Below are 288358 nucleotides of genomic sequence, written 5' to 3'. Positions count from 1 at the left end.
CTAAAATGCATGGCACAAGCAATACATAATGCCAGAATGTCTTGTCTTCTTAAAATCAAAATTAAAAATATACACCACTAAGTGTAAAAGAAATTTAAGTAATTAAGCTTTCAAAATGTTTTTGTAGGTTTGTCATAATTATACTTTGAAATTATTAAAGCTGAACACTGCCTCAGACTTTTGGGACGTGTGTGTGTGTGTGTGTGTGTGTGTGTGTGTGTGTGTGTGTGACATTGTCTCCACTGACAGAATTTAAACCCTTTATAGAAGGGATGGCTTCTTTTTTTCCCCTTTGAACCCCAGCACCTAACAGTGTAAATGCTTAAATAAATGGCTCTTGGTCTGTTATGTTTATCATTTCTCAATATTTCTGGGAGATCAAACTTTTATCATGTCTTTGTGGAAATTTTTTCCTTATACAGTTTCTTCTCCTATTTTCCCTTTCATTGATTTTATTGGTCTCTTTCCACAACAACATAGACCCCTGATTATACTGTGGATAACATGATTATTTTCTTCACTGCACTGGGTGACCATGGTCTAGAGAGGAGAGGATATCTCTTTAAGTGAATGCCCAAGAATAGCTTGACTCCATGGCACCTTTCTTGACTCTCTCCGATGTGATATATCATGAACAATTGTAATTCTAGAATGCTTTAATATTTACTGAGCACTTTTCTCACCACTCTATGAGGCAAATGCCATTATCCATATTTTACAGAGGAAGAAACTGAGACACTGAGGAGCCAAGTGATGTATCCAAGGTAATCAATCCAGTCAGTGTTAGGGCGAAGATTCTAATCCAGACCTCATAATTAAAGTAGACTCAGCTCCCTTTGTCCTACATAACACCACCTCTTGGATATCAAGTGGATATATTGATTCCATGTGGGGAGGCTTCCTGCTTCGGGTTGTTTGCGCAGCTGTGGCTACTTTTTGTATACCAGCAGCCAACTCATCTCTCATTTCCACTATCGACTATTCCCACTGTTCACTCTTGGGCTTAAGGGTTTGTTAGAGTCAATCATATGTTGGTTAAGACATAATATGGAGTGAAAGCCTGGATCATTCAAGGATCTGCGGGAAAGTGATGGGACCCCAGGAGAGAGAGGGTTTTGTTTGTATGCTCATGTGAAAGCAGTCACCTCACCTTTGGAGGGACCTTTGGAGTTTGCAGAAGGATTTCCTTCTGACAACTCTATTAGAGAGGTAGAGCAAGTCTGAAACTGAGGTTAAAAGGGGTGAATGACTTACCTATAATCACCTGATTAGAAACATTTGTCATTAAGTGGGATACTATAGAAAACCAGTACACAGAGAAGTTTGGGCAGGAGCTGGGGCATGAGACATACAGAAAGATAAGGCTGTCAAATTGTTAGTAATTGGGGGGGATTTTTAAAAAAATTACAATTACATAATTTTTTGAAGAAAGATACAATCATTTCTAGGAAAATCCACTTCTCCCCTTGGGATGCATTCTGGATTTATATCTTCTCTTCAACTATGATGTGCTTTCTCTCCAAGCTCCCTTCCATCTTATAACTCCAAGGCAAACAGCACATAGAGAGTGAGATCTCACATTTGAGATAGCTTCTCTCACTTTGCGCATCTCCCATTTCTTCTGAACTAATTCAATTCTGCTTTGCTCATAGAGAACAACACCTTGGTGAGTGCCATGCTGGGTGGTCCTGTGCCAAGGTCACTTAGCTTCTAAGCATCTGAGATGAGATTTGAATCCAAATCTTTCTGGCTCTAAGCCCAGCACTCTACCCACTCTTTCCTTGCTTGATGCTGAAGAAAGCTGCTAGGCTCTGATAAACTTTTACACACTAAATCCAATTCTTGCACACTTAATGCAATTCATGTGCCAATCAAGACATCATCCTATGTCATTGGTCCTCTTCCAAAAAAAAAAAAAAAAGACAAAAAACAACCCAGTAAAGAATTAGAGAATTAGTATGTTGCCCTGCACCGAGGAATTTGCATTTTAAAAGAGGACCAAGTAAAAAGTAATTAGCCCAAAGAAATAATTCAAATAATCCAAAGAGATAAATCTCTGATAATAGAATTTCTAATCCTCAATCCTATTACCTGGCAACTCTATAATGCACTAATAACATAATTTAGTTTTAAGAAATTCATCTTCTCAGGCTTTCCAGAATATACTAGTTCTGAAAATCAGGCGCTTCCATCTCATTTGCTTACCCTATATTTGCTGGGTTAGGAATTAAGTTGTCCGATTCAAGGCATACGAGCACAGCGGAAAATTTGTCCGTGTCAAATTTGTGTGAGCCACCTATGAATCTGATTTTCTCTAGTCCTGTCTAGTGGTACTAGTAAGTATCTCCTCTTGCCTCTAACCTATTTCTTCCAAGGATCACAACAGAAGAGTGTGGAAGATCAGAAATGAGCCATTATCTGATTTCTCCAAGTTAGCATCATTTGGAAGCCTGGAGACATCATCAGACAGAGAAGTGAAAAGATTGTGGTGGGAATACATTCCAAATATATTTATTATCCACAATCCCGGATGAACTCAGCAAATCTGTTTCGCTTTTCTGAAATGTTTTCCTGAGACTACATCTGTAGAACTAGTCAAATGCTAGAGCAATTTCCATTAACAGCAGGTTTCTTCCACATCCCTTTTCAGTTTACACAAAGTGACAATGTTTATTGTGTCAGATCCATACGTTATGCCTCCAGAGTCATTTTGTTGGATGGCGCCTACTTTGTTTAGTGTTAGACTATATCTTGAGCGGAGCAGCTTTCCCCCTCCCCTCCCAGGAGAAAAACTAGAATTTTAAATAAATGCCAAACGTCAAAAAATGCTTTTAAGGGAAAAAACCATACATTTCTTGCAAGAACTGATAAACTCAACATGCTGAAGTGTACGGCCCTTCTACTTCAATCTACATCTACTGTCATGGGGAGCCCACACTTTTGTGGGGATTTTCCTCTGTTTTGATCATCACTGTTATTGATGGTATTGGATTAATTGGAGCAATTGTGATAAGTGAACAGAGAACTGACTCCCTGTATGGTATCAAGCCACAGGTTTAGAGAATCTGCTTCTAGGAATGTGTAAAGGAGAGTCCTGTTTGCCCATTTTAGCATGTCCAGATATTCTCTGTGTCCTATTGGGTTGCTGCATGGTTATAAACAAGACTTTTAGGTAGCTGCCGAGCCAGAATAACAAAAGACAAAAATGGATGAAATTTCTCTCTGTTTCTATCTGTCTGTCTTTGTCTTGTGTCTCTGTATGTTTGTGTACATGCACTCCCCCTTTTTCTTTCTCTGTCTCTCTCTGTTTTTCTGTCTTTCTGTTTCTGTCTCTCTGTCTCTGTCTCTATCTCTCCCTATCTCTCTCTGTTTCTGTTTCTCTCTTTCTCTCTCTCTGTCTTTCTCTCCCCCCTCTGTCTCTGTTTCTCTCTCTCTTGCCATTTCTCTCTCTCTCTCCCTGTCTCTCTTTGTCTCTGTTTCTCTCTTTCTCTGTCTCCGTCTCTTTCCCTCCCCACCTCTGTTTCCGTCTCTCTCTCTCTCTCTCTCTCTCTCTCTCTCTCTCTCCTTGTCTCTCTCTGTCTCTGTCTCCATCTCTTTCTCTCCCCCCCTCTGTCTCTGTTTCTCTCTCTCTTGCCACTTTTCTCCCTCTCTTTCTTTCTCTCTCTGTCTCATAGTAACTGAGGCAAAAGCTGCTGCAAGTGAGGAAAGAGGTGGCAGATGCTTCTACCAACACGTTTATCTGCCCATCCAGCCCTCCAGGCATCCATGAACCCATAACCATCTCTGGTTTTTTCTGTCCTTGTGTTTATTCTTTCTTAATCACAGGTGAATGAGTATTAGAGATCAAAAGCCTTATGAGGTTGAAAGGTTGAAAGATTCTCCTGAGTCCAGCTATTGAAACCTGTAGTAGAGTCTGCTTGTAGCTATAATAACCAACTTTAATAAGGAGCTATCCCTGAGAAACAACCTACTTTGGCCACCTTAGCAATGACTTTCACCTAGCTGGACAGCAAATAAGATACTGTAGCTTACAAACCAGAGATCAACTTGTTAATCACCTATGATATCCCCAGACATAAATTTGATGGGAGGAATAGTGGTAGTCACTTTTAAGTTAGTCTATTCTTTACAAGATCAGATGTGATAAAAAAAAAAAGTGGGCTCCTGATTTTAGAGAATTTTGTACTCTGTATCTAGCTATATCGTCTCAGTAAATATATCTTTCTGTGTTTTTTTTTTAATTTTGAGTTACAAATTATCTTCCTTCTCTTCTTCCCTTATTCATTATGAAGGGAAGAAATATGATATCAAGATATGTGAAATCATGCAAAACATATTCCCAAATTAAGCATATTGCAAAAAATCAAGAAAAATAAAGAAAGAAAGTGAAAAAATTAAGTTTCAATATGCTTTCAGACTCCATCAGTTCTTTCCTGGAAATAGATTACATTTTTCATCCTAAGTCCTTCAGAGTTTTCTTAGATCATTGAATTGACCAGAAAAACTGGATCATTCATAATTAGCACACAATATTGCTGTAGATACATACAATGTTCTTTTGGTTCTGCCCATTTTACTTTGCATCAGTTCATTTAAATCCTCCCAAGTTTTTTTCTGAAACTCTCCTGCTCATCACTTCTTATAGCAAAATAGTCCATCATAATCATATATTACAACTTGTTTAGTCATTCCCCAACTGATTGGCATCTCCTTAATTTCCAATTTTTTTCTACTACAAAAATATGTCCTTTTTTCTTTTTTTCTTTCTTTCTTTCTTTCTTTCTTTCTTTCTTTCTTTCTTTCTTTCTTTCTTTCTTTCTTTCTTTCTTTCTTTCTTTCTTCCTTCCTTCCTTCCTTCCTTCCTTCCTTCCTTCCTTCCTTCCTTCCTTCCTTCCTTCTTTCTTCCTTCCTTTCTTTCCTTCCTTCCTTCTTTTTTTCCTTTCTTCCTTCCCTTCCCTACTCTCTTCTTCCCTTCCCTTTCTTTCCTTTCCCTTCTCTTCTCTTCCCTTTCCTTCCCCTTCCCCTTCTCTTCCTTCTCCTTTCCTTTCTTTTCCTTTCTCCTTTCCCCTTTCCCTTTTGCCCTTTCTCTTTTCTCCTTTCCCTCTTCCTCTTTCCCCTTTCCCTCTTTTCTCCCTTTTCCCTTTCCTCTCATTTCCTTTTTCCTTTTATTTCTTTTTCTCTTCCTTTTCCTTTTTGTGACACAGACCCAGTAGGGATAGTTCTAACTTGCTCTCCACTACAGTTGGATGAGTTCATAACTCCACTATATTGAGATGGAAAAATTGGGATGCTAATGCACTAAAATGGAGTTGTGATCTAACCATTACAGAGAGCAATTTAGAACCATGTTCAAAGGGCTATAAAAACCGTGTGTACTCTTTGACCCAATAATACCACTATTAGGTCTCTGTATATTTATGTGTATATATTAACACACACATATATGCACACATACACTATATACATAGACACATATATACATATATTTAAAGATATATAATACACATACACTATATACAATATATAATGTGTACAGAAATACATATAGTATACACATATGTATATACACATACATGCAAGTATGCATGCATAAACACATGTGATCCATCACCAGGCCAAACTCTAAGCTCTAAAGTTTGGTAAAAAGTGGCTGAATTTTTGCTGTCCTGGCTAGAAGAGGACCAGAATATCAGGGAGATGATGTCAGGACGGGCGAGTGAATTGGATTTAAATGAGGGAATATGCACCATCTGAATGGTTTTGCCAGTAGAATTCAGAAGAGGGAGAGATCTGTTTCTGTTGAATATAGGAAGGTGTCCAAAGGAAGAGGGAGAGTATTGAGCTGAAGCTTGAAGGATGGGTAGTATTTCTATAAATGAATTTGTGTTGCTTTTTAAAATGTGATTCCAGGTGTGAGAAACCTCTTCTATAGTTCTAGCCTTTCCATTTTCACTTGCAGCTTTTTCATAATATGGGATTTCAATAGAATATGATCTTCTAGAGGGCAGGGATTATTTTCTGGGTTTTTTCCCCCTGGATTTCCATGACCTTTCCCAGTGTTTTGCACATAGTAAGTGTTTAATTGCTGCTTTTAGATTTCACTGTATATGCATTATTCTAGATATTTCTCCCATTCCTACCTCTGCTCCTTTATGAGATGTCATGTGGTGTAGATGAAAGACTTGGAAAAGAAGATCTGCTAGCCTTTATAACACTTTTTGTGTATTACCTCATTCTGAGTCTCACAACAATTCTGTGATGTTCAGTAAATCTTTTTTTTCCAGTCATGTCCAAACATGGTGTGGTTTACCATTTCTTTCTCCAGCTCATTTTACAAATGAGGAAACAGAGGTAAAGTGACTTGCCCAAGGTCACACAGCTAGTAAGTATCTGAGGTCAGATTTGAATTTAGGAGTATGAGTCTTCCTGATTCCAAGTTCAGCACTCAATCCACTATGGTACCACCTAGCTGCCCTTACTCTGTGATGTAGATGTCATTATTCTCCCCATTTTTACAGATTAAGAAACTGAGACAGAGCTTACACAAGTCATGCAGCTCTTAAGCATATGAATCAATATTTGAGCCAACCAATCTGTTCCCCCTTTGCTTATAACAGATTTTTCTTATGACTCCCAATACCCTTTCCGTATTTGAGCTTTAGTGTCTTTAAAGTGAAATAAAGGGAAGAAGGTGAGTTAGCTCAAAGTTTCTTAAATTTTGGCTTGTATAGCTGAATATGGGAGTCATGAAAATTTGGCAGCAGTAAAAGGTATCAAACATTCCACCAAGATTTAATTCTTTTTTCCCTGAGGCAATTGGGGTTAAATGACTTGCCCAGGATCACACAGCCAGGAAGTGTTAATATGTCTGAGGCCAGACTTGAACTCAGGTCCTTCTGACTTCAGGGCTAGTGCTCTATCCATTGTACCACCTAGCTGCCCCGAGATTTAATTCTTTATGTAAAAATAAATAAGCAGATTCATCTCATTAGTATGCAAATTTCCTTTTGCCTTTAATAAATGTAAAATTATATGTATACTAAAAAATTGTTTATAATTTATAATATAATTATACTTATATGTGATATAAATATAATTTATAATAAAAGATCATTATATTTTATTATCAGTGAATGCTTGATTTGTATATGTATTTTAGATACCCATATATCTGAAGTTGCATAAAAATTTCTCAGGTGAAAAAGGATTACAGGTGGAAAAGTTTAATAAGCCCTGAGCTACATGATGTCTGAGGTCATTTCCAATTCTAAATCCTGTAAGTTTCTAACCTCAAGATTTAGTTTCCTAATCTATATAATGGGGATAAGGAAAGTGGTTTAGAACCATTAAAAGACCAACCTAGAAATGTGAGTTAGTCTTCTTGCCTTATATTTGGCCTAAATATGACTAAGCCTGCTGAATAAAAACATCATCCCTCACCACAGCATCTGCCTACAGAGTAGAGATTAGCTTTCTAGTCATAGCTCCTGCAAAATTGGGTCTGAGAACAAAATCTCCAACCCAAAAGTCATTTTCTTTCTCCTGTCCCTGGGTCATTTATCAGGAATGGCTCTGGTAAGTGGTTGTCTCTCTCCTTTCTGTGCTGTCCCCATCATTTGATGGATTTGGAAGCCTCCCTCTCTTTTCTTTCCTTTGAATACAATTCTGAGGTAATCTGGTTCTCAGTTTGCTGTTTAAATATTTGCTCTAGGTTTCTACTTCATAACCCCATCCCTTAACCCTTTCTCTCTCTTTTATTCTCTTTCATTCTTTCTTTTCAGTTGTTTCAAAGGAATATTTATGTTTCTGTAAAACTGGGGTAGATTGGTAAATATTTTTGTTCATTTGGGATTTCCCCATCTCTTCTATGGCTAAGTTCTTCCAAATAAAGTAGAGTTGACTTTTCAAAGTTCTTTTTGTGAGTTGTCTGTGTATCAGAATTCTTACATTTCAAGTAGTCACATCTCTGAGAAAAAGACTAGTTCCAAACAACTAATTTCCTGGTTAATTAAAAGGGCACACAACAATCTTCCTTCTCTTCCCTTTTGGACATTTGTTGGAAATCTTTCTCAAATGCACTAATTTGCTTTCCGGCCTTAGTAAGTAAAACATAATGAATATGGCTACATTTCTGAGTGTGATTAAAATTCCCGTAGGCCTGAATCATAGTTCAAAATCAGTCGGTCAATAAACATTGATTAAGCATTTACTGTATGCTAGGCAAAATGGTAGATATAAAGACAGACCAATACATGGTTCCTTACCTTCAAGGAATTCACAAGGTTTTTCCTTTACCCTAAATGTAGGTTTAAAATATGTTGGATTACAAGATTTAGATAAAGATGGAAGGAGTCTCACAGCTGATTTAATCCAAAAAAAACCATTTTATAGGCAAGGAACCTGAGAATGAGAGTTGTAACTTGTACAGAGTTACAGCAGTAGTCAAGAGTGTAGTATTCTTTCCATGATAGCTTTTTGCCTCTGATAGGGCCAGACTCTGGGACTTGTTTTGTGGAAATACGTGTAAAATCCTATTATTCTGGATTTGGAAGGAATCTCTGAGATAACCCTTTGAATCCTATCTATAGCATCCCTAATCTGTGATCATACAACCTCTGCTTACATCATTCTTGTAAGGAGTAAATTTAACCCTGCCTCATTTAAATCCAGTTTACTTACAAGTCAAAATAACACAATTTTGATGTCACTGATCCTCTTCTAGAACAAGGACAAACAACAACAGGTAACTCATTAATTCTTGAGGCATCCAATTCTATTGCTGATAAATGGATGGTGATTGTTTAGGGATCATCCCTTATGGTAAAGGGAGATCTGCCTTGCTGAATCTTTCATTCACTGGTTTTGGCTCTGAGCTGAATAGCCCTAATATCTCCTAAGAATAAGAGTCAGAAAGAGAGGCACAACATAGGCTAATGGAGTGAGGGTTCTCATAGTATAGAAAAAAGACCTAGATTAGGAATCAAAAGACCTTCCTGACTGTGTGACCTTGGAAATATCATTAACTTTCCTTAAAGTGATTTCCCCCTCTATGAAATGTAGACCATAATATTCCCCCCACCTGTCTCACAGTTTTGTTGTGAGGAGGCTTCAGCAGAATAAGTCATATATAAAAAACTATGTGAATGTCAGCTATTATGAACTCCCATGAATCATTACCATTGTCCATGTGTTTACTCTTTGGTTCCCAGTGGTAATGGAGGCTTCAAAAAGCAGCCTCTTAAAATTCTGAGAGACCCTTTGAGAGAAGCAAAATACATTGTTTGTGAGAACCCAGGTGCAAGGTCAACTATTAATTGCTTGATCATGGATGAGCTGGCTGATATGTGTTAGCTGGCGTATGCAAAAGGCCAGAAGGAACCTTAAAGATTAGAGAATTTTTAGATTCTCTAATTTAGAGATTGCAAAGGATGTCAGTTATAATCTAAGATCATGCCCAGCATCTTATAGATGGAGAAACTGAGGACCAGAGAAAGTAAAAAACTTGGTTAAAGTCATACAACCAGAGTAGAGAAGCAAAAGTCAAACCCAGTTCTTTTGACTCCTGTTCCATTCCTTTTCTATTATTATGCAACATCCCTTCATTTTTATAGGAAAAAAAAACCCAAGGAACAGTGAAATGAAATAATACATCCATGATCGCACAGATAATCAATAGCAAAACCGGAATCAATCATCAGTCTCTTCCCACTCCTATTACGTTGTGGATCCATCAGTTGGACCAACACTGAAACTGACTGGAGTAAAAACTGGTTTCCATCCTTCTCAGCTTACTTGTTCCATAGGCAGGGAACTAGTGGATTTTTTTTGGTCAGTACTCCTTAAAATAGTCCCATGACACAATCCATCTCATGCCGGTTAGTCTCTGTAGCTGTTTTCTCCAAGTACAGTAGAAAGATCATTTCGCATAACACCATCACCAGTGACCAGTTAGCCTTAAGGGAAAAAAGGATGACATAATATGTAGGGAATGAGAGTCAGAAATGAATTTAAATAACTTGGACAACTTTCTACTAACCTTTTCTCATGCTTCCCCCCTCCTGTTCCCCCTCCACACAGTCTCCTTTAGAAACTTCCATAAATCTGATAGGAAAGCCTATTCATGACACCTTCCATTGCAAAACCATCTTTCATGTCATCTTCTATAAGCCTTTGAGTATTTTTCCTTCACCCATCCCCCACTTTTGGATTGTTTTCTTTTGCTTTAGATCTATAAAGCAAAAAATACCTCCGGGTGACTCACTCTCCGGAGGATCAGCAGTGTCTCTTGGCTCTGAGGCATCCTACCTCAAAGAGTGGGGATTTGTCCAGGTTGCCTTGTGAAACAATATTCTCTCATTACTAGAGACATTAAAGAAGAGAGTGGGTAGGTACCTAATGGGGGTAACAAGGAGGGGATCAGGAATGTAGGTAAGTGCTGGGCGAGAAGAGCTCAGAAATCCAGTACTTGGACACATAATTATTTTGTGTCTCCTTTCTTCATCTTAAAATGAAGAAAAAGGATCAAATGGCTTCTATGATCCACTCCTTCCAGTTCCAAACTGATGATACTATGATCTCTCTCTAAAAAGAGAAGCATTGAAGGCAGTAGAAGATGATGGATAGAATCCTGGACTAGAGATTAGGAAAACCTATCTTCAAACCTTGCCTCTAACTTATTGTGTGGCTCTCAGCAGAGCCATTTAATTTCTCTTTGTATGTTTCTTCATCCACAAAATGGAGATAACAATAACTTTAATACTAACCTGACAGGGTAAGGTAATATATGTAAAATGCTTTGCAAACATTAAAGCATTACCAAAAATATGTTTTTGTAGTTTTTAACAATAGTCACCATCAAAATAATTTGATGGGCTCAAGTCTCCAAGTCTCCCACCTCTTAGCTATGAGATCTTGGGGTGTCATCTAATCTTTAAGTAAAAAGAGGATGAGAACACCTGCACAATCTATTTTAAAAAAACTTTTTAAAGGATCAAATGACGTAATGTTCAATAGATACACTTTGGTAAAATATCATATGACTGTATGTTGTTGCAAGCTGCTTTAAAATATGACTTCTTATAGCAAGTTGAGGATATTTGATTTTTCACTAAACTCCTTCTCAAACAACTTAATGCAAAATGGAGCTAGCTTAGGATTCTCCAAGGATATGACAACATAATACAGCCTTGGGTAATTTTACCAGTTGAATACAAGAAATATTTTTTTGTTGGAATTAAACACAGGCAAAAAAAATGAACATTTCTACATAAACATCAGAACTCAGAAAAGAGGATTGTATATGAAACCATCAGTCTCCATTAAAAATAAAAATAAACATCTCATAAATTATGCTTTTGACTTCCTGATAGAAAGATGGTGGAACACTTGAGTGTAGATTAATATGTTTTTTGTCATTTCATGAATTTGCTTTGCTTAACTATTCATGTTTATAACAAGGTTTTGTTTTTCTTGCTTTCTTAGTGAGGGAAAGGAGAGGGGGAAGAGAGAGGACAGACTTTTGTTGATTTAAAAAAAAAGTTAATTTAAACTAAAAATCCTAGGATGCTCTGAAATAGTCTCTATTATTTCTTAAGGAATATTTTTCTATGATGAAATGTTTCTCTCTTTGTGTGTAACTCTCCTTTATCCACTTCAGATAAGAGTAACTTTCACCTTATGGCTAGTTCTCCACTTCTTCCACTATATTTATATGCTCTTCTCAAACATCTCAACTACAAGAGATTATATTTTACCCTTTCTCTCTTATTTCTGCCCTATTGCATCTCTTTTTCCTCATAAAACCCTTAGAATAGAACCAATCCACCTGAAGTCCTCTTTTTTTTTCATTTAATTCCTTTATTCCCTTTGAAGATATTTAAGTTCTGAAGGGAGACTTGGTTTTTCTCCTATTAAAATGTTAATACTAGGAGCAGCTAGAAGATACAGTGGATAGAGTGCCAGCCCTGAAGTCAGGAAGAACCTGAGTTCAAATCCAGCCTCAGACACTTAATACTTTCTAGCTAGGTGATTCTGGGCAAGTAGCTTAGCCCCAATTGCCTCAAGAACAAATGCTAATACTGCATCATCAGTCTCTTCCAATTGCTCAAATTAATTTGCTCTTCTAAGTTTTTCTAGATATTCATCCTGTTTGTATTTGAAAGATCCTATTCAGTATCAGTTTTTCATCAGAAATTCTTTAAGTCCTCTATTCTATTAAAAACTCATATTTCCTCCACAGGATTATACTCGGCTTTGGAGGATAAACTATTCTTGGCTACAAGCCCAAATCTTCTGCCCTTCTCAACATTGAATTCCAAGCTCTCCTCTGATTTTAAGTAGAAGCTACTAAGTCTTATTTAATGTTTACTATGATTCTTTTTTCCTAAATGCTTGTAACATTTTTTTCTTTGACATGGAGACCTGAATTTTGACTCTGATATTCTTGAGACTTTTCCTTCTGAGGTTTCTTTTAGAAAGCAATCAATGGATTCTTCCTATCCGTACTTTGCCCTCTGGTTCTCATACAACTGGACAGTTTTTATATATGACTTCATGAAATATATATCCTGACCTTTTTTAAGTCATGGTTTCAAAGGAGTCTAATGATGCTTAGATTATCTCTCCTTAATTTGTTTTCTAGGTTAATCATTTCTGGGAGAAAATAAATTCATTTAAAATTTTTTTTCCAATCTTTTGATTTTATTCTGAGATTTCTTTTTGTTTCATTGAGTCATTGATTTTTGTTTGGTCTCTTCTAATTTTTAGGAAGTCTGTGTCTTGGATATAGTTTATCATTTTCTATTCTAAAATTCACATTCTCCTGCCAGTTTTTCCTCCAGATAAAATTTCTTGCCTCATTTCTTTTAAGATATCCATGTAGCCTTCTGAAAAATCATTTTTTTTCCTTTTAATCTCTGCTTGAAGCTAATTTTTCCTACACTGAATTTGGGATAATCCCAAGATTTACAATAATTCTTAATACTGATTGTTATCTTGATTTGTATGCTCATCTCTCTAGCCTTAGTGGGATTTGTCCTAATGACAGGCTCTACTTCTTACTGTTCTTTTGGGTAAAGTGGTCAATCCCAGCTGGCCTCAGCATGGGTCACTTAGGTACATGACCTGATCTTTATCTCCATAGATTAGGCTCCCCTAAACCTTTGAGGTTCAAAGCATTAGATCTAGAGAGCACCTTATGTCATTTCAGTACAAACTGCTAAAGACCCAGTGGCCCTAGAGAGTCTCAGTCTGAGCACTAATGAATCTAAATATGTCCATAGCTTGTTGCCTCTTTTAATGGCTTCTAAATTGATTCCTCTGGAGGAATTTCCTGTGGAAGCCCTCTACTCTTGCTGCCTCTGGAAAAAGAGCCCTTCAGGCTTTATGTATCCCTGTCTATTCCTGTCTACACTAGAAGGCTTCTGGCTTGTTTGCCTTCATCTGTACTGAGCAATGTGGAGCCAGGCTGTAGAGAGATATTGGGAAAATTTGAACAGAGGAATAAAAAGGTTTTATTTAAACTTTTTAAAAAGCCACTAGGCTGTGAAGGATAATATGTAGGACACAATGAGAATTGGAAATGACATTTATCATTATAAAATGACCTGCTAGAAAAGAAAAACAGCCTAGATTTAACACTCAGCATTCTATTTCTAAACTGTCTTCCCTTTTGTTGTTCACTGTGGTAGAGAATACTTAGCTTAGCATTCAAAGTTTTGTTTTCCATAAATAAAACTATGTGGAATAGGGGTGGATACTCTTTAAGTGTTGACTTATATCTGTCAATCCAGTAAACTCAGCAGCATGTTATAGCATAAAACTAACCCAGACTGGAGGTTAGGAGATTTATGTTCTTGTCCTTATTGTTACTAACTCACTCTGTAACCAGTAGGTAAGAAATAACTTCTCTTGGCTTCCTTCCCAAGACTCCTTTTTATTGATATTTCAAACTAATGTGCAAAAAAAGATAATACCCTTTAAGTTTGACTTATAATTGAGTTTATAAAATTGGACCTACTCTACATCTTTGCTAGAACACATTTAAAAGTTCAAGACCAATTTTAATTATTCTTTCCATTCTTAATTATTTTTAAAATACTTTGAGATCTTAGTGAAGTTCAATGTTCTTGAATCCTAATTTCTGTCAGTCATGTACTAATGCTAGAATAATTCCAACTGGAGCAAGGGCTGAGCACAACAAACTCACATGCCTCTAGTGGCCTAAATTCTCATTCCTTAATTTACTTTTCAAAAATACTTTATACTAGTTTGTCCTTGGCTGATTCCTGTTTGTTCTTCTATTATTCCTACCTAACTAGGTCTCACTTCCCTGACCTGTATTTCAACTGACCTCTGTGATGACAAATTCATATTATTCTTCTTGTTTAACTATAGTCCAGGCTTCTGAACTCAATTTTTTTGTCTCTGCTCCTGGTTCTCAAGATGGGTTTTCCCTACCAAGGATAGCAAATAGTTGTTAAAGTCTCCTAACAATATTTCTGGCCATTAACCTTGAATGGGTTAACCTAACGAATGGGGAAGGGAGAGGATGATAGAACTTTCTGATAGGTGTTCATTGTTCAAAAAAACCATCTTCAGACTCACAGCTTTTCTTTGGAGACATGGCAGATTCAGGGTTATTAACCCAATATCATAGACGTGCATAGACTATAGGTCCCAATATGCCTATTATTCCCAGGGGGGATGAACAACAGTAATACTTACACTCTACCCATATTTATGTCCAATATGTTTGGAAAAGTCCTCTGTAGAAAGAGGAAGAAGAGAGAAAATGATAAAAAAAAATGATAGCTGGCAAGCAAAGGACAGGTGCAGAGACATGGAGAAAAGAAGTCATGGAATTCTAGATATGAATGAGAAGTTAAGAGTCATCTTGTCCCCCCTCCTCATTTTGTGAGGCTTATAAAAGTTAAATTTGCCACATTTACATAGATAGGAAATAACAGAACTGAGATTTGAACTCATGTATCCTGACCCTAAATCTATTGCTCTGGGGAAAAGTAATTTGGCCCCTCATTCTTTGACTGGCAGGCCAGTCTTTGAATAGCTTGGTGGAAATATTAGGACTCGTGCCAAAAAATCATCATTCTTTGGATGACAGGAGTGGGGAAGGAGAGGAAAAGGTAAAGGGAGAGGGAGAAGGAGGGAGGAAGAGAGAGGAGAGACAGAGAGAGAGAGAGAGAGAGAGAGAGAGAGAGAGAGAGCAGGAGGGAGGGAGGGAGGGCAGGAGAGAGAGGGAAAGGGAGGAGAAAGGGAGAGGGGAAAACTTCTGGTCAGCCAAGACCTGACAGCAAGTGTAAAAAAAACCCAAGAAACAAAAACCCAAACCCATAACTGACTGAATGACACAGGTATCTCTCTGAAGTCCAGAGTTAGCATCATTGCCTCAAGGTTTCCTGGGTTCATCTATTTCACTGGGCACATTTGCTCTGACTCCTTCAACTTCAAAGTCATAAATGAGTTTCTTTTAGACTCCCAGGCCACAGGGTCACCATAGTTACTCAGACTGTCCCCAGGACCCTATGAGCAAAGCTTACTGTAGGCTCTGTCCCTTGAGGGAGGAGCCTGGTATAAATATATAAATAGTAGGCAGACCAATGCTATTTTCTGAAGGATCCCCTCTGGGCCAGGAGATGTCTGTGAATTAGTCATAACTTGGACTCACTTAACTTTCTGATCATAAAGATAAAGCCATTTTTGTTTAGTACCACACTATTGAGCCTCTACCTTAAAATATAGATACATATGCCCCTGGAATAGGCTGCTTATATGGGCTGCTCCCAAATATAGGCTACCCCCGCCCAAAATGAGGTCTCTTTGAAAGGGAAAACAATTGAGGTAGATACGGCTAATTACACAAAATTGCCATATTGAGATAGATGTATGTGAAAGTATTTTTGTTTTACATTTCTTCCATTTCAAACAAAGATGTTTTATTCATTTCTGTCATCATGACTCTTCATCTTTGCCACTTTCATTGTCAGTCTCATCTTTCCCATCTTCCCACGATGTTGTCTTCACGACCATCCATTGCAACTGAAAGGCGGAATTGTTTGAAGCCGCAGATGATAGATTCAAGAGCTCTTCCTTCCCACACAGTTAAATTCTAGAAGCACAGCAGATCCCTTGACAGCTTCTTAATTTTTCTGCCTAGACTTTGCTACTAAGAGGGTAATTAATAAGCCAAATTCAGAATTTATACAAGCCAGGATTCAGTGGGGGGAGTTGGGGAGAGGATGACCTACATTTATACTAATATGGTAGATTTAGAATTTATCCAGCAATTTAAAGTTTTGCAAAATAAGTTGTATTTATTTCTTATCTCCCACTTCTGTATCTCTGTACAAGCTACCCTCCCAAGTCTAGAGTACACTTCCTCCTTACCTTCTATCTCTTAGAATCTCTATATTGTGCCTGGGGCATACAAAGGTAAATGGGATCCCACCATTGTCCTTTGAGATATAGATATATAGATATATAGATATATATGTATACATATATATATATATATATATATATGTATATATGGGACCAAACTCTATTAAGTGTTTTGTGGTAGGAGTACAAAAGGAGGAAATAGGGCAAGGAGGGTGATTCACTTATGACCATGAGGGTAGACCCCACAACTGCCTCTCTTCCTCCCAAAATATGATATAATAAGATTTTTAATTTTTAAAAAACCCATAACCTCTGATCTAATAATTCGATAATTGGAAAAATAATACCATAAGATGAAGAAACAAAAAGAGTAATCTATTAAAAGGTTTTTGCATTTGTATCTGCTCAATGATTTTGCAATTATTTTTGAGAAGAAAACATGGAAAGCAACTTAAATGTTTAAAAATGAGAGATTTAGGTTAACATTAACATAATGGAATAGTAGGGCAGTGAAGACCAGTAGGTGTGCTAGAAGGAAAGAAATGTGGGATTCCTCAGGTGATTGAATATTAAATTATCATCCTATGAGCTTGTACTCTGAATATGACTGCTTTTGTCTGATCTTGGAAAATAAGGAAGGATAAGCTTGGTTAGTACCCAGCTGAGAGATCACCTAGAAATAGTGAGAGGCAACGAGATTTCTCTATGAAATAATGCAAAATGAAGAAAAAAGTAGAACTACAAGAATACACTAACTTAAGAAAAAATGTGGAACTATAAGAAGAAAATACACACTAACTGAAGAAAAAAGCAGAACTACAAGAATAAAATACACACTAACTGAAGAAAAAGGTAGAACTAAAAGAATATCAGATACACACTAGCTACCTTTTTGTAAAGAAGAAAGTAAATAAGAATGAATGGGTAAAAGTTCCTGATGGAAACTTAGAGGCAGAGTCTGGAAAATTATTTTTAATGTGTGGAATTATGATAAATATAAGTAGTTAAAAAGTAGGTTGGATTAATTCTGGACATTAATTTTGTTGGAAATAAAATAGTCGGAGATTTGGTAGTATTCATTACATTCATAACTTCTAGCTTATCCAATATTCATAGGATTAGAGATAAATTCCACTAATTTACAAAAGAAGGAACAAAAGCCCCAAGAGATTGTGTCCACAATAAAAGAAAAAAAAAAAAACCAAATAGTATAACTACGGTCCAAACCTAGACCTTCTGACCTCAAGCTCGCACTCTTACATATTTACTGTATGTCTTTGAGACCTGAATAAAGAGTTCAGGCTTTGAAGAGGATTTCCTTTAAATGTCCCTAGTTTCCTCCAAAGTATACTTCATTTGGGTGCCATCTCCTACATGATGCCTTGCCCAATTTCTCCAGTTAAGAATGCCCTTCCTCTCTTGAAATTACTTTGAGCTCCTTTATACACACTCTGAATTTATTTATCTGTGTATTTATTGTAGCCCCCAGGAGAATGCAAGTCAGGGACTACTTAGTTTTTGTCTTCATACCCCCAGCACCTAGCCCCGTGCCAGAATATTGCAAGTATGTAATAAATGTTAAGTTAAATTAAATTGAGTTGAAAAGGACTGCCCTTAAACAGCTAACATTCTCTGAAAATCCAGTTGCTTCCAGTCCTCACCATCCACTGAAAAAAAAAAATCCAACTTCCATATCTATTCCTGGGAAAGTCTGACATCAATCACTTTAGTTCTGGGTGAAAACAGCTCCATAGCAAGGAAGACATTTACAGCTTCCACATGATCAGGCTGCCTTATAGCAATTCCTACGGAACAGGGCTTAGCGACTGGAGAGTATTTCCTCTCATCAGGCTCCCGGCAGATGGCATTTGTTCAACACTCCAGCTCTGCCCGCTCAATCCTTTACATTTCCATCCACAGAGGAACTTCTGGGACCACAGAATGGTTCTGAGTGATGACTTTATAGCTTCCAGCAGGTCGCGTCTCAAGAGCTTTCCAATTAAATGTGATCATTTGTCTTTCCATTCCAAGACACATTTTAGGGAAAATGCCCAATCCATCTGAATGTTCATTGGCTCATCCTCCTCAGGAAATGTTCCTTCAGCCTAGCTGATGTATGAGAGCTCATATCCAACAATCATAACTCAAAAAAGAACACTCCATGAAACATAGCTACATGAATTACAGGAAGAATGGGAACCAAATACCAAAGGAAACCAATTTTGTTCTTTCACTTCATTAGCTTAGATACAGTTGTCGACTGTCTCATGGAAGGGTAGATCTTTAGAAGTCCAGCTTCTTATTTCAAAAGATGAGGAAACTCAGGCTTGTTTAATGTCACAGCCAGGATTAGAATGCAGATCTTTGGGATTCTTCAGGTCCCTGAATATCAAATTATCATTCTATGACCATGTCACTCTGAATATGACTGCATTTGTCCGAAGATAAGTTAGGATAAGATCAGTTAGTACCAAGATGAGAGACGACCTAGAAATAATGAGAGGCGAGAGAGAGAGAGAGATAAATCAAGATGGAGGAGACAGAGACAGAGAGAGAGAGAGCGACAGAGACAGAGACAGAGACAGAGACAGAGACAGAGACTAGATAGAAATATTGAACTGGGGGTTGGAAGACCTGGGTTGAAATCCCTCACAGACATTTATTAACTGTGCTGTATAACCATATATGTTACTTTAATTCTTCTGTGCCTCAGTTTTCTCCAATACTAACTGGACTCCAATACTAACTGGAGAGGACTCAAGTTCCTCTCAAATCTAGCTCCATGTTACTATTTTTTTCACTTGTTTTCAATGTGAGGAATTTGAAAATAGTTTGTGCTGTATATTTGCCTTGGAGTTTCATTACATACATTTAATATTGAATCAACTGCTCAATCTCTTGATAGGATGGCATTAGTGGAAGAAAAATATAAATTTAAACTGTCTCTGAGATCACTGCATAAGCATTTAGAAAACCCATGGGAGATGAGGAATAGAAACCATGACTTTCTTGGTCTTAGGAACTCAAGTCTTCATTTGAGCCTTCCATGATATCTAGCTAATTCTGCTTTCTAAACTCTGGGAGCCCATTTTAGTCAGCATCACATAGTTTCCTCTTAATTATACCTTTAATGTTTCTTTAAACCTCAGTTTCCTGATCTGTAAAAGGAAATAATTTTAGACTTCAGTTGAATTATCTTGAAGATCAGATAAAATGATACTTTAAAGCAGAGATTCTTATTTTTTTTCCTATCGTGGATTCCTTTGAGACCTTTGATCTCATGAAACCTTTTGACTACTTCTTAGAATAATGTTATTAAATGTGTGGAAAATTAAATTATAAATAAAACCAATAATATTGAAATACAGTTATCAAAATTGTAAAACAAAACAAAATTCACAGACCTCAGATTGAGAATCTGTGTTTTAAAATATTTTACAATCATCAACACCTTATAAAAGTCAACTACCATTATTATGTTTAGCATTTTGTCTTTGTCAGGCCTCATTGCAATAACATGTTCAGTTCTGGGAACAATGTCCTGGAGAGGACAGTGATGGGCTGAAGAGATTCAGAAGAGGGTAATCTCCAGATTATGTCACTTGAGGATAGATTAAGAGAACTAGAAAAGGTTTGCCTGAGGAAAAGGAGACTGATGGAATATAAATGGAAAGAAAATGAACAGTAGACTTGGTTAGTTTGGCCCCAGAAAATAGCACTAAAAGCAAGCAGTGGGAATTACAGAGAATAAGATTTAGGTTAACTGTAAAGAAGAACTTCCCTGTAATTAGAGGCTCTTAAGCATGGAATGAACTGCCTTAATAAGTAGTGAGCTCTCCGTCACTGTAGATAACCTGTTGTTGTAGCTGTTACAGAAAGGAGCTGTTCAGATCCAATTTAGAATAAATGATCTCCAAGTTTCCTTCTGATTTGAGATTCTATTATTTTTGTGTAAGTCTTTTCACAGTGACTATATTATAACCTTCATAAGTGCTGAAACTGCCTTGTACTTTATTTTTTTTTCTGTCCAGCACAGGTTTTTCAGAAGGTGATTAATAAATGCACAAGTCAGGCATCATGGATCACACCTGTAATTCCTTCTACTAGGAAGGCTGAAGTTAGAGAATCTCTCAAGCTTTGGAGTTTGAAGTTGTAGTAAATTAAGATGATCACGTTTTTGAGTAGAAAACTGCCAGTTTGTCTAAGGAGGGGTGAACTCATCCAGATAAGAAAATGGTGCAGGTCAAAAATCTCATGGAAGTATATCTGTGAGTGGCTCCTGTACTTCCATCCTGGCAAGATAAGGGTACCAAGTTAAACAAATATATTGATAAATGAATAAATGGATGATGGATGGATGGAAGGATGATGAATGAATGAATGAATGAGCTTATCAACGGGTCATTCCAGGCACTTAACTCTGATAATTATCAGCCCAACTTAAAACCCATGATCACAAGAGGGACCCACAGAATAAACAGGGAGTATGCGACTTCTGCTTTGGAATACAGACAACATAGCACCATGATTTCTACTAGACAGAGCAGTGAAGAAATTTCTAGACCCAGACCTGACACCAACTTGCTGTATGTATAAACTTGGGCAAGTCACTTCTTTCTGGCCTTCAATTTCCTCAGCTGTCAAATCAGAAATTAGAAGTAATGATCTTTTAAGGTCTCTTTCTGGTTCCAGCATGCTGTGGAAAGAGAACGCCCATAAAAGCATTCTCACACACACACATACACACACACACACTCACACACACACTTTTTTTTTCAGATTTTGTGCTCAATTTAACTGTGTAAAAATATAACTGATAAGCTTAAAATGTTCAGGATACTGGCTCTTCCCCCTCCCCTTTGTTACAGATTCATTACAAGAAGCTGTGTTCCCAATGAGGAAATCTCCGTGGCACCAGCCAGTGACTGACTCACATTCAGCTGCTCTTTGGCTGAAGCCTGAATGTATTCCATAGTATGTGGTTTTTCCTAGTGACTCAGCATAGTAGGCCCTTTTTAATTTCTCTCTCACTCTCGAGCCAAGAAACTCTCCCACCTCTCTCTGCCGTATGCTACCCAAAGAGCAGTTTGTATCATCGGCTGGGCGAGAACTAAGTTTAAATTGGAGCTGGAGCCTTATAAGGCTATTAACACTTCCATGCAGGTCGGACGTCATAATAGCAAATGAAGATTGAGTGCCAATAATAGATTTCCTCAGACTTTTTTTTGCACATTCCTCAGGGCCATCTGAGGGGAACTGAGCAACATGGCAGCCCCTGAAATATTCCACTTCTCCATAAAGGAAAGGGATGTTTCCACAGGCAGGCAAACAACCAAACATCCTGTAGCAGTTTCATTCCCAGCTCTGATTCTCTGGGCAGAGTGGAGTTCTCCAGGTACTTTCATGGACACTGGAGTTGGGAGGCAGTGGAGGGACATTAAAATTGAGTTCTGCAGCAAGAATCAGGAGAATTGAGTTCAAATCTCAGTTGGTCACAAACTCTCTGCATTAAACTGAACAAATCCCTTGAGGGAATGGAGGAATAGATGAGGTGAGAAACAAAGTATTGATTAAACATCTAGGATGTGAGAGGTACTGTACTGAACATTTTACCAACAACTCTGAGAGGTAGGTATGCATATAATCCCCATTTTACAGCTTAGGAGACTCACCTTAAATATCTTGTCCAAGGTCATATGCCAGTGAATGTCTGAGGCTGGATTTGAACTCAGGTTTTCCTGATTCTAGTGCTTTATTCCTATTTAAATGTGTAATGAAGCAATCAGATCACAGATTTACCTTGAGGTCACAGATCCATCTCCCTCATTTGCCATGTAAGGTACTAAACCCCAGAAAGGTTAAGGACAACTAGTTAGTACCTTACATGGCAAATGAGGGAGGGTGGATCTGTGACCTCAAGGTAAATCTATGATCTGATGCTTCATTGACTGGACTCTGACACATACCTGTGCTCACTCAGCTCTCACTGTGTCCTCCTTACATGTCCTTGGTTTGGGAGTAGAGGAGACAGGGAGGGAGCTCCATTTCTCTATCTGAAAAATAATGACTATGAATAAGTGAGTTCTTATTAAGCCCCTGTTGTATGCAGGTGCCATGCTAGTTGCTGACAATATTTGTTCCCCATGGTCTCTAAAATACCTGACAACAGCAATTATGTAGTCATTATAGGGGGGAAAACCTACCATGTTCCATAACAATTTTCCATGTGACAGAGACTTAGATGAGTCATAGATTCAGAGCTGGAAGGGAAATTAGAGGCTCATTTTACAGAGAAGAAAATTGAGGCCCAGAAAGCAAAGAGATTTGCCTATTGAATGTCCATAAATGATAAAATTCTGAGATTTAAATCCAGGTTATTTGACTTCAGATATTTGTTGTGTGAAAATTTCTGAAACAACTCAATCAGTCAACAAACATTAAGCATTTACCATGTGTCAGGCACTGTGCTAAATGCTAAGGATACAAATACAAGCAAAATAAAGCTTCTCTGCTTTGTAGCTTACATTTTCATGGAAGAAGACAAATGTAGAAGGGAGCTAAAAATGGGGAGGAGAAGAGGGTACCAGGTGGCTTTCAGGTGTGAAAGAGAAGTCCAGAGGCCAGCCTGGGGAGAAAGAAAGCCCAAGCTTCTCCTTAAATGGAGGTTCTGGAGGGCCATCCAGAAAGAGCGAAGTGTGGATTCCAAGGCTCAGAGGGTCTAACAGGATGAGGAGGTGGGGCATGATGGAGCCTAGTAGAGAAATTTTCATTCCCACTCTTTGCCAACAACTGAAATTTCTAACTTATTCAAATTTCTTAAAACCTTTCTAGATGTTTGGAGGGAATTGTTTATCAACCAAATCATGCTATTTAAGAAAAGAACACTGCTCCAACACCACCTCAGTTTTCAGGGTCAATCGAAATGATCAGTTTAGTTCTTCCTTAACCGGAAGAGGATTATTAGCTCTTTTTTCTCCATTTCACTTCATTGTAGAAGAGAGCAATTGATGTTTCTGAAGAGACTGAGTAGCTGAGGATAAGCAAGAGGGAAAGAGAGAGAGAGGGAGGGAGGAAGAAAAGGAAGAAAGAAGGGACAGAGGGAAGGAAGGAGAGGAGGGAGAGGAGAGAGGAGATAGGAGAGAGGAGAGAAAAGAGGAGAGAGAAACAGACATAGACACAGACACAGAAAGAGAAAGGAGGGAGGGAAGAAAGAAGGAAAAGGAAAGAGATAGGGAAAGGGAAAAGGAGGAGGAACGAAGAAAAGGAAAGGAAAGAGAGGAAAGAAGGAACAAAGGAAAGAAGGATGGAAGGAAGGAAAAGGAAAGAGGGAAGGAGAGAAGGAAGGAAAGAGAAAGAGAGAAAGAGGGAAAGAAGAACAAACAAAAGAAAAGGAAAGAGGAAAGAGTGAAGGAAGGAAGGAAGGAAGGAAGAGGAGGAAAGGAGGGAGAAAAGGAGGGAGGGAGGGAAAAAGAAACAAAAGAAAGAAGGAAGGAAAGGCATTTAAATGCTTACTGTATGTAAAACAATGTGCTAATTGCTGAGAATACACAGAGAAAATTATCAGAAGTCCCCTCTTTTAAGAAGCTCACATTCTAATGTGAGATAACATATCCATATCCGCATTCATTACAAGTCAGATAGAAAGGCCCAGGGGTCCCTAGGGAACAGTATGAAGGAAGTGGTTAAGCCTCTCCTGTGCTGTCATTTCTGTGAATAAAGCTTCCTTAGTTTCCGGTGGTGAGTCACTTGCCAGCATCAAGGTGGGGCAGTGGACAGGGTGCCAGATCTGGAGTCAGGAAGACTTGAGTTCCAATCACAGCCCCCATCTGTGTGATCCCAGACAAGTCATTTAACCTGTTTCCCTCAATAGTAAAAATGAGGATCCCCAAAGATTGCTGTAAAGACCCGAGAAGGTGATAATTGTAAAGCACTCGGCGCAAGGTGCCCAGCACCTCATGGGAACTACGTAAATGTTGGCCAGCTCTCAGCATCCAGGACTTTGGTGGGGAGATCTTGCTCACATGAATCCTCCAGATGTGTGATTGCCTTGTCATGGCAGTTGGGCAATTGACGGTTTGCATCTTCATAAGCAGTCAAGACAACCTGGGCCAAAATTGGTATCCCACCCTAGGTTTCCGGGCTCCAAATGCCTCCTTCTTTATCCAGCGCACACGTACTCTTCCTCCTTGCAGCAATGTGAGTTTGAGGACATGGTGGCTTCTTAGCAGACCAACAATAATACAGCGGGTGTGGTAGTTAGCATGAAGTAGAATTCTTATTTATACTCTAGGAACCATGCTGGGCTTAAATTAGCCCCTGAAAGTATAAAGGCTTCACTAAAATACAATCTACTCTGCTTAAGTAACATAAGCTAACATTTATCTAACTATAGGCAGCAGTGTTTAGAAAACAGGGTGAAACTACAATGAATATCTCATCAGTTCTTGTCCAACCCAAGAGGGGTTGGAGGGAGGGGGGAAGGGGTAGAACTTCCCTTATTCAGGAGCATCCAGGACACTTAAAAAAAATTAAATTGAAGTTATCTGCCCACATGTCCCATATTATCTTCCCATATGTCCCAACTACAGTTTAAGGGATAGGAGCATATTCCAAAGTCAGCAGGATATTGTGGAAAGAAGGCAAGCCTTGGGGATTAGGACATCTGGATTCTAGTTAAATCTCTGCCCTTTAAAGTAGCGATGTATCCTTGAAGGTGGTACTTCCCCATCTTCTGGACCTCAATTTCACTTTGGTGAAATAAGTGATTAAGTCTAGAATAGGACTTTTTTCCTTGAAGTAATCCTTATATTCAATAAACTCCAATAACTCTCCATGACCTCCATGATTAAAAAAAAAACAACCCAACAACCCTCAATCAATATCCCTCATAACTTAGGCTCTCCCAACCCTACCCCATACATCTTTCCAATCTTCTTACACTTTACTACCCTAAATGTTCTTTGATGCAGTCACGCTGGGCATCCTGGCTGTTCTTTGAACAAGACACTCCATTGCTCATCTCTGGGTATTTTTTCTGTCTCCTATCCTCTCCCTTCTCATCTCCATCTCCTGGCTTCCCTGGATTCCTCCAAGTCCCAGTGGGCCACTTTCTGCAGCACGCCTTTTTCAATCTCTCTTAACTCTTAGCACCTTCTTTCTGACCTCATTAAGTTTTAGAATGCTACTAGCACAAATCACTAAGTCCTGTAGACTTCCCTGGGGCACTGAGATTTAGTGACTTACCCAGGAACACATAGAAGGTAACTGTCAGAGGGAGGATATGGACTACAAATGCAGCTCTGATGCCATATTGTCTTTCATTGGACTGACAGCATGTATACAAGGGGATTGAGAACTGCCTGGAATTCAAGATTTTGAGCTCTAAGAGACTATTTTTCCCTCCCTCGCAGCCCCAAAAGTGAAAATTTTAGACTATCGCGATCTTTGAGCCAGAAGGAAGACTTGAGTCATGTCTAGAGTTTTAAAAGAAAACACACACCCTGTGAGAGCAGCCTGAAATGGAGAAGAGGAGTGAGGAAATGCCAAGATTTGAAAGGAAAGATGCTTTTATTCTTTCTCCTATATGCCCAGAGCCCAATCTGATATTTGGTGCATAGTATGCTAAGTTATGAATGGATGGATGGATGGATGGATGGATAGATGAGGAGGTGAATGGATGGATAGATGGTTGGATGGATGGATAAGTGGATGATGGATATATGATTGGATGGACAGATGAATGGATGAATGGATAGATAGATGGATGGATGGATGGATAGGTGTATGGATAAATGGGTGGATAGATGGATGGAAGGATGGATAGATCCATCTATCTAGATGAGTTAGTGGATGGATGAATGGTTGAATGGGTGGATGAATGGTTGAATGGGTAGATGAATGGAAGGGTGGATAGGGTAGATGAGTGAATGGATGGATGGATGGATGGATGGATTGATTCACATTTGCAACAACTATGTGAGTGTTTTCCATGATTCATTGAATCTCTGAGAGGTATAGAAACTTACCCAACATCACACAGCCATATATATAGTAAGGAAATGTGAAAGTCACAAGTCCTATGTAACACAGTTTGGTCTGGCCCCCCTCTCTCAGGATCAGCATCCCTCAAAGTTACAAGGTACCTACTCTTCTGCCAAGGCCCCACAAACTGAGTTCTCCCCATTTTAGAGATTCAGTGACTAGCACCCTAGTTCCATTTAACTACTTAACACTGAGTAGATTGTATAGAGACATTTACTTCACAGATATCATTGAAACAAACCTATAAATATTTCCCTCCATACCTCTCAGGTGTAATTTCCCTTACAGAACTATGGCCTTAGGTCCAGACAAGCAGCTGCCTTCATGTGCATGGTATCATCTTAGCAAACTGAGGGCATCTGCTCATTTGCCAGACCCCTTTACACTAAAAATAGTTTTACCTCTGACCCCTCAGGATTCTTAGGTTTCATTTTCTGGGGGAACCATGTGTATAAGATGAACAACTGCAATGTATAATGGAACGAATGATTCTCTGTGTATGCAAATGTACCTGGAACCATAGACAAACTAGATTCTGCCCAATCCTTCATCTCCCTCATTTCTGCAAAACCAAAAAACCCACTGTGATTTGTGTTCATCATTTTAAGTCCAGCAGTGGCCAAGTAGGTGGGTGGCAGAGTTCCAGGTCCTACAGATGGCAGGATTTCAGCTGCCGGAATATTAAAGACCTTTTCCTATTTTGATTCCCTCCCTCCCTAGACTTTGTTGGCAAAACATTGACAGAATTGTTATAATAATGGAAGTCCATCATCCATCAACAGTACTCATCCATCAACCTCAGGCCTATCTCCAGAAAACAAATTTAAGGGATCAGTCCACAGTCAAATTTTTGCCAGTTGGGCCCTTCTGGAATGAAAGTTTAAGCAGCAGTGCATACAAGAAACAGGAAGCGACAGCCAGCCTAAAGCTGAGCCAATTCCATAACTCCACTTGGCAGGAAGAACTCTGTCCATGGTTGCAAGAGCCTTCTTGATAACCACATGATCTTCTATGTGTTTGGAAGTTGACTGATTTCCTCTATCAATTCAAGTCACTGAAGTTAAAAGATTTTCCCAGAAGCTTAACAACCATGGTTGTTGTTAGTCTGTGTCAGAGGCAGGAGTGGAACCCAAATCTTACAGCTCTGAGGATGCCTTTATATCTACTATTCCATTCTGCCTTTGTTTGCCCCCTTCAGAGTAGTTCTGGTGGGGATTGTCCATCTCTTCCCAACAATGATACGACTGCCTCAGCAAATATTTGATGAGTGGAAAGAATGCTAATGGAAGCTGAGGAGCTCAACAAATCTAGACTTTGTTACTCTGCTATTTTTGTGATTTTGAGCAAATTATCTTCAGTTTTTTGGTCCTCACTTTTCTTTTCTGTAAAATAAAGGGATTAGACTAGTCCTTTTCAACTTTAAAATCTATGATACTATGAAAGATAAGTGTCTATGGGCAAAACCTTCAGGACGCATTTAGAAAGCACTTGGAGTTTCACTTAGTTTGGGGATGAAAATGTTATTTTCTAGCCTGATCTTCCATGCTTTCCCTTTCGCCAAGGCAAGTGGAGTTAAATAACCTGCCCAAGTTGAAGCCAGATTTGAATACTTCCTGACTCCAAGAATCCACCGAATCTCCTAGCTGCCCTTTCTTTATGCTTTTCAACAGATTTGGCTCCACATCTGGGAGCAGCTTTGGGATTATCCTTCAAAGTCAAACCCATCCTTCATTCTCAAAGGATAACAATTGTGACCCTTGAGAATATTCAAGTGATCACACCACAGGCTCTAAAAGAAACCTCCCAAGAGCTTCTGAAAATACTATTTTCCAGCCTGATCCTCCATGTTTTTTAACCAGACTTGGTTTGAAGTTTGGGAACAGCTTTGGGACTAACCTTGAAAGTCAAACCTACTCTCTAAGGGTAAAGATTTACCACCCTTGAGAATCTCCCAAAAATCACACTTCCAATTCATAAAGAAATTTCCAAAGGGATTCTAGGCAGAAGCATCGATGTTTGAAATAAACGTGCAGTTTCCTAAAGGAGACTACTTGGAAGAAGACAGGTAGAAGTTTGGATACTTTTGTTCATCCAACAGTCACACTGTTCCATACCCCAGCTTCCCTTAGGGGCAGGAAAGCAAATGCTTCTCTGTGGTGACTCAGCCCTTCTGCTCCCCTCAACACTCAAGGGAATGTCAAGTGTGTCCTTGTATTCAACCTTTCCTTGAGGTTGTGTTTATATTGGGCAGCGCTAGCAAAATCTCTCTTCCTTTACGCTTGAGTTGTCCTAGTACCTCCCACCCTCTCGACTGTGGCAGTTCGGGGCATAATGGCATCCCAACCAACTATCTTTGTTCAACTTCCCACCCACACACATCCCAGGCTTTGAAACCGCCACCTTGGGGTAGTGACCTCCACGGGATGTCTTTACCTCCCAAGAAAAACGAGGGGATTTAAATTGCCTTGGCTTAAAATATACACCTCTTTGTGTCAGCAGGGAGTAGGTGGGGGCTCCATCCCAGGAGAAACTAGAATAAAGTGGAAACTATTGGAGAAGGAGCGCTGGATTTGAGATCAGGAGACTGGTTCAAATCTTGAATCTGTCACATAGGAGTGGAGTAATCCTGAGCTAGTCAATCCACTCCTTTGGTCTCAATAAATGTAAAAGGAGGAGACTGAACTCCATGACCATCTTTCTAGCTCTGAAATTATAGAGAGATCTTCTCAGACCGGCAGTCCAATATTCATTTTTTCCAATTAGTTTTTTTTAATTAAGGCTTTTTATTTTCAAAACATATGCATGGATAATTTTTCAAGATTGACCCTTATAAAACCTTGCATTCCAAATTTTCTCCACCCCTCCCCTAAATGGCAAGTAATCCAATATATGTTAAACATGTTAAAATTTTTGTTAAATCCAATATATGTATACATATTTATACAATAATCTTGGGCAGGCTAATATTCAACCATTATTTAGGAGGCAGGAAGGAAACATCATTGTGCTAGATTTGGAAGCAGAAGATAGAATCACAGATCCACAGAACTTAGTTGAAAGGGGACATCTAGTCCAACTTATTTCTGATGTAGAGTCTTGGACCTAAGTTCAAAGACTGACTATGCCATTTACTGCATATATGACTTTGAAAAAGTTGTTTTACTTTTCTGTGCCTCAGTTTCCCTACCTGTAATAAGGGGATTACACTAGATCAAATGTTTCTTAAACTAGCATCTATGAATTTTTCAAATATTTTGATAACTATTTCAGTATAATTGAGTTCCTTTTATTTTATTTTTACATTTATATTTATTTAATTACTATCATATGTATGTAATAGTAATACATTAAAAAAAAATTCTGAGAAGAGATTCTTAAATTTCCCCAGAGATTTATGATGCAAAAAAGAGTTAAAAATCTACTAAATACAGGTGGCCTAATGTCCCTTCTGACCTTGAAATGAGACATGAATTTATTGGGCTGCCTCCTGGATGGAGTGAATGTTTAGGCAGAGTTATCAGCCGTGGTCATCCTTTATGTCCAGAGCATGATTTCTGCCATGATGGCAGCCCTTTAAAGGATGTAATCTCATGCTGGTCTTTCTGTCTAAAGGAGAGATGATGAAGAAGTTTATATCCACTTCCAAGCTGACTTCCCAAGCATCTCCTTCCCCAACTTTCACATGATTCTTTCTGGTTTTCCATAATGGTCCTTGTCTTTTTATCCCTAGCACCCTAATCTTCCATTTACTCCTCATTTCTGTTTTTGTTGTCCATTGGGCATAGTCAGGCTATAATGCATTTTCAAGGTACGTTCTCTCCTGGTTCACCCAGAACTAAATGTTTGATTCTCAGTTTTCCATCCCTAATGGGGATTCCTTCTTCCTTATGAGAGAAGTATGATACCCCCTCCCTAGCCTTAAATGACCATTACTTAGTGACTATTAGTAACACCCCATAGAACGTTATGATTGTAATTTAAAAAGTCAAACCTATCTCCTCAACTTATATGCCAGGGAGATTGAACATTAATTATGTCCATCGAATACCTCCTTAGAGACCTTCCAAACACGTGTGAATCTTAGTTGGGCTATCTGGGAGTCGGGACCCCTTTCACATTAGCTCAGATAATTAAAACCATTAGTAACCATAGTCATCTAGCCCCAAGAAAGGACCTGAGGAAATATCCCATTAGATAGGAAAGTTCAGCGGGAGGAAGGAGACCATGAAAAGGTCAGTGGAAAGACGTTGGGAAAGAAAATCTTAATAGAGTACCAAAGTAGAAAACACTGGGCAATCTGGAGGCTGAAGACTGGATGACCACTAAAAATATGCCAGATTTAGAGGCAAAAAAACTAGATTCACATCTCACCTTTGTCCTCAGACAGTTTTTTTAATATCTCTGGACCTTTCTTCATCTAAAGAGAGGACCATTGGACTTGATGACTTCTGAAGACTGTTGAAAGGCTAAAAGTGTCATGTCTTTTGAAAGGATGACCCCAAGTATTATGGATTTTGGTATCTAAGCAGCTGATGGAAGAAATCTAGAAAAAATTCCACTTCTCTAACAGATAACAATATTCCATAAATGTCTTAGAACTCTATCCTATAAGATAGCAAATGGATGCTTATGAAAAGATATTTTTTTCTGCCATTTTGAAAATAAAATGGCTTCCATTGCTGGCTGTTGGAGGCAAAAACCCAATGTTTAAACTTCTTGCTCTGCTGGCATCTCAGTTGGTAAATTAGGGCTAACCAGTGTCCTTGAACTCCAGGAAAGAAGAATGGAAGACCTTCCTTTCCCACCTTGAACCTCACAAAGCACTTTTCTTGCACCTCCCTGATGCACTTATCATTTATTACTGGGCATTATAGTCATTTGTGAATGTGTCATTCTCTCCCTGGGTGATCTTATATACTCCCATGGCTTCAATTATCACCTCTGCACATATGTCTCTCTAGTCTCTTGCTCCACCCTCACTCCAGAGCTGCTTTCATAAGTTTTATTTTGTTTCCTTTATTACAGGATAGCTCTACCTGGGACATCCCACTAACATTTCAGAACCAGCATATCCCCATATTTCCCCCAGAAAAAACCCAACAATAACAACCTACTACTCTCTCTAATTTCTCTATTGATAATGGTGTCACTATTATTTCTTGGATGCCCAAAGTGATATTTCAGAGACTCACAAAATTTTAAGAAGTGAGAAGAACCTCAGTAGCCATATATAGTTCAAACCATACCAACCCATACCCACTACAAATATGCTTTACAAGTAGTTATTTAACTTCTACTCAGACTTCCAGTAAGGAAGAACCCACTATCTCTTAAATGTGTCCTGAGACATGAATTAAAATTAATAATTAAATGAATAAAAGTGTGTTAAGGACTTAACATGTGCTTAATAAATGAGCTAAGCAAATGTAATAAGTATGTTAAGCACAATGACTTTTGTGCTAAGCACTAAGGAATACAGATACAAAAGTCATTTCCTGCCCTCAAAGAACTTACATTTTAATGGAAAGATCATACACATCAAGGGAGTGGCGACCAGGGAGAAGATCTGGGAAGTCACAGAAATTATAAAGACACTGACAGAGTAGAATGCTGAAAGATCTTTTCCAGAAGCAATGATAGTGGTGATTTAATTATAGTTCTTAGCACAAGAGGTGAAAAAAGGGTACAGAAAGGCTACTTGTGCAGTAGTAAGGCAGAAAATGAACAGAATAAATATGAGGAAGTGTGGTCCAGGGAATAGGCAAACTGAGTGGCTCAGAGTCCCCCTAATGAGGTCTCTGGTGGTTCAGTTTGAAGGATGAACCAGTAACAGCAGTAGTCGGGAGGAAAAGAAATCATCTATTGTAGATATGCCATTTGGGCCATATAAAGTAGCCTTATCATCACGGATTTGCCTAGATCAGAGAGAATGACTCAATTATTCATCCGATAAATATTTATTAAGTGCCTATTATATTCTGGGTCCCGAGTTTACTGAACATGACACTCAAAAAGAAAGTAAACTGTAGGTCAGTGTTCACACATATTAAAGAAGTTTCTTGGAAAGTACTGAGTTCCATTAACTAATTAGACATTGACCTTCTGAGGGGTTTTGGATCGACTGGACCTGGGCATGCTTGCTAGTTCTTGGTAAAACTGATAGGAAGGTCTAAGTATATGGTGATAAGTCTTGGTTTGGCAAAGATTGGTAAATTGGTAAATTGGTAAATCTACCTGTGATGGGAAAAAGCTATGGGTCAATAGCATGTTTTAATTTTCTTTTATTCCCCTCACTTCTGTAGATATGAATGAAGAACTATATCCAATCAAATTATACTTAGGTGATCAGCTTCATTAAGTTAGATTAAGGCTAAATTTTCTTGATGGGTAGGAGAAGAACCAAAAATATAAATTATAGAAAACCATATGGGATGAGAAGGAAAGAAAGAAAGAAGCAAAGAGAGAAAGGAAGGAAGGAAGGAAGGAAGAATGGAAGAAAGAATAGAAAAAAGGAAGGAAGGAAGAATGGGAAAAAAGAAAGGAAAGGAAGGGAAGGAAAGAAAGGAAGGAAGGAAGGAAGAAAAGAAGGAAGGAAGGAGCTAGAGGAAAGAGAGAGTCAGCTCTCTGAGAGCTTAATGTTTACCTTCAACATCTCTCTGCTGTTGGATGAATGTATAACCAATGAAGTGAATTTGGGATTACTAGTGCCTTATCCTTATTGTTAAACTACATCAGGTAAGTGGCCAGCAATGCTCCTTGGAGGTTAAATAATTCAAGTTGGAATCTGTTAAGTATTTAATGTAGGAAGTGTGCTGTCAAAGAAAGAACACTGGACTTGCTGTCAAAAGCCCTGGATTTGAGATCTAACTCTGAACTTAACTAAGAAATCGGGCAAGTCACTTTTTCTTTCTTGGGTCTTAATTTCTTTATCTTTAAAGTGAGGGGATTGGAGGAAGAAGATGTAGTATAATGGGAAAATTAGAGAACCTGGTTTCATGTCCCACTTCTAAAACTCTGTGATCTTGAGAGTATCGGTCTCCTTTTCCTCATGTTTAAAAAGAGGAAGTCAGACCAGAGATAGCCTCTGAGGTTTCTTTCTGTCTTTAACAAGCTAACAACATGATATAAGCAGCCATGAAATGTAAAGATCACTTCTGGACAAGAGGTGGAGAGCATAGGAGAAAATTTCCAAGAAAAAATAGTATTTGGTAATCCATTCTGGAGAGCAAGTTAGAACTAAGCCCAAAGAGCTATAAAATTGTGCCTACCCTTTGACCCAGTAATACCATGGCTAGGTCTGTATTCCAAGAAATCTTAAAGGGAAAAAGACTCACATGTGCAAAAATGTTTGTAGCAGCTCTTTTTGTGGTGGCAAAGAATTGGAAAATGGGTCGTTGCTCATCAGTTGGGGAATGGCTAAACAAGTTGTGGTACATGAAGGAAATGGAATATTATTGTTCCATAAAAAATGACAAACAAGCTATTTTAGAAAGGCCTGAAAAGAATCACATGAACATGCTGAACAAAGCAAGCAGAACTAGGACTACATTGTACACAATAACACAAGAATGTATAATGATCAACTATGAAAGGCTTGGTTCTTCTCAGTGGTTCAGTGATCTCAAACAGGCCCAATAGACTTTGGATAAAAAATGCCATCTGCATCCAGAAAAAGAACTAAGGAGACTCAATGTAAATCAACACATGCTAGGATCACTTTTTTAAAATTTCTCCCATGGTTTTTCCCTTTTGCTCTGATTTTTTTTTCTCCCAACATGATCAATAAAGTAATGTGTATAAAATAAATAAATAAATTTACTAGAAAAAAATACTATTTGGGCTGAATCTTAAAGAAAAAATTCAATATGGAGAAATGGAAAGGTTGTAATTGTTTGTCCTTCATTCTGGAAGATGACCATGACATCAGAGAGACGATGCTGTGACCAAGTGAATTGAATCTAAGTGAAGGAGGGCTGTGCAAAGGTCACCTGCCTTACTTTCTCCCCAAAGCCAGTGGCCAGAAAGAGATCAAGAGGATTAGAGATGTCAATGGTACTTCCAAGAAGAGAGAAGTCATGAGCAAAAATTCAAAGGGAGAATAATGGCAACTAAACCATTTAGGCTAGAAGATAGAGCAAGGCACAGAGAGGGAGAGCTTAGGGTACAGAGCTTGAAGACACTGTTGAAGTCTTTCTTTTACAAATATACTGATATGTAGATTTCCCCAATTATGAAGATACTGTCACCTGACTTTTAAGCTTCCTCTTGAATGGGACACTTAGAATACTTCCAGGAAGTTTTATTACTAATAATTTAAATTCTATAAGAACAAAAAGAAATTTTGTGTAATGGCCAGAGAAGCAGCATTATCTCAGGAAATCTTTAGCTCAAGTCCTGCTTTGGACACGTGCTTAAACTTAAGCAACCTGTGCCTCAGCCTGTAATTAGGGAGTTGAACTCAAGGGTCTCCAAGGTTTCTTCCAACTCTGATCCTATTGGAAGGCCATTTCATAACTTCTCAGCAATCATGGGTCTGAAAAAGGGGGAAAACTTTAGAAGATGACAATGTCGTCCAAAATAGAGGAGGAGCAAGGGAAGGGAAGGAATTGGCAAGACCAACTGACATCATTTCCATCAATATTCATGGTTAATCTGACCAGATTGCAGTGACATACATGAGATGTGTGTGACTCTTGCAGTTTGTTGTTTGTGTGTGTGTGTGTGTGTGTGTGCGCGCGCGCGTGCGTTCAGGGAGGGTGCTGTTCCAAGAACAGCTGTGACTCTGCTTTGGAACTATATATAACCATCTCCATCCTCATCCTCATTGTCACCATCAAATGTCAGTTCTCTTCTCTGAAAGCAATAGGCCCCATGTGATTCAGCAAGCTCACAGTTATTCACTCTTCCCATTGCCCACGCCAGGTTTTAGTCAACCCACTCCACAAGGCCATCCAGCCACTGTTTCCAAGACAGAAGATGGAAGACTGAGCTTAAGTAAGAGCACGTTGGCAGAGTGGGCAGCTGAGCCCATGGGAAGGGAGAACCAGTTCCATCTCAGTGGGGTCACCAAAGAGTGGGACCTCTTTCCCCGTTTCCAAGGCAAGAAGGGAAAGTTGGCATCGATTTCTAAAAATAAAAAAATTCCAAATGTGTCTTCTCCAAATATCTGCTGCTGTGTTTGGGGGTGTGTATAACAGTTATATTAGTAAGAAGGAAAGATGGGAAACTAGAAGATCTGTGAATATTTTTAGTGACCTAGAATGTACTCTGAAATGCATTATTCCCACTAGAATTTGGACCCCATAACTTCAGAGGACTTTCCTTGATTTCTTGAACTAGCCTCTGGGTTTCTCTACAAATCTTCTTCACTCCATCTGGACATATCTGACTTTCTTTTTGCTATTACTGACCAAGGTGGAAAGTCTTCAACTTGTATATACCTACTTTTTAGTATATTTTCTCTCTTAATAGAATGCGAGCCCCTTGAGAGCAGGGACCAGATTTTCATCTTTTTTTTTAATCATCACCATAGTGCCTAGTACACAGTAAGCACTTAATAAATGCTTGTGGATTAACTGACTAATGTTTGCCTTTTCAAATTATCTGCCTCAGGATCCTTGGGATAATCCCAATGGTTTCTACCAAATGCTCAGCATTATATCATTTATGTAAATAGTCAGAAGAACCTCATTGGAATCTCAGCTCTACAATTTAATAGACAAGAGAGCACAGACTCCCTCTGAGACATTATTTTCTCATATATAAAATAGGATAATTCATTTCAATTCAGCAAGCATATATTAACTCGGGCTATGAAGACAAAAATGAGATAGACTGCCCTCAAGGGGCATATATTTTATTGAAGCTGAACCAGATCATCTTTAAGATTTCTTCCAGCTTTAACATAACATAACATAGTAACATAGTGTTACTACATTTTTTTTCAGTCCTGCTACTTAGGAAAGGCTAATAATAATGATGGCCATTATTACTATAATAATGATATGTAGGTATATTGTGCCTTTTTTCTCACTATCTAATGTGAAGCTCCACTCATGACAACCCTTTGAAGCAGGACTGATCCCTTTACCCCTTTCTACATATGTGGAATCTGAGGCTCACGATCTTAGTGACTTGCCCAGGTTCATAAAAAAATTAGTGATGGAGGAAGGACTCACAGTCAGGTTTTGTAATTCCAACTCCAAGACTCTTTTGATCATACCCCACTGCCTTTCCAAAGACACCAATCTCTGAATGTTAATCACATCTTTAGAGTTTGGGCTGACAAGCTTGCAACCATACAAAGAGTGTTTGAGACTCATATGTATGTGGGTGCATCACGTCTGCACCCTAGATCTCTCCAAATATCACCAAGGAAGAAATCTGACTCATGAAACTTTTTATGTGATTTCCTAAGATGTTCATTATCCTTCTGGAGAACCCAGAATGAAGGATTGGACATTTTTACCTTTGTAGGGCAAGCCCTAGGGGGAAACGAAGTAGCTAAATTTAGTTCTTGGTACCTTTCCAAATCCCACGGTCCTTCTTCCACCATCTTTTGTCACCCCATCCCAAGCACCCAACAACCTACATATGCTCCACTGTGTTCACTTCCACCTAGATAGCATCTGTAATAGGATTCATTTCTACCATCATTTCCCCTGGGTGAAACCCAGGTCTCTCCTCCTTCCCTAAAAGGAGACCCGATTTTCTCTGGCTTCCCTGACCCAGCTTCCAAATCACTTAAGGTAATAAAAATCCCCAGCCAAGCTAAGTATCAGCTTTTCTGACTTGGTGAATTGCTGAAGATCTGCAAGTTACTACATCCTTCATCGTTGCCCTGATGACCAGACTCATTTCCACATGGAGCTTTGCATAAACTTGATGTGTTACAGAAAAGTAAACCTCCTTTTGTTAACTGTCCAGTGACTTCTCTTTTTCTTTCTTTTTTTGGGTTTTATTTTGATGAGGTGATTGGGGTTAAATGACTTGCCCAGAATCCCACAACTAGTAAGTTATTAAAGCAAATCAGACAACCTTTATTCATCAAGGCAGGACTGAGTACCTGCTTTGGGCAGGACCATAATGCCTGGGGGTACAATGGTAAAATCCCCTCCCAGAAAAGAGCTTTATTTCTAGGAAAGTGGTAAATATGTGCCCACATAACTGTCAAATCTGGTAGAATCTGAATGGAGGATTATGGAGAGTAAGAGCAAAAACCTTTGTTTTTTCACTAAGTACAGTTTCAGGGCTTATTCCAAGCTTATGCTCTTCTAGGCTCGATGGAGAGGAAGGGCTCAGAATACAAAACTACATAAGCTATAGTCCTTGCCCTCAAGGACTCTTAGAGTTTGGTTGCAAAGACAACATGTGCACAGGAATCCAAGAATACCATCAGATAACATGTGTGTGGCAAACAAGCCACATTGACAGCAAATCCCAGTGGGTAGAACCTCTACGTTTATATAATAGAAACAGCTAGACAGAGTGCCAGGCTTGGAATAAGGAAGATCTGACTTCAAATGTGACCTGTGTGATGAGCTAATTATGTCTGTTTGCCTCCGTTTCCTTATCTGTAAAAATGAAAATTATAACAGTTCTATCTCCCAGGATTGTTGTGAGGGTAAAATGAGAAAATATTTATAAGGTACTTTGTAATCTAAAAAAATTACTATGTAAATTTAAATTATTATTATTAGAAAAGATCCTAAGGAACTAGGAGGTAGAAGGAAGTACAGGTTAGCTGTAAATAGCACAAGGAAAGCTTCCTTTGCATGGTATCACTATTGCCAGGGACAATTGTATAAGGCAAGTAAGACTAAAAATCAAAGATGCAGTACCAGGATTATTGAGTTGCATTATATAGAAGGAAGTGAGGGGTCTGGGGCTCCGGGTCTATACTAAGTGGGGAGAGTTGTGTTTATGAGAAATATCACAGGAATCTAGGATCCTGGATTCGGGCAATATGGTGTATTGGATAGAGAGCTGGACTGAGCATCAGGAAGATGAACTTTCTGGTCTTGCCTCTGGCACATCCCAAGTGAATGGCCTTCAGGGTCACTCTCTTAGATTGTAACTGCTGAGGAGGTGCTGACCCATAATGATAGAGGGAGACCCTCATCAGGACTCCTTATACCTATAAAAATGAAATTATAAATGTATATGGGGAAAGCAGGGGATGGGGGACAGAAAGAGAATCTTTACAGCACTGGGTGTACATAATACACCAGACTTAGAGCTAAAAGGTGTAAGTTACTAATTCTGTAACCATTTTGTTCATTTATCTGGAACCTTGGTTTCTTCATCTGTCAAATGGGGTTTGAATTCTTATTCTTCCTGTCTGACAGTGTGGCTGTGGGGAAATACTCTGTAAATTGCAAAGTGCGATAGGGGAAGAAGAATCCAATGTGAAACAGATTTGGAGGGTGGAAGATTTGAGTTATACCTTGGAAGATGGCGGAGATTTGGATGGATGTAGGAGGGCATTTCTAGAAGAGGTCAAAGCAAGAAAGAGAAGGTGATATGCTCACATTTAGGCAGGGCTGGAGTGAGGGGATTCCCATTGCAAGGGGGAAGATAAGATTGCCTAAATAGTTTGGGGCTGGATTAGGGGGGCTGCCATGTGCTGAAAGCCAGACAGCCCCAGGAATGTGGACTCTCCGTTAAGAGCAATGAGGCGCCTTTTTTTCCTTGTCTGGGGCAGTAGAATGATGTAAATAATGTTTTAGAAAGACTAATCTGGTGGCAGTGAGCAGGATGAATTGGAGGGGAGAGGGGTGGGAAAGCCTAGAGGTAGGAGATAATTGGAAGGCTATTGCTGGGACCAGATGTGAATTAATGAGAGCCTCGTCAAGGGCGGAGGCCCTGGGAATGGAATGAAGGGACAGATAAGCAGAAGAGACATTTTGGAGATAGAGCTGACAGGCCTTGGTGACAGATGGGATGTGAAGGTGAAGAGAGGAATCCAAGACAACTTCCCCTGTTTGCGCTGGGCTGACTGAGACATGGTGCCATTGGCAGACATTTTTTTTTAAAAGCAATTTAGGAAAAGGATTCCCTGATTTCCCACATTCATATATTAGCATACTTAACAGCAACCATCAGAAAATGCTCTTGGCCTTTAACTTGAAACCCTAATGCTGCCGAGTCTTCTCATTTTTTCCCTCGATGGCTAAGGGAAGCAGCTAATCATGTTTTCTTTAAATTAATTAAATATACCCATACCTAGCACCTTTTCCACCTCTATTCTGATCATTTTTATTTTCCAGGTAATGAAACTCAAGCAAGTAAACATAAGCAAGCACTGAGGGTAAGGGGAATACCCCTGGAATATCTTACATTCTATATTCTGATTCATACATTTGTTGAAAAAGGGAAAGAGACGGAGAGACAGAGATGCCCACAGTGAGACAAAGACAGACACACAGAGAGACAGAGATAGAGACATACACATACACACAGAAAGACAGAAACAGAGACAGAGAGATAGAGACAGAGGAAGAGACAGAGAGACAGAAGCAAAGAGACAGACAGAGAGAAAGCCACATACAGAGAGAGAGGGGGGAGGGAGGGAAAAGGGGGGAGAGAGAAAGGGGGAGAGACAGAGACAGATACATACAGAGACAGAGACATCACACAGAGAGACAGAGATAGAGAGAGACAGAGACAAATACACACAAAGACAGACACACACACAGAGAAAACTGAGACAGAGAGAAACAGAAACAGAGACAAAGAGAGACACACACAGAGACAGAGAGACAGAGACAGAGGAAGAGACAGAGACATACACACAAAGACAGAGACAGAGAGGCAGAGTCAAACAGAGAGAGACAGAGAGACAGAGAGATAGAAACAGACACACAGAAGCAGAGACACAGAGAGAGCCACATACATACACATGCTCTTGCATGAGGCAGAGAAAGCCACATACATACACAAAGAGATAGACAGAGACAGACAGAAAGAAAAAAAGAGACAGAGACAGAGAAACAGACAGATAGGAAAGAAGGGAAGAAGGAAGGGAGTCACATGAAAGATCTTCATATACCATGTGTTTGTCTGTATATATACATAAATACACATATATGTATATTAAATCACTGTATTTGATCTTCAGAGTTTCTTAAAAATGGACAACAGCTGCCTTTTTTCAGGCTTATAGCTCTTTGCTATTTCCACAAATTTTTGGTTGTTACTAAGAACTATTCAATAATTATATCCGACAGTTATTTCAGTAACCTGGGAGTAATTTATCTGAATGTGATGACATGAACTTTTTCATGAAAACCACAATTAGGTACCCCATATACTTTGTACATAACAGGCACTCGATACATGTCTACTGAATTGACTTGAATCACCATTTCCTCATTTCTTTTGGTTTCAACTACATGTGAGCCATTTTTTCCTATGCCTCTCTCCACTTTGAAAATTATTTTCCTTGCTAAAGAAAGCAGAAGGAAAATGAAAATTGACCAATTCCATGTTTTCTTCACTATCTGTTATCATCATCCCATCTACCCTGGAGAGTGACCCTTTCACTTCTTGAATCTTTTATTGTTTATATAGTTATTTTATAGCTAAAAACAGAAGGGCTTCTATTGTTGTCTTTATTGTTCATCACCAGTCTTCTTTCATTTTCGAGCTGAATCGTTCTTACTATACTATTCTTACAGGACCACGCTACTCTTTTGTATACATGCCCAGTTACCTTCCCTTGATACGATCTTCTATATATAAATTAAAAAAACAAAAACAATTACATCACTCACATCTCATCCAATGACATTCTCTTTAGGTAATTTCTTTTCTTCCTTATCAGAATCATTTTTATTTGCTTCAATAGAATTTCATCTTAACCTTCTTACTTTCTCCTCTAGTAGGGAAACCAGCTAGAATTTATTTAATTTAACCATTACTTGACAAAAATTCAAACACAGTTCCTAAAAACATTCCCTCCATAGTTATAGAAGTAAAGACCTTTCATCCCTTGTCTTTTTTGCTTTTGATTTTAGGGGATAAATCCAAGAGGAAATTTCATTCCTAACTGCTGATTTGTCCCATCCATTTGCTACACCAGTGGTTTGGTTCCTTAAAGAATACTCACAAAGTAAACAATTTTTTTTATTATAGTATTTTTTTTCCTTTTTCTCATGTTTTCACTGTCTTTTCTTCTGATGTGACAGGATACTTTTTGCCCCCTTGATCAGCTATGTGATTCTCAATTAACAGAATCTAGGCTTAAACAACAGACAAAAAAACTTTCCTGAGCTATTGTCTGCAAGATCTTCTGCAGCCATTGAGTTTCTTCTCTTCTCATTGATGAACAGAGTTCAGATATCTTATAACCACATCTTGCCTCTTTGATGGCTCAGCATCCCTTGAACCAATCAGAGAACGAACAAGTGAATAAATGAGTAAATGGATCTAGCCTCTTGAAGATAAATACAGCCATTTTCACATAAACTAATCAGTACTGTCTAAGCATAAGGACTACTCCAGTGAAATGTTAAACTCTTTGAAAGAGGTCTTAGTAAATCACTTATATTCTGATAAGCAGTCATCTAAATAATGACCGCCATGAGATGGTACTTGTGTGAATTACAAATTGAAGGACTTGGCCATTGATAAATTAGAAAAAGAAGGAAGGAAGGAAGGAAGGAAGGAAGGAAGGAAGGAAGGAAGGAAGGAAGGAAGGAAGGAAGGAAGGAAGGAAGACTTTCCCAACTATAGCAGGATCTTGTCTTCCTGATCTGAAATTAAAGCCAACATTGTTATTCAAAACCAGTAAGTTCTAAATACCCCCATTAAGGTTAATAGTCGATTAGATTCATCAACTTCTTTACAGAGGCACAGAATAGTTTTATGCATGAGTTGTAACAATGAATGACTCATGATCAGTTGGTCATCATTAAGTGGAAAGACCCTTGTATTTGTAGTTAGAGCACTTACGTTCAAATCGCAGCTCTATTACTTTTTTGGTGATCTCAAGCAAATCACTTATTCCTCCAAATCTTCATCTCTAAATTAAAGGAAATTGGACTGGGGGAGGTGTGGAATTTAAGATTGTTTTCCATCTCTTTTTCTAGGATTCTAGTATGAAGCTAATTCAAGTATCCCCTAGCACCTTTTTATGTTCATACAAAGCTTTCTGCTCTTCACTTTGCATTGGGAGAGTGGAAAATAGAGTATTTTGAATTCCTTTATATATCACTCACAGTTTCCCAAATCTGAATCTCATTCTGCTCATAATAAGTATTCAAGGCAGTGGAATTTCAGTCCTTCAGGATCCTCTTTTTGTGCAATATACTATTGGCAAAAGGTTTCACTGACTTTATGGAAATAAAGCAATTGTTAATATCATGAATGCCCATATTGGGGATGGGAATAACTGGGAGAGGAAGAAGGACTTAGTGACTCTTGGAGACAGAAAGACCTGGTGTTGTGTCACTTCTGACATTTACCAATTGGTTGGCTGAGGGCAAGCAAATTCACTGAATCTCAGTTTCTTCAATGATGAAAAAAGGGGGGGGGCGTTGATGATAGTAGGACCTACTTCACAGAATTATTCATAAATTCAAATGATTATTTTACCACAAAAATGATTATATAAATGTGAGATATCATTATTTTTAGACCAGCCCTGTGGTTTCGTTAGAATAGGGAACTTCCAAAGAGAAAATTAATTCAGGTAAGTCATCATTAATTTTAGTGTTTTTTTCCCTCTGTGATTATATCTATTTTATCATATATATATATATATATATATATATATATATATATGTGTGTGTATGTATGTATTTTTTTCTTTGCATGTTTTTGCCTTTCTTTGTATTGCCAGCCTAGTACTTGCTACACAATAGGTGCTTAGTAAAAGCTTGTTGAATTGTCCCCTGAAACTTATGGTTTTAATATGCTATCTGGGGCACTGAGAAGTCGAGTGACCTGTCCCACCTCACATAGCTGTTGTCAGGAATGAATTTGAATTCACGTCTTCTTGATTCCAAAACTGATTTGATATCCATTATCCCATTCTGAGTTCTAATTGCTAAAAGATCCATAAAAGGAACATCATAGAAGGAATATAGAAAGTAAAATCCTCTTATCAGGCTGTCTTCTTGGATAAAATAATACTCAGAATTTAATCAGTGTGATTTTTATGTCCCTGACCATGTCGTATCCAACAAAATTAATGTATCTAGTCCTTCAGTCAGAGTAATAATGTTACTTCATCACATTTCTGCATATTCTATATGAGAGTTTGAAAGGAAATTTCCTTTCTCTTACTAATAAATATTTATTGTATACTATGTTGTATTGAATTGAATTACTGGTGAGCAGAAACTTGCTCATGTTGAAGACCAATTATGCCAGTAAATACTTACTAGAATAAGCACCCACTGGGAGGTACCCACTAGAAGAGAAACCCTGTGGGATTTTTCCTAAGGCATCATGGCACTGGGCCATGAATAGAGACTAAGACAAAATACTAATGAAATTGAGGTAGGGCTACTTAACAAAGGAAGCTTTCCCCACTTTCAACTAGATTATTAAATATATTCATTCCAGTAGAGCTGGGATCTCATAGATGGGATATTCCCTCCAAAGATGTAAACTTCAACTCATCCATTCCTACCCATTTTCCTTGATTTGCATGCTTATCTCTTCAGCCTTAGTGGGATTTGCCCTAAATATAAGTTCTACTTCTTACTGTTCTTTTGGGTAAAGTGGTCAACACACTTTTTTTTTCCCTTGGTGATTCCTTTCCAAAAGTTTCTCACAGAGGATCCACCCAACAAATTGAGGGTCTTCTTTGAATTCTCTTTCTGTTATTCAAGGGCCCTTAATTTCTTTTGGGTATCTTAAAGAAGTCTTTGGGTGACAGTCCTATGAAGCTTACAAAAACACCTTTTCAGACTAGTGTGTTTAAATGCACAAAATGAAATGCAGAAGATTACAAAGAAAAATAACCATATTGAAGGAAAAATTATTTTTTCCCATGTAATTTCAAGGACACTCTGAAATCTAGCTATGGATCCCTTGGGTGGGTGGCCCAAGGACCTAAGATTAAGAATCTTCATAATTATGTGAATACTACAATATACCAAATTCTGGAAGATTGAAGCATAATCATCATAATCATAATATCTGGCATTCATACAACACACTTAAGGTTCATGGGGGGCTTGACCTTCATGATCTCTTCTTGATCCTCACAACAGCCCTCTTCCCCCTACACATAATCATGATCTCCAACAGTCACCCCTTAGTGACTAACCTTCCAGTGGGGATCCTCTTCAGACTACTCCTTAGAGGAAAATTGTACAATCTCTTACCAGGATCATGTTCAAAGCCTTGGTCAAACCTTCCAGACCTTGTATTCACCCTGGACAATCGTGGGTCACTTCCACACGACAAGAAGACATCAATGGATAACTTTAGTGGGAGTGATAGTTCTCAGACATGTCTAATCTAGGTGGTGAGAGGACATATTCCCTGAGATGGCTCTTGCTTATGGATCTTCCTCTTATTTCCAGAAATATTCCAATAATAGTTTTTTAACTGTGGCCATATAATACGAGTTGTTAAGCAGTGAGAATCCAGGTACCAGGGCATTGTACTTGTTCTTTAATGGGCCTCCTGGATCTACTTAAGCTAAATGCCCCACTTACCTTAAAAATATTGTTTTCATCATCAAGGGTAAGTGTTCCCAGCAGTGTATTAAGCGGCTTGAGGATGCGAGGGGGAAATATTGAAATTTAATCGAGGAAATGAATGTAAAAACGCATCATAAACTTCACAGACCCAGCAGCAATTGCTAAAAGAGATCTTTATTTCATTAAAATATTAAAAGGTTTTCCTAATGAATAAGGAGGAGGTGGGGAGCAGCAGAGACGTGGAGTTAGAGCTTACAGGTATTGTTCATTCTTTATAACACTAGTGGAGACCTTGATTCAAATGTAAATGAAAGGCAGCTTCTGTCACCAACAAAAGTTACCAGAAACAATTGCCAGAGGAAGGCTGTATCATAAAAGGAGAACGGAAGAAAGAATTAGCTGTCTAGTTCACCTGTGACATATTTAAAAACATGTTCCCCAAAGGTTTTATCTCCTGGAGGTGGGGGTGGGAGACAATGAGATATCTTAATTCTTTAAACATTCCTTCTATCTTTATAGCAAAGATGATATTGAATCAGAGTTGTGAAGTTGAAGAATAGCATCTTATGGAGACAATCACGAGAGGCACCTTGATATACTTACTGGAGGGAGGGTTAACTAGGGAGTAAAAAAAAAAATCTAGATTCAAATCCTACCTAGCACATATACTAAGTGACCCTGGACAAGTTAGTCTTGAAGAACCTGAGCAACTTTCTATGACTTTACCTACAGAGATGAAAAATCTGATTTATAGAGGGAGTTTCCCCAATAAATGAAGAGCATGAGTTCCAATTATCTTCCCCTCAAAATACTGTTAGAAAGACATGGTTAATTGCAGAAAGGAAGTCACATGTAGAAGAGGATGAGAGCTCTGCCTCTAGGGATTCAGATGCCCCTTCTGATACTTCCTACTTATATGACATTAAGCACGTCACTAGCTCCTGGAGTCTCGATTTTCTCATCTGTGTAATGAGGAAGCTGGACTGAAAAACTTCTGAGATGCCTTCCAGCTTTAGACTGATGAGTCTAAAATGTAACAGAGACCTGGCCAATGGAGGTCCATCCTTCCTGCTTTAGATTGAGGATCCTAAGAGCAACAGACACCGGGCCAATGGAGGTCCATCCTTCTAGCTTTAGACTGATGAGCCTAAGGGTAACAGAGACCTGGTCAATGGAGGTCCATCCTTCCTGCTTTAGACTGATGAGTCTAAGTGTAAGAGAGACCTAGCCAATGGAAGTCCATCCCCAGAGCATAGTAGAGAATGGACAGTCCAAAGAGGAGCCCTCTTTTTAAAAAGTGAAATGATATGTAACAGAAAGATCCTATTCCCCAACTTGGGACACACAGCTACTCTGTAGCTGGCTCCATTCTTCTAATTGTGCAATAAAGAGATAGATTCTTGATCTGGGATGCTAAACTGAAACTGAGATGCATGCAAAAAAGCCGAAGAAAACCTTTTAGTCCTCTTTCCTGATCACCATGTTCAAGTGGGGAACAAGGACTTGTTTCTGTCTCTGTAATATCTGTTCTTCCTGCTTTTTAGGAAGGGAGTATTGGAGATGACCATGAGGAAACTTTAGAGAAATTGCCTCATCCAAGGTCACTTAGGAGGAAAGTGTCAGAGACAGGATTGAAAGTAGATCTTTTAGTTCTCATGGCAGCATTCTTTCCCCTATACCATAATGCCTTTTAGTCCAGAGTGGTTCTCCCAGTCACTGAGGATTAGGTTGACCCCACCCCCTTGCCAGACACTCTGCTACATATTGATTTTAACCTGACTTTCCCCCCATAAAATTATTGGGAGGGAAAGAAAGGATGTGGCTGCTTTAAATTGGGTACAAAAACAGATGGAAATTCAAGTAAGAGCCCAATTTAAAGATGACCCCATTACTTTTACTTGTGGAAAATATTCTATTTAATATTTGGCACTACCACAAATGAACTTTTGTAATAACAAACAAGTATCCCTGCCCTCTAGTCCATATAGACTGAGCCCCTTCAATCTCACCTGCAGATTTAGGCTTGCCCCAGGCTTTGGAGTTAATCTTAGTTTTAGTTTGGAAAAATAGAAAGACCCCCCCCCCCCATTAGCAACTTTATACCCTTGCCACTGGTCCTGCCCTAAAAAATGAGACATCTAAAATACTTCTCCTTACCTCTACCTGAGAGTTAATCATCAACTCAAGTACTCTCCTCTTCACAGGAAGCTTTTCCTTGTTCTCCCATCACCAGGCAAGATTACTGTGTGTCTGCTTTGTATGTATCTAACATATATCTGGATGTCTACATATTGTCTCCAGTGTTAGAGTGTATCCTTCTTAAGGACTGGAACTGTTAACGCTTTTGTCTTTGTATTCCTTGTGCCTAGCATATAGTAAGTACTTTATAATTGTTTATCAACTGATTATAATGGATTTCTAAAGAGCATCCTTGTACTAACTCATAGTAGGTGTTATGTCAATACTTTTCCTTCTCTTTTTTCAGCAATTTTTTTGTCTTATAATAAAGCCTTTCTTTCTCTTCAATCCTCTGAAGAAAATAGGGATTCTGAGAAAATGATATTTGGGGAAATTCCAAATAAACACTGGATTTTCTATTTTGAAAACGTCTTGTTTTTCTTATCTATAAGCCAGTGGAGAAAAATGCCCTTTTCCCCTTTCTCCCTGGATGAAGAATGAGCTCGATAATACAACTGGTAGTATGCACTTCACATATTTATTGTGAGAACCAAATGAGATAATGTTTGTAAAGTGCCCTATGAATGTCAAATTTAGACCTGGAAAGTACCTTGGAGATCAATCAACCAACAACAATTTATTAAAATTTATTAAAATTATAAGCCTACCTTTGGAGGAGCCCTTGCTAAGCTACAATTATTCATTCATTTAAGCAGGCTTCTTAGGTTCAAAGAAGTAAAATACTGATCTGATGATAAAATCATAGCTTTAGAGCCAGATTATCTTTGAGATATAATACATTTCAACTCCTTAATTGTATAAATGAAGAAACCAAGGAACATAGAATTTTAGTGAAGACCAAAGCCAACTCATTTGACTATTACACCAGACTGCTTCCCAATATTTTATTTTGTTTTAAGTCTATCTAATTAAAATTGGTGCATATTTGTTGGGGGGGGAGAGAATTTTATTTTATTTTGCCAGAAATTGAGTGTACAGAGAACAATCATTCTTCTGTGTCTCTTTTTCTCCCTCCTTTCCTGAATCCTCAAAAAAAAGAGAAAAGAACTGAATCAGTTTTACTCTTTTTGGTTATATTTTTTCTTTCTCTCTCTTGCTTTCTCTCCATTTTCCAGAGGAAAATTCAATTCTATGTTCCAGTGAGGTGCTCTAGGTCCACTGGATAGATGAAGTTACAGGTTTCCAATATAGCCAATTCATATAATAAACATTCTATTGTTGTAATACGAGTAATAGTCACATATTGTAGTTGGCCAATGGAAGAATTATCTCAGACCCTTCTTCTCTAGTTGTTTGCCCTAGCACAGGTTCATGGAACTGACTGATTTTTTCCCCTGATTTTCTACACAGGATAAATTGTGTTAGCAAATCAATTAAGGGCCATGTTTGAAAGGAACAATTGGTTGATCCAACAGCCTAGGAAAAAATATAAAAATTTGACTTGATGGGGGAGTGGGAAAATCAATCAGCCATTGGTTCTCTAACGCTAAGCCTTAAATCCCAAGAGACCTAAAGAGATAAGGTGATATAATAGAAAGAATGCTGGATTTAGACTATCAGCATGAGGTTGAACCAATCATCCCTCTTCTCTAGGCCTTAGTTTTTCTATAAAATGTAAGGGTTGGACAATATGTACTCAAGCATCCCTCATACCTCTGTTTCTATGATTCCATGATCTCTTCTGGTGGCAGTGTAGATCAGCTCAGAATAGCTGTGGAAACAGTATTTAGCTCAGGAACTACATTCATTCATAGGCAACTGGGGGCACTGTGGATAGAGCACTTGGTCTGGAGTCAAGAAGCCCTCAATTCACATGTGGCCTCAGATACTCACTAGCTATGTGACTCTGGGCAAATCACTTTAGCTCTGTTTGTCTCAGTTTCCTTATCTGTAAAATGGGGATAATATTTTCCATCTACATCCCAGGATTGTTGTGAGGATCAAATGAGATGATAATTAGGAAGTACTTAGCATAGTGGATTTTATATCTCTTGTAGTAAGTGCTAAATGAAGAAATTAGTTATTACTGAGGCCAATCAAGGAAACTTTACAGATAATTAATGAGCTAGGAAGAGGACACAATTTCAGAGCTACGAGCTACTCTGGCCCCATGTATTCCCTATAGATCTCCTTTACTCCCCTGAATCTTCAGTTATGTGCTCATTCGCCTCATGGACACTGTATACTTCATTAGAAGAATGCAACTGATGTTTTGGGGGGAATATTATATAAATATTATGTGCCTATTTTATATTTTCAGTAAACATTTTCATTAAGTTTGAATATTGGAGACTAACTTGTTAATAGGAAATATATTGGTGGGGGTCCATGAGCTAGGATGTTCCTGTGAACACTCACACACAAAAGTTACCCCCTAGGACCGTGAGAATTAGAACAGTAGTTGCATGGCCACTGCTCTGGGGAATTACTCTAACCTACCAAAGAAGAGACAAATGGTGGTAACTAAGCTAGCCTCAGTCCCGGCAGAACTAGAGATTGGGGAGAGTTGAGATTGGTCCTGTGCCTATATTACATAGTGCATATACAGACCCATAAAAACATTCACGAAATAATGGGGCAGGAGAAGTGAAATCATTAACAGTTGGAGTACTTCATCAGAAGGTGGTACCTGGGTCTGGGAACATTTCCTCAGGAATTCCTTAGCAGAAGACCATCCATGCAAAAGCCCATGAACCTGGATGAGGACATCAGCTATAAAGTGCTACACTAGCAAACCTTTCCATGGATGTAATCTCAACGCCATATGGTCAGTATATCTGTTATTTTCCATGAGTCCATTTTTAGTACTAATAGTTTTCCAAGGCACTATAACTAACCTGAAGCAAGCAGGGTTTCTTAGATGGAGATATACCTTTCCTCTTCATTAGGGCATAATTGTTGTGTTTTGTCTTTTATTCTCAAAGAGAATAATGACATTGTAGATTCTTCCCATTAAGGCATTCTCTATTCCTACAATTACTTTAATTTCACTTCTTCCCCTCAGATCCTCCTTGGTACTGAATAATGAAATTGCCCTCAAGCTCCTTACACACACACACACACACACACACACACACACATCTGGATCTCATTGAGTGACTTCCCTTTGCCTTATACAGCTTCTCCTCCACCCATAATGGGAACAAGGATTATATTTCCCTCTCTGAATCTGAATGCACCTGGAGTGCAGACATTCCTATGTGTAGCTGCCACCAATAGGGTCCAATTGCAGTGCTATCCCTCTCCTGAGCCCATCTCCCCTTATCCCTTTTTGTTGTGGGGGGAGATAAAGGTTAGATCACCCATCTTCTGTAGAGGGACCTATGGTAAGACTGTTCTACACACACACACACACACACACACATTATTCCATGTCTAGTTATTCAGTACTACATGGGGAGTTTTACTATGTGTTCTTTTATAAAGCTCTTTCCAGATCCCTAATAATTACTGCTGGGATTTGAAGGTCAGTCTATTCATTACTTTTGATATCAGAACCATAATAAGGATTAACAAACTGAAATCTTCTTCCTTTATAAAAATTACATCCATCCCTCCCCTTCTATCATCTTATATTTCTCCAGGTGATAAAGATATATGAATTTAGACCTGATTTTCCTATACAAATGGGCCTTGCTCAAAGAAAATCCAATATGCAGAAATGGTTTAGAATTAAACATTGATTAATTTTACAATATGATTCTTTACTTCTTTAAAATTTGCTACAAACCTTTTAAGTAGCCTTCTTTCCTAATGCAATAAAAACAGGATTCAACTTATCAGAATCAGATTTAGCACAGAGGTGAACAGTAAGTACTAATCCACATAGCTCTTTAACATCACATCTTTTGTATGTTATCCTGTTGATGCTCATTTCTGCTTTGCCCTAACTCTTTTTCTGAACATCATGAAGCATATTGTAGAGTAATTCCACTTGAATCAGTCTCTTACCCACCAAAAGGTCTGGGATCTTCTCAATGGGATCATTACTTCCAACAGGGAAGATCATAAATGTCTGTACCTACTCATTCTGTGCAAATCTCCCCATGGAATGTCCATTCAATGTATGGAGAACTTTGGTTTTTCTTAACATTTCAAACATGCTAGTTGATGACAATAGCCAATTTTTTTTAAAGTATTCACTTCACTAAGCGTCATATATTTATATCATACATTTCACTGGTTTTCCTGCAAAACCCCTACTTCACAATATATTACTTCCTATTTACTCCCACTTACAAACATTTCTCTGTGATGCTGTGGAAAAATTGCTGGTCTTTGAGTCACAGGACCTAGGTTTTCTCAGCTACTTGTTTCTTGTTCATTCCTGATTTTCTCATCTTTAAAATGAGGGGGTGGGACTAGAAGGCCTCTAAGATTCCTCCTAGCTCTAAATTTATAAGATACATGGCTTTTTGCATGATCCCCAACTTCAATTCTTCCAAGAATGTAGTGTTAGTCCATGACTCATGATCATTCTACATCATCAGGAGAATTCTGGTGGTAAAAACATGGCCTTTTGTTTCAGGAAGAAGCTTATGGTCGTTAAAAGAACTTTGTTAACTGCCATAAGACAATCCAAAGTCTTGAGGTACTTTCATTCCATTTTGAGGTCCAATTTACAGCATTATAATAGATGAGCTCTGTAGGTTGTTCAACCAATGGCTTATCATAATCTAGATAATAGCATTCTTTATCTATTTGGTTCTTCTTATATGGTTTAGTCATTGAATTCTTTTGAAGGATTTAGGTATCATTTGATGATTGACAAAGTCATCTACAAACAGTAACTTAGGGAAGACCTTACCATCTATACAACATCCCTTTTTTATTGGGCTTTATAATAATTTAACTTCATGACAGAGGCAAACATCTTTGTCAAGTATATGTCTCCTTGTTCTAAGTCTTGCTTGATATAAATAAGGAGAAGATAGTATGTATTTATATAGGGTCTGCTATGTGCTAGGCACTGTGCTAAGTGCTTCTATAAATATCTTCACCAATAGATATTTATTGGACATTTAATATGTGTACAGCCCTGTTCTAGGCTCTATGGGGGGAAAATGGAAGGAAGAATAGACCAATCACTGTCCTGCTGCCCTCAAAGAGAAAAAAGGGAGCTTATAATCTAATCGAGAATAAGCATTCAATAACTGCTATGATAATAACCATAATAACACATTTTAGTGTAATTTTAAAGTTATAAAATGTTTTTCTTACAAGAACTCTATTAAATAATTAACAAAAATAGTATTATCTCCATTTTGCAAAGGAGTACATTAAGACCCAGGGACAGCTAGATGGCACAGTCCATGGATAGAATCCTGGTCCTATAGTCAGGAGAACTGAGTTCAGAACCTTAGTATCTCTGTGACTCTAAGAAAGTCACTTAGCACTGCTTGCCTCAGTTTCCTCATATAAAGTAAGTTGGAGAAGAAAATGTCAAGAACACTCAGTATCTTTGCCAAGAAAACCCTAGGTGGGAGAACAATTTGGAACTGTGTCCAAAGGGCTATCAAACTGCATACCCTTTGATCCAGCAGTGTCTCCCCTGGTCTGTATTCCAAAGAGATTGTTAAAAAAAAAAAGGGGGAAAGCATCTACATATGTAAAAAATGTTTGTAACAGTCTTTTTTGTAGTGTCAAGAAACTAGAAACTGAGTGAATGCCCATCAGTTGGGGAATGGCTGAATAAGTTATGGAATATTATTGTTCTGTAAGAAACAATCAGGAGGATGATTTCAGAAAAGTCTGGAGAGACTTACATGAACTCATGCTGAGTGAAGGGAGTAGAACCAAGAGAACATTGTACACAGCAACAAGATTATGTGATGATCAATTCTGATGGACATGGCTCTTTTCAACAATGAGAGGATTCAAGGCAATTATAATAGATTTGTGATGGACAAAATCATCTACATTCAGAGAGAGGACTATGGGGACTGAATGTGGATCACTACATAGTATTTTCACTTTTATTGTGACTGTTGTTTGCTTGCTTGTTTCTTTTCTCTCTCATTTTTCCCCTTTTGATCTGATTTTTCTTGTGCATTAGGATCAATGTGGAAATATATTTAGAAGAACTGCATATATTTAACCTATATTGAATTACTTGCTATCTAGGAAAGGGGAAATGAAGGAGAAAGAAAAATGGGGAACACAGGGTTTTGCTTGATATGATAATAGCTAGCATTTTTCTAGCACTTTAAATTCTGCAAAATATTTTATATATGTTACCTTATTTGATCCTTACAACAGCTCTGTGAAATAGGTGCTCTTATAATCCACATCTTATAGATGAGGAAAGTGAGATTGTGAGATGTTTAAGCCTTTACTAGGTGACAGATGCTGAGCTAAGCACTGGGGATACAAAGAAAAGGCAAAAATAGTTCCTGCCCTCAAGGACTCACACTCTAATAAAGAGACATAAATGGTTAAGATGCATACAGAAATAGATAAATAGGCAAGATGCTTACCAATTGCTGTAAGGTAACTTTAGATGGGAAAAAATCAAAAGATAGATGGTAAAGGTCCCCTGCAGGAGACAGCATATGCAGTCCATCTCTGGGTCCATTCTTAAAAGCTTTCCAAGATGGTAGATCCTTCTAGATCTTTTGTCATGTTCATAACCCTCAATACCACAACATCACTTCCACAGGAGGGTGAAGTATTCAGGTTGAACTGTAGTGGAGGTTACTAGTTCTAGAACATAGTAAATTAATTTTGTCTCTTTATACCCTTTTAAGCATATTTTTTCATTAATAGAAGAAGGGGGTTAGACAAGGTTAGCCCTAAAATCTAAATCAACATCTTTGACTTTTCTGTGAATCTATATTTTCAAGATATGCTTTTAAATGGAATAATTGAGACACAGCTCTCACTATGTATTGTTCAGTGGACTTCCTCCACCCCCTAGAAAAATATTCTAAAACCACCTGCACCTACTCATCATGAATGTTTATTTTTGCTGATGGTTACTGTTCATAATAATTTAAAAGACACATAACTTTTCCCCTCGAGTTCATTTCTGGCAGGCCAAATGATTATCAGAGGAGAAAAAAATAGCTTGAAATGGAGTCCATATTTCTTTTATGCAATTCTATTTATTTGATATTGCACTATTTACATTTCAAAACCAAGTGCCATATTTTATTCTTAATAGTATATTCTCCTGTTATGTAATAATGTCTTTTCTCTTCCATTAGTGTTGAAGAACTCAGCACGTTCCAATTTAAGTGAATGTAAAGTAAAATTATGCAATTTTGATGTATTTGTCCCCATCCTCATGGGTATAAATTTGATTATTTTTTGTGCCTGGATTTCTTTGACTCATATCCTCAGTGATCATTCATTTGAGGTATGTCCTACACTCCCAGGGTTTCAACCTGTGTATCTTTACATTTCTAAGGTATTTTCATTTGGGAATTCTTTAAAGTCTTATCCTTGGGTTCAAAAACTCAACTTCACAAATATAAGATGAGAAAAATTTAGTTAGAAAGCAGTGCATATAAAGGAGAAAACTACAAGCTAAATAGGAATAAAACAAATACAAATTTAACCTAAATTAAGATTAGACTATGTGATTTGTGAGTTTGGGATTCATTTTGCCTCTATGTCATTTCTGGATATTTGCAAATCATGCTACTACAGGAGAACTCAACTTGAATCCTTTCCACAAGACTTAAGTCTTGCTCTCCTCCATCAGAATTCTTCCTCGATGTTATTCACCATAACACTTCTTCCTAAGGTTTAGCAACCTAAGAAGCAGGTTCAAAGGATCATTGAATTAGAGCTGGAAAGAATTATAGAAGTCCATCTCATTTTGCAGTTCAAGAAACTGAGGCACAGAACCTAGAAGACCAAAGGGAAAGTGATTCAGGGACAAAACATTTTGTTGCTGGTTTCTTAATATATGTATGAGTGTCTATGTGTTTATATGTGTGTATATATAAATGTATGTATATGTAAATATACATACATATACCTACGCACATATACAGACATGGGCAGCTGGATGACAGTAGATAGAGTGTACACTCGGGACTCAGGAGAACCTGAGTTCAAATCTGGCCTTAGTCACTTGCTTTGTAACCCTGGACAAGCCATGTCACCCTATTGGCGTCAGTTCCCTCATCTGTAAAATGAGTTGCAAAAGGAAATGGCAAACCCCATCGAGTATCTTTGCCAAGAAAATGCCAAATGAGGTCACAAAGAGTCAGCCATGACTAATATACAAAACAACAAAATACACACACATAAAAAATAAGAATATAAAAATATATACTATATAAAATATATTCACATCTGGGTATATGCATGAATTTACATATATGTATATACATACACATATACTTGGTATCTTTTATTTTCACATTAATTTTTAATTCATTATATTTATTTCATTAAATTATTTATTAATTTAATCATTGTATAATTTGTGTGTTATCATTTATTAATCATCTTACTAAAGTTTATTAATTTGTTGATTTTTTTGAATGAGGTTAGATATCATAACAGATAAAGGACCACTCCATTCTCTGGCTCAGGAAGATCTGTGTTCAGGTCTTTTCCTGGACACATATTACTTTTGTGACCCTGAACAAGTTATCCTAGTCAAATCTTCATCTAAAACTATATAATGTTCAGGTTGGGACATTTTTGTTCTTTCCCTTTACATTGCTCTAGTCCAGTGGTTCTCAAACTTTTGTTCTCAGTAAATTCATGTTGTTAAAAAAAACTATAGAGTTTTTGTTCACATGGGTTATATTTAGAGCTATTTACTATATTAGAAATAAAAAATAATTTTGAATTTGTAGACCCTCTGAAAGGGTTTCAGAGATCCCAACAATTCTTTGAACTACACTTTGAGTATTGCTGCTCTAGTAATTTCATATAGTGTTCTGATAACTCCATTCTATATCAGTTCTGATAAATTTCCCTATGTTTCTCTGAGTTCTTCATATTCAATAATATTACATTATATTTATATGATGAAATCTCACTATTTAGCTATTCCTTAACTGATAGGCAACTACTTCACTAATACGAATATGCATGCTATGAATACTTTGATTTTTGAAAAACTTTCTTTGGGCTCTTTTGGACCTATATGTAGCAGTGGGTCTCTAAATAAGGATATGAGAATTTTAGTGACTTTTTAAATTGCTTTCCAGAATGGTGCAATTTGAAATCATTTAAAGGGCACATGCCTGCTTTTCCATAGCTCCTTCAACATTGACTTCTTCCATATTTGGCCATTGTTGCCAAATTGCCAGGTGTGAGGTAAAACCTTAGAGTTGTTTTAATTTGTATTGCTCTTATTGTTAGAGATTTGAAGCATTCTTTCCTCTGGTTAACATAGCTTGCAATTCTTGCTTTGAGAACTGTTTAAATAGATAAATGGATAGATAGGTAGATAGAGATTTATGTGTAGATATGTGTGCAAATGTATATATGTGTACATATGTGTATTGAAGGGAGAAGGAGGAAGAGAGAGAGAGAAAGAAAGAAAGAGAGAGAGAGAGAGAGAGAGAGAGAGAGAGAGAGAGAGAGAGAGAGAGAGAAAGCGCTGAATCTATTGGGGGAATGGCTCTTGGGCTTAATATTTGGGCGATACTTCATTTTAGCTACATATTTGAGTGACCAATAAATTTCTCTCTTCTGGAACCATAAGTCTCCTCCATTCTTCAAATTTGAGATCCTGCTATATGCACCAAAATGTTTTTTTTTTTTAAACTCCTAAAGGGCTTTTTAAAAATGTCTACTTTTCTCAAGCATGTCATAAGTATATTCTCCAATGATGACTCCAACTCGACTTGTCCTAACTGGAACACTTTTTCAGGGGGAGGAAGACTAACATTTAATAGCTTACTATTTTAATTAACTACTTTTGGTAATTAAGTGCTATATTCACTTGATTCTTCACTGTTGAATCCAGTGTTGTCTTTGAATAACAATTCAATAATTTTCAGTCATGTCTGACTCTTTGTGACCCCATAAATTGACAAATGTGCTAGAGTAGTTAGTCATCTCCTTCTCCAATCCATTTGACAGATGAGGAAACTGAGGAAAACATGGTTAGGTGATTTGCCTGGTGACACAGCTAGTGTCTCAGGCCACATTTGAACTCGTGGAGATGAGTCTTCCTGATTCCAAGCCCAATATTCTATCCCCTGTAACACCTAGTTGTCCTAAGCACTATTATGGATCTTCACAGTTCATATTCCTAGGATTAAAGACAGACACTTCATCAACCTAGCCAGGGAACAAAATCCTTATCAAAAATAACTACAAACAAACAGAACAAAAAAGCTGCCCGTCATTAAATCAGTTAATGGGTGCCAAACATCCAACCTGAACTCCTGAATGGCTAGAACCAGATTAAAATATAATTGCAAAATATTTAACAAAATAAATAAAAATACAATAAAACATAGATAATATTGATCTATAGTTTGACAGCCCATAGAGATTCTTATGAATGTTTTAATGGTCCCCGTTTCTATTTGATACCACTACTTTATGTTTCTCACATCATAAATAATTATTTTCATTAATTTAGGTCTCTAAAGTGACTCCCTGAATATTCATTTCAGTAGTAACCCCCAAGTCTTGGCCAATTCAACTGAGGAAAATTCAGAATTCAAGAACTAGGTTACAGAATCACAAACCTAGAGCTTTGAAGGGATCCAGTGACCACCTAATCCTTTACTTTACCACTTTACTTTAAAGAAGATTCAATGAATAGAGTCCTGGGTTTAGCATCAGGAAGACCTGAATTCAAACCTATCTCCATTCACTTATTAGTTATGTGATTCTGGGCAAGTCATTTAACCCTATTTGCCTCAGTTTGACTGTTTCCTTGTAGGACTGTTGTGAGAATCAAATGAGATAACATTTATAAGTACTTGGAACATAGTAGGGAATGTTTATTCCTTCCCCTTTACATTATAGAAGAAAACAGAAATTAAGTCACTTCTCAGGATCATACTGACAGTAAAGGTAGGATCTGACTTCAGAGTAATGTTCTTTCCAGAAAATGACCCTCATGAATGTCTTTCAAGTAATTTTTTTTGCCCCAGAGTTTTAGTCCATGTGGAAACCTTTTCTGTGTTCTAGAACTCTAAATTGTGGAATACCTGGAAAACTCCCAGGTTGGACATTCCCCACTCCAGGTAAATCTAAAAGTCCTTTGTAACCATGAAATTTTAGAGTGGTACTGAGATGCTAAGTGATTTACTTCTGTTCACACAGATAGTAAATATCAGAGGCAAAGCTTGAACATAGGTCATTTTGATCCTCTCTTGACTAAGCCATCTTCTTCTCTACAAGAATTATATCATCTATCAAGTTAGAGAGGAGTTCAGAATAACCCTGAAGCTTTGTATCATACCTAGGAAACTGAAAAAGATCATAAAAGAAGGGGAGAATTCATATTGGAGAGGTTGTGAGGGTATTGTTTGTGGAGCTGCTTTGGAAAGTAATCTGGAATTCTGAAAGTCGCGTCTACAATGTCCATACCTTTTATCCCAAAGATTTACTAGGCATATATCCCAAGGATGTCACTGATAAGAAGAAAGTCTCCAGATACTCCAAAACATTTAGAGCAGTACTTTTTTGTGGCAATAAAGAACTGAAAACAAAGATGTCCATCGATTGGGGAACATTTAAACAAGTTGTGGTACATATATATAATGAAATGTTCCTCTGCTCTAAAGAAATGATAAATGAGAAATGTAATTACAGAGAAGCATGAAACAATCACCGCCAAGAACACAACGTACATATTGACTACTACAATGCAATTGGAAATCATAACAAAAACATTCAAAAGGGACTGTTGCAGAATCACCAAGAGCAAGCATGGCCTTTGGGAAGAAGTATGAGATATCCCACTGCTCTGCACAGGGGCAGGACTGGCAGGCCAAACAATGCATATATTTTCAGATTTTTTTTCCAAAGCATGGATATCTTTTTTTTTTGTTTGTTTTTCAATGGAAAGGGAGAGGAATCAGTAGGAAAATGTGGGTGATATAAGAATAAAAAAGAAAAAAGAACAGTGGGGGGAAAATAGAGGTGCTATAAAAACAAAAGATACCAATAAAAGTTATTTTAAAAATAGAGGAGTCAACAAACCAGAGCTTTGCAGACCTAGATTCTTGACTAAGGTTTTGGGTGTGATTTAAAATTTTTTTTAATCTTTATGACTAAGGCTGAAAAGTATATAACTCATCTCCTTTTGAAAAACAGTTCCAAGGAAGGAGCTTATTCTCATTCTGAATTTAAATATTACAATAGATAGCAATTAACACAAACATCAAAGGAATGGAGTAAATTTCATCATTATTAGGAAAGGGATGCTGTGATAGCCAAGGAAAGGCAGTCATCTGCAAGCCCATTATAGAAACCTCTAATGAAATAAAGCCTCATAAAATGGGCTAAATTACCTTCTAGATATTAAGCAAATGGAATTTCAGAAATTTCTCGCGGCAACCTAATGTAACAGCCAGTTGCAAGCCATCAGTCCTACTCTCAAGGAGCACAGTGACAAAGATGGAAAGAAAAACACAGAGAAAATCATAAAAATTATTATCCCAATTTCGACATGGTATTCTTATTTCCTAAGCTCTTTCCTACATGGGTGACTCTTCCAGTTTGAAAGGCACTTAAATGGCACAAAGGGTCTAATAAGCCTTAGCTGTGATTATGTGGTTGCTCTAGGCAATTGCTCAGAGCAGAGCTTGTCCATCCTTCATAACAGAATCACAGAATATTTTACCTGGAAAGAACCTGAAGATAAAGATTAGAATATGGAACATGGAAATATGAAGACATTATAGAATGTCTGAGCAAGAAAGAAGCTTAGAGATTATCTAGACTAGATTTTCATCTGAGAGTCTGTGAACTTTGATATCTCAGTGCTTTCCCTTGTAATATATTAAATTATATATATATATATATATATATATATATATATATATATATATTGGGGGGGGTGAGGCAGTTGAGGGTAAGTGACTTGCTCAAGGTCACACAGAGCTATTAAGGGTTAAGTGTCTGAGCTTAGATTTGAACTTAGGTCCTCCTGACTTCAGGGCCAGTGCTCTATCTACTATGCCATCTAGCTGTCCCTTAAATGCAATGTATTTAAAAATATATTGGATGCAGTGATTCAAGGTAATTCCAATAGACTTGGGATGGAAAATACCAATCACATCCAGAGAGAGAACTATGGAGACTGAATGTGGATCAAAGCATAGTATTTTCACTTCTTTGTATGTTTGTTTTTCTTTTTTATGGTTTTTTCCCCTATTGATCTGATTTTTTTTGGTACAACATGACAAATATGAAAATATATTTAAAACAATAGCACATATTTAACCTATATCGGATTGTTTGCTGTCTTGGAAAAAGAAGAGGAAGGAGTGAGAAAAATTTGAAACACAGTTTCACAGAAATTAATGTTTAAAATTATCTTTATATGGATTTGGAAAAATAAAATACTATTGAAGGGAAAAAAGGGAGAAGGGTTCAGAAGATTTCATCAGCCTTCTAAAGAGGTCTATGACACAAAAAAGATTTTTAAAACCAACCAACATCCTCACTTTACAAATAGAGAAACTGAGTCTTAATTCCAATAGATTTGGGATGGAAAATGCCATTTATAACCACTATGGAGACTGAATGTGGGTTGAAGCATGGAATTTTCACCTTTTCTTATGTTTGCCTTTTCTTTCTCATGTTTCCCCCTTTTGTTTTGATTTTTCTTTCACAAAATGACTAATAGCGAAATATGTTTAAAATTATTGTACATGTATTATCTATATCATGTTGCTCTCTTACAAATAAGAAAAGGAAGGAGAAAAAATTGGGATTCAAAATCTTACAAAAATGAATGTTGAAAACTATTTTTACACATAATTGGAAACATAAAATACTGTTGAATTTTTAAAAAAGAAACTGAATCTTAGAGAATTGAACTGCCCTGTCAAGGTCACTCCTCTAGGTAGCTGTATATCAAATTGTCCAGCTCCCAGGTGAGTTGCTTTCAAACTTTTCTTCCAAAGGAAGGATTAGATTTTTATGTCACTTTTAATATTCTTTTAATCAAAAGAGGATTTTTATCCTTATACAATAGTCTTTGATTTGGGAGGAAAGGATTAGTCCTGGCCTGTGGTTTCGTAGGTGTTAGGAAACCCAATCTACTAACACATATCAATATACCAGTGAGGAAGCACTTATTAAGTATCTACTGTATGTCTGGCTTTGGGCAAACAAAGACATAAAAGAAATAGTCCCTGACTTCATGGAGCCTACATTCTAACAAGAATTGATCTGTAATTTGTACTTCCTGACAATTGCATATGGTGCTAAGAGGTAAAATAATAATAAAACTAATATTTACATAGCACTTACTATGAGCCAAGCACTTTGCTAAGCACTTTTATAATTATTGTGTCATTCGATCCTTACTACAACCATGAAAGATGCTTTTATTAGTTTCTTCTTGAGAAGACTGAGACAATCAGAAGTTAATTGACTTTATGACTTCAAGATTTTTCCCCTAATCCACTATACTACAAAATGTCTCTGATTCTATGATAGGAATGAGTCCAGTTGCTAGAAGTCTTTCCTTTTACTCATAAAAGGAAGTGGTTTGTGAACAATTAAGTTGTAAACCATTATGAATAGTGTCGATTCACCCAAGATGATAAGCCAATCCAACAAACACTAATTAAGTGCCTACTCCATGTAAGGCCTTGTGTTAGGCATTAGAAGTACAAAGACAAAGTTAAAAATGGCTATTGTCCCTGTTCATGTTCTAATGGAAAAATATAATGTATCAATAGTTAAATATAAACATAGTTATTTGGAGAGGGAGAGAGCACTGTAAATTAAGGAGATCTGGGAAAGTTTCTTCTGGGTAGGGATTCATTAAAAAAAAAAAAAAACAGAGATTGGAGAGGAGAAAGTGCCTTTCAGCAATAAGGGACAGCTTTTACAACAAGGGTGAGGGTGGGAGTTGGAATGTCCAGATCCACCACTTTGGTGGGAATCTGCAAGTAAATCAGTTTGGCTAGTGACTGGGACACAGGAAGGGGAGTGATGGATCTTCAGCATTTTAACCATTAAAAATAATTATTCCCACTCAGTAGAACAAACCCACACCCACTTACCAGAAAGGTACCTTCCCCAAGGCTGAGCTGCTTTTGTGAAATCATGCAGAATAATAGCTCGACAAAGCAATTTGGAAGAGGAAGGATGATCTACCTCAAGTCCAGTTGAAATTCCAAGGGGAATTTAAGTTGGCAGAATGCAGTTATCTGTTCTGGAATTTGGTCAAGCTAATATCTGACACTTCCAGAAAATGCCACAGGCTTCATTAATGAATGCAAGGTCTCCAGATTAGATTCCACCTCTTATTCTAAGTTTAGAGCCCAACTGGAAAGAACAAGGTCCAAAGATGATTATTAGTTCATTGGGCCAGTGGATGTAGACTCATGGAGCTGGAAGGGCCTTTTAAAGATCAGTAGACCTACCCCCTCATTGGACAAATAAGGAAACTGAGACCCAAATAGGAGCTTGATTGTTGAAGGTCATAAAGCAAATTAGTGGCAGACTTGGGGTTAGTTGGGCTTCATAGCCCCCCGGGTCAGTGTTCTTGTCACATTATCTTTATGTAAATTTGAGGTGATTCTTGCCTAGTTCCAAAATGTCCCCCCAAAATCTTCTTTACAATAAGTAAAGTTGGTAAAACTTCAAAAGAAGCCAAATTTACCTTTCAAGGCCTCCCAGCTCCCTTTTGGAGCCATCTTTCAACCCGTCAGATTGAGACCCCAAGATTCCTCATGGTACCTTCCTAAGTCTCCATCATCCAGACATGCTCACAAAGTTTCTGCTCTGAATTTTTCCTCATCCTGAACATCCTGAAAACTGTCTATCCCTTTTCTTTTTTTTTTTTTTTAACTCAGGTCTTTACAAGGAGACTAGGCTTCCTTTAACTCTCTCTTTGAGACCCTAAACAGAGCATTTCTCTTCTCTCACCTACATTCTCCTTTACAAGTGACTTCATTGGATTGGGTGCTCCCCAAAGTTCCTTTGAGCTCTGATCTTTAATGATATAATTTATTTTAAAAAAATTTTAATAGTATACTATTTTTCCAATTACATGTAGAAATAATTTTCAACATTCATTTTTGTAAAATTTTGAGTTCTGTTTTTTAAATTTCCTTCCTTTTCTCCTCCTTCCCCATGCTAACATGCAACAGTATCATTTCTGACAGTTATAGGATGATAGACTCAGATATGGATAAGACTTTAGAGACCACTAAGTCCAACTCCCCCATTTTTACAGATGAAGAAGTTGAGGTATTCCTAGGGATCACAAAGGTGGTAAATGGCAGAGGCTGAATCTAATCCAGGTCCTAGTGCTCTTTCTATGTTTCCCCTCTACCTTATCTATAGTAACCAAAAAAAGTTGATAATTTTTCAATGATTATCCTTCTTATATGTATATGTATAGTATTAAAAAAATCTCTAATGATAAAATGTTGGGAACCATAGAAGATCAATGGAGTTGATTTGGGGGCAAGACCCTTTTTTTTTGTCAATGCTTCCTAAATGCAGCAAATCACACAGGTGAGCACAGATTTCACCTATAAGTCCTAGGCTTCACTTGTTACGAAATGGTGCACTTGAAGTGCAAGATGATTTAAGAATATAGTGTGAGGTGGTGTTAACATGACTATAAGTATTTGCTTAACAGTTTCTGAAACATTTAATATTCCATTAATTTGGTCATTGTACTCAACATGCAATAGAAATGGAAATTGATTTCCAGTAAGTGAAGCTGTCTCTCAGGTCCCCCACTCATCATTCCCTTCTTCAAAATTTTCTTTCTTTTTCAGATTCTTGGCAATTTCCCATTTGGAATGCTTTTGCTGGCTAGTTTTTATCCAAGTTTCCCTCTTTGGCCTGCTCCTTTCCTTCCCCATTTCTTGGCTGACATTTCTGATGTTTGGGTCACTATTTAGACTCTGAACTACAGTAATAATGAAGACTTCAATTTCCTTGTTTCTTTTTTCACACAGGCCTGTCAGGACTCTGGGAACATCTCCTCAATGATTTGCAACCTCAAACCCATTCAGAAATTCTGAGTTGTCATGTTGACATGCCCTAATTTGAAGTGTTCACCCCACTGGTGATTTGTGGCTCTCAGGGTCATAATAACCATGTGAGAAATTTACTGCAAGCATTTTATCCCTCTTAATAGATGAGGAAACTGAAGCTCAGAAAGTTGAAATTATTTTGTAATAACAATATATATATTTCAACAATTTCAAATCACTATCATTTAATTCTCATAACTACATTGTGAGGCAGATGTTATTGTTTAGTTTTACAAATAAGCAAGAGAAAATTGATTTTAGAACTTAAAAAAATAGGGTTTCATGTTTGGCCTCTGACATGTATGATCTTGGGCAAGTTGCTTTAATCTAGCAGTGCTCTAGGATACTTTAAAAGACTGAGTTACAGAAAAAGTGTTGACATGCATTGGTAGGGAAAATTTCCTTATCTGAAATTCTCTAAATCAATGAAATTACAAATCAAGCCCTCATTCTCTCCCTTTAAAGATAAAGAAACTGAGTCTGAGAAAGTTTATGTCACACATCTAGTAACTGCCTAAGGAGGAAGAATTTGAACTCAACTCTTCCAGACTAAAAATCTCAAACTCTACCCATTGCAATACATTTCAGAACTTGCTTGTTAATGGACATTTAACTAGAAGTGGTAGGAAATGATTAGAAATGAATCCTACTGATGAAAAAATCACTTTAGCTAAAATAAAGATTGTGATGGCACGAAGTACAATTAGAGCTGCATACATTTGGCCTCAGTCTTGGGATTCTTGATAAAATTCATTCATACTTTGAATGCAGAAGGATTAATGAAAGTCCACTTAGAAACTTTGTAAAGGAAAATGCAACAGAAGAAACAAGATCCCTGTTGCTTCCTCTCATTTCTTCTGTAGGATCCACTCTCTTGCAGCCAATGAAAATTTGCAAATGAGAGCCCTCAGGTACTGCAGAAAAAAAGACAGCAAGCTTTATGGTCCCATTCCTTAACACAAGTCTCCTTTTGTTGCTGACTATGACATGAGCTCAAGTACTCCTGCCATATCCCATTATTTCCATTCCTTTTGGAATTATGTCATCTCAGTAAAGTCCCATCTTTTCTGCTTCTTACAAAAGAAAACAGACCTAGTTTCTTTAACCTTTCAGCATAAGCAAATTCCCTAAATCCCTCTGTCATTCTGGTTTCCTTCTGCTGTGCCTTTTCTATCTCGACAATATCCTATTTATAGAAAGGAACCGAGAATGAGCTCAGTACTTATATCATACTATGACTTAACCAGTCCTTTTTATATTACTAAAATAATTTCTCCTGATTTCTCTTCAGTTTCACTCTGTAGCCAATACCTCCTAGAATGATTTTTCTCTTTTTCCTATGTATACATCCGGTGTATAAGGTCTAGTGAAAAACAATGCCTTCTGCCCAAGGATCAGCCTAAATAATGATGGAAAAACAGAAGTTTGATCACTAGGTTATGAATTGTTTTGGTAAGGGTTACCCATGATTCAAAAATATAAAAAATTAGGTGTGGTGTGGAACTCTTTTGCTGAATCATAGAGGAAAATAAAATAATGAGAAAAGAGGTGAGATTACTGGGAAGCATACAGATATTCAATGGTCTACAAATATTTTGGTGCTTTGGATTTGAGATCTTAACCCAGGAGCACACTACTGGAGGAACAAAATCATATTTTAACATTTTTGCCAAAAAGGAAACCATAGAACATAAGGAATTGCAACTAAATGCAATTGAGCTCACAGAGCCATCTTGAAAAACTAGACAAAGAAGTTGATGGATCAACTTCATCATTTGTCCAAAGATAACAAGACATTATTTCAAGCTACATGGTCCCCTCATCTTGCAGTGCTCATGGAGGAACAGAAAATATGCATGAAAGTCATGACAACTTATGTGTCAGCATCTGCTTCATTCATGGATTCCAAAATAGAAAATGATGAATTTATAATGAATATGATAAGAACCTCTAAATGAAGTCAACATATACTTGGAGATTTCAAAGCAAAGATGGGAATCAGGGAATAAATGGAAAATTATTTTGGAAAATTTGGTTCTATGTAAAAAAATCTTAAAGGGACCAAAAACTTTTAGACAACTAAAAGTCTTATGACTGTAGCTCATGAACTCTTTCTTCAAAAAGAGAACTGAAAATTGATGAACATTAAAAACAACAAACAATATCAGCTATGAGCTGATATTGAAATTTATAACTTTTTTTATTCTACTGTCTTCTATTTTTTAAGTTATGAATGCCTTTCTTTTTTTTTCAAGTAGCAAGCATTTTAAATTCATCCCCTTTCCCTACTTTTACTGAAAAAAATAAAGAAAAACAAAATTCTTACAACAAATACACATAGTTAAGCAAAAAAAAAATTGCCTCTTTGCTTATATCCAAAACTTTGTATCCCACTCCAAATATTTAGAATACCACCTCTCTGTCTGAAAATATGATTGGTCATTATGTTGATCAGAATTTTTAATTCTTTTGCAGTTGTTTGTTTGTTTATTTTTTTAGTATAAATTATTCTCTTAATTTTCCTCCCTTCCTTCCATAACAATTTGTAAAATCCTCTGGGTTTCTCTAAAACTGTTAATTCCATCATTTCTTATAACACTCTAATATTCTACTATATGGGGCAGGTAGATAGTACAGTGGAAAGACTTTGGGATTTAGAGTCAAAAAAGACTCATTTTTCTACTAGGTCTAGGATCTTGGGAAAATCACTTAATCCTGTTTTCTTTAGTTTCCTCGTCTTTAAAATGAACTTGAGAAAGATGTCTAACCAGTCTTTGCCAAGAAAACACCAAATGGAGTCACAAAGAGTCAGACGTGACTCAACAACTTCAAAAATCCTATTATATTCATATAATATTATTTGCTCAGCCTTTCCCCAATTGACAAACACTTCCTTAGTATCCATTTCTTTACCACCACAAAGAGAGTTGCTAGAAATATTTTTTGTATTTATGGTTCCCTTTGATATTTTAAAAAATCACTCTGATAGATAGGCTCACTACTGACATTACTGGGTCAAAGGATGTGTACTTAGTAATTTTAGACACTAGTTCTAAATTGCTTTCCAGAATGGCTATACCAATTCACACCTCCACTCAACATATATTAATGTTCTCATCTTCCTCAGCTGTTCCAACAATTGAAAACTGAGTATATATCAACAAAGAAGAAACAGCTATTACTCACATCGCAGTTAATTTCAGAAGCAGCTCATTGTCAATACTCAAATCCTAAACTCAATACGTGTAAATACCAAATGAGAAGAAAGAATAACTATGAAAAGGCACTTAAATGCCACAACAGCTTAAACTTAACCTATTTAAAGAATATTCTACCTATAAAAAATAACTTGACTCTACCACTATACATTAGAGAAGTTTAGCAGATTTATTATAATATAAGTGATAATAAAAAGGTCACGAGTCAAAGAAATAGCTCATAAAATTTTTTACCCTTTTGCCAATCAAAGAGACATGACAGCCAAGGGCAAGTGAATTTAGGACCCAGGCTCATTTACAGAATGTTACAAAGAAGAATAATTGAGTATTTTACACAATATCACTTCACAAGCAACTGTAAAACAAAAAAAATATATATTAAGGAGATGGAGCTACAAGCTTTATGTGCACAGAAAGTTGGGTATAAAATACAACTAATCCAGATGATCCAAAGAACACTTCAAAATAAAACCAAGGTGAAGATAATAGGCATGAAAATTAAAAAGTTTGCAAGTATCTTCATCAAAAACTATAAGGGAATCAATACAACCATAATAGCTGATGTAAAAGATGTAGCAGTGGTATTTGAGAACATAAATTTGGAAAAATGGAGTTGAATGTGCCCAAATGTATACAAAATATATTTATTTGGGGGGGGGAAATTCCAAAAGAATGGTTAAATAATCATTTTTTTTAAATATATGGGAAGGAAAATAGAGAATGATTTTGGGGGATTTTTTTGGTCTAGACTAGAGGATACTCCTTTTGCTGACTTCTAACCCCATGGACCCACTTCCTTATCTTTATATGATATTGATGAACAAAAAGTATACTAGACTAAAACATTATTTATTTTTTATAGCATCCAAATTCTCCTTTGCTGCACTGAATAATATTTTATTTTTCCATTTACATATAAATATAGTTTTAAACATTAATTTTTGTAAACTTTTGTGTTCTAAATTTTTCTCCCTTCCCTCCCATCATCCCCAAGAGAACAAGCAACCCAATATTTGACATATACAATCATGTCAAAAAATATTTCTTTTTTTTTTTCTTTTGTATTTATTTATTTATTTAATAGCCTTTTATTTACAGGTTATATGTATGGATAACTTTACAGCATTAACAATTGCCAAACCTCTTGTTCCAATTTTTCACCTCTTACCCCACCCCCTCCCCCACATGGCAGGATGACCAGTAGATGTTAAATATATTAAAATATAAATTAGATACACAATAAGTATACATGACCAAACCGTTATTTTGCTGTACAAAAAGAATCAGACTCTGAAATATGGTACAATTAGCTTGTGAAGGAAATCAAAAATGCAGGTGGGCATAAATATAGGGATTGGGAGCTCAATGTAATGGTTTTTAGTCATCACCCAGAGTTCTTTCTCTGGGTGTAGCTGGTTCAGTTCATTACTGCTCCATTGGAAATGATTTGGTTGATCTCCTTGCTGAGGATGCTGATCCATCAGAACTGGTCATCATCTAGTATTGTTGTTGAAGTATATAATGATCTCCTGGTCCTGCTCATTTCACTCAGCATCAGTTCGTGTAAGTCTCTCCAGGCCTTTCTGAAATCAGCCTGTTGGTCATTTCTTACCGAACAGTAATATTCCATAATATTCATATACCACAATTTATTCAGCCATTCTCCAACTGATGGACATCCATTCAGTTTCCAGTTTCTAGCCACTACAAAAAGGGCTGCCACAAACATTCGTGCACATACAGGTCCCTTTCCCTTCTTTATAATCTCTTTCGGATATAATCCCAGTAGTAACACTTCTGGATCAAAGGGTATGCACAGTTTGATAACTTTTTGAGCATAGTTCCAAACTACTCTCCAGAATGGTTGGATTCGTTCACAACTCCACCAACAATGCATCAATGTCCCAGTTTTCCCGCATCCCCTCCAACAATCATCATTATTTTTTCCTGTCATCTTAGCCAATCTGACAGGTGTGTAGTGGTATCTTAGAGTTGTCTTAATTTGCATTTCTCTGATTAATAATGACTTGGAGCATCTTTTCATATGACTAGAAATAGTTTCAATTTCTTCATCTGAGAATTGTCTGTTCATATCCTTTGACCATTTTTCAATTGGAGAATGGCTTGATTTTTTATAAATTAGAGTTAATTCTCTATATATTTTGGAAATGAGGCCTTTATCAGAACCTTTGACTGTAAAAATATTTTCCCAGTTTATTGCTTCCCTTTCTAATCTTGTCTGCATTAGTTTTGTTTGTACAAAAACTTTTCAGTTTGGTATAGTCGAAATTTTCTATTTTGAGATCAGTAATGATCTCTAGTTCTTCTTTGGTCATAAATTCCTTCCCCTTCCACAGGTCTGAGAGGTAAACTATCCTGTGTTCCTCTAATTTATTAATAATTTCATTCTTCATTCCTAGGTCATGAACCCATTCAAAAAATATTTCCATGTTGATTTTGTAAAACATTATTTCTTACACCAGATTACATCTTTGACCATACTACTGATTAAGAGAAAATTTAAGATGCTATTTGTCATTTTTAATAAGAGAAATTAATTTAGGAGAAAAAACAATTTTAGAGGCTGTTTGTGCATGTCAAAATCAATGACAGTTGTGAGCATTATTAGTATTAAATATGCCACCAATTATCAATATTAAGTAAATATGAAATATTACATATATTTGTAGTGTTCTCCTTGGTTTAGTTTTCTTGGGGGTCTCTGGGAGGACCCTTCGTTTCAGTTTGGTAATCACAAGAACAGTCAGGTGTTAAAAGTCCAAATCCTTTATTGTCTCCTTGCCTGAGACTGGGCAGCTTTCTTAGAGGCCTTCTGGAGTCTTGGTTTCTGTGGGGGAGGCAGGAGGACCACCACCATGGTCTCTGTCTTCCAATTCTGATTCTGGCTGAGTTTGCCTGAGTTTATATGTCCTCTTATCATAGATGTGAATCTTGTAGAACTATAGTAAGTACTAAGTACATGTACTGAATTACCATTGTCTTTATCAATTCCACTTAGTAGCTTGTTTCAAGTTCTGGCCCATAACATATATTCACCTACAATGATGATCAGTATCATGGAAAATATCTTGCTTTTAGTCCAAATAGGTGGGGATCAATAGTGATGTTTGCTAGATGTTCCTATCAAAGTCAACTGATCAATTGCCCTAGATCATGGAACACTAAAAAAACCACTATTCCCAATGAATTCTACAATCCTTTAAAAGAGATTTGTTCACTCAATATGATTGTGACTTAATAATATAGTACCCAGATTATCATATATACTAGAATAGATAATTCATTGAATTAAGGCTTAGTATGAATATCCTGAATAGATAAATGTCCTTCATTAATCAATTATGAACAATCCATCATTGTTATAGATGAACAATAAACAGGGGCCAGATCTAATAGTGGGAGATCAGGATAGATCGCAATTGGGAAATCACAAAATTCTTTCAATGTATCAGCATCTTGGCCAGAGAGGGCAAGAAAGTTAGAACTGTGAGCTGTCCAAGCATTTTGGCAAGGCAGAGTGTTCAGTCACCCATAATGAAGTGGCATTATATCACTGAAAAGAAATGTAAAATATAATGAATAAAGAGTAGTCCTAGAAAACAGATTTATTTGGATTCATATCTTGCTTCTGACACATATTGACGCTATAACTCCAGACAAGTTTATCAACTAATACCAAATTTTTCAGCAACCCTTTAGGACTATAAAATGAAGAGAAGATGGCAACCTATGGTGGTAGTGGTAGTTTCCTTGCCCAGGAGTTCCCTATATGTACTAATGAAATCACAAGTTCAGTTCCTGTTCCCTATCCTATTCACCTTTATGTGTGTATACATGGAAAGACAAGGAAGAATGGACCTTACTATAAGTATTCATAGATTGGCTATTGTTATTCAGCCTTATAGCAATTTTGATCACTTTGGGAGAGGAAATGCAAGCAGGCTAAGCCTCTAGGATTCAGAAAGAACATGACTGAATTGTTAGGGCCCCAAGGGGCACTACCCCTTAGGAAGGCTAATTTGGGAGAACTATGCATCTGTGTTTTTCCTCTTCCAGGCACCTATGCTATCATTTCACTTGGTGCTTTCCTTTCACTAGAGATCAATATTCTGCTATTAGATAAGTCTGTAAGATTTATTTGGACGATATGGTACTTATCTGACATTTTGCCCCATGAATATCAGAGAGCATTTGTTTGTATCTAAATCACTTATCTTAAAAGATAGTCATAATGATTACATGAGATAATGAGATAATATATATGTGTGTGTGTGTGTGTGTGTGTGTGTGTGTGTATATATATATATATATATATATATATATACAGAGAGAGAGAGAGAGAGAGAAAACTTTGCAAAAGTTATAACATCAAATATATGTCAGATATTATTATTTTAAGGTATTTATAATAAATAAGTATTTAAAAAGCAGACTATTCCTTCCATTTCCCCTCTGAGAAAACAAAGATAGATTGGTGATAAACAGAAAAATAAAGCCCTCTATATATACCTACATAGTCTACCAAAATAAATTCTCATATAAGCTATTTCCTAAAATATGTCACTTTCTGTGTTTTAAATTCATCCCCTCTTAGGAGCTGAGTGGCCTTTTTTGTCTTTATTCTATTGGATTCATAATATAACATTGTTTAATCCAAGTTCCAAAATATTTCAAGTTTGTTTTTCTATATATCGTTTTGTCATTATAAAAATTGTTCTCCTATTTCTGCTCATTTTACTCTGTATCAGTTCATCAAAATCTTCTGATTTCCCTCTGAAATTATTCATTTCATATTGCATTGGGCTCATATATCACAATTTGCTTAGACATTCTCCAACAGGGTACACCTGTAGTTTGCAAGCAGCTACTATTTTTATCAAAATGATCCCAAGTTTCTTACTTACATAAAACACGATATTTTAAATGCCCTGATTCTCTTCATATTTTGGTGTGTTATGGAATACCATTATACACACACCCACACACACACCCACACACACACACACAGGATTACACATTTAAAGCCAGAATGACTTTAGAAGCAATGGAGTACAACTCCTTCCTCTCCTTACAGATGAGGAAAACTGAGGCACAGAGAAAGCTAAATGTCTTGTCCAAGGTCAAAAAACTAAAAGTATCTGAAGCAGGATTTAAATTCAGGTCCCTCTACCTCTAAATCCAGAGTCCTATCCATTACATAGAATCCCAAAGGCAATGAAAAAGTACTTGATGGGCATAAGTAGCCTAAATCATATTGTGATGATTTGCATGTATAAAGTGGCATAGAAAACAAGGATGATGGGGAAAGGAAGTGGACCAGCCATGTAGAGAAGGATGAGCAAAGAGCTACAGTAGTATCCATAGCATATTAAAAAAGACTCTAAGGAAGGTCTTCAATGCATCAAGAGGGTCCTCTTGGAAGATTTAAGAAAAGATGTAATTTCTGCTAATATTGTACTCAAGTATTTTCAATAAAATTGTATTGCAAATTGCTCCTTTTATGAGACAAAAAAAAAAAAAAAAGATTTAAAGAAAGATATGAAGAGAACCAGAAGTAGTAAAGGGGTTGATGAGTAGATTGGTGAGGGAAATATTCAGATAAATGAGGTTATGGATTTCTACAAGTATTGAAATGAGCATACTGTGGCCAAAGTGTAACTTGCAATCACCTGTCTGGACCTTAGTGCTATTATTTATAAAATAAGTCATACTATATGATTCCTTAAATATTTTTCTTTGACTCCAAAATTAAATCACCCCCTGTCTGAATTGTGACCAACATAACTGACTAAATTAATTTGAAAATGTTACTCACATTTCAGTGAATTTTTAAAACTTCCAGTCAATAAACATTCATTAAGGGCCTACTATGTGTCAGGAACTGTACTGATTAGTAGGGATAGAGAGAAAGGCAAAGGATAGTCCCTGCCCTTAAGGAGATCATAATCTAATGGAGGAAGGCAATATATGAAAAGAAGTTGAAAAGGTGTAATGAGGTAGAAAATAATGAAATCACTGCACTCCAATGTCCATTGGAAGCTCTCCAATGGCCATTCTCTCCACCCAAAGGAAATAAAGGTTCTAGGATCAAGGTGGGGTAAAGAGGAGGGATGAGTTTGAAAATTAATGCAATTTTGAGAAGATGAGTTCCTAGAGACAATAATGAAGTCCAAGAGAGATCATTAGAGTAGAAAATGGATTTGTGTTTAGGTTACATATTTTTCGTATTAGACTAAGTTAGGAACAGATCTTTTCTCAGAATCACTTCAGTTGTTATTTGTTCATTTTGACTAATGTTGAGATTATTCACTTTCACATGAAGCTGTGATGCTCCTTTGAGAGCTGTCCTTTCCCTAATGCCTTGACAGTCAGACAAAGTACATCCTCTTTCTTTATTTTTCTACCATAAGCTATGAACTAGTTCCTCCCTTGTAGCCCTCATGTTAACAATTAAATACATAACAAGTAACAAAGAAGTAATGACCGATCATAGCTTTATATGAAGCAAATGGGAAATTAGGAACAGCTTAAAGAAATAGAGAAATCATGTAGAAAAATGTTTGCTAGGTTTAGGCAAAAAATGAGAAAGGAAAAAAAAAAAGAGTTAGATCTTCTATTGTTCTTAAACTGATCTCAAAGGAATGACTATAGCCAGAAGCCTTAGTCCATTCCAACCTCCCCATCAGAGATTTTTTTTTCCATAATAAGCAGAGCTTTTGGCTTCTAGAGCCAAGGCTGCCAATACTCAGACTTTGAGCCACATCACAAAAATTTTACAAGGGCTTCTATCTCAGTTTCTGACCAGTTTTATGCCACTCCAACCACATGTGCTGCTCTCTAAATATGAACTCCAATTGAACTTCATAACATTCAGCCTCCTCTCAATCCACTGTATTTGAACAAACTCCTTCAAGAATATCTCCCCCATATCTGAGAAGATTTATATGAATTGATGCAAAAAGTCTACAGAACCAGGAGAAAGTTGTTTACAATAATAGCAACAGGTAGCAACAATCAATTGTGAAAGATTTAGCTATCTGGATTAATAAATACAGTGATTTAAGACAATTTTAAAGGGCTCATGATAAAAAATGTTACCTACTTTTAGAAAGAGAACTGATAGATGCAGTACAGATTGAAGCATACTTTTTCACTTTTTCTTATTTTTTTGCAACATGGATAATAGAGAAATACGTTTTGCTTCACATGTCTGTCATATCATCTGAGTTTGCAAGAAATGCTGGAGGAATTGGAGAAAGGAAGAGAATTTGGAACTCAAAAGTTTTTAAAATGAATGTTAAAAAATAAATGAAGTGCTTTTTAAAGTGCTTTTAAAATGTGTTTGTATAAATACCTCCATAAAATGGAGAAAAATAATGTTTTTTGGCCAGAACTACATTTTCTATACTAATAGAATTAGAGCCTTTCATAGCTCACAGATAAAATCTAATATCCAGTAACATTCATCCCCAGAGTATGGAATTTTGTAGTCCCTTGCAAAATCATCTGAGGCATATCTGGCATCCAGAATTATACTTCACAGACACAAAATAAACATCAGAATTTAAAGAACAAGATGATTAATCCAGTATTCCAGGTGCCTTAGGGTACCATTTACAACGAAAACCCAACAAAGACAAACAGTTTCAATGTCTACAGGTCTAAATTCCATGTAGCACACAATAAATACAGATATCATAATAATATGTGTATCACAGAATACAAGCAAACTTGCAAAAAGGCTAAAAAATAAAGCAATAATAATATCATTAGATCTCCAAAATCAGAAAATTTAACATAGTTAATTGACTGATGTAGCTACAATGGGAAAATACTACTATAAAAACAAATAAGCATAAACATAAAAAAACAGAAGAGAGTAATTCTGGACAAATGATTCTTCTGCAGATTTTATGGACATATAAAGTTCCAAGAAGATGTCCTATTTCACCACACTGTTTTTACTCTATTTAGGGGCAGCTAGGTAGCACAATGGATAGAGTTGGGTCTGGAGTCAGGAATACCTAAAGTCAAATTCAGCCTCAGACTATTACTACTTAGGCAAATTACTTGACTTTTGTCTCTTAGCTTCCTCAAGTATAAGATGGAGATAACATTACTTAGCTTCCAGGGATATTGTGAGGATCAAAAAAGATAATATTTATAGGGATTTTGGCATAATGCCTGGCACACAGTAGGTACTTTATGAATTTTTATTTCCTTTCATTTTACTTTATCTGTGCCACTTCACTTATCTTTCTATTATCCTATGCTACAAACATCACAAAGAATTTCATTTTCTGTCTCCTTCAATTTTGTACTTTCTACAATTTGGGGTTATATTTAATTATGCTTGTATTTTGTTAACTGATAATAATAACAATTACTCACATTTATATAGCACTTACTATTTTCAAAGTCCTTTCCTCAAGACTTTGAGATAATCAGTACAAGTATAATTAGCTTCATTTGAAAGGTGAGGATACTGAAATTCAAAAAAAAAAAAAGTAAAGTTACTTGTCTAAGATTATCCAATCAATAATTAACAGAACAAAAATGATTTGGTCTTTGGTTTTATGACGCAAAGTTCAAAGCTTTTTCAACTATATTATCCTACCTACTTCCTCCAAATAAATGTTCTTTTCCTTTTAAAAGCTGTGCATGCCTTTGGGTTTTTCTTGCACTGTTCCTCAAGAATAGCAGGCAGCAAATTGGCAAAACAAACAAACAAACAAACAAAAAGAAAAACCACAACTCAGAAACGAAGTCTCTACTTCTTGAACTAATTGTGGTATATTAATGGGATGGAATATTGTTCTGTGAAAACAGACATGAGTTCAGAAAAGCATAGAAAGACTTACATGAACTGATGCAACATGAAAAAAAAAACAAGAGAAGAATCTGCCCAATGTCTACAAAAACATAAAGAAAAAATGTTTTAAGGGAAGGTATATGTGGATCAGTTGTAACCAAAAAAATACCATTTACAGATAAGAGATAGATAAACAGATCTCTCTCCTCATGGTAGAAGGGTAAAGGAGTACAGGTATAGAATCTCACATGAGTGGTCAGTTTTGTTGATCAGTCTTGTTCTGTGTGTGTATATGTGTTTTCACAAAAGAGAAGTCCATGTATATGTAGGATATATAATAGAAGATGACTGTGAAATTTTTTAAAATTATTTTTAAAAGAATAGAGTAGGTATTCATTATCTGTTGAATGAATTAATAAACTTTTGCTATTGCTCTTTTATAACAAAGTTTGGTAGCATTTACACAATTCATAGTCAATACTGTGTATACATAATCTTGCTTTATTCTTACTATATGATTGGTTTTCAAGAAATGGAGCTAAGGAATGTACCAAACTGTCAAAAATCATATTTTTATTTTTTCCAAGTGCCCCCCCCCATTCTTTCTGATCAGTGCTAGAATCATCTTTATTGATGTAGCTATTGTGTAGAGAGGAGAATCCTTAGGTCATTTTAAGACATGTGTTTACAAAATTTTTAGTAAGCTTCAGCCATCCTGACCATGATGATTTTCAGAAAGATTTCCAAATTCTATGTCATGGTTGCCTGTCTCTCCTTCCATTTCTGATGATGATTATTGTTATGGGCCATAACAGATGATGATGATGATGATGATGATGATGATAAAATAGTAATGATGGTAGCTAGAATTTTTAAAGCACTTTAGTGTTCACAAAGTGCTTTGCATATCCTATCTCATTTGATTCTCACAACAATCCTGGGAAATGAGTGCTATTATTATCCCCATTTTACATATGAGGAAATTGAAGCTGATAGGGATTAAATGACTTTTCCAGGGCCACAGAACTAACAAATTGTCTGAGCCTGGATTCTCACTCAAGTCTTCCACACTTCAAGCCTAATTCAATCTACAGATGACACCTCAATGCCTATGATCTAATTGCCTTGCCTACCTGGCCAAAATAATTTCTTGGGTCACTGACAGAGCTTTGGGATCACTAGTTTTCAAACTCTTCAAAGTCGTTGTAATGTAGTGTTTTCTTTGATTCTTCACTGGTACTCCTCTAGTACTCCATGATAGCAATAAATTATTTTTAATTTATCAGTTGATTGGATTGGATAAGTCTGAGGTATCTTTGGATTCTCAAAGACCAAGTCAGCAGCCTATATGTCTTTTGTTCAAGGATTACCCTAAGTTCAGAAAAGTTCATCATTAGAGCTGGCTTCAGAGTCATGGGTCTTTAGAAAACAGCAGCTCTTGAAAACCATCTATAGAAGACAGGGAATGAGTGAGAGTGAAAATCACATTCACATTGATTAAATCATGAGTCCTTAAAATGCTGAAGAAAACTTCAGTAGTTCTTTCTAATGCTTGAGTTCACCGTAAGGAGTCATTTATGGATCTCCTATCTGACTATTAAAGTAAATAAATTTGAGTGGGAAAAAGTATTCTCCCTATATTTTTTAACTCTCCCCCTAAATGAAGCAGTATTCTCTAGATTTATGCAGTATTCAGTAAAATCATCCACTGACTTCCAGGTGCAACTTGGTGCAAATCTACCCAAAAGCTGAGAAGGATATCTGGAGATGGACTCAGGAGTTACAATGAAGAAAATTAAGAGAATAGAGAAATACAATACATTCTGAATTCCTCCAAATAAATTCCATATCATTTGCTGCTATTTGAATTATGTTGAAGATGGTTCAGAACCTCCAACTTTAACAAATGACCTTTTAGAATAAAGATACCTGCTCTGACATGACCTGATTTACTTTCTGAATTTCATTTTGCAAATGTAAAGAAGCAGATTTCCATCTCTAGGATTTATTCCTTTGGCATGTTGTGGATTCAGTGGGTCCAGAATTCTATCTAATAGAAAGAAGTTTTAAGGACTCAAGATGATGTATTAAAAATTCCTTATAAATCTGGAGCCACTATATAAATGCATTTTTTCTTACCTGATCTCTGATTTCATTGTCATAGGGGACTTCTAGTGAAGAAATATACTGTACCAATGAAAATCAGAACTTACCCACAGTCTTAGAGATCTTTCTATGTCACTAAAAGCTTAAGTCACTTGCCTAAAGTCACATAATCAATATGTATTGGATGCAAGATTTGAACTGTTTTTAATTCAAAGATCAGTTCTTTATCAACTACACAATATTTCTCAATGTGATCTGGAGACCCAGAGGGATTACTGAGACCCTTTCAGGAGGTGCTAAAGGTCAAAACTATCTTCCCATTAATATTAATACATTTTCATTTCCAACATGATAAATGTCAATAGATATAATCTATATCAAGACTCCTTGTGGGGATTCTCAATAGTTTTTTTAAGAATGTAAAGGGCTTCTGAGACCAAACTATTTGAGAACCACTTCCATGTACAACTGCTGCCTCTTACTATTATTATCTTCTCATCATTTTTTATTTTTTTTAATTTATGGAATAAAACAAGATTTTCATAACAATATATTTTTTAAAAAGAGGGAAATTGCATGAAATTGCAAATCTATTATGTACAACTTGCTATTTCTTTTAAATATATGATAAAGTTATCATGTATCTATCTAATGTTTTTCCCTTTTTTACTACTTCCTCCTCCATCACCCTAGACAATGCTGCCATTAGACACAAATTTGAATATGTACGTAAAATCATTCTATACATACCTCTATCTATCTGTTCTTTCTCTGGATGCAGTCAGTATCTTCCTTCATATGTCCTTTGTAGTAAATTTGGTATTTATAACAGTACAACTTACTTATTCACTCAGAGTTTTTCTTAAAACAATGTTGCTGTTACTGCACAATGTTCTTTGGTTCTGTTCACTTCTTTCTTTACTATTTCATGCAAATCTTTCCATGTTTTTCTAAGATCAATGAGCTCACCAATTCTTATAGCACAGTAGTATTAAATCACAGTCATATACCTCAACTTGTCCAACCTCTCTCATCTTTTCAATAAAGTTAAAGCAGAGATGTTCCTGGAACATGTCATTAATCCATTGTTCTTTTTATTTTATTGTTCTGGTGATTATTACTCACACAAAAAAGCTACTTTTTTCAATTAAATATAAGTATAAGGATATCAGCTTTTCTTCTACAGGCTCAATACAAGCATCTTGAAGATACAAAAAGTAGTAGTCAGGCTAAGAGAGATATTAACCATCTCATCACATTGCCACAATTTTTATTTCTCCCACTGCATCTCTACATTTTGAAAGTTTTTCATTCCATGTAGTTTGGATTTTATAAGTAGTTGGGATGGAAACATCTATTTGAAATGTTCTTAATTTTTATGGATCAATATTATGTCGGAGTGATTGTAGGTCAACAGTTTTGTCAAATTTTTCGGTCCCAATCCATTTTACTTGTTGAATTTTCCAAGCATATTTTGAAGTCTGTGTTTGTATTACAATCAATTTTTGAGATATATACTTTTTACATATTATAATAGCTACTATTTTTACTATCAGAAATGGATCTAGGATCTGTGATTTCCTTCATGTTGAGAAATTCCTGGATGAGGAAACTTTCTATACCAGTTCAGGCGGGCACTTTCTCTGCAATTTAGTGTCTTAGAGATTTATCCCAACAAACCTGTGATATAGGTGTTATTATTAGCCCCATTTTACTGATGAGAACATTGAAGTTTAGTGATTCAAAGGTAGAATTTGAACCCAGGTCTTCATGGCTCATAGGTTAGCTCTATATCTATTATGCTAATTGTTTTCTAACTATTGCTACTTTACTGTTACTATTTCTACTGGGAACAACATGGTATAGTGGATAGAGAATCACATGACTTTCAGGTTATGAAAATCTGGATTCAAGTCCTGTCTCTGAGACATCCTGGCATCATGATCCTGGGAACATTTAGTATCCTCAAGTAATCTCTAAGGATTTAAATTTTAAAGTAGTTTCTAAGCTGATTTGCTAAAGTCCTTTCCTTCTCAATGAACTTTCTACAACAATAAATTTACAAATTTAGACCAAAATTACTATTATCATATTGTGAAATCCATCACAGGAAAGTCAATAATTGGGAAGCATTTAAAGTGAGATTTGGGGGTGGAGCCATGTATATATATGTTTCTGCCAACTCATCTGTAGAAACCATCCAGGGTTACACCATTCATGGCTTGAAAGACCAGGTAGAGAAAAAAATAACATAGTATGGATAGATAGATAGATAGATAGACAGACTGAGAGACAGACAGACAGACAAATAGATAGATATGGATGTGTGTATATATAAGGATGTATTTTGTGTATGTATAGATATACACATTTTTAAAACTAGGCTTGTAAATTGTAGCACTGGGTTGATGACTAAATTACTAAATGAGAAAGCTTTGTTTATTTAGAAGCTTTTCACATTAAGGTCACCAAGAACAGTGAGGGTAAGATGAACCTAATAAAGTGTGATATTCATATTACAACAGACTGATGACTGAAAGGAGATAAAATGACCTCAGAAACAAGAGCAAGCTCAGAACGAAATTATGGTAGGTAACAATGCTTAGCATCTCTCTTTGCAAATGAACCAACCAGAGTCTTTGCCTCAATTAGATGCTGGATTTCTATAGAGTACAGGAAAGGCAACATGAAAGTTAGTGGATGTTAATAAGGGGCTGTGAAAAGTGACAATGCATCAATGGAAGAGGACACTTTCCAAGTACACTGAGAATTAAGAAGGAAGAAACAGTGGAATTTAAACACCTTTTCTTTCCAGATAATTAGTAATTTCCCTCTTGTGGGTCTTTGATGCTGATTTTTATAGTAGCACTGGGAAAGATGTCATAGCCAAAGATATTCCTTGGGAAATATTTTCAGTGAAATAATAAGTTATCTAAATTAGATCAGAGTCATCAATCATTCATGTCCCAAATCCTCAGGTTTCCTGGTCAGTGATGAAGAGCATCAAGCTTTAAAATAGGATGAGAATTTTCTGGGAAAGGGAAAAGGAAACATCAGAGGCGAATCAAATAGACTACATATGGGACATATATCTAGTACATGAGTCAGGCATATGTCATGTGTGTGTCCTATGTGACAAATGAGTAGAGAGGGACATTCATAAATTAGTTCTGACCCTGTGCCAGCTCTGGCTCATAGGACTCCTTTGCAGTCACTGAATCTGTCAGTAGCTTGGTAACAGTGTTATGGGTTGCAATAGCAGGAAATCAGATTTTCCCACAATGGTTGTGCCCCAAGACCTCAGAACAAGGGAGGTGCCAGCTGTACTAGTCTTAGGGCAGCATCTGCTGGCTAATACATGGATCGACAAAAGTGTCATTTCTGGTGGTGTCTGGTCCTTCCAGGCACAGGTAACTAGTGCACCACTGAATGCCAGGGTAGTTTTGGAGAAGTCTGGAAGAAGTGATGCAGAATGCAAATACATCTTTTCATAGTGAGTCACTGATCAACCCGGGCATGCCTAGTTTATCTGGAAGGGTCGAGATGTAGTTGGAGTGGGGGGAAGGGCTTTTAATATATTTTGGTTGGAGCTGAAGATAAGCTGAGAACCCACTCTGGAAACAATTTGAGTCTGGCATCCCCTATGGAATATGCTTCCATCACTGATGACAATGACAAACAAATTATTGTTGCTAGGATGAAACAAGCTAGCAGACAGCCCTGGTTGTGGTACTGAGGATGGAAAGGGGTAATGCAGGGAGATCACGATGCCCTTTCAGTAATAATGGAATTTTGTGACAATCAAGCGATCCTGTAAATAACATATGCTTGCATATATAAATTACACACACACACACACACACACACACACACACACACACACTATTCTTAAACCTTCTTTGACCTGAAAAAATGAATCGGGATTGGCTAGGTGGTCTCTAACATCACAGCTGGATCAGCAACATTCGCCACAGAAGCAACGTCTGCGTTAGTTCAACGCTGGCCAGTTACTATGGCAGTAGCTATCGCCCCCCTGGGAGCTCGGAGTCGACAGAGACAATGGTATTATTGATGCTTGGAGTGTGCACAGGGACAGCGCTGGACATTCCAGCTCCTTACATCGGTCTCACAGTATCTCCATAACAACGTGTGCACTAATCAAAGATGCATTTGGTAAAGTCTGCAGTCCCCGGGGTGGGGAAAGTGGCTATTCTTTATAAAGCTTCTATACGGGTTTGATATGGTAGGATCCTGGAGGTTAGCTCTCTGCGAAGTCCGACGAAACAGCCCGCCCCCGACCTCTTTTCTCTTGACTTGATTTCCTGTCTTTCGGTTCCTGGGATCCCCAACAGCGGATCCCCAATTTTCTCCTCTCTCCCTCTCTTTCTCCCTCTCTACATCTTTCTGCGTGTATCTCCGTCTTTCTCTTGGTCTCTGTCTCTTGTCTCTTTGTCTCTCTGTCCGTCTCTTTCTCTGTCTTTCACACACACACACACACACACACACACACACACACACACACACTCATGGTTCAATTTTATTTTAAATACGAAGGGATTTCCCCCTCCCCCCCTCAATAGCTGCTCATTCTACCACTTTGAAGTTACTTTTATCCCGCCACGTGATCTGTCAACTTTTCCACTTGCGCATCCTTCCCCCCCTCCCCCCGGGCCGGGCGCAGGGACGCGGTCTCGCGCTAGGCTGCAGCTGGGTTTCCGGAGGGAGGGCGCACAGGCGTAGTCAGTAAATCTCAGCTCCATATCTGCACGCCGAGGGTTCCTTCTTCCCAGCAGCGCGCGTCTCCTCGGCCCAGCCGCAGGGGAGACACAGAGTGATGCAGGAACGCTTCTCCGGGCGATGCTAAAACGGAGCGCCGCCGGGCTGGGTCCCCTCCCCGCTCCTGCGCTCTGCTCCGCTCAGCTTGTTCCCACCCCAGGCGGGCGCACGACGCCGAATTGGCTACACCGGAGTTGTTACTCACATTTGAGAAGCAATAGCCCATTAGCGCATACGCAGTCATAACTTCATTCAACTTAGCCGCTAGAGAGCTCGGCTCACACAGGCTCCCGGTTTGCAACTAGTGGCTCTCTCTGTCATAAAGTCCCAAGTCCCTTAAGATGAGAGGCGAAAAGTTACCTGGCCCCATGCGCTGCTGCTCAGAGCCGGATCATCCGCAGTGATCAGAAAGTACAATTCACTTACCGCCCCCCCCCCTCCACACACACACTCCCAACTTGCTCATCTATCACTATTACAACAGGGCTTTCGACAAATAGAGCCTTAGTCATTTGGGGGAAGGGAGGAGGAGGAGGAGGAACTTTCCTCAAAGTTTCTTTTTTACCAGGGGATTCAGAGTGAATTGGTCACGAAGACTCAGCAACCGTCGTTGTCCCCCGCCCCCTCCCACTCTCCGCCCCTCCCCCACTTTTTTCCCCCCCTTCCCTGTCTTTCTTTTAAGCAGTAGCCTGCTGCCCTTGATATGCAACAAGTCCTCCAGCGGTCTTCCTGCCTTAGCCAGAGAGCAGCCCATTTTTAAAAAGGCGACTGTTTCCTTACCTGGCAACGCGAAATCTCCCCAGGCGGAGCTCAGCTTTGCCAGAAACCCAGGTGTGAATCGAGAGGTGGGAAAGGAAGTGATGCTGAGCCTGAGTTTATTTTGTGTGGTGTCCTGAAACTACTCACTTTCCCTGGGAACTTTCTGTTCCAGTGTCTATTTATTGGAGGTGGGTAGGCAGGACCTGACGCCCTGCTTTGTGCCAGGACATTTGGACAATCATTGGTAACCTCTCTCATTCATTAGAATCACGTAAGGACTCAGAGGAAAACGTGTCTCTGAGCTAAGGCGTTTGCGTAAATCTATAGGTTTTTAAAAATCGCTGGCAGTTGCTTTGTCTTCTGTAGGCACCAAGGTGGTTAAGAGTTTGAGCTTGCGGATATTGCAAAGGGTTATTAGATTCATAAGTCACACCAAGTGGTGGGCGATCCACTGAGCAAAGCCGAAGTTCTCACATGATGACTTCAAACAAGACACATTACCTTCCTGCATCTGTTGGGGAGACGGGATTTTAAGACACTTGTGTCTCCAGGACAGCAAAGAAAAATGGTGAGTACCAATAAAACCCTGCCTGATAATTGCAAAATCCTGACATGTTGCTTAACAACAGGATCTCATATCACGCTCCTCTTTCTAGCACTCCACACGCCAAAGAATAGAAGCCACTCCAGCCAGTTGAATGGGGTTTTAGACAGTGCAACTTAAAATTGAAATCATTTGTGATTTAACACTGCAGCGTAGAACTGCGTGGAACAAACTTGGAGCTGGAGATGAAGGGGGGGGGCATATTGACTGTTCAATGGTGATGCTTCTCTTACGGTCTGCTATCATTCAGTTCTTTTTGTACGAGTGTGTTGGTGTATGTGTGTGAGATAGCATATTGTATGACTTACATGTAGGCATAGAGTTGACATTTTCACGGGGGTTAATTCCCATTTCAGAAATGATAGCTCCTTTAGGTACTGGGGTAAGAGCGTATGGTAGAGTGGAGTAAGGTAAGGATGAGGTGGAAGGTGGGAGTTTGGGGGATAAGGGGTGGGGGTGGGAGAAATAAGTCAGAAGTGCATGCAAGCTGGTATGAAACCGGCGATCCTCTCACAGAGAAAAGGGTCTCGTCAACATGTGATCAGCTATTAACAGGATGGTTTTGGCAGGGCAATCTTCACGTGACAAAGCGTGAGGAAGTGAAAGGAATCGGCTGGAGCGATATCAAGTATCATTTAATTAAAGTATAGATTTGAGCCCTGCTCCGGGTGTGTCATTGGGAGCGTTGGGAAATGAGCGTTTCAGCACCTTGGACAGAGGCTATGGGTTTGCTGGAGGTGGAAGTGCCCCAGGTAGTTGCCTCGACCCCGGAGTAAAGCCTGCCCAACTGTCGCCCTTAAAAAGCGTCTTATCTGAGACTCGACTCATACCGAGATCAGGGTTGGAGGAGAGTTAGATTTGGGAGCTGGAGCCTTTCGAAACCGATCCCCAGTTTTGGTCGCCCCTCAAGCTCGCTGAAGTTGAATTCCTAGCGGTGTGGGCTGGAATAGATTCTTTGCAAGCTCCGGGTTGGTATACTGTATTAACTTTGGGAAATGCAAGTGTTTATCGGGAGGATCTAGCCACTGATTGTGGTGTTCCCGCGAATAAGGTAAGCAAGGAGGTGGGAGTGGGGAGGGGGAGGGGAAAGGGGGGATCCCCGGTAAATCGAAGCTATTCCTATTTGGAAAGGAGGGGTCATGGGGGGCGGAGGGTTGGGGTGGTAAGAGGAGAGCGTGGGTGGGGGTTGCTCCTCGTTATTTGTCGAGTTCAGATTACCCTGAGTGTCAGTCCTTTTGGGAAGGAAAAAATCATGATTTTTCTGGGATTTTGGTTTGGGTAATTGGAGCTGCAGTGTCTATTAAAGAAGTTTTTTTCTCTTTTCCCCCTCTAGTTTTTTTCTTTCGGGGTGTGTGTGTGTGTGTGTGTGTTGTTGTGTGTGTAAAGTAGATTATTATGAATTAAATTTTCCCAAAACCTCGCCTAAAATCCATTTTGTATTAAAGGAAAAAGGGTGTTTTAGTGAAAGGAGGGTATTTGGGGGGGGGCTTTAATTAAATTTTAAAAAAATGACAAGGTAATTTTGATTCTTCTTCTTCTTCTTCTTCTTCTTCTTCTTCTTCTTCTTTCCTTTTTTCCTCTTCTTCTTCGATTTTTTTATAGAAATGTGTTTATTTTAGTCTGGTAAAAATAAGCTTGGGAAGAGTTTAAATTTCCTCAAATTTTTTTTGATTTGGGGTTCCAGTTTTAAAAGGAATATTTTGGATAAGAATTCAATCTTCTTCTTCTTCTCTCTCTCCTCCCCTTCCTTTCCCTTTTCCCCTTTCCCCAATTTCCCCTCCCAAACACATCCCAATCTTTCCTTCCATCCTTCTTCTTGCTTTCTGGGTGTTTCTTGCCCTTTTAAGTTTATCCTTAATTAGAGGGTTTATTTGCCCAAAGAAAAGTCAGATACAATTTCCTTTTAGGGATGTTCCTCCAGGGGTCCTTTTAACCCGGGTCCAATTAATTCCTTGTACCTCGGGAAAGGGACCGGGGATTTAAAAGAGAAGGAAATTCCCAGACTGAAGGCAGCAGCGGAGGCGGGGTGGGTCGACTAGGGAGGAAGAGGTGAAAGGTTGTCCCGGGCCTGGGGTAGGAGGAAAAGAGGAGGAGGAGGAGGAAAGGGATTGGTGGCTCAGTTTCCCAATTGGGCCCCAACAAATAACCTTTTGAATCAGTTGGTCCCGATTTCCCCTCTTCTTGGGGGGGTGGGGTGAGGAAGGGAAGGGCCCCAAGGGTTCCTCCCTGGGTAAACCTGGTCCCCTTTCTTTCTCCATGCCCCACCCCTCCTCCTCCCTTCTTCTTCCCGTCCCCTCTGGCCAGACGGGCACCATTTAGGTTCCCCCCCCTCCCTCCTGAAGCTTGGGGTGGGCCTTCTCCCTCTTCCCCTTGGCCGGTTTCCCCACCCATTTGTTTGGTCCAACCCCGGGGGACTCCCTTTTCTTAAGAAAACTCTTCTGCCCCCTCCCTAGCTTCGCCACCTCTCCTTTTTGGAGCTGCTCTCTTTAATTAACGGAAAGGGGACTAGGGGGGAGGGAACAGGGAAAGGGGGAGGGGAGTTGGGTCACGGAGAGACGGCGGGATGGCGAAGAGAAGAAAATCTATTTTCGAAACTCTCAGGCCTAGGGGCTCTGGGGTGGAGGGGTGGGGGGGGGGAGAAAAGAAAGCAAGCCAGCCCAGCTGCCCGCCTGCCCGCCTGCCAAAGGGAGGGATCTGCTGGGCGCGCCAGGCTAGTGTGGAAATGATTTATTAAAAAGAAAGGGAAAAAAAAAACCATCAAGTGTCAGGATCAGATGACAGTCAGAGGCTGCTCGCCACACACACAAAGGAAAAGCCAAGTAAGGTTTCAAAGGAGATGGCCCGGGGAAAGCCGGGGATGGTTCAGATCCGGAGGAATTCTGTTCTTTCATGGGGAAAGGGAGGGGAGGGGGGTAGGGACGGAGAGGAAGGGGGGAGGGGAGAGGAGGAGGACGAGGAGGACGAGGAGGGAGGAGGGAGGAGGAGAGAGGAGCAAAGGAGGGAGGGGGAGGGGGAGGAGGGCTTTATCAGTCGATGCAACCAAGGTTAAAGGAACTAAAGGGGCCCGCATCACCATCAACCCCCACCCTTTTCCAGTGGGGCTTTTTAAATACGGATCTCGGGCGAACGCTGAACCAGGAATTTAGCCGAAAAAAACTCATGATGGTGGGGAGGGGGTGGGGGCTTGGGAGGGGGAGGAATTTAAAGGCATCCCCCACCTGTCTGGCAGCAATCTGTAGGATTTTTCCTTTTCCTTCCTCATCCTTCCCTCTCCCCCCACCCCCCAACACGTTCTAATTCACGGAGGAAGAGGTGTAAATATTGTGACATTTCGAGCCGACTTGATGGAGGGGAGGGGGGAGAAAAGCTGTCACTCTAAATTGTAGAATTCCCCTTCCCGGTGCGTGCGTTGTTGCCCTGTTAGCGAATCGTAGCCTCTGCCTAATACAGTTGCTAGGGTTTCAAATGAACGCATCGTTAAGGGAGTACTATCCTTTTAGCAGAGTTGCCAATTTATCTGACAGTTGAACCGAGAAAATTGTGGAGAGCTTCCCGTCCCTGGGAGGGAGGGGAAATTTCCGAACAGCCCGATTCTTGGAACCTCCAGATATTTAACAACTTCAAGAAACCTCAAAAGTGTCATGTCACCCTCTTCCAGGCGCACACCTCTGGACGGGTGCGATAAGCAAGATTTCGTGGAAAAGTCTCACTAGAGATAAATAGGACTTTAGGAATGGTGCACTTAACGTATTTACTCTTTTCTTGAGAATCACACGCAGCTCTCCTGAATAGAAGCAGATAGCCGTTATTCTGGTCCGAACGAACCAGAAAGGGGAGAGGAGAGGGTTGTGATTTGGGGACTTGGGGGGGCTTGGAGGAAGGAGAAAAATAATTTCCTCCTCTTTCAACTGGAATAACGAGTTCTCTATTTTTTAGTCCCCGAGAATATTTTCGTGTATGCTAGTTTGGTCTAGCGCCCCCACTGGTGTATACCGGTTTTGATTTGAGTATCCGTGGAAGCCATCTACCCCACATTCTAAACTTGACCCCCCCCCAACTCTCAGAGATAGATAATCCACATTCTCCATCTAATCCAAACGGAACTCTGATAATTAAGGACCTTATCACATACAAATAGTAAAAGGGAAGTGAATGGCTTGTCCATAGAAGTTGGGGGGGAAGGAAGATAAATGAGATTTTATCAGATGTTTATATAAATCAAAGAGTGTTTTATTATGTATCTACATAAATCAAAAGTGAACCACAAGTAAGCACAGCTTTCTTTTTCCATCCCATGGATTCAACTTCCTTCCTCACATCTGGAAGTGTTGACAAAGGAGAGAGGCTAATCAACTGATTTCCTTTCCCCTGCCTCTCCTCCAATAGAAGCTTTAATCTAGAAGCAGGATAGGGAAAGGAGGGAGGAGGTATCCCAGATATTATTTGAAATGGATAGTTTGCATCTAATTAATGGGAAAGTTTACAATACTAATTCCTTGGTAGAAAACTTCTCAGGAATACTAACCAGCTTAGGTGGTTTGTATAGTGGAAATATCAATGAATTTGGAATCTAATGAGTTCAAATCTAGACACTGTTATTTGCCACTTGTGTGATGTTAGGCAAGTCCGATAACTTCTCAGAGCCTCAGTTTCTTCACCTGTAAGATGAATGAACGAGGTGGAACAGCTGATCTCTAAGGTCTCTTTTGTTTATAAATTCTCTAATGATACCAATTTTTAGATGCTTATATGGTATCAGTTAAAAAATATTTTAAGTGAGCATATTTCTTTCCAAATAGGTTTCCATCAGAAACCAATAAAGATATATTTGCTTTTATTTAAAAGTAACTGATCCAACCATGACTATTATTCTGATAAATATGAACTGAATTGATCTGACTAAAAACTTAGCTCCTTCCGTAACTAAATTTGTTTCTGTTCAGCACTGACTTGCCAAGAAATATCTATTTTTGTAGCTTTTTTCCCACTATGGATAATTTAATGACTTGCCTATTTTAATTTTACAACTGCTACCTCAGATTTCTCTCTCCCAAATGGTCTTTCTTTTGCCAGATTCTTTTCTGCTCTTCTGTTCAGCTGCTGCCTAATACTTTTTTTTTTTGCCTTTTTGAGTTTAATAAGCATTGAGACTTCTAACCTTTGTGTGTAATGTGCATGGAGTCTCTTTAGAAAAAGAAATGTTGAATTCTTAGAATCATAGTAAAAAAGAAATAGCTTTCTTTCACTGGCACAAGACTGGCCAGATTTCTAAGAATGTGGAATCTCTACTTGCTCTTTAGTAATATTTGCTCCCATAGATCTAGGACTAGACAAAGTACTTTGCTTACAATGGCCCTCTGAGGTAGATAGTGCAACTAAATGTGAATGATTTCTGGATGAAAAAACTGAGACTCAGAAAGGTAAAAAATCACACAGGTGATAAATATCAGTCAGAACTTCAATTCAGGACTAGTGATTCCCAGTTCATTAGACTTTCCATTGTACCACACTTTCTATGTGTTAAACTAGTTTGGTTCTTGGAGTCTGGTAAAAGATGGTGATTTGTTCATGTAATCTCAGTTTCTTAATTGGTATAATGATGAAGGTATATCAGATCATCTCTTCCATCTCTGACATTTTATAATTCTATGTAGACTTGTTCCCTTAAAACTAAGAAACAGAAAAGGAAAGCTTGAATTCTCTATCCCTCCCCAGGAAGTTTTGAAAGTCAGTTATGATCTTTTAAATTGAATGAAGAAATTATCAAGAATAATTGATGAATATCAAGAATATCTGAAGATAATTACACACACACACACACACACACACACACACACACACATACACCTCCAAACTCTTGTTCCCATTTAAATTCTTTTGAAATGTAGGCTTTATATAAGTTCTAAGATAGTATAGATCTACAAATATCATCCTGAGTCCAGAAAGAAGGCACCAATATTTATTGATCTCGTCTATCTTCTTCCTCCTTCATAGTCAATTGTTCTTTTGCTCATTGTTTCTAATTGCTAGCAATGAAAAGAAATCAGGAATCTGAGCAAGGTTAACACATTTTGTGTCTTCCTGAACAACAACATTCCTATGAGCCAAAGAATAAGAAGATGGGAAAGTACCTATTAAAAGTGTTTTCATTCTGCTTCCTCAACCTGTTTTCTCTCTGGCTTTTAATCCCTGGACATTTGCTCACCTTTGAGATAACTGTAATTCTTCCAGAGACCACACCTTTCCATCTGTACAAAGTAGAGCAACTGGTAGAAAATGGAGCTAAGACATGGCATAATGGGGGTGGGAGGGGGAGGGAATCCAAAAAACAAACCCTGTCTTTCCTAAATTCATGAATTCTGCCTTTACCACTTACTAACCAGCTATATGACCTTGGAAGTGTTACTTCATCTCTTTAATCCTCAGTTTTTCCATCTGACAATTTGATGATCATATTTGCTTACTTAACAGGATAACTCTAATACTCCAATAAATCTGTGAGCTCATATTTGTTGGCATTTCCTCCAATAATGTAGAGATTATATTGTAGATTATAGATCTGTGCCTGCCTGTCCTTTAGTCTATGTTCTACCATTAATTTCATAATAGGAATCCGCCAAGGTTCTTGTGAAAAATATGCTCAAAGTTAACTTAATTATTTAATTCTCCATATTCTCTCCTGGGGAGAGAGCCTTTGGAATTCACTTCAATTCCATCAATAAACATGAATGAATGGATGGATGGATGAATGAATGAATGAGAAAAAATTTATTAAATACTTCATACAAAGCACTGTGTTGAGTGCTGGGGATTTAAAGATAAAGGAAGACAGACTCTGCTCTCAAGGAGTTCACATTCTAATAAAAGGGTATAACATATATATGAGGTTTCAACTGTCCTATGGAAATGCCAGTGATCCTTAGAAGGCATCTGTGGAACAGATGGTAATGCATCTTCTTTAATTTTATCTCTATTGATAAAACTATAATGTCTGATGTTGAATCATTTGAAAATGCCTAAAACTTTGGTAGCATTAAGATACTTAGCTATTACAATGGCAAACACAAAGTAGTCCTTGCCCTCCAGAAGCTTATATTCTATGGGCAGATATAACATAAGCATAAATAAGAAAATCCAATGTATATACTAAGTAACTTAAAGGAGGAGCCCATTACTAACAGCTAGGGGGATGAGGAAAGAAGAGAAAAGGGAAGAAGGTAAAACCTGAGGTAGCATAAGAAGGAAGTACATTTCATATAAGAGGATGTTTACAAAAGCAAGGAGGTGGGAAATAGAATATGCAATGGCTAACAGACCAATTTGAATAAACAGTGAGCACATGAAGATATGAATTATAAAAAAAAAACTATGAAATAAGACTTGGTAAAGTGAATAGGAACTAGACTGTGGAGAGCTTTAAATACCAGGCTGAGAACTTTGTATTTTCTCTAAGAGGGAATAGGGAGCCATTGAAGATGTTCAGGAGTGATACAGTCAGATTTATATTTTGGTAATTTCCATGTTGGATTTAAGAAGGAAGATACTGGAAACAAGAAGACCAATTAGGAGGTTTTTGATGAGAGCCTTAACTAAATAAAGGCTAAATACCTGCTTGAAATGATTTTTTTTTTTTAAGAAAAAAAATTGAATGATAAAAAAAATCCCTGGTTGCCATGGAAGGCCTGATTCACCTTGACCTTTGTTTGATGGTAGCGCTGGTTGAGTCATTATTCCCTGTGCAATAACTTTTTCACTTGCCTGTTATTGTTTGAAGTAGCACATGGAGGAAAAGAAAAACAGTTGCTTTACCTCTAAAAGAGACCAACATCCAGAGGCTAAATCGATTGTTTACTGAGAAGTGATGATTTGGAGAGGCTCAACTTCCACCACAATGTCAGGATGCCCCAGTTCATGGTAGATGAGGAAATGGGAATGGGAGTCACATGATCCAACTCCATCCTTGGTGCCAGGCAGAAGTTCTAATTACATTGGTTTCCTTTTAAATCCCCAAATACTGACTCTGGAAATTCCCTGGGCTTCATGAATAATGTATGAACCTGACATGATAATAGATAATTAGATGGACCCAACAAAAACATTAAAGGGGGGCTGGTAGCCCAAGGACTGCAGAAGGTGTGTGGGCATTTTGACATCCAGGAAATGCTATAGATCTATCCTTAACTAACTCAGCCTGGTGGAGATAATTAAGAAGAAATGTGGGTGTAGAAAGCCTGCAAGTCATTCACCAGGACTGGCTAGATTTACTGCAGGGGTTCCAAAACAATCGACACAACCACCCACTCGGGACATGAATGCCCTTTCAAGAGGAAGTTATTGACTTTTATAAAGATGCCATCTTTAAAATAACTTCTGAAAACAAGGGGATGACAGCCTTCTTTTCTCAATTCTATAATTAAGACAAATGTCAAAATATAGACTGAAATATTCCCCAAAATTTAAAGACTATTTCTCAGCTTAACAGCAAGCGGCCCCTTTATTTAGCCCCAATGGGATAAAGCCAGAGACACTTGAAGATCTCTTGAGAAACATGTTGCCCTGCTATATGGTTGGGCTTTTCTTCCCTTGGGGAAGAAAGTTTGAAGACCAAAGTCATAATAGCTGCCATTTATAAGGCACTTAATAGTCTATATCTGACTTAGTCCCTGCGAGATGAGAGGTTCAGATATTTGTAATCATGTCATCCCCCCATTTTAATGAAAAAATTGAGACTGTTCAGAGAGGTTACAGAATCAGCATTAGAACATAAAAGTTCCATTACATACATACAACATACATAATACTAAATATGAATAGATATACTGTATAACATATATTTGCTATATGTGTATAAATGTGTGTATATATATATATATATATATATATATATATATATATTTTAGTCCTCATCTGAATCATATAAGGTATGTCCAGTTATCCTTTCAGAGCACATGAGGAATCTGAAGTTCAGAAAATGACCTGATAAATCAAGCTAGCTAGTGAACATTAAACATTAAAAAGAGTATCCATATCTCTCTTAAATCCGGGCTCAGTTCTATCTCTCAAGGCTTAGAAAATACTATATTGATAAGAAATTTGAGCTGTTCTGTTTGGTCCTAAAAAGCAAAAGCAGGACCAGCAAAAGTAGGATGCATTGGAGAAGATTACGGCTTAATGTAAAAATATTCTTTTCTTAATCATTAGGATTATCCAAAAGTAGTATGAGCTGCCTGAGGAGATAGTAGATTCCCTGTGTCCAAAGTCTTCAGATAGGAAATGGATGACCACTTGTCAGAGTTGTTGTGAAGCCCAAATGAAAGTATGTGCAAAGCACTTGCTGTTTTTATTATTGTTGTTATAATAATCATTAGTAATTGCTGTTATAGAAGAGATTTCTGCTTTAGGTACAAAGCAGAGCAAAATGACCCCTGGTGGTTTCTTCCAATTCTCAATTTCTATAAATCTGTGATTCTAACCAAAGATTCATAAATCTTTCAAGATAATAAATCACGGTAGACTTGCTACTTTTTCTATAGTCAGATGTTTAGGTTCTCCTTTCCTGCCACTGAAAAACTATCTGCAGAGATTTTTAAAATATGAAATGTTTGCTAACTTTGGTTTTTAAGTGTGGTGTTCTAAATATATTCTAAATATAAATGAATGGAAAGGAGAAGTATGGATATGTAAGAAGGGACCTTGGAAGGTACCTCAATAGCCCATCCATATTCCTAAAGTTCTGCTCACTAGAAAGGATGGAGTGCCCATCACCTCTCAAGGCAACTCATTCTACTTTGAGATAGTAGAGATTGCCCTTTGAGACCCAACAGAGCAAGCCTTTTCTGCCCTCTGCAAGAAAACCCTTCCAATACTTGAAGATGTTTCCTGATTTCTCACCTTCAGGTCTTCTCTTTTGCAGGCTAAGCAGATCCACTTTCTTTAACCAATCCTTGTATTAAATAGGCTCAAGATTCTTCCCCATCCCTGTTACTTTCCATTAGACCAGTGGTTCTCCAAGTGTGGCCCAGAGAATCCTGAGGGTTCCTGAACCCTTTCAGAGGATCTATAAGTTTGAAATTAATTTTTATTTCTAATATAGTAACTACCTATAAATATAACCCACATAAACAAAGACTCTTTGGCTAGATCCTCAATAATTTGTAATAGTATAAAGATACTGAGAACAAAAGTTTGAGATCCACTGTTCTACACTACTCTTTCTGATGCTTAATAGCTTTGTTTATCAGATCATTTAATTTCTCTGAACTTCAGCTTGCTTTCCCCCTTTGCATGAACAATAAAAAACTCCTGTTTACTAGCTCTCTAGATTATCAATGTCCATCTTGAACTGTGGTCCTCATAATTAAAAATAATAGATGAAATCTAATGAGGACAGAAAACATAGGATTATAACCTCTTTATACCTTGAAAGTTTGATCCCTCTTTCTGTAAACTGAGGTCAGATTAGGGTTGCCACATCACCCGCTCACTCATATTGAACTTTCAGGCCACTGAGAACCCTAGATCTGCTATCTATTTATGCTTTTCCCACTGTGTGCTTGTGTTGATATTTTCTATCTAAGTATAAATCTTTACATTTGTCTCTATTGGGATTTCATCTTACTAGATTCAGCCTAATGGTCTAGCCCACCAAGTTCCCTTTGAACTCTGACTCTGTCCCCTGGTGTTTTAACTATCCCTCCCAATTTTTTGCTACTATATCATTCCTTCAAGGTGGTCAGACTCTAGATCAGGAAAAAACACTTTAGGAAGGATATTAATAAGCTGGAAACTTTTCAGAGGTAGGCAGTTAAAATGTAAAATGGCCTCGAGTTCATGTTATATCTTCAAGTAACAGAAGGGATATTTGGTAGAGGGGCTTTAGATTAATTCTTTTTGATCTCAGACAGTAGAACCAGGATCAGACAGCTGAAGTTGGGGAAAAAAACTAAAATCAAGTTTAGGATGATTAGTTTAAGTTGGGAAAAAAACTATTGGAAGGGACTGTGTCAGCAGATGGTAAGTTCCATCATTGTGGATCTTTAAGCAAAGGGATTGTAAAAGGACATTTTTATTCAGGAGCCACCAGATAGCCACCACCAAGGGCTTTTCCAAAACAGAGTCTGATATTTTTATCTCTGCTTTTGGACTCTCACTGGTCACATTATGATTGGGATAAACATAGCTGTCACCACAAAAAAGTCTATTTGACTCGAAGGTCCTTGAGATCCCAGAATGTAAATCACACTACTGGCTGTCATCCATGTGTTTCCTTCCTTCATGTTCTCTTCTTCTCCCAAACTGAAGAGAATCAAAAGTTAATTGTATTCATTATGCCAACCGAAACATTTATAGTCTCAAAATTACATTTGTCATGGCTATCCAATCTAGAATTAGCCCACTGGGAGTGCTGTTTAGTGAAAGAAAAAAAAATCACCTACTTGATCAGCCTGTAACATCCGGTCTGTGGCCTTGAAGAGTTCTCAATCATAACTATCCAACTCTTGGCTCTAAACATAATGGGGCAGAAAACCGGGAAGAATGTGTTAGAGCATTGTTGCTTTCTTTTAGAAGCCATTAGGTCTCTCCCTGTGTTATCTATAGATAAAAAGAAACTTGAAAATCAACAGTCCCTGTGAAATCAGATGCTTAGGAGAAAGGCATTGATTGACAAAGAAATTAAGAGGACAGTACTCTTCTCACTTACTTTTATTGTTATCATGGGGTTAACTGTGCTTGGAAGTCTGATGTCCTAAAGTTGATTGTTCTAGCTCCTATCTCTTACCTGGCTAAAACATGAAAAATTCAATCAACAACCCAGTTTGACTCTCTGTTTTTCTATTAATTTTGTCAATTAACAAAAAATCTAGAAGGATTAGCTAACACAACTGATGATAGGTTGCAAAAGTATCTCAACAGACAAGAATATTAGGCTGAATTTAAATTTAGTTGGAATAAATGTAAATTTTCACAGAGGCTTAAAAAATCTGTTTCATAAGGACAAGATGGAATAAATGGGTAAAACATGATTAATTAAAAATGATCTGAGGATTTCAGTGAATCTAAATCCCAGTATGAGTCAATAGTGGGATATGGTGGTCATGAATGCTAATGTGATGTTAGTTATAAGGCATAGCATTCAGAAATAAGAAGGCTCTGATTTTATAATTATCTTTCCTGGTCATAATACATCTGTATGATGGAGTTCAGGTCTAAAGTATATATTTTAGAAAGGACATTGATTAGCTGCACTACATTCAGAAAACAGCAACCAAATGGTAAAGGGCCATGTGTCATTCTATGGCAAGGGTGAGTTGAAGGACTTAGGCAATGAATTATAACTATCTTTAAATAAAGAAAATTTGTTTTGTGTTATACTTAAAGATAGAGTTAGTAGCAATAATGGGTGGAAATCATAAAAACACAAATTTAGATGTGATGTAAGGCAAAATGTCCTAATCACTAAAGTTGTCAAAGAGTGAAATGGATCACTTTGGAGACATTGTGTTCCTCATTAGAGCTACTGACTGGATGACCATTTATTTGGTAGATAAAACTGAAAGGTGATTCCTAGTGTGGTAGGATTTGGGCTAGGTGATGTTTAGGATCCTTTCCAACTCTCAGAGTTAATGATTCTGTGACTCTTTATATACATTATTCTTCCTGTTTCAGCCTTATTTTACCATTTCCTTCCTGCCAATTAATCAGCAAACATTTAATAAGCACCTATGTATCAGACAGGCACCATGCCAAGCTATCTATCCAAAGACAAACATGAAAACAATCCTTGCCCTTCGGAAAATCAATGCAAATATTCTTAAGTTAAATTCTAGGAGAAGCTTTCAAAGCTTGAAGCTTATAAACATTAGTAACTTTGTTCAGGTTGCTTTGAACTCCCCTAAGGGCTGAAAGGTTTAAGAAGTCAACATTTACTAATTCAAGTATTTCAAACCCCTTTGGCTTTATTCTTAAAAGTCCTGCCAATACTCTAAGAAAAGTTTGTAGGTGATGCAGAAGACTTCTCCTACTAATGATCCTAGTGATTGAAGTTTCCCTCCCCCACTACTTGAACTTATTAAAATAATAAATGATGTAGCATTTTCTTAATTGGCTTAGGAAGGTTCAGATTTGGCTGACTTATGAGAATTATGGAGTAATTAATGTTATAAAGTGTTTAAATTAAGATTCATATGTTTGGAAATAATTTCATTAAGTTTATCCTTTACAAATTGTTATTGACTATAATAATATGGGTGGTAACCTGAAGAAGGGCCTTTCAAACATTCACAGGGAATATAAATATCCAGTGTGAATATAATGTTTAGTGATCAGCAATTATTTGGATGAATATAACCATTCCCCATACACTCCAACTCTGATGCTTATTGGTAGACCTTAGTCAATAAAGTACATGTTCTTTTGAAGCCCTAATCCAAATTTGGAATTTCTCTGGAACATCAGCTCTTTCTGGGTGAAATAGATGTTTCTTATTTTATTCTTGATGACTTTCTTCAAATTGAGAACTTGGAGCAGCCCCAGAGACTTATTCTTTACTTAGATATGGTAGAACACTAATGAGTAGGGAAGGAGGTACACCAAGATGGCAGTCTTCTTCATGAATTCTCTTTATCCTCCTTTCATTGAGGCAACATCCAAATAAAAGTGGTTGACAAATATATGGAAATGTCACCATGATTCTGGGATAGCACAAACAAAACTGAGCGGTACCACTAATGTGTAGGTCATGTTAAACTGTGAAGAATGCAGATATTCAGTTTTTGTCTTCTTTCCTGAATTCAGGTTTTGATGTAGACTCCTTCATTTAATAAGCTAATAAAATCTTCCCATAATTTATGAATTATTTTTCCTATTTATACTTTGTACCACTTCTCTTTTATGTCTCCTTTTATATTTTTTCTTTTTATTTGTGTAAGCTCTATGAGAACAGGGACTATTTTATTTAATCTTTTGTATTGTAACACTAAGAAAATATTAAGAGCCTTGAACACATATGCCACTTTCCCATACACACAAAATTGTTTAATGAAAATAATCTACACGTGCACGTAAGGCAGGGTTTTTGTGTTATGGATGCCTCTTTGGCAATCAGGTGAAGCCTATGGACTACTTTTCAGAATAATGTTTGTAAATATATAAAATAAAATGATATAATAAAATTATATTGAAATGCAATTATCAAAATGCTGAGGGGGAGAACAAATTCATGGAAGTCACGTTAGGGACCCCTGAAATAAAATGTCCTTGAAGAAAGGATCTTTTTCTACGAGAAGAGGATAGACGTCCTTTTTTCAAATGATATTCTATATTAGTAAGGTGTAATGGATAGAACTGATTTCAAAGCCAGGTCTCTAAGTCTCTAAATGGCAAAGAAGGTACTAACCTTCATGGGCTGAGGTAGTTTCTTCATTCTGGGAATTACCTTTAGAATGAAATCATAGGTTTCATTCCTATCCTCAGTTCTCTAGAAAATCACATTTTTATACTTATACAATTGGTTGAAAGGTATAGACAATGCCCAATCTCACTATTCTTCTACTTTGTTGGATAGGTAAAAGAAAAACAAAACATTTAACTCAGAACAACATGCTACCATAAAGATACTTTCCTAACACGATGAATCCTATATATTGTAAATATTATATATAATCCCTTGAACATGGGGGGGGTAGAAATCTCTTGGATTATTACTGTCAAGCTAGGTATAAAAAACTAGGAGTCATATACTCAGCAGAGATTTTTGCCCCATCATAGGAACTGTCCAGCACAGAGTCCAATGGAAAAGATTCCCTAAGTGGTAATCTTTGGATTTTCCTTTTGGATACTATGCTGCTATACCTATTAGAAGAGCTATGTAAGAGAAGAGGTAACATGAATGGGCAGTAGAAAAGTGATCATGTGGAAAGAGCAGGAGATAAATTATGGAGAGCCTAACTTACTCCTTTGTTATCTAAATGATGTTAAAAGATCTTTTAGAGAAGCAGTTAACTCTTGGGTTTGTTCTGATTTTTATAATTGTAATTCAATATAATTGATTTCTTTTGTAATCCTATGTATTTTATTTTATGTCTGAAAAACATTATTCATGGAAGGAGACCATAACTATTACCAGACTGCCTGAAGAGATCACATGAAAATGGTTAAGAACTACTATTCCAGAGGATATCCTTTTATTGAGTAGAACCCCTTCATTGAACTAGAGGATATGATGGGTTGTATTCTGCCTTGTTGGAATGAATACCTATCTCACTGAAAACAGGAATCCATTCAGAATATCTCTTCAATAACTAGCACTGCTCTGAGCATGGGGTAGACAACTTAATAAATGATTCTTGAGTGAATAAAATAAATAATCCAATGTGTTAAGATTCTTTTACATGACTGGTATATGGAAAAGTGCATTCACTGACCCAAAGTGTTATTTGGATTACTCTTTGCTCAAAGGGTGGCTAGCTAGTAGAGAAAATAAGGAACAAAGTCAGGAAAACCTGAGTACAAATCCTACCCTAGATACTTATTAGCTATGTAAACCTAGGTAAGTTCTTTATCTCCTCTATATCTCAGTTTCCTCATCTAAAATGTGGGTAATAATAACACCTTCATTTATTTGATTCTCATGATTACCTCATGGGTACTCATGAGATTACCTCACGGGCAAATCTATATAAAGTACTTTGCAAATCTTAAAGCACTATATAAATGCTAGCTATCTAAAATCTAAACATATCTTTGATATGTCAAAGAACATATTCAGTAACATGTTGGTAGGTAAAGGTGTGGAATATGAATGATAAAAAGATATTGTAATTCCAATAGAGTGTGGTGCAGGGGTAGTGATATCTTAATGACAGTAGGAAACATTTTAGTTAAACCACCTTTAAGGACAGAAGTGAATAAAGGCTAATGGAAATTTTTCCTGATAATTCAAGTCACCCCTATTCTATATTCCTTTAATCTTGATCATTAAACTCTTCTAAATAATTAAAAAAATTAAATTACTGTTAACTGAAACTAACCCAGTGTTAACAGCAAGGAATTAAGTCCTTTCTTAATTAATAAAGGTACCAAGAAATGGAAAGAAACCTAATTACCCTATAAACTTCTTAAATACTCCTCAGACTTTAGGAAGAATACCAAGAAATTAGCTGAAATACAAAAGGAATTTTAAGTAGAAGTTATCCTTGCCTGCTATATTAATGCATATTTTAATTGATGGGAATAGTTACCATATTTGGTTCTAGTTTCTTTAGTAGATCATAAAACCTACTTTTGCTTCATAAAATGATCCATGTGAGAAAAATCATGGCTTACTAGGTGATGAAGTTTGATAAGAGTTTTGGGCCTTAAGTCAAGAAGATTCCTCCTACTTAATTCAATTTTAGCCTCAGATACTTATTAGCTGTGTGATCCTGGGCAAATCATTTAACCTTGTTTGCCTCAATTCCTTATCTGTCAAAAGATAGAGAAGGAAAGAGCAAACCATTCCATTATCTTAGCCAAGAAAACCCCAATTGGGGGGCGGCTAACATATAGGAATAATCATACAACATCTACAAAGTGTCAATATCAAGCTGCAGCTTCAAATCCAAAGTATGGCACAATGGATAGAGTACCAGCCCTGAAGTCAGGAGGACCGGAGTTCAAATTTGGCCTCCCCAAACAATATTTCCTAGCTCTGTGATCCTGGGCAAATCACTTAATGAAGGAAAGAAAGGAAGGAAGGAAAATACCAATTGTAGTCACAAAAAGTTAAACAGGACTGATTGAACAACAACCAAAAAAATAAGGAAAAACAAGGATAATACTAGAAACGGAGTAGTTTGCCACCCAGATCTTTGATATCCCAAGATTAACTTTCTCCTTTAAAAGCCCTTATTTAAATTTTGAAGACAAATCCTAAATAGTTTGCTTTTACATTACATTTCCTAATTATAAAGCTGATCTTCCTAATAGACCTATGAGATCTTATAACCTTATTATTATTATATTATTATATATTATATTATAAGCCTTATCCTCCTACTTTTTTGCATAAGTAAACTGAGACCCACAAAGGTAAAGTCACTTGGCTAAAGCGACATAGTTTGTGAATTACAGCACTGAACTCACTTAGGTTTTCTGATTCCAAATTTATAATTCTTCTACACAGAACCTCACTGTCCATTATTTCATTTTAAAAATAATTCCTCATTTTCTCCCTTGTGTTCAAATACACCAATGAATTTGTGATCCAGTAATGCATCCACGCCTATGTAACTTGCATGACTTCTGTCCATGTTTTTCTATTAATTCCATTGCCTTCTAAATTTTTGTAATAGGCCATCTATTCAATTTTTGAGGGCTTTCCTGGCTTTGCTTACCATTGTGAAGACATCCATGGAAAGGGTAGGCTGTCTGTTAGTTTTTTATCCCTTGTTCTAGCCATTCAATAAACCCATTTTTTTCTTTTTTCGACCTTACATGCTTTTTTCTTTTCCTCCTTTGAAATCTTGTTTCGAAAGTGTTGTCATCCATACTCACAACACCCCATATTTGTCCATTGTCCTCAGAATGGGCAACTTCTCTGCTTGAATGACCATCATGTTCTATAAGTTGAAAGCCTTAATAGCTCTGGTAGAATAGAAGAAAGATGAGGTGAGAGAGGACTGACGGGGAGGGAGAAAGCATTTTGTCAGACCAAGGGTTCACAGAGGAGGTCTGTGCTGGAGCTGACATATTTTTTGAGGGTCCTGAAGGGTCTGTTTTAAAGCTATCTGAAGGAAGACAAGGTTCTTGAGTGAGGGTAGAAGTGAAGTAGGGTAGGAAATCCTTTTATAAAGGGACTGTCGAATAAATAAAGACTATAGCATAGTCCAGAAGAGTTGGCCTTAAATCCCATCTTTAACACATATTATCTATGAGGTTTAATTTCTCAGTACCCCAGGAAACTCTCCAAAACTTACTGAATAGATTCTAATCCTACTTGGTAAAGAAAATTCCTTACGAGTTTCCCAACCCAATAAAATAACTAGTTGGATCCAAAAAGAAAGGTCATAATATCAATATACAAGAGTACCCTAATGCAGTTGTTACATATTCTGAATCTCAGTTCTAATGAAAACCAGTAAACCAATTGGAGAAAATAGATATGTTTGGAAACCTATTGAAAATTGAATATTCTTAGTAATAAAGAGCAAAAAATATAAATGCAACAAGATGTAATTTAAGAACTAAATATTCATGCTAAATGATCAATCCAGACAATTATGATTCATTGGAACCCTATTTCAACATCTTTTCATTTGAAACTGGCTTCCACATAAATGAGATGAGAATTTTAACTTTAACTTGAAGAGAGAGACCTGGATTTAAAATCTTGTTCATGTCAACCACTTACCCATCTGACCTCAAGATATTTAACTTCTCATAGTCCTAGTTTTCTCATTTGTTAAATATGAACAGGGGTTGTGAATTATATGCATTCTAAGATCCCTTGTCAGTTCCAAAGTCCTATAATTCCTGAGTCCCAGAGATTGGCTTTAAAATAATGGCTCTGGAAAATAATGTTTAACACTTGAAGTTGATGGCTCAATTCAGCATTTGTTACAAGAAGACTAATAAGAGGCAGCTGTAGAACAGTGGAAAAAACATAGGATTTAAAATCAGAGGACCTGGATTCCAATTAAGCTTTGCTATTTGCTTGTCCAGTCACCCTGGGAAACCTGCTTAGTGAATCCAATCCTCATTTACTCATTCATAAAATGAGGTCTCATGACACTTGGATTCCAACAACTTTATTATGAGGACTAAATGAGACAATATACGTACAGTACTTTCTCATTATAAACTGCTAAATTAGTGTCACCTGTTATTATTGTAGACATGAAACAATGGAGATTTCAAACTTGGTTTGGATATCGGCAATGGGAATGGTTCGTTTAAAGTCTCTGGATAATAAACTATTCAGTTCGTTGGTTCCAGTGCCTTAAGGGAAACATACTTATATATTTACTATCTATTAATAATCATTTTAATCCATAGTCATTCTGTCTAATTTGCTATTAAGAAAAAGGTTGGGTCTCAGTTCATCTAACTCGGGCAAGTCTCGCTGGCCACAAATCATGGGCACTGAACTGTGGAGGGCCGACTGTGGTCTGAGTTTGGTTTCTAGAACTGTGTTTAATTAATGTCACAGCAATAACATCTGAATTCCAAAAGGGAAAGCCCAGCCTTAGGCCTCTTCTCTGTCGTCAGAGCTATTTCCAGAGCAGCCAAAACAAGGGGGCTCCTCAGGGTGTGTGAGGAAGAGAGTGAATTGGACTAGAGAGAAGGCAGTGTGAGGAAATGAAAAGAACACTATGTTCTAACTAAAGGGCTTGAGCCTGAATCCTGACCCTGCTCCAGTTGGTACCTTTGTGACCTTGAGGAACGCACTTAAGTTCAGTTTCTTTGTCCATAAAATGAAGGGGTTATATGAGAAGACCTTGGAGGTCTCTTCCATTTGTAACTCTTGTGGAGGAGGCCTGAAATTTTAATTTATGCCTTCCACCCCAGAGGTTTACAACCATTCCCCCCAAATCCCCACCTGCCTATTTTAACCACTTGATAATATTATATTAACCCTGTCCACCTGGTCCAATATGATTATGCCCTTAAACTTCTAGCTGTATTCCTATTCCCAGTTAATGATACTCAGCACTGGCAAGGACATTGGAAGGTACCTGCGGAAAATCTCCTTTGGAGATTGGAGAATTCGATCTGAATTCGAAAGTCTTCCAAGTCTTCCAAGAAGGGTACTCAAAAGGAAAGGTAGGAGGTTGATACAGTAAAAAGAGCATAGGACTGAGTCAGAAGTCATTATTTCTTGTCCTTTCTGGATCACTTGCCTTGTTATTTTGGATTGATAACTTTTCTATATTTTTCAAGAGAATAGCTTAGACTAGATGAGCTTTAAGCTCCCTTCCAAATTCTATATTCCATGGGCTATTTGATGAGGTTTTTTTTCTTTTCCAACTACCCCCTGACTTTTTCTGATTTAGACTTAACCCAGCCAAAGTGATACTGGAATTCACTGTTTATTGGTATTTGATCATATCTAGAAAACCATAGAACCTCTGGACACTTCCAATGCCCCCATTGGCTGAACATGGGTTCTGATCATCACAGTTCATTAGAGTAGCCCCCTGAGTATGGAAAATGGTATTTCCAGGTGTCTGCTAGTTGTATTGTGTAGCTCAACCATATGGAATTAGAATTAACTCTTTTAGTTATATTTGATTCTGCTGACATCACACAGACATGATTGGGAAGTGAATCATTTAGATAAAATGATTATTTGGCAATTTGTAGACCTGAATATGCCTCTTTAAATTCTTTAATTCAATAAGATCAATTTGTGTTCCTGAACAGTGCTTATATGTGAAGGGCATGGGGGTTAGGAACAGGATGGTGGGGAAGGGTAAATGCAAATGTGAGGTGGGGGAGGGAAAGAGAGAAAGTGTGTGCAATTATGCACACTACTATGTGCCAGGTACTGTGTTAAGTGCTAGGGATACAAATTAAGCAAACAAATTAAAACAGTTATCCTCAAGAAGTTTGTTGTTTTTTAAACAGGAGAAAATGCTACATACTATTTGCCCTCCTTACCTTGACAGTAGTTATTGTGAAGGTAAAATGAATTGGTGCATCCAAAACCCTTTGTAATTATAAACCACTGAATAAATGTGAATTATTTTTATTATTATTGTTGAGTCTGGTCAACTCAAATCACTTTTAATGGAAGAGGAGGTCTCTATAGAAGGCGAGTCTTTCACATTCTCCTAGTCATAGATCTGAAATTGCCACCCCTCAGAATATTCCAGTTTATCCTAAAGACATCCACAATCACCCTAAATAGTTCAACATAATTATCCATCCAGAAAAAATCAAGCAGATGAAAAATGCTTATATTGCAGAATATTGCTTATAGTTGAATGTACAACCACTAAAACTAGTCTAATAGAATACAAATACTGAGCAAACACTGTATATGAGTGATGATATAGACCCAAAATTTAAAAGAAGGAAGAAGCTAGATTGGATTGCTCTTAAGAAATAACACAGTACTTTTAATACCCCAAGTTCCTTCTTATGAAGTTATCTTTTATGTACTTATGATGTGCATTTTTGTGGGTGATTGCTGCTATCTATTGATGTACATCATTAATTTTTTCTGTGTTCTGGGTACCCCAAACTTTAGATTTTCAGAAACTGAGGTATTCCCTAGCATTACCACATGATATAACAAACAAATCTATGAAAGGATCATACTCACTTTTTAAAAATAATATCTCATTGAGAAAAATGTCCAAAATACCAAGGTTTATTTGGTGTCATAATAGAATATTATTTGAAATCTCCCAAAGGGAAAGGAATCTTACTGTGCATTGAGACCAATTGACTCATTCTACAGATGAAGAATATAAGACTTAGAGGAAGCATCTTTATCTAGAGAAATAAAATGTCTTAGCCAGGGGTCCTTGAACCCAAGTCTTCTGACTCCAGCTCTGGTGTTCCATCATTCTTCCATCAGTCTAAATCCTCAAAACTTTGTCATAAGAGACATTTAGATTGCTATTTTTTTTCTTTTTAAACAACCACTTCTAGCTTCTCTTACCCAATGTGAGATGTCAAGTTTCTAGATGGAGGAATAATTACTGTTCTGGAGATACCAGTCTCTTTTGACTTTTCTCACAATTATAATTAGGTCATTTTAAATTTCCCAAACTGCTTTAGGCTTGGGTGATTCTATATACAGGTCCAGTTCTTGGCTTCATGTTTCCAGAGAACTATGGAGAACTTGGAGCTAGTTCAGAAAATAAATCATGATAATAGAGGATAATAATCATGATAATAGATTAATGGGTTAGAAGTTGAAAGTTATGAACAAAGGTGTGGGATCTGGTCTCTGGCACCAAGGGACAACTGAGAAGTGACTTCATAATGGTCCTTAAATATAGGAGGAAGTCAGCAGCCAGCTATTCAGTCTTACTAGAATAAGATGAAATTAGACACACATTTTAAGCAAGTAAAATATGGCACTTATATACATACACATGTATTGGTCTATGTATACATACACACACACACACACACACACACACACACATATATATATATATGTACATACACAAATATTTATTTAATAGGGTTAGCCAACTCTAGAATGGGCTCCTCATGAAAGTTCCTTCTTTGATCTAGTACAGTAGATCCAAAAACAGGGAGATAATCTTTATACCATAATATCTTGATATTCTTTTGAAGGTCATCATTCTACAGTTTTATCTAGTGATTCTGGAATATTTTATTTACTTAGGCTGCAAATTCTCCCCCTTCCCCTTGTTTCATCATTTTTTTCGTAATCTTTGTCATCCTTAAAATACATGAATTTGAATCTTGGGTTCATCTGTTACTATCTGAATGATCTTGGACAGGTCATTTAACTTCTCTGTCTTTCAGCGAAAAGTGGTACCATGAAAAGAGTACTGATTTGAAATTAGAAAATCTGGGTTCAAATCCCACCTCTAACAATTAGAACTGTGATCTCACTTCTTGGACTTTTTGTTTCCTCATTTGTAAAAATGTTAAGGGAAGAGATAGGGGGTTGGACTAGATGGTCATGGAGGTTCAAGTCCAAATGGATGAAACAAAGCTGTAAAAGTATCTTAGATAAGAATCCCAGAGCTTTTTGAATGAGTCTGAATCCAGCTCAAGATGGATGATTCTTTGAAAATCTATAAAATGGAGATAATCATAGTTACCCTCCTGGCAGATAGTTGTGAAGAGAATATGTCTGTGAGAATGTGGGTTCTTATTCAGATGATAAAAATCTTTGGGCAAAAAGAAGGAATCATCAGTGTGACAGTTTTTTTCATTCCCAGGGCTCTATCTTATTATCTTGGCAAGGTTTTCTCTAGTTTAGAGCTGCTGTTTCCCTATGGCCAGTGCCACCTATTGGTGACTTGGGGCATGTGACCTTTACCCCACCCATTTCCATCTCAGACTTCATCCCTCTCAAATCAGATTGTGTGGAAAGAAAAAAGGGGGAAAAAATCCTCTTCTGCTTACAGAAACCCACACGAGCGACTTAATGGCTTAAAAGTAATCTTTTTGTTAAGAAGCTAAGACAAAAAAAATGCCAAAAGCAAAAAATAAAAGTGCATAAGAATCCCAGAGGTTCCTGAATCAGGCTGAATGCTAAGCAAAGGAATTTTTAATCTGAATAAAAAAAATGAGCCACTAACCTATGGAGTGAGATCCCTTGGGTTTTCAGACCTTTGAGACTCTGAACCAGTCTGGAAAACTCAATTTAGATCAGAAGGTGTAACTTTACATCATAGCTCTGACACTTTTTTCTAACTTTGGACAAGTCACAAGGGGAAACTTCCTTACCATAAAGTGAGGAGATTGGGTTAGATGATGTCTAAGGTTCCATCAGTTCTCAAACTGTGATTGGGGTGATAGGATTATAATTATTTTGACTCCTTTTTATGGACATTCTGAACTCAGACTTTCTTGTTCCACCTTAGATCCTCAGCCAGGTGACTCTCGGTGCTAACAAAGTTACTAGTAGAGAAATATCTGTTGCAATAGAGTGGAAGATAAACACCAACAGTTTGGGGCAGCACTTACTGATACACCTAATGAGTTGGCCCTAAGCTAAAGGTTTCAAGCACCACAATATAGTCATGTAATCAAAATTCAAATCCCAAATCTGGAACTTGCTAACTATGTATCCTTGTGCAAATCACTTAATAACTCTGAATGACTGTCTTGAAGACTCCTTCCAGTTCTAGCTGCATGGTCCTAAGAATTAAAATAACAGTTCTTCAAGAGTTGGATAGGGATCTTTTTAAATAGTTCACAAAGTCAAAAACTATCTTCACTATAATACTAATATTATAATTTCTAAAAGGATAATTATCAATATATGCAATAATATATATCAAAATACATAAATAAGAGCTCTTTGGGAGAGATCACAATTAATTTTAAGAGTGAAAAGCAGTCCTGAAATCAAAAAGTCTGAGAAACAATGGACTTAGTGAAGAGAGCAATGACTTCTTTCCCATTCAGTTTCTTTGGTGACCTTGGTAGGTTCACACAAGCATGTTCCCTACCCCCAAATCCGCTTCCATATATAAAGATAGTACACTCTAGCTTTGAATAGTTTGAAACTGGAGTTTGAGAAGACCCTAAACTGGAGTGAATGTGTTTGTTTACGTTTCTTCTTCCATGTTAATTACTCAGCTTTATAGCATCTTTGGAAGTCAAGTCCATTTGATTGTGGACAACATTTTTTTCCCCTTTTCTGCAAGGGAGATCGTGAGCAGGAGTAACTAGGAGACTCGAATAAACATAATTAAACATCAAATGCTTGTAGTGAGAGTGGGACTGACCTCAGCCAATTAAAATTATTAATAGAAAAAAATATGTTGGTGTCAGATTGGTGCCTCCTGCCACTATTCCCACTTGTGCAATGTGAATTCATTTCTATTTCCTGACAAGCATAAATGAGAATCTAAAATGTTTCTACTTGACTTTAGGTCTTCTGAAACATCAGGTTAAGAACATTAAACATCCAATATTAAGATTCAGCCACAAGCAAAGTTGTTTGTTTGTTTGTTTGTTTAAGCCGCAAGATCTTGAGAGATCATTAAGAATCAACTCTCCTTCCCTCGGAGCTGTTTGTTAAAATGTCACTTTCTTTCCCTCTTTTGACTGAGGACAAAATGTTGAAACCATAAATTTACAAAATGTAACTCCCAAGTCTTTGCCCCCATCATCAGGCATATGTCATATAAGTGTCTAGTCCTGGAAAAGATAGATCCAGAATGTGTGCTTTTCTTTCTTGGTATCATTTCTGATCATAGTAAAAAAAAAAAAAAAAAAAGAAATTCAGAAAGTTACTCTTGAATTTTTAAATATAATCCATAGATACTACTAGGATAAAATGGAAGGGGGGAAGAATATTTATTCAGAAATCTCTGGAAAGACTGAGATAGAGACTTTTAAATTTTATATACCCAGAAGTGGTCTTAGAATATATTAAAGAGGAAGACTAGTGTGACCGCATGGTACATTGGATAGATGGACTAGAGTTATAAGGCCTGTGTTCAAGTGTTGTTATTATTGACATATACTGGCTGACTTTGAGCAAATCACTTAAGCTCTCAGTAGCCGTAGACATTTTCTAATTTTACCAGTTCTTGATCTGCATCAGTGCCGCTAATTTCCACACCTGAAATTCCCTTAATTGAAAGAACTGCAAGGTCTGCACACATAAATAGAGTACCAAGGAGGAGATGATCTCACTGTACTCAACGATTGCCAGGTCATGGACAACACCACAACAGGAAGCACATTTCAGTTCTTTATGAGAAAGAGCTTTCTAATAATCTGTGCAATCCAAAAATGGAATGGACTGCCTCATGCAGTAGTTATAAGTTCCCCATTGCTAAAGGTGTTCAAAGAGAGCTTCAGCTTTTGAATTTTTATGAGATGCTAGGCATTCCTACTTTAAGAAAAGGACTGATCCAGATGACTACTGAAATTCCTTCCAACTATGCAATTCTCTGTTTTCTTTATATACTTAAATTTTGCTATTAAGGGGAACTAGGCAGAGAAAACTATTTTGAAGTAAGCATTTTTAATTAGCTTGATTCACCTTGATTAGAACCCTGAGAAAGTGTCAGGGATTTCAGAAGGAACATTTTCACTTGAATTGGGAGTCATTTGTTAAATATTCATACCATTCCTGGTGATTTCATCACAAGTACGTTTCTGCCTTGTCCTATGTAAAACCACAGATACACAGGACAGTGCAGATGCAAAACGGTTCTCATGAGGTCAAGAGAGGGATGGAAAGAGAGGACTGGTTCCAATCTCCATGTCGGGCTAATAATATGGGCATAGTATTTCCAAAGCAGAGATATTAACCTGTACAAGGTGATTTGAACAGTTGGTATAACTTCTAATGACAAGCTTTTGTGAACCCTTCTAGCTAGCCCTTATTCACCTACTTTATATGAAAGACAGTATAGCCAAGTAGTTAGGGTTTGTTCATTCATTTCAGTCATTCTTCATATTTGACCTGAAATCAGGAAGACTTTCTTCTTCCCCCATGAATGTTACTAGCTCTGTGGCATTGTGACACTGGCATGTATCCTCAGGCATTGCATTTTTAAAATGCAAAAATACAACCATAAAAGCTCCCCTCACCACCATTCAAAGACAAGTCATCTAAATTATCTGTGTTTCAGTTTCACCCTCTGTAAGGGGTACAGATAATACTCTCCAGTCTCTATCTCATAGGTTTCCAACGAGGTGTTTAGGTTAAATAGATCATCAGCATCTTTCATTTTTAAGCATATTTGAAGCTAATGTTCGAGGCAGAATAAACTATATTTATGAATTTTTTAAGTACTGGAGGATAATTTACCATCTCTGATCTCCCCATGAAGTGAATAGACTTTTAAAACCTCACAGAGTACAAATCCTGTAATTATGGCCAGTGAGCTCACACTCGCCATCTATAGCATTTAAAATTCTCCACCAGGATCCAATGCCAGGGGTGCTTTGAAAAATATGTCTGGATTGTTGCCATTATCCTATAGCACTCTGGTTAGCAAGCATCTTTAAAACGCATTCAATATGTCTACAAAAGTCTTCCCTATAGGAGTCTAGGGTTGTTTGTATTGGATGTATGATCAGTCATATTGACATAGGTACCAAGCTAAATGTGCTATACATACTCTAAAGAGCTGTGCATATATCTGAATAATCATACTTGGGTACAACTTAACCACAGAGGCATATTGGGCTATCTATCACAACCAGAAAACAAAATAGCTAGGAGGAGAACAGTCATTGACCCAGGGTAGGGAGAGATCACCTTCCCCTTGGCTCCATCTCTGGAATGCCAAAGGCCTTGTATTGATTCCTAGTTTGGAGTGAGTCCATTGGGAAGCCTTTCCCTTCACTGATCATTAACCAGTTTGAGGTTAGTTAAGCTGGGGAAATTATTAGAGTATTATTCTTTATCTAATACATTGAAGAGCTAGTTAGCATTCTGTTGTGCTATTGGGAACAGGATCGCCTTGAAGGAGAAGTCGAGACTGGGAGGGGGGGGTGGGGGGTTTGAAAAGGTTTGGCAAACGGTTCATTGAACATGATCCTCCCGCAGGTAGCCTGGGAGGCTTTTGGTGGCTCCACTGATCTGGCTTTAAAAGTCAGCTAAAAGAAGGATTTTTAGCTGTTCCAAAGAGATGAAAGTAGGCTCCTTGAGGGCAACATCCGGCTTCTTGTTGTTGTTGTTGTTGATTTGTTCCTGTTATCTTCGTATCCCCACATCCCAGCATAAAGTCTAAAATGTAGTAGATACTCAGTTAATTTAATTGAATAAACATCGTTGGACATCTCAGGTCCTTTTGGATATCGTCAGTGATGGTTTTCTCTGTGGAAAGGGGGTGGGGGTCACAAAGCTCCCCAAACTAGCTAGTTAAAGCAAGATTCCCGAGGAATTCTCATCTCTTTTCCTGCCCTGGGTTTTCTAAAAGATCTGGCCTGAAGCATGTTTGGTAGGACGGCAGAGAGAAAAGAGCATCTGCAAAAGCATGCAATGCTCTGGAACGGAACTCTTTTTAATAAAAGATGCATCCTTCCCAATGCACTGAATTTGGATTCTGGTAATTCGTGCAGGAGAGTGTCTATTTAGAGGCAGCGGAGGTATCATATGACATTGCACGTCAAGGCAATTGAGAAGCCCTCTCGTGGATTCCCACCCACATTCCCATTCAGAGCCTGAGAGGTCTGCTCCAGCTCTCTCGCTAACCCTAGTGAGCTAGCATGAAATCTCTCTGCCTCTACCAAGATCAAATGGAGCCACTCAATCAGGGGCTGCCATTATTACCTGGACCATTCAATTTCCACTATCAATAATTTAATCGATTTGCTGCAGAACAGAAGGAGCCCGGGCAGGCACCAAAGACTGAGCAGGACGGAGGGGAGCCGGAGGGAGTGATAATTGGGAGTTTCGGGCTGAGTTCCCCCCCCCTCCCCAGGCGTGGCTGTCTCGATGTTGACTTTCACAAGTAGTGATTGAGAAGGTGGGTTGCTTTCCTTTCCTTCTTCCGTGAGGGCTCCGCAGCGAGTGGATTTAGGAGCGAGCCCGTCACGCCTCCGGCTGCTGCGTGGCCCCAGAAAGTAACTTAGCGTAACGTTATCCGGGGCATTCATTAATAAAAAATGCTGTTATTATCTTGATTGAATTCCTATTAGGCAAACGATGGAGAGGTCAGCGAGCGCACTATATTTAAGCGGGCGGGTGTTTAAGACAACGAGTAAAGCACTCTTAGCCACGCTTTGGGAGAAGTGTTTGTGGACACCCCGCGGGGACGTCCCCAGTGGTCCCTCTGCCAGGCAGCGAAGCGGTTGGGGGGGGGGGAGATTGGGAGGGGCGGCTTGCTCAGGAGATTCGACGGCCTCTGTCCCCTGGGAGTCCGCACACACAGTTTGCTCCAGACGGGGAAAGCAAAGTTGAAAAGTGGGGGTCGCAGCAGGCACCGGAGCTGCGGACGCTCAAGCTCCCCTGCTCCTCCTTCCTTAGTTTTTTCCCCCTCCTATCCCTCTTACCCCTTCTCTGCACACATTCTCTTCCCTCTTCCCCCTTTGTCTCCCCCCCACCCCCAAAACAGATAAGGACAAACAGAAAGACAAGGTTTAATTGTGAGTTACCCTCGTCCGGTGTTTCTCAAACCCACTAGGCTGGGATTCTGCTTGGTCCTGAGCCACCTCCCCCCTCCCTTGCCGTAGCCCACGGTCGGGGGTGCCCGGGGGCGCACGTCCCATTCTTGGGCTGTCCAGCCTCGGGAAGTAAAGCTAGAGGGCTCGGTCTCAGCGTCTGAGCCAAATGTGTCAAGTCTCGGTGGCGGTGGTGAACAGTGGGGGTGGGGGAGATTGGCACTGCCCGGGACCCACAGTACCTCCGGGGAGGGGACTAGGCCTGAGAGGAACAGACTCGCTGCCTTCGGGAGGGATGCTTAGTGCCTGGATCCTCGGGTGGGAAAAACCCGTCCTAAAATTCACCGGGGGCCGGGACTAGGACTGAGACCGAGGAGGAAAAAAGACGCCGCTTTCCCTTTAAGCCTCCGGCCCAGCACTGATGTCTCCTGCACGGCTACTCCAGGGTTAGTTTGACCAATGGAAGACCAAAGAGGGATCTAAATAATTTCTGACGGACAAAAAGCCGAAGGCCGGCGCTTGTCTGTCTCTCCCTCCCTCCTTCCTTCTTTCACACTCACACACACACTCACACACACACACAAATTCACGCGCGCACACACATACGCACACATACACGCGCGCACACACATACGCGCACACACACGCGCGCGCGCTCACACAAACACACAAGCTGAGGCAGCAGCGGGATCCTGGGGGGTGAGGGAGCCAGGCTCGCCCCCCCCCAAGTCTCCCGCCCTCCCTCCTCCCCCGCCACCCCCCTCATGAAGCTTTGATGAGACACTTGAGCTGCTGCTGGTCGTGCCGGCGGCCGCTGGGACTGGGGCGCGGACTGGGCTCCGGGGTGCGGAGGAGAAGGAATAGAAGAAGGAGGAGGAGGAGAAGGAGGAGGAAGAGGAGGATGTGACTCTCGGGAGCAGGGGACCAAACCAGCTTTGTGTGGACTCTAAGGTAGGGGAGAGCCTCGGAGCCGAGTCGTGCCAGGGCGGGCTGGATGGGGTTCCGTGGGGGAATCAGTCCCTGTTCCTCCGGAAAGTTGCTCGCGGAGTTGGGGGACGCAAACGCTGGGTTCAGAGGCCTCCAAGTTGGGGAAGGGGTGACATGCTCTTCTCTCTGACCTTCTGCAAAGGAGGCTTAGAGGGTTGAAGTAAGTTCTGGGATCTCTAGTCCCCAGACAAACGAAGAACTTGTCCCAGGGGGAAATTGGGGGGTGGGGGGCTGGATATGGGGACCTGGACGCGGGGAGAGGGCACTTAGAGAGTGCGCCCTAGAAAAGACTGAGGAGCGAGGGCATAGACTCTACGGGGATCTGGAGGAACTGGGACGTGCGTGTACTAGAGGGGGTTGGGAAGAAGCAAGCAAAGTGGGGGAGGGAGAGGTTTGGGAGGTCTCCAGCTACTTTGAGGGGGATGAGGGACGTCGGGGATCCCAGTAGGAGGCTGCAAAGGGACAGAAGGCGAATTGAGGGCCAAGACGGCAGCTTCTTGTTGGAGCGCTCGAAGGTGGAACTCCAAGGATTTGGGAGCTGAGGAGGAGATCCTTCCTTGCTAAGAGCTCCACTTCTAGAACCCCCTCCCTTCCACCCTCCAGGCCTCCACCCTCATCTCCTGCTGGGGCCAGCTGAGCTACCGGTAGTCACCTGCTTCTCTGAATCCCGAATGAAACTGACAGGTCCGGGGCGAAAGTAGCTTTCAAAACTTAGTTTTCCCTGGCGATCCACACCTGGCCCCGCCCCGGGATGCGGGATCCCGGCAGCAGCAACTTCCCTGAGCCCTTCTTCCCTCTCCCCCAGCTCCCTCGGAGGATGGCTTTGCTAACAAGTCCAGTACCAGCCCTTCCAAGTCCTCAGGGCCCCCGTTTGGCCTCCTTAGCATGGGAGGGGGACAGGAGAAAGGGAAGGGGCGCAAAGTTTTGGTGGTGGAGAGCGAGCTTGGGGTTGGTCCTTGGGGGTGAGAGGGAGGAGAGCGCGGAGCGGGGAGAGAGGAGGACCGCGGGACGGGAGGATGTGGCCGAGCTCGGAGACACTCCTGCCTTCATGAATGGGAGTGGGAAGGGAAGAGCGAAGAGGAGGAGTCCACTAGAATAGGGGGGGGGGGGGCGCCGAGGGGGCTTCGGGCGGCGGGGGAAAGAGCGTGGAGGGTGCTCGAGTAGGGAGACTGCGTGCGCGCGTCTGGGGAGTGAGCGGCGCAGGCGGCGGGGTTTGTGTTTGCTGGAGGGGGTGGGTGGGGTGGAGAACTGGGGGAGGGGGGATTGAGGGATGGGGGTGGCGGGGGACAGCGGAGTTAGGGAAGGTAGAGAGTGCCCTCTGCCGGGAAAGAGTCGAAGCTCAACTGCAAGGCCGGAGGAGGGAGGGAGGAAAGGAGAGAGAAAGGGAGGGACTCCTGGGTTTCTCCCCCACCCCCAGGGCTGCGACGGAGAAAGGGAGGAGGGGAGGATGGTCGGGGCTCTCCCCACCCCCGGGGCTGCAGTGGGAAGCGGGGCTGGGGGAGACTGGCCTGGGCTCCCGGGCGTCTCTTTCATTTACGATCCACCTCGAGATGTACCCTTAGGAGCAGGAGGAGGTGGGATCCGCTGAGTAGTCCGGCTGGATCCCACAATGTCGAGCACCCGGGAGGGCTCCGATGCGTGCACGGTGCTATCTGGAACGTATTTAGAAGGCTTCCCCATCCTTGTACGGCTTCAAACGGTGTTCGACAGCGTTAGCCCATGTGCCTCGTTTTAACTGAATTTATAAGAGGGTCCGAGGAGCTTCTCTTCCCTCCCCTCCGACCCCCATATCAACAGTAAGCAGTGAACATTTTCTGACAAGAGTGAAGGAATGTTCTTGGCTGGGAGCTAGGGAAAGCATATTTCTAAGTGTTTATTTCAGAAGCTTAATCCACCTAGTACCGTACATCTTTCCGGAAAGCAATATTGTATACATTTGGCTACTTTGGTTTTTAACTGGGTGAAAATGGGACTGGGATGCTGCAGGATATCCCAAGAATCAAAAAAAAAAAAAAAAAAAAAGTTCTCAACGTTCTTTTCCTTTCTTCCCCCCCCCCCCCAAATGTTATCTGAACTTATAGAGTCAAAGTTTCTCTCCTTTTCCCCTTGGCCCTAAAATTTGATCTTGTCTGTTTTCCATCCTCTGTTATTGCTGCATAATAAAAGAAGTAATTTGTATAAACATGGGAGTTTCTCATTGTTTGCTTTATGCAACATAAAATTTCCTAGGTTGAAGGTTACTTGGATGTGACATGGCCAGTTTCAAGCTATTATAGCTCATATATCATGTAGAAATTACACCAGGAACTTTTGGCAGAGGGTGTGCAGTAGAGTCTATGTATAACATTCACTGAAACCATATTGTCTGATCTTGCAAATGTAATAATGGAAAATTATTGTTGCTTGAAGCTAGCTAATTCCTGAACTAGCAACAGAGGTAAGCGAAAAGGAAAAAGAGACACTTGTTGAAATGTAACCATAACCTGGAGTGGAATTTAAAACATGTTAGTTGTCATAACTAGAATTCCAGCACCTTCAAGACTTACTCCTTTTCTCCTTTTGTTTTAAGTAAAAAAAAGAAAAAGATAAATGCAGCAATTAAAAAAAATAGATACTTGGTTATTGGTGTCTGATGATTGAGATTTTTATAGGGATTTTTTTTTCTTTCTAAGCACACTAAGCAAATCAAAATTATTTCCAGATGATTGCCTGGTTTGGGGACCACTGGAACACTACTGGCATGTATCCTCAGGCATTGCGTTTTTAAAAAGCAAAAATACAACAATAAAAGTCCCCCCCACACACACCATTCAAAGACAAGTAAGACACTTTTAATTTTGTTTTTGTTCAGGTGATTGTTACCATTATGAAATCAATAGCTCTTAGACATCTGAACCTCTGACAGCTAAGGTATCCGGGAAATCTATCCTAACGTGCCCTTTTCAATCTAGTACACATGGGCAGCTTTATCTTTAAGTCAAAAACAATTCAGAAAATTGTCATTAACTGAGAATGGAGAGATTGAATATTCCTTTAAGTTGTTTTGCTACTGCAGGTTAATTATTCAAACCTAATAATGAGAAAGAGAAAGAGAATTTTCATTTTTAAAATGTCATCATTGAAAGTCTGCATTCCTGACTTGTTTTGTTTTGTTTTTTAAACTAACTATAGCTAATGTGCATTTCTGAAATCCTTCAACGAGTGATTGGATTTCCAGCTTAATAGGGGGCGCCATTAGTATGCAGGCTATTCTATACTCCTCTTACTGGAATAGTTGAGTGTCTAAGCTCTTCAGTGACCAAAATGAAATGATTGATAATTCTTTTTTCTTTCCCAGGCGAAACAGTTCTTATTTATAGTGAACTCCCTCAGCATGCTGAGCATGCTTACCTAGGACAGGGTTATAGTTTTTCTTCATTCATATAAGAACTTTAAACAAATGTATTTTTTTTCATGGTTGTTGTTATTAAAAAACAAAACAAAACAAAAAACAACTTTGCAGTTGCTCAGGTAGTAGAACTATAAAACGGAACACAACCTCCAACTTTTGTGGAGAGAACATCTCCACTTCTCCAAGGTCAACAAAAAGATCAAGAGAAGTAATTTTAAAATATCATCATCATCATCATTGTCATAGAAATAATTGTGATAATACTGAAATTTTAGTGCTTAGGCTGTTAGAGGAGCAAGAGAGGAAATCCGAGAAATTCAGACTTCCTCTATGTAAACAGTGATAGTAGAGCTTGGCACTGTGGCCAAGCTTAAGATTCCTTTTAAAATGAAAGTCGCTCCCCTGTTTTAGACAGCTGTACTATTGATTTATTTTAATGGCTAAAATGTAATTTTCAGCTTAGATCTCCCTGCATGGAAGATTTCAGTTTTCATGAAGCAACCCTGGCTCAAGTGTAAGCGGATATATCCCTTTAATAGGGTAATTACTAACTTGTCTAGACTTGTTTTCAAGCGATTGTTATGAGCACTCAGTTTCCACTAATTGCAAAATTGCTGCTTAATTGAAAGACTCTCAATCATCTAGTGCAGCAATTCAGACCCTGGCAGGCTCTGTGATCTCAAACTGTGAAGTGCATTTTAAACAGGAAGCAGGGAGAGACTTCAGTGCAATTCTAGCTTTTCAACTAGGTGCTTCAAGGAAGACTTTCAGTTGAGGTGGAAACCATGTGGATGACAAAAGTAACATTAATTTCCATTGTAATAAATTTTCTTTATTAGGATGAACAACACACAGATGTGCTTCAAAATGAACGAACAGACGTATTGGTTACACCATTCAATCATTCTGTTTTGTACTGGGTAAAGTTAGGTAATATATTATGTTGAGAAATTAAATCCTTATGCCGTTTCCATGTGGATTCAACTCCAATAGATTCAGCAACTGAAAAGGAAAATGGGTATTTCTTTGAGCATATAAGTAATCAACTCCTCTTTAAATTTCTTCTTATGACCCCAAATTTAAGCATTCTAAACCTGATTTTATAAGGTACATGGATCACTCATTTTCTAAAATGCTTACATCAAATACACTTATTAGCTCAAGTCATCTCACCTCGGCCTTAGTTTCCTCATCTGTAAAATAAGAACAACTATAGCACCTACCTGCCAGACTTGTTGTGAGGATAACATGAGATGATATTCTTAGTGCCTTAGAAAAGGCACTTTGCAAACCTAAGAGAACTATATAAATGCTAGCTATTGTTAGTATTAAAGTTAGGACACTAGCTGAGGAATATGCACCAAGGTTATTAGCTTCTAACCTGGTACAAGAATTGAGAGGAGTAATTTGGGTGTTTATCCCACCAGGATGAGGGTCCTAAGCTAGGGGCTCTAGAATGTCCTTCAAAGAATCACGGGTAGATTTCAGGAAGTCTGTGAACTTGAATGGAGAAAAATAAATTAAAAGTTTATTTCACTTTGACTGAAATTTGGCATTTACTTTTATTAGATATGTAGGCAACAAACATAATTCTGGAACTCTTGGCACACAAAAAGAAGCCCCCTCCCCCTCCTTTTTTTTTCCTGGATGGATGGTTATAGGAGAGAGCTACTTACCTTCTCTGAGATACAGTTCCTTATCTGTAAAAAAGTTGATGATGGTAATAGCTATAGTTCCTACTTAATTTCATTCTGAATCTCAAATGAGATTATAGATAAAGCAATTTGCAAAGTTTAAAGCACCTTTTAGGCCAATTATTATCATCATTCCATCACAGATGAACAATTGACTAATGAATAGGAATGTGTTAGCTTTGCAATCAATCTGTAAAATGGCAGTTGATTCTAAATTCAACCCATCAAAGTCTCATTTCAGTAAATATAAAGGTGCGTACATTAGTCTTCCTTCATTTAAAAATGAGTATCATGATAGATCACAGGATCATAAACCGAAATCTCATAAGATCATGACGTCATAAATTTAAACCTGGAAGGTATCTCAGATATCATCTTATTCAGTCTCCTCATTTTACAGATGAGGAAACTGAGACCCAGAGAAGGGCCCAAATCACAAAAGTAATTAAGTATCAGAAGTAGAAGTAGAACTCATGTCTTGAAGTCAGAAATGAGATTAGAGAACCACGGGTCTGATGCCCACCATTCATAGCCAAGGAAAATTTTAAGGGTGGATTCCATTAGTTGAATTGACTTTTTTTTCCCTAAGAACAAAATAAGCTAATTTATAAGCTTCCTTAGCAGCTATAAAAAGTATGAGTTTATTTGCTAGGAACCCCCAAAGTCTACATGTGTTATAGAGCTTCCCCTCTCCAAGAAGTTAATTTGAAAAGAACGCTTCCTCTGTTGTCATGGTAGCCATCTAGTGATCTGAGAGCTCATAGAACCTAGTAACTCTGGAGTGTGCTTTCATCTTACTTTCTTTGGGCTGATGGAAATTTTATGATTTCCTTCTGTGCGTTTTAGGCATGACTTCTCACTGTGGGGCAGTTAAGGTAGGATTTCTGATTCCTCTGGGGAAGTGCCTGGAAATGTTATGGAGGCAGCCCTGAATTTCAAAAAGGCTTATTAGCATAAAGCTTAGAAGAGCGCCTGCCATTTAATTAAAGGTATTTACATGTGAAATGAAGGTTTGTAGAAAAGGAACCTCTAGGAAAATGAAAGAAGCAAGTCCTTATCAATGAAGCTTTCTGCCCCAAATCCCAGAAACTGGAACACTAATGCCATGTAAGGAGGAAAAAGCCCCAGCTTACCCAGTTAAAATCAAGGGCTCCAATGGATTTCAAGATAATCAGAGCCCCATGTTTTGGTGTGTTGGGTATCAAAGCAGCTTCTCCTTTGGACGGCTGACTTGGGGACCAATGGGGTGTGGGAGTATTCTCAAGTATTGGGAGGCAAGATTGTTGTTGAAGGAGAGATCCTGTAACTGTAATCTATCTGTAGAACTTTGTGGAGTGGTTTGAATGTACGATTTAACGCACTATAAAGATACCTCTTACTACCTATGGACTCCCCTAGGTTTTACATTTATTATTTTTAAGGAAATATATGGAGATAGCAAATTAAAAGGTTCTGCTTTCAGTCATTTGCCTCTGTCAATGTTTTTTCTAAGATATAGGAGTACTAAGTAATCAGAAGAGAGAACTTCTGAATTTAGGTGCTCCCATAATTTACTTTTAATTTGGAAAAAAAAAAAAGCATAATTTGAGAAGATCTAAAGATGAAAATAAGAGAGACAGTGTGGCCTATTGGATAGAAAACTAGTGAGCACCTTGGAATCAATCAGAAAATCAAGTCAATAAATATTTATTAAGCACATGTTATCAATCATATATTATAAAGAAATAGTTTCAGATGACCATAACTGTTCTAAACAAATGTCTACTGGACTAAGGCACTGGACATTGGGCTGAGTCCTGGGATGCCAAAAAGAACAAGATAATCTTTCCTCTCAAGGAATTTGCAGGATAATGGAAGATATCGTTCAAGACGTGTCTGTGACAGTTATGAGATCCAAACCAGGATCTCTAAGTGTCTCAGACAATAGACTAATCAGACTTTATTCAGCACCTACTGTATATATTTATCACTATGTCTGATGCCATAGATAAAAAGTCAGAAATGAAAGTCTCTTTCCTCAGTTTCATGGTCTGATGTATAGATTCTGCCTTTAACCCTTCCTTATTCCCCGTGTGACTTCAGACAAATTATTTCTTTGGCTCTTGATTTTTTTTTCCCTCTGTAAAGTATGGGAGTTGTATTATGTCAGAAGATTCTTAACTGAGTTCTATGGACAGATTTCGGGGAGGAGGGAGTCAATGGAGAGACATAAATGAACCCTGATTTTTTCAATAAACTCTCATTGAAACAGAGATTTTCTTTCTTCAATTATTTAAATACTTTATTCTGAAAAGGGACTCATAGACTTCACCAGAACCACAAAAAGGCCAGTTACTCATATATTAGATAATCTCTTAGGTCTTTGATATAATTATATACATAATTAAGACAAGGTTTGTTGGGGAGGCACTAGCAACTGGGAATGGGGCACTGTGGATCTGATTCAAATTTCATCTCTGAAATTTATTCCCTACTTTTCTCTAAGCAAATCATTTAAGCATTCTGGGGTCTCAGTTTTCTCTTCTTTAATAATAATGGGAGAGTTGGACTTCATATGCTAAAGATAAGGTCTCTTCCACTTCTAGATCTGGGATCTTGTTCTCTGAACCTATGATCTTAATGGAAGATTCAGAAGCTCAGTAGGTCTGAAGCAGTAAAAGGAATTTTTTCACACGAGTTTTTCTGCTTCAGTGAAATCATAGATCTTGATCAAAATAAGAGGATAAAATGAAAAGTCTCATGTCATAGGCATTTAATAACCAAGAAAGAAATGGTTTCAGATGATCCATGTACTAAACAAAGATCTTTTCTCCCTGTCCCAGCTTCTCTTACCCACTCCCCCCCAAAAAGATATTTGATCTTAAAAAAATGCGACTCTTTGATCAGGGTTACAGATTTAGCACTGTTACACAAGGGACTGACATTTCTGAAAATGTTAACACCATGGAGAAAAAACCCAAACAAAGGATGTTTGAGGGTTAGGGGTGAAACCATATGTTTTAGGGGAAATTGAAATCTATACAATATTTTTCCCCAGCCCCATTTACAAGGTAAAGTCATTTTGTTGGCTTAGTGAGATTTAAAAAGTATCAAGTGTAACTTTCTTTGTTTAAAAAAATCATGGCTAGCATGTGAAATTCTGAAATATGATTCATTCAGACATCAATTGCAAAGGTGTGTTGCATATACTTTTTTTTTTTTTTTTTTAAAGAGAATTATCTGGGGAAATGAAAGGTTAAATTAGAGATAAGGTTCCTATCTACAAGGTTGGAGGGAGATTGTGCACTGGGAGTTCCTCACTGAAATGAAATCACAGCTCTGTAAAAGAAAGCAAAAAAGAAAGAGTCTTTAAAGTATTTTTATTTTTTGGTTACAAATGGACCTAAGCTTCTGAACTTTACAGCTTCTAGTATCTTTTCATTTTTGCAAGTTTAAAAGAAGTAGGAAGGGAGAAAACCCAGTCACTTCTGTTATTATAAAACAAATACAGTTATCATTGTTGTTGTCCTTTTAATTACAAGCCAAGCACTCATTATTCAGTTCTCCAAATGATAAGTATCTGGCCTCTGATACTAATCATCTCTGTGACTTTGGGTTAAGCCACTATAGCATTGGGTTTAAAGCCTCTGTACAATGAAGGTCTGTAAGGTTCCTGTGGAGTTTGTGACCTGTGAGTTTGTGACATAAAAGTGTTGAGATGATCTTCTTAATAGTGTATCTCTTGTCTTGGTGAATTCCCAAACATAGACCAGTTGCTTCTTTATCCCACGCAGAAGATAGAAACATTTGAAATATTAGAAAATCAAAGACCTTGCTACCATATTAATAGGAGGAGAAGGATGGGGGGGGAGGGGAACACTCAGATTAAAGTCTTAGCATAAAGGTGATTCCATATTAATTTCAGCACCTATTTATCCAAATCCTCTTATGCTCTATATTGTCTGGGAAAGGCAGGATAGTAAAAGGGATAGAATATTAATTCTGGAGTCCTTCAAGAGCACTTGATCTCAGCTCCTGACTCTCTGGCTGGTTCTTTAACTCTTTAAAAAATTAACTGAATCTCTATGTGCCCGGGGAAACTCCCTCAGATAATAAATATTTGAGCATTTTTGAAACTACATTGGAAGAGGGATTTTTCTCCCTGGGAGTTCCCTATATGAAATCACAAATCTAGATCATTTCCTGATCCTTCAAGGATTACAGAATACCTATCTTTAAAGAGCTAACAATCTTTGTAGTATAAGGGGGTGAGATGAGATGTGGACTGCATAGAGGTTCATAGGGTTTTGAGTTAGAAGTGACCTTCAAGGTCATCTAATCCACTGTTCTCATGTACAATTAAGGATATTGAGACCCAGACAGGGAAGGCAGTTTATCCAAAGTCACATATAGTGTAAATAATTGAGCCAAAATTTCAATTCATTTCCTTTGGTCTCTTTCCTTGGCAGTCATCTCCCAAGTAGCTTGTCTGTGCTATGATAAAAATAAAGGAGAAATTCAGGCAAAAATCAAGGAGTTCATTCCAGGCTTGGAAATATGTGCTTATAGGAATATATGCAGGTGAAAGAAATTAGGACCAGATCTGGGAATCATGAGTAGGCCCCTTTGACCAAAATAAAGAGCCATAGAGTAAAATAAGATCAGAAAAGTAGCATCATAGATTGAGTGCTGAAGGTGACCAATGAAGTCCAGTTTTATTTAGAATTCAATGGCATCAAGAGTTTGGGATTACAGGATCAGATCTCTGTATTAGGAAGATTATTTTGACTAGTGTATCAAAGGTGGTTTGGTGAGGAGAAAGATTAGCAACAAGGAGAACATTTAAAAGATTCTTATGATTCAGATAAAAAAAGTAATGAGGACCTTTAGCTAAGATGGTAGTTACAGGAATGTAGAAAAGAAGCAGATGAAAGGGAATTTGTGACTATTGGATCATGTCTGAAAGTACCATTCCAATGCCAGCCTTTTAATCAATAACTGAAATGTTTATAGAGTATTCTGAAATTCATATGAAATGTGTAGTTGGCACTTATAGCCAGGCCATTTGAATACCTAATGTGTTAGATGACAGACCTAGGACTCATAAACAGAAGGTGGAAATCTTGTACCAAAATTGACAAGAAGTAATTGAACAGGAATAAATGTAAATTCTCCCATGTAGGTACAAAAAATAAATTGCTCAAATACATTGTGGAAGATATATGGTTTTAACAGTACGTCAGAAATTTGTGTGATTCTAAGCTCAGGATGAGCACTCTACCTCCTAAAAAAAGATAGATAAAACTAAAACAATACTATCATAGTCTTGGGTCACATGTATACAAGTATAGTACTTAGGAGAACTGTGATTAGGACAGACAAAATATTCAACCCCTTAGGAAAAATTTGGAATGAGGGACACTTTCATATTAAAGACGGGCATTCATATTTCCATTTCAGACTTTCAAAGCACTTTAATCAGACAGCAGAGTTTTATAATCTACCAGGCACTGTGATACAAAGACAAAAAATAAAACGACCCCTATTCACAAGGAGCTCACATCTAATCATTACCTTATTTCCTGCTCCCCAAAATGCCATGAGATAGGAGTTATTAAAATCTCAATTTTGCATATGAGGAAACTCAAGCTCAGAAAGGCTAAATGCTATTGGCCTATGGTGACACAGCTCACAAATATCAGGGGCAGAATTTGTATCACTCTTATACAGTAGAATTTTTTTTTTTCTGTAAGAAATATAGGTATTTATTAGATCATAAATCATATCAAATTGTTACAATAAAAGCTGAGTCCCCACTGAACAAGAATACTCATGGGGCCTAAATGTCAAACCTAGCCCAAGGCACAGATATGCATCACATGCTATCCTGCTCACATCACATCTAGAGTATCATGTTAAGTTTTGAGGTCCTGTGCTTCAAGAGGGAAATGTTTAAGATGGAAAAACTGGAGTATATCTAGAAAAAGATAGCCAAGATGGTGAGTGATCTGGAAACCATGTCCCAAATTGAATTCATACGCCAGCCTTTTAATCAATAACTGAAATGTTTATAGAATACTCTGAAATTCATATGAAATGTGTAGTTAGCACATTGGAATGGTACTTTCAGACATGATCCAATAGTCACAAATTTCAACTGTCATTGGGAAAGGGAATAGACTTTGCTTTGTATTGCTCCAGAGGACTGGACCTAATGGAGGGGAGTCAAATGGAGACAGTAGAAAAAAGAACTTTCTAATAATTGCAACTATCCAACACTGAAGCAGCTATCTTGGGAAGTAGTCAGTCTGAGGTTACAAATGTTTCCCAAAGGATTCCTCCTTTGGATAGGCAAGAAATTAGAATAGTCAATCTGTACTTTCCAGGATTCTGAGATTTTATAATGATAAATGTATTTGTTTTACCATTGAAAAGTGATAGTAATATCATCATTCATCAATCCATCTTCTTCCTTGATTGAGTCTTGGATCTAAGAGATTAGTAGTTTGTGAATTGGCTGATAACAATTCTTCCTGTTTCTTAGTAAAGTACTTTGTACTTGTACTTTCTTTGGTACTTATAAGTAGAAATACATGTCAACTTTTAAAAGCAGTTCATTTTTTAAATGACCCATTGAGTACAGAAAGTCTGGCAAAAGCTAAATGGATAGATTCAAGTATAGGAATTGCTGAAGAAATGAACTTTTTGAGCTTTAGCATCTTTGTGGAGTTGTGCAGTTAAGTTTAATAGTCTTTATGCTTCTAAGCACATTCAAATCTTTAGCTATGGACTTCTTAAAAATTATTTTGTGGGGAAAAATGTCAAATACTGCTAATTTAAAAAAAAAGTTCTTTGTTTCTTTATTCCAAGGACACTACCATTGTACCCCCCTTCCCAAAGTGAGTAGGGGCTATAATGTCACTATTTTATTCTCTGGATTCTTTTCTTCTTGTTCCTTTTTGAAGACAGTAGTTGCAATATGGATAATTTCTCATGATTCCTAAATTGTTTTGTTTTCTATACACTATTTGGAGAATATCCAACTTCACAGAACCACTAGGAGGCAAACTAAGGTCACATGGGAGGCCCATTATCTTGCAGTAATCTTTATGAAATCTCATGCCTCTTCCATGTTATATTGCATCCTGGTCCAATAAAGTCAATTTTCTATCTGTCTTTGGCTCCTCTAGGATTTCAGACATTTTGCTATACTTTCATGTTTTCTGCCCTCTCCTATTGCTTTCCTATAAAAGCTGAGATATCATCACATAAAATCCTTTTCTAGATTCATTTGTCTATAGTGCTTTACCGATTACTTCTTACACAGATTCCGTCATTCATTCATATTCTGATGCTAAAAGAGGCTTGCTTAAAGAGTAATCTGCTGAGCAAATGGTCTTAGCAATTGTAAGAATCCCCTGCCAGCATCTATTATCAACTAATGAACAGTGACATTCTGGTAGAAGCCATGGTCCTATTCAAGAGCTTAATCTGCGTTTCCTGATCTTCAGGTTTTTTCTTGTCTACAAATGAAACCTTTGAAAGTCTGGGGACTTGCTTGCCATAATCACTTACCTGATCGTGTTGATTGGGCAGCCCTTTGTGCTGATGGTGTTGTTACTAAAGTGGCTACAGCAGGAGCTTCCTGGGTAAATTTCAATAGTCATTTGCAATGTTTTCTTCACTGTGGTATTGTGATTAATTTCAGCATTTCAGAGATACAAGGTATCTCATTGGCTAGTTGGCCCCGCCCTTATGCCTGCAAGATTCCCTTCTACAACAGACCCAACAGATGGTCACCCATTCTTTGAATCAGCCTACAGGGAGGTCTCATTATCTCCCAGAGGCAGCCCAATTCACTTTTGGATAATTCTATTGCAAGGAAGTTTAACCAGATCCCAAGTCTGAGGGCAGAGATCATTTCTGCTTTTTCTTTGTAACTCCATCATTTAGTCAAGTGTCTGGTACACAGTAAGCACTCAATAAATGTTCAATTGACATGATCCTATGAGGTAAAATCCTAAAATCTCAAATCAGATTTTTAAAATTGATCTGTGGTAATCTTCTTTCTTTTTTCCTTTCTTTCACCCTCTTTCTCTCTCTTTCCTTTCTTTCTCCTGTTTCCTCCCTCTCTCTCTCTTCCCTACTTCCCTCTTTTCTTCTTTCCTTCCTTCCTTCCTTTCTTTCTTTTCTTTCTTTCTTTCTTTCTTTCTTTTCTTTCTTTCTTTCTTTCTTTCTTTCTTTCTTTCTTTCTTTCTTTCTTTCTTTCTTTCTTTCTTTCTTTCTTTCTTTCTTTCTTTTTCTTTCTTTCTTTCTTTCTTTCTTTCTTTCTTTCTTTCTTTCTTTCTTTCTTTCTTTCTTTCTTTCTTTCTTTCCTTCCTCCCTCCCTCCCTCCCTCCCTCCCTCCCTCCTTCCTTTCCTTTCCTTTCCTTTCCTTCCTTCCCTTCCTTCCCCTTCCCTTCCTTTCCTTTCCTTTCCTTTCCTTCCTTCCTTCCTTCCTTCCTTCCTTCCTTCCTTCCTTCCTTCCTTCCTTCCTTCCTTCCTTCCTTCCTTCCTTCCTTCCTTCCAAATCCCAGCTAGTTAGGGACATAAGGACCAGAACCCCATTTTTACATTTTATTTTGTATTCCTGCTACATAGCTCAGTGTGTGGCGCATAGAAAGCCCCTGATGAATAGTTGGTGACTCTCCTTGCCAGGGGAGTCTGCACTGCTAGGTCTTGCATGGGCACAAGACTGAGTAATTTTCTCCTGAGCTGAGATCCTTATGAAATCCTGTCCATGAATGTCCTGTGTATAAGGAAAGGGTGCTCTTCAAAGATAATGCTTTATACTGGTAGAATGTTTTGTCCCTTTCAGACAGCAACGATGACAATAACAGTAGCCAATCTTCATAAATGGCCCTTTAAGGTTAGCAAAGCATGTTGCACATTTGAAACACCAATAGATAGAATCTTGGCTTTAGCTGGGATGGTGTCAAACCCATATAGAAATTGCTCTCTGTGAGCCACATATTGACTCAGAAAACCACAAATTAACTTTTTATGTTGTATTTTGATTCATTTTGTTAAACATTTCCCAATTATATTTTATTGGGTTATGGACCCTGCTAGATTCCAGAAAACCTGGATTCAAATTTTCTCTAGCACTTGCTAGCTGGGTGATCCCAAGGTCACTTAAGTTCCTAAGATTTAGTGCTTCCTTGACTACTCTGCACTGACTCATTACCCACTGATATTATAACTCTCAAAAAGAAGTCACTTACAGAATATGTGTTGGGCAAATGGTATGAAGATATTATTGTTGTTAAGCCATCACTCTTTGTGACCCCATTTGGGGTTTTCTTAGCAGAGATGCTGGAGTAGTTTGCCAATGCCTTCCCCAGTTCATATTACAGATGAGGGAACTGAGGCAAAAAGGATAAAGTGACATGCCCAGGATCACACAGGTAATAAGTGTGATTTGAGCTCAGACTTCAGACCCAGCACTAAAAATATTTTCCCAGTCAACTAATGAATTTTGGTAAGAGGCTCTTATAAGAACTTGGTAAGTTTTTTTGATCTCCAACTGTTGATGTCTCTACAAATGGCCAATTAAGTTACAGTTTTTTCATCTATAAAAAGAGGATAACAATAATACCTACTTTACAGGGTTGTTGTAAGAAATAAATAAGGTAGCACATGTTTGCAAACCTTAAAGTTCTCCATAAATTCTGGCCATTATAATTGTTTTATCTCATTAGAAAAAAAGCTTTCACTCTCATTATCTCTTCTGACTCTGAATAAATTGGGTGGTAAATATAGACCCTATCCCCATTTTATAGATGAGGATACCAAGTCCCAGCTAGTTAGGGGCATAAATAGATAACCTGGCTCAGGGTTTTTCCATCAAGCCATACTGACTAAAGGCAGGAATTTAACCTTTCTAACTAAGGGTTAAGTAATAGGATTTCTCTCTATTCACTGACCCTGTACAGCAGATATAAAATGTTATGGTTATCTTATCCCATTGCCTTCTTTCTAGAGCAGGCTTTGCCTAAGGAAAGTGTCCTGTGTATAAAATTATACACAGGAACAATAATCCTTCTCTATCCTAAAAACCTGGTTTCTTGACACTTTTGGTAGAAGCAAGGATCCTTACAAGTCACTTCTGCTCATGGGGACAGTAAACAAAGTCCTTTGGGCTCTGGGACATTTCCTTTAAAGAAGAGAAGGCTTGGGACCCTCGCGAAGGGTTGTCCTGTGGAAGAGATTAGATTTACTCTGCTTGGCTCCAGAGAGCAAGAAGGAGGGTGGAAGTACCAGTTATATAAGTGATAGATTTAGACTTGTCATTGGGAAAGTCATCCTCAAAATTAGAGCAATTCTAGTTTCTCTATCTATCTAACATAGATAACTTCATTTTTAGAATGTAAAGAGGATACTTGTTGGGTGTGGACTGGAATGGGTAATTTCTGAGATTCTGTGATTCTCCCAGAACATCCCTATTCATGTTACACCTTTGAGGGCAACACTAGAATATAATTTTATTATGTCTATTAGACAGTGACCTCTGGTTTTATTTGTTCATAACTTCCTCTTATTTGTCTATCTACCAAATTCTACCTCTTTCAACTTCCTTTTCCTCCAAAAACCCTTTCATGAGGACCTTACTATTCTCTTCTTCTTGACTTCTACCTGCTAAGATTTTGCCACTGTGTACCTCATTACAGTCCAATTTTTATCATTAGTTCTCGTCATATATTGGCCCCCTCCCCAATTCGCTCATTAAGCTCCATAAGGACAAAAAACATGTCATAAGACCACAGAACTTAGAGATGCAAAGAGATCTTAAAGAGTTAGCCCAATTTTTACAGATGAAACTGAGGTAAATTAACTCTCTTAAATAGCAGACAATTCCACATTCAGCTCTCTCCATTACATACCCTGCATATGGCTGGATGAATACTAAATGCTTAATTAATACTTTTTAGTTGATTTTTACTCACTTATTTCTCCTGTGAGAAAGATACTGCAGACAAGGATATCACCTTAGTTAGCAGAAAGTTGACTACATCTGTTAAAGGTCCCCCCCCCCCAGTCAGAAATGAGGCTGGGTTCTAGGTGAGTAGATGGGCCATTAGTTATCAGTGTCTAAGACCCAGCCACTGCCTGACATTATACTGCTCATAAATTGTTCAAAGAGCATTTTGGGTCATAGGCACCAGGAGATGAGTAGAGCAAATGTATGGGTAATTTACTCCCCATTTGTTGAGATCACAGCTGCCTCTCCTTGGCTTCCTTTAAAATTAATCCATTCAACACTTTTTAATTTTACATAGTACCTCTTAGAGATGATGTGGGGCAATAGAACAAATAATGAATTTGGAGCCTGAAGAATTCTGTATTCTAGGTGTGGTCCCTTACTACTTCTTAGACAAGCCACTAAGTGGACCTCAGTTTTCCCTGATGTAAAATAAGTTGGTTAGACTAGATTACCTCTAAGATCTCTTCTTACTCTCTATCTATAATTTTATGGTTTCATGAGTGCAGAAATAATATCAGATAGTATTTGGAGTTGGGGTTTCCCATCAGCAAAGGAGAAAATAGCCAAATCTCCCTTTCACCTAGTCCATAGAGAGCAAGAACATAGCTAGTTATGACCTTCAGCATGACTTTATAAAAACAAAATAAGTCCTATCATACTTTCTTCCCTCTTATACCATTCAAAACCAGTTATTTCTGTCCTTCCACTCTGCTTACTAAATTTAAAAAAAAGTGTTTTTTTTTTTAAAGAAATATTAGATCTTTGATGTTGGGAGCTGCATGGCTAATTTAAATCCTCAGCTTCTAGAAAATAGATTGCAGAGTTGTTCTATTGTGTGTCCCTAACGGGCATCAGGGCCGGAAATTCTTTTCCCATGAATGTCGCTGATGGAATGTTGAGGTTATCAATTCTTTCCAGAGGAGAATCCTATAGTTTTTTTTTTTTTTTTTTTTTTTTGTCGTGTCAGAGGGCTGCAGTGAATAGTTATAATTAAGATGCCTTCGATGTGGAAACACATTTAAAAGCTTCCCCATGTATTTATTACTGTACTTCTGTAAATGGGGAAAGCCTTTAAAATGGTCTACCCCATTCTATATAAATCATTCCTTGGCCTCATTTCTCAAATCTATAGGGAACTGAGTCAGACTTGTTTTAAAAAAAAATAAAAAGAGCCATTCCCCAATTGATAAATGATCAAAAGATATGAACTATGCCCAAAGGGCTATGAAATCATACATATCCTTTGACCTAACAATACCACTACTAGGCATGAATCCCCAAAGAGATTTTTTTTAAAGGAAAAGGATTTTTATGTACAAAAATATTTATAGCAGCTCTTTTCTCAGAGCAAAGAATTGAAAATTGAGGGGATGCCCATCAGTTGGGGAATGTCTGAATTGTGACAATAATGGAAGATTATTGTTCTGTGGGAAACAATGAGTAGAATGCTCTCAGAAAAACCTGGAAGGTCCTCCATGAACTCCAGCAAAGTGAAATGTAACGTGTACAACGGAATGACACTGTTGTGGGATGATCAGCTGGGAGTGACTTTACTATTCCTGGCAATACATTGATCCCTGACTTCTCTAAAGACTAATGATGAAAAATGCTAAACATATCCAGAGAAAGAACTGATTGTGTCTGAATACAGATTGAAACATACTTTTTTTTAAACTCGATTTTTCTTGAGGGTTTGTTTTTTTGTTTTTGTTTGAGAAGAGGGGAGATTTATGTTTTCTTTTGCATCACGACTTTTACATCACTTTACATGTGGCTTCTCAGTGGGAGGGGGATGGGAAGGAAGGGAGAGAATCTGGAACTTAAAGTTTTAAAAAAAATGCTTAAAAAGATATTTTACATGTAACTGGGGAATTATTAAATAAGTTTTTAAAATAAATAAATAATAGAAATAAAATGTTAAATATAAGTAATATAGTAAATAATCATGGGGAGGGAGGACTTTGGGAAGCATGCTGATATATAGTTCCAAAGTGTGTATTCAAATCCTGGCTCTGCCCCTTCCTCCCTGTATGTCCTGGCACAAATTATTTACCTTTTCTAAACTTCAGTTTCTTCATCTGTAAAATAAAGGGCTGGAACTAAAGGTGCCTACTAACTCTTTGTGGAATATATTCTGGCCACCATAGCCAATTGTTTCCTAAAGCAGATCTTCCATCTTTTCTTCTCTGTGCCTTTATTAGGCTGTTCCCTATACTCCCCAATACTAGAATGCTCTCTGATTTAGATTGGAAGCCCTAGCTCCCTTCAAGACATTTCTAAATTTAAGAAGCAGTTTTAAAACTTCAAATAATATAAGAAAAAAAGTTTAAAAAAGATTTCAAATGATATGTAATAAAAATCCATAGGTTCATATACTACCCTCCTTTTTGTATATTAAAATTTTTGTTTGTTGATGATTGTTAAATTCATAACGAAAAAGAAAATATCCTATAAAAAACCCACCCCAGTTCAGATGCTCCCTCCTCTTACACAGCTCCCTTCCGGATCCCTGTTTTGCTCACACATCAGAATTGTTACTTTGTACATAATGTGTATTTTCTTCTCTGCTTCTTCTTGGCGGCTAAAGCTATATCACATTTTTATTTGTATCCCCAGTACCCAGCATAGTCCCTAGTATGTAATAGGCACCTAGTGAATGTTTTGTCGAATTGAATTAAATTAAGTACAAAGTCCGGGATCACCCATTTTGGGGCTGGAAGGGAGCTCTCATTTACACGGACAATGCCCAGAGAAAGGGAGTGACGCAGAGAAGGGCCCGAGGGCGGCGAGCCGGGCTCCAGCTCAGCAGAAGATGCCTCAGGTCCCAGAATGCTTTGCTGCAGTTGGGCTACGTGTGTGGCTTGGGCCATGGATGGATCCCCGAGCTCCTTGATCCCTTTTCTCTTCTCCAAGTTAGCTGGTTTGCTGGTGAGGCTTCTACCCCCGCCAGGCCCTAGCCCCCAGCCCGAAGCGCCCCTGTCCCCCAAAGCGTCGGATGCAGCTGAGACGGACCCCGGCCTCCCAGAAGGGGCAGGGGGAGACCCCGTGCCTCCGGACTCCCTTCGAGCTGCCGTGAGGCGGGGTGGGAGACACACATCTGATACCTCCCCCCCACACTGTGTATCCCCTGCGCCCCCTGGGCAGGAGAGGTGATAAGAGGGACTTTTCTCAAAGGGTGGACAAGTTTCCCTTGTGATAGGGACTCCCGACATCCCCTGAACCGGGCACCGGCGCAGACATTCCACATTTGAGATCCTCTCACCCCGGCTCGGAGCATGTCGGCCTAGCGAGCGGCACCCCGCCTCCACAGCCCACCGGGCCTTGGGGGCGCGCCCCCAGATCATCCTCGGGGGCGGCCCGCACACACCCCGGCCTGAAAGGGCTGCCAAGCCTCCCAGGGGTAAGGCAAGGCCCGCGGCCTTCCCTTCGGGTCCTCTCCTGGCTCCGGCAAATGCCCTCGGGGGAGTGAGGCCCGGGGGCTTTTCAGATCTGGCTGAAGGCGTGTCGGGACACGGGGGAGGGGCGCAAGATGGCAAGTCTGTCCCCCATACCCTCACCCCCGCCACGCAGTGGGCCGGGGCAACTCCTCCTGACTCAGGGCAGGGAGGATCAAGGGTGGTTTCACTGTGTGGCCTCCCCTCCCCCACCTCCAGCCCCATTCTCCCCGCTTCCCCTCCCCCCCACGAGGAAGAAGACCTCGCACCTGCCAAGGGGAGGGGCCTCCCTCCCCGGAAGGCGGAGCCAACACTGGGACCCGGGTTCGAATGCTGCTCTGCTCCTTAATGTCAGGGTGACCTTAAGCAAGTAAATTCATCGCTCTAGGCTTCAGTGTCTGCGTGTGGGATAAGAATAACCAGCATTTATATAATGCCTGAAGGTTAGCAAAATACTTCGTGTGTGTTTGTGAATACACGCATAAGCATAAATACACACATTTTTATTCCTACATATAAATATGTGTATATATGTAATGTGTGTTTCTACACACATCCCTATACCTGTACACGCATGTGTGTATAATATATGTGTGGGTACACAAATCCCTATACCTGTACACGCATGTGTGTATATGTTATGCGTGGGTACACATAACCTGTACCTGTACATACATGTGTGTAATGGGTGTGTACACACGTCCCTATACCTGTAATCCATGTGGTTATATGTAATATGTATAGATACACTAGAGCCTATGCCTGTATATACATGTGTGTGTAATAGGTGTGTGTTTACACACACATCCCTATTCCTGTACACACATGTGTGTATGTGTAATGTGTGGATACACACATTCCTAGGTTTATGTGTGTGTGTATGTAGTACACACATACCCCTATGCTTACAGATACATGTGTGTACACATATGTGGACATATTCACAGCTGTGTGCATTGTAATGCATGCGTATATGCACACATATCCCTATGTCTATACATATACATGTGTGTATACATATATACATACCTATATACACAGATTTATACATGCATGTGCTTAGTATAATACCTGGCACATATTGATATACACGTATATCTAAACACATATAAAGCATATGTATACATACACACATGTCTAACACTCATGTGTTATATATCTATGTCTAGCTTTATCTAAAGCATATACATATAGGGATAAATATATAAAAATAGCTATCATACTTCTATATAGATCAATATATGTCTCAATCTATATACTTATCTATAAATATAAGGAGACAGATGGGGCAGCTAAGTGGATAGAGTATTTGACTGATAAGAGTCAGGAAGACTCATTTTCCTGAGTTTAAATTTGGTCTCAGATACTTCCTAGCTCTGTGACCCTGGGTATCACTTAACAGTGTTTGCCTCAGTTCCCCCATCTGTAAAATGGATGAGAGAAGGAAATGGCAAACCATTCCAGTTTCTTTGCCAAGAAAATCCCAAAGAAGGTCACACAATCAAACATGACTGATAACAGCTGAACACAGATGTCTATTTCTATATACAGATATATTATTCTTATTCTTATACTCAGATCTAGACATCTCTGTATATTCTATCCGTATCAATATATAAATGTCATTTGACCCTCATTTGTGGTATAGATACTATTATTATCTCCATCATGCAGATAAGGAAACTGAGCCATACAGAGAGAGGTGAAGCCATTTACCCAGGTTTACACAACTAGGAATTATCTGAGGCAGAATTCAAAATCAGGTAGCTGTGTTTTCCACAGGGAGTCCTGGAACCTGTCTGGTTTATAAATGGGGATACAGCTTTGCCTTTTCCTACTGCACAGGCTTCTTCAGGGGGTCAGTCAGAGGGGATGATGGTCATGCAGGCTCTTGCCCATGAGATGATAACAATAACTAGCACTTGTGTAGTGCTTTAAGGTTTTCAAAGGTTCTTAATATGGGATCTCTTTGATCCTCCCCACAATCTTGCCAGAATTGATCCTCTTATTATTCCCATTTGATAGATGAAAAAACTGAAGTCAAGAGAGATGAGGTAATTTTCTCATCCAGGGTCACATAGTAAGCATTTAAGGCCACATATTGGAATTCAGGTTTTCCTGACTTTTAAGTCTAGTGCTCTATCCATTATACTATCTGGTTCCTTCAAAATGAGGTGGGGAGGTCTAAGAGGGTCTCAAAGGTGTTTTATTCTATGATTTCTCACATTACAAACAGATTTAACACAAAAATGGATAATTTTTATCACGTCACAAGAATGGGGTGTGAAAGGAAGGGGAATCAGGGGTCTTATTATTTCCTAGAAGCTTAGAAATCAGGGTCAGGGTCACACTGGGCCAGAGCAATGACATCCTTGGGCTAATGTCCCAATGATGGCGGCTCACTCTCTTGGCTGCTCTTAGGTCTTGCCCTGGGAATGTGGGACAGTTCCCAATGCAGACATCAGTTCTGATGGAAATAATGCCTCTGTGCCATGGCTTTTCCTTGGATCTGGTGACATGGATGAAATGAACCCGAGTTACCACTTGTAGAATTACCTGCAATGGAAAATTGAAAATGCATCCATTATTCACACAACCATCAACCCTGGAGTTGAAGGGAGATCAACATTAGTGTGAACAGAAGAGAAATCCTTGGGGGATGGGGGCTTGCAAAATTCTTATCAAGCAATTAACATTGTTCCCAGGGCCTGAGATTAAGGGCTTTGACCAAAAATCACAATGTAATTGGGAATTGCGCCCTGGATTGTCGGGGTTGCATTCTGCCATCTGCCATTTTCGTTCTTTCCATGATTTGTAATTATTTAATTAAGGCTGTACTTTACAAGATAAATTCATCAGCCCATTATGCAATTTAAACTTTGAGTGGTGACGTTGTCAGGTTAAAGTTTCTTCTCCTTTGTGAACTACCCACAAATTTTCTGGGTAATTATGGTAAGCTTGGTTATCATAGACCAACCAGAGGATTTATGGCCATGATAGGATCTCGGTATGTCTTAAACCATATTCGGGCGTTCCTCAGATAACTTCAGTGATTCCACTTTGGAAGGCTGAGACCGGGATCTCGGTCTTGCCAAGTCAGGGCCAGCTGGCCCCATTCAGGAAAAATTCCATCTTGTGCAGTTTCCGAGAAAAACAGGACCTGGGTCAGACCCAAGGGTTACCCAACCTCCTTGCCTTACTATGGCTGCCTTTATTTTCCCCTCTGGGCTTTCACATCTCCAGAAGCTGCTGCTGCTCCTCCTCCTCCTCCTTGTTTTAGTCTTTCTCCTCCTTCTCTTCATCATCCTCCTTCTCTTTCTCTTCATCCAGAATGATCTTCCTGCATTGAGCATGTACATAGGATAAACTGCCAGACGGTGCCTGACTTGATCCACCATTGACGTATAGTTGTCCCCTGTAAAGGCCTTCCTAACAGCCATTACCAATTTTTTCCTAACGATCCCCCTAGTGCTGCTGCCCTGGGAGCCTGCTTCCCCTGGCCATGGATGCCAGCAAAGTGTTCTCCCCTTTGTGTGGATGTCTTCTTACTAGATTCACAGACCCAGAGTCTCAGCAAAATTATTTCTTTGACTGTCAACTCAGTTTGGTCTTTGAGGAGTTGGTCTTTCCTTTGTTCTTCCTCTAGGAGTGTAGTATAGTGGATAGAGTGCTGTATTTCAAGTCCAAAACATCTAGGCTCAAATTCTATCCCAGTAGCTTAATAACCATGTGATTTGATCTCATTCTCCCATCCATAAAATGAGGGGAATGGGTTCAATGACTTCTCAGGTTCCATAGGGTTCCATATCTATGGTACTATGATCCTACGAGGTCAATTGCTATCATTTTTCTTTATTATCTGTCTATTCACCCATCTACTCACCAAGTCACTTATCCATTTATCTACCTGTTATCTTTCTTCATCTCATATCTAATCATCTATGTAGCTATTCACCCACACACTCATCTATCCTTTCATTTGTCATCTCTTTATCATCTATTAATCAATATTTCTATTTTTATCCAACCACCCACCCATCTATCTTCCTTTTTCTTTCATTGTTCCTCTCTTTACATAAATATTTTTAATGTCTTTATATTTGGACAGGACCTATTATTTCATCAATATTAGTACCTTTCTAGGAAAGAACTCTTTTCATCAATTTATATCAATATTTACTAATAAGCTTAGAGAATTGACTGAGATACTAAATGGTAAAATAACTTGATCAGGGTCACATAAATAGAATGTGTCTAAAGGATTCGAATCCTGAAGAGCAGCTCTCTGTCCAGTCTTCCACACTATCTCTTTGTATGTACAGGATGAATAAATAATAAATTCAAAGTAATTTGGGTCATGGGAGACACTGATACCTGGAGGAACCAAAAAAGGCCTTATTGTGGGAAGGAAGTCTTAAACTGAACTTTGAAGAAAGCTCTAGATTGTGAGAAGTTGAAGGGCAAAGGGCCCAGGCTTGGAAAATAGTCTATACACAGATATGGAGTCAGGAGATGCAAGATTGTGGGAGGGGGACCTACATTATATTTCCCTATCTTTCTGTCCAGACAAATCCTAATGGCTGAAATTATATGGATGTGATCCAATATGGTGTCTTCGATCTCCCAAGATGTTAATATTTTTCTTGCACTTTAAGGTGGTTCTGGGTGGGAGCTGAGTTTTGTCAATAAGATCCACATGGCTCATTATCCATGAGACCATAAAGCTTTAGTTTACTATGCTGTCCAGAATTTCAAGCCCCTAGAACTATGGCTGGGAAAGGGGGAGAGGATTCAATTGTTCACCCTCCTGCATTAAGTTACAAATAATGAGCACTTACTTTCCTGGGCTTTACGGTAATTAAGAGAAATTATAGCATTGGATATAAAAATAACCCCAAGGACAACTGATGGATGTGTTGAACCACCAGCTTCCTCCATGTGTTCACAAGGTTAATCCTCGTTAGCTCAGGGAACATTTAAGTCTCTGCAAAAAAGGGTTGCATGTCCATACATGTTTTGGCATCTACTCACACACTGTATAAGGCAGTACATCAGGACCTGGACGGCCATGGTGTTTGTGTTTGTGCTTCAGTAAAGCTAAGCAAACAGATCCCCCAAAATAGTCTTGTAAAGATGAACAATGAGAGTTAATGCCCCCTCAGCGCTTATTCTATTTCCCCCTGTTGGAATTCCTGGAATGGAACAGGACTTCTATTTACCCTTTAATATAACCTCCCTCTCCTACTACTTTCTCTCTCTCTCTGTCTCTCTCTGTCTCCCCCTCTCTCTCTGTCTCTCTGTCTTTTTCTTTCTTTCACTTTTCTTCTCTCTTTCTTTCTCTTCTTTTTCTTTCTTCTCTTCTCTCTTTCTCTTCTCTCTCTCTTTTTTCTCTTCTCTCCCCTTCTGTCTCTCTTCTCTCTCTCTTGTCTTTTCTCTCTCTCTCTCTGTCTCCTCTCTCTGTCTGTCTCTGTCTCTGTCTCTATCTCTGTCTCTGTCTCTCCTCCTCATTGGCTTCCTTGACAACTTTCCTGTCCTCCCTTTTAGAATTATAATCCTGTGCATTCTTTGGTAGGTGTGTCCCTTCACCAGGAGGGAAAATTCACTCCATCACTGAGCTATTTTCTGATCAAATAAAGTTGAGACATGCCAGTCTGCGCCTTGAGTTGGTCTAATTGTGTGCAGATACATTTTCTACAATGGAAATTGTCAGAGATAACTAATTAACCACAGGAGCAAATTGGCTGTGGAAACCTGGAGGAGCCGGCCTATGGAAAAATTGGGAAGGGCATGGGGCCTTTTAAAGTAGCTCTGTTCTCCATTAAGGGAAGATGCTTCTGCGGTGATCACGGTTGGATAACCTGATGTGGAATAGGGAATACACTCAAACAAGGGGCTAGCCCTGCCCAACTCATCAGAACCTCCTGAAGTCCTGGAAGGTACCAACTTCAGGCGGATTTGTTGACAAAAAGAAGCCAGCTCTGGAGAGCCCTGAAACATGACACTCTGATCTTATTTCTTTTTAAAAAAAATTTGTAGCTGGCTTGGCCCGCTCCCAAGCCCCACATAATGGCAAACTTCCCTTCCTGAAGGGGATTCCCATTATAACCTAGGTCTAACCCAGCTAAGCAGGTTACTGCCTAACAGGGTTCCCTGTGCCCTTCCCGCAAGGGTGAGTCAGCCTTAACATTTTTAAGCCCAAAGCCTGTTGTTGGAGGTTTCTGGTCCTTTGAAGATGGTGATCAGACACACTTTCAAACTAGATCCATTAAAGGGGCGTGTCTGATTTTCCCTTCTACCTGGGGATAATACAGGTGCTAGCCTATGGGGGAAGGGTGGGGTGGGGCAAGGAGGAGTTAGACATTATTTGGGATGATGTAGAAGGAAATGGAGATAGGGGCCTTCTGAATGTCATCTGTATGCCTCAGTTGAAAGAGCATTGATTCTAAAGGCAGGGAATCTAGAGGCAGTCTTTAAATCTCACCTCTGTTTAAAAAAGTAAAACAAAAACCCTCCTTGAGTCTCAGTTTCCTCATCTGCAAAATGAAGGGATTAGATTAGAATATAGATGGCCTCTGCAGTTCATTTCAGGTCAAGATTTATGAATTTATGATCCTGTGATTTAACAGTAATACTTTCAAGGAGCCAAAATGAATAGTTAAATGAATCTGGAGGCAAAACAAAAACCCCAACCCAGGATTCCTATCCTTTCTCGGACAAGGTATTAGCTGGGTGACCCAAGGCAAATTGCTTAAACTCATTGAGCATCTGTTTCCCAATTTAAAAATGGAGCTTAAAAAAAATACCTATAGAACCTCCTCATAGGGTTGTTAAGAAACTGAATTGAGATGTCAATAAAGGTATTCAGGACTAGTTTAGGATATGAAAACGAAAACCAAGCAATGGCACACAGCCTGGTGAGCTCCCTCTCCAACCACCTGGACAGTGTAATACCCAAGAAATTTATGCAAATGTATGCAAATGGAAAAGGAAAGGGAAATGAGAGATTTCAGCCACAGGAAACAGGTTAAGCAAAGGCAAAGAAGCTGTCAGATCTGGATGTTTTCAGGGAGCAGGAAGTAATCCAGCTTGGCTGGAGCAGAGTGTGTGATAGAATGAGATCTGACCTCCGAAGGTAAGACTGGAGGGCCTTGAGTGCTGAGCAAATGAGTTTGAATTTTACTTACCTGGCAATAGAAAGTCACTGAAAAAGCCATTATTGGACCCATTGGCTAAATAACGCTTGTTGTATTGCCCTTTCCTCCTATTCAACATTTGATCACAGGTATGTATAGAGTGCTGGATGTATGCCTTAAGTCTCTCCCCTTCCCTACCACTCATACATTACTACTTTCATCACATCAATAGATTTTTATTTCTTTTTTTTGTGGAATATATAACTCATTCTGGCTCCTTGGGGATCCTCTGATGTTGCATTAAAACAATCTTAGATGCCCCCCAAAAAGGCAGGTTTGTTGGATTCCATCTGCCACAATATAGCTAGAGTGAATTCACTTTCAAAATTTGTCTATTGTGTTCCCAAAAGTTGTTTCTATTTTTATTAAAATGAATAAGGGCAGATGCATATTTCTGGGTCCAGGAGAGGGATAAACATCAGACCTGCACTGGTCACTGTGCTCATGAGTCACTTTCCCCTGCATGAATCTCTCTGTTTTGCCATCTCAGGATATAATGAGTCCCTGAAAAGATTAGAGATACTTGGCTGAAACTGGGCTATAGAAACACCAAATGAGGCAGTGAGATTTAATGGATGGAGAGCCAGACCTGGGCCCAAGTTTCTCCCACCTTCCTTAGACCAGGAAAAGCCATTTTAAGGGCTTCCTGCCCCTAGGCAATCCTCAACAACTTTTTATGTCGTAGCTTTTCATAGAGGATATTTTCGGATCAGAAAATCCTTACCTCATTGAAGTCATAAGTAAGTCTGATCAAGGGGGAAAAAGATAAAATATTATTTTTTCCTAGGAAGGTATACCTATCTTTTACAGACTGGTCATTTACATTTTAGCCTTTTGAAAATCTTTATGAAGTAAGTGATTATTATTACTGAATAATAGTGTTTACCATTATTTGTTGTCATTCAATCATTTTTAGTCGCATCTGATTCTTCATGATCCCAGTTTGAGTTTTCTTGGCAAAGATACTGGAGTGTTTTGCCATTTTCTTCTCCAACCTATATAGATAAGGAAACTGAGGCAAACAGGGTTAAGTGACCTGCCCAGAGTCCCTCAGTAAGTGTCTGAGCCAGATTTGAATTCAGATTTGATTCCAAAACTGGTGTTCTTCCATTTTGCCACCTACCTAGCTAACCCTAATTTTATATTTTTATTACCTATTTTTTAATTCAGATCAACAGGCATTTATTGCATGATGGCTATATGTAAGATATATGGCAGTAGCTGATTTTAACAAAAAATATATAGGAGAAAAATAGATATTTCTACAGTGCCTTAAAATTTACAAAATGCTATATATATGTATATATGTATATATATATATACACACACACACACACACACACACACACACACATATACATATACACACTATCTCAACAACTTGTTTAAATGCCTTCCAATATTAGGAGGAAAGTTTATGGGTGAATGGATTGTTGTTTGTCCTTTGTTCTAGAAGAGGTCCCTGAAATCAGGGAGGGGATCCCATGACATGCAAGTGAGTTGATTTTAAGTGAGGGAGAGCTATACAAGATCACCAGCCTCATTTTCTCCTCCAGAGCCATCTGAGTCCAGTAGCTAGATATAGATCAATACCACTGGAGATGGCCTTGGCTGAAATAGAAAACTTTGGCCTTAAATCCAGATTTGAAGAAGAGGTATTTAATTTAATCTAATGAATCATTTGTGCAGCAAATTTATGAAGCATGTGCATCATTTAACTGAGTTACTGTTAAACTGGTTTATATAAAATGAGTTCTACTGCCCCCATTACTGCCATGATAAAATCGAGAAGTTCCCCTAGAACAAATCTCCCAATAAACCAAGTTGAATCAAGAAGCTAAACTGGCAGCCTCACCTCCTTCAGCAGCTCTTTGCACACTTTATACTTTGCACCCTAGCAAAGACCTTTTCTTCTCTTGACTTCATGTTGCCTTGAGCACTTGGGCAAGCTCTAGGAACTTTGCTTGCCCCTCACCCCCACCCCCTTTTACAGTAATGAATTTAGTTTCAGTATCAGTCAGCCAATTAATGCTGTGAATTAATGAATAATTTATTTCAGCCAGAAAAATTGCTGAAGTTTGAAGAAGCTTCAGAAAAGGTCAGAGAAGATAAAAGCAGGCCATACATGATTTCTGTAAATTAAAAAATCCATACATTATGTCCTATCTTAAGAGAATACCTATGTGCGTATCTCTCAGGTTAGTTTCCTGTAAGGGGATGGACGGTTTTGGAGCTCAGAAAAGGGAGTGCAAGGAGCATCGAGATGGTGCTGAATAGAGTACTGGCCTTGGAATCAATGAGTTCAAATTCGGCCTCAGACACTTAACATTTACTAGTTGTGTGACCCTGGGCAAGTCACTTAACCCCAATTACCTGCCACCCTTCCCCCCAAAAAGGAAAAAAATAAAGAAAAAGGGATCTAGAAGAAAAAGCTGGGGTTTTCCCCCCAAAATGAATTATTACAATGCTAGATAGTTGGCCTTGGCCCAATATCTCACAATTCTGTATTTTTTTTTTCCTGCAAGGAGCTGTTTATCTTTAGCTATTATATATATAATATATATTATATATAGCTATAATATTATTATATTATTTCCTGCAAGGAGCTGTTTATCTTTAGCTATTAGCTTATTCCTTCCTGATCTCCTTAGTCAGAGAAATTTTCTGGGGTAAATTAGATAATGTAGCTATCACCTTAGCATAAGAATTTTCTCTATTAAATAATACCATATTTAGTAGGTTGGTATAAACACAATTCAGAAGTTGCACCAAAGATCCAATCAATTTTAAGGAGCACAAAATTAGTAGAGGAAAAAGTTGTAGAGGAAAAAAATCTTTGAATGAACCCAAATGTTCGATTTCATGGAAAGAGTGTTGGACTGGGGAGTCAAAAGACCTGGATCTAAATGCCAATCCTGCCACTTACTATCTATGGCATCCTGGGAAAATCCATTAACAAATCCTAAATTTCCTGAGCCCAGTTCTTCATTTTTAAAACAGAAATAGTGATACTTCTACTTCTTCCCTTGCAGGACTATTATTAAGAGAACTGTTTTATCTATTTGCATCCTGTCTTTCATTAGAATGAAAGTTTCTTGAGGGCAGGGACCCTATCTTCCTCTTCCCTTTCCTCCCTCCTTCCTTTCCTCCCTCTCTACATCACCCTTTCTCTCCATCCATCCATCCCCTGTTTCCTCCCTTGTATTTATATCCCTAGCACTCAGTACAGTGCCTAGTTCCTCTCTCAGACTCCAGTACCTTAGACTTCCAATCAATACACAAAGCTAAATTTCTATTCCCAGATTAGGTCTGAGAGTCCTTATTTGGTCCTACACTCAAATGGATGGCAATAACAAGACTTGCCTGATAGAATTATGAGTATTTTTAATGGCCCTCTTTGTCAAAGTACTGTACCTTGTAGGAAGCACATCTCTGTCCATTCTGGATCGGCAAACAACACTATTTTGGAAAAGTAGCTTTTTAAAACACTCCCTTCAAAGCCATGTGGCTTTCCCATTATGAGGTGCTGTTAGTCATCAGAGCCATTAGTTGTGCTTGAATGAGCATTGAAATGAGCATACAAGTATAAAGGCAACTACATTGTTTTTCCCTAATGTGAATCCAATTCAGCATGAAAAATGCCTCATTTTCCTTGTACTTTAAGTAGAATGTGAGATTAAAAAATAATAATAAAGAAAAAGGAAACAGCACCATGGCTATGCAAGCCATACATGATGCAGCTATTTACCAAAAATGACCAGTTTTGTCCAGTGCACAGAGACATAGAGGAAAATAGCAGTTAAAGGGATGATTGTGCCATGGAATTTGGGGTTTTGACCTTGTGCCGTCAGGGGAGCCTCGGCAGGGGGTGGTAAGTTGATTAAAAACTCTAGGCTTCTCCTTCCTCCTGTGTGGAACAGGGATAATTATAGTTACCTGCCTCTCCAGGGTCCTGTGAGTCTTAATTACTTAATATTTGTAAAGCATTTAGAGATCTTTGAAAGAAAAGTGCTGAACGGTAGAATCAAAGTTCACTTGCAGCTATAATTGGAATGAGAGTTTGTGGTCCCTCCTTCCTTACTCAGGGGAAGTTACCCCTAGCACACACATCTTCCTGAAGAATCTGTTTGTTTTGAAAACATTTTTTTAATGGCAAAGGAGGTTGGGGATGGGTAAAAGGGATACTGGCCTTTAAAAAACAAGCAAGCAAACAAACAATGACTAGGGTTTTTATTGTTGTGGTGGTTTTTAATATTTGCTTCTTCATTAAGCTTTGAGGATCATATCATCATCATTTATTCCAGCTAGGTCTCTTCTGTAACTTTTATTTATTTCTTCTTAGGATCTCATATTGAGAGCTAGAAGGGAAAGTTAGAAGACATCAAGTCCAATTTATGGATGAAAAACTGAGGCGGAGACAGGATAGGTGCTTTGCCCATAGTTAAGCATATCATTGAACCAATGCTCATTAATGCTTAGTGCTGGGGCTGCTTACAAGGGGCTCACTGTTGAATATGTTGACTATGGCATGTGCACAAGCAGGATAAAAGGTAAAATGGGATAGGGCCAAAGAAGAGATCCAGGTAGAAGACAATAAGAGGAATATATCATAAATCTAAAGGTCAAAAGGATCGAAGATATTGTTTAGTTCAAACCATCTCTTCCCCTATGTCTTTGAAGATGAATAAACTGAACCCAGAGAAATTGTTACTTTGCCAAGGCCATACACCCAGTGAATGGAATAGCTAGAATTTTAACCTAGATTGTAGTTGCTCAGATCTCTGGAAGGAACCCCAGAGGCCATCCAGTCCCACTCCCCTTATTTATTATTGAAGTTGAAGCTAGGTAAATCAGTTGGTTTGCTCAGAGGCACACAGGTAAAGGCTTCAGAAATGGGATTGGCTACCAGATCCAGGGATGCTCTCTGCCGTGATCTGGGACAGGGATGGCTAGGATTGGAGAATGATAGTGGGGGATCAGGAAAGACTTTGTGAAGGCAATGGCACCTAGGCTGGGCCCCAAAGGAAGAAGATGAGGAAGAATGAATATCGGGCATGGGACTGACCTTCACAAACTCCAGAAGCTAGAACCGGGGGTAAAATCCTAAAGCAAAAGTCATGAAAGGGCAAGAGGAATGGAAAATAGGACTGGGAATGGAGGTTGGAGCCAAATGATGGTTGGGGCTCAAAGGCTAGCCAAAGGAGCTGGGCATTTTTGGATGTCTGGTCATTTTTTCAGGCTTGTCTGACTCTTTACGACCCCATTTGGGGGTTTTCTTAGCAGAAATCCTAGAGTGGTTTGCCATTTCCTTCTCCAGTTCATTTTACAGATGAGGAAATGGAGGCAAATAGGGGGAATTACCTTGCCCAGAGTCACACAGCTAAGAAGTGTCTGAGACTGCATTTGAACTCAGGAAGACAAATCTCCAGACCCAGAACTCTATCCTTTGGACCACCCAGCTGTTTCATTAGGGCTCAGGGAAGAGATTGGAACTTAGAGGTTTCTAAAATTGCCTTTGAAAGTGAAGATATTCAGACTAGTACAGAATAAATAGCCCTGGTCTTAGAATCCAAAAACCTGGCTTCAAATCCTGGGTTTGCCATTCATTAACTCTGGGCAAGTTCCATTTTGGTGCCTCAATTTCCTTATCTATAAAATGAGGATGGTGGTACTTGCCCTCCCTTCCTCACAAGACTTTGATGCTTTGTAAAAAGTCTATAGAAGACTAAAAAATTATGAGACTAAATGTGTGCTTCCACTAAAGGTTAGGTCCTTAACAGCTCATGACATTCACTTAGATGGGCCCTCCAATCATGAGCTAGGGATTCCACGGTCCTTATTGCTTCTCATGCCTTTTCACACGGACATCTGGGTCTTTTGCTTTTGCCAGGTGCAAACAAACCATGCTTTGCCTTCCTTTGACCTGAATTATATAAATTATTGCTTCAATCTAACCCGTGGTTTTGGCCGTGGAACTTTGTCTCTGAATCATGTAGCCTATTTGCAGAATAATACCTGAGTATAATGATGCTACAGTTAGGTCTAGATTAAATAATAAATCTCCACAATGTGGTTGTATGTTTCAAAATTGTAATTATGTAAAATCTAATAATTGGTTCCAGCTTGGTGGAAATATACAATATAGAGTTGAATAAAGTATCCCTGAAATGGTAACATTATTCTCACTAAGTGGGGACTTGACTTTGTAAATAACAAATATATGTGTGCTTATCTGTCTGCTTGTTCATCTATCTGCATTAAATGGTACTTTGACATGATGTGCTTCATTTAAGAGACAGGTTCACTTGAGGGCTCTTTAATTCTCATCTGTTTTTATTGTTATTTATTCCTGGAAATAATGGCTTGAGGTCACACAGAAGTAAATAGCAGAACTGGGATTTGAACCCAGGTCCACTGCCTAGTTAATAACGATGATGATGATAACTATATTAAGTGCATTAATGCTTGTAAGCACTTGATGTGCATTATTTAATCTGAACCTCATGACAACCATGTAAAAGTGGTATTAGTTATCTCTCCCATTTCAGAGATGAGAAATTGAGTCATAGAGCAGTTAAATCACTTGCTCAAAATCACCTTGAGTGTCAAAGAGAGGGCTTGTCAACTCTTAAGTCCAGCATCCTACCCACTCTCACAAACTGCTTCTTCTCACAATCAGTCTCTTCGCTTAGGAGCTCATGTATTCATGTAAGCTGTATATTCATTTAGAAGGCAGGAGATCTGGCCATTTCCTAGCTGTGTAGCGTTGAACAAGTGGCTTCATATCTTTGATCTTACTTTCCTTATATTGAAAAGAATCCCTTCCTTGACAACCTTCTACGGTAATTGGGAGAATCAGGAGGCAGCAAAATAGTGGGAATGAATTCTTGAGCATGAATGGAAGGGAACTATTACTAAGGCACCATAGCTTGGATACAAATATCTGCCTGACTGTTTAGCAAGTGGAGTTTTTCAGTGCAACACTTTGAGGAATTCCCTGAGGGGTGCAGATGTCTCCTGTTTCGCTTTTCTTAGAGTTTTCATTGGATTTTTATTTTAGCTCTATAGAATACTTTTTTCCCTTTTTAGTGTGGGATGGATATATATATATATATATATATATATATATATATATACAAATATATATGCATACATACATACATATATAGAGACAGAGACAGAGACAGAGAGAGACAGAGACAGAAAGAGGGAGGTATAGGCCAAAAATGGAAACCTCCATAGAATATAATAGTCATGATTATGTTGTCTCTTTTTTTGGAGAGCAGAGTGAAGAACTAGTGATGATCAAGTTAAATTAGATGATTTCTTAACTGTTAGGCAACTCCCCGAAGTTCTCTGATTCAATTAAATGTTTGTTGAGTGGGGATCAGGACTGAATCCACAATTTCATTCATATAGGGACCTCCCAGATGAGAAAACTTCCTTTGCTAACACAGGTTGACACCTTCTCTGCATTTGAAGAGTTTTAGAGAATTGTCTAAGCTATTGAAAGTTTAAGTGAATTAGCCAGGACCACACAGCCAGGATATGTCAGAGGGGAACTTGAATCCAGGTGTTTCTGGTCTCTGGCCAGCTTTCCATCCATTTTGCCTCTGATCCATTAGATGTCTGTATTGAACCAATGTTTAACGTCGAACTATACATAGAACTTTGTGTGAGAATTTCCACTAAAACTGCAGTTCCTGCAGGACAGGAACAATTTTGTTCTGTCTTTGCATCCCTAGCTCTTGACACAAGTATAAGTCATGTTTGTACATATTTAATAAGTGTTATTGAATCAGAGGGTTAACAAGTTAAAATAAGACAAAATCCTTATTGGAGAGTGAACTCAGAGGCTAGTAAAAAGGTTAGAAATAAACACAGAACTATATAATACATGACATTATAGGAAAATTACATTTGAGATTTGCAGAACAAAGTACTACCTGATGGATAAGGCTAGCTCATTCATTAGCAACTTAAGGAATAAGAGGTAACACTTGTTGTCCAATCTTGTCTAACACTTGTGACCCCATTTGTGGTTTTCTTGGCAAAGATTCTGGAGTAATTGGCCATTTTCTTCCCCAACTCATTTTGCAGATGAGGAAACTGAGACAAACAAGGTTAAATGATTTGTCCAGGATCACACCGCTACTAAGTGTCTGAGGCTAGATTTGAGTTCAGGAAGATGAGTCTTCTTGAGTCCAGGCTTGTGCTCTATTCACTGTACCACCTAAGTCTTTAAAGAAATTCAGTGGTCAATTATGTACTTCCGTGTATATAATGATAGTTATATGTACAGAGACGCATTATAAATATATGGGTAGTGATAAATACCATTAACTCATAATATATTTAGTAATAATGCTTTTCTCCTTTATCTTTTTTGATAATCTCTTTTGATGCAGTGAAATAGGTCATCCAGAAGGCCAAAGAAGCCTGCAGTAGGACTTGGGAATATGAGAGTTGTCGTCATGGAGGCTTTGTTAATTGGTCATACTTTCCTGGGAATTGACTGCTTACTAATTGAAGAGAGTAGGGAAGGAAGGAAAAGGAAGTCAGAGGATTTTAAATTTCATATTTGGCTGCAAGCACTATTCCCAGTGACTTTCTGAGACTCCCATTGGGTTGCTGTGAGCAGTACTGGATTGTGTCATGAAGACGGCTTCTTTACAGAAGGTGGATTTATGAAGGCCTAGGAGAATTGTGTTTTTGAGGGCTTTTTTGAGTCCTTTTCCAAACTAAGATTTTTTTGGTAAAATTATACTTGTTTAAATTTAAAAGATATTTTATCCCAACCCTAGCACAGTGGTTTGTGCCATATTAAATACTCAATACATGGTTTGAATGAACCCAATATCAGTCAGTCAGCAAGCATTTATTGGATGCCTGTTGCGTTCATGACATAAGGTAAAGGACTTCCTGAATAAGGTCAGTAGTAAAAGGATGGAGAGAGGAAAGGAAATGACTCAAAGATACAGGAGAGAAATGAGTCAAAGACTCAGTTACTGGGAGTTATTGGGTGGTTCCATTGGCAGAGATGGAAGAGCCGAAAGGAGAAGCAATTTTGGGGAAATATGATGAGCTTAATTTTAGGCATGTTGAGTCTAAGGTGACTGTGAAATATTCAGTTGGAAATGTCTAGTAGGCAATTAGAGCTTCAGAACTGGAGCTTGGGAGGGAGGCAGGCCAGGACTGGAGATGTAAAACTGGGAATTATCAACACAGAAGTGATTGCTGAAACTATGAAAATAGATGAGGTCTCTAGCGGAAAGCATTCAAAAAGAAAAAAACAGAAAGCCTTATAGAATATCCACATTTGGGAGTGAGAATTGGGAAATAAGGGGACACAAAATCATATTGTATTTGAATGCCATCTTTAACCTAGATTTCTAGATCACTTAAAATCTTAATAGTGAACTTCAGAACCCGATTTATTATGTGAGGAAATAGCTCTAGCACTTAAGAAGAAAGCATCAGTAACCAGAGGGTCATAGTATTTAGAGATGTAAGGGACTTCAGAGATTAACTAATATAGCCCCTTTCTTTTATAGATGATGACAGAGATCTAAGAGGTTGGTTATCTGTATAAGGTAACATAGGTAATAAAAGAACAGAAATGGAGCCTTTTGACGCCAGAGCCAGAGTTTGACCCACTAGAATATACAAAAGACTAAATGGATTTGAAGCCAATTGCCAAAGGAGGAAATCCATATTAGAGGCAACATAATTTTAAAGATACTCAGGAATCTAATGTTTAACCTATTTTGAAGAGAAGATTCTCCAAAATAGAAAAGATCACAGATTGCTTTTGCCAAAAAGAATTAATTGACATGCTTCAAAGCACCAACAACCACCAGATTCATATGCCAGTTTTTTTTTTTTAATCTCTGTATTTGGACTCTAAAAAGAATCTATGTAAAGTTTGATGGTATCCTTGAGAAAAACTTGAGGATAGTCAAGATTTTACAGACAGACCATATCTTTATAACCAGATAGTCCAACTAAGAAGTGAAGAAAAATCTCTCAGTGTTTGTTATTTATCTCTGAAAATCATTTGACGTGGCACAATTAAATGGAGTCTCAAAGATTCTTCCTTCAAAGCATCTTCAAAACTTACATTAAAGTTATATAAGACTACATCAAACGTAACTATGGAAATAATTTTATTTATTTATTCCTTTAGTTGTCATGTGTAAATGTGTAAAACGAGAAGAAAGTTAATGATATTGTAAAAGATATTAAAAATAGAATATAAACAAAAGGACTTTTCAGTTGGTGGCAAAATTCTACAAATGCTTCTGTTCACAATGTTTGAATCCAGTCCGAGAAAAATAAGAGATAGCATGGTATAGTAGGTAGAGAATCATCTTCATAACCAGGAAAGTCTGTCTTCAAATCTTGCTTCTGATATATACAACTTGATCCTAGACAAGTCATTTAATTCCTCCATGTTCTAGTCAAGATACAGAAAAATGGCTGGCTTCCAATGGAAGATGGACTACCCCAAATCAGTGAAATCACAGGTCTGGTCCCTATCCCAGAACATTTTAAAAATTCCTTTATGATATTTATTAAATGTACAAAAGATTAGTCTAACCATTCCTGCTTAGAGAATCAAAGTAGATGAAATACATATATTGCTTAGAACAGAAATTGGCAAAGTATGGTCGATGGGTCAGATTGGACCCAGTGCCTGTTTTTGTATAATCCAGGAGCTAAACATTCTTGGGCTCAAAGACCAGCTCTAAAACAAAAACAAGAAATGGACCCAATTTGGCCAACTCCTTGCCTAGACTATGGCAACCTATCAGCTATTTTTTAATCAGTATGGGCATCTTGCACAGGTACTACAAATGGACAGGCTTTATTTGATCAGGAAAAAAAGATTACAGTGTATTCCTCTTAAGAAGTAGTCAGTGGTTTTGGTGATTGTAAACTGTTTCTCATCATTTCTTTTATACAACTGTTTGTCCCTTTGTTATACTTGTTATACTTTGCAGTTATGAATCATGGAGCATCTAGATCTAAGAAGAATTTAAATTACAGGCACAGGAAAGACTTGTAGTGGGTAGGAGCAAGTGTGGGATATTATCTGCAATCACATATGTATAAGAAGTCATCTAAAAATATGTGTATGACTTAAAAAAGATGTAGGGCAATCATGTATTGAGAGGTGGAGCACCCAAATGGATTCGCCAATTGTTGTGTTTTATGGCCTAGGATATTAAAAAGACTGAGAGAGAAGGTTTTCAATGTCTCCAAGAAGTATTTGTAGAAAGATATGGGCAAGAATCACACTGGATAAGCAGGTGAGGAAGGTATACCCACACAGAGAACCCTCAGATTTGTCAGAGCAAAAAGTAAACAGATGAAGGTTGAGAGCTGTTGTGCTTAGGAGACTCTATTTTGGTCCAGACCTGTGATGTCATCAATGAAGTTTTAGTGAAGAAACTCCTTTTAGCAATGCAAATCAGCAAATGTTTTGCAGCTTAGTTTTAAAACACATGCCTGAGACATTGACTGTCTGTCTGTCTCTCTCTCTTTCTCTCTCTCTCTCTCTTTCTCTCTCTATCACACACACACACACACACACACACATTCCCACACCCTTTCCCCCTCAGTAATCTCCAGTATCTTCTGATCACTTTTAATATCAAATATCAAAAATCAAGTCCTCTGTTTGACATATAAAATTGTCATAGCCTGTTTCCTTCCTAATTTTCCAGTTTTTCTATGCCTCACCCTCTTCCATACCCTCTGTACTAATCTACATTCAGTTCCTTGTAGACACTTCACTGGCCACTTCTTTGACTTTGCACTGGTTATTCCCCACATCCAGGATGCTCTGTCTCCTCTCTCCCTCAGGCTTCCTGGATCAGTTCATAGCCTCCCTTCTCCCTGAGGCTCTTCTCAAACCCTCATCTGCTAATGGCTTTTCCTTTTAGATGACTTCCATACTTTGTATGCACCCAATTATTAACTTGTGGTCTCTCCCATAGCACTTCCTGAGGATACAGATTGTGGGGCCTTCCCTTAGATCCTTGGCACTCAGCTTAGTGCTTGGTAATATTTGTTGACTGACTGACAGATAGGCTTCAACTAGAAAGCTGGCTCTCTCTCCAAAGTGACTTTTAAGGAAATAAAATATACTTGAGGGGGGGTGTCTATCAGATTGAATTAAAACATTGCAGATGATGGAGAAATCAGGTGTTTGCTGATTCCTCTGGGGAGGTATAAAAGAAGAAAATAACTAAATTGGAAGAATATAGGGAAAGCAAACAAAAGAAGGATTCCAAATCAATGTGAGGTTCTCCAATGGGAATTAACTAGGAGGAATAGCCATAGTTTCATCCAAATGTTCTTATATCTTACACTGATCTGAATGTTCCTTAGCCCTCAGGCTGAGAAAATTGAGAAGTACAATAATTCTCCATCCCCCTCAACCTAAAAAAAGAAATCTGTCATTCCTGAGTTGTAGCAGAACTTTCTCAAAGGCTGACCCTCGGAATCTAGGACTACTTGTTTCATCCAAACCTGCAAATCTGTCCCGGGACATGGCAATATTGGGCCATTGTGTAAGCCAAGGGAATCTGTGCAAGCATGTTCTCGGCACAAGGTTAGACCAGCATGTACTGGAAGCCTGGTGCATGTTCAGTATTGATAAGGTTTTCCTAATGGTGGAAGACACAATGTCAGTACTTGCGAAAGTGGGAAGAGCAGCTCTTAGCTTGATTCACCCACTTCTTGTCATCACCTGTTGACTAGAGGTAGCATATCATGTTGGTCCGTGAAGTGTCAGGGATGGGAATGGCAGAACTGGATTAATTCAATAATTCAGCAAGCATTCTTTGATTGTAGGCTATATAAAAATGAAATAATCTCTGCCCACAAGAAGCTTATATTTTACTAGGGGACAGGGATGAAGAATTTATATACAGAAAATTAAATATAAAATCAAAAGAAAGTAAATGCCAGGGGAATGCTGGGTTTTCTGTAGGAGGTAACACTCCAAATGAGCATGGAAAGAATCTGGGGATTCTTCAAAGCAAATGTGAGATGGGAATGCATCCCAGAGGACAGCCTGTAGAAAGGCTTATGGAGATAAGTCTTAAGGAGATAGAGTGTTGCATATAGAGAAAACCAAGAAGCCCTGATTAACCTGGAACAAAACCCATGAAAGAGAGGCAGGAAATGGGTTCTGCTCTGCTGCTAATTTGCTCTTTGAAATTAAATAAATCTGGCTTCAGGTCCCTTTCTCTTAAAACAAAGAGAGTGGACAGAGTAATTTCCAAAGTCTTTGCTAGTGCTAGAATTTTGTAAATTATCTTCAGATTACATCCTATTTCTTATCAATTTATGAGCTGTTGAAGAAGCAGCATGGTAAGAGTGGAAAGGATTTTTCTGGCTCTGGAAGTGGCAGCCCTGGGTTCAAATACTGTCTCAAATCCATATGATTCTTAGGCAAATCACTCATTTTTGGGGGGGAGAGTCAGCTTTGTCACCTGCAGAACAAAGATCCCATTTAACTCCAAACCGATGCTACCATGAACACTGAGGATGCATCATAAATCAAGTCATCTATCAGTGAATGTGAAAAGCAGGAATGATACTGTCAGAGGGTGGGACCTGGGGAAGCCTCTTCTAAATATGACTAATGGACAGCATGTTTCAGGTCAGCAAGTCTGATGTCCTTCCCTGCAGGATGCTAATCTGGTATCAGTCTTGCAGAATTATTTTCTCTTCACTCACTCTTTTTCTCTAATTGGCTTCCCAGAGTACGATTGTAGGACATGGATCCAAACTTAGAGCAGCCCTCTGGCAAGCTGGGAAAGGACAAGCAATGTTGTGTGCTGCTAAGGGACTTCCCCAAAAGCTTCAAAGGCATATAAATAAACCTTAGCTGGCTGTGCAAAAAATGAGCAAAATGTTGCTGCTTTTTAGAAGCTGTGATTGAAATTTAGAAATCCACATGGGTGGTACTGTTTTGGGAGTCAGAGAAACAGGTTCAAATTCTGCCCCTTTTACCATCTAGGGGAGATCTTGGGCAGGTCATCCAACTCTTTGAGCTTCAGTTTCCTCATCTGCAAAATGAAAGAGTTGAACTAGAAAGTTTCCCAGATTCCCTCAATTTGTAAAATGAAAAAAGTTGAACTAGAAAGCTTTCCAGGTCCCTTCAATCTATAAAATGGCATTTGGGGATAAACTAGATAATGTTGGAGTTCCTGTCCAACTCTGAATATATGATCCTATGATTTCCTAATTAAATCAATAATAAACCAAAAAATCCCATTGCTAAGGTATTGTGGGCTTCCCCCCCCTTTATTGCACGAAGTATTAGGAAGCAGATGATAATGAAGGAGCTATAGCTAAATGATATATATGAAAATGAACATTTTTGTGGATATCACATTCAGTGTTTATCAACAATATGTTAAGGCTTACCATGCAGCTAATGCAAGTAGCTGTATTAATATTTGTCTGATGTGCAGAGCAAGGAAGTTGATAGGCTCCCTGCTCCTAATGCTTGTTCTTTGTGAAATCCTACGTCAAGTTCTGGGTCCTGCATGGTAGGAGATACCTTGACAATTAGGCCTGCTCCAAACAAGTATGACCAAGATGATGAGCTTTTCTGGAGGGAGGGCATACCACATGAGAAGTGGTACAAGGTCCTGCGATATTTAGCTTTGAAGATTATCTTAGAATCATAAATACAGAAAGGATCTAGATCTAGATCTAGGATCTAGAAGTTGGAAGGGATTTCAGGAGTCCATTAGTCTTAAGAGTTTGTACAGTAGACAGGACACTGGGTTTGTAGTCAGAAGGATCTGAAGTCAAATCTGACCTCAGACACTTACTAGTTGTGTGAGAGTAGACAAGTCATTTAACTAGTCAGAAGGATCTGAAGTCAAATCTGACCTCAGACACTTACTAGTTGTGTGAGAGTAGATAAGTCATTTAACTCCAATTGCCTCAGCTTCCTCATCTGTAAAATGAGCTGGAGAAGAAAATGATAAGCCACTCCAGTGTCTTTACTAAGAAAATCCTAAATGGTGTCAGAAACAGTCAGACTGGAACAAACAACAACAATCAGGGTTTGTATGAGGTCCAAGTTCTTAGCAGATTAAGTACTTAATTTGTTTGCTTTCTTATCTCATTTTATAAGTGAAAGAACTAAAACCCAGGAAGATTAAGGGCCTAGGATCATTGCACCTAGTAGGAGAGTTGGGATTTGAACTCAGATTCTTGAACTTTAAATGGAGAATTTGACAAGATTTAATGGTGGACATTTGTTCAGATGTTAGAAGGGCTTTCATAATGAGAAAGAAGCTTTATTTATTCTTCTTGACTCGGTAGGAAAAATGATTAGGAGTTTCAGGGAGGTAGATTTCAGCTTAGTCTAAGGCAAAACTTACTCATTGTAGCTGACCCCAAGGGGTATGAGCTGCCTCAGAAGGTCCTAAGTTCTATGTATTAACATATAGGATGAGAGCTGGAAGGGTCCTCCAAGCCCACCCCTCACTTTACAGAGAAGAAAACTGAGAACTTTAAAGAAAGAGATAGGAAAATCCTTTTCTGGCCCAAGTTCCCATGAGTAGCAGGTCTCTAGAGGATATCAAATAGAACCTGGACAAGAAATAGAAAAGATTCCTACATCAGGCAAGGAGTTAGAATAAGCCCCCAGATTGTGTGATCCTGTGACCATCATATCCATCTGAAATGACCACATTTCTCCTGAATCCTGGTCCTTGCCTGTTCACTCTGACACCGACACACCGCTATTATGATGTCAGTTTGGGTAAGGGATGTTTCATCAGAATCTAAGGATGGGAAGCATAACGACATTCATAGTCATGACTGAGGTAACCCTTTGAGAAACATCTTGCGGTGGTAGAAGCAAGGGAATGCTGGACTTAAGAATCAGGAAGTCCCTGGTTTCAGATCCCTTTTCTGACTCCCATTGGTGCTGAAACAATGGAGAGGGCACTGTGTTGTCTAAACCTTGGTGTCCTTATCTATAAAGTGTGACTTAATGGGGTGGATGTGAGAAGCAAATGAGAGAATGCATGGAGAGCATTGTATAAATGCCAATTGGTATTACCACCAAAGAGCCCTGAAATTGGGGGGACAGGTTCTACCCCCGGTTCTGCTGCGTCACCCTGAATATGTCACTCACCTTTGGATCCCTGTTTTCTCACCTCTTAAAATGAAAGGGATGGAATAAGTGGTCTTTAAAAGTTTTGTTGTGTTTTGTTATCCAATGTGAAAGACTATAATTCAGGGTAACTGGCAGATGGGAGAGGAAATTTGGGAACAGGGAAGCCAGCTCAGCTGCAGCTTTACCTGTTGTGCCTGCCTGAATTGTCTCCAGAAAGACCCCGAGGCTCACTGCTATTTCCATCTCCTATCCCCAGGATAGCAGCGTATCACTGACTTTAAAGCAAGAGGCAGGAAAACATTGCTAGTATACTTGCAGTTGTTGCTTAGTAACTTTTCTGATATCCCTATTATAGTGGGAACACCAAGAGAGATCGTTAATATTGAGCCTACAAAGTGGCACTCCCTGGATAAGAGAGTAGGAAAAGAGGAATCTTTATCCTATTTTTTTTACTTACTTAGCAACTGTCTAATCTTGGGTTTATGCTTCAGCCAAGGATCTATCTAATCCTGGGGAAAACACTCCATGTTTCTGTTTTATATTAAACTAAATATAATGAACCACCGACATTAATTTGTGTCTGTGTGCAGCTGGAGTTTATCGCCAGTGCATAAATAAACCCTGACCCTGCAGAGCATCATCGAAAACCGAGCCAACCGAGGACCCCGCATCTGCTTTGAGTCCCAGAAAAACCATTAACTAGTCTCCTTCCCTTTTTTTCTATCTCCTTCCCACAGTTCCATCAGGTGCAAAACCCTTAACTAGTCTCCTTTTCCCTTTTTCTTTCCTTCCCACAGTTCCACCAGGTGCAAAAGCCTTAACTAGTCTCCTTTCCCCTTTTTCTGTCTCCTTCCCACAGTTCCACCAGGTGCGAAGAGTGATGACCATCCTTTTCCTTACTATGGTTATTTCATACTTCGGTTGCATGAAGGCTGCCCCCATGAAAGAAAGCAGTGTCCGAGGTCAAGGCGGCTTGACCTACCCGGGGATGCGGACCCACGGAACTCTGGAGAGTCTCAATGGTCCCAAGGCAGGGTCAAGGGGACTGACCTCCTTGGCTGACACCTTCGAACACGTGATCGAGGAGCTTCTGGATGAGGACCAGAACGTTCAGCCGAGGGAGGAGAGCAAGGATGCCGACTTGTACACGTCTAGGGTCATGCTCAGCAGCCAAGTGCCTTTGGAACCCCCGCTGCTCTTTCTCCTTGAGGAATACAAAAATTACCTGGATGCGGCGAACATGTCCATGAGGGTCCGTCGCCACTCCGACCCTGCCCGTCGGGGGGAGCTGAGCGTGTGTGACAGTATTAGCGAGTGGGTCACGGCGGCCGATAAAAAGACTGCAGTGGACATGTCGGGTGGGACGGTCACGGTCCTGGAAAAGGTCCCGGTCCCCAAAGGCCAACTGAAGCAATACTTCTACGAGACCAAGTGTAATCCCATGGGTTATACGAAAGAAGGCTGCAGAGGTATAGACAAAAGGCACTGGAACTCCCAGTGTCGAACTACCCAGTCCTATGTGCGGGCGCTCACCATGGATAATAAAAAGAGAGTTGGCTGGAGGTTCATCAGAATAGACACTTCTTGTGTATGTACACTGACCATTAAAAGGGGAAGATAGTGGATTTATGTTGTATAGATTATATTGAGATAAAAATTATCTATTTGTATATATACATAACAGGGTAAATTATTCAGTAAGAAAAAAAATAATTTTATGGACTGCATGTATAAATGAAGTTTATACAGTACAGTGGTTCTACAATCTATTTATTGAACATATCCATGACCTGAAGGGAAACAAAGTCATTTGCGCACAACTGAAAAAAAAAAAAGTCTGCATTACATTCCTCGATAACATTGTGGTTTGTTGCCGTTGCCAAGAATTGAAAACGTTAAAAAAAAAAAAAAAAAAAAGTTGAAAAAAATAAATAAATTGCATGCTGCTTTAATTGTGAATTGATAATAAACTGTCCTCTTTCAGAAAACATACACACACGCACACACACACGTACACACACATACCCCAAATTTGAACCTGAACATTCCGTTTCCATTTTAGACAGTAAAGTATCTTCAGTCCTGTTAGTATTCTCTCTGTTTTAATGCTTTTGACTTCTGATAGCGTTGGAATTAAAACAATGTCAAGGTGCTGTTTGTCATAGCTTTCCTGGCTTTGGGGAGGGGGGGGGAGGGTTGGCAGGGTTAGGGGGGGAAGGGATTGGGGTTTCCTTTGTTTTGTTTTTATTTTTTTAAGGTTCTCACAGAGGGAACTGGGGGAGGGAATGGGGAGAGGAGCACTCCCTGTCCTGTGTGTTATATTGTAAAGGTATTTGCTAAAGAGACCACCCTATTGGAAAAAAAAAAATCTAGAGGCACCCTAACGAGTGAATCTTCATCTTCCCTTTATCTCAGGGCCTCTGGGAAATCCTTCTCATACTCCTCTGGGCCTGGTTCATTCCCAAAGACCTAAGTTTGCTTACAGCACATTCATTTGTACTTCTAGTTCCCTGGTTCCCTTCCCACCATCCCTCTCCAGTTTGGGGGCTCCCTCTTGGTTTTTTCTCCCAAGGAAGAAAAATCTATTGCAAGCATTAAACCTGTAAGTGAATGACAGGATCTTGTCGTACCAAGTTCATCACACAAGGCAAGGAGAATCGCAACTTTCCCATCAAAAACAAGTAACCAATGGAACCTAAGACTTCTATGTGTGGGGACACAGCGAGACTTTTTCAGGATCAGCGGTAGGAATGGCAAATGTCCAGAGAAGGAGTATACGTCCTGAGATAGACATTCAGGAGTCCCAGACAGTGAAACAGTAAAATCATAGGTCCCCCGGAAAGGGAATGATCTCCCCAGAAGAGGATAGATCTGATAGACAGGTTGTTGATGTGGTAAGGAAAGAATTCTTGCGCTGCACGTGGCCGCGGCCGCTCGGATTTAGGCAAGGGTGGAGATGTGGCATTTGAGACATTTGGAAAGGTGCAGGACCAGAAGAACTCCCCAGGAATGCCTCTGGAACAAAATGGGCAGAGCTGTTTGTACCTCACGCTTCAAGTGCCTACATTATCTAACTATGCTCAAGAGGGCCTCACTCAACAGGGCCTTGCTCAGGCAGTTTCACCCCCTTCCTTCCCCACCTCCACCCCACCGCTCCGATATCAGTTTTATTCTGGGAAAACCTGGATAGCCTGACATTCGCTCTGAGATCTGGTCGTAGCATTATGATCTACTAGATGCAAAGAGAGACACGATGTCTGCTACATGAAGAGGCTGATTGCCTCTGAAATTAGGTTCCTTCAGTAAAAAAAAACAAAACCCAGCCCATATTTATAGAAACCCTCCAACGTGATTTCTCAATGAAGACTCAGGCAGAACTATCAGGGACACAAATAATGACAATTCCCCAAGGGCTTGGCCCTCAGCAACTGACATTTCTATAATAACTTAGGGTTTACCAAATACTACGCTACTCATGTGACATCTGATTCTTAAAACAATTCTGTGAGATTAGCAGGATAAATGTAATTATTCACACACACACATACACACACACAAACACATTCCATTTTTTTCAGATGAAGATAAACTGTCTTGCCCAAAGTGATACAGATAATGAACAACAGAGCTAGGACCTCAAAGCTGGTTCTTCTGATCCCAAGCCCAATGTTTTATTTTGGTTTTTTTCATTGTGCAACACTGCCTCCTCCTACAGGAAGCCAAAGAGACTTTGACATGACTTTGACACTTTGATACTTCCTAATGGTTCAAATAGGTTCTCAGAGCTCTTCTCAACTAATGCTGCTTCTACTCCTCAGCTCCTACTACTTTCCTATCAATCGTGAGGATTCCCTAGATCAGCACTGCCTACTTAGCCTACTTAAGTCAGTGTGAGTTAATACAACAACCAATACAGGAACTGGGAACTTGGGCTAGTACCTCGTTAGCCCTTTAAATAACCAAATCCTATAAAATGTAATGCTAGAATCCACTTCTGTTTTCTGACCCTAAATCCTATTCTCTGACCTGGAGGAGGATAATACTGTAAATGATGTCCTTGTGTGCAAGAAAACCCTAAGTATTATTCTGTTTTAGTAGTTGTAAGAAACAGACAAGAAAGGAAGCTGCACCCCGACACTGGGAATTAAGGTCCAAACTCAAAGATGGAAAGAAGACCTGCAAAGAAAATGTCCATCCATCCATTCATTCAGTCAATCAACCAGCCATACTTCCTTTCATTCATCTGTTTACCTAGTCACCCACCCATCCACCCATCCATCCATCCATCCATCCATCCATCCATCCATCCATCCTTTCACACATACAAACATTTGCTCATTCATCTCAATATAATCTGTCATAAGGAATAATATTTCTAAACACCTGCTCTCAAAGAAGAAAGTTAATGGTCTTCCAAAGTCTCTGCAAGACCCAATTTATTATAAGTTTGTTTTGTGGGTTTCCTTTTAATGCATCTTTGTCATGGTGTCCTAAAACTGTAGTTAGTGTTCAGACTTTCTGATGTACATGAAATTCCCTTCTAATTCCTCTTGGGGAGAACAAAACAAAAGAACATTATATTTGGCTTCAGAGTCCCCCCGGGATTTCTCAATGTGTTGATGATACTGACCCTCTCTGAAAAGTGCCAGGAGAAATTTCAATCCTTGTTCGGAACTGGCTCTCACCATCCCCAAGCTAAAGCATCATACTCATAGGCTTGGTGGTCTTAATTGGTTAAAGATTTTTGTTTTAAAAGGGGAAAAAAAAGATCTCTCTGTGTTGTTCTTCATTTTGTTTTTGCTTTTGTTTTTTGAAGTCTTGCCGTGGTCTTTGTGGCAGAAGTGTTTCATGCATGGCAGGCAGTGGGCCTAAAGCTTTGTTATGGTGATACTCATTGAAAATGTAAGTAAATGTCTGTGGCCTTGTTCTCTCTATGGTAAAGAGATATTATTCACCATGTAAAACATAAATATTTATTGTATTTTTAGTCTATTTATATAATTCTGTTATTGAAAAAATTGGCATTAAAACTTAAAAGCATCAGAATCCTATTGTAAATACAAGTTCTATTTAAGTGTACTAATTAACATATAATATATGTTTAAATATAGAAATTTTTAATGTTTTTAAATATATTTTCAAAATACATAAAATCTGGGGGTTCTGGGTTTTTTTCTCTTCACTGTAAAGCAAACATGAAAACATTTTACATAAAGAGGTGTATCCACTGCTTTAAGACCCATCTGACTCGTTTCAGTGATAAGGTATCCCTCTCAGCAAAGGCTGCTTTGTTTCCAGGGGAGGGCAATGGAGAAGAGTTCATTCAGCTTGAGGCTTCTGATAAGGATCTCAGATCAAGCCTGTCATCAAGAGTGGAAGACCAAGTGTCACTTTCCACTGACACTTTGAAAGTTTCCCCTTTGGATTGAAGGCTTTTCATCTAATTCCAAACCATGTATCCTAGCAACAACAGGGCCCATGAATCAAACATGGCTGGCTCGATTCAATTAGAAAGTAACTGTTAAAATCAAAGTCAGTTTACTTGAAGGTAATGAGAGTAAATTGCTGTGTATTTGGAGAGTCAATAGCTAAAAGATGGAGACACAAATTCAATATTTAGAACCAGGTCATGTGCCCTTCATTTGGAAGTGGTGCCATTGACTTTATTTATTTATATCCATTATGGTGATTTAATTTGTGTGCTATAGAGTGGGGCTCCAAAGCTGGAGCAGCCATGAGCTAACAGACTGCTAGTATTTCTAAAAAGATGGGCCCCTGTGAGTGCCGCCAAGCCCCTGGGCAATTAGTCAGTGTTTAAAGTTATCACTAAATCTTAGAGAAATAAATGGAAGTGTTTTAAATTAGAGAAAGGGCCATTAAAAAAAAGTCTGTTCCTGCTCTTGAGTTTCCCATTAGAATACCAACCATCCGGTCCCAGAATGTGGTGAGCAATATCTGTTCAATGTATCATTTCTATTTCAAATACAGATACATGGTTCCCTCTTGTATTGTCTTATAAATAAGGATAGAGAAAGTCATAACAAACATTGAAATCGTGTTGTTATGTAAATGGAAGAGTAGATAGATTAATCACCATGTTCTAATCCATATAAGAAATTCACCAAGTACTATAAACGAAAAGTTTCTCAGTAATTCATCATGATATTAGTCCAGTCTGTGAATCATATCTTTACTAAATTTTTGCCAAGACTAATTATTTCTCACAGCAGAGGAAGACAAGTATTTTGAAAGAATGAAATAAAAAGAAAGAATGCAACATGATGTCCAAATTGCTTGAGACTGAGAAAGCTTGGGAAGTATCCAAGGAAGTTTTTCTCTGAAGATGAAGTCAGAGAAAAAAAAGCATTTTCAGGTAGCCACTGAATTCACCAACTGGGGCCATTTTTCGGGATCATTTTATGCACTATTTCTACCAGAAATTCAGCAGTGCCTGGATTAGAATCTATTAGGTTTTGCCATGATGATATATGAAACCTTTGACTATTGGCCACATCAGAAAAGTCTTCTCCTAAAGTTATCTTGGTTCTTCACCTGTAGTTCTAGAAAGAAATATATTGATTCAATGAGGGACAAAGAGAGACACTTGGACTAGTAATTCCATTTGGGAAGAGGACCTGAAGCAAATATTCCCAAAGTGCAGGGTTAAATTTGGAGCTATACAAGCCTGGTATTGCAGGTGAGTTAGACTGGGCCCTTTGCCCCACCCCCAGAGCAAGCAAGGGAGAAATCTAGCTAGAGATGGCTAGAGTGACTCATAAAATATCCATGAATATCCCTTATCTCCAAATGATTTTACCAACTCCTGTTTTTAGCCTTCTCCAATTTACTCATGATTGGTTTTCTCAAAAGTATTTGGAGGTTGCCTGCTTTACACTGATGCATTTTCAAAAGACTCTATTTCCTTTTAACTACCTCAACACAAAACCTCATAGCCTCTAACATTTTCAGCCCATCAGTAATGATGAATAAAACTGACTTCCTCAGAATCTTTAAATATAAAGCTTCATTTCCCTAAGCCAAAAAAAACCAAAAAAACACCCAAGGTAGCAATGAGGTAGAATACACTTGCCATCTTGTACCCTTCCTGTATGAGTATGTATGTCCACTCATGGTTTATATGCTTCCAGTAAACCCTGGAGTTACAGCAACATCTGTGAGGGTTTGTCTCTGTTCTTTGACTCCTGACTCCCTCACCTGGCGTGAGGGAAATGTCTTCCATTTTTAGTTCTACTAATGCTACTTTAATAAGAAAAAGCACTGGACTTAGAGTGAGAGGAACAGAGAAACAGGTCTGGACCTCTACTCCAACACTTACTATCCCTATGACCTTGAGTGTCAGGTTACTTTAATTTACCTCCCTGACCTGTAATTTCCTCATTTACATAATGAATAGAATATTATCAGTATTACCTACTTGGTGGAATTATTGGAGGAAGAAGCATTTTGAAGTACTATATTCTAAAGAAATATGGAAAAAAATTAATATTGACAGAGTTGGAAGGATCTTAGAAAAAATATATATATATATATCTCAACTCTATCATTATTCAGATGAGAACTCTGGCAGGCCCAGAAACTTTAAATGATTTGCCCCATAGTCACAGAACTAGTTAATTTAAAAGACAGGACTAGCACCCCAGCCTCTCAGACGCTAATTCAAACACAGTAACATTTCGTCCTCTGACAAATCGTCAGTTACAGATCCTTTTCCCCACTAATTCAGTGGGAGTTAGTAATGTGTCATAACTCATTGCTAATGATTAATAGACCAGAGGAAAGGGATGGTTATGACAACCAGAGACAGTATTGTTTTAAGCAGAACAAAGTTGAAAACTTTTTCATCCATTTGATCAAATCCCAAAGGAATGATAGACAAAGCTAGTTGAGTTGTTTCTGGATGTGTTTTTTGGTTTGTTATTTTTTTAAAGGAAAATTTGTCTTTTAGAAAAAGCCTTTTGGTAGCACCCAGGGAAAGTTAAGATTATATGGATGGTGACTGGGCAATTGGTTTTGTAAGTTCTCCTAATGAAATACTAAAATCAGGAAATGTGGAGTGGTTATGTTAATGAATGTACAGTTCAGCAAGCCCCTCTTAATATTTCAGGTTTGGAGAAAGCACACTAGTGAATATCTTCATCTCTTATCCTTGTTAATGGCTCCCATTTTTTAAAAAAAAATCACTAAATTAAAATTTAAGATAGTAGCTTGGAATCATAAAAAAAGCTAGTCAGTTCCACTTATGGAATCAATCATGCAACAAGTGGTTATTAAGCTTCCAGTGTATACCAGTCACAGGGTTAACTGCTTAGAATAAAAAAAAGTGAAAGTCTCTACCTGCCAGGAACTTACATTATAATGAGGCAGTCCAGTAGAAGTTAATCTTTGAAGGGTAGGAGGAAGCAGTGGTGGAACTGGGAAAAGCATCCTACTGATGGTAAAGTCCAAACTTGAAGGAAGCCCAGGATTTTAAGAGGCAGAGATAAGGAGAGAGAAAACACTGGCATATGACAAGTTTAAAAAGTCTGAATTATCTGGGAGTCCAGGGAGGCGCCCAAACCCTTGAAACTCCAGAGTGAGAGTAAAATACCAAGTAAGAATGTCCAACATGATGGCTGCTTGAGACCAACAGAAAACAGACAACATGCCTTCTGGGCCATATTGTATGGTGACATGGAATTGGAGAGTTTACACTTCTAATTAGAATGGGATAAATCTCACAGAGGTTAGAAGCTTTGCAGTTCAGTAGACCCGTTAATGGTGAGCTGCTAATCTTTTCACATCCGGCTAAAATTGGAAGGTATTTATTTTTTGGTAAAATAAGCCCTTTTCTATATGGATCTCCCCTTCTCCCCCACCCCCACAAACGCATGTTCGGATAATTATAGGGCATGTCTTAAGCCTATAAAAACCCAAGAGTTCCCATTTAAATGCTGAGCTGGAGATGTATTTTCTCCAATAAAAAAAAGGCATAAAGAGAGTTGTTCAGCCATTGTTCTTGATACCCTGTCACACTTTGATGGATTCTTAAGAAGCCACTGGGTAGAAATTCACTGTTGAGTTGCAGAAACTATGGGAGATTTTAATCTGATCTCCATATTGGTGTATCTCAAGAGATCATGTTTGTTTGTTTTAATTACGTTAAGCATCCCTACCCAAGTTCAACTCTATTTAGTCAACTTACACTTTTCAATGAACAATCAAAGTTGAATTAAATAAACTTCAGAGTAAGGATTTATTGCAGAGCAGGGGGGAAATCGCTATCTTACAAAAACTGACTCCAGTGAGTACTAAAAAGGAATTATTTGTAGACAATGTCACCAAGAAGCAATACAGTAGAATGGAAGATCATTGGACCATTGGGGAAAAAGGCATGTTTAGAGTGTGGGCACACCTGCCACATCCTGAGAGAGCATTCCTGTAGAGAAAGGATGAGTAAGAATGTTTCCCCAGAGTGTACCAGCACACTTAGCCAATGGTCTGTTCATCTCTAGGACTAGACTTCTAGAAACTTGGGTTTGACTCCTTTCTATTCATTGGACTCCTAACTACCTATAACCTCCCCAGGTTAAACCTGAGCAATCTCCAAGCTATTAAACAAGAACCTCCGTTTCTTATGGGAAATGAAGAGATTGGAAAAGAAAAAATAAGATTAGACTAGATTAAGCATCCTTCAGTGCCATTGACCCATGATTCCTTGCAAAATTACCAAAAATTTTTTTCTGTGACTGTAATTCTAAACTATCCTCTATTAGTGCAAGGAGATGCCTTTAGATTAGTAAATCAACTTTAGATTAATAAATCAATTAGATTTATAGATTAGATAATTAGATTAATAAATCAATCCTTGCTATATTCCAGTAAGTAGAAAGTCACTAGCACTTAAAACTTAAGAACTGACCATTTGGATCCTGGCTTGGCCACCAACTCATCAAGCCAAGATCTTGAATTCAGTGCCTTAAAGACAGCAAGAAAACTATTAAAACACAGATCTGAACATGTCACCTCCTGATTCAGTAAATCCTAGTGGCTCCCTATTATCTCCATGATCAAATAGAAAATCTTCTTTTATCATCACCATCACTATCACTAACTCCTTTTATTATTATTATTACCATTACCATCCCCACTACTACTACCTTTTATACCACTATTACCACTGCCACCATCACCACCGCTACTACTGATTTATTATTACTGCTACTTCTACTGATGATGATGGTTATGTTGACAATAATAATGTAATTTTTAAAATATTTTAATTTTCCCCTCATTACATACAAAGATAATTTTTTAAAATTCAATTTTTAAAAACTGTTGAGTTGCAAATTTTTTCCCTCCCTCCTTCATTTCCCTCCTCCCTGAGAAGTAAGCAATTTGATAAAAGTTATACATGTTTAATTATGCAAGCATATTACCATAATGCATTTATATAGCACCTATTATATTCCAGGTACTTCACAAATATTATGTCATTTTATCCTCACAGCAACCCTGCAATGTAAATGCTATAATGATCTTCATTTTACAAATAATGAGAGGTAAAGCTATGTGCCCCAAATTACATAGCTAGTGTCTAAGATTGGATTTCAATTCAGATCTTCCCAATTCTGGCCAGGCTCAGCCTTTTAACCATCATGCCATCTACCTGCCCATTGCTCTACTGTATATCTCCTAGATTGTGAACTTGGGTGAATAAAAAGACTGGAAAATACCCAACAGAAATAAGAAGATTTGAAAGATGGATGAGTTGCTGTGGAGTAGGAATGGGGAATGTAATAATAATAATAACTAACATTTCCATAGTGCTTGATAAGTATATTCTCCCATTTTACCTCCTTGACATCACAATGTGATAGATGCTAATATCCTCCTTGTACAGATAAAAAAATGAAGCTGAGGAAGAGCAAACTGGGAGAGGAAGGGCCCCTAACCAGGGTCTCATAGCTAATACATCTGAAGCAAACACATTTGAACTTGGATCTTCATGGCTTCATTTTACTCACTACGGCACCCAGGAAGGACTATAATAGAAAGAGTCCTAGACACCAGAATTAGAAGACTGGAGTTTAACTCTAAGATCTGACACTCAGAACCACAAGAGTCACTTTACCTAATCTCTAAAATAGGGGAAATAATACCTGTACCATCAGATCAGCAAGGCTGAGAGGAGAGGGCTTTGTCAGAACTGAAAAGCACTGTGGAAAAGTGGAGCTAAATTATTATTTTTTCTTTCCAAAGCTTCTGCACAGTTTTCATAAATTCAGGCCATAGATAGTGTAATCAATTGTAGCCTGCCTAGACCAGGGTAAAAAAATGAATGCAATATGCAGCGAATTAATAAAGTGAAGATTATTGTACTTGGATATCATGTCCCTATACCTGCCAACCCTGTTCTTCTACCTATGAAATGGAACTATATTGGTCACAAATTAAGTAGGCTTCCTGAATTAATGCCCAGGAGTAGCTATTAAAGTCCAGCTGAGGTCTGAAGTTTTCAGCCTAGAAAGTACCCAGAATCTCAAAATAGAAACTGGCTTTTCTTACTCTCTCCATAAGCCTCTTCCCAATCCCAGAGACTGGTTTCTGAAAATGAGGAAATTGATAAGATTAGCCTTCCATCTATGTGTACATCAGTGTTTACATTCGAGATATAGCATCTAACAATCTTCTATTTATTTCCCAATGTTCTCTGTGGCTATAAATCAGAAAAGTCTGCTCCTTTCAAGGGTCAACTCTTAAACCTCCTTCTTGGCAGCCCAAGGAAACTGAAAAGGATTCCGGACTCTGAGGGCAAGAGAATGCTCTAGAACTAATTAATCAATCAGCACTTATGAAGTGCCTACTTATTATGTGCCAGGTTCTGTGCTAAGTGCTAAGGATACAAAAGAGGCAACAGACAGACTCTGCCTTCAAGGAACTTCCAATCTAATGGGGGATACAAGCAAACAAATATATACAAAGCAAATTGTATACAGAATAAATATGAAATAATAGAAGGAAATCACTAGAATTAAAAGGGATTGGAAAAGGCTTCCTATAAAAGATGGGATGGGAAGTCAAAAGAGAGATATGAGGGGAGCTTTCTAGGCATCCTGGGGAACAGTAGAAAAAATACCCAGAGCTAAGAGATGGATTATCTTGTTCATGGAAAAGGCAGGAGGCTGGGGTAACTGGATTGAAGAATGAGTTATATATAATATGACTGGAAAAATAGGAGAGGGCCTGATTATGAAGGGCTTTCAATGACAAACAGAGCAGTTTGTATTTGAAATGGAGGCAATAGGGAGACATTGAAGTTTATTGAGTAGGGGAGTAACATGGTCAAACCTGTGCCTTAGGAAAATAGCTTTACTGGCTGAATAGAGAATGAATTAAAGTAAAGAGGGACTTGAGACAGGCAGATCCCTAATGGGTGAGTTTCCTGTTTACTACAAATATAATTTTTGGCAAGACATTTAACCTTCCCTAAAACTGTTTCCTGATCTGTAGAATGAAGTTGGATTCATATGTCCTCCAAGTCCCTTTCTATCTAATTCTTTTTTTTTTTTTTGTGAGTGTGGCCTTTTATTTTCTATCTAATTCTTCAATCCTTTGATCTATTTTTCTTTCTCAGCTTCAGAGAATTCACATCTGGAAGGCACTTTAGAGAACATCTAGACCAGTAGATCTTAACCTGGGGTCCACAGACTCTTAAGGGATCTATTGATTAATTTCATTAAATCCATGAGTTCATTAGGGGGAAAAATCTACCTCTTTGTTTTAATACAATTAGTTTTCTTTGCAGTTCTATGTATTTTATTTTATACATTTCAAAACATTTATTCTGAGACTTAGCCTATTGGTGTCACTAAACTGCCAAAGGGATCCATAACACCAAAAGGTGAAGAGCTTCTGTCATCTCATTACTTTACAGATGGAGAAATTGAGGTCCAAAAGGGTGACAAGAGCCACCCACTGATTCATGGCTAACAAATAAAGCCATTCATTGACTCATGGCTAAAAACAGCAAAGCTAAAGTTCCAATACAATTCTTTCGACTGCAAATTAAATCTTTTTTTCTTCCCTAAATGCAAGATTTAAGACTAGGTCTTCTTGACTCTCTGTTCAGTCTCCCTGGTACTTTGAAACGAAGTGGACTTTGAAGAGGGAAGGATTAAGATAAGAGCCGGGATTTAAGAAGATGAATAAAGAAAAATAAATCCAGATCTCCTTAGAATAATGAATACAAATGGTAGTGCCATTTGAATCCACACTCCATCTTTCCATTGGGCTGACCACATTTTACACAATTATAACTTTGAATAGTGCCGAGTTGGCTGTACTTCACAGGATTCATTTTTCAAGCTCATCATGTCTCTACAACTTATCCTGATACTTCTCAACACTATCTTTTCCAGGTATCTCATTTTAATAGCATTTTTATGTTAAACATGTTAAAATATATGTTGAATCCAATATGTATGAACTTGTTTATACAATTCTCTTGCTGCACAAAAACAATCAGATCAAAAAAAGAAAGTAAATGAGTAAGAAAACAAAATGCAAGCGAACAATATCAAACAGAGTGAGAATGCTATGTTGTGATCCACACTCAGTTCCCACGGTCCTCTCTCTGGGTGTAGATGGCTCTCTTCATCACAAGATCATTGGAACTAATATCAATCATCTCATTGCTGGAAAGAATCATGTCCATTAGAATTGATTGTCTTTAGTCTTGTTGGAGTGTACAATGATCTCCTGATCCTGCTCATTTCACTCAGCATCAGTTCATATAAGTCTCTCCAAGCCTTTCTGAAATCATCCTGTTGGTCATTTCTTACAGAACAATAATATTTCATAACATTCATATACCATAACTTATTCAACCATTCTCCACCTGGTGGGTGTCCATTCAGTTTCCAGTTTCTTACCACTACAAAAAAGGGCTGCCACAAACATTCAGGTATCTCATTTATATGATTCCAATAGGGAAGAGTCCCATGATGTCAATTCTCCTTTGTGGGAGGAAGAGTTCTGAAGGTTTTCCATTCTGATGAAACTAAAGGCAGTGTAACAGCTGAAACCATCAAGCTCTAGGCAAGGTCTGTAACCTACATTCCCAGATGTTACTGCTTATCAGAGGTTTGGAGCCTTTACTGTCACATGAAATGTGACTGACCACAAAATAACTTTCTAGGAAGAAGGGCAGAATTTTCTTGATATTAAAAGTGTCAGCCTAAAAAAAGCTTATTTTAAAAAATGGAATAAAAAAAAGTCACTTCCCTCCTTTCTTTCCAGAGGTGGAGGACCATGGGTATGGAACATTGCATAACCATTAAAATTCAATTGTTGCACTGGTTATTTTTGCTAAACTATTCCCCGCCCCCCAATACATATTTTCCTCTTTATTCTTTGTTGTAAGGGATAGCTTGCTGATAGATCAGGAAGAGATATATTAGAAAATGAATGTGATATAAAAAACAAAAGATATGTTTTAAAAATTTAATCAGATCTATGTTTATTTTCACAACATGACTTTTATGGAAATGTTTTGCATAACTTCACATGTACCTTTTTAAAGGGGATAAGATGGGGAAGAAGGAAGAGAATCTGGAACTCAAAAGTTTTAAAAACAAATGTAAAAATTGTTTTAAATGTAATTGAGAAAATAAAAATATTAAATATTTTTAAATTTTATTAGACCTAAACCTAGAAAAAACATTGTAGGCATGATATCTAGAGTATAGCTCATAAGGGATTCTCTTTGGACACTATAAGCAACTATCTTGCTTACTCCTTAAACCTGGCTCTGATTCTGATGTTTATAAAAGATTATTATTATTATTATTATTATTATATAAAAGCTTGATTATTTCCCGAAGTACTTGGAGCAAAAGCCTTCAGATTTCAGCTCATTTGAAAAAAAGAGGGATAGTACAATGAAAATATTGCTGGATTCAGGTCTCATTCCTGACATGTAAAATTATATAAGTTCATGGGTAAGTCACTAATTTCATCTACAAGTCCCCATTTTTTCATCTGTATAATAACAAATAGATATTTATATAGCATTTTAAAGATTTAAAAATAAACATAAAAATGTTTAAGGAAACATTTTTACATTATCTCATTTGAGTTTCAAAATAATATTGCAGATATTTTAGCTACTATTATATCTATTATACAGATAAGGAAACCATTACTTAGAGAGTGACTTGCCCATGGTGTCATAACTACTAAAAGTGAAAGGAAGAGTTCAAGCCAGTCCCAGTTCCATATTTGGCACTCTCTCTGTGATACCACAATATAATTCACTGAATATTTTTGAGAAGGATGATTGAATAAATGAAAGCCAAGGACAGATTGAAATCCAATCAGTCAACAGTTATTAAACTTACTATGTTCTCAACACTGTGTGTTAACTGGTTGGGATATAGAAAAAATAGTTTTTGCCTTCAATAAAGTTATATTCACATATCCACAAATCCCCTTTTAGATTTCTCAGAGGAGCACTGTGGTAGAAATACTCTCCCACCACTGAAAACCACCAGTCATGGGCACTATTTTTTTTGTTCCTTCTTGGTACATTGTCATGGCCAAGCCCAGTAGCTCTTGTAGATTATTATCGATTATTAGATTAGGGTCTTGGTAAAATCATCTCTAGTCCTAGGAGTGGTCCAGCCAAGTTCACCCACAAGAATCATGGGGAGGGAAATACATGAAAGATAATAGAGAAAAAGCAAGGTTAGCATGGTAGCAAGTTCAAGCCAGGGTTTTTTCCAGGATTCTTCCTGTGTACTGAGATAGAAGAAAAGGAGCACCACATGCTGGAACTATGGACTATGAACATCAAGCATTTATCATTGGACAGTCAAAGAACCAAAGGGAGAACTGAAATGGAGGAATGGATACCTGCCTTTTCCATTTAGGACCTTTGACTTTCATTAAACACTGACAGCCAAGGTCCTTTGACCTCAATACATTTCTTTCCAGTTTGAATTTGTACTCTATCTAGAACGAATTCATTTCCCTGGTTACCTGAGAGATCTGTTTCTTCTGATCCCTAAGGTCATCCTCTAGAATACACTGAGCTCAGCAGAAATCCATGAATGTAGTTCTGTCTTGGGGCCAGATTTCCATAGAAAATATCAGTGGTTCACATTTCTAGGGCACTTCAGACTTCCAAAACCTAGTTGTATGACTTTCAGAGGCCCATTTGGCTTCTCTTAGTCTCAATTTTATCATCTATATATTTCACATCCCCCAATCCATCCCCCAATTCTGTCTCTTTCTCTGTCTTCCTCTCTCCTTCCCCCCTCTCTTTTTTAATCTTTCTCTACCCCCTTCTGTCTCTCTCTCTCTCTGTCTCTGTCCTGTCTCTGTCTCTCTCTCTTTCTCTTCATCTGTGTGTGTCTCTTTCTCCCCCTTTCTTTCTCCCCTTTCTCCCCAACCTGCATTCAAGGCTTAAAGGTCAGCATGGCCATTCAATTATAACTCAAATCTCAGTGTCTGAGAGGTAACAGTGGTATGAGAGAAATACATATCTGTACTCATGACCGTAAGTTCTTAGCCCCTAGCAAAGGGCTTATAAATTATAGCCAAAATGGCACCATTAAATCTTAAATGTGAAATGTTCACTGAATAATCAGACAAAAGCAAGAATAATCACATAAAGGTTACTAAATTTATGTAGGGAAAGCAAGAACAGCCAAAAGATGACATTCTATCCATAAACACAAATAACATTTTCCCCCTCACACATAATGCATGGAGGAGGGAGAGGGTGAGGAAGTAAGCAAGCACAAACTTATAGAATCCTAGCAGTGATTCATATGAGTTGAGAAACTCATATGTCTAAGGCAGCTCACAATTCTGGGCTAAAAGCCTGGAGCTCTATAGTATCTTTGGGGAATGGTCTACATCCAATGTCACCTGCTGGTTGGTACCCCCTCCTCTTCTGATCCTCTCTGCTCTCCTGCTTGAAGAAGCTGCTTCTCTGCTACTCTTGGGCCACTGAAGCAAAATTAAATCCATTTAGCTTCAAGCCCACGGTCTCCGGAGTTTTCCATGTTTAACTACATTGGCTAACTGCTGAATCAGCACGTCATTCTGTGGAAAGCACTCTCCTTTAAGCCTTGGATCTGAAAAGCTATTCAGTTCATGTCTTTGGTCTTTGAGAGGTTTCTCCTCAAGGACAATGTAGACAAACCTTTGAAAGGTTTACTTTCTCTAAGGTACAGTTCTAGGGAGTAACCAGTTCTACACACAGCAAAGGATGAGTTTTTCTCTAATCACCTCCTGCCATCCTTCTGCCATACCAGCCTCCTTTTCTATTGGTGAAGTCTTTTTTAGTGTCTTTATCTTGGGGAATAGACTCATGCTAGTCAACTTTCATTACCCTCCCAACTCTACTTCTGACTCCAGACTTTATCATCTTGTCACTCTATGGATAATTCCTCTTTTTTTATCTTCCCTTTAAATGCTGCATTTTCCCATTTAAATGTAAGCTCCTTGAGGACAAGAATGAATTTTCTTTTTGTTTATATTTGTATCCCCAGCACTTAGTGCTTAATAAATATTTCGTGTTTCCCTCTCTGTGTTCCTCCAATCAGATCAGCTCCCTGCATTAATTGCAATCTCAGCTCCTGTTCATCACAGATTTGGCTTCTGTGAGCAACTTCTCTCAATTTCTTTCATCAGCTTCCCTGTAGTTTCTCAAACTGCCTTCTTAATGAGGTACTAATGTGTCTGCTCAGTGCTTCCTCATATGTAGTAGTCCAGCTCTAATTTAAGTATAAAACCCCAAATCCACATTTATACCATATATGACACACGTAATTACTTTACAAAAAGTCCTATAGTCCAAAGCATTTTTTTGATTTAAGTATTCCCAGCAAGAAACTTCCAAGTCCTAAAACCAATACTATATAAATTATCTAATGAAAAACAACGCACTAAAACCATTTTTACCATTCACCAGTACCCTTGCCTGGGGCGGGGGATGTTTTTACTTCAGTTATGTTTCTCTTCTCAAACACTTTTATCTGACAGGCTGCCTCTTTATCAGGTTCTCAGAACACTTAATTTCTCCTCAAGCTGTTTCTGTCTTTCATTTTAAAAAAAAGTCTTTCCCCCCCACTTTTAGTAACTAAAACATCAACATATGAAAGACATGGTTTCTTACTCCCAAAATTAAGAACATTAGGTTAGATCAGTGATATCAAATTCAAATAGAAACAGAGACTAGTCTGTCAGATAAAGACCTCTATATGGTGCATAATTGACTTAATTTTGAAATTTGATATTATCTATGCTTTGTATCACTTTTATTTATTTTGTTATTTCCCAATTCCATTTTAAGCTGGTTTGGCTTTGGAGAGTTATTTTTGACAACTGTGCACTTAGATCTCTAGATAATATCCAGTACAATGTCATAGAAAGAGGGAGTTCAGAGACAGATAAGGAGTACTCAGATTCCCTTTAGGATCTGTGTGGTCTTGGGCATTGAACCTCCCTTATCCTCCTCAGTAAAATGAAGAAGTCAGAATTTGTTTCTGCTCCTCCAGTCTAGCATGGGATCTCTTGTGTAGAAGATGCTTAATAAATGTATACAGAGGCAAACAGAGAAAGTGTGCCGGGAGCGGGACACCATCAAAAGCATTGACCTGGAAGATGGCAGCCAGTGTCATGGATCACAGTACATGAAGTGGGGTAAAATGTGAGAAAACTGAAATTGTTCAGAAGGGAAAGCTTATGAGAGGCTCTAAAAGCCAAACTGAGGATGTCAAGTTTAATCTAGATTCTGTATCTGATCATATAGTGAGAAAAGCAATAGACTTGTAGATATGGAGATCTGCATTTCCTAGCTCTTTACTTATAACTTATATGGCCCTGGGCTGAACACATCAATTATTTCCTCATCTACTAAAATGGAGAGGGAAATCTCCACATTACCCAGCATTTCATGGGGTTGTTGTGAATGTGTACTATATAAATCCACCAACAAGTATTTATTAAGAACTTACTTTGAGCCAGGCAAATTATGCTGGGCCCTAGGGACACAAAGACAAAAAGCAAACTGTCCCTGCCTTCAAGCAGGAACTTGCACTCTCCTGGACAATATATACATATATAAGTTTATATACCATGTAAATATAATATAATGTATATATATATGACAATATATGCAATATCAGTTTATATACTATGCAAATATAATATATATTATATATGTATATATACAAGACAACATGTAACATATAAGTTTATATAAAACATATGAAATATAAATGTGTAAGACGATATGTACATATTATAATGTAATTATAATTATAATCACAATTATAATAAATCATAATATATGCATATATGTCTACATAGCATATATGCATATTTGAGTATAATACATATGTAAATATATAAGAGCATTATCTATAAGCACATATAAGTATTTATGCATATATGAGATATCATGTATATACATATATATGAGATACCATATGTAAGTATATATATATAGCATATAAGCATATATAATATAGTATACAAGTATATCTATGAATAAAAAGACAACATGGATATATATCAATATATAACATATAAGCATATAGTTCATAAACACATTTAAGCAATATAAATATAGCATATAAGTATATCTATGTGTAAAAAACTATGTTTACACCTCAATATTTAATATATAAATATAATATATAGATATATCTATGTATAAAAAGACAATATGTACATTGATAGTTATATAAGCACATAAATATAGTCTATAAGTATATTTATGTTTAAAAGACAGTATGTACATATATCAATATATATTATGTAAATATATAATATATAAGCACTTATAAATATAGTATGATATGTATATATGTCAATATATAATATATAAGTATATAGTAAGTACATGTCAACATATAGTATATAAGCATATGGTATATAAACACATAAAAACCTAATATATGAGTACATCTCTATATAAAATGACAGTATATAAATATATTAGCATATGCATATATGACATATATCCATGTACATACAAGATATTATGTTCATATATAAATTTTTAGAGAATAAATACAAGTGCTTCAAGGAGGACCTTGAGGTTGTGGGGATCCATAAAGGCTTCCTATTAAAAAATGGCGCTAGGGGATCCCTGAACTACCTTCTAACTCCATATCCATGATTCTATCCTTACCCTCTTGCCTGGACTCTTGCAGTAAATTGGTCTTTCTGCCACATGTCTCCCTTTTCTATTCCATTCGCCATCCACAAACATGACATCCCTAAGCATAATCTGACTGTGTCATTCCCTATTCAGTAAACCCAGTGGATCCCTCTCATATCTAGGATGGAAGGCAAACTCCCATGTTTGGCAGAGAAAGCTTTTTGCAAGCTAGCTCCGACTTACCTTTTCATCCTTATTATATATTATTCTCTTCACATACTCTTCCAATCGTACTCCTATGTTCCCCTCACTCTTAACACTCCATCTCTCATCTCCGTGCCTTGGGAATTACGATGCTAGGTTCAGAATGCATCCCCTCTTCACCTTCGCCTGTTCCACCTCCTCTAGGTGATTCCTTCCAGCTGCTGGCATCTCCCTTACAAATGACCTCGTGTTCCTCTTGTATTTGTTGTTGTTTGACCTTCATTTTTGAAGAGCACCCATGAGATACAAGGTAATGTCTTAATTTGCAAGTGAATATGATTTAAGGGAGGCAGAATTGCATGAAGTCATCAGCTTCTCACTCAAAGAAGTCCAGTGGCAAGATAGAAATAGAGGACTGGCAATGGTTTGGGATGCAGTGGTTGACCTTGGGGTCTTCAATGCCTGACCAAGCTCTAAGCCCTCCCCAAAGCCTGCTTTAGCTGCCTTCGTGGCTGTTGGGACAAATTGTTCACATCCACTTATTCTGCTGGGGAAAAAGTCTCCACGTGCTTGAGGTGGACATCACGCAGATTCAGTCTCGGGGTTGGAGGTTTCTTGGTTACTCTCCACCTGAGTTAGTTAGCCCATCTGCTGAGAGAGTTTATATGAGGGTGGCCACTATATACACTACACTTCTTGGAGCCAAAGTGAGAGCTGAGTGAAAGTAACCATCAAAGATGGATGAGCAGCCCTGAAAAAAATTCAGCAAGCCCTCACAGCAGAGGAGCTGGTCTTCCCTGAACAGCCCATGCAGCCCATGTTTTATTAAATATGGATATGTGGGTATGTATGTGTATATATATATATGTACATTTATACTTGCATAATATAAAATATAAATTTTGTATTTATTTTATATGTGTCTATAATTGTATGTACATACATATGTGTGTATATGTATATATACATATATATATATTATGTGTTTGTATGTGTGTGTATTATCTGCCCCTTTAGAAGGTAAACTCCTTGTGAGCAGAGTCTATTTCATTGATTTTTTTCATTCATAGCCTTACCCAGTGACTAGTACATAAAAGATCATTATTTTCTGTTCTTTCTTAATAGATTCTAACAGATAAAGAGAAGAGAATGAAACATTTATATAGCACCTACTCTGTGCAAGGCACTGCATTAAGTACTTTTTACAAGAATTATCTTGTTTAACAACCTCTAAGATAGGTGATATAGCTTGCTTTATTTTAAGATGAAAAAACTGGGGCAGTCTAAAGTTAAGTGCCTTGTCCAGGTCACACAGTTGCTAAATGTCTGAGGTTGACGTCAGACCCAGTGCTCTATCCACTGTACCACCAGCTTCTTCTAGCATGTTATTAAATAATATGCCTAAAGCCTTTTGCAATTATAAAATGTTAAGTTAAGTTGAGTACCTATTAAGAATGAAGTGAAGTTAAGTAAAACTCTGGACCCCATCCTATAGTTGGTGCTATTATTAGTTCCATTTTACAAATAAAGAAACAAATACAAAAAACTTCAGTTCAGAATTGTTTAAGATCAAACAGATAATGGAATCTGAGGTGAGGCTTTTTTTATTGTGCTGGACTACTTTACATTTAGGATAGTATGCTACTTCTATACAATAACACATTTACATAGCACTTTAAAGTTTACAAAACACCTTCCACACAGAATCTTATTAGTATCTTCAAAATTCTCTCATACAAGACAAAAAAAATAATTCTTTGATTTTTTAAAAAAATTCTATTTTATCTTATTTTCAGTTCTCTCTAGCCTCTGGTCATGAACTGTTCCCATGTTCGTAGATCTTCCTTGCTTCTCTAATTTATTTATGATGCCACCTTTAATGTTTACGTCACTTATCCATTTGGAGCTTAATGGTATGAGATGTTAATATAAACTTATAATTTTTGTCATGTGACTGCCTTAAATAGAGAGTTCTTACCTCACTACCAGGGTTCTTTGGGTTTATTTAACATTAAGCTTTCATGTCAAATTTGCTATTTTTCAGACATTCTTTATATTTTATATATCTGATCTGTTCCACTGATTTATCTATTTTTTAACCCATACCAAATTATTTTGGTGATTATAATAATAGTGATCTGATACTACTAAGTACCCTTCCTTCCTGTCTTTCCCCCCCCCCCCCCATTATATCCTTTGAAATTCTTGGCCTTCTGTTCCTCCAGATAAATTTCATTATCTTTCCTGGGTCTATAAAAGAATAACTTGGCAATTTGATTGGGATGTCATTGATTTTGTAAGTTGATTTAGGTAGTATTACCTCCCCCTCAGCAATCAGTATTTCTCTAATTACTTAGAGCTCTATGGACACAAACATGTTTTCTAGTTATATTTATAGAATTCCTGTGTATGTCTCAGTAGGTAGACTCCCAAGTATTTTAGACATTCTGGGCTTGTTGTTAATAGAATTTCTTTTTCCATCTATTCCTGATGGGTTTTGCTAATAATATTCAGAAATGCTAATTACTTATATAGATTCATTTTAAGTCCTTCAACTTTACTGAAGTTTTTAACTGAGAAATCGCCTTCTTTTGTAAATGGTTGGCCAATACACAAATCTCACACAGACTGTTTAAAAGCAGGTTCCGTGACAGAGAGATTAAGAGAGAGACCACTAAGAGTATAGTTTCGCTATTGAGATTCTCAAAGACAAGGCAGGTTCATTTTCTACTCTTTTGTTCTTACCGTTTTTTTTCCTGACAAGGTCTTGGTGGCTGATGAAGTGATTGTCCTATCATTTCCCATCCCGAGAACCTGCCCTGCGAAAGTTTTGGTTTACTCCAAGCAGAGGTGAGAGTTACTCAGTTCCCTTGTTTGAAATTTCAGTCTTCCTCTTTTTTCAGAGGAGAGGAGAAAGAAACCGTCTTTAAAACATGTTTATAGTCTCATAATTCCCAGGACTCAGGGAAGGGAGCAATGCGCATCACCAGACATTGTCTTTAATGACCTGAGAATGAGAAGAAGAAGGAGGAGAAGGAGGAAGAGGAAAAGAAGAACAGCAATAGCAGCAGCATAAACAACAACAATAAATAAACAACAAGAAAACCAGAACAAGAACATGAAAAAGAAGCATAGAATAATGAGAACAGAAAGAAGTAGAACAAGAAGAAGCATAGAAGAGCAAGATGAAGAAGAATTAGAAGAACAACCACAAAGAAACAGAGGAAGAAGAATAGGAGGAAAAATAAGCAGCCTGGAAGAACCAGAGCAACAACATGAAGAAGAGCCAAAAGAGGAAGAAGAATGACAGGAAGAAGAACTAGAACAACAAGACGAAGCATAGAAGAACAAGAATAAAAAGAATTAGAACAACAACAAGAACCAAAAGAAGAAGAGTAACAGGAAGAATAAGAAGTGTAGAAGAAAGGAACAACAAGAACTAGAACAACAAGAAAAGAACAACAACAACAAAAACAGAAGAATGAGAACAAGAAGAAGCATAAAAGAACAAAAATAAGAACTCAGGCAACAAGAACCAAAAGAAGAGTAGCAGGAAGAATAAGAAGCATAGAAAAAAGGAACAACAAGAATTAGAACAACAAGAAGAGAAGAACAAGAATAAGAACAAGAAAGGGAGAAAGAGAGAGAAAAGAGGATACAGGGAGGGGGAGAGAGGAAAAAAGAGAGCAAGGGGAGAAGAAGAGAGAGGAAAAGGAAGAGAGAAACAGAGACATATAGAACAGGGAAGACAGACAGACAGACAGATACATAGATAAATGCTTGAGACTGAATCCAGACATGTGATTTCATCTATGTGGAGACCTTTCTGGTATGGAAACTTCCTTCACTGATGAAACTTTGGCTCTTGACTATAATTTATAATCTTGGAGAATTGCCTAGGGCACTGAGAGATTAAGTAAACTGCTTGGGTTTACACTATCCAAAACACTCCAGTGATAAAACTTGAACCTACCTCTTTCTGTCTCCAAGATTATCGTTTTATCTGTCGTGCCTCTGTTACCTCTCATTTGTGATAAATAGAATTCATTCCTATATTACTCTGAAGAATCTCCATTTGCATCACATCATGAAGAAGAGAAATGGTAAGAGATGTGAAGGGAAGGAAGAGTTGAGATGAAACTCTGAATTTAGATCTGACAACTTTGCAACAAAAAAATGAAGCTCAAAATTCACTTCCCAAAATTCATGAATGAAATTGGGATTCTTGTGGACTTGACTCCTGAGAGTGAAAAAAACTCACATTTGTTTACATTTTAATTTAAATATTTTAATCCATTCCACATTCCATCTACAAATGTTTGTCCTTCTATTTCCTAATCTTGGAAGAAAATGTGTATCTGAAGAGTTTGCAAAATCAGCCCTTTCCCTTCAGGTGAAAAATGTCCCTGGGCCCCGACTGAGCAAAACAGCATGTCGGCAGGACAGTCCAGCTGTTCAAGGCTTCTCCTGCCAGCATTTAGAAAGAAGCAACTGCTGTGCATGTCAGATGTGGGAGCTGCCAAAAGCCTTTCTGAGGTTCCTCCAATAAGAACCTGGTTGAAGGCATTTCTACATTAAGATGATTTATTTGAACAACAATAATGTTCTTTACTGATTAGAGCAGTAAAACAGGAAATAGCAAGCTCTGAAAGGTTGGGAAGAGAAGAGCACTGGCTCTGGAGAGAGGATCTGGGTTTCAACTCTGCCTTTGATAAAAATTGTGGGACTTCCTCAATTGAAAATGAGGAAATTGGACACTGAGGGAGGTTGGACTCCAGAGATGGGATCTGAAATGCCTTCTAGTTTTAGGTCTATAATCCTATATGTCTGATGGCTTGGAGGTTTTCCCCCTGCATTTACCCCCATGGAATTACTTTCTGCCAGCCTTGGCTTCCTCAGCTCTACAATGTAGGATCAGCCTCTTTGGATTAAAGTTCATTCAAAGAGCATGTTTGCCCTACCCTACCCGGGAAAGTGCTGTTGAAAACATCAGGGTCTGCAGAGCCAAGGCATAATGAAAATGGGATTACTCACTCCTGTGTGGCCTTGGAGACGTGCCTCCTTCCCCCAAGCCCATTTCCAGAATTGCAAAAGAAGAGCATTGGACCAGCTGATCTCTGAGGTCTATTGGAGTTCCAACAGACTTCAATTTTCCTAGTGGAGAGAACATTGAAGCCTGAATTTTAGTCCTGGCTTTGCTCCTTAAGTTACTGCAGGATCTTAAACAAGTTCCTTTCCCTTACTGCAGAAAATCATTAGATCTTAGATCCAGAGCTGGAAGAAACTTAGTGCTTCTCAAGTCCTGGGAAGGTGTATGGCTCACCCACTGTCCCACAGGTGATGTCAGAGGTGGGATACATAGAGAGAAAACCCTGTATCTTCTGACTCCAAAACTAGTGCTTATTCTTTCCACTCTTCCTTATCTATAAAACGAGGGTGAAGGGATTTTAAACTAGATGACCTTAACAATGTATTACAGTTCTGAGATTTTAGGATTTTTTTTCCCTATTCCTTTATATTTTTCAATTGGTTGCCTTAGGACCCCAAAGTACCAAAATGTTTTAATTGTTATCATTATAATTAGTATTTTATAGACTCTGTTTGATCAACAGAAAGAAAACTAAAAGAGAAATGAAAACAGGTTTATTTTTCCTTTCTATTAACAGTTTTCAAGGCATGAGCAAGAATAATGTCATGCACACAAATTACCGGCCCTTCAAAGGTTTTCACCCCTATTGTTGGGAGGTTACTAGACTAAGTCAAAGATAGTTGCAGGGAGGTCGTACAAGGCTCACAAGCAGAAAACCCCGGTCTATTTGAACAAACAGACTAATCACAGCACCAATTCCAGGTGCTTCAAAAGAAGCAGAGACACACCTTGTTGGGAAGGTGCCCGCCTCCTAGAGGATAAGACAAAACCCCCTAAATCAAGGGGAGGAAAGCACCAAGCAGAAAGTCAGGCAACAGGCCAACAAATAAATCTTTCTTCTGTTTTATCTGCACTGTTTTGTTAGGATTTCAAGGTGATTATAGAAAGGCAGTGGTAGTAGAGGAGAGGTAATAGTCCTGGCATTTGGAAGACCTGGCATTAGGATCTCAAAAGATAATATATATAAAGTACTCTGTAGCCTTTTACTGCATAGCCTGAGTGCTATGGAAATGATGATAACAATAATGTTCTCTTCTACTTACTACCAGAGTGATGCAAGCATGATATGACCCCGACCAACTTACTTCTCCTCTCTGAACTCGGGATCCTTTCCTGTCAAATGGGTCTAGAAATACTTAGGTAGCTTTTCTCACAGAATTACCATAAGACTAGTGGTATTCAAAAGCATTTGGGGATCCTCGATGTGATATCTTTTCCTGGTTGCTCTGCTCTAAGAATTCCTGAGTTTTGCCCTTTTCCAAAAGGCCCTTGCCATAGGCTCTGGACTTAGGGGAGGATTAGCAATAGTCTGTCTACTAAGTTTAAAGTAGTGCAGCTATTGATAGTCATGGGAGGGAGGGTGGTTTAGAGGATAGATTACTAGACTTGGAGTCAAGAGAACTTGGGTAAAAATCTAGGCTTTATCAAACCCCACTGGCTGAATGACCCTGGCAAAATCAATTAACCTCAGTAAACCTCGGTTTCCTCGCCAGTAAAATGAAAGGTTTAGGCTAGACAATCTCCCAGCTCCTTAGCTCTAAATCCTAGGAACCTGGGCAGGATGCCAGCCTACCCACCCAGGGAGAGAGAGTGGGAAGGGAGCTTGAAAGATAAAACCAATTAGGATTAAATCAAAGGATATTGTAACCCCTTTGGAGCTGAGCATATCCATGTTTCTGCATATATATTAAATTAAATATAAATATATAAATTATATAATCATATATTATATATGAAATACAATAACATATATAAATATATACATTTTTAAAACATATATTTTTGAAATTTTACTTTCCCCTTTGAATTTCTAAGTAGAGCTTAATATTTGGATTTCTTTTGAGGCTAAATATAGATTGGTGGTAATGAGAGAATGGAGGCATAGATGGAGGGATGGATGAAAAAGCATTTATTAAGTGCTTACTATGTGCAATGGGTTAAGCTGGGGTTAAAAATTAAAAAGTAAAAAGTCTCTACTCTCAATAAACTCACATTTGAATGGAGGAGACAACACAGATGCAAGCTGGATAAAAAAGTCCCATGATTCTTAGAGTATGGTAGCAAAGCCAAGGGGGAATGCATATTCTTTAATGTCATTCTCACTGATAGAACAATATCAGGGTTTTTTTTTTTTTTTTTTTTGTTTTTTTTTTTTGTATTGAACCATTTGATAGTACCAAAGGACTTTGGTGGCAAGAACTTTTATTTCTGAGTCTTTGGTAGCCATGGCTGCTGCATTAGCAGAAGTCATTGTCAAGTTGCATGTCCATAAGAGTTGTCTCCTGGGTTGACAGCAGTCTTTCCTTTCTAATCGCAAAGGCTCTGATCCAATCCCCAAAGCAGAAACTAAACACCTGTCATGTATAAGGCACCAGGAATGCCAAAACAAAATTTTTAAACTGTTCTGCTCCCAAGGAACTTGCGTTCCCTTGGGGGCGGACAAGAATATACATCTGCACAGATAACTAAATGAAAGATTAGTTGAGGAGGGAGAAAGTATTAACAAGTAGAAGAAAGAGAAGGAAATCTATCTTGGGTGCCCCCCCCCACAAGCTGAGCCTTACAGGGACTGGAGGATTCCTAAAGACTGAGGTGAAGAAGGGAGTCCCTTCCCACAAGGGTGAATGAAACAGTTCTGCATTCTGGCCACCAGCTTTCATCATCATCCCTTGCATTTCTTTCTTTGACCTTCTTCTTGTCTCTGGTACAGCTAAAATAAAATCCTCCTTGTTCTCCTTAGCATTCATGGGAAGCCACTGCTCATTCTGGGCTTCAGCTCTCCTGACATTTCTTACAGGTCTCTGCACTCTTTGGTATTCATCCTTTGTTCTCTGTCCTTGCTTCCATGTCTTTTTTTAAAATCTGAGTCATCGATGAGCTATCCAGACAGTTCTCTTTTTCCCTCTTCGTCAGAATCATTTGTTTTTGTCATTAGAATTTCAGACTCACAGAGTTGGAAGAGACCATTCAGGCCAAATGTATCTGATGAAAAATCCCCTCTACAACCTCCCTGACAAGTGGTTGTCTGGCCTCCAAGGAGAAACCAGACATGGTGGCTCATGCCTGTGATCCCTACAATTGGAGGAGGTCGGAGCTAGTGGATTACTTGAGTCTGGGAGTTCTGAGCTTCAGGAGGAATAAATTCAGCAGGTCTAGCATCAGTACTGTGAGCCCCTAAGAGTGGGAGGATGACCAGGCTGTCTAAGAAGGAGTGAACAGAACCAGGTCAGCAATGGAGCAGATTGGAACTCCCTTGTCCATCAGCCATTAGGTTGGGCCAATATTGTCACTGCATCCCTAAACTAAACAAGACAGGAAGAAGAAAAAAAGTCTTTAAGGAGGGGAAACCCAGTACCTCCTGAGGCAGGTGCCTGAGGCAGAGTTTTTTTTTTCAAATTATCAATGAATTAACAAATATTTATTAAGTATCCATCATATGTGAGTCACTATGTAGGTACTGAGAATCCAAAGATTAAAAAAAAGAAATAGTTCTTGACTCCAAATTGTTGACATATTGTTAATTTTCATTTGACATTAACTCAAAGCCCCTCACCATGCTGACAAGTCTCTTTTGGCCACTGTTCAATTTATCAATGTCCTTCCTAAAATGTCCAGATCATTACTTCAACTGAGCTCTAATCAGGGTAAAATAAAAGTTGCAATTTCACCTACATGCATTTGGAAGTTCTACCTTTCTTTTTTCCTTTTCTCTCTTTTTAATTTTTTTTTTTTTTTTTTGCTGAGGCAATTGGGGTTCAGTGACTTGCCCAGGGTCACACAGCCAGAAGTGATAAGTGTCTGAGGCCAGATTTGAACTCAGGTCCTCCTAACTTCAGGGCTGGTGCTCTATCCACTATACCAACTAGTTGCCCCCTATTCCAACTAGCTGTCTCCAGTTCTACCTTTTTTAATGCAAGCTACATTTATGTTGGCTTTCTTGCCTGACATATCCTACTATTGACTCATACTGACTCATATTGAGTCCACAAAAACACTCACCTTTTTCAGATGAACTAGCTTCTTCCATCTTGTATCTGTGAAGTTGACTTTTTGAACTCAAGGGCTAAACTGTTCTAAACTGATCCATATTTGTTTTCACCTGATTAGTCTTAACCCAATGTTAGAGACTGTCAAGAATTTTGTTAAACCAGACTCTGCCACCCATTGTGTTAACTGTCTCTCAAGAGCAATTTCTCATCTGCTAGTTTAATAAGTAGGACTTCGATGCCTTTATCCAAGCTATTGATTAAAAAAATCTAAACAGTACAGGACCAAGCACAGAAGCCTGGGGCACTCCACTGGGTACCTCCTTCTAAGTGATCATTGAAGTGAGATTGGCAAAGATGGCAGAGAGAGGAGCTACCCATGACATCCTTGCAGAAACCCACACAAAGCAGCAAATAGATGCCAGATAATACAGATTGGGATCACAGAAAGAACCCGAAAACAGTTAAGTCTCAAGTCAGGATGTAAGTCTGGAAGAGTGAATAAGCCAATTTGATATCAAATGCTTAATTTGACCTCTCTAGGTCTGGCCATTCATCCAGTTGTGAATCTACTTATTTGTATTCCCATCTAACTCAAATCTCCTACTCTTTTACAGAAGAATAATGTAAAAGCCTTAATGAAATATTTTATTGAAATCTGGATGAAATGTGGAAAAAATGCTCCAAACCACTATTTTTGTAAAAAGAAATGAAAATTTTTAAAAAATCCCTGAGGCTTTACCTCATACCTCTCAAATTGGCAAAACTAATGGAACAGACATGGTTAATTTTGGAAAGAGATGGGCATAATTTATCTAGGAAGACCTATTATCTTAGCAACAAACTTAGTAAGAATATAGTAGTAATAGTAGAAATATATATATATATATATATATATAGATATATATATATATATATCTATATATATATATATATATATATGCATAGGGGTGTGTGTATGGAAGAGAGAAGTGGCAAGTTGTTCTAACCATTCTGAAAAACAATTTGCAATTAGGCAAGAAAAGTTGCTTAATTATTTTTGGTGGGGTTTTTTGGCTAAGATAATTGGGGTTAAGTGACTTGCCCAGGGTCACACAGCTAGGAAGTGTTAAGTGTCTGAGGTCAGATTTGAACTCAGATCTGACTTCAGGACCAGTGCTCTCTCCACTGTGCCACCTAGCTGCCCCGTGCTTAATTGTTAATAGTATTTCTGCTATTAGGATCAAGGATGGAAAGAAAGGTTTTCTATATATCAAAACATCCAATTAGCAAAAGAGTAGAAACAAAGTGTTTGCCCATTAATTGGGGACTGTGAGAAGGAATTGTGTTAGGTAAAAGAAAAAAAACAAGAAAAATTCAAAGAAATATGAGATATATAGAAACTGATACAATTTGAAGTAGGCAGAAAAATAAAATTACTATAACAATATAAACTTTAAAAAAATGTTAAATAGGCTGTCAAAATGAGATTAATCACAGTGACCAGCTTTGGTTCCAAAGAATAGTTGAAGAAATATACTTCCTTTCTCTTGGTAGAAAGATGGAGGGCAAATGTGGTTTTTTTTTTTGGTTTGGTATATTTTGTTCAACTTTTTTTCTTTGTTAAAAGATAGAATAAGAGGAGAGTGATACTGGCAAATTACTTTGGTATAAAAATCAAAGGATTAATAAAACTTTATCATAAATAAATGACAAAACAAAATCTAGAGAAGCTATTCTAGTGGAATCTACATGATTCCACTGATCTACCACTTCAGCAAGCCCTTTAATAAAGGAAATGGGATTAGTCAGGCACGATCTGTTCTTGATAAAGTCGTGCTGGTTTTTTACGGTTACTGCTTCCTTTTCTGGGTGTTCACTAATCATTCCTTTAATAATACATTATAAAATTTTGCCAAGAATTAATCTTGCCCAATCTATAGTTTTCAGGCTCCACTTTTCCCCTTTTTTGAAAACAGGTACATTTATCCTTTTACTAGTCCTGCAGTTTCTCTTCTTGTTTCCTAATCACATCTCTCTGTTTGTTTGTTTTTTTCCAGTACCAGGGGATGTGGTTCTTCTGGGTCAAGTAACTTAATGAGGGCAACAAGATTCTTTCTTACTACTTCCTTATTTATCTTAAGTATCAACTTTCTATTTAGTCATTTTTGTTCTCTTTTTTAAGCCCAAGGTCATTGTCCTTGGCACATAGAGCAAAAGTAAAAGAAGAATTGAGCAGCTCTGTTTTCTGGGTTATTCTTGAGAATATCACAATATACAGGGAAGAATGAAGGAAGGAAGGAAGGAAGGAAAGAAGGGAAGGAGGGAGGGAAGGAAGGAAGGAAGGAAGGAAGGAAGGAAGGAAGGAAGGAAGGAAGGAAGGGAGGGAGGGAGAAATGGAGGGAGGGAAGGAGGGAAGGGAGGAAGGGAGAAAGAGAGAGGGAGGGAGGGAGGGAGGAAAGGAAAGAAGGAAGGAAGGAAGGGAGGGAGGAAGGAAGCAAGGAAGGAAGGATGGAGAGAAAGAGAAGAAGAGAACAAGGTAAAGAGAGAAAGAGGGAAGGAGAAAGAGATAGGGAAAGGGGAAAGGAGGAACAGAAAAAAGGAAAGGAAAGAGAGGAAGGAAGGAAGAAAGGTAGGAAGGAAAGAAGGAAAGAAGGAAGGAAGGAAGGAAGGAAGGAAGGAAGGAAGGAAGGAAGGAAGGAAGGAAGGAAGGAAGGAAGGGAGGAGGAAAGGAAGGACGGAAGGGAGGAGGGAGGGAAGGAAGGAAGTGTTTCTACTCTTCATTCTCTCAAGTTCCACACAGAAACATATCCTCTAAATTTGTCTTCCTCACTTAAAATATGACCTCCCACATCAGACCCGCAGAAACCATGCCCCACCCCATCTCCCCTAGGGAAGAATTTTGCTGAACTGATTGAGTAAATGCAAACCCACATGATTCACTCTAACAGGCCCCAAAACATGTCTCACATGCTGTCCACAGCCATCCCCTCATCACATCTTGATATCTGCCCTACTGCCACACACATACCACCCTATCCCCAAACCCACTCTCCATCTCTTGTTCTAAGAACAATAATTCCCCAATACTGCTATTTTTTCTAGGAAAAGCATGACATTTTACAATGGCTCTAATCACCATGAATGTGGCTTTTAAAATCAAAACTTCCCTTGGCCATCATTTCCCTGTGAGATAAATGAGATCATATAATGCCATTTACCCCCTTCAGAATGTAAGCTCCTTGAGGAAAAGGTCTATCTCACTTTTGTATTTGTATTCTCCAGGGTATAACAATATCTGACACATAAAAGATGTCCTTCCTTCCTTCCTTTTTAATGTTATTCTTATATGCTGATTACATAACTGATTCTCCTTGAATAAAGTAAATTCATTCGTTGCCATATTCTATTCATGAGTACCATTTTACCATGTATCAATTACAACTTTCAGGTCACATTTTCCTCCTTGTATTAAAATTTTAATTGATTATTTTTTTTTTAACACATTCATCATTATATGGACATCCAAGGCCCTAAGCATTATTACTGTCCCTTCCCCGGATATTATCTTATGATGTTGAGTAGATCAACTACTATTCCCCCTTCCCCTATTTCATACCTACTGTGGTCTGTGTTAATTATTTTGGTAGAATGTAAAATCCTTGAAGGCAGGAACTATTCTGTTTTTATATCTGAATCTTTAACACTTAGCACAATACCTTATGTATATAGGAAGGATTTAACAAATGTTGATTGATATGAAAACTGATTCATTTTTGGTTTGAAGTCCTCATGATCAAATCCACAAATTCTCAGGCAAATATATTCTTTCTAGTTCCTCATCAAACACATTCCATTTTTGACAGAGTCAAGAGATATTATATGTTAAGTCTATTTTTCAGTCTTTTCAAGCACGTCCCCATTTGTGGTTTTCTTGGCAAAAATGCCAGAGTGAATTGCTGTTTCCTTCTCCACCACATTTTATGTATGAGGAAACTGAGGCAAACAGATTTAAATGACTTTGCCGGGGTTACAGAGCTAGTAAGTATCTGAGACCAGATTTGAATTCATGAAGATAAGTTTTCCTGACTTCAGATCCAGTGCTGCAGTAAATTGCCCCTCTGAGTCTATATACTAAGCCCTAAACCAGAAAATCAAATCTAATTCTCTGACATCACCAACATCACGATAATAGCTGCCATTTATAACTTGCTATAAGATTTACAAAGCGCCTTATAAACAGTACCTCTTTTGAGCATCAGAAATCTGTGAGGAGGTTGCTGCAGGTAATATCATCCCCAAGAATCAGATGAGGAAACTGAGGCTGGGAAAGATTCAAATCCAGTTTTTCTGTGATTCAATGTCCAGGTCTTCCTGCCAGATTGCACCTCTCTCCTTAAGATAACTTTTGTCTCATTGTGAATCACCACAAAATAGTGCTATTCATCAGGTTTGACGAGTCTGGGACACTTGCCATCACAACCCAGATAGAAGCGGTAGTAGACCTTCCAGCTGTTTAGGTCATGTTGAAACATGACAATCTCAGTATCCCTCAGCAGGGAGGTGCAAGCCCCACCGGGGTTCATCTCATCTCTTTGTGGCTGTTTGTACATAAAGAACCTTTCCCCTGAAAATTCCCTTAAGTCTCATCATCATTCTGTGATCCCAGTTTAGAGCACAGAAAATTGCTTCCTCATGAGGAGGTTCAATCCCATCCTTTCTCAGAAAATTAAAAAACAAAAACAAAAATATACAATATAGTATCGATCCTTTTTTTCCCCTCTGCATTAACTCTTATCAGCTAAAACTTTGGCTCAGATCTGGATTCCCCTCAGTTTTCTCAGCATATTTCTTTTTCCTTTTCTTCTTGAAGTTTTTCTTCCATTTTTAGAGGGCAGAGAGCTTTCCTGTCCTTTCCCTTTCTTCTTTAACAGGAAGTATAGTCTGTATTTTACATACATACATACATACACACACACATACATACATACTTTGGAAGAAACAGAGTAACACCCAAATGTCACATCTTTGATCCCTCCAGCCCCTCACCCCAATATTTCCTAAATTGAGATCTTTCTTTCTCTGGGACTCTTGCAGCTACCTCATGCAATGATCTACCTGAGTGGTCTCCAAGTCTATTTTATAGCTATAGAAATGAAGTTGGAGGGCGGAAGTAACTTTCCATTTCACAGAATGAATTCTTGGCAAAGCTGGGAATTTAAAAAAAATATTTCATTTATTTATGTTTTAATTTATGGAATAAAATAAGCATTTTGATAACAGTATATATATATATATATATATATATACCCTATATATTATAAAATAAAAAAACAGTATATATTATATTATATACCCTAAGTAATATAATATAGGGTAACAATGAACAAAAATAGCACCTTTAACATCAGGCCAACAGTGCACAAAATGGCACTTCTGATATACTAGCTCCTCCTGACTTCAGGACTGGTGCTCTATCCACTGTACCACCTAGTTGCCCCAGTAGTATAATTTTTAAAAAGACAATTGCACGTGAAACTGCCAATCTATTATGTACAATTTGCTATTCCTTTTAAATATATAATAAAGTTATCTTGGAAACTTCCTTTTTTTTAATTGGTTCCTAGACTTGAAGACTATTGTTCTGTACATTATATCACCCTGTTCCTTTGTCCTGTGCTAAGTGGAGAAATCAGCCTGGGAATAATCTTCCCCCTAAATCTTTCCTAAGCCCCAGAAGAATCCTTTGGATTGCTGGATGTTCTTCATTTGAGTCACTCCATCTGCCGGCTCCCATTTTCATTGTCTATCTTCCATGTCTAAAATGTTCTCCTTCCACATTTCTTTCTTGTGGTCTACTGGTTTCCTTCCATCTCCCCTTTGACAAGATGCTTTTCCCAACCCCCAGTAATTTTTATTGTCTCCCTTCTCTCTCAATGCATTTCAAGTTATCCTATACATCCTTCAAATATCCTGCCTATTTGTACATAGTTGTTTACTGCTGTCTCTCCCCCGTTCCCCATTAGACTGTAAGCTATCTGAGGACAAGGATTGTCTTATGCCTTTCTTTGTGCCTCCCAAGCTCTACATAGTGCTTGACACTTGGAAGACGCTCACCAAATGTTAGCTAATCGACTGTTAGGTTGTATGAAATGTTAGGAAGTACCTGTTTGGGATGGCCTTGGGCAGCAGAAATGATAGGACCTTGCACATGCTTGGGATGGCAAAGTAAATGATGAAATTTGTTTTAAAGCAGAAGCAGAAAATTGATACTAGTGTGTTGAAGGAGAAGCAAGAGACAAGCATGAGAGAAGAAAACCAAGGATCTAAGGAAGGAAATTTATTTTAAATGAAGGAAAGAAACAACAGGGGCCATGAGACATGGAAGAAAGGATTATTTACAGACTTACTATGTGGTAAGCCTAATGCTCATTAAACATCTACTATGTGCTAAACATAATACTGATCATTACAAATATCTCATTTGATCCTCATAAATATCTCTAAGAGAGGAAGATGCTATTATTAATCCCCATTTTGTCAACAAAGAAAGTTGTGATTAAGTGATTTGCTCAGGATCACACAGCTAGTAAGTTTCTGAGGCTGAGTTTGAACTCAGATCTTCCCGACTTCAGTATACTATGATACCCCCCCCCTCCAGTTGGAGCTTTAGAGATCATCTTACCATAAAATAAATACTTCAAACACTATGGTCACTCAGCCTTTGCTTGCTCTCAGAGAGGGAGGGCAGGACATTCCACTTGGGGACAGTCCTCATTGTTAGGGAGATTTTTTTTTATTAAGGCACTTATCATAGGATAAGAGATCTAGCTCTGGAAGGGACTTTTAGAAGCCATAAAATCCAAATAGTCTATTTGACAAGTGAGGAAACTGAGCCCCAAATAATTTAAGTGACATCTTCAGAGTCACATAGTTTGTAAGTGACTAAAGATTACAATTTAGGTTTTCCTCAAGTCAAAATTCAGTACCCTAGCCACCCACTGCCTTGAAATACCTAAAGATAAGGGCAGTTACTTGGTGCAATGGATGGAGCACCAGCCCTGAGGTCAAGAGGACTTGAGTTCAAATGTGATTTCAGACACTTCACACCTACTAGCTGTGTGATCCTGGGCAAGTCACTTAACCCTAATTGCCTCAGGGGAAAAAAAAAACCCTAACGATAGCTATCCTTCTAGCTATGTCATTTAATAGTCTGTGACTTTAGAAAAGTTATTTTAAGCTTCAATTTCCATATTTGTAAAAAATAAAGCAATGTCTATCTATAGCTATAAGAAAAATGCTACAAATAACCATCTTTATTTGTCTGTCTCTGACTCTTCATGATACTTTGTTGAGGTTTTCTTGGCAAAGATATTGGAGTGGTTTGCCATTTCCTTCTCCAGCTCATTTTACAGATAAGGAAATTGAGGCAGAGTTAAGAGACTTGCTCAAGATCACACAGCTAGTAATTGTATGGGGTCAAATTTGAACTCAGATATACTGTCCACTGTGCTGCCTTGTTGCCCTTTATAATTCTTTCTAAATTATTGACAAACAATATTAGTAAAAAAAAAATTGGCCACAATAAATACTAGACATCAGGGCTTGATTTATTTGATTATCTAAACTTAAGAAAGTAATGGTCAAAATGTAATCTCAGCACAAAGCTGGCTATTATTTTAGCTCTTCATTTTTCTTAAAAGATAAGTCTTACCCATTAAAAACCTGACTCAACACCCTAAAATAACCCCATGACCATTGCCCATGTCTGGATGGTGACTCTATGACCAAAGGAGATATATCATAGAGACAGATGAGATCATAGAGATCAGAATATATTTCAGATGATTTGGGCTTTAATGAGACAGAATAAAAAATTAATAAACAGAAACTTGAAAGGATGACAGTTCTAGGTCAGATCAGGCACATAGTCAGTTGCTTCTTCCAGAGTGTAAAAGATCACAATTGTAATGATCTAAAAGGATTAATGTACCTCTAAGAGAAAAATACTTGATCTTCTTGGGATAGGATTCAGCCCAGAGATGAAACTCAACAGGACTCAACCTATTGGATTGACGTCACTTAGGAGGTTACTCAATCTCCTTTCCCTTCATGCAAATAATAACTTTGGTTAATATGCAAAGGTTTTCTCCAATCCCATTTTGCATTCCAGTTCACACTCACACCCTTTTGGTCATACCCAACCCAATAGAATCAGAAAATAAGGAAGGATTACAGACCTATTTAATATTACAGATATATTCCACAGGTTTGTCTCCCCTGCCTAGAATACTCTCACTCCTCATTTCTCCATCTCGAAATCTTAGCTTTCTTTGAACCTAGTTCCAATGTAACCTTCTCAATGAGCCCTTTCTTACCACCACCAATTATTAATGTTCTCCCACCTCCTAAACTTAGAAAGGGGGCTAGACATTGAATTGTTATTTTGTGCTTCTTTCTCTAAGAAGACCATGATAGGGAGAAGTGGCCATGACATGTGAGTGAATTGGATTTAAGTGAGGGAAGGTGCAAGGTCACTAGCTCCCTTTCCCCTCCAGAGCCATCTGGGTCCAGTGACCAGATGTAGATCAGGAGGACTGGAGATGACCCCGGATGTTGCAGGAGACTTTAACTTTGATGACTGACCCAGCCATGTGCCTCTCTCCAAGACCTAATCTGAAAGAAATAGTGAGCATGTGATCCTAACCCCTTTCATCTTTCCCAAGTTTTAAGAAGCTAGTTTGATTCAGGCAGCTCTAAATCATCTTATAGAGATCCCAAGGTCTCTGAAAACAAAAATATGTCAGATGGAACAGAGAGAAGGGGAGGTGGTATGGTTAAGGGAAGCAGAGGAAAAGAAAGGGAAGAGGAGGAGAAAAGAGGAGAAAAGAGAAGAGAAGAGAAGAGAAGAGAAGAGAAGAGAAGAGAAGAGAAGAGAAGAGAAGAGAAGAGAAGAGAGGGAAAAGAGAAGGGGGAAAGGAGATGGAAGAGGTTAGAATAGGGTGAGATAATATTAAATTAAAATGGGATAAGGTGAGATAAGGTAAGATGAAAACAGAATGACAACTAAGAGTCTCTGAAGTAGTATAAGTTATTTAAGTTGGACCAGGTTCTAATAAAGCTCCTTGCAACTCCAAGACTTTCCAGATATAGTGACAAAGATTGCCAGATTTGGATTTCAATCCAAATTGCATCTCTCATTACTTGTGTTACATCGAGGAAGTCCATGGGCTTTTTTTAAATGAGTAAAATGAGAGAATTGGACTGGATTACTTCTTGGGTTCCTCTAAACACTACATGTATGATCCTATGACAAGGACCTGAAGTCCTGAGATCTGTGGAGAGATGTTAGGGGATTCATGAATGTGGATAGAAAAAAAAAATCCATCTTTTCCTTCCATTATGATTTCTTTAAACTTTTTCTTATTTTCTTTTTAAATTTTTATTTGTTTTATTTTAAAATAAGCATGAATTTCCATAAGAAAAATCCATTTATAACTGTACTTTCAAGTATTTTTAATAAATTCTTAGTTTTTTTGCTGTTTCTGAGAAAGGGTCTCTTTATGGGCTTCAACAGTTTGCCAAGAGATCCACGACACAAACAAAACCAAGAACTCCTGAACTAGAATTTTTAAAAAATCTGCAGATTTCTGCTGTTGGCCCCCTCTTCAAAATATGGCTCAGTTTGAACGGGGCTGGAGCTCCCTCAAACACCAAATTCCACATTCCAGTACAACTTCTTACTCTTCATATATCTCTCCTGGCTGTTTCATATACACTGAACAGTGACTTGGACAGCAGAGATGATCCTTTATATACAAAGCAGCCAGATTGTATTTACAAAGCTAGTTTGGGGATTGATTGAGCTTGACATTATCTTCCAGGCTGTTAAAGTTCAAACTGGCAACAAATCTTCTTGGGCATCGGAAAGGGGGACTGGAAAGGGGAGAAAAATGTGGAGTGGGAAAGAAATGCAGCTTGAAGGAGATAATTTTAAACAAATGGGGCTTGTGGGGAGGGATGAGGATGGAGACAAGAGTCAGCCTCTTACACCAGAACCATTGTTATTCTTCCTTCATTCTCAAAGAGGAGCAATGACATCCAGGAGGGTGATATCTTGGCTTGCAAGTGAATTGGATTTAAGTGAGGAAGAACTGGGCAACTCTCTCCTCCAGAACTTGGAGTCCAGTAGCAAGACTGAGACTGGGTAATGGTCATAGGTGGCCCTCACACCAGGGCTCGATGGATGAAAAAAAAACAGAATCACCAAGATCAGGGCTTGAGTTAAGCCAGTCTCAGCTCAGCAAAGGGGCAGCATAATGGAGGAAGACATGGATTTGAGTCCATCTCTTATACTTACTGTGTGAGATCTTGTGACAGTCAATTCATTCCTCCAAAACTCAATTTCTTCATTATACAATCCATATGGGCACTAGAGGGAAGGTAATATTGTCATTATTATTATTTTTTTTTTTGCTGAGACAATTGGGGATAAGTGACTTGCCCAGACTCACACAGCTAGGAGGTAGTAAATATCTGAGACAAGATTAGAACTTAGGTCCTCCTGACTTCAAAGCCGGAGCTCTATCCACTGTGCCATCTAGCTGCCCCAATTTTGTCATTATTAACCGAATTGGAGAATTGGTAGGGACCTCATTATCCATCTAATTCAACCCAGACATAAAATGCTTCCCTACTAGAACATACAAAATAAGCAGTCAGCTTTTCCTTGAAGACTTTTAAAAGGGAAACCGACCACCTCACAAGTCACAGATCTAATTGTTAGGAAACCCTTCCTAAAATCAAGCCTAAATTTACCTCTCTCACTTCCCTTTTACTGTTCCTGGTTTTGCCCTTTGGGTCAAAGAGAAGAAGCCAGTCCCTCTTCTATATACAGCAACCCTTCAAATGCTTAAAAGTCAGCTATCATATCCTGTCTGAGTTTCCTCCTTTCCAAGCTAAACACTCCCAGTTCCTTTGACAGATCTCTTATGGCATGGATGGAGGGCTCTTTCCTCCTCTGTTCGTCCTCCTTTAGACACTTTACAGTTTATCAATATTCTTCTTAAACTCTTACACTTAGAACTGGCCACAGTGCTCCAAAATATATAATGGGACTGCCATCTTCCTAAGTCATGTCCTTCTTAATTAAGCCCAAGATTTTTGAGTGACTTTATTACATTACTGATGAATATTGAGTTTGCAGTACACACACACACACACACACACACACACATATATATATATATATATACACTTTCCCCCCCAGAATAACCGCTATCTATTCATGCTGTGATTCTTGCAAAGTTAATTTTTGTCCCCAAAGGTAAGATAAGGCATTTATACCAATTGAATTTCCTGTTTTGTGACTCATCCCAGTACCCAGTTCCCTCCTGACCCTAGGTTATCCAGTGTGCTAATTGGATACTGTGAGACTTAAATGACAAGATGGATTTTCAGTGCTTTGCAAAATTAAAATCCTTTAATAAAGGGACCTAAAATCTAGAAGAGCTGCCTGGAGTACTGAAGGCTCAGTGATTTGTACCTCCAGTTTATTTCAGTGGAAGCTTTTGAAACCAGGTCTTCCTCACTCTAAGATCAACTGATCCTTTTCCCACTCGGCTATATTGTTTCTCAAACTTAAACAAGGGATTGACAAAATGTACATCTTTCCAGTCCTACAGCCTATGAGAGAGTTCATTTTTCTGGCCTGGCAGTGGTATTAGACTATGTGCCAGGATGCCTTATTTGTATTTTCTCCAAAGGCAACATCACGTAGTGACCAAGAAGGCAGGCACTCAATATATGGCCCCATCTGGGTCTGCCTGACTTTGGGGCAAGAGCCTGGCAGGCTGCCTGACATGTTTCTAGCAGAAAATATTTTTACCTAATTAGCTAGCACACATGAACTTTTAGGCTAATAGGCTTTAACCACCTGAAATCTCTGGCTACGTGCCCAAACCCTGAGTAATGTTTGGATGCAGCTGGCTCTGTGAAAGTCCACTCTTTGTCATCAAAGGGCTCAGGTCAAAGTTAAGAGCCAGCTTAAGTAATGTAAACCTTCGGAAGGATGCATCCTGACTAAAGACAAAAAAAGAGATCTTTCTTGTAAATATGAGCGTCTGCAATGACACCTTCTTCCAGACCCTCTCCTTTTAAGGTAGCCTCCATTACAAATTTCAGGGGATCCATGTTCTTGAAACTGACCCCGAACTTGTAACTAGGCACTGCTGGAGGAATAAAGTGGATAACCCTGTTTGCTTTATCTGTAAAATGAACTGAAGAAAAGGCAAGCCAGTCCAGTGTCTTTGCCAAGAAAACTGAGAGAGAGAGAGAGAGAGAGAGAGAGAGAGAGAGAGAGAGAGAGAGAGAGAGAGAGAGAGAGAGAGAGAGAGAGAGAGAGAGAGAGAGAAGGAAGGAAGGAAGGAAGGAAGGAAGGAAGGAAGGAAGGAAGGAAGGAAGGAAGGAAGGAAGAGAAAGAAAAGAAAGAAAGAGAAAGAAAGGAAGAAAGAAAGAAAAAGAAAGAAAGAAAGAAAGAGAAAAAAGAAAGAAAGAAAGAAAGAGAAAAAAGAAAGAAAGAAAGAAAGAAAGGGAGGAAGGGAGGGAAGAAGGGAAGGAGGGAGGGAGGAAGGGAAGAAAGGAGGAAGGGAGGGAGGGAGGAAGGAAGGAAGGAAGGAAGGAAGGAAGGAAGGAAGGAAGGAAGGAAGGAAACAAACAAAGAATACTGAGGGGTTACACCTCCACCTGGATCATCTTGGAATTGAGACCAGCTCTATCCATTACAACAGGATAAGATAATAACTTATATTTCTTATACATAAAGTTTTCACAGAATAATTCTTGAGGCAGACAGAGCAGGATCACTACCCTCATTTCATAGATGAATGGAAACTTAGAGAGATGCTGGGGGATGCGCTTCTGATCCCACTCAGGCCATTTGATCCCAGGTCCCCCAAGGTCTGGCATTTTTCCCCAGCTCCACATTGATGCCAGCTCCGTGAGGGCAAGGACTTTGCCACATTCTTGGGTCCTTCATGGCTCCTTCATGGAAACTTAAACATGGCAGATGGTGGGCATTGATGGATGAATAAATACAAATAAATGAATGAATGAAAATATGAATGAACTAAGCCTTCAACACTGGAAAACTATTCATCCCCAAGACTGACTCATCCTAACAGACAAGGGGGGCATCCCCAAATTGACCAGATTACTGCATTCCTCTCGGCTATACTTTGGTCAACTGGGCAGGGATGCTGTGAGGATCAGTGAGCTTACAGACAGGAAGATGTCTTGATCTCTCTGGATAAAAGGCAGGATGGAGATGCAAGGGCTCATGGGGACAGTGCCCACGCAAACCTACTGGGGACAAAAGAGGCTGAAGTGAGATTATCTTCGAGAGGGTGAAAATAGGATGAAGGATGAGGCTGTTCTGGGAAGAAAAGTCACCATGAGGTCCATCCTTTGACAAAACCACGGATGTCATAGCTCTTTTTCTTTGTCTCTGCCTCTATACCTTTTTTAAACTTCATTCACCTTTCTCCTGTTTCTTCCCTTCCCCACCCCAATGCAGTATAAAGTGCTTTTAAAAAAAAGTATAATCAACCTCTAAATGTTGGCAACTCGATGGTGTGGGGGATAGAGTGGTGGGCTTAAGAATCAGAAAGCCCTGAGTTCAAATTCTCCTCACTTACAAGCTGTGATGAGAGACCTCCTTCTCTTAACCCTGGTTTCTTCATTTCGAAAATAAGAGTTCCTTCCCCTACTAAATCTATTCTCTGACAGCCCTAAGGCCCCTTCTTGTACCTGGGAGGATGTCCTAAGCCAGCAAACAGTGGTGACATCCTCACTTCTCACATGGAGGGCACTTGGTTCTGATCACTTGTCAGGTAGTTTGGATACCTGGGTTGGAACTTGGGCCAATTTTGTACCCTCAGTTTCTTCATCATCTGTAACTCGAAAGATGGAGTTCTGTTGACAAAGCTCTCTGGATGCATCCCTTCTCCCCTGCCCCAAATCCTTTCATTTGAGCAGCATAGAACACTGGGAAGAACCAAAGGACCCAAGTCTGCATCTCAACTCTGTCACTGTGGACAAATCACTTAATATCCTCAGGGTCTCAGTTTCTCGATGTAAAGTGTAAAGTGAAAGGAGGTTGGACCAGAAAGCCTGTTTTTCCAGATCTAAAGCTGTGCTCTTAATGTCAGTATTAGAATCCTTCTGCTGCTGCCTCTCACACCTGGTGTAGATGGCTAACCTAGCCTGGATAGGCAGACAAAGGGCTTGTTTTGCATGAGCTCAGGAGTGGCCCCAGCAGATTTATCCACCTCCCAAGAACTAAGGCCCTGAAAAATCCACTGCCCTGAGGATGTTTGCATAGGGCTGCAGGGAGCAGGCAGGGGAGGGGGAAGGGCAGTCTGCAGTCTCCCAAAGAAATTTTAGCTTTTCAAACTCATTAAGCACTTCCGCCCTCTCACTCACTGCAGTGACATCTTCTCCAGGGGGACAGGGTCGACTGCAAAAGAGGCATTTCTGAGTCATCTACAGCAGGCCATATTTATTCAATTAAATATCCCTTGGAAAGCTTTACCAGAAGAGCTGGGATTTAAGGAAAGAGAATCCCCAGACAGACATAACTTATACTCTAAGCTAATTCTTTACAAAGTTTTTCTCTCTTCTTGGAAAAAAAGGCAGTAAGAACTCTTAAATGGTATTGCAGTTCAGTAGGTGTTTGTCATCTCCTCTGCCCCTGAGCTCCTGGGGATAAGAAGGGAGGGATACTCTTGGCTTTTCCTGAGGGGCTTTAGAGCTCTGTGTGTCAGAAATACAAGATCCTTGTGAGAATTCACCTTCTCAATGATTCTAGGACAATGTCTGGATTTTTATTTTCTCCCATGGCATCATTGTTATGAAGAAAAATGTCTTTGGAAGCCCATAAGAAGGAGGGAGAGTAGGGGACAACTGTGGACAGCTGCAAGTATTCTCCCCTGGGAGATAGCAGGATGAGTAAAGAGAAAAGCAATAAATGCTTCTGAGATCTCCTTTGGGGGGACAGGGACTCTTTGGTGACCTAGTCCTAGCTCTAGGACATTTGTTTCTTTGGTGCAGTAGCCATAATGGAACACACACACACACACACACACACACACACACACCTAGCCCCCACAACCACTTTACTTCAACCTTCCTACTGCCTCCATCTAAATCCATTTATTTATTCATTCACTGAATAAACATTTCTTTACTGCCAACTATGTGCCAGATGATGTGCTAGCTCTAAGTTTCATTATCAACACTGACCCACCTGCTATTCCTCCAACAAAATACTCTTATCTCCCATTCCTGTGCCTTGAACACTCTGCCTCCTCGTGTTAATTTTTGACTCCCTTCAAAGTTCAATTCAAATCCCACTTTCTGAAGGAGGCTTTTCCCACTCTCTCCAGATGCTATTTGCCTTCTCTACTGAGACTGCCTTCCATGTACTTGTGTATCTGTTTGTCCGTGTTTGTGTATCTGTGCATATATATGTATCTAGACATCTTCATGTTTGTTTCCTTCATTAGAATGTGAATTCCTTGAAGGTCAGGGCTGTATTTTAGCCCTTTTTAAAAATCTCCAGTATTTAGAATAATGTCCAGCATGTAGTATAAGCTTCATAAATGTTTGTTAACTGAGTGATTCAAAGAATTTACAATCCATTGAAGGAAAACAACATATAGACAGATGAGCAAAAGTATAGGGGAGCTGGTCTTTAGCAGACCTAATCACAGAAAAGGGACTCAATAATGATGTTTCAAATGAGAAATGGAACTACCTGGTAACTCTGTAATTAGGTCTATGGAAGACCAGCTTCCCTAGTTTATAAAATATATACATAGTATTGCATAGAAAATAGAAGATTGAACTAAGTCTCTCTCTCTCTCTCTTTCTCTCTCTCTCTCTCTCTCTCTCTCTCTCTCTCTCTCTCTCTCTCTCTCTCTCTCTCTCTTTCTCTCTCTCTCTCTCTCTCCCTGTCTCTCTTTTTCTCTGTGTGTGTGTCTCAACATTAAGTATGACTTTCTGGAAATACAAAAAGAAGCAAAAGATAATCCTTGTTTTCAAGGAAATTATAGTCTAATAAGGAAGGCAATGTGCAAACACAGTGACTTATATGCAGGATAAGTAGGAAATAATTAACAGAGGGAAAGCACTGGAATTAAAAGGAGTTAGGGGAAAGCTTCCTATAAAAAGTGACTCCCTACTTTCAATGAGTTTGTATTCTTGTTAAGGAAACAACATAAAAGTATGTACAGAATAAATATATGGGGAGTAAATTCAAAATAGGAAGGGAAAGTATGAGCATTTGGGGAATTAGTGAAGGTTTTGTGTTAAAAAGGCATGTTTGAGGGGAGGTAGAATTAAGATGCTATCTTTGCCCATACTCAGATCCAGTTCACAGGCCTGTGTGGCAGTCCCAGGGTAAGGAGGATCACTAGCACACCAGAGTTTGTGGCTACAATGCAACAGGGACCCTTCTCACAGTTCCAGAGCAGAAGAGATAATTGTAATCTCTCACAGACCAGAGCACAGGCCAGTAAGCTCCTTTTCTTATTCATACCACCTTAGAAGAAGTGGAAACTTATAGATCCCTGGAAGCATCTTTGAAAACAGCTGCACAAAAACCCTGAAGCTTAAAACTGCACACTCTTCACCCTTGAACTAGAATCCCACTTTCACAAATGGTTAAGAGACAAGAAATAGAAATGAGTAATAATGTAAATGAGTAAATAACAGAAAAGAAAAAAATCTGATCACATAAAATTACTATGGGGACAAGGAAGATCAAAACATACACTCAGAAGAAGATAACAAAATCAAAACTACTGCATCCAAACTCTAAGAAAAATGTGGAAAAATGAAAGGAGTCAAAAAGTGTTTTGAAAATCAAGGAAAAGATGTAGAGGAAAAATCAGGAAGAGAAATGGGAGTGATGTAAGGAAATGACACAAAAAAAGAATTAACAGGTTGGTAAAGGAGACATAAAAATACTGCAGAAAATAACACCTTGAAAAACAGACTAAACCAAATAGTAAAGGAAATACAAAAACAAATGAGGAGAAGAATTCATTAAAAAGCAGGATTCATAAAAAAGCAGTATAAAAAGAGTCACAAAAATTCCCTGAAGAAAAAAACTTCTTGAAAAGTAGAACTGGCTAAATGGAAAACTAGATAAAAAAGCTCACTGGAGAAAATAATTCCTTAAAAATTAGAAAATAGAAGGTAATAGAAGCTAATGACATTATTAGAAATCAAGAAACAATAAAACAAAACCAAAAAATGAAAAAAATTGAAGACAATGTTAAATAGCTCATTGAAAAAATAACTCACCTGGAAAATACATCCAGGAGAAATGATTTTAACATATTTGGACTACCTGAAAGCCATAATTAAAAATGAGTATACATTGTCTTTCGAGAAATTATCAAGGAAAACCATCCTAATATTCTGGAACCAAAGGATAAAATATTAATTGTAAGAATTCATTCATTATTTCCTGAAAGAAATCCCAAAGGAAAATTCCCAGGAATATCATAACCAAATTCCAGAGCTTGTAGGTCAAGGAGAAAATATTGCAAGCAGACAGAAAAAAAAAACAATTCAAGAATTGGGAAGTCATGGTCAGGATAACACAAGATTGAACAGCTTCTACATTAAAGAATCAAGGTTTTATAATATGATATTCTGGAGGACAAAGGAGCTAGGATTATAATCAAGAATCTACCCTTCCCTCAGAAAAACAGTAAAATCTTTCAGGGGAAAAGATGATCATTCAATGGAATAAAGACCATTCAAGTATTTTTGATGGAAAAAAAAACAGAGCTAAACAGAAAATTTGACTTTTAAATACAAGACTCAAGAGAAGCATTAAAGGTAAACAGTAAAGGAAAATCATAAGGGACTTAATAAGGTTAAACTATTTACATTCCTACATGGAAAGATGATACTCGTAACTCATAAAAACTTCCTCATTATTAGGGCAGTTAGAAGGAGTATATATAGACTGAGAGCACCGGTATGAGTTGAATATGAAGAGTATCAAAAAATAAAAACAAGGAGAGGGAGAGGAATATATTAGGAGAAAGGAAAGGAAAGGTAGAATGGGGCAATTATCTCACAAAAAAAGACAAGAAAAAGCTGTGAAATGTACTGTGTACAAAGTAACAGCATTATTGTAAGATGATTAGCTGTGGATGACTTAGACATTCTCATCAATACAATGGTCTAAGACAACTTTGAAGGACTAAGGAAAAATGCTGTCCATCCCCAGAGAAAGAACTAATGGTATCTGAATACAGATTGAAGCAATTTTCAGTTTTCTTTATTTTTCTTGAGTTTTTTCTATGTTTTCTTTTATAACATGATTAATATAGAAATGGTTTGCATGACTATATATATATAACCTATATTGAATTGCTTGCCTTCTTAGGGAGGGGGAGGTGAGGTGAGAGAGAGGGAGAGAACTGGGAATTCAGAGTTTTAAAAATGAATGTTAAAATTGTTTTTATATGTAATTGGGGAAAAATAAGGTACTAAAAATAAACAAAAAAGAAGTCTGAAATAATAAAAAGAGAAAGGATGCTTGAGCTACTTCTTAAAGGAAGAGAGAGACTGTGTGAGATAGAGGTCAGGAGGGAATGCATTTGGAATGGTCAGTGAAAAGGTATGAAGATGGGAAATAAATACAGAGAGAGAGAGAGAGAGAGAGAGAGAGAGAGAGAGAGAGAGAGAGAGAAGTATAGTTTTAGTTTGGTTGGAATAGTCAGTATGGAAAGGTAGTGTGGGAACAAACAGTGAAAGACTTTCTGAGACAAAGGAGTTTGTTCACATTTTATCCTGGTAGCTACTGAGAACCACTGAAGATTATTGAGCGGAGGAGTAACACAGTCAGTCCTATGCCTTAGAAACATCATTTTGGTACCTACATGGAAGATGCCCTAATTTAGCCAAGGAGGTGATTGTAGATATTCTGAGCTAAATTCTACTTCTCATCTTCATTGGAGAAGCAGAATAAATAATGGAAGGAAGACTGGACAGGCTCTAAAAATGAACAAATTTTCAGGATACACAAGGAAGAGGTGACAAGTATGGAAGTCTTGCAGTTCTTTACATGCTCACAGCACCTTCCCTCCCAGTTCTAAAATCTTCCAATTGGACTTTTTGGTGGTAGCAAAGAACTTGTAAAGGAGATAGATGGCCATCAGTTGGGAAATGGATAAACAAATTATAGTATGTGAAGAAGATGGGATATTGGTATACCAAAAGAAACAATGAATCTGAAGACTCTAGAGAATCTGAGAGAATGTATAAGATCTGGCAAAAAGTGAAATAAAGCAGAAACAAAAAAATGTATACACAAAGACTACAATAATGTAAATGGAAAGAATGATGACAATGAGAAAAAGGAAACTGAGCACTGTGATCCTAAAAAAAGGCCCTAAGGAAGACTGAGGAAACGCTTTGTAGAAGAGGACTGTAAGAGTGGATGGATATATGGTGAAATTCTTGATATGTTGGTTAATTTTACTGAACTGCTCTTTTCATCTCTTTATTTTATTCTTTGTCAAAAGAGATTAGTCTCAAGGGTAGGGAGAAGATTTTGGAAATGAATGTAACAAACAGAAGCTATTAATAAAAAATCTTTTTAAATTAAAAAAAATATGTCTCAGTTTTGATAACTGTTACTAACTTCACTGCCTGCTGGCCATGGTGCTGAGACTAGATGTGTGATCTTAGGTAAGCTGCTACCTTCCTAACCCTCGTGTCCTCGTCAGTAAAATAAAGCTAATAAGACTAGTCCTATCTACTTCAGAGATTTATTGTGAGCATCAAATGAAACAACATATGCAATCTCTATACAAGTATGAGTTGTTATGGCTTCACAGTTTTGCTCAGGGCAGACCCTGGGGTGTTAGATCTGTCTCTCCTCATCAGCATAATTCACGGGTTCTGCTATAATCATTTAGTTTAGCTTCTCTACAGTTACATGTACTATTAGTGGAATTTCTTTGGTGCATTGGGACTGAAAGCTCGCTTGGATCTGCCGGGTCTTCCGTTCAGATCCATCTTCTCACAGGCAAACAGCAGATACAATATTTTTAATATTTAATTTTAAAAAAGCACATACGAGTAATACTACATCTGCCTGTATCATGTTCCTAAAAATAAATTTAGAATTCTAAGCCTTTCCAGCTAGTCCACATTTTGCCAAATTTTCATCATTCAAAGAGCTGTATTTAAACATCTGTTGACTGCAGATGTTAAACAGTGTGAAAAATTCTCAGAAGCTGCCAAAATGCAATTAAAAGCACAATATTTTTTTTTCCTTAGGAGCATATCAGGCTCCATCAGTGGAAATTCAGGAGATGTAAGTCAATGAAGAGAGAATGGTAATTATTTTCAATAGGAGCCTGTTAGGCAGTATGGAGAATTGACTTTTAATTAAGTTTACATTAAACTAACTATGCCAATGTACCCAGCCCTACTGCCCAGAGAAAGGACAAGTCTTCCCAGATGAACCAATGTAGCCAGAAAGAAGTGTATCTCTTGGTCCAGATAATCTGGGGGGGAAGTGGTTTGTAAGCCTCTGCTTGCTTTTGGCAAAGGAGATGGAGCCAGAGACAGTCAAAGGTCAAAACAAAGTTGTGTCAACCTTTCTCTTCAACACCAACAGGCAAATGTCTGACTTTGCTGCCAGGCTGAGGATCTGGGGTGTTTGCCCAGACCGAGCTTTGGGAGAAGGTATGCAGGACATTGCCCATACGTGCCTCATGCCTAGAAGATGAGCAATTGCTTCAAATACCTTTGATGGGGAAAGGAACTTGTGAGCCAAAGGGAGCAGCCAGGGTTTCCTGGGCAGAGATTTGGCCCTATGACTGGACAGAGAAGGTGGACACCTCTCAGCTTGGTCTCTGCTACTACAGAAACCTGGGGAATTAATGCATGATAATCCCACTTGCACATGCATGTATGTACATACATACACACCACAAACCCACCCAAGGTTGTGTTTCCCAAAATAAAGGGAGGGGCCAATCCAGGGCAAACCCAGTATTCCTTTCTTTGTTATTGAGACCTATCACTTCAGACATTTAATAAAAGATCATACCATGCTTTTCTGGTTAGCTTCTGCTGTCCAGCTTTGCTTCCATCTTCCATGCCCAATCTTAGTGAGTTCCTGGTTAAGTGCATCCACATGGGTCTCTTTAGACAACTTCCCTTTTTCTTTCTCATTGAAATGTGCCTGCAGAATTTCATTTTTGAAAGCTTCCCACCCATATGGGCTTACTTGCTGTACAGAATTTTAGAACTCACAATCCTTTAGGGCTATGAGTGCTTCACATTTTGTCTCACTTTATCTTATCCAACAATCCTGCTGTGATTATTTTCATTTAATAATAATAAAAAAGCAGAGGCTGAGAGTGATTCCGTGATTTGTCCATGATCACAGAGTTGGTATGTGTGAGACAAGATTCAAATCCTGGGACCTTCCTGACTCTAAGTCCAACAGCCCATCCTTTCTCTGAATCTTTTGAAATCTGTACTAAGATCTAGGATTTGTGGCATGTTTTTTTTAATCTTTCCATCTTTTTATCACTGGTTCTAAGATGAAATAACTGCTTCTTCCTCTTGTTCCCTTAATTTCCACTGTAGCAACTATTTCATCCAAACAAAAATAAAATCCAGAATATAATTTCCTCTTATCAGTTATCAACCTTGTCATGGAGGAAATTATCATTAAAATAAGGTAAACATATTTTAGCTGCTCTTGTTTGGGCAGAAAGGTCTCCAGAACAAGCACCAGATAAGTAATGTTCCCTCAAACAATTGTATTGTCACAATGACAAAAAAAAATATGATCTATTGTCTGAATTCCTTATTTATTTCCTCTTTCTGGTCAGGTGGTCTACAGTATATATTAATGATATCTGTTTCTCCCTCCATAGATCCCTGATTCTCACTGCTATGTTTCATACTTTTACTACTGTTCTTCCTATGTGTACCTACATTCTCTTGTTTCCAGCTTAGTGGATGTACAAAATCATTATTCTTCATCCTTCCCTCACTCCTGGCCAGAAGGGAGAAAAGGGAGAAAAGAGAGCAAGTATTTATTAAACCTCTGCTGTGTGCCAGGATTTATGTTAAATACTTACAAATATTGTCTCATTTAATCTTCAAAACAAGCCTGAAAACCAAGTGCTATTATGATTCCCATTTCATAGTTGAGGAAATTGAGGCAGACAAAAATTAAGTGAATGGCTAAAAGTTACCCAGCCAGTAAATATCTGAGGCTTGAATTTGAGTTTTCCTGATTCCAGACCCAGAAATCTATATATTGCAATGATTATTAAAGGAGTATTATAGAATTCCAAATCCCATTTTCAAACATCTTCTTAACCAGCTGTTCATTTACAAAAAAGCTTTTTTTCTTTTAAAATCCTTGTTTTTGATGGTTAGCAGTGATGAAAAGAATCAACAAGTTTACTTCAGTTTCTTACCCAAGACTTATTTCTTTAGCGATGTTCAGAAGATTCCTCCTGGCAATAATATTTGTACTCATTTCAGTCACTAGAAATAGGTAGTAATCATCAGGATTTTCAAATCTTGAGAGGTGTTTCTTCTACATCCTCCCTTCATACACACCCTGGGAAGACAGTTGACCCTTCTATTGTCCTCAGGTCAATAAACAGTTGCCTCAGTAACACTCAGCAGGGAGCCACCAACCAACACTACTCATCTTTTTCCCCCCTGACCCATGCTGTATCATCTTTTATCTGAAAATGCCTGTAGATCCCATCATAATTACTCAGAAGACATTCCTTGTACTCACTATCAAACAAAACAAAACCATAGGGGAACAACCAAAGGTCAATACCTACAGTAGAATCCCTGCTTCTCCTAGCTTTTATAAACTGGTTTCAAGTACCCCCAGATTTTTACTTCTTACTTCTGCATAGGCAGTTTGCCAGACTCAACTTTTCCAAGAGAATGAGAAGGAGAAAGATTTTAGCTGAAGAATAAAGAAAAAGAATAAGAAACAGGAATAGTAAGGATAATTTGGAACTGTGAAGTTCAAAGATTGCAGAAGAAAAATTCTAGAGTATTTGAGAAGTTGAAGGGTCAGAAAGAGGAAAATGATTTGAGAAGAGAGGAATCAGATAAAAGAAATGATGAAGAAAAAGAGAAAGAAGGCTCAAAGAGAAGGGAGACTCAAGAGGAAAGTTTATTTGTTTGTTGTTTTGTCCCTCATTTTCCAAGGGGACCAGTAACATCATGGGGTGATGTCTTGGATTTAATTGAAACAGCTGCACAAAGTCATCAGTCTCAATCTCTTTTCCATAGTCATTGAAATCCAGTGACAGGGCATAAGTGAAGATACTTGTGATGCAGTGGATGACCTTTGTATCTACCATGTCTGACCAACCTCTAAGCACCTGCTTCAGTTTCCTGAAACAAATTATTCCCATCTGCCCATTGCATCAGAAGAGTTCTTCACGTACTTGGGGTAGATATCCTTCTAGCTCACTGATAATTTGAGGCCCATCAGTTACCTTCAACCAATTAATTCCTCTGCCAAGTAGCCACTGCATATGCTACAGCTTCTTGGAGCCACAAGTCAGCATTGAGTGATAGAGGGACACCAAAGATGGATGAGCAGCACTGAGAAGGGCTCAGCAAGCCCTCACACCAGACATGCTAATCCTTCTTGAACATCCCATACACCCCAAGGAAGGAAAGAAATTGGATGTGGAGAGAAGATATCTTGGGAGATCATTTAGGGAAGGGAATCTTTCTTGTCTAGAAGCTAGAAGTACAGCTCCAAGTTCATGGAATGTGAATCAAAGATGGTGGAGTCTTAAAGTCAGAAAACCTATATATAATTAGAATGAATTGGAAAACTATTAGAAGAAAGGTAACTTGGCCAGACAGAAAGCTAAAGCTTGGAGAGGTTATTCCAAAGCATTGATAATCAAATCCACCAACCAAAGATAATAAAATTGAGTCAATAGCAAAAGCAGGTAGTGAATAATAAGAGTCAGTAGTAAGGAAGGAGGTAAGAAAAATTAAGCCTTGTTCCTGGGAATTCACAGAATTCACAGAAGTTTGTAAATTTGTCCTTTTTTGTTTATTTATCTACAGTTTTGTCAAAATAAAAACTTTTTTAAAAACCCAATTTTAATATAACAAAAAAAGAAAGTTGGATTTGGGTATCATGGTTTAAGATGTCATTAAAGTGAGATGGAGAGTAACAACTCAGGACTTGAAGACCCCACAAGCTGTGTGCACAAATATTCTCTAGGGGAGCTCCTAACAAGAACAACAGATTCTTAGAATATCACTTCTAGAAAGTAAAGAACAGGACCAGTTTACCATGACCTGCCTAGACCAATGTTTATCTTTCTGCCTCAGCCAAGTGACTAGCTCAAAGTTTAGACTGGTCTCTTTCCTAGAGGGAGAGAGAAGTAATAAAAACAGAAGGATTTAAATGTGTAACAGAAAGAAAAGTATCCAGAAAGGCAGGAGGAAATTGTGACCTGTGTCATAATGTCACACAGAGGGAAAAAAAGACAGAAAAGAATTACTGAACTCTTGGAGCTGAGAAACAGATAATAGACTTTTTTCAAAGCCAAAAGCTTTGAAGATGAAGCAATTACTTGAACTTTAAGGAATGATGATAAACTTCATGGGTTTCTATCAGATAGAAAACTTTTCAGTGAGGTCTGTTAATAGTCTTGGTGAGAGACAATCAGAGCTTGACCAGTATGAGAGGAAAGAAGGGGAAAGATGCAAGAGTTACTGTGAAGAGAGAGATGGTGTGAGAGAAAGTAAAGTGGTGAGGATGGGGACTACAGTGTTATGTGGCTGAATGATTAGCACTATGGTGCTATCTTCAACCAATAAAGGGATATTTAGAGGAGGTGGATGTTTGCAGGAGGAGAGAAGATGATGAGTTCTGTTTTGTACATGCTAAGTTTAAGGTATCTATAATATATTTTGGTGGAGCTGTCCAGCAGGCAAATAGAGTTATGGGACTAGACAAACATAGGAGACTAAGATTGGATATTTATATTCTGGAATCACTTGCAAGAGATGATCATTGAACTTTTGGAGGGGAAGGGCAGGAAGAGTTAAAAACAAAAGGTGGAGGAAAGAACAGATAACAGAAAATGAATCTTAAAACCTGGTCCTGTAGCAATATTTTCCAGAGGCATAAATCTTTGACCGTGTTTGTGTTCCTAAGGAAAGCTAAGAAGAAAGTGGGGGAGAGGTCACATAATTGAAGAAAAAAGAAAGATCAAAGCAAGGATAGGATCCTTGCTAATGAGTGACTAGGATTATGACACCTGATGATGAAAAAAATAGTTGCTCAATTCTTATTTTGCCCCTTTCCTTTTTTGAAAAGAATATTGGAACTAGAATGGAGAGAAAAATGGTTCCTAAGGAGTAGATATCCAAAATAAGTGGGAATTGCAAGATTAAAAAGGTATGACTGCCTTGAATTTCCAAAAAAAGGCTACATCAGGGGGAGACAAAGAAGTGTGCAACTATAGACCAATAAACTTGACTTTGATTAGAGGCAAAATTCTAAAAAAGTATCATTAAAGGCATATTTAGGGGGCAGCTAGGTGGCACAATGGATAGAGCACCAGTCCTGAAGTCAGGAAGACCTGAGTTCAAATCTGATCTAGACACTTAATACTTCCTAGCTGTGTGACCCTGGGCAAAAAAAAAGCATATCTAGTGAACATCTATAGACAAGGAAGCATTGATCAAGACGAGGCAACATGAAACCATTTTTTAAAATAAGTTCAAATAAGAAGATCAGAATGACTTCAGTGATTCATGTCTTGTTCATTATGAAGTCACGTTATCTCATATTTCATTTATCAAAAGTGGAGCCAGATGGTTTCTTCCATGTTTAACTCCTATGAGTTAGTCTGTTCTGTATACATAGGCTGTCCATTAGACTCTCCAATAACTCAGTATATCATTCATAGACTTATTGATCAGACTTATTTTGCAAAGATGTTCCCTGCAGTGACTGACAAAGTTGCCCATGCTAATCTTGTAAATAAAGGGAGAAATAATAGTTAGAAAATAATACATTTAGTTGGATTTGGAACCAGTGGACTAAATAGGTCCAAAGAGTTTTCACCACCAAATTGCAAAGGGATCTATGGACCTCTTCCATAGTCTTCTAACCCCTCACTCAGGGGACTGGGCTTAGTGATGGGCTACTTTATATTTTTATCAATAACTTGAATTAAAACAAAGCTGTCATGCTTTTCTAATTTGAAGATACAGAACTAAGAGAGAGCTAAAGTTCTGGATAACAGGTGACAAAGATATCTTGACTAAATTGTTAAGTTGATGCTAATCAGATAAAATTTAATAAAGATAAATACATTTTTTTACATTTGGATTCCCAAAAATCAATTTCACAAATACGAGGTAGGAGAGACATGGCTATTCTATTGTTCTTTTTTAGAAAATTAGAGTGTTTTAATGGGTTACAAGCTCTATGTGAATCAGCAGTGTGATAAGACAGTCCAAAAATCAATGCAACTTAAAGGCTACATTATACAAAGACATATTGTTTCGGGGCTAGGGATATAATAGTCTTTGTGTATACTGCTCTGGTCAGACCACCTTTACAGGACTATGTTTAATTCCTAGACACACTCTTCTTATTTTGACTTCAGTTTCTTCCACTGGAAAATGAGAGGATTGGACTAAATAACATCCCTTCCGACTCTGGATCTATGTTTCTCTGAAATCTATTCTCACCTCCAAATGAAAGCCTTTTAAATACATGAAGATGGCTCTTACTCCTCTACCTCCATGAAAAAGGTCATCAGTGTGACCTTTTTTTGACTCATTTTCCTCCTCTGCAAGACAGTCTCTAAGGCTGTAACAATCAATGAGTCTGTGAATGATATACTGAGTTTTTGAAAGGTCTAGCAGACAGCCTATGTATAACAGAATAGACTAATTCATGGGAGCCAAACATGGAAGAAACTATCTGGCTCCACTTTCCACAAATGAAATGATGATGAATCATCCCATTCCTGAAAATGAGGCAAAGATGTGACTTAACAGGTGATGATTTGGGTGGATGCTTGATGTTTCCATTACTACTCGGTCACAATAAGTTCTCAGATGGCTAGCATGATTTTGAATCCTTTACACACCCCTCTATCTGGAGCTTGTGAGAGGGGAGAAATGGAATATGTCTCTCTGTTTCAACATGCTTGCAGTAAAATGTTTGTGGATACCTGTATTTCTATATGACCCAGTTGAATGAAAGGTATTTCAGCTAGGTCACAGATCATATTTAAAATACAAAACTTTCAAGTCAACTGGGTATTCTTTTAAGAAACCCACCAGGGGATTTCCAATTGTGGTTACTTCCTTTTCTGATGAAAGATGAGCAGGGAGGTGACTTCAATATCATTTCTAAATCTGACCATGAATCACTTTCAAGATAAAGAAGGAGGAGGAAGAGAAGAAGAAGGAGGAGGAGGAGGAGGAGGAAGAGGAAGAGGAGGAGGAGGAGGAAGAGGAAGAGGAGGAGGAGGAGGAGGAGGAGGAGGAGGAGGGAGGAGGGGAGGAGGAGGAAGAGGAGGGAGAGGGAGGAGGAGGAGGGAAAGGAGGAGGGAGGAGGAAGAGGGAGGATGGAAAGGAGGAGGAAGGAGGGGAGGAGGAAAGGAGGAGGAGAGGAGGAGGAGGAGGAGGAGGAGGAGGAAGGGAGGAGGAGGAGGACAAAGAGGAGGAGGAGGACAAGAACAAAAGAAGAACAACAACAATGAGAAGGAGGAGGAGAAGGAACAGGAGGAGGAGGAGGAGAAAGAGGAACATAAGAAAGGGGCAGAGGAGAAGGAAGTATGGAGGAAGAGAAGAAGAAAAGTATTTAAAGCACTTCACAATACTTTCCAGTATTAATACATATTACACTCATTTTTGTTCCATCACACCAGCCAGCTAGCTTTTCCTTCTTGGAATTCTACTTCCTTTCTCTGCCCCATACTATCTTCTTCTTAAAATCCCTAACTTCCTTTCAGCTCAGAGTCCATCTTCAATAGAACTCTTCCATCCCTGGGGCTCTCCTTCTCTTTTGAATACTTTTTGTTACATCCAAATATACTCTATTTACTAATTGGTGTATATGATATATACCTTCTCCCTACCTCCTAAATAAAATCTAAATTTCTCCAGAGCAGAGACAAGTTGATTTTTTGTTTTTGTAAATCTTAGGGCTTGCACACATTGCCCTTGAAGAGTGGGGAAGAATTTCTGACATAATGGTTTTACAGAAACCAGCCTAAATTGTATCAATTAGAGAGACTTCACAGACTCACCCTTCAAAGGGAATAGAGTCCCTCCTTCCAGCTGTGTGACTTTGGGCAAATCACTCGACTTCTCTGAAGCTCTGACCTTCAACTTCCCCCTTTGCAACTATCAATGATAATATATTTTCTGATTAATGGTCAACTGACAAGGGTGGTACAGAATGCCTTAGTGATTTATCTGGATGATATCCAGATAGGATTTCAATCTATTTCTTTTGTTTTAAATCTCCTTCCTTAAAAAAATAAGTAAAACTAAATGATATTAAATAAATGATGTTATTCCAAAAGACTTTCACTAATTAGATATACAATTGAACAACTGAACAACCATTTTTAAGCACTTACAGTGTGTATGCAATACAATCCATTGGATATGCAATGCTAAAAATGACATGTCTGAAGAGTGATGTAGAAGTAGTCTTAGTTTCTCCATCTTAGTTTTCCCCATCCCCATAAAATGAGGAGTTGAATTTAATGATGTCTTTTGCCTCTGGATCTATTATCTTAATACAAGGTAGAGGCTTCTGGAGATGAAGAACAGACCCTGACAAAGTTATCCAGGGATACTTGAGGAGGGGGAGCAGACTTGCAACTAAAGCAAGACAATTAGACTTATGGTTTATGGAGTCAAACTTTAGAGGGTAGTGACAACCCTTCAGCATCCAAAAGCAACTGAACTTAGAACTTGGTGAGCAAGAATAAATTAAAATAGGAAACTTTAGGATATTTTTTTTTCTTACACTACCTCATCCCTCCAGGGCCAGATCCCAGGTAAGCTGCTCTCCCTGTCTGACCACTTCTCCCTATTTGGTCCTACCTGCAGTGGCTTATATTTTGAACAGCTTTTGATCTATGCCCTTGTCCCAGGTGCTAAATCTGACAGTAATCGTGAGGAGAGGGAGTTTTATCCCCTCTATGATACCTCCAACATCTGGGAGTCAAAGATAATATTTGTCAAGAGTTCCGTGAACCTTAAAGCACTACAGAAATGTCAGCTATTATTTTATTAAAAACAACCCTCCCCTTTCTATCTTCTCCACAAGGACACAGCTGTAATGGATGAGACAGGGAAGGGAGGCGTGGCATAGACATATGTTCCCCAACATGGCTACCTTCCTGATGAATCAGAACACTGGCAGAATGCCCTAAATGCCCATGTAAGGAAAACCTTCCTGGACAACTGGCTGTCCAAAAATAATAATAATAAGGTACAAATCATATACTTTAGATTTCAATCTGCATTTTTTGAGAATAAAGATAATATTTATTGAACCCTTACTCACAGGTATGATAACCAGTCCTGTTAATTCCATTAGTACAACAAAGTCCAACGAGTTTATTTATTAAAAGGGAAGGAAGGATTAAATAGCATTAACATTATAATCAAATTGGAATATCACAGCACAATTACATGAATTTTATATAAATCTTACATTTTAAATATAAGAAATAAATAGCAAATGTTTTATGTGGCCAAGCATTTTTGAAACCAAGTTATTTTGGTGGAAATTTGCATTGTTATTAACATTTTCTCTATCACTTTCTTAATCCAGACAGTCAACAAAACAATAAATCAAACCCTGATTTGTAGCATTTGCCAGTTTCAGAGGTGTAAATGCTCACACTGAAAATTTAATAATCCATTCTCAACAGCCAGTTCTAGCTGGCTCCCCTGAACATGAATTTGTGTTTTCTCTCTCTCTCTCTCTCTCTCTCTCTCTCTCTCTCTCTCTCTCTCTCTCTCTCTCCCTTTCTCTTTCTCCCTCTCTCCTTCTTTCCCTCCCTCCATCTTTCCTGAGAAGCTGTTTCTTTTCAAAATCAGCAGGGTTGAAGCCAGGCTTGCATTCATTAGCCTCACAGTTATGGTCCATCTTTCTCCTGAAATAACCCTAGCTCACTGATGCCTTTGCACCCTGGAAGGTGATGGTGACTCACCTCCTGGCTCACCTGTTTCCCACAGCTTCTCCAGGCTCTCCATTACCTGCTAATAGGGACACAACATGATGCTCTGGGTTGGGGCACAGGCCAAGAATTTTATCCAATAACACTGGTCTTCTTGTCATTTCTTTGTCCTTGAACATGGATGTCCTCCTATCTTCCATTTTCCAACCTATTCACTGGCTTTCTCCCATACCTAAGATACTTTCACTCATTATCTCTGCCTCCTAACTTTCCTGGCTTCCTTCAAGGCTCAGCTCAAATCCTCTATTTTCTAAAGGAGGCTTTTCTAGTCACTGAGATATCTGACTTTTTTTGTTTTTGTTCCTGCCCTTTCTCCACCATCTTGACTCTGCCTCCCCATGTTTTTATTTTTATATTGCAGATACTACATAAGAAATCTCTAATAATTAAGATAATATAGCAAAATTAAAACACAATGACCTCATCTGAAAGTACATGCAACATGCCATATCTATCGTATGTTTTTTCAAAACTTTCTGATTTAAGAAATTTTCAATTAATAAAAATTAATATTCTCTCCTTCTTACTCTTGCCTCCATGAAAAAAAGAAAAACAAATTTCTTGTAACAAATATGCATCATAAAGCATTCCTCATTGGATTTCTCTCTCTCTCTCCATAAATATATATATATATATATATATATATATATATATATTTATGGAGAGAGAGAGAATTTCCTCATTGGAAATTTTATATATATATATATATATATATAAATATATATACACACACAGAGGAAGACAGACAGACAGATATTTCCTCATTGGAGATATATGTATATGGAGAGAAAGAGAGATACATATATAAATAAGTGTGTGTGTGTGTGTGTGTGTGTGTGTGTACCTGAGTGGTCATTGCAGCTACCATAATTCTTATAGCTTTTAAAGTTTTGCCTTTACAATGTTGTTATTACCTAAATTGTTTTTCTCATTCTGCTCTATTTCATTCTTCATCAGATTATAAAATTCTTTAAAACTTTTCATTTTCATGATATGGATGTTACAGTGTAAATTATTTTCCTGGTTCTGCATACTTTATTTGCATCTGTTTATATAACTCTTCTTATGTCTCTTTGAAATCTACTTCCTCGTTTCTTACAGCAACGATATACTCCATCATATTCATACACTACCATTTAGCTCAGGGGTCCTCAAACTATGGCTCATGGGCCAGATGTAGCAGCTGAGGGCGTTTATCCCCCTCACCCAGGGCTATGAAGTTTCTTTATTTAAAGGCCCACAAAACAAAGTTTTTGTCTTTACTATAGTCCGGCCCTCTAACAGTCTGAGGGACAGTGAACTGGCCCCCTATTTAAAAAGTTTGAGGACCCCCAATTTTAGCTAATACTCAGTTGATGAGCTTGAGTTTCCAATTTTTGCCACACAAAAAGAAATGTTCTAAGCATACTCGTTTCCATGTGTATATATTTACATAGGACCTTTCTTTGATCTTTCTGGGGTATAATATAGCTGTTATATGTTCAAGGCACTGGTTAGTACCTTTTTGTGTATAATTGTTATACTTTTCTAAGAATTGCTTTCTAGAAAGATTGTACCCATTTGCAGATCACTGATTGATAGTACATCAATGTGCCTGTTTTCCCATAGCCCCTCCAACATTTATCATTTTCCTTTTTTTTTTTGTCATCATTACTAATTTGATGGATATGGAGTGGAATCTTAGTGTTGCTATAATTTCCTATTCTCTAAATAGTGGTGACTTGAAACATTTTTTTATATAGGTGCATTTCAAAAAGCCTGGATTTCTTCCCTTGAGAACTGCTTTAAACCATTATCAGTTAGGAAATGACTATTATTCTTAGAAATTTGAATCAGTTACTTATACATCTTAGAAATGAAATCTTTATCAGAGAAACTTGCTCTCTTTAAATTGTTCCCTATTAATCTTAGTATTATTTGATCTGTTTGTGCAAAAAATTTTAAATTTTATGTAATCAAAATTATCCACTTAATCTTATTTGATCTTCTCTATCCCTTGTTTAGTTAATCATGAACTTTTCTTCTATCCACAAATTTGAGAAGTAATATTTCTCTAATTTATTTATACTATGACCTTTTATGTTTATGTCACATATCCATTTGGAAGTTATATTGGTATAAAGTGTAAAGTGTCCATCTAAATCTAATTTTTTCCACAGTATTGTCCAATTTTCTCAGTACTTTTTGTCAAATAACAAGTCCTTATCCGAGTAGCTGGAATTTTTGGATTTATCTAATACTTGGGTTCTAGCTACATTTGTTTCTCTATGTGCTGTGCTTAATCTGTACCACTAGTCAATCTCTCTATTTTGTTGTTGTTCTCTAGTTGTTTCAGTCATGTCCAACTCTCCATAACCCCATTTGGGGTTTACTTGTGAAGATACTGGTGTGGTTTGCCATTTCCTTCTACAATCCATTTGGCAGATGAGAAAGTTGAAACACAGAGTGTCCCATAGCTAGTAAGTACTTGGAGCCAACTTTGAATTTAGGAAAATGAGTCTCTCCAACTGTATTGCTGGCACTTTCTCTACATCTAGCTGCAACCCTATCTTTTTAGGCAGTACTAATTTGTTTTGAGAATTAATGCTTTGTTTTTGTTTACAAGATTTTTTTGTTTTTGCTTTTTTTGCTGATGCATTTGGGTTCAAGTAATTTGCCCAAGGTCACACAGCCAGGAACTGTTAAGTGTCTGAGATCACATTTGAACTCAGGTCCTCCTGACTTCAGGGCTGGTGCTCCATCCACTATACCAACTAGTTGCCCCTCAAGTACTTTTTTTTAAAAATAAAGTTAAATGTAAAAAAAAGAGAAAGAGAATTACTTATTTGTAGTATAGTTTGAGATGTCATTACCAGACTCCCTTCACTCCCACTTGTTTTCATTATTTCTCTTGAGATTCTTAACCTTCTGCGCTTCCATATGAATTTCGTGATTATTTTTCTTAGTTTTATAAAGCAATCTTTTGATGATTTGATTGGCACATATTCAATACTACATTCTCCCAGATTATCTTCCAATTACTCCGACTGTATCTTGTACATACATCATTATTTGCACGTTATCTCTCCCATTAGAATGTGAGCTCCTTCAGGACAAAGACTCAGCTTTTGCCCTTTTTTTAATATGCTCAGTACTTAGCACTATACCTTGTGTAGTGACTGACTGATTGACTAACTGAGAATCAATACAGATTACACCTGGAAGTCAGTCAATTAGTACTCCCATTTTAGAAGGGAGAGAGAAACTGTATCCAGAAAGGCTATGGCTAGTTAAAGGGCTATTTGGGATCTGAAATAAGGATCTAAACTCAGGTCCTCTGGGTAATCCAAGTAGCAAAGCCCATTGATCTGGTACTCTCTCCATTAGTGGAAATCAATGCCCTACACCTACATAAGGGGTTGGGCTGGAGGAAGAGAGAAGAGAGATTCCCAGCACTTCAGGTTCTTCCCTTAACTCCTCTAGAGTTCTTGGGCCCTACATCACTTCCAGCATTCCCAGATCTACTTCAGACTGCTAAATGGGATTCTGAGAAGAAGCTGACATAAGAGGTTCTGACAGTCTCCTTCAACTTGCTAAACTAGAGACTTCAAGAAACTTCTTGGGTGAGAATTAAAGCTCTCTTGGTTGAGTTGAGTTACCTTGCTCCCAGTAGAAGAGCTCCTTCACTCTGTATTGTCTGGTATATAGTACCCATGTATGGTTCTGTTTTGCTATCAACTTGGATGAGTTTTTGCTACTTCCTATATGTGTTCATTGTGGAACTGGTTTTTGGTAGGAAAAGGGTCAAGCCTTGGATATAAAGCTTGGGGTCCTCCTTTTCCCATTAATGAATACATTTTTGCTACTTCCTATATGTGTTCTTATAAGAAGCTTAGCTTGAACCTTAAAACCACACTTCCTAGACTAATGACATTTAAGAGAACAGATAGATATATTTCTAGTCTGGTACCTCTCCTTCCATTGGCCCTTTGCTCTGAAAAGAGCAGAGTGGTCAAAGTTCTGACCCCAAACTCCTGCTTCTCTTTTTGTCAGAAATTAAAATCCATATAAATGATCAAAATGATCAAATGGTCATGGAAGTCACTTCTAGATCATTTACCTTTTGGGGGAAAGGGGTTTCTCCTGATTGGTAGGGTAACAGTTTATGGCATTCCCAGTGTGGAAACTACTTCTACCCCCTGAATCTTTGATCTCATCTTACACTTATCTTGGTGGGACTCACCTAACCTCTCTAAATACCTGAATATGACATGAAGGTGACTCTGGGGTGTTTGCCTCTCTAGTGCTTAATGGAGAGATGGTGCATAATAAGTATAATATAGCTCCAGTTTCCTAAACTTGTGGATCCTAACTCCATATGGGATTTCAGAACTCAATGTGGGGGTCACAAAATTATCAGTAAATGTTTGATTTTTATATACCTATATACATGAGGTTACATAAAAATTTCTCTGGCAAAAGGGGTCATGAGTGGGAAAAGTTTAAGAAACCCTGCTGTAGACCATTGGAATGTAAGTTCTTTCCATTTTCCTGGGAAAGACTTTGATTATTGGCCCAGTAATAAGCTGCATTTGTCCCCCAAGGATCAGGCTAGCTAAATTTAGAAGAGCTCATCACCAGGTGAGCTAAAATTATTTTGTTGTGGAAAGTACCCCCATTATAGACACTAACTGTTGCAGCAGAGCTCTAGAAGAAATCTAATAAATGCTTGCTTGAATGAATGAATGGGGCACCAAATGATAGAGTAGATCCAGAGCACTGAGTTCCTCATCTGCAAAATGGAGATAGTAATTGCATATGGCCCTTAGGATTGTTATGAGAATAAAATGAGAAAATTTCTGTCAAACTTTTTTTGTTTTTTTTTAATTCAATTATATTTTATTTTCAATTCTGAATTCTCTTTCCCCTTCCCCTCCCCTGCCCAGTGAGAAGGCAAAAAAACACAATATCCATTATAAATATGTGTAGTATTACAAAAGAAATTCTCATCTTAAAAAGAAAGGAAGAAAGAAAGGAAGTAGGGAGGGAGGAAGGAAGGAAAGAAAGAAGGAAGGGAAGGAGGGAAGAAAGGGAAGAAAAGGAGGGGAGGGAGGAAAGAAAAATTTTCTTTAATTTGTACTCTGAACTCATCATCATTGTCTTTAGAGTTAAACAGCATGTTTGATATTATAGTTGCTCATTGTGTTAATCAGTTTCTATGTCTTTCAAATTGATTAACTTCATGATATTGTTGTTATATAAATGTCCTCCTGGTTCTGCACACTTCACTTTGCATCAGGTCATGTAAGTCTTCCCAGGTTTTTTGAAACCATCTCCTTTCTAACTTCCTACAGTACAATTGTATTCCTTCAAAATCATATACCACAACTTGTTCAATCATTCCCCAATTGATGGACATCCCCTCAGTTTCATTTCTTTTGTACTATAAAAAAGTTATATATATAATATATATATATACATATATATATATGTATATATTTTATATGTGTATCATTTTCCTCATTCTTTGCTCTCTTTGGACTAGAAACCTAGTAGTGATATTGCTGGGTCAAAGGTATTCACAGTTTAATAACTTTGGGGATATAACTGCAAATTGTTTTCCAGAATGGTCTAACCAGTTCACAGCTTCATCAACAGTACATTATCTATTTTCCCACAGTTCCTCTAGAATTTGTCATTTTCCTTTTTTGTGAACTTAGCCAATCTGATGGGTGTAAAACAGCACCAGAGTTGTTTTAATTTGCATTTCTCTCATTATTAGAGATTTATATTAGAACACTTTTTTTTTCCATATGGCTATTGATAGATTGGATTTCTTCTTCTGATAATCACCTCTTTGTATCCTTTAGATGTTTATCACCTGAGAAATGGAATATAAAGCACTTTGCAAATCTTTAATAATTACATAAATTGCTCTTATTATCATCTCCTTAGCCAGTATTATCCCTCAATCTTTTGATGAATTACTTCAGCTATAATTCACAAAGACCATGTACTACTAAGGCTCATTTGGCTTGTGATGTACAGCTGTTAAGGGAATTAGCTCCCCACCAATGAGATCCTGGATTTTCTGAAGTTTTGAAGTATTGGCTGAATCATGTGGACAGGATATTTCACAGAGAATTTAGGTTACGGGTCATTCAAACAAATGCGTCATAAAGCATGGGAGTGGGTTTTCCTCCTTCCCCAGAGATCAGTGAGCAAAAATGTCAGAGTGGAGTAAATGGTCCTCACCTCCTTCCTTCCCCCAACCCAAAAAAGTTTTCTTTGTGTCCTCAGACAAGATGTCTTTAGTTGTCAAAACCTCCATCTGTGCCACGGGCAAGACGGCACGTTCCTTGTGTGAAACGTGTGTTTTTAAAATGCCATTTGGCACCAACACACAAAAAACACAGAAATTAGCTTGGAAAAATGGTTCTTAGAAACGTGGCTATTGACGTCCTTCAGGGGTAGGCAAAGTTGACTCATGAAAACGCCTCCTGAGAGACATCATTCTTTAATTCCAACTATCACACAATTGAGGAGGATGCACGTGGATTCGATTTTTAGTTTTTTCCTCCAGCAGTTTTTCTCTTTTTTTCTTGCAGAAAATGTATTCATAATACAAAGTGTTCCTTTGCTTCATAAATCCACAATCTGAGGATTTTTCTTTCTTTCTTTCTTTCCTTCTTTTCTTTTTCTTTCTTTTCCTATTTCTCTCTTTTACTCTGTTTCTTTCTTTCTCTTTCTCTCTCTTTCTTTTTTCTTTCTTTCTTTTATTTATTTATTTTTTGGTGGAATGGGAGGTTTATATCCTTATATTGTTGTGATAGAGCATTCCCAGAATGGAAAATCCCTCTGCCTAAACATCTATAGGGACTGAGGCAACATCCATTTAGTGATTAAGGTTAGGTAAGAAATAAGAGAGAGAATGGTCTCTATTACCTAATATTATACACATATGCATATGTTTGTATACACACACACACACACACACACACACATATATGTATATCTGGGAGGGCAGGACTTAGGGTTTCTCCCCTAGTGCTAGCCTGGGAAGAATAGCTATTTTTGTGCTATTTTGTCAGCTGGTCATTTAGTTGAATGGTTATGTTGCTAAGTACTTAGAGACTGTTTCTGTTAGCCAGTGTTTCCTCTTCTTGCCAAGACTTCTGGCTCTGGAGGAGAAAGTGAGGCAGGTGACTTTGTACAACCCTTATTCCCTTAAAATTCACTTATATGTCATGGCATCCCATCCCTGATGTAACAGTCCTCTTCAAAAATGAAAGACAAATAGCAATGAGGGATGAGAAATAATGGAAACCCCAGAAGGAGGTAGTAAGTTTCTAAAGGGAAAGGAGGAGTTAAGGAAATTTGAACCATCACAGTTGAGAATTAATGGGAAATTGTCATTCCCCATTGTGTGTCTATGTGTGTGTGTGTGTGTGTGTATGTGTATGGGTATACATATATACATACATACATGTAATGCTATTACAAGAAACAGAATAGAAGGAATAAGACAAATTGTCCAGAAAGGGAAGAGAAGCAAGTACCAGCTCTCTTCACCATATCAGTTTCTAATTATTATAATATTTCCAATTATATACACTATTCCAATTATTATTCCAATAATCTCTCCAGCAAATGTCTCCCTTCTCTATCCTTACACAGTCAGCACCTTAATTCATTGACTCTTGCCTGGATTATTGCAATGATCTTTTAATTCTTCTCCCCACCTCTCGTCTCTCCACTATTTAATTTATCCATCATGAAGCTACCAAACTAATATTCCTTAAAAAAACACATCTGATTATATCATTTCTTGACTTAGTAAGTTTCAGATGTTCTCTATTACTTACAGGATAATAATAATAATAGCAGCTAGAATTTATGTAGCACTTTAAAATTTACAAAGATAAACATCTGTATTATTTCATTTGATCCTCCCAACAACCTTGGGAGGCAAGTCCTGTTATTATTACTTTTGATCATTTTACAGAAGAGGAAACTGAGGCTGAGAGAAGTCCAGGGTCACGTAACTAGCGAGTATCTAAGGAAGGATTTGAATTTAGGTCTTTCTGAGTGCATCATCTATCCACTATATTACCCAGATGCCCAATAAAATGCAAACTTTTTTGACTTTTAAAGTTCCTCATAATTGACTCCAATTTTTTTCCAAATTACTTTCGTGCTACTCCCTCTTACACTGTCTACACCTTCCTCTTGTCCCCTCTCCTCCCCACCATGTGTTGCCATGCTATATATGGATATTTTTTTTGAGCTGCCATGATAAGGTTAAATATTTTTTAGAGGATAAAGGGTTAGAGGAGAAAGTTAATAGCTTCATAGGTTTACCTCCCTCTTACCTCCTCATTTATTTGCATTCTATATGTGTATGTATCTGATACAGAGACACACATAATAGACAGATAGACAGACAGACATATACATTCTTTTGTATGTGTGTATGTGTGTTATTTACTTAGATGTGTTCACAGTTTCTTTCCCAGGATATAATACAAGCTCTTTGAAGACAGGGATCGTTTATTTTTGTTTTTAAAAACAATCACCCAGCAGAATTCCTGGATTAAAGAAGGTACCTGTTAAATACTTGTGGAGAATGTTTTAAGATTAAGAATATAGAGAAAAAGTTTTATACTTCTATAGTATTTTACAAATATTATTTTACTTTAGCATCACATCACGTATTTTTATTCCCCACCATTTTGGAGAAGTCCTAGACATCTAATTTACTATACTTTAGATTTCCAATGCACAGGGTTGAGAGAAGACTAAAACAGATCAAGACTGGCTTATGATTCCCTTCCAAGTCTTGTATTATATGGTTTCCAGACTCTTTACAATCATTTACTATAAGCAATTAGGACTCATAAAGTATGCAGAAAAAAACCTCTTAGATAATAAGAAAGATCATCAGATTGATAATTAAATTGAGGGCAAGCACTGTCTTTTGCCTCTTTTGTATCCCCGATGCTTAGCATGGTATCTGGCACTTAGCAGACATTTAAAAAAAAGTTTTTTGATAAGTGTTTATTGGTTGTTAAAATAACAATGATGTAAATTATAAAATTTTACAATTTACAAATAAATGTACATATATATTATCTTATTTGCTCTTCGTGGGTAATTGGTGAAAATATTCTTTTAAATTTATATAGAAAATAAGGCTCAGAATGTCCAGGTCTTAGCATCAATTCCCAGGCATTTCCAAAGCATGTATTTAAAGTCTAACAGTCTTAATCTTGGATAAGGAAACTGAGGTTTATAGCCAGTAAATGGCCACACCAACAGTGAAAATCCAGGATTTGGCCAAGCCAACAGTGGAACCCCCGGTGAGCCAAATCCGGTGATTTTCTCCAGCATTGCAGCTGTATGTATTTTTTTCCCCCTCCAAACTCACCCTCTCAGATCTATTATTTTCTCAGTTCTGGGCTCTTTGTGGCATCTCACTGACACCACTGGAGACTGGCGAAGGAGAGAGGGAGCAGTTTGGGGCCAATAAAGGGGCACAGCCCCTCCAGCTTCATCACTTTGCTTTAATTCTTTGTCCTAGGGAGCCAACTGGGATCCCATGGAGAGAAGGAGAGGGATCAGCCAAGGCACTAATCCCATTAGAATGTTCCAATTGTCTGAGCTCCCAATACCTGATGGCACATGAATATGCAGTGATAGGATTACAGTCATGTAATCCAAACCAGAAAATGCTCTGCATGAGGAAGCACCAGACAACTGCTGAGAACCATGCTTGATGATTGCTTATGCTGGGAAGGAGGAGACCTTATGGCACAAGGCAGGACTGGTGGCTGCCATCTTCAAGTATTTATTTAAAGGGCTGTGGGAGAAGGGTTGGTCTCATTCAGGCTGGCCACAAAGGGAAAGCTAGTAGCAGTCAGAATCAGTGGCAAGGAGGTAGATTTTGTGTTGATAACAGGAAACAATTTCTTAGTAGTCAGAGCCATCCAAACGTGGCGTGGGCTGTTCTTGGAGGTCCCCAATTCATCCTCGAAATCCAATTTATAATTGAAGAAAAATTGAACTTCTCAACTTTTCCCATAGGATACCACCTGCCTTGTAGCCATCTTTCTCATCCTCATTTCTCTCTCACTGAAAATTTAGACTTTGCCCCTGCTCCTCCAGGCTCTGTCATATCACTTCCTGCTCACTCAATAGATTCTCCATCCAACTGTATTTCATAAGTGGTACATCTCTGTCATTTGCTTTTTCCTGTGCAGATTGATAATATTAGTAGCTAGAATTTATATAGTATTTTAAGGTTTACAAAGCACTTTATACATACTAATTTGATACTCTCAATTACCCTATAAGGTAAATACTATTATCCTCATTTTATAGATGAGGAAACTGAAACCTCTGTCAGGTTAAGTGACTTTCCCAGAGTTACTTAGTTGGTAAGTTTCTGAGGGAAGATTTGAACTCTGATTTTGCCTGATTTCAGGTCCTCCTTTTATCCACTGGGACCCCTCATAGCTGCCTTTTCTGATAGGCTACTCCCTTTGGAGGGAGTAGGGGTCTCACTGCAGAGCCTTCTGGATGTTCTAGAACTTCCCCATCTCTAAGAAACCCCTCTTCTATTGGGTCCCTACCCAGCACAGCCTTCACAACACAGATGGCCAGCTTTGACAAGTGCATCTACCTGTTTATTGTGCCTCTGTACTGGTGTCCCCCTGCCCTTCTCTGGTGGCTAGAATATGTTATCTCCTACCTCTGCCTCTTTGGATCCATAGTTTTCTGTAAAGCTCAAACTACAAAGGCCTGAGTTAAAATCCTACTCAGACCCTTACTAGCTGTGGTAACTGAGCTAACCATTTAATTACTGTCTATCTCCATTTCTTTAACTATAAAATAGAAATAATAGCACTACCTCCCAAGGTTGTTGCAATGATTAATAGCATCTATCTCCCAAGGTTGTTAGGAAGTTTGTGTATATAAAGTGCTTTGCAAACCTAAAAGTACTCTATAAATGCTAGATATTATATATATTGTAAATACTTATTAATGTCTCTCCCCGCCCAATGTAAGCTTGTTGAGGGCAGGGACTGTGTTGCATTTGCTTTGTAGCAGTAGTTCCTAGGACTGTGACTTGCACATGTTAAATAGATAATAAATGCTGATTGGTTGATTGATATTAACAACCAGAGACTGTGAAGTAATAACCTATGAAGATGCAAAGGTTGCATTTCCCAGGGAATCTTATATGAACTTAATGTGTGTGGAGGAGACGTTGTCCAAGGGGAAGCTTCAAGGCTTCCTTTTGCTCTCCTGAGCTAAATGTTTGTGACAGATTAAAAGCTACAAATTGGAAAAGGAGACAAGGACGCCTACAAACAGGCACCTTGGCAACAGTGAAAAGAGACAGCCTGACAACAAGGGATAGAGTTGGGAAAACTATAAAAAATCAGCACCAGGACTACAAAAGCCCAGCATTCAGAGGCCATCTTAATGAGAAAAAGCCCTTGGTAGCTAGCATCTGAGCACATCACTGTATTTCTGCATAATTATAATAATGTACTTCTACCATCATCACCAGAACTAGGGTGGGGCAACCAGTGCTTTGCTCCGGATTAACAACAATTACAGGGGATGGCAAGATTTGCACTTTTTTTTAAAGCAACAGGTGAGCTTAGCACCTAGTTGTCAAGAATAAAATTAATCAAAATTTAAAAACAGCAGGTGAGGTTTCCTCTCCCCATTTGCTATACCCAAAATGAGTATTTTTGAAGCCTGCCATAGGTACCAAAATTACTTGTTGATTATCTAGTATCATAAGTTAATCACCCACTCTCCTAACTGGATCTTCTTTCTTAAGTCTCTCCTTTCTATGTCACCCACCCTCCTCCTGCTCTCACTTAAACTCCAGTGGCTCCCATTTACCTCTAGGATCAAATAGAAACTCTTTTATTTGGCATATAAAGTCCTTCACATCTTGGCCCAAACCTATCTTGCCAATTTTATCAATATTCCCTCCATGCTACAGTCCAGCCAAACTGCCCTTACTATTCCTCACACACAGCATTCCACATCCCACCTCCATGACTCTGTACTGGCTCTGCTCCAGCCTAGAAGGTACATTCTCACATCCACCTCCAGCTCAAGTGCCACTGTGGACATGAGCTCTTTCTTTATTCTCCCCAGTTACCAGTGTCTTCCCTCCAATTAAATAGCTAATTACATATATATATATATATATATATATATATATATATATATATAAAACACTTACTACAAGCCTAACACTGTGCTAAATGGGTTATATTTATTACCTCATTTGATCATCATAACATGCTATCTGTATCCTCATTTTTACAAATGAAGAAACTCAGAAGAAATGACTTACCCAGGATCATACAGCCAGTAAATGTCTGAGGTCACATTGGAATTCAGAGCTTCCTTAATTCTATCTACTGCACTATCCATCAGTCATCACTTTTTGTTTTTTTGGCAAATATTGTATATATGTGTGTATGTATATGTATGTATATGCATAGATGCACATATGCAGATATTATAAATGTATGTAATATATACCTATATAGCAGTGGTTCTTAAACTTTTCTTCTATTAAAATCATTAAAATTCTATCCAAAGAGTTTTTGTTTATATAAATTAGATAATAGATTTTAGCACATTAGAAATGAAAACTAATTTTGAATTTGTAGATCCTCTGAAATGGTTTTAGAAACCTAGGATTCTCTAGACCACACACTTTGAGAACCACTGATATATAGTTGTATATAGTATAATTATTATTATACATATATGTAGTATATATTATATATGTAAATACCTCTCCAAAGAGAGTGTAAAGAGAGTGTCCTCTTTAAGCATTGTTTTCTTGTTTGTCTGTGAATCCCTACAGCAGACTGCCTAGCACATAACAGGTGCATAATAAATAATTTTTGATTGACAAATTTTGATAATTTTGATTGACAAATTGAAGAAAAGGTTAAGATGTGTGCAATATGTTTTGTTTAAGACAACAGAGAATAGGTGTGTGACCCTGGGCAAGTCACTTAACCCCAATTGCCTCAGCAAAAAAATAAAACAAAACAAAACAAAACAAAAAAACACAAAAACAAAAAGAGCAGAGAAACATGTACTGCTCTTGGGAGATTTCCATGCAAAATGATTAATATTTGAAAATTTGTCTTAAAGTTTGATATTTGAAGCACAAACCACTGGGGCAAGGGGCATCACTGTATAAAGTCCCAGCATTCAGAGTGAGTCAATGAATGTTAAATATGTAGGTGAGAAAGTATAGTGTAATGTGTGCCAGTGTGAGGTGCTGAGATTATAGGACCCCAGAGTGGGACTTCAGAGGCTGTCTGGTCCGGCAGCCTCATTTTACAGAGAAAAAAAGACCCAAGGAAAACTATATGACTTGACCAAGATCACACAGGTAGTACATATCAGGTAGCAGCATGTGACTCCGGTCATCTGTACATCACACTGTCCCATCTGGGTCCATTACAACTCAGACCCAATAATCAAAACACATGGTAAAAACCCAAACTAACCAGCCATCCCGGAGTCGGGAGGGGTGACCAGTGACGTCGGCTCGCCCCCTTGGTTAAGCTGCCAATGGCTTCTCTGTGCAGCACACGCCGGGGAGCTTGCAGAAGTGTAGTGGGACCCAGTCGTGGGAGGATGTCCCTTTCCGGAGCTCTCAAGGACACTCTGCTGCGGGATCGGGAGCAGTAAAACCTTTAGAAGATGGGACAGCTGTATGAACGGACCTGGACTGTTAGGAATGTCCATTAGCTGGATTGTACTGCATAATTACATAGTGGATTAGACTGGTCTTAGGGAGACAGATGGTACCACAGTGAAATTCAGAACACTAATTCGAGAGAGAGATTTTGCTGATGTCACAGAGTACTTGAGCTGTGTGTTCCAGTGTGTGTGTGTGTTTTTTAAGGGTTGGATGATGTTTTCCTCCCCTCCCTCAAACAGGGGTAGGGCTGCTAGAGTTAATTCAGCCTTGCAGTCACTCCAAGGCCATCTGTTGTTCAAATTAAAATACATATTTTTAACTTTAACCTTTCAGTCTTTAAAGTTCTAAACCTTTGCAGGAGAAGCATTAACTTTGCAACAGCTTTCCAGTTTCCCTGCTCGAGTGACATCAATGAAAGGCGAATGTCAGGTTGGGGGACGTCAATAAAAGACGTTGGCAGGTTGGCTGACATCAGTAAAAAGGGACTTAGTATTCACCGGGTTATTTTCTGCTCTTTCACTGCATGGTAACAGGCTATGCTCCCGTATGGTGGAGCTAATAGAAACTTTAAATAGAACCCATGAAAGATAATTTAAGAACTTACATTTATTTCGAGGCATTAATAAATAAAGAAGGAACCATAAAAAAAAAATCCTTCTGATTTCTGATTCTTCTAGTAGTCTATTAACCTATTGGTATATTCTGATGTAAGAATTAGAACAAAGCAAAGGATAAATTTTGCCATAGGCCAAATGCAGAAATAAAATCAGAAGAAGCCCCATCCTTTAGATATAAATTCATTCCAATTTGATTCACTGAACTATATACCAAGTTGTATGGTAGGACTTGTAGGTATAAAAATGTAAAAACTTCCTTTGTCCTCAAAATTCCCTTACCCTCAAGAAGCTGACAATCTACTGAGAAAATAAAATGACAAAAGTATAGTCTATGTCCCAAAGCCCCAGCTCTGGGCCAATACATACTAGATTCATTCTCGGAGGGTTTCCCTATATAAACCACTTTCTAGCATCCATCTGCTTTTCCCCCTGAGAACCTCAGAATTTGGCTTATATCTAACTGTCTACAGAAAGAGTACAAATGTCCCTAGCTCCTCTGTTCCCTTCCCCCAGCCACATTATACAAATATATAGATTAACAATATATACTGACTCTCAGACAACCATTATTTTATCCCATAGAAAATGTAAAATATTAAGGATTCACACTCAAGTTCATAGCCATGTTCAAAACAAGTTTTCCTTTTCATGAATTGCGCCTCTCCCCTGGGACCTTCAGACTCATAGCACCACTCTGTCATTGAGGCTTCCCTTAAAAGGTTCCTATCAATCTTGTCCAGTTCATGTAATTCATAGTAATATTAGAGGCAAACTCCAAGTTGCTTCTTCAAATCATGAGTCTAATCCTTGCTTGTGAAATAGATGTCTTAAACCCAACTATAAAACTTTATATGTACCTCTATTTAATTTGAGTTTATTGGATTCAGTCCATTGTTCTAGCCTGTAGAGAGCTTTTTGGATCTTAGCTATCTTCTAAGGTGTTAGGTAACTCTGTCACCTTTATATCATTTTCAAGTTTGATATGCATACTATTTATGCCTTTATCCAAGTCAATGATGAAAATATTAAACAGTAGAGGGGCCATAACAGATCCCTGGGACATTACATTGGAGATGTTCCTTTCGGTTCACATTGAATGCTTGGGATCAGCTATTAACCAGAATCAAACCCAAACCATCACTAAACTTTGTCTCTTCAACCTTTTCAAAAATAAGTATGAGATAAGTACTTGGTGAATTGCTGAATAAAACTAGATAAATTATACTTAAAGAATTCCCCTGATCCATCAGTTGATTAATCCTATCAAAAAAGGAAATCAGTTAGTAGCTCATAGTGAAGCCATGATAGCTTTTTGGTATCACCACCTTCCAAGGACTCATTCATTGGTCATCTTTAATAATCCTTTCTAAAATTTATTCCAGGAATTGAAGCCCAGCATATTGGCCTAAAATCGACAGTCTATTGTCTTCCCCCTTTTTGAAAACTGCCACATTTACCCTTTTCCATTCCTAAAAGGTTTTATCTGTTTGCCATCATCTTTCAAAAATTACTGACCTTGGTTCAGTGATTATACCAGCCCAGTGGTAACGCCCATATGTGAATGAATGAAAGATCTGTGACTTCGCTAGAGCTTCTAGTAAGAAAACTTCCTCTACCTGGGCAGACTGAAACCTATCTGTGGCTTAGTAAGGAAGTGTTAGAAAGACAAAGATTTAGTGACTGTGCAGGTTACATAGCTCATAAATATCCGAGGTAGAATTTGCAGTCAGGTCTTTATAACTCTAGTCAGCAAAGTAGCACTGGAGTCTGGAAGATGTGAGTTCAAATCCTGCCTTAGACACATTGGCTGTGATTCTGGCAAATCACTTGACCCAAGTCTGACTCAGTTTCCTCATCTCTAAAATACAGCACCTACTTGTTTGTTATATTGGATTGTCTTAAGGATAAAATAAGTTTTGCAAGCCTTAAGACTAGCAATCACTATTGTTACCAAGTCTAGAATTCTGTCAATTATGCCAGGTTGCCTTTATAAAGTCTTATTAAAAGTATGCACAAGTATAGAAGGAAGGAGAGGTAGGTAGAAAATAATGTTAGTGGGCCACAATCTCAATCTGTCCACAGAGTGACATGTCAGCCAAAATAACTAATTTCATCTTAGGTGCTACTAATAGAATTTTGACAGGAATTAAATTCAAACTGACTGCACTGTAGTTTGTAGAATCATAGGCTCTTGTGGCTCCTAAAAAAATCAGGTCAACATCTGTTTATTTCCAGGCCTGCAGTCTATCACCATCCTCCACCACATTTTAAAGCGCACCCATAAGAACACAGCACTCACATTGACCAGCTCTTCCATTCTCCTGGGATATTGTTTTCTTGTTCTTTAGGACTTGAAATCATTGGGTTTCAATTCCCTTTTACTGATTTTATTTCTAGCCATCCCATTTCCCTTGCTAGAAAAAACAGAATCAATAAAAATTGTAGCCATATGTTCTTTCTGTAATCCATTATCACTAGCCAATCCATCTCCAAAACCAGACCTTGATCTCCTTTGATCATTTTCTTGGTCTGAACCAAGCTTTTAGAAGTTCCTTTGGTGGTGGTCAGTCAGCCTTCTTTACAAACCTCAACTCACTCTGAGCTTTGTCACTTCTGAGGCTGCTTTTACAAGACTATGTATGAGTATCATTCTCTGTCTTTGCTCTCACCTTCCATTTATGTCATCTAAGTGGGTCAGTGAGTTCCCTGTGCATCCTCATCGGGCACTTTGGATAAATCCTTCCTTTTCCTCCCTTTATTTCTCTATTATTATACTTTGATTCTTCAATGCTTTTCATTCTTTTCAGAGACAGCCTCTCAGCTAGCTGGCATAGTGGACTTGTTATAATTGACATTAAGAAGACCTAAGTTCAAATTACCTAATACTCATAATATTTCTGACTTCAGGCCAGGCCCACTGGGTCATCTAACTTCCTTCCTCAATTATAGTCCATTCTGAGGTCAGATTTCATCAAGTCTCAGTGATATCTATAAATCTGAATTTATAACATTTCTAATACACAATGTTTATTACCCACACTTCATTCATTTGTATATGTGAGATTAGGAGTTAATATTATTGCCCTTCTTCTTTGGATATTATATTCTATAAAATATTTTGTGGTTAAAGAAGCAGAACTAAACCCAGAGTTAGCACTTTTTCCACTATTCCACCACTATAATTCCCAAAAGGGACAAAGACCACATTAACTTTAATTCTTAGGAACAAGAATCAGCCCCATTTGCTCTCAGTATGTGTGTGTGTGTGTGTGTGTGTGTGTATTATATATACATATATATATATATATATATATATATATATATATATATATACTGGCAATGTAGGACAGTGTGCCCAAGAATGATTGAGCCCCCAAAAGGGGACCAAGCATTCACAAGTGGCAGCAATCTTTGGCCAGGTATACACACAATTTGATATACATACAAATGAGTAATGGTCCTCAGTAATCAGATTGTCTTTAGACACCTTCTGATTATAGAGGAGAAAAGGGCATGCAAAAAGTAGGGTTTGCTGTCTGCAAATAGTCATACCATGAATATCATTCAAAATATAACTACATATGGCCATGTGAAATGTATATCTGTACGCTTTTCATTTGTAGGGACTGCAACATTTTCACCAGGGAGGAGAATATATAGGAAGGGCTGGAAGTCTTCACCCTCAGGGCAAGCACCCATACCATGAACTGCTGGGTTTTGCCACTCCTTTTGTTCCCTAAACATGAAAGAATCTTTGGAGAGACAGTTCCAGGATAACGTGAATAATCTGGGCCAGCTGCCCTAGAGGATGATAAAGAATATAAATACCAAGAAGAGTTTCTATTCAAACCCCAAACTAAGTGGTTGATGTTGACACAAGTGGGAGGCCCACTGACCTGGAAGGCAGGAGAGATAATCAAATTGACTCACCCCAAATTACTTGGGAATGGAAAATAGAGACTTAAGCAGTAAAAAATAGAGAATGTTTCCATAACATCCAGAGAGACCACTTGAAGGCAATGGATGTGGGTTCAAGGTTTAAAAAACAAATGGGAGTTGTCCAAGTAACAGTAGCATGCTGGGCTAGTGTATGGTTTTGAACTGTGTAACTTAGTAGCACAGCTATTAGTGTGTTACATTTGAGTCAGTTCCTACCACATATACTTCCTAGATATGTGATTTTGGGCAGGTTTACTTAATTCTATCTGACTCAGTTTCCTCATCTGTAAAATGAGCTGGAGAAGGAAATGGCAAACCCTCCAGTATCTTTATCAAGAAAACTCCAAATGTTGCAATAAAGGGTCAGGTGTGACTTGCAATGACAAAAACCAAATTTTCTGATCTGTGAAACAAGGATAATCAAAGTGTCTCCTTTGAAGGGTTAATGAGGATTGAATGAGGTTAATTTGACACAGCTAGGTGACAAGTGGATAGTGAACAGGACTTAGAAGCTGAAAGTTGTTTCTTCCCAATGCACTTATTAACTGTGCCATCCCCATCAAGTCACTTAACTTTTGTCTCAGTTTCCTCAATTGTAAAATGATCTCCCAAAGTTATTGTGAGGATTAAAATGAGATAACTATACAATGTTTTACAAACCTAAAAGTGCATTTATAAATGTTACTCATCATTAGTTATTATTAATAAATGCAATGTGTTTTACAAACTTCCAAGGGCTATATAAATGTTAGCTATCGTTATCAACTGTAACAGTTTTGGCCAAGGCTTCAGGATAATCTCTCCGGGCTCAATTCTTCTTCCTTTGACACATGCTATAGTTTCTAACCTGATGCATACATGTAGGCAGTTTTCTGCCCCCTTCATCAGATTTTCAAATCTTTAGTCAAATGTAGTTTTCCTGGCTCTCATTAAATGCATTCCATTCTTGGCCATCACTCCTTTATCTTGTTCTCAGACACCGTCTCATTAACTAGCTAGCTATTCCTGTCTTAAATCCACCTCTCTTCTCTGAAGGTCCCGCTGTCCATAAGCAGCAGAAATGAAACCATAACCCATATCTCTATTGTCTTCCATTTCTTTTTTACTCCCCATCAGTACTTTCTAAGCTTCTTCTGGCAATGTCATTCACATACACGTGAACCACTAGGCACAAGCGGTGGTCAGCAGTAGTCTCAGGAGGCTTTCCATCACATCCTGGATACACACCCTGGGAAGACAGCAGACATCCTTATTGTTTATATCAGGTTGACATATGGCCACCTCAATCCTTCTCACTGGGTTATTGTGAGAATCAAATGAGACAAAATGCTATATAAATGTCAGCTCTTATTATGTCTGTTGTGCTGCCCTCTTTTTTCACATTTTCTCATGGGTAGCATGACTTTTTCCTAAGCCAATTGCCTTATCAAAACTTCGCCATCCTTTCTCAGCTCCCTCAGGGCCCTGTTCTCTCCTAGGAAACAGCCACCTAAACTGATAAATCAACCTCTGCAAATAGGCTAATAGGTGTTAATATGCTAATGCATTACTAACTCTGGTCAGCCAATGTGCATTTTGACAGGCAGCTTATATAAGCATTACCTTTGATAAAAGGAGTGACTCTGAGGATGGACTTTCAGCTTGATTTGATGGAGAAGGTAGAAGATCATGGTGTTATCGGGCCCTAGATTTAGGACCAGAAGAAATCTTTGAGGTCTTCTAGGAGAATTCTCTAATATGAAATATTTTCACTTACCCCACTGAGGGCAAAAGTGGCTTGTCTATAATCATACAATAGGGAAGCTAAATTCAATTCAAGTCATCTTGAATGGAAATCCAGTGATTTATGGAACTATTGATAGAGGGATATTTCAATTCTCCTTAAATCACAACTAATGGGTAGACTTCTATTTGGCCTATGCTTGGATTCCTAAACATGTCTTGCCCCTCGAAGATGCTTGAACGTATCTATACCTGTGCCACTGGGGAGAAACAACTAATTTTTGAGGGTTTTTTAAACTGTTCTTAAAGTCATTTAATCTGTGCTTTCTTGTTATTGTTTGCTATTTGTCCTTCATTCTCAAAGAGGACCAATGACATCTAAAATATATCTTTAACTTAAGAACTCTGATGAAAACAATGACCAACGGCAATTCTATAGGAGTAATGATAAAGCTCCAGAGAGAGAGGTGATGAATTTAGGGTACAGACTGAGAGATGAAGAGAGAGAGATAGACATGACATAAACATATTTGGACACGACCAATGCAGAAAGTTGTTTTCCTTGATTATGTATAGTGATTATAAGAGTTTTGTTTTTCTTTTCTCTTTTTTTTCCAATAGAAGGATGTAGTTCAGGAAAAAATAGATATCTGATCATTGAAAATGTAAACTTTAAAATACAAAAATGCATCTTTATTTGATTTATTCTTTTACAAAACATGGAGACCTAGCCCAGTAACCTTAAATGTCTTCATATTTTCTACCATTGAAATACAGTTACAAGTAATGTGGCATGAAGGAAAGAATATTGGACTTATTGCCCACTCTGTGGTCTTGAACAACCATGTCACTTCTTAGAATCTAATATAATTCTAATCTTAAACATGGAAATAAATAATGAGGATGAGGATGATATACCTATATTGTAAGAGCAGAAACAGCAGTTGTACAATAAAAACAATCCTGAGCATGCAGTCAGAAGATTTAGATTTAAGAATTGCCTCCACTCCACCACTTAATGGTTATTTGACCTTCAGTAATTCATGTCACTTCTTAAGATCTCATTTTCCTCAATCTGTGAAGAGAGGGTTGAACTGGATATATTTTAAGGTCTTATATAGCTCAAAGGTTGTGTGATTTTATATTAAAAATATGTAGTTCCTCCAGGGGGCAGCTATGGAGAACAACAGTTATCTTGTTGGATTAATTCCATTAAGCGCCTATATCAAGATCTCCATTGAGTTTCCATTTTCTGTTGAAGCTTCTGCTCAACATGAACCAATTTCCCTTGGCTTCTACAAAGGTAACTCAGATCTCTCCCATACTCAGGTTTGCCCTCAATGTACTCTACATGTGATTATCCTCAATGATGTCACAAAGACATTGCCAGTAGTTTTCTATCCCTCCCTTTGGGATGGACCATCTATCTATGACATAGACATAAATATAGATACCAGAAGCTATCAGGTCATTCTGTGTTCTCCACTGCCACTGGGCATTCCTGGTTGGCCATTGACAGGACCTATCCTATTCTCAGTACTCAGAAATCTGGGATCTAGGGAGACTCATGCTGCTAGAGCTACTTCCAATTAGGGGACCTGCTGTGGCAGCATCTACAAGCCCAAGGGACTGTGTTTGACACCTGTTCCTGTGTATCTTTCCAATTAATCTTGTCTCCCTCTGGAACTCTAATCAGCATTAAATAAATGTTTACTGGTTTATTAGTGTGTAAAACATTTCTTGCCACCGATGATTTGAACCCAAGATCTGATCAATACATTTATCAGGCTATGAAAAAAAAAAACTTTATCCTTTTCAATGTTAAGATTATGACCCCTTTCTTTCTAGCGTACTAGACTACTGACTCCTGAGAACTAAGGTATCATGACATATTAAAAAGAGCAGTTTTAGCTGTAATACTTGGTATTCATTACAGTGACTTGGCATTCAATACAGTGACTTGATAGTTAAGTCACTGTATTTCTCTATATCTTTATATAGATATAATCTCACCTGTCAAATGGGTACAAAACTATGTTACCTATCTCAGATAAAACAGTATATGTGGAAGTATTTTAAATGCTAAAAAAATTATACACAGATGAGGTAAGACACAGATCATTCCCACTACAGTGATCTTAACCAATCAGCTGATACTTAACCAATCAACAAATATTTATTAAGCATCTGTTAAGTGTAGAGCAGCTAGGTAGTGGAAGGAATAGAGTACAGGGCCTGGAATTAGAATGCCCTGGATTCAAATCAGGCCTCAGACTGTGTGACTTTGGGCAAGTCACTTAACTGCTGTCTACCTCCGTTTCTTCATCTGAAGAATAGGGATAACAATAGCACCCATCTCCCAAAGATCAAATGAGACCATTTAAATGACCATCAATGCTGGCTGTAATTACTATAATTATTAAATGGCACAAGATTGACTTGAGACCATCAGATTTCAGAGCGAGTGTTTTTTTTTTCCTACTCGTATGATAAATGCCATTGGATTAGTGTAAACAGGAGTTCAGAGGAAGAGTTGACTGTGGGCTGGTTTGGGAGATGGGTCTGGAAAGAAGAATGGCTCAGGATAGGTAGGGAAGAAGATGGGAGTTTTGCCTCCCCAGTAGAGGCAAGTGTACGAGAGTATTCAAAATACAGTGAACAGACTAAGAACTTGCTGGAGCAGAGTATTACAGGTTGAGGGGTGGTGGAAGATAAGCCTGGGAAAGTACTTTGCAGGGAGATCATGGAGGGTCATGAATACCCAGCAAAAGAATTTGGACTTTGTCCCGTAGCCAATGGGGAGATTCTTTTTATTTTAATTTAATATCCTTTTATTTACAGGTTATATGCATGGGTAACTTTACAGCATTGACAATTGCCAAACCTCTTGTTCCAATTTTTCACCTCTTACCCCCCACCCCCTTCCCCAGATGGCAAGATGACCAGTAGATGTTAAATATATTAAAATATAAATTAGATACACAATATGTATACATGACCAAACCGTTATTTTGCTGTACAAAAAGAATCAGACTCTGAAATATTATACAATTAGCCTGTGAAGGAAATCAAAAATGCAGGTGGACAAAAATATGGGGATTGGGAATTCAATGTAATGGTTCTTAGTCATCTCCCAGAGTTCTTTCTCTGGGCGTAGCTGGTTCAGTTCATTACTGCTCCATTAGAAATGATTTGGTTGATCTCATTGCTGAGGATGGCCAGGTCCATCAGAATTGGTCATCATATAGTATTGCTATTGAAGTAAATAATGATCTCCTGGCCCTGCTTGTTTCACTCAGCATCAGTTCGTGTAAGTCTCTCCAGGCCTTTCTGAAATCTTCCTGTTGGTCATTTCTTACAGAACAATAATATTCCATAATATTCACATATAATGGGGAGATTCTAAAGGTTTGGGGAAGGATGAAAGCTATGGTTTAGGAAGATGAATCTGGTGGTCGTTAATGTACATCATGAATTAGAGGGGGAGAAGTTTGAAGGAGGAGATTACAGGCCACCTCCAAGTCACGAGGATGAAAGGGGGGCATCAGACCAAAGAAACATCACAGAGGGGAAACACAACCGATTTCTCCAGGGTACTGTGCCCATGAATTCTCATGTGGGGGGGGGGTGGGGGAAGCAGCATGGGGCAGAGAATATGAAATGTGCACTAGTCCTAGCATTCAAAGACCTGGGTTCAGGCACTAGTGTCGACACTTTCTAACTGTGTGACCCTCACAAAGTCACTTACCCCTCTGGCTCTCATTCTTCTTCATCCATCAAATGGAGAAAATAATTCTTGTCCTACCAACTCAAGAGTTCTTTGAAAGGAAACTGTTTTGTAAGTCTTCCAGCTCCCTCAAATGGGAGTCCTTGCTATGTAAGCAGTCTCATCGACATTCAGAGAAAGTAGGTTCTCTCCCCAGCACCTCTCCCCTCCATCCAGCAAGTTACACATTCTGCTCCACATCACTGCACTCACTGATTAATCATTCATGAATTCTTGACAACCCATTTTAGTCCCATCCCTAGCACCCTGACTACTCGATACACATATTTCATGGTCTGTAGAACTACTCCCTACTCTAGCTGATGACAGACAACACCCGCCACTCCCGTGTATCCTCTCTGTTTGAAAGGATAATCAATATGAAATTCCTGAGGATTGCGAACATCAAAGACTCCCTCCAATTGTCTTACATCAAATAGCCCCATAGTCCATCATCTGCTGGCAGATCATAAAGAGGGACCAAGGATAGCCAAGGAAGGCAATTGTCCATGGTACAACGCATGGTGTGGAGCAGGGCTCAACAAGAGACAGTTTTTAAGATGAATTTTTACATATGGAAATATGTTAATGATAGAAAATTCCATAAAATAGAAGAATATATTTTGTGATAAACTGGTATATGGGTAGGGGCAGCTGGTAGTGCAGTGGCCAGAGCACTGGGCCTGCAGTCGGGAAGATCTGATTTACATATTTCCAAACCTTGTGATCCTAAATGAATCACATAATCCCTGATTGCCTGACAAAAGTGAATCCACTGCATCCACAAGAGAAGGAAATGGGCAACCGCTCCAGCATCTTTGCTAAGAAAACCCCAAATGGGGTCATAGAGGGTTAGACAGAATGGAAATGGCTGAACAATAAAGTTATATGCTTAAGAATGGAAAAAACCCCTGGTGGACAATAACACACAGTGAACAGTTTTCAGAGAGGGAGGTAAAGGAGGAGGGAAACTGGTACATAATTTTCAGACCTTTCCCAAGCTGAACAAATGTCTTATCCCAACTCTGGGAGCCAACATGTGATTCTCCAGGCTCTTACTTAGCACCTACATTGTGCAGAAAATGAAATGCTGGACCCGGAGTCAAGAATTGTGTTCAAATCTACCCATATCTGACTCTTCAAGACCCCACTTGAGGTTTTCTTGGCAATGATATTAGAATGGGTTGCCATTTCCTTCTCTGGTTTGTTATACAGTGGAGGAAACTGAGGCAAACACAGTTAAGTGACTTGCTAGGGCTCACACAGCTAGGAAGTGTCCAAGACCCGATTTGAACTCAGGGAGATGAATTCTCCTGATTCCAGGTCTGGCACTCTATGTATTATGATGTCACCTAGCTGTCCCTGATCACTTATCTCCCTCAATCTCAGTTTCCTTATCTGTAAAATGGGGATAACAATAACACCTCTTTCCTCTTATTGCTGTCAGGATTAAATAATATTTGTAAAGCTATATAAATGTGAACCATCATCAGTAGAATTTTAAAGATCTTTCTTTAATATACTCCTTTCATTCATTTAAATTGTACTCCCTGATTATGAGTGATAATGTCAACTCTTCCATCTGCCTTCCCTGCTGACATGGGGTAGTTTGAAAGCATGTGTGATCTGAAAGCTTTTACAGCATTGCACCAAATTCTAATACTCAGTACGATATTGAACTCAAACGGTAACAGGGACCACTAATCTGTGCAGCACATGCTGACTTGGTTTTAAAAACTCATATGATCTCTGTTTTATCATATTTTATTTTTTTCCCATTTATTTTTTCCTATTTATATTTCCTAATTACATTTTAATCTGGTTCAGGCCACACTTGAGTGTTGTGGGCTGAATATGTGACATCATCAGCTAAGACATCCCTCCAACGAACGATGCAGGTTGACAGTTTCCCTGCCTGCCCATTCTGTGTGTGAGGATCTCCTCCACATCTCTTCCTCAGGTCATCAGAAGGGGTCTGCCCCCAACCGCAAGGGGCTCGATTCCATTCTCTTGACATCAGATGGATGCAACGAGTGTACAAACTTTCAGGTTTTCCTCACTCCAATAAGCGACTGGTAAAGTTTTTTCTTCTGTAATCGTAAATTCCTTCAACAACAAATATTTCTACCACTTCCCCTGCCTCATTCCTTGTTTGGAATGTGTTGCAGCTGGTGCTTGGATTCCAATTGCTCTGAACTGCCGTACAGTAATGTTGTGATTCTGTATTAGGACCTCCTTCCGGGGGATTTTTTCTATTATGAAAGTATAGCCCCCATGTACATATGTGTGTATATGTATGTATGTGTGTATATACATATATGTATATATATACAAATACACATATACATTCTATATTTCAAAAATTAACATATACGAGACAGAAAAGGCAAACAAAAAAATCCAACAAGCAGCAAGAAAATTTAACTTAAAAGCATGAGGAGGAATATTTTGCCAGAGCAAATGCCTTCAATGTGACTGCAATACAAAGTAAACCTGCTCAAACAAAAATATAAATAGCAAGGACAAGAGACAAAAAAGGAAAATATTGCCCCCCAAAAAAGGAAAAATTCAAAACCCCCAAGGCAAAACTCCCACATGTAATTAGGAGAAGGGTGCTCCTGCTAAGGCTGGCTACCTGAACAAAAACACCAATTTCCACCTCTTACTGCTAATGCTTCATTTGTTTAAGAGTCTCTGTCTGTCTGTCTCTCCTTCTCCCTGGCTTCTCTCTTCTCTCTCTCTCTCTGTTTCTGCCTCTCTTTCTCCAACACTACCCCCTACACACACATACACACACACACCCTCTGGTGCACAAACAATCTAGCATATGAATATCTCAACAATTACTAATGTTCCAAAAATTCTCTCTCTAATAGGTTCTTCATTCTCACTTCAGCCTGACCAGGAAAATCTCCTCTGCATTTTGGGTTAACTTTCCTTCTCTCAAACTCACGCGTACTTACAGGCTTGGCCACAAATCATTTTAAAAGGCCACCCACTTTAATAACAACTTTGAATAACAGAGTTAATACAAATAAGCATTCAAAGGAACAGCCTTCTACTTGAAAGCCACAATGCTTGCAGTGGAGGAGGAGGGATTTGGGGGCGGGGATGTTAAAGCTTTTCACATACATCCATCCCTACCACTGTCACCAATATTCCCTTGAGTCAAAAGAGAAAAACTAAAGAAAAAATGGTAGGTTAAAATATGAGAATTTTCCCCCAAGCAACACTCCAGAGAGGCAGGGGGGAAAGATGGGGATTATAGTTTAGATTCTAGGAGCCTCACCAACCATGGTGATCCTGAAACTCCATTCGCATCCATCCTTACCATCATGTATCATCAATATACCATGAAGTCTTAGCTCCAGGTGGCTTCTCTTGATTTCTGTCACTGAGACAATACCAGACCTCCAGTTCTTCCCTGGCTTAGAGAAAATGTGGCACTCACAGCCTCTCAAAGCCCTTCTCCTTTGTCTCAGGATGGCTTCTCTTCAGAAGCTTCTTTCGAAGCCCTGAAAACCAAGACTGTGGAGCTAATGGTGGTCCCCCATGTGCTCTTAGACTTTAGTCCTCCAATACCTGATATCTCAGGATGGCGGTTACAATCTAATCATAGAATGCTAGAATTTGAGAATCTTCTACCCAGCGTCCTGATTTTACAGTGTCTGATATCTAGGCGTCAATATGTTTTGTGGAGTTGGAATTAATTTCATTCAACTGAGTTGGTTTTGGTGTCTTATCAAAAGCTAATTAGTGACAAAGCCAAGAAATAGAAAGAATTCTGGACTTGGACTTCAGGTCATGTTCCAATAAATCATTCTGTCATTAATTAGCTCTCTGTTACTTTAGGTTATTTCAAATACTCATTTAAGGCATTTTTATGCCTCCTTTTCTTTCTTTTTTCATGAAAAATAGAAGATAATACAAATCTGAGGTTATTCTGAATCTCAGTTTCCTCTTCTGTAAAATAAGTGGCTAGAAAAAGAATACCCCTAATGAAGGTTATTCAATAGACAATTCAACAGATAAATCAGCAAGGAAGAAAATAGAGGATATAAGAGGATCTAGGAAAGAACCGTGGAGTCTTTCCTGTAGTCTTTCCTTCAGCCCCTCCATCAATGGTTCTCTGGTTTTTTGGATCCTCAATTAGGTGCTTCTTTTGGTATCTGAGAAAATAGTACTTATTTGGTGTCTTAGAAAAGGCTAAGTAATGGACATTCAGTGAAGCATTTGGGATTATTTCCTCTCTCTTGGAGTCTCTGGGTCTTGCCTGAGTCTATGCCTGCCATCAGTTCTAAATAATCTTTCTTAAGTTCAAATGTCACCAAGTCACTACTGCTCAGAATCCTTTGTTGGTTCCCTTTGGTGGTATCAGATCAAACACAAGCTTCCTCCATAGCACATCCCCATATCCCACTGAATGAGAAATAAACTCCAGAGTTAGAGGTGGGAGAGAGGAGAAATAGAAGAAAATGAAAAAAAAATTATCTCAGCTGTACAGAGGAAATTAATTGGTTTTTATTTAACAAGTGGAAAGAACTGCTGAAGATAAGATATATATATATATGCTTGACCTTGCTAAAAATTATTTAATTGGCAAAATGAAAAACAACATTAACTTTTTTAACTTGAGAAACATTATCAGCAAAAAATGACATCTAAATACTCAATATAAAAATACAAGAGAAGTTTTAAAAAAAAACCCACAGAGATATCTGCCAGTACACCAATGGTCAAAAAGCATGAAAAAATTATTTTCAGAAGAGGGAACAAAGATGACTAGTAATCACTTGAAAAGTGTTCAACTTCCCTAATAATCAAACTCATAAGATTTAGAAATAACTTTGAGTTACCAATTTATACCCAGAAAATTTCAAAAGCAATTTTTTAAAAGTTAAATTCAGCATTGGTAAAGTGGAGAAGAAACAGGTACACTTATCCATTAGTAGTGAAATTGCAAACTTGTAGAAGCTTTTTGTAGAAGAATCTGACAATACAAACTAAAAGTTCATAAAATACAACTCTTAACCTAATTATTCTATTTCTAGATTATGTCAAGTAGCATTATCAAATACCAGTGAAAGAGAGTTATCTATTCAAAGATTTATGTAATAACATTTTACAAAATCACAATAAAAATAGGGGAAAAACTGTCAACAACAGAATTATTAAAATTTCTTTTAATAAATATTATTCATTTATATTATTGGTTATTTGTGTTTATTATTTATTATAAACATTTAAATAAAAATAAATTTTAATAAAAATTATTAAAATTAAGTTGTCATGATAAGTTAATAGTAAATTTAACATGTGACTTTCAAAACTGCCCCGCTTGTCTGTGTTTCCTTCCATCTTTCCTTCCATTATTTTATTAACTTTCTTTTTAAAAAAAATGCTTCGAGGATCCTCTTTTTCTTCTTTAAAGGGCAATCTTATCATTACCCTCATTCTGCCTCTCGCCAGGATCCCTCAATTAAAACTACAATTAAACACTTATAACAAATATGTACACTCAAGCAAAACAGATTCTCACATTAGCCATTCATATATTACTCCTTCATGTCTCCATCAGGCAGAAAGTAACACATCACTAATTTTCTGAAATTGTGGTTCATCATTGCATTGATCAGGAGTTCTTGTATCTTTCAAAGTTTTTAAACAAATTTTTTGTATAAATTGTTTTCCTAGTTTTGCTCACTTCACTCTTCATCAGTGTACACGGGTCTTCCCATCTTCTCTAAAATCCTTCCCTCTATCATTTTAATAGCTCAAAAATATTCCATTATATTCACTTGCCATACGTCATGCACCCATTCTACAGCTGATGGGTACCTCCTTAGTTTCCTAATTTTTTGTGATAATAAAAAGCTGCTATAATATCAATTGTACACCACTACTAAGTCTATATCCTAAAGAGATCATAAAAAATGAATAAGGATCCACATATACAAAAAAAGTTTCTAGCAGCTCTTTTTGTGGTGGCAAAGAATTGGAAATCAAGGGGATGCTCATCAGTTGGGGGATGTCTGAACAAATTATAGTATATGATTATAATGGAATACTATTGTGGTATAAGAAATGATGAGCAAGCAGATTTCAGAAAAACCTGGAAAGACTTAACTGAACTAATGCTGATTGTAGTAAGCAGAACCAGGAGAACATTGTATACAATAAGAGCAACATTGTGGTATGATCAACTTTGATAGACTTTGCTCTTCTCAATCATACAGTGATCTAAAACAATTTCAAAAGACTCATGATGGAAAATGCTATCCATATCTAGAAAAAGAACTATAGAGTCTGAATGCAGATCAAAGCATATTATTTTCATTTTTTGTTGTTTTTTCTTTCTTGTGGTTTTTCCTTTTTGTTCTGATTCTTCTTGAACAATATGACTAATGTGGAAATAAGTTTAATATCATTGTACATGTATAACCTGAATTAGTTTGCTTGCCATCTTGGGAAGGGAGGAGGAAAGAGAGGGAAAGAGAAAAAATTGGAAATCAAAATCTGAAAAAAGTAAACGTTGAAAAACTAACAGAAAATTTTTAAGAAAAAAAACAAAAAAAACCCATATACACCCAAAAATATCAATTGCATCCATGGGTCCTTTTCCTCTTTCTAGATAAAATATGGGCCTCGTGCACAGGGTAGGGCCTATAATACAGGTACACATAATTTGGTGACTTTGGAGGCATAGTTCCAAACGACATATTCGGTTCATATTTCTATCAACTGTTTTCTTGCACCCAATCCAACAATTTTAACTTTCCTTTTTTGGGGTCAAATGATTGGTATGAGATAGAATCTCAAGGTTCCTTTAATTTACATCTTTCTAACACTTAAGTCATTTGTAATATTTTTTTCATATGTCTGTTGATAGCTTGGATTTCTTCCTTTGGGGATTACCTGTCCATATATCTATCTATTGGGGAATGGAGCTTGTTCTTATATATTTAAATGCATTAAGTTTCCCCCAAAATGAAAAATGTTACTAAGCAAGCTTAATTAATCTAACACTCTCTATAAAGGGATATAAGAAAGTTTTAAAGAGGAAGTGACTCCTGCGATGGTCTTTTGGAAAGGGGAGGAAAATTCTGAAAAACCAAGATAAGGAGGAAGGGAGTATATTTCAGGTATAAGATCTCATAGACCAGCAAAGTAAATTTAAGAAGAAGAAATGGAAGCCCATGGTCAGAGACGCTAAAAGCAAAAAATGACTTGAAATGCTCCACAGACCTGCTGCTTGTCTTCCCTGCTGTGCTAACATGTTAACATCGTACATGCCAGTGGTGGAAGAAAAACGTACATCTTCATCCCAGGGGTTCACTGTCTGTGTAAAAATACAACAGAAAAATATCAAGGGAATAATACTAGAATTAGAAATTGAATGAGTTGAGGAAAATTAGTAAAAAAGAGAAGCATAACATTTAGGAACTGTGAGCCAATATTTACAGTGGTCATACTCTATATCCCAATTATCTAACCTCATGAGTCATTGAGCTTTCTGAGCTTCATTTCTCCCCTCTGTAAAATGGGGGAAATTAGACTTGTATTACTTATCTGGTTATTGTGAAATTTCTCAGTAAATCTTAGAGGACTACTCACATGGATCTGTGATTTTTTACTAATATGGGAATTCCCTCTGATTCTGGCTATTTGCTCACTCTGTGCTCCTCATGTCCACGTCCTCTCTACAGAAATCTGCCCAGAGTGTCTAAGACCACAATTAGATGGCACAAAAGAGAAAGTATTCAGAAAAACCCGCATTCAAAGCCAGCCTCAATTACATATTAACTATGTGATTTTTATGTAGGCAAGTCAACTGTCAGCTTCAGTCTTCTCATATATAAAATGGGGATAGTAACAGCATCTACCTCTCAGGGTTGTTGTGAGGATCAAATGAGATAATATTTGTAAAGTGTTGAGCACAGTGCCTGGCACACAGTAGGCATTTAATAAATGCTTGTTCCCCTCTTCTCTTTCCTTTCTAAAGATACCAGAGAAATACAAAGGCTGTCCATTAGTGATCCCTTTCTCTCAACACATAAGACCCTATCTTTTTAAAAAAATTTTTTTTCTTTACCAATTGTACATTTCTTTATTCTGTTACCCTTTATTGTGTTTCTCTTTAATAATTCCTTATTTCTAATGTGGGATACAATTCCACCTGAGTTACTATCTCTCCCCAGATATGGATTTTAATATTTCTAATATTAATATATTATATAATAAATAAGATGGATTTTAATATTTCTAATACTGAGGGACAGTTTTTCTCCATTAGACAGGGCTGCCTACATAAAGCTGAGAGAGCATCTTCTTGGCAGTTCTTTAAAAACAAATCTGTGGGGAAAGTTTCTATGTGTTACTGCTGTTTCTCAGATTAAAAAACAGTATCATAGAGCATAAAGAACACTGGACCTGGAATTGGAGAACCTGGATTCACATTTGCTTTGACATTACATAAGCTTAGGGAAATCGCTTTCTTTGGGCCTCAGTTGCCCCAACTGTTAAATGAGGGAGTTGTATTAGATGACCTCTGGGAACTAAATCTATAAGCCTGTGACTTCTCTTGTCTGTGATTCTACGAAAGCATCTTCATGGTCAAAATATTTCAGATTCTCCTTCATTGTCATTGCAAAGAAATATTGCCAGAAGTAAAGATATCCTCGTTTGACTAAATTGGCCATTCAGTTCTTCATAGATTTTATTGGGCTTTATAAATCATACATAGTTTACTTTGATGCATCCTTATGGACAATATTTTAATTATTTAAGCAAAATGAGATATTGCTAAAGATGGTCAATAGGCACTATCCATTATAGGAATTTGCGTCAGAGCTCTGAAGAGTAGTTCAGAGCTGAACAAATTCTGTTTCTATAACTATCCAATTGTGGAGAAGAGAAAAAGCAACATATTCCATCCCACCCACACCCCCACAGTAGGCAGGGTGAGGAGGGGAATCTAGAACAGAATATTGTATACATTATTAGATGCATTCATTATATCACATATTTGTGTTTAAATAAGCACATAAGTATGTATGCATACACGCACATATATATGTGTGCAGATGCACATTTACAAAATGTATTTAGACTAATACTAAGTAATTTCAAGAAAAAGAAAACCTTTCTTCTAATAGTTGAGGTCAAAAAATACATAAACAAAAATATGAATAAATAGTGTTAAAAAATTGAATCTTTCAACAAACATGTGAAAGGTTATTTTAAATCACTAATAATAAAAGAAATGCAAATTAAAACAACTTTGTGGTTTTACTTCTCACCTTTGCAAATTGAGTAATATTACAAAAAGAAGAAATAATGCTGGGGGAAGGGCTATGGAAAGATAATCACAGTAATATTCTGCTGGTGATGGAGCTATGAATTGTAAAACCATTTGTAATTATGCCAAAGAAGTTACTAAACTCCTCATACTCTTTGACTCAGAGATCCCATTGCTGATATGCCCCCCAAAGATCAAAGACAGAAATTCCCCACATATGCCAAAATATTGATAGCAGCACTTTTTGAGGTAGATAACAATTAGATGGATCAGTTAGGTCCCTATGCAAGAGATTATATGGAGAAATGCTTTGAAAGAATTTGGAATTCTAAGACAGGGAAGTGAGGATGGAATGCATTCAAATATGGTGACCATCACAGGAAGGGCCAGAAGTGATACGATGACATGCATAGAAAATGCCCAACACACCGGTTTGACTTACAATATGTAGGCAGGCAGGGAGAGTGGGGAGAGGGAGCAGGAAGATGATTCAAAGATAATTCACTCCAAGGGTGAAAACCTACATGAATAGAAAGGTGGTGACACCTTCTAAAAAAAAAATTAGCAAAGTTTGAGGAGGGATGAGTTTAGGGAAAATGTAATGATTTTTCTTTTGGACATATTGAGATCTAGATTCAGATGGAAATCAGGCAATGCAAACAGGACTAAAGACAAAGAGAGACAGCAGGTCCTGACTATGAATTTGATTCAGATTGAAGTACATAATTTGTAAAAATATAATACCAAGAACTGGTGGAATAATGAGAAATTTCACATGGTTTGGGTCACAGTTTGTACTTCTCCTTTTTCTAAGCAACCAGCTAAAAAGAGACATGTTTTTGAAATAAGCTGTGTTGATAAATCTCCTGTCAGGACTCTGTTATTCCTGAAAAATATCCAAGCATTTTTGTTTCTTCCATAAATGTTTATCTTAAAAATGCATCCAGTATTAGCTAAATGAGGAGAGCAAACTTATAAGGGCAATACTCAAAAGAGCCAAGGAAAATTAGAGTCAGCTCTCGAAATAATTAGAATAAATTATTTCATACCATAAAACACCATTGAAAAGGGCCTTGCAGACCCATGAATCTGGTTAGACTAGAGGAAAATCGTGTTCTGGAATACATTCAATATACTACAAGTCAACAATCATTTTGTAAGTGCCTGCTGTGTTTAAGACACTGTGTTGGATGCTATAGATACAAAGATAAAAATTAAACAATCTCTACTCTCAAAGGCCTTACATGGCATTGAGTACACATAATGGTATTTGGTATATTCTACTTAGACAATGTGAAAAAATATGTCAAAAAAAGTACAGAAACTCTCAAGAGTGTATTCACTGTAACTACTTTGAGCAATATTCATTTAAATTGTGTTTTAAGTTAAAAATTTTAAGTATTCCCATGTCCCACCTTCCAAAATCCCTTTCTATCTTCTTAAATCCTTCAAGGCCCAGGTCTAATTCCAGTTTGATCTATGAAGCCTTAGCCGACCTCCTCTCCCCATCCAATTGTGATCTTTCTCTTCTCTTTTTTATTCATTTTATACTATAACCCAACGTGAGTTCCCAAAAGATAAACTAGGTTCAAAGTTTTGAATTCTTGAAAAGTCTATTCAAAACCACAACTCATGAGCCCCCACTGATGTTTCTCTTTTACCAGACAAATCATAGGATATTAAATGGAAATAAAGGTTATTGGTTTAAGCACAAGAAGATAAAAAACCATGGAAATCCCATTATATACATAGAGATGTACTCTCCTACAGATTCACATGGCCTAGTGAGGAAAAATAAAGAGGAAATGCAAATTGGGAACACATGTGGACAAAGGGCCATGAATGAGAGGTGATATGGATAGGGATATACATAATACATGGAATAAACATAGAAAGGTATTGGGAAACAGAACATGTATTGCCAGAACAACTCACCTTCCTAGGGCTGTGTCTAAGAGGGCACTTTCTACTTTGGAATCTTCTTACTGCTTTTCCCACAGAACTGGTGATGACATCCACTAGCCCAATTATATGCTAGATTACATGAGCTTCTTCTTCCTCTGAGTTCCAAATTGATGACCAACTTTTAGACCATTTTCTCTGCTGTGCTGCCATCTGCTGGCTTTGGGCTGAACCTTTTAAATCAATCAGTTAACTGCTAAATTAAAGCTTTCTGTGGCCTTTTCTTCCAAAGTAGAAAATTTCAGGGATTTTTTGGCCTCTATCTAATAACCTCAGAGCTGTATTTGCTCTCTTGTGAGTCAGTCACACAGCCATATCCAGTCAGTCGGCAAAAACCCTAGGTCAGACTCTACCTCAGATCTACAAGCTCTCTGAAATGGTGTGAGAAAATAGCTCTCCATCCCCACCATACCCCTTCTATTACCAATGAGTACTCACAAAATTACCCCCAAAGATTCCTCTAGAAAGACTTATGTGTGTGACTTATTTCCTCCTACTAAACTTAAACCTCAGAACAGAAATTGTGACTTATTTCTCTGTACTCCAGCATTAGGCAGTATATCTTACACATAGTAGGCATTTAATGCACTGTTGTTAAATGAATGAATGGTGTTATTGGATTATCATTCCATGTTTAAGGATTGGAAATTTTCAAAACTGAAAGTGAAGAGATAACAAATCAGACCAGAGAAACCCTAACTTTATCTCTTTTAGCAGAAGAGTTAAAAAAAGAAAAGAGGGGTAAAATAAAGAAAAATCTTATGTACCATGAAAATACTAGCATTGCCAAATGCCAAAGAGCTGGTAATTGTGGTTTTGGGATGATTTCAGCATCAAAGTCACATTCAAATGCTTAATCAAAGTCCACGAGAATGTTTATCAGCTAAAGTATGCTAGATATGTTAGAAAAGAAGTGATGTCCTTAGGTACCTATCTCTTCAAGGAGCCTACCAAATTGCTTCAGGGAGCCTATTTTGTTAGGACAATGTTAAATTGTGGGCAATTTAACTTTGATTTTTACCCATTTAGAAAGTGGCAATAGCAAAGAATAGACCAGCTACCTCACAACGATACAGAACTTTCAGATTAACAAAACACTTGGTGAATCTTATAACATTTACATCCATTCTTGGCCAGATCTACCCCTCACTTTCGCTGGAATCCCTGGGATTTGTCCATGTGCAAATGAGAATGGATTATAGCCCAGTACAGTTAATGAGTCTGGGGTCAAGTGATTGTGCTCTGCACAGGGCCTGGCAGTAAAAGAGACTTCTTCCTGCTTCTTTCTTAGCTCATAATTAAGGCAAATTTGCAAGCATAAATGCAAATAAAATAGCACCCAGAAAAAATATACAGACAAAGAACTCCCTTCAATATGTAATGCAAAATCCATTATTACCAGCAAATCTCCCTAGATGTTGCATAATTCCCCCGGGCACAGCTTACTTCTGAAGTAATAGTTAAATATTGAAAATCTGATTGGACGATAGCAGTGGCTTCCTGCCCTTTCCTGTAATTGCCTCGTTGGATTTTTTTCACGAACGATGTATCACTGGAATTTCTTGACTCGGTAATATAGAGCACCCTCCGGAGTCTGTGCCCTCAAGGAGTTATTGCTGCGATGGAGTTATCTTATGGCAGGCTCCATTTATTTCCTCTGCACCTGTCAGCCTTCTTTCCTTGTTGGGCCCCAGGGTGTTGTGTGAAAAGTTGTGGGCTTCTCCCACCCTCCCAGCTCTTTCCTATGATGGCAGTCTAATGAGGTCTAAGAGGCTGATCAAGCTTAAGCCCCTTATTACAGTCACATTCCATTTGCTTCAAACAGGCCATGGCCCAAAACAAAAGCCTGGAGCCTTTGTTCTGGCCAGTTAATCGTAATGTTTTGGCGGGACCCGGGATATGATGATGATGATGATTTTCAAGTAATTTTCGATAGACATGTTTGGCGGGTGATGTAAGTGTGTCTTGTTGCTGGATTTTTCAACTCCATCACTTCATGTGGAGTAGTTTTCTATGACAGTATGTTCCACAAATGTGAACAGATGTCTTTCCCATGACCTTAACCCCGGACAAATAGTGTCGTTTTATGTACTTCCCAGATACTTCTGAGAGCCTCGGAACTTCAGATGCATGAAGATTTAAAATTTCATGATTTTTAAGCTTTTAACTATTTCAGAGTTTCTAGAAGCACGAGTTATATCATCAGAGGAATGAGGTTGGTGTTGGAAGTTGGTCATTTTAATAGAAAGCAAACCACGAATCCTATCAATGACCCAGCTCTATTTATAGGACTTGGAGGTATTAGAGATTGTAAAGAATATCCCATAAAACCCCCTCATTTTACAAAGAAAGAGATTAAGGCCTAGAAAAGTTGAGAGATTTGCTTAGGGAATAGGGAGCAAAGCTAAACTTTGAAGCCAGAATGGAATCTTTAAGGTCGGAGAGACCTCAAGGTTTATCTGGTCTAAACAACATCTGAACAACAACAAAAAAAGCTAAATAAATGCTCCACCAGAGGGGAAACAAAATATTCGCCATCCTACCTTGGGATAGCTCTAATTGCTAGGGAGTTTTTCTTTACATCCAGATGAAATTTTGAATACGATTAGGAAGCTTTCGCTGTCTCAAATATGATATCTGGTTATGTGTCTTTCTCTCCTAGCCTTGTGTCCCAATCTAATCTAGGAAAGGAAATATTCATAAAATATTTTTACGGGAAATTTACTGTTGTTTGTAGCTCATTACTCCCACTCAGTGAAATAGTCCACTCTCTTTAGTCTTTTCCCTTGGCACACAAAGGTTCCCAAACACAGTATGTGACCATATAGTTTGAATAGAGTAGAATTAATATGCAACAGAAAATAAAAACTCTCTCGTTCATACTCATTCCCTCTTGAATCCTCAGTGAGAAGAGAAATAGTTCCTGAGCATGCACATTCATAGCTCATAAAGACGAATGAGGATAGAAGCATTCATTCCCTCTTCTGGGGCTCATCAATTAAAAGATAGCAAAGGCTATGAAGTTTTTTCCTGGTTTACCAAAATCTAGTTGAGATCTGGAAATCAAGTTTTGGTACACACAGGAAAAATAATCTCCCCATAACTTGAAATGGCCCCAGATTCTCCAGTATCCTCAGTCAGGTCCATCTTTAGGCAACCTTTGTTTCAACCTCTGCAATTGCCATCTAATCTTAGAAAGGAAACAAGCATTTATTAAGTACTGACTATATGCCAGGCATCTCAGGAAATTCAAAAAGAAGGGAAAATGGCAACGTAGTACAGATAGTGTTCTTTTTATCCAACCTGCCTCAAAGGCATCATCAGGATTCCATGGAACAGGGATTTTTTTCCATAATACAATCCCAAAGTTTGCTCCATCACTCTCCTTTGTTAATCATTTACCTGCAGATCTTCCCATGAGATGGGGGAGGGAGACAGAAAGCAGGAAGAGGAGGAAGAGGAAGAAGAGGAGGATGGAGGAAGAGAATGCAAATGGAGGAGAAGGAGGAGGAAGAGGAGGAGGAAACTGACTAGAAAGGAGAGAACAAAAAAGAACTAGAAGGAAAGATTACATTAAGCTAAGTGAAATAGTCTATTCTCTTTAGTCTTTTCCCTAGGCACACAAAGGTTCCCATACACAGTATGTGACCATATAGTTTGAATAGAGTAGAATTAATATGCAAAAAATTCATACTCATATTTATTTTGTTGTTCAACATCCTCAGAGGACCAATGATATCATAAGGATGATGTCTTGACTTGAGAGTGAATTGGATTTTAAATGAAGAAGAGCTGTGCAAAGTCTAAAAGGAGAAAATAAATTATCTTTTAGCTGCTTATGATGAGCTCAAGTGTCTGATACAAAGTACATTCCAAGGTATATAATTTCTTCTTTTCTAACTCTTACAGTCACCAAGATCATTCTAGTATTTAAAATAATCAAGAGGAGGTATGATGTACTATGATGAAAACTGCCTTTGAAATCAGAGAACTTGGATTTGAAAACTTGGGCAAATCATCTAGACTTGTGGGGTGTCCAGTTTACCTATCTATAAAAAGATGGTGCTGGACTAGATGACCTCAAAGGTCTCTCTCAGCTCTAACTCCTATGACCCATTCCCCCTGGTCCTGCCTCCTATGGAAATGAGAAACAATGTGTATGCTATCTCGTCTGGGACTGCTATTAATTGATGTTCCTCTCTTCTAAGCAAAATTATCCTATTTCCAATAAACTTTCTTTATAGTACTTATTCTGGTATATAGCTCATTTTTTTCAGGTTCCTTTACTGTAGCTGAATTTTAAAAGCAAAAAAAAAGGCATTATGCAAAATAGCAACATTTTTAGTCATGATACTTATAGCTAAAGAATAGTGACAGAATACAATTTAAAGTAAAACAAGAAAATCTTTCCTTCTTACACTGTCACAAAATACTAAATACAAAAGACTGTCCTATGGACAGTCAAAAATTCAATGGTGAGTGAAAGAAATAGTATATTGAGACAGTTTCATATACCTTTAAAATTTTATGGTGCCACCCAATTGCTAGCCAGGCAGAGGGAAATGCATCTAGCAACAGATCATTGCAGAAACAGTAGAATGGTTATGCAAAGACAAGGACTCCCATTCAAATATTTCCCTGATATTTTATCAACATTAATTATTTCTTCCAAACAGCTTTCAAATTCTGTCTCTTTTCTCCCATTTGCCACTACTCAAATCAGATCTAAATTGCTTCACACCTTGTTAACTACCATCTTCTCTCAATATATCTCATATGGCATGGCTTTGAGCTCTGAGCCCGGTTGCCCTTCTCTGGATATACTCCCAACTTGTCATTGTCAATTTTAAAATGTGTCACTAAAAACGGAACACAATACTCTCAATGTAGTCTGGATCAAGGCAGAGTATAATAGAATTTTCAGTTCCTAGACATTATACTTCTTTTAATGTGGCCTTTATTATTGTTATTCGTGTTGTTCTTCAGTTGTATCTGACTCTTCACAATTACATGTACCATAGCATGGCAGGCCCTTCTATCTTCCACTATCTCCTGAAAACTGTCCAATCTCATTTTCAATGCTTCTGTCTCATACTCTGTTGTCCCCTTCATCTTTTTGCCTTCAAGCTTTCCCAGTATCAATCTTTTCTAACGAGTCCTGTCATCTCATTTTATGACCAAAACATTTTTCAGCCTCAGTATTTGACCTTCCAGTGAATAGCCTGAATTCATTTAAGTATCGGCTGATATGATCTCCTTGCCATCTAAAGGACTCTCAAAAGTCTTCTAGCACATAATCCAAAGCATCAGTTCTATAGGGCTCAACTTTCCCTATATTATTACTAAGAAAGCCACAGCTTTGACCAATATAGACCTTTATCAGCAAGGTAAAGTCTCTGCTTTTTAATATGCTCTCCAGATTTGCCATAGTTTTCCTTTGAAGGAGCAAGCATCTTTTAATTTCATAGCTGGAGTAGCCATCTGCAATGATCTTTGAATCCAAGAATATAAAATCTGAAACTGCTTCCATGTCTTCTCCTTCTATTTTACAGGAAGTAATGGGACCAATTGCCATGATATTAGGGTTTTTTTTTCATGTTAAACTTCAAGCTAACTTTTACATTCTTCTTTTTTTTTTTACCCTGATCAAGAGGCTTCCTTAGCTGATTCTTTAGTACTGGATCTACTTGTAGTTGTCTTCTGCTCTTCTCCAGTAGTATATTAGACACCTTCTGAGATGAGGGGCTCATCTTCCAGGATCATCTCTTTTATCATTTTACTATTGTCCATAGGATTTTCTTGGCAAAAAATACTGGAGTAGTTTGCCATTTCCTTCTCCAGTGATTGATCTTTTAATAGAAGTGTCTCTTCTTCCCTCAAGGCTCTAGAGGTATCCCTGAAGAACATTGATATTGTCTCTCTAATGATATCAGCTAGAGACCCCATTCAAGTGAATTCTGCCCCATCAATCAGTAGTTAGAATCAATGTCTCGCTTATATTAGATACCTACAAGTGACTAATTTCCCAGTATTATTTAACCAATTAACTTTAATTAGATTTTGCAAATGGAATATTTACTGGGTGTTCAATCAGTTTTAGTCATATCTAACTCTGTGACCCCATTTGAGATTTTCTTGTGCAAAGATACTGAAGTGATTTGCTATTTCCTTCTCCAGCTCATTTTATACATAAAGAATGGGAGCAAACAGGGTTAAGTGACTATTTGAACTCAGAAAGATGAATCTTACTTACTCCAGGTCTAGCATTCACCCAGCCGGCCCATATTTACTGAGAAGCTATAGCAAAAACAGAATTACAAAGAATTTCCTTCCAATATCTGAAAGGCACACCCTTTTCTATATTACCTTGGTCTCTGGGAATGTCTTCAACCTTTTTGTAACTTTAATTTTTTAAAGCTTTTTATTTTCAAAACATGCGTAGACAATTTTCAACAAAACTTTTGCAAAGCCTTGTGTTCCAAATTTTTTCTCCCTCCCTTCTCTCAACCCCATCCTTTAGGGTAGCAAGTAATCCAATATATGTTAAACATGTACAATTCTTCTATATGTATTTCCACAATTATCATGCTGCACGACGAAAAACAGATGAAAAAGGAAAAATTTGATAAAGAAAACAAAAAGCAAGCAAACAACAAAAAAGTGAAAATGCTATGTTGTGAAACACACTCAGTTCCCACAGTCTTCTCTCTGGATGTAGATGGCTCTCTCCATCACAAAACCATTAGAATTTGTCTAACTAGTCTCATTATTGAAATCTTGCTGTTCCCGTGTATAATGATTGCCTGCTTCTGCTCATTTCATCTAGCCTCAGGTCATATAGGTCTCTCCAAGCCTTTCTGAAATCATCCTGCTGATCATTTCTTATAGAACAATACTGTTCTGTAACACGTATATTCCATAACTTATTCAGCCATTCCCCAACTGATGGGCATCCACTCAGTTTCCGGTTCCTTGCCTCTACAAAAAGAGCTTTCACAAATATTTTTGCACATGTGGGTGCTTTTCCCTTTTATAATCTCTTTGGGATACAGGTCCAGTAGAGATACTGCTGAATCAAAGGGTACGCACAGTTTGGGCATCGTTCCATACTGCTCTCCAGAAGGTTGGATCAGTTCATAACTCCACCAATAATGTATTAGCATCCCAATTTTCAACATCCCCTCCAACATTCATCATTAACTTTTCTTGGCATCTTAGCCAATCTGAGAGGTGTGTATGATACATTAGAGTTTATCTTAATTTGCATTTCTCTAATCAATAGTAATTTAGAGGACTTTTTTCATTATGACTAGAAATTGTTTTAATTTCTTTATCTGAAAATTGTTCATATGCTTTGACCATTTATCAATTGGAGAATGGCTTATATTATTTGTATTCTTATAAATTTGAGTCAATTCTCTATATATTTTAAAAATGAGACCTTTATTAGAACCTTTCGATGTTTTTTACAAGGTAAGAAACTCCAAACTCAATCAAGAATCAATATACTTTTAGGGTCAATGGTTTTTATGCGAAGGTAGTCATACAGGAAGAGAGTGAAAAATAAATGGAAAAACATCGAATTGAAGGTATAAAATTAGAGTAACAACTCTTGTACCACCCAAATTACTAGGGCATCTTTTAAAACCATAAAACACTTAAATATGAGAGATTACTAACCAGGTCGAATGTAAGCATCTTTTATGGTGAGTTAATCAAATCAGCAGCTTCCTGACAACAGGAGATTAAGAAATTTAGTACCAAGTAGATTTTTTAAATATTAGGTTGCTATGCAATAAATCGAAAGAAATAGGATGATACTTTATTTGGATGCTGCTTGTAGATCCTTGTAAACTATTCTTGCAGAATAGCCTACCTTTCTGTGGGGAGACATACATACATTAAATTCCTGAAGCTCCATGAATGATGCATGAAAGAAATGTAAGTGACCCAGCAGCCCTGTGGATAGCTTCTTAGAAAGCTAAAGGAAATCTAGAATAAACAAACCAGGTGAGATTTTCTAGCTTCCCTACTGTACCTTCTTTCATTAAAAACAAAAACAAAAATAGAAGAGCTCCTGAAAAATAAGCTTACATTTATGTTTAAGATAGTGGTATGAAAGAGGGAACCCCATCTCTTCTTCATACTCCAGTAATGCTTTGAAGGCACCAGAACAAATATGATCAAGAAATAAAAAATGGCTAAATTTCCCTCATCCATTCCAGAACTATATAAAAAGATGACCATAAACTAAGAGCTCCAAATAAGGGATCCCACTAGTAAAACTCTTATGAACTCAGGTAAATAGGTTAAAGACTGACACTGGAGACTAGACTGGGAAAGCCCGAAACAGGTATGGGATGGAGACAACCTGGCCAAAGAAGGCAGACCACAGAGTTACAGCTACGGATCCTGAAACTTATTAACACATAGGAACACAGAAAACTGATGTCAGAAGCAGTCATGGCTTTACCATATTATCAAAATTTCTGAAGAGGAAGGAGACACCTGATTCTGATACATAAAATCCAAATCTACAATTGAAGTTGAAGATTTAGGTCAAGAGGAGAAGATATTCATCTCCAGGATAAAATGTGATGCTTCAAAAATGCCCAACAGTTAAACCCAGAAAAGAATAATCAGACCATAACTACAAGCAGAATCCCAAAGGGAAAAATGTGTTGGCCATAAAGACTGCTAGAAATAGTACTAGAAAAAAATGAAGCAATAAAGGTAAAAACTGGAATTTAAATGAATTAAGAGCTCTAAAGAAAAAAAATGGTAAAATAGCATAGAACAAAAGATGAAAAAAAGCTTATTCAAATAATGAACTCCCTGAAAATTATAATAGTACTTATATCTTTCTGAGACAATAGGAAATATCAGGATAAAATTAAAAGTTTGAAAAATTAGAAGACATAAGGTATTTCATATCAAAACAACTAACCTAGAAAATGGGCCAAGTAGAGAAATTTATTAGATTCTCTGAAAACAAAGATCGATAAGTTGTATCCCTTTTTCTCTAATTTTTCCTTAATATATTGTTTTCCTTCTCTTATTTTTCCTCTTCCAGGATCATTAAACAAAATTATCCCCTGTACATCTCTTCATCTTAATTCTCTCTGTGATCTTTGAAAACCTTAAGATTTTGAGGGGACCTTTGTCTCCTCCATTAGAATATAAGCACTTTGTCATTTTTATTCCCTTTTAAATGGTCCGGTGTATTTACTTTTCTATGTGTCTCTTGATTCTTTCATTTCCAATTTAGACTTTCTCCTCAACGCTGATCTTTTCATCAATAATACTTAAAAATCCTCTATTCCATTAAAGGCCCATTTCTTCTCTGTATTCAGTCATGAGTGATCATGTTATTCTTGGTTGAAAGTCTTTCTCTTTTGTAATTTTATATTTTAAGATTTTTCTCTTCTTTTTGGTAACTGCTGCCAAGTCTTGTGTGATCCTAATTATAGTTCCATGGGGCTTTTTTTCTCAAGGGATTAATTAGATGGCTTCCACCTCACACAGGTACCATTGATCATTAATTCAAAATTACAGTAACAGTTTTATACAATCCCATAAGGCATGACAAAGTTCTCAACCAATCTGAATATACTTATGTGACATCATCTCATTCATCCAATGCTTCTCAAGGACTTCCAAATTAATTAAGATTGTTTTACATTTGGTATAAAGCCTATGACTGATAAATGTCCAGATGTTGTTTGCACCTAGTTCATACTTCTGGTTGTTCTCAGCATCTTGTCACTTACTTTAAGTAGAATAGTATGATTTGATAGCTTGACTAAATCAACCTCATCTTTATGAAGTAATAAATTTAACAAGAAGATTTGGGTGAATAGGAAAAGAATCTGATAAAATAGATTAACTTTTAACTAAACTGATTTAAAAAGAGAGAAGAAAACCAAATTTGTCCACTTTAGTAATGAAAAAGGAAGATTCACAACTGAAGAGTAAATAAAATAAATTAGTAGATACCATTTTATGGACTTGTATGTCAACAAAATTGATAGTTTAAGCAAAAGTGATGGATTTTTACAAAAATATAAACTTCTCAAACGAACAGAATCAAAAAATAGACAATTTATATCCTGACCTCATGAAAAGGAAAATTAAATAAACTCTAGATGAACTGCCACAGAAAAGCCATTCCAGGATCAAATAAATGTATGTACAAGTGAATTCTATCAAATTCTATTTGGTAAACTACCTAACAAGAAACATGAAGGAACTACATAAAATATTATTATCCATTTGTGGCAAACTCTTCATGATTCTATTTGGGGCTTTCTTGGCAAAGATACTGAAGTGGTTTTATATTTCCTTTTCCAGTTTATTTTGTAGGTGAGGAAACTGAGGCAAACAGGGCGAAATAACTTACCTACAGTTATATCTAGGAAGTGTCAAAGGCCAGATTTGAGATCAGAAAGATGAATCTTTCTAACTCCAGGCCCCAGTGCTCTATCTACTTTATCCACCATACAACCTAGCTGTCCTATAAAGATATAAAGACAACTATAAAACACTCTTCATGGAAACAAAGCCAGACCTAAATAATTGGAGAGATATTTGACCATGTCATATAATAAAAATAATACTACTACTAAAATTAATACTTATTCAGCTCCATAATAAGATAACATTTGTAATCCATTTGCTCAAGTGAGATATTTTTAAAGTGCTTAGCACAGTGCCTACCACATAGTAGAAGCTTTGTTAATGTTTATTCCCTTCCTCTTGTTCCTTCCCCCATAAGAATCAAACTACCAAAGGGTTAGTTTATAAAGAAAGGGGAAAAAAACATAACAGTTTTCCTGGAGAGGAAAAAAAAAGATCAAGAATCTCATTGCCTTGCCAAAAAAAAGTCTCAAAGGAAATTATTTTAAAAGTAGGAAGAAAATGAGCTTAGCAGTACTAGATTTCAAATTATATTGCCAAATAGTAGTCATCAAAACTATTTGGAAGTAATTTTAAAATAGAAAATTTTATTAATGAAATAAAGGGGAAAGAAAAGGGAAGGCAATAAAAATTTATATAGCACCTTTTTAAGAACCCAAGATCTACAAATAAATAGACATACTAGTAAGATTACCATTAGATTTAGTAGATCCAAGACCTCAACTAATGAGGGTAAAAATTTACTATTTGGAAGTAACTACTAGGAAAAGTCAGATAGGAATTAGATTTACACCAGCATCTTACACTATGTAGCCCAATAAGCTCCAGATAGATATATCACACTGATATAAAAGAATGAATAGGAAAATACGTGACTTTGACTATTATGGAGGGAGGAAGGATGTTTATAACAAGTAATAAAATGGACAGCTTTAATTACATAAAACTAAAAAGCTTTTACACAAACCAAATCATCATAGCTAAAATTAGGAGGGAAATAATTAGGAAAAATCATCATAGCAAGTTCTCTGATAAAAGTCTGATATCAGAGATATAACTGATTCAAAGTTATAAAAATAAGAACCATCCCCCCCAACTGGTAAATGATCAAAAATTATAAAAAGATCATTTAAAAAGAAAAGAAGGGACAGCTGGGTGGCGCAGTGGATAGAACACCAGCCCTGAAGTCAGGAGGACCTGAGTTCAAATATGGTCTCAGACACTTAACACTTCCTAGCTGTGTGATCCTGGGCAAGTCACTTAACCCCAATTGCCTCAGCAAAAAAGAAAAAAGAAAAACAAAGCAAAACAAAACAAAACTAGCAAAAGCCATATACAAAATGTTCCCAATCACAAATACTAAGAGAAACAAGTTGACAACTCCAAGGTTCCATATCACAACAAAAAAACAAAATTACAACAACAAACAAAAGTAAAATTACAGTGGTTAGGGAGAGTAGGTGGGAGGACAAACATACTAATGTACATTAATATTGGTTCAACTATCTAATCATTCTGGAAAGCAATTTGAATCTCTGCCTCAAGTCACTAAATTGTGACTACCCGTTAGCTAGCAAGACAAGTTCAGAACATGCTTTTCCAAAAAAAATATGTATAATACAAAATGGGAGTTGCAGCGTCATATATAAATCTTTTTTTCTACTCTTTGAATATAGAAATTCTTGTTTGTTAATATTTGTCAAGTTCAGTAATAGCAAAATACTTAATATTTATAAGGAAAAGAAGAAAAGGAGGAGGGGAAAGGAAGGGAGGGAAAATAGAAGAATAAGAAAGAAAAAAAGAAGGAAAAGAGAAGGAAAGGAAGAAGAGAGGAAAAAGAGAAGTGGACAGAAGGAAAGGGAAAGAGAAAGAAAAAAGGGATGGAAAGAAAGGAAGAAAGAAGAAAAAGAAAAGAGAAGGAAGAAAATGGAAGATGGTCTCCAAAGCCTTAAATCCACCTGACTGGGAAAATGAGCTTCCATATAGGACATCCTTTTTCTAAACCTGAATTGACTCCTCCAAGTATCTTAATCCCCTCATCAGTTGGAGGGAAAGCTGATCGCTGGCTTCCTCCCTCCAGCCCACCCCCTTTCCAGCAGTGGCTGCCATCCAGTCTCCTCTCTGACCAGCCAGCCCTATCTGTGATGGACATCGAGTGTCCACTTGATTAATAATGCCATCCAGCTCCCTGCTATCTCAGTCTATCTTTAGCATCTTCGACTTCCTTATCCTACTTCATGGCTTTCATTTCTGAATACTTCTGCAGCTCTCCCTTAAGGACCTGCCCATGCTATCCTAAGTCATGTGAAGCTTGATTTACAAAAGATGGGAAGTGCTTATATCTGAAAATGTTAGCTCAATTGTCCAGTGGCTTCTTATTTCCTATATGTAAAATCCTAACTACTCTGGCCCCAGCTTACCTTTCCAACTTTATCTTCCTTAAGCCAGAACACAATCTAGGGCACAGAGGCTTTGCCCCAGGGTACCAACCTCTGGGAAAGATGCTTCTTTCCCAGAGACACATTGCTCCAACCTATTTACACTACAATACTCTCTCTTTAATACTCTGCTCTCTGTTCTGGCCCTGTTACTATAGGAATCCTCTCCTGGAGGAGCATGTTTGGGACACTGAGGTAGGGAAACTCCTCTTAATACTGCTGCCTCCTGTGAGGCTGTTCTTGCAGCCTTATATAGAAATCTCCTTTTTCTGCTCTTTGTACATGAAAAATGTTTGCTAGTCTTTGTATAACAAAACACTTAATTGTTTTAAAAGGAAAGAAAGGAGGAAGGGGAAAGGAAGGGAACAGAAAGAAGAGGATGGGAGGGGAGAGGAAAGAAAAGAAGGTAAAGAAAAGGAAGAGAAGAAGGAAGGAAGGGAAGGGAAGAGAAGAAAAAAGAGAAAGATAAGTAAAAGGGAAAGGGTGCTTTTGCCCTCCTGCCTCTGGTTTATACTGTTTTCTGCATCCCCCCCTACACACCCACCCTCGTCCATCCAAACTATCTTTTATCCATCCCTGCTGTCCCTCTTCTGAATCCCTGGTTACAATTCTGAAGAGAGCTACCCAATGATGGCTGCCCATCAGTATAAGTGTTTAAACAGGGATGGATAATCACTTGGTGGGGATATTATAGAGGGAATTTCTATATTAGAGAAAAGTTGGTCTAAATGATTTCTGATTTCTCTTCCAATTCAATGTATTTCTGTTAGATGCAAGGCTCTATACTAGGAATTGGGGATGCAAAGGCAAAAACCATCAAACAGCTGCACTCATGACTTGACTTCTCTCTTGGGTTTTCTGAATTCTAACCAAGATGTTCCACTCAATGCCCCTCAAGTATGCTTTGTGCTTTTCTCTTTTCATATTTTTTCATAATATTTACTTTATTTAGCAAACATCCATTCTTCTCTCACAAAGCCTTCCTTGATTACTCCAGCTAGATGTCATTTCATCCTCCTTTGAACATCTATTATTTATATATATGTGTGTATCTATGTATCTATAATATATTTGTATCTATGTATCTATAATATAAAAAGAAATATATAAGTATAGAATATATATAATATAATATATATGTATATTTATGTTATATAAATATAATATAAAGTGTTTTTAATCACTCCTAAAATCCTGCATTTAGAATTCAGAAGAACCTAAAGTTCACCTTTCCAGCCCCCTCATTTGTTTAGAAATGAATTGCAACTTTTAGAGGTCCTTGCTACTTAATAAATGTCTGTTACCAATTCAGAATTGAATTGAATTAAAACCCAGGTCCTGCCATGTACTCATGGTATAATTGTAGACAACTCACTTTCCAAATTAGTTTTTTCATTTCATAAAACAGAAGCTTAGACTATCCTCTGAATTTCTTTCTAGCACTGAATCAATAGTCTTATTAACCCTATAATCCTCAGTTTTTTATATGTTAAAATGAAGATAAATAATGCTTTTATTTCCTACCTTCCAAAGATATATGAAAGAAAACATTCTGTAAATTTGAAAGCACTATCTAAATGGGAAATATTATATCACCAAAATTAGAACCCAGTTCTACTCCTCGAACACTCAAATTATCTTGTACCCAAGATTCTTCAAGTAGTCCTCGAAGTTACAACCTAATCATCAATGTAAATACTCTCACCTGAGAGCAGGGAATGAACTTAATCAACAACCACTTATTAAGTGCCCCACTAGGTTCTAGGCTCTGGAGGTAGCAATGCAGAAATGAGACAGACTTTTGTTCTCCAAAAACTAACATTCTAATGGAGGGGACTGTACATACACATACATATCATAAATAAAATAAATGTGAGGTCATTTGCTGAGGGGGCTTAAAAGATTGAGAAGATGATGCTTGGGTTGGGAAAAATTAGATTTGACAAGATAATTAGAAATGATATTAGATTAAGCAATGACACTATCAATCACATTTTATAAAGAAAAATGGTAGAGAAAGAGAGGAGGGAAAGAAAGAGAGAGAGAGAGGGAGGGAAAAGAGGGAAAGGGAGGGAGAAGGGGAAGAAAGCAAAGAGAGGGAAAGAGAAAAAGAGAGGGGAGAGAGGAAGAAGGAGAGAATAATTGCAAATGAAAAAACCCAGGAGAGTTTAGGGAAGCAGAATTATTCATCAACTGATAATAGCTAAGCGCTTTACCAGGAAGCAAGGCCTGATGGATGCCCTGAGAAAGGAGACAATGAAAAAGGTCTCTCTGTAGCAGCCGATGGCCCTTTTCAAAGGCACCAGAACTCTGAGTCGGGGAGTCACTTCTCCAGCCCACTCCTGACATTTCCTCCTTTGAAATCGAAGCCAGAGTGAGGCATCAGTTGGGCCAGGATATTGTTGCTCCCCGGGTCCGTCTCGGCAGTCTTGGACTCTAGAGCCTTTCACAAAAGTCAGACAGGTCAGTGATGGTGAACATCACAGGCCTTAATGTGTACCACAGGCCTGACCTGAGACATGGGAAGGCAGATATCCAAGAACAGGGACAAGCCAAGGAGAGGGGCTCGGGGCTAAGCTTCTGCTGGGTCTCACTCACCAAAGAGATAAGACAACCATTTTGTCTTGACTGCTCAAGGCAGGGGCCACTGAGCCTTGGGTATGGGAGCGGTGGTCCTGGGAGCTTGTGTCAGGTTTGACCATCGCTCACAGCAAGCTCCAGTCTCTTCTCAACACCGGGGTCCTTGTTTTCTCATTTGACTCCTTTTTCTCCTCTGTAAAAGGAAGGGCTTGAACTCACTGGCTCCAAAGGTCCCATCACTTTAAACCTATGATCTTCATTAGGTTACAGGCTCCATGGGGTCAGGACAATTGTATTTGTACTGTTACTTTCCAATGATTACAACAGCATCTGGTATATAGTAAGCACTTAATAAATGCTTGTTGGTTGATTGATGGCCTGGTATTTCATCACTCAACCATCAACACAGCTCACTGACCAAAGTGAAGCCCCTGGTTTTCTAGGGAGGGGTGAGCTCTCATTGGTCCCATACTTCTGATGTCATTGGCAGGCCCATCTCAGAGATGGTTCCCTATCCCTCCCTTATCCCCTAGTTCTCCCTCCCTCTCTATCTCTTCTCTTTCTCTCTGTCTGTCTGTCTCTGTCTCCTCTCCTCTCTCTCTGTTTCTCTCTGTATGTCTCTGTCTCTGTCTCTCTCTTCTCCTCTCTGTCTCTGTCTTCCTTCTCTCTCTCTCTTTCTCTCTCTATCTCTCTCATCTCCTCCTTTTCTCAGTCTCTGTCTGTCTGTCTCTGTATCTCTTTGTTTCTCTGTTTCTGTCTCTGTCTGGAAAGAGAGGAGGGAGGGAGAGGGAAAAGGAGGGAGGAAGTTGGAAGTACAGGGATATCCATAACTACTTATAATAAATTAAATCAGATTCTATTTTATTCAAGGGGAATTTATTGAGAGTCTATGATAAGCCTAGCACTATAGGTGTTACAGGCACTTCAGGTCCTCCAATAACAGATTCAGAATTCTTTCCATGCTGAAGAACAAAGCATAATCTAAAGGCTTTGTGTAAAAGTAGAGAGTGATCCCCTACGCCATTTGCTCCATTAACAGTAAGATAATTTTCTGGTTAATCGCATATAAATAAGCGTCAGATACTTTTGAGCACCAGTTGCTTAAACCACCTCCTTGTAACTCTACCAGCTGCCTCCCTTAGTCACTGCCTGTCCTCCTGGTCCAACCTAGCAGTAGCTCCAAGTTGCCATACTACAGAGACAGTTCTGAGGAAGCATCTGTTATTGTTAGATAAAGCTATGGCATTTGAACATTATTTCCAAAACATCTGGAATTCTCAATGGACTTTGCAGGAAACTCAGAGACTTCTGGGTAGCATATGTAAGTTGAAAGAGAAAAGAATACTTAATCTTCTGGGAGAATTATTATTAAGAAACACTTTCTTTTTTTTTAAACTGACAGTAGCTTTCTTCATTCAGACGATCAAGGGAATTATGGGTGAGAGAATATATAGAACTATTTGAGTCTTGTCATTGAGAAAGGTTTCTGAGATGGCTTTGTTTCACACCTCTCTCCAAATAGGGATCCAAATGTCTAGGTGATACAGTGGATAAAGCTCTGGGTCTGGAATCAGAAAGATCTGACTTTAAATATGGCTCAGGCATTTATTAGCTCCGTGACTCTCCACAAGTTACTAACTTTTCTGGGTCTCAGTTTCCTCATCTGTAAAACAGCACCTACTTCCTAGATTGTTACAAGAATCAAATGAGATGATAATTATACAGCATTTAGAGTGTCTGGCACACAATAAACTTTATATAAATGTTAGTTGTTATTTTTAATGAATCAGAGAACTCTTCAAGAATCTACTTCACATAGGATTGTCCATCCCAGAGCATCATGTTTCTAACATCTTCGGAAAATCTGTCGGGTTATTTCCTACTCACTGATATGGATGATGACTCCAAGGATACAGTTTGCAATTCCTCCCTCTGTTCATCCTCTGTGTGATTCTTCTCATTTCCTCCCATAAGGTTGCCATAGGAAGTCCACCCAATGGGGGAGGGGCCTTCTTAAAGTTCTCTTATTATCATTCTATCTTCACCATAAGGAAATCAGTGAAGCACATGGGCTTCAGTTGATCATCCTATCTTCTCATCATACTACTAGCTGATCCTCTTTTTCCATTCAATGTTTCTTTTATGACATTCTCCATCTCTTTTCCTAACAGATTATTCATTTCCTCACTGCCCATCAATATATCATATATCTTCAATGGAAGTGACAGTAGAAGAAGCAATGGACTTAGATGCTTCGGACAATTTTCTTAATTTATTGGGGCCTCATTTTCCTCATCTGTAAGATGAAGGAATTGGATCCAATGCTTTCAAAGATTTCTTCCAGCTACAAATCTATAAACATCTATAAAATAATATAAACAGTGTCATGTACATGATGCCTTTGAAGCCTTAATAGCTTCTCTCACTCTAGCTCCATCAGAATTTCTTCTTTTCTTTCTCAACCCTATAAGAATATCCATAGGATGCCTTGAGCTGAACTGTTTATCATACCACAATTTTTCACCATAGGAATCCAGAAAACTAAAGTCAAATTTCTACAACTTAGAACAACAATAAAAATTATTTCTAAACTGTAAACTGTATTTAAAAATGCAATAATATTTCCCTATCACTGACCCTCTTGCCTGCTGGCTTCTACTCTGAAAAGGAGAAATGATGCAAAGCAATTCTTTTCAATGTAGGAAAAAAAAACAACTAAAAAGAGAATGGGTGACCCTTGGTCAAGGAATAGATGAATGTTTATAATAAATTAAATCAGATTCTATTTTATTATTAATATGGCAAATTCAAAGGAACTTGGGAAAAGTATTATTAAGAGATACAGAATAAAATGAGAAGAACCAGAACTTATATAAGGACAAAAAAGTAATAGAAAATGACTTTGAAAGACATCACAAAAATCTGACCAGTACAATAATCCATCATGATTTCTGATCACTAATGATGAATCTTGGAGAGGATAGATTAGAAGTGCAGAATGAAACATGGATTTTCAGAAATGGACAATGTATTGATTTTTTTCTCCTTAATTAAACTTATTCACTTCAAATAAGAGCAGCTAGATGGTGCAGTGGATAAAGCACTGGACGTCGAGTCAGGAAGACTCGTCTTTATGAGTTTAAAGTTAGCTTCAGACATTTACTAGTTGTGTGATCCTGGGCAAGTCGCTTAACTTTTTGCCTCCATTTCCTCCTTTGTAAAATGATCTGGAGACAGGAATGGTAAACTGCTCTGAGAATCTCTGCCATAAAAACCCCAAATGGGTCATGAAGAGTTGGACACTCTGAAACAGCTCAACAATAGCAATAGCTTCTCTGAAGAAGGGAAGGAATAATCAAGATTTGGAAAGAAAACAAAGAATATCAATAAAATATTTTAATAAACAGAAGAAAGCAAAACGAAGTTCAGAAGGGATGTATAAACATGACAACTTTGTTCTTATGGTATTAAATCTATGCTTTAAAAACAATCTAAAAATAAGTCATGGTTTCGTATGTAATTCTTTTTGTTCTTTCTGTGTTTTAATATTAATATATTTGTTGATGATTTTTAAGCTCATAATTTTAAAAAATGTTTTAAGATGATAATTTGGAATAAGAAGTCCTGGGTTCAAATCTCAGTTTGATTATGTACTATTTGACATTAGCAAAGTCACAACTTCTGTAGGCTTTACATTCTTAGGGTTTGGCCTATATTACCTCTCAGGTCCTTTGTAACTCAAAATATTTGATCTTATGATTGCAATATTGACTGTTTCATTTTTCTAGTTCTCTCTTGAGCCACAAAGAATTAAATAGGAGAGAAACTTGCCCTTTCCTTTGAAACTTTAGTCTTCCAGAAAAACTTTTTTTTTTTTTTTTGCAGCTCTATCTTAACAGAAGGACCACAACTATTACTTTCTTTTGGGCTGGACTGGGGAAATTGGCTGGGAAAGGAAGGGAATTCTTTTTAGGGATGATACATAATACCATGGGGAATACCTTGACATAGTATAATATACATCCTTGATAACTAAAGAGTATTAGATACCATTTCATTAAGACATAATTCCATAATCAATTAGAAAATGAACAAATTGTGATTTATTAATGTAATTAAATATTACTTAACTATAAGAAAAATTAATTAGGAAGAATTCAGAGAAGCATAGAAAGTCTTATATGAACTGATACAAAGTGAAGTAAATAAAACCAGGAAACCAATATATATGAGTGAAACAATAGAAACTGAAAGAACAACAAAATGTAATTGAATGCTATTTATTATAATGACCAAATTTGTTTCTGGAGAAGAGTTGAGAAAATATGCCTTCCTTCCTTCATTGAAGAGATGAGAGACTATGAATTTAGAATAATGTGTATACTCACAGTCTCAGAAGATATGTTGGCTTTGCTAAAATAAAAAATATCTCTTTTATATTAAATCTTTGTTATAAAAGAAGACTTTTAGGTAAGGGAGGGGGACAGGAATATATCCAGAAATAAATGTGGTGTAAAAAAAAACATAATTTTCAAAAAGAAAGATAGATTGCCAAAAAGATCATTGTTCCTGTTTTCAGTGTTGTTGGCATTTTAAATATTTTTTAATATGTAATCTGGATTTCTTGATTTTCTATCATACATTTCAATTTCTGCTAATTTGTTTTGTTAAATTGCCAGTGCTTTTTTATTCATTGAAAATGTCATAAAATAAAGATCCTACTTAGGAAGCTGTATTAGATCATTGAAATTTCATTTGGGAAATAGTTCAATGTTTTCAACAGTCCCAAGCTATGCCCTGTTAACACCAGCATCCTCCTGGAAGTGATGTATGGATGTGAATTCTTGGATACCACAACCTTCAAACTAATTAAGTTCCTAAATGATGCAAAGATAAATAAGAGCTTTATGTTAGATGTATATAATCATGAAGGATAACCTGCATGAAATAAGTAAATAGGAGATATCAGTAAGGGAAAATGTATAACCAAAAAGGAAAATGGACTGGTCATGTAGCAATAGTAATAAATAACAGATGAATAGCTTCACTGCTACATAGGACCCTGTGGAACACACAAAGACAGAGGACGAGAAGATGATAGAATAAATGCTCTGGAGAAGAACTACAAAATGACATGGACAAGAATCACATAGGAGGAAGGAGTGTGGATGAGTTTGCAATCTTCACTAACAGAATACATTAGGGAGATCACAAATCTACTGAAATAATAAAGCAAGTATTGCATGATTCCCTAATAATTACAATTATACCAATAATTATAGCACTAGTGCAATGACTTCTTCCACAGAGGATCTATCAGATAATATAAAAAAGAATCACACAGAATTAGAAGTTGCTGATGGATTCTAATTTGTAACAGTGGAGGGAAGTCACCTTGCAGAGCTCATGGATCAATCAATCAATAAACAAGTATGTATTAATTAGCTTTATGTCAGGCTCTATGCTTGGTTCCAGGGATAAAATAACAAAAAAGAGACAATTCACTGAAGAATATAATTAACAAAGCTAGAAAGGTACATTGGAAATAATCTCATCCACCTTCCTCAATTATTTTATGGATGAAAAAACTGAGGCCCAGAGAGATGAAGTGGTTTACTTAAATTCACATAGCTAGCTGGAACTAGAACTATAATCCATGTTTCTTGCTTTTGAGATTGGCTTGAATATTTATGTGAAGACCTAGAATTCAAATATGGGAACTCTGAAGGAGAACCACAACAAAAGATAAAATCAACAGAATAAAAAGTCAAAATAAGATGGTCTGTTCAATGTGAAAGTAAAGGAAAACCAATGGACAACTCATGTGCTCCACTGGTATCTTTAAAATATCAAGAGGGAATAAAGAAATTTCTCAATATGTTGGATGGGTCCCATATGGTGCCCTGATGGGAGAACACAGATGAGAGTCATACAGGATGGGAAGGCAAGAATAGGTTGCAATCTGAGTCTGCATCAAGAGAAAAAGCAATATCCATGTAACTGAAATCACAGTTCTATTTGAATATCAAAGAATATCCAATTGATTTTTTAAAAAGGATTCACATGAGTATTCTGGAATGGATTATATTCTGTTTTCCATATTTGTTTTACTTGTCAATCGGATTCAGGGGGTGGATGACTAGATATCCCTTACCACTGTCAAAAGCTATTTGATATGCCAATCTTGGTTTGGGCTTACCACAGCAATCACTGTCAAGGATGCTTGGCTACAATCCCAAATTCTCCCTCTTCTCCTCAGCACTCACCCCCTGACAGAAAACTCATAGCAATTTTTGTTTTCTATTTGGCTGTGATCTTTGAGAGATTGTATTAATTCATTGGAGATCAGGGAGAAATTCAGCAGGACTGTGGACCATTGATTAAATTTATCATTTTGTTAGAGATTTAAAATAGACTGTTTCTAGGACATTGCTATATATTACTGCAATCTTACATTTCTAATAAGCAATAAATAGAATATATGAGGGTAAAAATTACAAATCATTTGCCCTATAAGTGTATGCATTTGTTGCATGAATTCTTTTGTCTGTGGGAAGCCTGAATAAAAATAGCTTGCAGTTTACAAAGTGTTTTACATGCTTTATATCACTTGATCCTCACAATAACCTTGGAGGCTAAATAGTGTAAGTATAGTTATCATCCATACTTTAGAAAGAAGCAACTTGGGGGAGGGGATAGAATCCCAGGTAAGGAATAGATTGGTAGGGGATATAATCCTGAAATTAGGAAGGTCTAATCCACTCTGAAACCTCCTAATTGTGAGGCCATGAGCAAATCACTCAGTTCTGTGAAATTCAGGCAAATCCTTGAGACCTGAGCACTAAGATTTAAAAGGATTGTGGTCCACTTTGGTGGAGAGGGTTCCCAGACTAATAAAATCATAAAGTCATGATATATATTTTCTTGCCAACAATTGTTTCATAGAACCACGGACTTAGAGCTGCATGTGACCTTGAAAGTAATTTACTCTAACCTTCTCATTTTATAGTTTTCTTGAAGAAAAATAATGACTTTTGGTTTTTGTTGAATTGAAGAGAGTTTACAGTGTAATTTACAAAGTTCTTAACAAATACCATATCATTTTATCCTTATAACCACTCTGGGAAGTAGACGTTGTTATGATTATCCTTACTTTACAGATGAGGAAACTGAGGCAGAGGTTACATACCTTGCCCAAGGTCACACAACCAGTAAATGGGAGCATTGGGATTCCAGCCCTGGTCATCTGATATCAGAACCACATTGGTTACTGAGCAAAACCAATGATCCATAGAGCAGTTCCTAGTAGTTAAATGATTTTCCCAAGCTAACCAACCAGCTAGTGGCAAAGCTTGCACTTGAATCCATTTCTTCTCTCTCCAAAGAAAATTCTTATTCTGCTACACCATAAAACCATCAGAGATGATGGGGCAATGGCCTTAGGTTGGACAAAGTAAGAGTTCTTGGACCAAAAAGGGCTGAAAAATTGGGCTTCAAAACAGAGATCAGAAACTCAGTAGAGTGTTTTGTGAAGCAAGAACTATAATCAGTGTAAAATATTGCCTGAAGGGGCAAATACAACAGACAATCAAGTGAGGAAAGATAGGAGTCACACAGTACAAGTATCCTGTGTTAGAAGTTTCCCCCATTTGATCAACCTAGGGGGCTGCTCTAGATGACTCAACTGTTCCTTTGGCAATGAGTCACCCATTATTTCATGATCCTTTCTTGCTTGTTTTCGATGATGAGAAATTATCCTCACACTATTATTCCTAATATTAGAAAGCTCAGTTCTAACCAGTACAAATTGTTAGGGAAGGGAGTGGGTGTTTATAGTACGGGCTTGTTTTCTTCTTTTAATTCCAATTGACACTGGTTATGTGTCTGTGCAACTAAGAAACACACACACAAAAATATGAATTTATTTAACCATGTATGAATACCCCAGTGATTTGCTAAATGGGGATAAACAAGAGACTCATGGAGAAGGAAGAGAAAAATGCAATAGTTAGAAATTTTTTAAATGAAAGTGGTAAAATAGAATCAGCAAGATGTCATTTCAATTTAGCATTGCCTCACTTTTGTATCAATATTCGTCTCAACTGGCCTGGTCCATATTAGCCATCTGATATATAAGAAATGTTTAATAAATGCTCATTGGTTGATTGAACTCAATAAATAAGCACTCACTATCCAATTCCACCCAGTACAGATCATTTATAGAGTGTCTATTATATACCAGACAATATTCAAATTATTGGAAATACAAAGAAAACATTAAAATAGTCTCTGACCTCAAAGAGCTAACATTCCAAAGAAATATGTGAAGTTTATGTGAAACCCCCATGTGAGGTTGGAGAAAAAGGAATTTATAGTTTTAAAGGTTGGAGAGACTTTGGAGGGGGAGTATGGCCTAATGAAATATGGTCTTATTTTCTGCTTTTACCTTATTGACACTGCCTAAGTGTCTATAAAAGGAGAAACATGCATATACGTGAACCCAGTGAACTGCCAACAAGACCTAGGCTTGGGGGCCTGGAGAGATTTACATGAACTGATGCTAAATGAAGTGAGGAGAACCAAAAGAATATTGTACATGGCAACAACAAGATTATATGACGATCAATTCTGATGGACATGGCTCTTTTCAGCAATGAAGTGATTCAGGACAATGTGATGGAGAGAGCCATCTACCTCCAGAAAGAGTTCTATGGGGACTGAATTTGGATCACAATATAGTATTTTCACCTTTTTAGTTGTGATTTTGCTTGCTTTTTTTTCTTTCTCATTTTTTTCTTTTTGATCTGATTTTTCTTGTGCAACATGATAAATGTGGAAACATGTTTAGAAGAACTGTACATGTTTAACCTATATTGCTGTTTAGGGGAGGAGGTATTAGGAGGAAAGGAGGGAGAAAAATTTGGATCACAAAATTTTGCAAGGGTGAATGTTAAAAACTATCTTTGCATGTATTTTGAGAATAAAAGCTGTTATTAAAATAAAGTAAGGCTTTGAGATCAAGAAGACTCATATTCAAGCTCTGTTTGGCTGTGTGACAGTGGGCAAAGTACTTAACCACTCAGTTCCCCTAAGTAGACAACTAAAATAGCAAATTACAGTTAAATGTAATCTGCTATCAGTAGAGAAATTTTCCACGGTGGGAATTTGATCAAATCACAGTACTGGATTAAAAAAAAAAATTTACAGAGGGAGAAACTGAGGCCTGGAGAAAGTAAATGACTTGCCCAAAGTCATCTTAATGGGGTGACAGCAGACAGACCACACTTTGTTGCATGATCAACTAAATAATAAAGTAAATCCAATCTCACAATCTTAATAACTAAGTTCTTACCCCACTGCACATCCAGGTGACTTTCGGGCAGAGGCAGGACTAGTGGCCAGGTCTCCTGATCCGTAGCTCGGGGCTCTTTCCATTGGACTTCCACACCAAACAACAACACCCCCCCCCCATTCTGAATAAACATTGAACAGACTGAAAAATTCGTGATCCAGCATTGAGAGATGGGACATTGCCAATAGCAACAGCCCAAGAGTTTTGAGGACTTGCAGTCAAGTTTCCAAATCTGACTGAGGGGGTGGAACCCTGTTTCATTTCTGTTCATGCCCAGAAATTCCAGTCTTGGAGAGTGCTAGAGGGAGGGCAGTGAGGGAGCCCAAATGAAGCACAATTGGGCAAACCAAACTTCCTTCCCTGGGACCCTTAAAGGGAATGTTCAGGGTCCGAAAGGAATAGCTAAGAAAGTCTGGGCAATGGTACTAATGGCAGCTAGGATGGCACGGTGATAGGGTGCTGGAACCAAGACACAGTCAACTCCACATCCTGCTGTGTGATCATAGGCAAGTTACTTCACCTTTGTCTGCCTCAGTTTTCTCATTTGTAAAATGGAAATTATAATAGCATCTACTTCCCAGGGTGATTGTAAGGGAAAAAATGAAACATTTGTAAAGCACTTTACACCTACTTGAAGCTAGCTATAAGTGGGTGATGGATCTAGCCCCAATCCACCCTTTGAATTCCAGTTCTAATACTTCCCACCTACCACTGGGCGAGGCCTTTAAACTCCTCCACTCTGATTCCTTCATGTATAAAATGTGGGTATTAGATTAGATTAACAATTCTCCAAGTATGTGCAGGGACCCCTGGAGGTCCCCAAGACTCTTTCAAAGGATCTTCAAGAGAAGAACTATTTTCATAATAATAACATTTTCATTTTAACATGATAAATATCAATAGATATTTATAAGCATTAATAAAGGCTTTTTTTAGCTCCTCAGTTTTTAAGATTTCTGCTAAGACCAGAATCACCAGACAAGATAATCTCTGAAATCTGTTCTAGATATAAATCTAATGATTTTCTGATTAATAATAATAATACTTTCTATGTTCTAAACACTGTGCTAAGCATTTTATAATTATTATCTCATTTTGCCTTCAAAACAACCCAAGGAAGTAGGTGCTATTATTATCCCCATTTTTTTATAGAGGGAGAAACTCAGCCAAACAGGGTTTAAGTGGCTTGCTCAGGGTCACATAGCTAGGGAGTGATTGAGACTAAATTTGAACTCCAATTTTGAACGTGACCAAGGGTAGCCATTCTGGAGCAACTGGAAATCTGGAGAGAGCTCCATCAGGACTGTACCCGGTACTCTCTGATCAGAGAGCTGAGTAATGGACTGAGCTTTTAGAAGAGGTTATGTTGTATAGGAGAGCAAAGGAATAGATCCTATAAAAGCACAAGCTGGAAGGAGTGAGGTGGTGACCAACAGACCTCGTCACTAATCAGGAACACCAACCAGTTGTGTTAGTCCTGCCAGACCAAGTTTTTAGTTCTTATGGGTCAGGACTGGTGTGAAATAAGATACTCTTGAAACATTTAGAAGTTGGCCAAAGGAAGTTTGCTTATTCAGAATAGACAAAGGTTATTCAATAAAAACATCACCTCCATTTAGTTAAACACCCTTCCTTGTCTCTATAGTTGCCCATGGTGGTCTACAGGTCAGATGCCTAAGGGGAACATCTGGTGCTCTGCTTTACTGGCAGATCTAAGTTTTAGTCTGTTAGGATGATTTCAATAATACCTTTTAAGAAGAAAATCTAGCTTAATCCGAGTGACATATGAAGAAACTCAGGATATTGCTTCCACCATACTAGTTAATATTCTTTGCATCCTCCATTCCTCCAGTAGATGAAAAGTATTTTCTCATTTGCCAAGCAATTCTGCACTTCTTGCCTTTTCCCATATAATTCAAAAGAAAAGACATACAGGGAAGAAAAGTCCATTTTCTCTCTGTCCCCCTTTTCTCCCTCCTATTTCCAGTTATAAGATCAAGAAATTGGATTTTGGGTAAGGTTATTTCTAATTGCCTAATTTAATTGTTTGTGTTATTTAATTACTGGGACCCTTTAATTTAATAGATTGGTTTCTATATAGCCAGAAAGAGGAAAATAATAAGGGAGTAGTAGAGGCTGAAGTGATTTAACCTATAGTAATAAATGTCTCTTCTACAGGTTGACCTGAGATCCATGTGAGGTTTGGGTTGCTTGTGGATTAGGGTTCAAAAGAAACATTGTGTGACAGGGCAGAAAAGTGGAACTTATTGACTTAAAAAATAGAGATATTAAAATAATAAGGATAGAAGCAGTGGGAACTAAGATGCCTCCCAATTAGTTGGAAGGATAGTTTATGACAACAGCAAATAAGATTCTTATTTGATACATAGTGGGGTGTTGAGTGGGTTGGCAGATATAAAGTTGGCTGAGTCATCTAAGAGGGCAGGTGAAAATATAACCAGGGTTAGACCCTCCAAATTAAGTCCACATATTCTTTATGACTTCAATGCAAAAGTGGGCAGATGAGAAGATTTTTTTTAACATATTGGAAAATATGATTCAGATGTAAGGAATGAGAGAGCAAAAACATACAGAGAAGCCTCTCCACCTATGCATCTTAAAAATCTTTCTTCAAGAAAAGAATCAAGAGGCACTAGATATGGTAAATCCAGAAATGAAACTTGTAACAGAATGGGATTGACTCATGACTGATAGGGAGGTCGTTCCTGAATCTCTAGTGAGTGGGCAAACTAGGACTGCATTGCCAAAGTAAATGCCCACATCACTGAGCTCAGAGACCTATTGGAATATCTGCATCCTTTTTCTATATTCTATTTTAAATAAATGACCTCTGACAATGCTATGATGCTCTCCCTGTGATTAGATCTGCCTTGCATGGAAGTTTCAAAGGGAAATATGGGGGCTTGTGAACAATAGTTGAATTTAGAGTGACTCTAAACAGGTTCTTAAGGAATCTGAGTTTGACAGCAGAGAATTATACTTATCCACTTCATAACACTGTAATTAGCTGCCATTAGAATCAATTTATTAGCATTTTTAAAGAGGGAATAGTATTATGGGAAAACATTGTGCAAAGCCCTTTACACATATTCTCTCATTTAGTCCTCATAACAACCCAGGGAAGCAGGTTTTATTATTATTCCATTTTACAGTTGAAGAAATCGAGATTAAGTGACTTGCCCAGGATCACATAGCTAATAAATGTCTCAGAATTTAGGTTTTCCAAACTTCAGCAACAGCCTTCTATATACTGAGCCACATAAACGACTTCTAATCTGAGATTAAACCCTGAGCTGCTTCCTACATTCGGTCCTCATCCCTTCATTTTCAAAACCTCCAAAATGAAGAGCAAATCTCCCTACTCCTTTTTTTCAAACTTTCACAACTTTTCTAAATCTCTCCAAAGGACTCTACCTAATTAGAAAGCTATTGTTTTTGTTTGTCCTTCCTTCTCTAAGAGGACCATGACATCAGGGAGGTGATACTATGACATGCAAGTGAATTGGATTTAGGTGAAGGAGGGCTGTGTAAGGTCACGTGCTTCACTTTCCCCTCTAGAGCCATTTGGGTCCAGTGGCAAGATGTAGATCAAGACAACTGGAGATGGCCCAATCAGAAGGCAATCTGTTGCTGACTTGCTGTAGTAGAAGTAATATTTTTTAAATTTCTTATTTCATTAAATATTTCCCAATTACATGTAAAAATTTAATATTCATTTTTTAAAAATTTGGAGTGCCAAATTCTCTCCTTCTATCCTCTCTCACCTCTTAAATAGGCAAACAATTTGATATCAACTATATCAAATATATCTTCACTATGTGAAGAATACATTAACCATGTTACAAAAGAAAAAAAACAAAAAAAATAATAAAGAAAAAAGAAAAGAAAAAAGTATAAAAAGAAATATTTTCTAAGACCCTACCATATAAATTATGCTAATTTCTCCCTAAAAGGCGGTGAGGGAGTTGCCCCTCAGACCTGATTGGGCTCAAACAGTTCATTTGGTGGCTTGACTGCCTAGAGCAGTGGTTCTCAAACTTTTGTTTTCAGTATCTTTATGCTATTAAAAATTATTGAGGATCTCTCGAAAGCGTTTTTGTTTATCTGGGTTATATTTATAGACATTTATCATATTGGAAATAAAAACTATTTTTGAATTTGTAGACCCTCTAAAAGGGTTTCAGAGATCCCCAGGATTCTCTAGACCATACTTTGAGAACCACTGGCTAGAGCATAAAAGGCTGGCCCATGAGGAATCATTGCCTCTCGGACATTACACACATATCCCACTGCCTCTTGTTTATCTGGCCCAACCTCCCCCTAATGACTGTTCAAGCTTCTATATGGAGATGAAGGAAGTTGCCTCTACCAGAACAAGTGCTGTTGTTCAGTCAATATCTTTTTATTAAATACTGGATGGCCTAAGAGCATCTCTTTGTTCCAGCCCTGCCTCCCTGGGAAAAGACACAGACAGGAGACAAGTTAAGCTGAGGGGAAATGAAAACTGGAGAGGGGTCATCGTACTACATAGCCCCACTCCCATGGATCTGTTTTAAAAGATAAAAATTCAACAGAATCAGAACTGAAACATTAGCCAGTATGTTACGTAAGCACTCGAATTCAATTAAGAAATTAGGCTGACCATTATCAATAACATCCTTTCTCATTGAGTGCTCGTATGATCTGCCCACTGGGGCTATCTCTGAGCTTTCATGTCTAACTCTATAATGAGACTATTAGAAATAACTTTTTTCTTCCATTTGGGGGAAATAGAGTGTATACCTATGGGCTCACACTCAGTTTGTAGCGAAGTCACTGCTTTTTACGCATTTTTTTCAGATACTCTGACTAGGGTCAAGCCACCCTTTGAGGAAAACCCAAATGGTTTTGACACAGAAGTCATGCCTTCTGGAAATAAATAGACGGTAGAAATGATTCTGCAAATGGTATTTGCCACATCTCTCCAACTCAATAGCAGTTCTGAAAGCTTGAAGATCTGATTTCTGGTCCCATATCCCAGGCTACCTGCTATATATCCCTAGTTGTATTTTATTTAGAAAGCTCAAACCCAATATGTCCAAAACAGAATCTTCATTTTCCCTCAGGCCCCTGCTCCCAAACCCACACATCCTCCAACCTTCCCTTTTTCTGGTGACGGCATTGGAAATGTTCAAGTCACTCAGGTGTTCCATCTTGGAGCCATCTTTGACTGTTCCCTTTTCATTATCTGCATCCCTGGTCCCCTGCAAGATTCAGCGCACTTTCTACAGGAAGCCTTTCCCAATTCACTTTAATGTGAATTTTAACTTCCCCTCAGTTTATTATATATCCTGTAAATGGCTTGTTTGCATATAATTGTTTGCATGCTGCCTTTCTCTGTGAGTTGAGAACAGAAATAGTCTCTCATTTTTCTTTGTGTCCTTGGCGCATAAGAAGCATTTAATAAATATCTACTGACTGACTAACTCTACAATATCTCACTGATACATTCCCTTCTCTTCATTCAGGTTCAGCCCCTTGTTGCCTTTCACTGATTCAATCACAAAACCTTGAACTCCTGATTTCTAGTTTCTCTCCCCTTTTAATTCATCCTCCTAATATATGTTAAAATGTTAATAAAAATTAAAATTCATATAGAATTTTAGGGTTTTTAAAGCACTTTACATATAGCATCTCATTTCATCCTCAACAACAATCCTGCCAGGTGGACTCTATTATTATCCCAACTTTATAAATAAGGAAACTAAGGCTGAAAGACCTGTCCAGGAGTTTCTACAATAGGTTGAGTGTCAAAGGCAGAATTCAAGTTCAGGTCCAAGTCTAATGCTCTGTGCTGTTTCACTATAAAAGCTCATATCAGACCGTGTTACTCTCTTGAAAACTTTTAATGATCCCTTATTTCCTTAAAGATGAAACACAAAACCCTGAGCTTGACATTCACAGACCTTCCAAATTAGGCTTTAGCCATCCTCTCCTGACTTTCTGCACATCACTTTATTTCATGTACTTTTGTACAACTTGCCTTTCTCTAGCACATCCACCATATGCCTTTGTAGAAGCTATCCCTTTCACTGGAAAAGGAGGCAGCTGGGTAATGCAGTGGATAAAATACAAGCTTTAGAGTCAGGAAGGCTCATTTTCTTGACTTCAACTAGTTGTGTGACCTTGGGCAAGTCAGATGGAGGAAAAAAATGGCAGACCACTGCAGTATCTTTGCAAAAAAAAAAATCCAAAATAGGGTCACCAAGAGTCAGATGTAAGTAAAAAAAAAATGACTGAACAATAGCAACCTGATTGGAATGAACTCCCTCCTCACCTCTGTTCCTCAGAATTCTTTTAAGGTTTAGTGCAAGTGCCACCTATTTCAAGTCTCTCCCAATCTCCTAAATTGTTATTGTTTCTTCTACCTCAAATTATCATGTCTATGATATCCCTCCAGCAGAAGATAAGTTTCTTGAGGTCAGGAGCTGTTTTTCATTTTGTCCTTTTATCCCTAGTAGCCGGTAGAGACAGTTTAATAAGATGAGATTTTCAATTTTCAGCTGAAAGAAATCCTTGTTTCCTCCCCTCTCCATTCCCACCCACTCCAAAAGAATCCAGACTTTTTCTCTCTCTTTTTAAATTATCTGCTCTTAATAGTCAGAAGTCACAAGAGATAAAAACTGCAAAGGCAAATATTTTCTAGTTAATTTGCAGAGATTTTTTTTTTAATTGCAGTCCTTAACATTCCAAAGGGATTATGTCGCCTTCCATAAACAAAAGAGAGCAGCTTCTTATGTGGTGGAAAAATCTGCAGTTGTATTAGCTGCATATAATACCAAGGGAAAGGAAAAAATAGGTGGAGGGAGGTGCTCTTCTGCCTATTAACTTGTCCTTTCAGGTACTGTTTGCAAGTTTCCACTAGGTGGTGATCAAGTTGTGTTCAGGACGGAATTTTAGAGCAGGAAGGAGAGATCTGGGGCAGATTCAATATCTGAGGATTGTTCAGGTTTCAGGGCAGAACATCTGGCAACTGGACATGCCCGGGGAAAATGGGGATACTGTCAGCATGACCCAGCTCTTGTCCCCTCCCCTTCCCATCTGTGTGGCTCCCACCTTGGGGAAAAGGAGGGAGCATCTTATTCAGCCCCTGGAAACAATAACAAAACACTGAGAACAATGTTGAAAAGATGGCAGTGTTAGTACGTTGCTACGCAGTGAATATGTCTGTGGAAGCTTAGGAACTGCTGATATGTTGGTCACTCCCCAAACAAGGTCCTGAGTATACCAAAATATTCATTGTAATAATTTTCATGGCAGCAAAGAGCCAGAAACAAAGTCAGTTCCCTCCTGGATGGGAAATGGCTAAATATACTTTGATACATGAATGTAATGGAATAATAGAGTGCCATAATGAAAATTATAAAGGAGTCAAAGAAACAATTAAAAAATTTAGATGAAGTGATAAAAGACTGAGATAATGTGGCACAATAGAAAAGTATATTAAATTTGGGTCCAAGACCTTGGCTTCCAAACCCATATCTAACTTAGGTAAGTTATTGAACTTCTACCAGCCTCAGTTTCCTCATTTGTAAAAAGAGAGGAATTGGCTAAATGACCTTTAATGTCCCTCCCAGCTCTAAATCTATAATCCTCCAGAATAAGCAAAAGTAGGAAAACATAGGTTGACTATGAAAATGTTTTCCTTTTCTGCGGAGGTGGGATGTCACAGGTATGAAATATTGCATGTATTGTTAGATGATGTCAGTGTGCTAGTCAGTCTTTTTGGACTGTTTGTGTTCTTTTTCTTTTCAAATCTTTTGTTACCAGATAATTTTGGGAGGATGAGAGAGTAAGGAAAGAGGTATGTCAGAAAATAATGTTATGTAAATGTAACAGCAATGCATTTTTTAAAAAATAAATTTATATCTGATTGCTTACTTGCTCAGAGAGGGAGGAGAGAAGAGAAAAAAGGAGAGATAGAATTTTTAATTCGAAACTTTTTTTTAAAAACCTAAAAATATTTTGGGGGTAATTGGAAATTGGAAATATTTTTAAATCTTTTAACATGTAATTGGAGGGGCAGCTAGATGGTGCAGTAGATGAGCTTCAACCTTAAAGTCAAGAGGACCAGAGTTTAAATGTGGACTCAGACTCTTAACACTTCCTAGCTGTGTGACCCTGGACAAGTCACTTAACCCCAATTGCCTCAACAAAACAAAAACATAATTGAGAAAAAGTTGGGGGAAGTGAGAATATTTTAAGATATTTTAACTTGTAATTAGGAAAAATAAAATTAATTTAAAAGAGCTATTTAATAATTCCATGAGAGAATCAAAAATTTTCAAATAAAAATATATTTTTAAAATTCTCTTGGTGAGAAATGAAATGGGTGACTGCCAACTGGGGAATGGCTGGTTAAGTTGTCATAGAACACAAAGGAATTTAATGTGCAATAATGTATCCATATATACACATACACACATATATATACATATACACATAATTATATATACATAAACGTATATTTGGGCGTATGTATATAAAACCACTATTAAAAATCTAGAGACACTTGGAAAAAATTGTCTGAATGGAAATAGGCAGAAGCAAAAGCACATTCATTACTAATGCGACAATGTATGTCACCAACAGAGATTCAAGCTAAATAACTGAAAAACAATGATGGCCACTTAAAAGAGATAAGAAAAGACACTTTCTTCCTCACAACTAAAGTGACAGAATGCTCTAGATAATGTCAAATGTCACTGTAGCAGATGAGTTTTGCTTAGCTGCTTTTCATTGTTTTAAAGAAAGAGTTCAAAGAGGGTGGAGTAGAATGGGGATATACTGAAATGTCTTTGGTGTAAATTTTTTTTAAAGCATTCATAAAATGAAATTTTAATAATTCCTTTGATAGCATAAATGGCAGATATGAAATTTAGAATTTAATCTTGGATTGAATTAGAATTAATTTATAAATTAGAATTAATTAATTAATTAAAACTAGAATCCTAATCTTTGAGTCAAAGAACTCTCATTGGTTCCATAGCTTTGGGTATATTGATTTCCCTTTCTATCTCTCACTTCCATCACTTGCAGAGTGAAAAGTCTTCATCATTGCATCCCCAGGAAGTAAGAAAAAGCCTTTTCATTTCGCAAGTGGTGAAACACAGGTAACCTACACAAAAGACTCTGAGTACTCCCCCCTCAAAAAATCCCAAATATGATAAATAATGGATGATAGGATTATAAAGTCTAAGCAATCATGAGCAAAACAATGCTCTCAATATTACTACAGCTATATCATCAGAATGAAAAAAATCCTATTGGTCTCAGGTTATTGAAAATCAAAGGAAAATTAGATTTGGAGCAGGGTCTATTTAAATGAAAATGAGTAGACTGCCATAGGACCTAATAAGGTTGTCCTTATTTTCAGGTGGAAAGAATAAAAAATGCATAACAATGCAATGGAACATCTTACAAGAAAATATTTTTATGCTAACCACCTCCTATCAGATTCTAGGAAAGAGTACTTGACTGAACAGATCCCCTTTTGAAACAACAATTTATTAGGCTGCTTTCTATACATAAATTTAAAAAGTGATAAACAAATGACAATAATTCATTCCATAATTTTGGAATCTCCTGCTCTAAAGAAACTGAAAAACAGTTGTATTTCATTCTATTTTGTTTTGACTATAAGCAAGGTTTAGAATAATCTCCCTCTCCCTTCTCCCCATACATTCCCACCCTCAGCTTTAAATTCTTGAAGACAAAACTCTTTGGAAGATGGGTTGGCCACATGTCAAAAATAGCATCCCAAGTTTCCAACCTACAGGCCTGTGGGAGATAAACATGTTGTGTTTGATCCTGCCAATCAGAAACCGTATCCTTTTCTCCAAGTTAAAACAGTACTCCAAGTTAAACTCCTATTACAGACTATTTTGTAAGTAGTATAGCTATCATAGGTTTGATTCTAGTCTCTCTGATCTTCAGTCCTCCATTAGCATTTGTCTTATTGAACATTTTGAATTAAGAGTCCTCAATGTGTTCAACACATAACTCGTTATATTTCACCAAAAAAACTATCCCCTCTTCCAAAATTCCCTATTACTGTGGAAAGTACCACCATTCCTACAGTCACTCATCCCCACTTATTCAATCCATTACCCACTCCTGCCCTTTCTATCTCCACAATATCCCCTTCTCTTCATTCGTACAACCAGTTTATTTATTTATTCATCACCTCTTTCTATGGCTCCTAGTTGAAGTTTCTACCTCTAGTCTCTTCCCAATTTAATCTGTCCTTCACACAAATGCCAATATGATTTTTCTAAAGTGTAAGCCTGACCACGTAATCCTTCCCTCAGTAAACTACAATGCTTCCCTATTTGGGTCCTCTGACATTCAGATTCTTCTAAAATTATGGTATTCTTTGGCTTGCAGCTGTAAGTTGTCACCAAGAGCTTATTGCTATCAAACAGATGAGCTCTGCCAATAAAGAAAAGCTTAGGAACTTTGAAAGAACTGCACCATTTCCCAAATGCAAGGCTTCCCACTATTCTTTTCGGTTCCTTATATATCTGCAGTTATCTATAGAACATATACATGCTGATGGATTAGCCCAATCGGCTGCCAATCAAATTGAATGTTATAATGTTGGAAACATGTCATTTTTAGACGCGAGTTTTTTCTTCATCTAGAAGAAAAGCCATGTTTTCAAAGTAGCTTTGGATCTCATTGAGAAATCCTACAATTTTCCAGGGTTGGATGCAATCAGCATGCGCTCATCCACAAATAGAATCACCTGGAGAACTTTATTATAATGAATTCCTTTTTCATTTGGACTTTACACACGAATCCTCCATCTATGTTTAAGAGACAACCTATTCTAGGATTTTTTTTCCCTTAGTAATTAACTTCTCTCCATTTCCTATAATTTGGGTCCATTCTCAGGATTTCATATGCAGTGATAATGTTGACAGCGATAAGAGGAGAAATCATTGTGGAAAAAGGACCTATTTTCCTTTTTATGACCAGCAATAGCTACTGACCAACTGTTACCAATGACAAGGGGATGGGAACAGAACTTCTGGACAGAACCCTCAGTTCTGCATCCAGCACCATTCTTACAACCATCATCCAAGGAAGTATTTCTGTGGAAAGGAGTCCAGCCATTTACAACGAACTGCCATTCACAGAGCAGACAAATCAGCCAAGCTGAAGCACCAGAGTACCTTGAAGGAGACTAGAGAAAATACCCAGCAAGTCAAACAGTTAACACCATATTAACCA

At 37.9% G+C, this 288358-nt stretch overlaps 1 protein-coding gene and 1 long non-coding RNA gene across 7 annotated transcripts; one reads left to right on the top strand and one right to left on the bottom strand.

Moving 5' to 3' along the window:
- Positions 1-84434: 84434 nt before the first annotated feature.
- On the top strand, positions 84435-159274 carry BDNF (brain derived neurotrophic factor). Of its 5 annotated transcripts, none has more exons than XM_031944159.1 (2): positions 84435-84725; positions 158251-159274. In XM_031944159.1, exons 1-2 carry the CDS (start codon positions 84723-84725, stop codon positions 159010-159012), a joined length of 765 nt encoding a protein of 254 aa, XP_031800019.1. In that variant the 5' UTR covers positions 84435-84722; the 3' UTR covers positions 159013-159274. The 5 variants fall into 5 exon arrangements, with proteins under 5 accessions (XP_031800019.1, XP_031800021.1, XP_023362072.1 ...); XM_031944161.1 differs by lacking the exon at positions 84435-84725 and adding an exon at positions 85629-85812; XM_023506304.2 differs by lacking the exon at positions 84435-84725 and adding an exon at positions 112522-112897.
- Positions 136313-269685, bottom strand: LOC116420159. Of its 2 annotated transcripts, XR_004230435.1 has the most exons (4): positions 269599-269685; positions 248263-248356; positions 197246-197317; positions 136313-136595 (listed from the first exon to the last, which is right to left on the bottom strand). It is a non-coding gene; the product is annotated as an uncharacterized LOC116420159 (long non-coding RNA). The 2 variants fall into 2 exon arrangements; XR_004230434.1 differs by lacking the exons at positions 248263-248356; positions 269599-269685 and adding an exon at positions 209421-209608.
- Between the last annotated feature and the right edge of the window lie 18673 nt (positions 269686-288358).

Source organism: Sarcophilus harrisii, chromosome 6 (genome assembly GCF_902635505.1).
Source record: "Sarcophilus harrisii chromosome 6, mSarHar1.11, whole genome shotgun sequence".
Taxonomy (NCBI): Eukaryota; Metazoa; Chordata; class Mammalia; order Dasyuromorphia; family Dasyuridae; genus Sarcophilus; species Sarcophilus harrisii.
The sequence above is the reverse complement of the archived record's forward strand: the minus strand, read 5'-3'. Positions and strand labels throughout refer to the sequence as shown.